This window comes from Rutilus rutilus (assembly GCF_951802725.1).
Source record: "Rutilus rutilus genome assembly, chromosome: 19".
In the NCBI taxonomy this organism is placed as follows: domain Eukaryota; kingdom Metazoa; phylum Chordata; class Actinopteri; order Cypriniformes; family Leuciscidae; genus Rutilus; species Rutilus rutilus.
Genome location: NC_140232.1, coordinates 18,009,261 through 18,297,618, shown reverse-complemented (window position 1 = coordinate 18,297,618; position 288,358 = coordinate 18,009,261). Strand labels below are relative to the sequence as shown.

The window sequence follows — 288,358 nt, the reverse complement described above, 5'->3', positions numbered from 1 at the left end:
AATGTCATGTAACTTTTAAGTTGTTAAACTATTTTACTGACAAAATCGTCAGAGCCGCGCTAACATACACATTCTGTGCAAGTGTGTGTGCGCGTTTGAGTGGGAGAGAGAGCGGGAGAAAGAGTGTACTTTCCGTACGTAATACACATTTTATTTTGTGCCAAAAAAATTGAAATCATTTGACGTCTCTCTCTCTCTCTCTCTCTCTCTCTCTCTCTCTCTCTCTCTCTCTCTCTCTCTCTCTCTCTCTCTCTCCTGCATTAATAACTGAATTCTGCTATCAGTGGCTGAAGCCTCCATTACTAGCTATAAAATGACCTTTTGTAATTAGCAATGGAGGCTTCGGATTAGATGCATAAGAAATTAGTCCTACATAGCCTACAAGAGAATTTAAGGACAAAAACCTGACAAATGTCTTGAAATACATGCTCTAAAGAATGTTTTGAGGTGTGGTAACCAGTATAGACGGAATAATTGACTCTGGGCCGTTGATTTATTGAAAAATAATGCACACCCACCCAATAATTCATTACATAATATTATTATTAACATTATAAGTCACATTTATAAAAAGATACCAGACATTTCAAGATGTATTTTTTCCTGAAACAAACCTTTCTGGAAGAAAACATGTGTTATGGTGGTTCTGCACAATGGACAGGGTGTGTTGGTGGGGCAGTTCTTGGCCAGTGTCCGCAGACAAGGCTCACAGAAGACGTGGCTGCAGGGATGGCACATGTATGGACTGAAGTAGACATCCAGACACACTGCACAGATATAGCCTTCACGATCCCGGCTGGGCAGCTCCTCATCCTCACTGCTGCTAGATGGGTTCCCTGTAGAGCTCTTCAACAGAGAGGAGATGTGACTCAGTGCTGTTAAACTCAACAATCTGGTGAGCTTCACCTTTACTAGGGAGCATCGCTTTCAATGTTATGCTGATGGTTCGTATAAACAGTGTTTTAACTTGACCTTTAACACACTTGGTTGTTGGACTATTAAGCACAAGACTCCTCTGATGCATAGGGATTGTCTGCATAATTACAGCTCTCCCACCCATTGGGACCCCCAGAGACCATGCTCCTTTGTCATTAACACCAAATACACATCTCATAAAAGTCTCCACATCCCACTTGACAACCCAGGATATCACATGGAATTTTGTTTTTTATGTCTCCATTAGGTTTACATGCTTCCAAGGTCGAAAAACACTTTAATTTTCTCACAATTTACACTGCAGTATCATCTGTTTTCTCACAGAGTATGAAATGGTTCAGTTCACTAAAGGATTCTAACTTCATCTTTTTTACTGAGAACCTGCTGTGGTCTGATTGGTCAGATGGCCCAGTCTGTTGTGATTGGTGTATTGCTTTCAGCATGTGTTGGAAACCAAACGCCTATTACCATATCTGAATTTCAGCTCTGGAGGTTCCCTCACCTGTATACACAGTGATACAAATAGTAACAATGCCGTTGGTTTTACCATATCAATTTGAGCCCGAGTCCACATCCTCATCCTATTGAACTACATGCAAAGTAGATTTGCTTTCGCAGCACATAAAACAGCATCTTCTCGACATGTTAGCCTCAGCTACAACAACAATGTTTGACAGTGTGTCAAAGTAAGATGTTCACAGGCAGCTATTGAACAGTGTTTGGGAAAGTTACTTTTAAAAGTAATGCGTTGCAATATTGTGTTAATCCCTAAAAAAGTTTCTAATTGTTTTTTATGTTACTTTTTATGGAAAGTAATGTGCTACTTTTTCTCACCTGGGCTGGGCTTGCTTGTTTGTTTTTTAATAAAAAAAAAAAAAAGTTATATATTTTTATTGGCCTTTTCACACCAAACGTGAAATGAATAAGCCTCAATATAGAGTGCAGCTCAAACAAATCTTTCAGCTTCAGCAATTAATTTTTTTTGCTTATTGTATGGTTGAATTGGATAACTGAAGGTCAGCAAAGACATTAGTTATTACAATAAATACACAAAGTACATTTGTATTATTTAACATATTTCATTATTGCAGGTTTGCAAAGAGTTTGTATTTCACTGTTTTTATTAATTTTGAGGAATACTGAATCTGTTTTTGTGCAAGTGAGATAAATGCTCACATTTAGTCATAGAACTACAATAACCATCATGTTTACAAAGCGCACACAACGCGTCTGCACTTAACTCCCGATTTCCCTCAACATGAGGACAGGTTTTCAGTCAATAAATGAAGAAACAAAGTAACTTACGCTACTTATTTGAAAAAGTAACTCAGGTATTTGCTGTAAATTTAAAAGTAATGTGTTACTTTACTAGCTAACTGAAAAAAGTAATCTGATTACGTAACTCACATTAGTTGTAAAGCATTACCCCCAACACAGCCAATGAAGACCATACAGTAGGCAGGCACTATGCAAATTTGTTAAATAAATAATTAACAAGAGTATTTTAACTGGTATGCCATGCCACACTGTACCAAAAAGATGTTGTGTGCTCTCCAAAAGGGGGAAAAACTGCCTACAACTCGAATGATTTATGTTTCTCTTCACTGTTTTATGAAGGGTCCTTACCTCCTCTTGCCAAATCACAACTCACCCCTCTTCTAGCCACTGGACAATTAGAAATGAAGGAGCAAAAGACATCATTGCATTTGAGTAGGCTGTAGTAATCAGACCAAAACCAGTGAATTATTGGACCAGTGGTTTCTAAGAGCAGTTGTCTATGGTTTGTGATTTCTTATGAGACACTTTGGGCTGTTGTGCTTTAAAGATTAATCATTGTGAAGAGAAACATCCACTTGAAATTTTACAACAGTGATACAGTGAGCGTTAATGCAGGTGAATGGGTTTATTTCATTGAGTTGAGAATCCCTAATGCAGAACCTGTTGATTGTTAAAAAGGTGCCCTCTGCTGGAAAATTATACATTCTGTGTTAATGATCCAGGAGTGATCATTCAGCTTTATATTGTGCTAGCAAAAAAGAAAAAAAGAAAAAAAAAAGGAAGAAGCAGTGAATAATATTTTTAAATATATGAATACATGAAAGGGATAATGTGCCAGCCAGTTATTATTGCAAAATATGTTATTTTAATTTTAATAAATATTAATTTGAGAAAAATATTTTAAGAAAAATTTGTCCAGCACAACAGAAAATAATCAGTAGCAACAAAACAACCACTGAAACAAAAATCACAAAATTCATATATAAGCCTATTATTGTTATTATTATTATTATCTGCAATCAGTTACTTGTTGTTCTGGGTGGTGTATCCATTGTACCATTGTGTTTCCATTGTTTTAACTGAAAACTCATTTCAATGTCAAAAGTTTCATATTTATCATAAAAGTAATAGACCTAATAGACCTAGACCTCCGATGCTGATATATTATCGAGCTCAGAGATAATACTTCCGTTAGTCAGCCAAACTCTTTTAACCTAAAATATTTCTATGAAGTACCCTCTGAAATATTAAGTTAGTATTTTCACAACTTATTCGCATGTTCACGGTTCTGTTCTGATATTGGTTAAATACCACATGACACGCAGGTAAACAAATTAAATATTTCACTTTTCCCCCATTTCTTTTATTTTAAAATTATTTCTTTATGTTTGACATTTTTATGATTAAATCAATTAGCTTTTCATCAACTCACAAAAACAAATAATAAATGAATTATATTAATTTTTTTCATTAACTAAACACGGTATTTATTTATATATTAATTTAATCTTTTGGCACCAACTTTACGGAAAAAACTATAGAAAACTTCAAAGCATATCATCTTAAGTTTGTTAATGCATTGTCTTTTTCATTTCAAGAACAATTGATAGACAGAGACTTGCAGTAATTGCAAAGGAGCTGATCTAATATTCTCACTTCTCTAGAATTGCAGCTCTTGAGTCAAGAAAGCTAATATTCTGACAGAAAAGCATTGGTCTGTCACACATCAATCCCAGCTTGAACTGCTTTTGAAAGAAAAGCTGCTATTACAGCTCTTGTATGTGTGTGTTTATGCTTCACCTGCACGTTCTCCTGCTGCTGGTTCTGTCTACAGCGCTCTCTCCTCCTCTGTCTCCTCCTCAGGCTCTTCAGTCGTTTCCTCTCTCTCTTGCTCTGCCTGCGTTCCCCAGTGGGAGTAGGTGTGAGCAGGGATGAAGTCACTCTGCCAACCCACTCTCCAACCTCCTGTTCCTCCTCAGAGCTGCTGAGAGACATCAGAGGAGCTCTGTGGTTGAAGGAGCTGCCTGCTCCCTGATCTTCGCGAGAGCCTCTGATAATATCCGATCTAACAGGATCAAGATCGGACCTCCTCGAAAGCATCATAGCCCTACTATAGGGAGGCTGAGCAGGAGGGTTTATCCAATGGCATGGGGAAGTGGAGGCCTGCTGGCTGGCTGTGGACCTGAGCGTATGTCCAGTAAGGACATCACAGTCTGGAAAGAGCAGATGAGAGAATCCTCGTGGGGAGTGTCGCCCCCTGTAGTGAGCCTCTCGACGGGTATCCATATAGTCCAGGCTGAACGCCTTCCTGTGGACAAGTCTGACTCCAAGTGTGGGCCTCTGCAGGGGCCTGACCTCCAAGCACAGGGCCTCAGCCGTACGCCCAAGATCCTCTCCTCCATGTGAGCCCATCTCCAAGATCAGACAACTCACTGGCGAAACGAGTCCTCCCCCCCACTGCACCCAACTCTACAGCAGAACGGGAAACATTTGAGTTCATTGTTGAAGAGGTGAGCAGGAACATACTGGCCCCCTGAGGCATTTTGCACTGTTAACAAAGGTAAAGCCCCCTAAATAGTGGCAGTTCAGCGACCCAATTGTCTCTAGGGGCCTATAGAATTCAAACAGCTCACAATACATGCATTGTTATAAGGGTGGTAAAATTAGGTGAAATAACTAGACCAACCTTTTTCAAAAGACACGGTCAGCTCTTTTTCTATCTGAACAATTGGCAGCATATGGGAATTTGAGTCATGCTGACTGAAACGAAACACATGCTCATTTCATACAGTTTGTGTGGTCTTATTCTTGGAGCTTTATTACTATAGTGATTAAGTTACAAGTGCAAGTAAACAATTATTTTCACAAAATTATATATATATATATATGTGTGTGTGTGTGTGTGTGTGTGAATTACACTCACCTAAAGGATTATTAGGAACACCATACTAATACTGTGTTTGACCCCCTTTCACCTTCAGAACTGCCTTAATTCTATGTGGCATTGATTCAACAAGGTGCTGAAAGCATTCTTTAGAAATGTTGGCCCATATTGATAGGATAGCATCTTGCAGTTGATGGAGATTTGTGGGATGCACATCCAGGGCACGAAGCTCCCGTTCCACCACATCCCAAAGATGCTCTATTGGGTTGAGATCTGGTGACTGTGGGGGCCATTTTAGTACAGTGAACTCATTGTCATGTTCAAGAAACCAATTTGAAATGATTCGAGCTTTGTGACATGGTGCATTATCCTGCTGGAAGTAGCCATCAGAGGATGGGTACATGGTGGTCATAAAGGGATGGACATGGTCAGAAACAATGCTCAGGTAGGTCGTGGCATTTAAACGATGCCCAATTGGCACTAAGGGGCCTAAAGTGTCCCAAGAAAACATCCCCCACACCATTACACCACCACCACCAGCCTGCACAGTGGTAACAAGGCATGATGGATCCATGTTCTCATTCTGTTTACACCAAATTCTGACTCTACCATCTGAATGTCTCAACAGAAATCGAGACTCATCAGACCAGGCAACATTTTTCCAGTCTTCAACTGTCCAATTTTGGTGAGCTTGTGCAAATTGTAGCCTCTTTTTCCTATTTGTAGTGGAGATGAGTGGTACCCGGTGGGGTCTTCTGCTGTTGTAGCCCATCCACCTCAAGGTTGTGCGTGTTGTGGCTTCACAAATGCTTTGCTGCATACCTCGGTTGTAACGAGTGGTTATTTCAGTCAAAGTTGCTCTTCTATCAGCTTGAATCAGTCGGCCCATTCTCCTCTGACCTCTAGCATCAACAAGGCATTTTCGCCCACAGGACTGCCGCATACTGGATGTTTTTCCCTTTTCACACCATTCTTTGTAAACCCTAGAAATGGTTGTGCGTGAAAATCCCAGTAACTGAGCAGATTGTGAAATACTCAGACCGGCCCGTCTGGCACCAACAACCATGCCACGCTCAAAATTGCTTAAATCACCTTTCTTTCCCATTCTGACATTCAGTTTGGAGTTCAGGAGATTGTCTTGACCAGGACCACACCCCTAAATGCATTGAAGCAACTGCCATGTGATTGGTTGATTAGATAATTGCATTAATGAGAAATTGAACAGGTGTTCCTAATAATCCTTTAGGTGAGTGTATATATATATATATATGTGTGTGTGTGTGTGTGTGTGTGTGTGTGCGTGTGTGTTTTAATATTTTGAATTAAATATTACATAATAATATAATATGAAATAAAATAATATATATAGCAATATAGAAATGTGTGTAAAATGTATATTAATATAAAATGCATGATATATTTTGATAATGATCCTTTCATTTTAACATTTTAATTGTAAAGTACATTTCAATGGATAACAATGGATTTGTTGTAGGTTATTTCAAGAAAATGTTAAATCAATTTAATGCAATTTTTAAACAAAATACATTGTAAATATTAAACATTAATAGACTATTCAAATATTGATTTTTTTATTTAAATGATAGAAAAAGATAACTCTAAAAGATTAAAACATGTAAACAACTTAAACCAAAGAGACATTCAAGTTGAATGTAATTGCATAATGTAATAATGGGTTAGGCATTATATGATGTAATGTTTATTAATATTAATAATCCATTTCGAAATCATGCACTCAAACCGTTTTCTGTTTTAATCATCCGAGTATGTTGTCGGCTTTGCTACAGCCAGAGTTATAAATGTATTGATATTATTTTTATTCAAGCGCTTTTGAGAGAAAATCTATGCTGCATGGTGTTGAGACGAGTGATCTGAGTCGTTAGGAAACGGGGTCTCGTTCGATACTTCGCCGTCATTAATGTTCTTTCATCTTTTTGCCATGCTTTCACCAGATGGCAGCAGATTTCCGTTCTGGGTAACATGAAACTGTCCATGGTGCTGAAAGTGTGTGTTTTTTTTTCTGATGCATCTCAAGTCACAGAGTGTATATTCTAATAATTCTAATAATCATCAAACTGTTAATGATATTCGAAAGCATCGTCATTATACTGGCATATTATATTGTCAGTTTTGCAATAAGCATATAATAATGAATATATTATTTGTATACGTTTTCAATGAATTAGTTGTTCACAGAATGATATGCTCTGTAAAGTATTTTTCATCTTTCTTTCCAACCATTTAACTTATAGCCATTTGTTTTCTTCAACTTTTTTTTTCTTCTAGATATATTTCAAGCTGATATTTTTCATTAGTAAGGAAATCCAAATTGGTTGGAAAAAGTGCAATTAGTTTAGCACTGCAAAAAAAATAAAATAAACAAATATAAAAGTTTTAGAGGGCTGTTAAAAAATTTTTTTTTCATAATTGTGCCTTAATTGACAACCAAGAAACAATTGAACAAGCACGGTCTTGAATTTGTGTGCTCAACTTTCATAACATCAACTGTTGAATATCTCAAAACATATCAGAATAGCTCATATCCTAAATACAACTTTGTACTACTTTAAAGCTTGCACGACAGCTCTGCAAAGTGCGCGCGCCAACCTCTCAACCATCTCTGACGCACTTAGCACGTCTCGTATAAATGAATTCACTTCGTCACTGGGCGCCAATGATCGCAGCTCGAGCGTGCGGCACTTCCTGAGCCCGGAGCCCGCCATGCGTCTTCAGAGCAGCGAGGTGACCGGCGCGAGGGACTGTTTCTGAGTGACCGCTCTCACCATGGAGAGTCACAACAACACCACAGAAAGCCAAGACTGGAGCGGGAACGAGACGACAGTTAGTGAAGTTGCCCTGTGTTACCAAATAATCGGCTCGCTTTTCTTGGCTGCGTTAATTCTGTTTGCCATATTGGGAAACGCGTGTGTCATCGCTGCCATCGCCTTGGAGAGATCGCTTCAGAATGTGGCCAACTATCTTATCGGCTCTCTGGCCGTCACAGACCTCATGGTGTCGGTGCTGGTACTACCCATGGCAGCCCTGTATCAGGTTTTGAACAAATGGACTTTGGGACAGGAGATGTGCGATATATTCATCTCTCTTGACGTGTTGTGCTGCACCTCTTCCATCCTGCACCTGTGCGCAATCGCTTTGGATAGGTTCTGGGCCATCACCGATCCCATAGACTATGTGAATAAAAGGACCCCCAGAAGAGCGGCTATCTTGATCAGCCTCACTTGGCTAATAGGATTTTCCATTTCCATTCCGCCCATGTTGGGTTGGAGGAAACCAGAGGACCGGGCAGACCCCGACGCGTGCACAATAAGCCAAGACCACGGGTACACCATCTACTCAACTTTTGGAGCTTTCTACATCCCCCTCATCCTCATGCTGGTCCTCTACGGGCGGATATTCAAAGCGGCGAGGTTTCGTATAAGGAAAACGGTGAAGAAACCCGAGAAAGCCAAAATCGCGGACAAATGCCTCGCGGTGTCTCCGGCGCTTTTCCCGAGGAAGGCGAACAGCGAGCTGGGCAAAACTTGGAGGCGAAGCGTGGAGCCGCAACTGTGCGTAAACGGAGCGCTGAAACACGCGGAGGACGGAGAGTCGTTCGAGATCACAGAAGTTCAAACCGTCTCCAAAAACCACCTGAGCCTGCCCAACAACCCTCAGCCGTGCTTCGAGAACAGAAGCGAGAAAAACACGGAAGCGAAGCGCAAAGTGGCTCTGGCCAGAGAGCGCAAAACGGTCAAGACTCTGGGAATCATTATGGGCACGTTCATTTTCTGCTGGCTGCCCTTCTTCATCGTGGCGCTTGTTTTGCCTTTCTGTCAAGATTGTTTTATGCCCGAGTGGCTGAGGGCAGTCATTAACTGGCTCGGATACTCCAACTCACTTTTGAATCCCATCATATATGCGTACTTTAACAAAGACTTCCAGAACGCATTTAAGAAGATCTTGAAATGCAAATGTATTAGACAGTGAACGAAGCTATTTGATGGAGGCTAATATGCAGATATTGATTGTTAAAGAACTGCTCTAAAGGCATTAATGGACAGTACTTCAGCACAAGAAGAGTTAGAGCTCTGTCCTTGTGTATTTGTTTATCTGTGAAGTTAATCTGCTTTCACCACAACACAATGTGCATATACCACTGGATGGATTCAGATTAGATCAAGACTCTCAGACCAGCTGAGCTTGTGCATTAAACAATAAAGCCCTTAAAAAATGCTTTTGTTTTATACTGTACACGATGAAAGGCACCTTTCTCCGAGCAAGGAGCTGTTGGTGGGATTGTAAGCACACAGAGACACCAATATCCAGCAGATTATTAATGTAGAAAAATGTAATGTGAAATCATTTCTCTTACATCTATTTGTTTTCAGCAGAGTTTTCTTATATGACATAGACTGACTGGAAATACCTTGAAATAAAAACATAAATCTAGATCACAAACAATTCACTGTATTTGAATCATTGCAGTTGGGAAGGGTTGGAAAAAGCTTGCAAGGGAAATGTCCACATTACCACATTCAGATTTACAATTCAAGAAAGTAATGAACAAAAAAATATATCTATATTATATATTCATATTCATAAATGAGTTAGTATAATGCAGTCTTACAAAAGGAACTCGCTAAAAGGATTATTATGCTCTTTTTTTCTTCGTTTGGCACACAAAGAAGCTTCTCTTAAGTCAAAGATGTTTAATTTGCAAATGGACATAACATTTTAATATGTGCACATAGATAATAAAGCTATAAAGCATGTAAAGCATGTGCTGAATGTCAGTGCCAGTATCAGAGATGCAGTGCATACACCATGATCCGTTTGCATCGGGCACAGCTAGGCCTTTGTTCCTCTAATACTGCAGTCGTGCCACACTGCATTAATAAAACTAATGTAGAACCTGTAAACCAGTTCAAGTGATTCAAAATTACAACCCTCAACGGGCTTAAAGAGCCTAATACCCTCAATTAAGTCCAAGGCAACTATCATGACTTCAGCTATCGATATAAACCTCCTCTCGTAAATCGAATTGGCTTACGCCACCCCAAACATCCTTAACATGTCTCTCCAGATGTTTAATTCTTTAAAGCTAGTCCTTACAGATTATAAACCTCCTCCACTTCCAATGACATTTTCAATGTATCTCTCGAGTAGCCACATGGCATGCACAGTGATGGGAGAGGCAATGGTGCAGAAATGTTATTCAAATAACATCCTAAGGCTCTGCCCACATAGAACCTTAGCAAAATATAAATGTCAGAAAAGATAAATGGAAAATACCCAATGTAATGTTTATGATTTGCCTTTCCTCCTACATGTGTAAAGGTGCTGTTTTACTGACACACTGCCATGTGACGGACGAGGCCGTTCGGATGAGATGACAGCGTTGATAACTAGACAAAGGATATTGTGAAAGAACACAAAGCACTCGTGGTAATATCCTCTGCTGGAGTGAAATTTTGCTGATTCACTCCTTTAGCGCATAATGAACTAATTTGAACCATTTTCACTTGTGACATTTATTTTTAAATGTACCACCACTGCTGATGACAGTGGTCATGCCCCCCTGTCAAAGTTATAAATGACCAGCCACCAACTTTGGCTTGATTGGAAGGCACAATATGAATTCCTCCCCCTTGTGCCCTGGAGTAAATTGAAATGGCCATGAGGGACATTCACAAGGTCATTCTAACCTTGATATAACTATTTGTGAGGCTAAATGACAAGTAAAAAGAACATCCTCACTCTCTTCCTCCGAGGAAAGTCTCAGTCTAGAGACTACAGTATAGTAGCTGTTAGTTACTCAGCTGACCTTCATTTCTGAGCATTAAGAAGAAGAGATTAAGCTGCATGTTTGTCATTTCTTTTCTTTTTTTTAAGTGATACAAGACCTACGAATCATCACTTCCTTGCTCTTACACAGCATGCTCTGATGGATCTTTCCCCTGCATGTTAAAAGCATATGAAATAATCATTACAAACTACATCTGTGTGATAATTTGGGATTATTGTTGGATCTCTGGTTTGTTGCACATGACCTTTTTGCGTGTACGCATTAAAAGGACAACTCATGAAAAACAAGATTAGAATTTTTTTTTTACACATTTTTCAAAGAGATTTTCAGATGTCCACTTCTGTGGACATTATGGTTTGAACTGAAGAGATACTGTATTAAACATAATACAATAATAAAACAGATAAAGTATGTGTATTTAACAAACTAATCAATAAAATTATATCAAATCATGTGAAAACTATAAAATATACAAAAAATAAAAATGCGAAATATTGCAAAGGCAATTGAACTTCATACAAGTTGCACTTCGCGTATCTTTGATATCAGAACATGAGGACGTGATTCCATCAGAATTTTCTACAGCCTGTCAAGGTACAACTGTGGAAACCACTCAGATGCTCCCTCCAGTGTACCAGAGTATGTCAATTTCCCCTTATTAGCTGATAATTCTGATTATGTTCAAGATGGACACATTTCTAGCATAGCCCTCCTCTGAGAAAACCTAGCGATACCTTTTTTTCAATCTCATCTGAAATGAGCAGTGTTGGGGATAACGCATTACAAGTAACATGCATAACGCATTCAGATTACTTTTTTGATGTTACAAGTAAATTAATGTGTTAACATGCATTACGTAATCAGATTTTTTTAATGTTACGAGTAATGTATTACAAGTAACATGCATTACCTAATCAGATTATTTTTTGATCTAACAAGTAAAGTAATTAATTACAAGTAATGTGCATTACGTAATCAGATTACTTTTTGATGTTACGAGTAAAGAAACGCATTACAAGTAACATGCATTATGTAATCAGATTTTTTTATGTTACAAGTAATAATGTATTACAAGTAACATGCATTACATAATCAGATTACTTTTTGATGTTACGAGTAAAGAAACGCATTACAAGTAACATGCATTACGTAATCAGATTACTTTTTGATGTTACGAGTAAAGAAACGCATTACAAGTAACATGCATTACGTAATCAGATTACTTTCTGATGTTATGAGTAAAGAAACGCATTACAAGTAACATGCATTACGTAATCAGATTTTTTTAATGTTACAAGTAATAATGTATTACAAGTAACATGCATTACATAATCAGATTACTTTTTGATGTTACGAGTAAAGAAACGCATTACAAGTAACATGCATTACGTAATCAGATTTTTTTTTGAATGTTACAAGTAATAATGTATTACAAGTAACATGCATTACATAATCAGATTACTTTTTGATGTTACGAGTAAAGAAACGCATTACAAGTAACATGCATTACGTAATCAGATTTTTTTTGAATGTTACAAGTAATCATGTATTACAAGTAACATGCATTACATAATCAGATTACTTTTTGATGTTATGAGTAAAGAAACGCATTACAAGTAACATGCATTACGTAATCAGATTACTTTTTGATGTCACGAGTAAAGAAACGCATTACAAGTAACATGCATTACGTAATCAGATTACTTTTTGATGTTACGAGTAAAGAAACGCATTACAAGTAACATGCATTACGTAATCAGATTACTTTTTGATGTTACGAGTAAAGAAACGCATTACAAGTAACATGCATTACATAATCAGATTACTTTTTGATGTTACGAGTAAATAAACACATTACAATAACGTGCATTACGAAATCAGATTACTTTTTGATCTAACAAGTAATGCATTACAAGTCACATACATTATGTAATCACATAACTTTTTTTGATGTCAATGAAAATTACATTTTAATAATACAAATACATTTATTTACAGTCAAAAAAAGTCACTGCATATTGTCAAAAACAATATTCACAGTATAAGTATGAATTGTAGCTGAAATATAGCCATTAATGCATGAGGTCCACTGTAGTGGACAGACGATTAATCAGATTTTTCTCCCAATCTAAAATCAAAACTTGGAAAGTGTAACTGTGATAGGACTCATTAGATGTTGCTAGATATTGCAATATTTTTTTTACCTACAAGAGTCTCCTAAGATAGAAGGAATGGGTGGATATTCCGGAGCAACTTGGCATTTCTGACTGACCATTGGCCATCTTGGTTTGGAGGGGGAAAAAATCGAAACACAATGGCTTGCCACTTGGTTGCAATGTATAGGATGATGCACCAGGGTCCACTGAAGAGGTTGATGTGCAACTATGCCATCAAAACCCATGCAAATTCAAGAAAATGCTTTTTTAATAGCTGTCCACTGTAGTGACCACTATGCATGAAAGGGTTAAAGTTGTTCAAAGCTGTTTAAAATATAAAACATTTTAATGAATTGCTTTGTTTACAATTTTACCTCAGTTTTACCTTTGTATAAAACAATTTTATAATATACAGTATACTGACATATACAGTATACTATTATAAACTGTAATATTGTGAAATGTCATTACAATTTTGAAATGTCTTTCTTCGTTTTAATATATTTTAAAATGTAATTTATTCCTGATGTCAAAGCTGTATTTTCAGCATTATTACGCCAGTCTTCAGTGTCACATGATCCTTCAGATATCATTCTCATATGCTGATCTGGCACTCAAGAAACATTTTTATTCTTATTAACAATGCTGAAAACAGTTGCACTGCTTATTTTCCTTGTGGCAACCATGATACATTTTCCAGGACTCTTTGATGAATAAAAAGGTATTTAAAAAGTGAGATAAAACAGCATTTATTTGCTCATTACACTCAGAATAACTTACACTCAGTCTTAACTGTTTAAACTTGATCAAGTTAATACATCCTTGCTGAATTTATTTATATATATATATTTTTAAAATCTTACTGACCCCAAACTTTTAAACAGTAATGTATATGATTTATTTGCAATGTATTAAACATAATATAAAAATACACAATAACAATATAAATGTATAAAAATATTATTTAAAAACCAGGCATGCATAAATTCTTATTTTGTAGTGTAAATTAATTTGATCTAAACAAACTAAATTGTGTTGACCCAACTAAACTGATTTATTTTCAATTAAATGAATTATTTTTTTGAGTGGATTTACATCAAGGTGGAAAAGGACTTTCATCATATAAAACAAGAAAGATTGTATCAACCTTATTAAGTAATTTTACCTTGCTGAAGAAATCAGATTACATCTACTGAGTTATGCTTCAGTAAAACCTTGTTTTTACAGGTTGGTGGAACTCAGTTGATCAGTAATCTTTCAACAAAATGAAAGTATAGAAACATTTTCCAAGTAGAACTGTTTTAATGCACACAACAATCTTTGTAAGGCAATAGTGTAGGCATGTTTGATTTAAGTCATATACAGCAGAAAATGAGTTGCACACGAGCCAGTGACTGAGTAATGTGATTTGACAGAATCTGAAAGACGTTTTACATTTGAATGCAAACTGTCTTTAGTCAAATGTAAATTTTCCTTATTGCGCTCTCTTTCTCTCTATCCTTGGTGCTTCAGCTGAAATGAACCAAGCAAGAAGACAATAAAAAGAGAAAAATTAGCAATAGCAAAAAATAGCAATACATCTTTGCATCTCAATAGAGACTAGCCAAGGGGCAAAATAATGTCATTGTGTGATTGGTCATGAGTCACCTCTTCAGCGACAGTCATGATCACACAGAAACGTCACGTGACTCTGCGGCCTTTGAGCGCTTTTTTACTTCAGATGCAGTAGCTAAAGTTAAACTCTTCATTCTTATCTTCAATTAATGTTTGTACCGACACAGCTGACATGTTATTGTAGTTGTAACAATGTGTGAATACAGGCGGTTTTTACTAAAACGTGAGAGATCGATTTTTTTTTCACTTCTTTCTCTTCATGGTGTTTGGGCGATGTGGACTGAGCAGCACAATTTCTATTGCTTTACTACCAGCTCCATTAAATGAGTAATTCCATTAGCTTTCTTTCAAACACTGATCGAGCCATTTAAGATTCAGCTGAAGGTCTCGCTGCTATTGGCCTGTAGCACATTCCAGACAGTTTTCCCTTTAAGTGCCTGTGGTTTGCCCAGAGAGAGTGCGTCTGAACATTAAAAGACGGAGAATGTGGGGCACAGAGGAGGCGAAGCTGATGAATAATAACAGCATGGACCTGGTCGACATCATTTTTTTTCACATTTAATCATAATACTTTGAAATTATATTACATTTTACCAAACTCAAAAACAGCAATTATATAGCTACATTTTCAAGCGCTAACATTTAACAATGCCTTTATTTATGAAATGTATAAAATTAATATGTAGGCTATATATATATATATATATAGTCTTACATACTTTAAATATATATGTGTGTGTGTGTGTGTGTGTGTGTGTAAATGTTAGATTTGATTAATCTGGATGAATCGTTTAAAGCACTAATAAAAACACTTAAAAATAATTCAGAATTTATATAATGTTCAATAAATCTGTAAAACAACAAAATAATTTATTGAACATTAATTAATACAATTTATTTTGAAAAAAAAGTTTATATTTTAAATAATTCATTCACATACCTTGTGAATGTTAAAAATACTTTTAGGCTTTGATTTATGAATCATAGGCTACTCTGTTTTATTACAGTATTTAATAAAGTGCAATTCTTCTCATTGTCTAATAAAAACAGAATATCACAACTTCCTGTATCATGTTGACTTGCGGGCCGTTTACACAACAGTTTTCAACTAAAAACAGAAAACTTTTTATGCGTTTTGGCAGTTTATTTACACGATAACTGTGTTTTGGCGGCCTGAAAATGCAAACTATTAAAACGTGTTTCAAAGTGCAAGTTTCTCTGTATAAACTAAGGCCCTGTTTACACGAGAACGCTCGCGGGTGAAAACGTAAAAATATTTTATCAGATGTGCCTTTCGTTTAGACGGCGACGGCGTTTTTGGGGCTTAAAAACGCAAAAAAGTGAAACCACCCACCAGAGTGGAAATCTTAAAAACGCTCCACCGTCGCGTTAAGGCCAATACTTCTGCGTCGAGTGTACGCCGTAGTGTACGTCGTAGGCTACGCACGTAGGTGACTCCGTCGTGAGCATTTATACTTCTGCGTTATGTCTGTGTTGCTCTACAGTTACACCACCGAGACGCTAGTTGGCGGGGGCGGGTTTTAATTTTCCACTGTGTTTAGATTCCTCGCGGCTGTTTTGAGTTTAGGCTACTAGCGTCTGAAAGAGAGTGGATCATGTTGGAGTTGGAGCTTATGGAGGTGGAAAAACAGTTTTAGTGAAATCACTAAAACTAAAAGGCAGAAACGAGAGAAGGCGTCGGAGGAGATGGTACGTGCGACCTGTGAACCTGTTGACGGTTGAACCGAATTTAAAAATGACGAGCGGTGCAGAAGAACACGCCGGAAATGTGTAGGAGGAAATGCGATGCTGCAAGCCGACCAATCACAGATCTTGCGGTCCGCGTCGCCGCGACGCGTAGTTAAATTTTTGAGGAGGTGCGCGTCAGGGTACGGCGAAGGGTACGACGCAGGGACGTCACTAGGATTGGAAGACAGGGGGGGCTTAGCCCCCAGGGTATTTGTAACTTGCATTTGCAAAATCTTTGCACTCACATCTAGAGCTACACTTATGTCATGCTAAGTGAAGCATTTCTTGTATTTTGCTTGTTCACTCTAGCTAGACTGCAGTTTTCCATAGCAAACCAAAATATCCCCTTTCCTTTACCTCAAGAAAACGTAGCTAAAGGTAAGCAGGTAATTAAAAACAACTTACAGTTTCACTCTGTATCACGACACTTAGCAGTACCAATCTTCCTTTCACCATACTGTGCGTTCACACCAAACGCGAATAGCGCGTCAAATTCGCGTCTAGTTGGACGCTTGAACATTTTGAATCCATTCGCGCGTCCAGAGCTAAACTGACGCACGTAAAAAGCAAAAGTTTGAGGCGAAATTGACGCGCCACGCTAAACGCCTACATTCGCGCCGCAGGACCTCCAGACGCGCGTAAACGCGTCTTTGTAAATCACTCGCGCCAGACGCTCTATTCACGTTTGGTCAGGTGTGAACGCGTGTGTATCGGTGTGTGTAGGCGGGAGGGTGCATAACTTCAGACCAGAGCCATAGAGAGAATTCTTGATACATCGAATTGTTATTGCTGTTCTTATTATCATTTAGGGGGGCTTAGGGACATTTTGGGGTAGCTTCAGCCCCCCTAAAATAGGCCTAACGACGTCCCTGGTACGACGTATGATACGCGTCTATGCGTATGCTACGCCGTACCTACTACGCGCACCCGACACAGAAGTATAAATTGGCCTTTAGCGCCTAAAAGGGTAAAACGCAAAATTCTGCTAGACAGTGAAGGCACTGATCTGCTCACGGTGGCTCTCGTCGCGTACGCGTTTACGTCACACTCACAGACATGCGCTACATCGAATTTCACACACTTTTGCGTCACCATATGCACGCAGATTTCCCCCCCTTAACGATCGTCTAAACGCAGAATAAAAAGTGATAACGCAACGCTACTTTTGCGTTTTCTCTTCAGATCGTTTCCGTGTAAACATAGCCTAAAACAAAACGCAAATTTGTGAAAACGGTGACGTCATGTATGCACGTATTACATGTTCAGCCTGGCCTACAGCGTTTTTAGTCGTTTTCACTGATCCATGTGAACGGGATCGTTTTGACAACATTGTTGTCTGTACGCAAAACTTTTCAAAAACACAAAGGAAAAACTTTTCCGTTTTTAGGACGTCGTCGTTGTGTAAACGTACCCTCAGTCTAATGAAAAAGAATATCACAACTTCCAGTATCATGTTGACTTAGTTAGGCAGCAGATTGTCTTTAATTACATGCTAATCTATTTAAATTGTCCACATGCAGGGAACAATGCTAACATTTCATTCAGATGAGTGTCACAAAGAGCTGTTCTCTAGCCATTGCCATCAGATCAACATTCAAAATGCAACGAGTTATTGCACTTCTTTAGACCCCCACCCCCCACCAATAAATATTACACAGTTATTTGGAAACTTGTTGCCAATGTTGAGAGCTGTGCTGGTCACCATGGAGATGCTCTAAAGCCGAACCTCCGCAGTTCTAAGGGAGCAATTACCTGATGACATCAAAGCCCTTCAGTAGCACAATAGAAGCATGCAGGACAGACAGGCTTCAAACAAATTAGTCTGAAGATTCCCCTCATTTGCATTAAATTTCCACTCCATGTCCACGGAGCAGAGAGCAACAGCAGGATGCAAATCAAATGTTAATAGTAAACAATGTTTGATGTACTTGGAAGTACATTTATGCTTGAGGAGAATGAAGGAAATGCCTCATTATTGAAGCATTCCGGGAAGGCCGACGATGTAGTTCACTTATTAACACTGTAAAGTTTTCTGAGTGTAACACAGCGGGGTGATTTGGCAATTGTCAGAAAGCAACTAAAAGGAATCACTTATGTCTGGTTTCACAGACAAGTATTACATCTAGTTTAACTGAGAGCAACTTGCTGCCATTGATTTATCTGAAGGTGCACATCAGTAATGTTTTTTAAAGCATGTTTATAAAAGCTACTTAAATGTCCTAGTCCTGGCTTAATCTAAGCCCTGTCTGTGAATCCAGCTTTAGACCATTAGAATTTTAGCACAAGCTTAACTGAGCGCAACAATCATTTTTGACATGCAACAAGAAATTAAGAAACAGCCATATGTTGTGTAGGGTTCTGGCAGGAAGAGAACAGTGTGTCTCATTTCATCAACGATCACTTACTGTAACAATGAACTGTAAGATCCACCCAATCGCTCCAACGACAGGTTCCGATAAGCGGGTGAAGGTTTCTGCGTGTTACTGTCTTTTCAGCGTGGCAAAGTGATTTAATGACCTCTTTATTTCATCCAAACTCCAAAAATGAAAAAAGGTTTATTGATGTTTGTTAATCTTTCATTTTAGGTGAATGTTTGATTATTCTATTTAACTCTTTATTGAAATAACACCCGTTCATCCTTAAAATAGGAATTTGCATTGAGGGTTATACAGTTCACACTTTGTCGAGGAACAGGAGGTAGTTTGGATGAAGGCCCCTGGGAAAATGGTAGCATGCGTTTGTGTTTTCCAAATCTCAGGAGATCAAAGTCTCTGAGGCTCTGTTTTTCTTACAGAATTAATCAATCTTAACCAATTTTTCATCACAACAATAACCCCTAAAACACCAAGAGAGAAAGACTGGCTAATCTCAAATATGATGCTGTCTGTCACTTATACACAAGAAAAACAAACCAGCTAAATCATTCAACTGTCAAAAGGAGAAAAATATAACTTTCAAATAACATAACACAAAATAAATGTTTATGGCTAAATAAGTCATTTTAAGAAACCTTTTCTCCTGCTTGAAAATATGTTTCTTAAGCACCAAATCAGCACAGTAGAATGATTTTTGAAAGATAAATTGACACTGAAGACTGGAGTAATGATGCTGAAAAATCAGCTTTGCCATCACAGGAATAAATTGCATTCGAATATATAATCAAATAGAAATAATATTTCACAATATCACTGTTTTTACTGTATTTTTCATTAAATAAATCCAGCAGAAGACAGAAAATCATAAGTGTGTTAGTATCTGTCTACTAACACAGGATGAGTTCATTTCTATACAGGGATTCAGCCAGTAATTAAGTTACTGAGATCAAAGTCTTGCTCAACACAATTGTGTCACTGGGCATCTTAACACCACTTTGCTCCAGTGGGATCTGTCATTGCAATTAGTATACGAAAAGTCACTTTGGATCCAAATGGACTGCCTTATAAACTATGAACTACTTCAGAGTTCATCATTATTGGTTATTACACAGTGCTAATGTGTTGTCTCTCACCTTGTATAAGGTGAAAACAGCGTTCAGGGTAATCGTGTATAAGTCAGATTTCCAGTGGGCAATGTTCTGTACAGTGGCTCTATATATTGTGCTGTCCTCATTAAGGAAGACCTGGAACGTGCAGAAGTCATTTATAAAGCATGAAAGGGTGAAAGATCTCATTGATCTCTAGGTCAACCTCATTGCTTTTAATAAGACACTCTGCAAGTCTTACTTTAAAGAACCAGTTCACCCAAAAATAAAAGTTCTGTCATCATTTACTCACCCTCATGTCATTCCAAACATGTCTTTCTTTCTTCACTTCAAGACTTCGATAGACCAAAAAAAAAAGTTTCCCATAATTTAATCACTGACACATCTGCTAATGGCTTTCTCAAGCTAAGTGAGAGGTCTGTGGTCTTAAGGTCCCGATATAATTAAAGTTCAACTGAAGATTGAACTGGCGTGACATCATTTTGAACAAAATCAGGCCAAAACGAACTTTCTGTGCGTCCCAGTTCGCATACTGTCCGTCCTAAATAGTATTCGAAAATAGAATTAGTACGTCCCAAATCAAAGTATGTTGAAATGATTTGAGTATTCCAAAGATACCCGGATGGTCTACGGATGGTCTACTATTTCCGGTCAGAATCTGAAGTGCATGGAAGTGTAGATTGATGCACACTGTAACGGCTAATATTGCCCACAACCCATAGCGCGTTGGATGAGGATTCGATTAAAACTATGAGTAAAAAGTGTTAAAAAAAACCTACAGACATAGAGGATGCGAGTCTGGCGGTTATGTAGAAGGGTTTAGATAAAGGGGTTTGAGTGATTAATTATCAGTATCTAAGCTGACGAAAATGTATTTATTCAATGTTGTCCACATTATATTTCATCGGCAGCAGTATTGTGAATTTTTGTAAAGATACGTTTAGCCATTAAATGCATCATTATATTTAAATTGTGCAAACACAATTGAGAGTCTCCGCATGAAAGACCCACGAATGGCAGATCAACGTACTACAACATTTCTCTCCAAAACGATAGGAAATTAAATTAGACTGAATGGAGGATTTTAACTGTGACAAGATGATTGACGGGGCAGTTTACGGTGACAGGATGTACGCAACAGAGCTGTCCGTTAAAGATGACGAAGTAGTATGTCCCAAAGCTTGCCTGCTCTTTCTCTACACACTCAAAAGTATGTACCTTTTCTTCACAAAATGAGTACATATTTTTAGGGCGTAGTATAAGTGGGCGAATTGGGACGCAGCTTTTGTTTGGAGTTCGTTTCAGGAGATTGACGTCAGTTGGCATTCATAATCTTGCATTACTGCCACCTGCTGTCTCACTTTAACTTACTATTTCTAAATTAAATTCATCCTTCCAGTACAGTCCTCCTTAGGACGGACATTAAACAAATATCTCTGTCCTTGGTCATTATTTTGTTTCAGGAGTTCGAAACAGCTTGCCAAAACAAACTTCCTGGAAAAGTTCGCCCCAGCTGGTAAACACCTTCGGTTTACCAGTCCGCAGATAGCACACGTACATCACGGAGACGTCTATTTGATGTGCGTGTTTACATCAAGTGAACATCGCAGTGTTTGCTCATCTGCAATACGTCTATAGGACATTTCCTGTCAGATGTCAAATAGACGTTTAGAAGATGTCTTTAAGATGTAATGATTTAGAATGTATGTTAAACTGACATCTTAAAGATGTCTATCAGATGTTAGTAAACAGCAGATGCTTTCCAGATGAAGTGATCTTTAACAGACATATTGCAGACGTACGTGTAAATCCACGAGTAAAAACATGAACACACTGGAGCACTGCTTTATAGTAGAAATTGAAGTTGTAATTCTAATTACTGACACTGTTTTTCATGTTTAATACTGTAAAGCTCCTTGCTTTAAAGTAATCTATTGTAATAAGTGCAGTTATGAAAAGAAAAACGTGACTTGAATGCCAAATTGCAGAGCTGGTGTAAACATATCCAGCCCGATCTCACGGGAAAACGTACATATTTTACGAATTGGCCAATTCGTATGAATTCATACGAATGACCTACCCCTGACCCCGCCCCTAAACCTACCCATCACGTGGGTTTAGACAAATCGTACAAATTCGTACGAGTGAGGTCGTACGAATTAGTACGAATTAGCCAACTTTTTATCATTCGTACGAATTCGTACGAATTGGTCGTGAGATAGCGTTGACATCCACATCGCTATGATCAGATGCTTTCTTAACTGCTGTTTTCTAACGGGTCATTTTTGTTGTTTATTTTGTTATTGAGAGGAAAGCGCAGCACATATCTACATAAAGGCTGCTCTCAGATGTTCGCTACCAGTGTACCGCAGCTCTCGTTTTACGAACTTCTTTTTACCCCTGAGCGAAGAACGAAAAAGAACGTTGCTATGAGTATATACCTTAATGTTTCAATGCCCTAGCAATAGCTGTAATACTAATACCCCCAGCACACACTGCACATAGGCCTACTCGTTACTACAAAAAGCGAGATCACACAGACGTCCCACATTCATCCCCAACTGTGACCTGCTCGAGTCAGTCAGTAAATCAACAACACACCGTAATCCTCCCGTATCCGTCCCTGCATTTATACAAAGAGTGATAATAAACTCTGCTTCACAATGCAAATTCCTCCCTTATAATCCTGTTGTTGTTAGTGGATGTTTTGTTCTGCAAGCAATAGATAACAAATCTCCTAGCTGAGCATTAGGAGTCAATGCTATTAGCTAATGTGCATGAAGTTTCTTGCCGGAAAAAAGTTTCACACAAATTTTAGACAGTAAATATTGGGCAAATATCCTGTGATGTTTGTGTGAACTTTTAAATGTTTGTATAATTGGGCATAAAATGTCACAGATTAATATGTCACATCTCTTTCCTACATGTCTTTGATCTGTAAAAGCCTCTGCATTATTAACCTGGAAGCTGAAATTGCTATATACACACAGGATTACCATGATTGCTCAGATAAAACAAAATATTAATGAGAATCTGACTTTATAGCTGATTATGTTTGGTATATTTATTAATGACAAGCTACAGATTGTCATGTTTACAGTTCAAGGTCAGCTACTTTATGCAGCTTTTTTTTTATAAAAAACCCCAAAACAAAATAATAATAATAATTTCATCTTATAAATCAAGTCTCAAATGAAACCCATAATAATGATTTATGTTTTTGAGTTGTTGAGACAGATTTCGCAGGAAAATTGCATACTGTACATCATTCACCTGTCTGTCACGTCATATAATGTTATACATTTAAATAATGTTATCATGTATTTTGATTTGGCCATCTGATTTCTAGATTTGAAATATTTTTATGTAATTTAATTTCATTACCACATGTGGCTGAATCACATCAGTTCAAATAATTCAATGAATTATCTTTCTAAAGCTGTTTTGGAACAACATGTATTTTGAAGCACTATAAAAATAAATTGAACTGAATTGAATTGAAAGTCTTTGAGGTCCAGTAACTTCCCAACCTGATTCACTTTCAGGACTGTTTATTGCACAGCTGGAAGACTAACCTTAAACTGATTTCAAAATGATGATGTTTGTCTCCTATTATGGTGAGGTTATTTATATGATTTTAGATTGCTTTACTATGTGGAAAGCACTAGAGGAGAACATTAAAGAGCAGGCTTTATCCCCTCAGATCTTATCAGGAAACTCCATTTTGAGTGCATCGCAAAAAACACAAGCATTTCTTCACAGGACTTAACTGATTTGAAGAGACAGTGCACTTACTCTCAGGTACAGAGCCCCTAAAGGGACATGGTGATGGGAAAATAGAAGATAGAAGGAAATAATAAAATATATTTCAGTGCTCTTTTCCTTGCTTGCAACACATTTGCGTTCCCTCGCAAAAAAATTTGCGTTCCTCCGATAAAGTTTGCATTTGCTTGCAAAGAAATCAAAAGTCCCCATTCTCTGGGGAACGCTAAAGCAATTTTTTCCCCTCATCTCATGTCCTTTTAAAATATGGCCTTTAAAGGTGTGGAGTGGAGTTTAATTGAAAAAATTATTTTCCTTGTTTGTATCCCAGTTTAATATGCAGAGACAACTGCATATTACAGGCAGTTGGCGTATTTGGGAAACAATCATTGTTTTTACAATTCAGTTTGGCTCAGAACTTGAACAGGATAAAGGTCATACAGTGATGCTAAAAATGTGTTTGAGCTCCATATATTTACAGTTCAAATGAAAAACCTTGATAACATTTTCTGTTTGAGCAGTCAAATTTCCCTCCTAGCAAATCCAATGATCATTACAGGATTCTCTGGGATTCCATTTGCATTCATTTATTCCCTTCCCTGCTCTGTTCTGAGTCACTGGGCCTTGTTCCCTTGTTCTTTGTAGTCGATCCTTTTAAGAGGTATGAATCCCCCTAGTGAGTTCCTTTGCCTGGAGCTCAAAAAGTAGGAGCCTTAAAGGGGGCAGACAGTAAGAAACTCTGGGTAGTCTCGCTGTTTCTCAAAGAGGGCAGGGGACAGAAAGAGTCTGACAATGAAGGGAAATGAATATATGAGATGTTTGAGAACTGAGAAAATATCCTTTATGTCAATGCAAATCTTCCAATGGTCAATGATATTTCTCTCTGCTTAAATAATAAACCTGATTCTGAACTAATAAAAACATCCAAGCTCTGAAACAGTAGGAAGTGTAAATGCATGCTGTCATTTTTCATTCAAGCAAATCAGATATTAATGCAGGAGAGAGTATGAGAACTTTTTTGTTCTCATAAAGAAAACAGATGTTCAGACTGTGCTGGAAAGCATGCTTAAAGCCTTATGTTCTTTCTTTGGTTCTTTGGCTTATGTGTCATAAAACCGTTACATTTAAGGTGTCTCATTTTAGTTGATTTAGAATTATTCTCAAGATTTACTCATTTGCTACCCACTAATATACTTAATTAAAACACTAAATTAAATAATTAGGTGGACTTAATATAGGCTGTTAACCAAAATAATTACATGTTGTTAATTAATATTACTCAGTTCTTATGTAGCCTAATTAAACTCCAATATGAAGACTAAAGTAAAGCAGGACCACATTTCATTTAAAAGAAGCAAGGAGCAGTGGGAGGGCATTGTGGGTGTAAGAAAAAAAGAAAGAATGAAGTGCTTCACCCTGAACTAAAAGAGCCCAATGTATAGATCACTTTTGAAACCTGTCAAAATCAAAAGAGAAAAGAGTGAACTGGGCTTGAGAAAGAGAAAAAAAAAGAAAAAAAAAAGAGCCTACTCAAAGCACTCAGAGACTTTGAAGAAAGGCACAATAAAAGGCTTCACAGTCAGTAATTTAATGAAATAACATCCTTCAGCTCCAAGAAACACTTTGCTACCTTTGAGGTATTTTTAAGCTGTAATTAGCCTACTGTGTGGCGAGCAGGACGAGGCTGAGGGCCGTGGGAGAACGGCGCGGTGCCGTGATTGATAATGAGCGACAGCATGCGGTCTCGTATCTCTCACGGAGGAGCGGAAGCATAAAGGAGGAGCGACGACAGTGAAGATCGAGAGAGGCCAGGCCTGGATTTTGCTATATGTGACAGCAGTCGTCCGTGAGGAGCTGCTGTCTCTATTCATTTTTATGTCATATTATACCAACAGAATATAGCAAGAGTGAGGGTCAGAAAGACAGACAGAGGTCTGATTCAGCCAGATGTTTAAGTAAATCAGCTGCGCTCTGTTGCAAAGATAAAGGCCAAAATATGTTTGCAGTTACATGTTAACAAGGTCATACTCAGGTATATTTAGGCTGATATAAAAAAAAAAAACAAGAGTAACAAAAAACCTATAGCTTGTATATTGTTGTGTTACTTTTGACCCACCTGTGTGTTACTTTCTTCCCAACTGACGGGGTCGGAAGTAACATGAGCAATCTTAGTCAAAGTGAAGTTATATTGAAGCTATACTTCTACATTTTTACAAAATACCACCTGGTATTGATAGTCCACACTTGTGAGTGACTGACCACAGCAAAAAATTCTCTGTCTAAAACATCATCTTTTCAAATTATGTTTTTCTGAAAAATGGTACTTTCGCCCCTGCTCTCCCCTATTCATTTATGTATTTGTTTATTTTATTTTTAAAGGGGTGGTTGATTTATGATTTCACTTTTCTAACTTTAGTTAGTGTGTAATGTTGCTGTTTGAGCATAAACAACATCTGCAAAGTTACAACACTCAAAGCTAAAAGCAAAGGGAGATATTTGCTTTTAAAGGAGTCATAATGTAGAAATTTCACTTTTCCACGAGAATCAATGTATGTTATGATTGCATAATGATTATACACTGGCCGGGAAGCCGATATTTAAAAGTGAAGCGTTTGTTTACCTCGGGGTTTGTAAAATAGGCCACGTGCACGCGCACGAAAAAACGAGATTTTGATTTCTTCCCCTTCTTGACGTCAAGACGGGGGAGGATATACCAAATATGGACACCGCAAACCTATGCCGCGGGAAGCCCGCCCCTCTCCCCCTCTCCCCCTCAGATTCAGTTTAGTTGACTCGAGAAAGATGGAGAAATCGAGTGCGCTGAGATGCTCTGTGGGTGACTGCCACAAACAACATGCAAATGTGTTTTATCTACCAAAAACGGACGAAACTATCAGGGAACAGTGGATGAAATTCATTTTTAATGATGCTGTCCCAACAACTCTTTCAAGTGGCGTATCGTTAGGTGTGTGTGCTAAACATTTTACACCGGAATCTTTTACAAATTTGGGGCAGTATCAGGCGAACTTGGCCTCGAAGCTCCGTTTGGGAAAAGGTGCCATCCCAACCATCAGGGACTTGCCAGAAATTGAAAAGGTAAGACTGTGTTTTTATTGCTCTACTGTGGTTAACAAATAGCAGCTAACAGCTAATGCGGCTATTGTATGTAAAGTTACCTTCGAGGTAAACACGGGGAATAGACTCTACGAATGCTAGCCACATCTTTCGACTTTGTTTTACACTAGCAGCTACAGTAGTGACGGTACAGGAGTCCATGCTCAGTGGCTAAAACTGTTTAAATGCAAGTATGAAAACAATATACCACTAAACATTATTAGCCAAACTCATGCAAAACATGCAGTTTGAAATTAGTTTTCAGTTAGTGGGGCTTCTGTAAGAATGTATATGGCAATGGTGTATTTTTTCTTTTTTCTTTGGTTGTGATTACAATTTCACTAACAATAAGTACCGTCACATTTATTGAGCTATTGCAGTATTTTGTCTATGTTTTTGTACCGCTTGGAAGTAGTAAAATACATTCCTGCAACCAATCAACGCGCCCCTCATTTGCATTATTATAATGACCGTCCACGACAGCCAAAACATCGCATCAGATCTCGCGAGACAATAATGCCTTTAGAAATAAGGGTCTGAGGGGCTCTGTGTTGATTTTTTTTCCCACTTTTCTTTTTTAGAAGTGCCTAAAATACTATAATAGAGCATTTGGGTATCCAAGGTAACACAACATTATGACTCCTTTAAAGAAATCGTTTTTTTAAAGGACAATTCCGGTGAAAAATGAACCTAGGGGTGATTAACACATGGTTACGGAGTCGATCGTTCTCTGGGATGCGTTTTCATGATAATCGAATGTAAAGAGTTTATCTCTAAAAACAGATTAGCTTATAACGCTAGTATATGGGGCATAGAATAAGTAAAAGTAAATCGCTAGTTAATACCACTAACAAGGCTCAAAATAGCCTCACACTAACACGGTAGCATAATGAGGGTCCCTACATGCAAACCGAAGCATTGAGAACTTTGTAAGTGTACAGACAGTTTAATAAGAAGATACTTTATAAAAGACAGTACATTACGCGTATACAGGCAGGAGCCATCTTGGAAAACAGTCTCGACTAGTCGAGTCACGAACGCCGTGCTAAGTGAGATGAACTGTGACTTGGAATCTCATATGGTCCGTTGTTTCCGGAAGAATAAACAGATATAATTCATGCATTTCCATGTAATTAGATTTCACAAACGTAATTCCTATCGACCAGCTCACTTAGCACGGCGTTCGTGACTCGATTAGTCGAGACTGTTTTCCAAGATGGCTCCTGCCTGTATACGCGTAATGTACTGTCTTTATAAAGTATCTTCTTATTAAACTGTCTGTACGACTAAAGCTAAAAGTTTTTGAAATTTTCAGTGTGTGTCTGTGTAAGGTAATCGGAGCTGCTAACACACAAACACACAAGAGCTCTTGAAGTTCCGCCCTCTGTAACGGGAGCAGCAGCTCATTTGCATTTAAAGGGACAGACACAAAAATTTAGCGTTTTTGCTCACCCTCAAAAAGTGACAATTTTAACATGCTATATAAAAAATATCTGTGGGGTATTTTGACCTAATACTTCACATACACACTCTGGGGACATCAGAAACTTATTTGACATCTTGTGAAAAGGGCATTATACCACCCCTTTAAAATCTGTTGAATGTTCGCCATAACATCTGAACTGCGTTACATACTGCTTTAATTCAGACAATCATTTGAATAAGTCTGTCCTTATGGGCACAAAATAAATACTGGCATTTTAATATTATTTAATGCATAAATTAATGCTGCTTCCTCAAAAATGTTGTAATTAACTTCTTTTGCTTTTAATTTTTTTTTAATTTTTTTTTTATTCTGAAAGCACATTATGTTTGGTCACATACAAGGGAAACAGACATGTCAAAATCCATTTTAAGCTTTGTGAATTAAGACTTCATTTCCTGTTCTTCTGATCTTGCTTTCTGAAATGAGGTGAATCCGGTGTTCTCGCAGGCAAAACACTGCTTCAGGCTCTTGGGCTTGTGTAAAATTCCTTTGCAATCATATCCGATTGTTTTGTTTTCCCTCTCTGCTTTTTAATTTGTGTGCTTGAGGCATCCAGAATATCCTGTTGAGAATGTAAGGGCAATAAAAACATTGTAATGCAAAATCTGCATGCACACACACACACACACACACACACACACACACACACACACACACACACACACACACACACACACACACTTCATTATTCAGAGATATTATTATCTGACAAGAAATACATACAAATTAATACAGTGGTGGTCAGAATTAATGGCACCCCTGGTAAATATGATCAAAACTGGCTGTAAAAAAATAAATCTGCATTGTTTATCCTTTTGATCTTTCATTCAAAAAATTCTCAAAAATCTAACCTTTCATTGAAGTAAAAGAATTGAAAGTGGGGAGGAAATCACATTATGAAATAAATGTTTTTTCTCCAAAACACGTCGGCCACAATTATTGGCACCCCTAGAATTTTTTATGAGTAAAATATCTCTGAAGTATATTCCCATTAATATTTACCTTTATTTAGCACACCAGGGTGACTAGGAACATGAAACTGTCCAGCTATGACTTCGTGTTTCACAGGAGTTTAAATATGAGGAAACACAAAGGCCAAATCCCCTTAATCATCCATCACAATGAGTAAAACCAAAGAATATAGTCCTGATGTGCATCAAAAGATTGTTGAGCATCACAAAATAGAAAGTGGCTGTAAGAAAATAGCTAAAGAATTGAAAATCCCCATTTTGACCATCAGGGCAATAATTCAGAAGTTCCAATCAACTAAAGATGTTACGAATCTGCCAGGAAGAGGATGTGTGTCTATATTGTCTTAATGCACAGTGAGGAGGAAAGTTTGAGTGGCCAAAGACTCTCCAAGGATCACAGCTGGAGAATTGCAGAGATTACTTGAGTCTTGGGGGTCAGAAAGCCTAAAAAAAAATATCAAACAACCCCTACACTTTTTTATTTTACCTTTATTTTTACAGGCAAGTCATTAAGAACAAGTTCTTATTTACAATGGCGGCCTGACAAGTGGAATAACACTTAGGGAAAGGGAAGTAGGGCTAAAATAAATACATTAGAAATACATACAGGTTACAATTTCATAAAATACTATTTAAAACACAACACAGTAGACAACAGACACTTATAACCAGCTACAGGTACATAGAAGTGATAGTGGGTGAGTCATCAAAATCTATTTACTGAAAAAAATAAATAAAATTATTATTATGTAGAGAAGCAACTGCATAACCGTGAACAAGGATGATATGATAGTTTTGAAGGATGAAATTGAAATTAGTGTATCCAGTTTGAGAATATTATGCAGAGTGTTCCAATCGCGAGCGGCAGCAGATTGAAAAGATGCAAGACCAAAGGCAGAGTTGGTTTTGGGAATGCTTAACTGAAGATGAAGTGAGGACTGGGTATTGTATGTGACAGGCTTTGGCTGCAGCAGGTTACCTAAGTAAGGAGGTGAACGGCCGAGAAGGGTCTTGTAAATGAAGGTGAACCAATGAATTTTACGGCGATTGTGAAGGGAGGGCCAGTTGACAGATGAATATAGCGTGCAGTGGTGTGTATTGAAAGGAGCATTTGTGGCAAACCTGTTAGCGAAATGGTAAAGAGTGTCAAGTTTGGATAGAGTGGACTTGCAAACAACCCTATATATAGTGTCTCCATAGTCTAACATGGGTAGAATGGGCATTTGAATAAAAGTAAGTTTGGCAGAAGTGGTGAAAGAAGAGCGGTTTCTGTAAAGGAAACCAAGCTTGGCCTTGACCTTAGATTGCAGCTTTGATATGTGGATGGAGAAAGAAAGTGAAGTTTCCAACCAGATGCCCAAGTATTTATATGAAGAGTTCAGATGCAAAAGCCTCTAAGTGCCATCTGAAATTTTCTTAGAATGATAATTTTTATCAAGCTCATATATTTAAGTTCAGTAATTTCACTTAAATGACAATTAATAGGTCATTTTCATTGCCATTTAAGTGAAATTGCTGAACTTAAATACACAAACTTGATAAAAATTATGATTCTAGAAGAAAATTTCAGATTGCACTTAGAGGCTTTTGCATCTGAACTCTTCATATGCAGCGACTTGTTCTAGAATAGCCCCCTTGCAGGTGGTGATGTTAAGGGCAGGAGGAGGCGTAGTACCCTTACGGTAAAACCACATGATTTTTGTTTTGGAGGTATTGAGAGTGAGTTTGAGTTGTGTAAAGGACTGCTGTAGTTGGAAAAAGCTATCTTGCAGGGTAGCTTGAACAGCATCTGGGGAGGAACCTGTGGCATAAAGGATTGTATCATCAGCATATAAGTGAATAAGTGAATTACCAACTGCCTGGGGAATGTTATTAATATAAATTGCGAAAAGTGTAGGGCCAAGGATGGAGCCTTGGGGGACACCCCTGGTGACCGAGAGGGAATGGGAGAAAAGGTTTTCAAATCTTACACGTTGAACCCGGTGAGAGAGATAATTTGAGAACCAAACCAGTGAGTGATCAGTGACACCAATGCTGCTAAGTCTGTGGATGAGTGTGTTGTGGTCCACGGAGTCAAAAGCCTTTGCAAGGTCAATGAATATAGCAGCGCAGTGGTGTTTGGTATCTAACACGGATGTAATGTCATTGAGCACTTTAGTGGTAGCTGTAACACAACAATACCCTGATCGGAAGCCAGACTGTGCCCCAGAGATGAGACCGTTCACATTAAGATGATTGGTTAGTTGTTTATTGACAAGTTTTTCCAGAATTTTAGACACACAAGGCAAGATGGAGATTGGCCTGTAATTGTTTAGGTCAGCCTGATCACCGCCCTTATACAGAGGAAGCACAACCGCTTCTTTCCAAGAAGGTGGAATCTTGGCTGTATGGAGGGAGAGATTAATGAGGGCTGTTAGAGGATCTGCAATGACAGGGGCAGCAATTTTAATGAAAAAAGCGGCAAGATCATCTGACCCAGCTGCTTTGTTGTGGTCCAGAGCGGTCAGGACTTCCCACACTATAACGGGCCGGATGGAAAAACTGTGAGGAGGTGCTGAAAGGCTGCAGGTATCAGAGGCTGCAGGGGCTGTAGCAATAGGGTTTAACGCCTTGGAAACAAAGCCAGAATTTATGAAGTGGTGATTGAATGCTTCAGCCATGGAGTTTTTATTAGTAACAACTATGTCATCCACTTTTAGGGACAATGGTCCGGGGTTTGTTTTCAAGTTTTTTTTTACCGTATTCCAAAATGCTTTTGGATTCGCACCACAGAATGTGAACTGTTCTTTAAAGAAGCCAGCTTTAGCCTCCCTCACCGCTTGTGTGGCCTTGTTCCTGATTTGACTAAATAAAAGGTTGTCTTTGGCAGAATGTGACTTGCCTGCTTTGTGCCAGGCTGTATTTTTTTGCTGAAGCAGAACAGCTAGATCACGATTAATCCATGGGCTGTTGCGGTTTTTTATGCGTATCTTTTTGTTTGGGGCATACACAACCACATGTTTTTTGGGGTTTCAAGAAAAATCCTCCTCGCTCCTCCAAAAATAAACTCCAGCATATTCAGTTGTCAGAGATGACTGGAACTTCAAAAGGGACCGGATTCTATGGTCAGATGAAACAAAAAAAGGGCTTTTTGGCAGCAAACCAACCAGATGTGTTTGATGCAAACAGGGATAAAAAGTACCCCATGTTTTACCCCATTTTTTTATTCTTTATGGATGAGTATCTCACTGAATATTTGGTCCTCTTTATCTAATTATATAAATTTGAGAAAATAACAGATGCCTCTAACTTGTCGTTTGGAGTGATTTGATAGTTCACTTAGTTTTGCTTAACTTTACCAGATTATGTTGTTATTTTATATACGGTAAAGACATGTATTGGATTTGTGATTCCATACACTCATATTAAGAGTAAGATGGTAATGTGTTTCTGATGTCATTGCTTATATGATATGTGACAATATGTATATATGATGAATTCACAGATATGCCAAAACAGTTAATGTGTCCATTGTGTGTGGATATTAATTTGAAACGGATAATGTGCAATAATCCATTTTCGATGATGTTATACATTTGTATTTTGATATATTGACATATTTATTCTTTGTATGTATATTATGGTTTTTTTTTTTTGGATGAATATGTTTATGTATACATGGGCACGGTGCAAAATTGGATGTAATTGTATATTTTTCAATTTATAATTGTTTTTAAAAATGAATTTGATAATGTGGTGATGTAAACACATGACACGGAGACTAGAAAAGGGCAACTGTTTTGTATTTCCTGTTAGTCTGAGGAAGGGCCGTAAAGGCCCGAAACGTTACACTTAAAATACATTTTTGAATGGGAGCTCTCCGGTGTGCGGATCTTTACTTTGTAACATAAAAAGTACCCCATGGCTACGGTTAAATATACTGCTGGATCTTATATGTTGTGGGCCTATTTTTTTTGCTGGAGGTCCTGGACATCTTGTTCAGATACATGGTATTATGGATTAGCAACAGATAAAAAATCTAAACCTGACGGCCTCTGCTAGAAATCTTATAATGGGCCGTGGTTGGATCTTCCATCAGGAAAACGGTCCAAAACAAACATCAAAATCAGCACAAAAATGGGTAACTGAGCACAAAATGAAGCTTCTGAACCCTATAATGAGTGGGGTGAATTGAACAGAAGAAGCACCAACATGAACTTGTGAATCTGAAGGATCTGGAGAGATTCTGTATGGAGGAATGGTCTCTGATCTCTTGTCAGGTGTTCTCCAAACTCATCAGGCATTATAGAAGAAAACTCAGATCTGTTATCTTGGCAAAAGGAGTTTGCAAAAAGTATTTAATAACAAGGAGCCAATAATTATGGTCAGCGTGTTTTGGAGAAAAGTATTTATTTTATAATGTGATTTACCCCCACTTTCAATTCTTTTACTTCAATGAAAGGTTAGATTTTTTGCGAATTTTTTGAATGAAAGATCAAAAGGATAAACAATGCAGATTTATTTTTTACAGCCATTTTTGATCATATTTACCAGGTGTTCCATTTATTCTGACCACATGTACATGTAAATATTATATTATATTATATACTTAGTATGATCTTGCATGCGTTGTCATATTTTATCCAATAAAAGATTCATAAGGTAATAAAGATCTATAGCTCCTACAGGACATTGTGAACAACAATTGAATTATTCTAGTTTAAAGTATCAGCCAAAACACTCTTACTTTTCCAGGCACAAAGAATGAAACAGTGGCGAGCACAGAAAAAGATAGAAAAAAATGACAGGCAAGGTCATTTTGTCTCTTTGTAAAAATCAACACAGTCTGATAAAAAAAGGGGTGTTATATTCTTGTTTTTCGGTCAGTAGTTTCTGCAGATGTGAACATAGGGCTCTAGACCACAATCAAATATGTTCACAGTACAAGTTACTCACTATGTCCTAATTACTCTGAAGAATCTTAAATTACCAAAAGTTTCAAAATGAATTGTGAGGATGCGCTTCCCTTGTGAAAAAGAAGTGCGCTTAATGTGCTTCAAAGTAATTTTTAAAAACTGTATAGCAGTTAACAATTTTAATACAATAAAATACCACTTTTATTTATTTGAAAACATGACCTACAAGTTCCAATAGAAATTATATTAAAGCACTTTAACCATATATCAACGACAACGGAATTATGAAATTATATATAAAGATGCTCTTCAGTCCTACTTAACTGGGTCAGAAGTTCATCTGATTGCATTTAATATAAATTTAAACTATAATCCATTTTCATTTAATTGCAATTAACGTGCAATTAAGTGTCTGAAAACATTCCATTCTTTTATAAATGTATGCTACTTTCAAAAGTTCCTGCAGCGATCTCCAAGATTGCAAAAGTTTGATATTTAAAAGAACCAACAAAGATAACGTCGATTTCACATTGCCTGATGTTTGCATCATACCGGTCTACTGTCACTATATAACCATGAACAAAGTGATTCTTTGATCTCGAAAAGCAACTGAGTATCTTCACTTTGCCAGAAGGTCAGAATTTATCAATTCATTAAGACCATATCCTCTCTTGGAAATTGAACCATGATTCAGGCCTCTTCTTGTATAAAAATGAACACAGCCCTGTAATCCTGTAGTGACTTATTCCCAGCACTTCAAGTGGTGAGGGATTAAATCAGTGAACATCGATTCACTGATTTGTCTGTGATGAGAACTTGCTCGACACCCAACAAGTGCATTGCGACAGCTCTACTGGAAATCATCTCCCGGCATAAACCTGACAAACAGGGTTTTGTTAAAGCACAGTACATTATGTCAAGGTCCCCCGAACAACATCCTCCATAATGTAGTGGTGCGATCGATCAGGACCATGTGACCTGGATTAAGAGCAAGCGAGGGTAAGCAACGACTGACGAAACTCCCGGGCTGCCAGATGATCAGACCCGCCGAACATGCAGAGGGAGAAGAATGAGATTGCGCGAAGCAGTAATCGATAAGTTGTCTACGTTGAAGAAATTTATTCAGAGCTTTTAATATCCTAACCAACAGAGCATTACAGAGTCTTAAATCTCTAAAAAAGATGGGCTGCAACTCTTTAACCTTGGTTAGTGCTGCTCCATCTTTTGAAATATAAGATAGAAGTCAACACAAAATATATTCTGCAGGCCACTCTTATTAATAATTGATCTGTGTAACCAAGGGCCAAATATTGCTCATGCGGCAGGATAAATACTTGCCACATCGCTGTCATGCTGAGATGTCCCAACTGAAAATCGCACCAGGATGCACCAGGATGAGAGTCGACCTTGTATGTGAATTTGCTGCAACCAATCAATTAAGATAATAGTGACTGAATGCAGCACGACTGACCGAGAGAGCGATCGCATGAGTTTAATGTTGCATTGTTCTTCAAAGCTGTGTTAAATATGTGAATATGTCAGTTCCTGCATGCTTCATTCAATTTTAATGTTACCTTCAGTCAGTGAGAGATTTTTCACCAGTGTAATTTCCAGATTTATAGATTTCCACAATAATACCGAAGGTGAATTCTTGATGGACTAAGTGCCTTTGCTCATGACTCTTACACTTGGGTTTCTCTCTCCATGTGGTACGAGGTTTGTCAGATGGCATCAACTTTAAGTCATGAAACATAAACATCTTTGAAATATGTCAGCACGGTTCTTCAGGAGCTCAATGGCTGCATTTGTTTTTCACTCGGAGAGCTATTTGTCTCATAGCTGGCCTTGATGTTCTTTTTCGATGACTTTGTGTCATGTAAGAGCTATGGTAGTCCTGGCAGACAATTTTCCAGCTTGCTACCACATCAAAAGAATAGAAACTGAACCTCAGGACTTAAAGTATGGTTTGTTGCAGCTTTTAAAGGGATAGTTCGCCCAAAAATGAAAATTCCGTCATTTACTCACCCTCAAGTTGCTCCAAACCTGTATCTATATATATATAAACAACCTTTGGACCAATATTTATTGTGAAAGGTGCTATACAAATCATTTTAAATGATTAATAATTAGTTTCAATTCATATTTAATGATTTAAATTATTTTTAGCACAATGACAACATAAAATGGCAATTATTTCTTTCATAATATCACACTTACTTTTTTGACATGGGGGTCCCTGGCATCAAATAGTTTGAAAATCTATTTAAACTAAATTTGCTTTCTTGGGACTTCAGACAGACATCTCGAGGCGAAGACCAATACGCCTCACTATTTATTTGTGCATTATATTACACATACTTTTGTGTATTTGTGGATTGTGAGCAAAGACTACAGTGTATTTGCACTTGGATAAAAGAAATCCTTTTCATTTCCCTAAAAATGTGAATTTGAAATCCCCCCTCGAAATTCACTTCCCAGACTCAATTTTACTTAATTTTCCACTCACACCTCTGAAAGGCTGAGGGGGGCAGAATTGCATACTTAAAATGTCAAATAATTGTGAAGGGGCACAACAGCTAATAATTGGTGCAGTTCCCCTTAAAAGTACACTTCAAGGTACTGATTTGCTAAACCCCTTAAGGTACTAGTTTTTTTTTTTTTTTTACTGCGTACATTCACAGATGCGGGTAGCTAGGCACAAAACCCTTTTTGTTATCCGGTTCTACCACTCATATATTAAAATAGCACATAAAAACTAATAATAGGAGGACAAATAACAGTAAAATAAGGCTTAATAAAGACAAAGTTTAAAGCATTCGCCCTGAGTTTTTATTTGAGTGGATATATGGTCATGCAAACAATGAGTAGAAAGGGGAACAAACCTACGGTAGAATGTATTTGTCCAGACCAAACAACTGCTTCGGACTGCACCAGGATAACAAGATAACCAGAAAATGGCAGTGAAAATAAAACCGTAAGGAAATGAACCTCCATCCATCTGACACTATACAAATGTGAATGTTACTCAAGATTTATAAGCAAACCAAACATGAACTGTATTTCACCTTTATGAGTTGAAAGACAGCATCTAGAAAAGGCATCGTGGAGTCAAGGCACACATAGACACGTCTAACACTACAAGAATCAGACACATGAGGTGTGTGATAATAATCCAGGCTATCCTACATGGACCTGAAAATATTGCTTTCAAATCTAAAACCTACACTTAGGAATGCCTGTTAAACCCAAAGAAAATTACTTGGAGTTAAAAGCTTGATCTGTAAGAATGATTTTCAGTAAACGAAAAATAAAGTTTTCACTTTCACTTAGCTGGAAAAGAAAAGTGTCCTTCACAAACTGTGTCCACAAAGATGGAAGTGCATATTGCTCAAAAATTCCATTGTATGCCATAGCATTAAAATTGGTCAAATTAAGGTGATGTTCATTAAACCCAATAATTTAAGGTATTATACGTTAGGATTATTGGCAGTGTAAATAACTGAAGAACTTCTTACTTGGCTGCTCAAGCAGATTATATGAAATAGACTAGGGATTGTCAAACTGGGGTCCCAGGACCCCCAGGGGGCCACAAGAGGCTGCACCGGGGATCACACAATGCGGATTTAGGGCTTTCAAAGTTAACATGCACTCAAGATATTATTAAAATGTTAACGTAAGAAAAAAAAAAAAAACTGTTTTAGATTGTTCACTGTAAATTCAAACTGTGGTCAGTGTCACCCATTTAACTTTAGTTCTTGCTGTAGGAAATGTAGCAGGCATTTTGTATTGCCTTTTTGGACACTGCCTTCATTTTTGAGAAGCATTTTAAATGAAATCCAGAAATATATGAGTAGGTGAGAGCACAGAAAGACCAAAACTAAAGGATTACGTAGCTTAATTAAAGATGGATGTTGAAAAGCAGAATAGAAGAGTCCTTTTGAACTCTGCAGATTTCATAAGCTGTTGATATCCAGTAATGGCGTGTCTAATGGCAGCTTGTTATGAAAATTGAGTTTTTGGCAGCAGAGATGCCACCTGCAGACTGCACAAATTCCACAAAGCCTTCTTCTCGTCTTGCCTGTTGAGCAGCGCTCTCAGTGGACTTCCTTTCAGCATTTCTGGAAATCACCCATCAGCAATGCGTTGGAGGTTACTCAAGACGTCTAGATAGAAGAATTAAAGCCTTGTCAGTAGTTTGAGGTCTGCGTGCTCTTTGAAGCCAACACAAAACCGAGGGTCAGGAGGCTGCAGGAGAGACGCAAAGGGCAACTGTCAGGCTCAGTCAAAGAACCCAGAAAACTGAGACACAAGAAATACAGCAGCCTTATCGTCCAACAAAAGAAACTGAGCGTATGCATAAGGATGAGGGATAAATAAATGATCAAAGAATGTTCATTCTGGGTTGAACAATTCCTTTAAAATACACATTCCTTTAAAAAATTTAACACAGGTTTTGAAGTGATCAAATCATCATTAGCTATAATTGAAGTGACTTTGAGTCAGTCCAAAGAGGTTTCATTAAAAGTAAAGGACTCCTGGTTGGGTAAATGGTAACGTTACGTAACAGTCAGTCCTTGGTTAATAAACAAGATTGCTGAAGATATGGAAAAGATATGGAAAAATGTCTGCTACCATCTGCTGTTAGACAATTGCACAGAATGGTAAAAAATAGTAATGGTAAAAAAAAAAAAAAAAAAAAAAAATATATATATATTTAAGCAACATAACATCATTTACAATCATTAATTTGGCAGACACCTTTAAACAAAATGGGTACGTTTAAAGGGTACATAACATACACAGTTTCACCTAATCTCATGTTAATCTTGAGTACCTAATCTTGGGTCCACTCTCGTCTGCGTCATTAGATCCACGATCGAAAAAAAACAGCCGAAACTTGTACCAACCCGGAAGTAAGATTTTCGCCACAGAAATTCTCCGTTATTCATCCAAAATATATATTTTTTAAACTTTGGCCATGTTTAGCATGAGAATCCATCTCTTTAACACTGTAAACAACTCTGAATACATGAAACACCATTGTACCCCCTCTTTAAGGTATACTGTACATTTCATCATGTGCATTTTCAACCAATGCTGTGACCTTGGTGTTGAGCTATAGAAACTTAAAAAATGGATGAAATCCAGATAGCAGATGGGACATGTGGCTGCCTTACAAAATGCAACAGATGTTTTGAGTTTCAGCAGTAAGAAGTCCAAATAGCTTGTAGTAAGATGAACAGAAATGCCTACAAATGTATAAAATACATTTACAAGATCATGAAACTAACTATAACAAAAACTATTTGTTACTGCATTGATTTCATAGTAACATTTACTGCATTTATTTTATTTGTAAGATATAATGCCATTCAAAAGTTTCGAATTGGTATGATTTTTTATTATTAATTAAAAGAAATTAACATTTGTTCAGCAAGGATGCATCAAATGGATTTAAAAGTGATAAAGACATTAATAATGTTGGAAAAGATTTCTTTTTTTAAATAAACATTTTTTTAAACTTTCTATTAATCAAAGAATCATGGTTTCCGTAAAAATATTAAGCAGCACAATTGTTTTCAAAATTAATAAGATATGTTGAATTTCATGATCATCAAATCATCATATTTGAACGATTTATGAAAGATTATGTGACACTGAAGATGAGTCATGGCACTGAAAATTCAGCTTTGCCATCACAGGGACAAAAATACATTTTAATATATATAAACATTTTAGTGATATTTTGATATTTTACAGTTTACTGTATTTTTGATAAAGTACATGAATAGCAAACAAAATTATGAGAAAAACTATTTGTATTGCATTCATATTTTTGTATATTATTATCATTCAAGACTGAATTCTGCTAAACAATTTCACTTTCTGAATTTCCCTTCAGTTAACCTATAGCTGAGATGTTTGAGCTCATGGCATTTCTGAGCCCTGATTTCAGCGATATGATGCTGAGTCTCTGATGAGTGCGAGAAAACACATGCTTTCTCCAGCAGTGCAGACAACAGATCACCGAGGCTGATGTCAAAGGAGCTGTAATGAATTCTTTTGGAGTTAAAATGTCTCTCATCAAGAGCAGCATCTCCTGGTCCTAATTGAGGAGAGAAGAGTAATATAGGTGACTATCTGGAGTCATTTCCTCATCTCCTAACCACAGGGGAGCTGTGTAATTCCCCAAAGGAATCACTGGATTGTGATTGAAAAGTGTGCAAATCAAAGGGTGGGAGGACGCCTGGTGCAGATAAACACGACTGCAATCAGAAATCATCAAACCTGAGCTGAACAGTTCATCGTGAGTTTAAGAGTTCAACTCTGACATCATATATAAGGAAAGCTCTTGACAGCGATGTTTAAACACTCAGAAGTTTCAGAATGACATCAAAGAGAATAATCAAATCACTGTCTGATGATTGAGCTCAAAAATGGTTAATGCACTTTCAAAATAACTTTAAACATTCAAAACAAAGTGAAAATAACATTTTAAATTAACTTTGCAAGACTGTAGTCTTTAATTAAACATCTAGGGCATCGCAAAAAATACTATAATGACCACTTACAGGCACTACTTTCCTTTCACATATAATATTAGCTGTTCCTTTAGAGCTATTTATTCATAACCCATTTCAGAAAATTCAGTGCAAAATACATCTCAGAGAAGAAGCCAAACAAATGATTGATTTGAAATCTCTAATAGCTCTAGCATGCAGTCGGAGTCCCAGAGTACATGCGGCTAATGCGCTTTGCTGGAGGCATGAATGGACACATTGAGAGCCTAAAGGCACAAAGACATTGTTAATGAAAAGTATTGACCTATTCCAGACATGTCACATAGCGAAATTCTTCTGGCTGTGCATAACAAAAAGGAAAGAGGCGGAAATGATTAAGCACATTGTTGTGCTTATGTGCAACGAGTTCAACAACACCTGGAGCAATCATTTGCTTCACTTCAATCCAGAACAATTACACAGACTCCTAATTGCAACTTTTAATGTTAACAACAGTTGTACACAGTGAGTGGAATCCCACAGTCACAAGGATTGCTAACATTAATATAACATTTTTTCCCAATCTGAAAATCAAAATGAAAACGCATTATTAAGTACATTACCACTATATGTGTATTTTTGACTTTTAGACTTGAATTGAACAATATGAAGTGAACTACGAAGTGAGCCCAAAATGTCTGATGACTAGCTTCATTAATGGGCCCCTATTATGTTTAGAATAGGTTTAGATGATTGAATGTTCATTGCCTGTTTTCATCCTGTCTGAACGCTCTTGTTTAAGTTTCAGTTTCTTTAAAACCTGCAGCTGATTGGTCAGCCGGCCCCTGTCTGTTGTGATTGGTCAAGCAGTCAGATTATGGTAATGCCCCTAAACAAAATTGTCACGCTCCAGCTACCAGTGCCGTAAACACTATTGCCATTAGTTTTGCCATATCAGTTCTAGCCTGAGTACAGTAATGACAGTCAAAAAGAACAAGCTGATCAACCACCATCGCAAGCATGATTTGTGCAGGAAGTTTCACAGCAGTAATTGTTATTATTTCTATACTTCGCTCGTATTTCAGATGTGATGTCATTTCTCCGTTACCATATTGACCTGCATGGAATTGCATGGTTCAGGGCACAACAAAAGGTTGTTGTACTGCTGAAGAATACTGTAAAAGACACATACATACACACACAAGTTCCAAGTTCCTCCTCCATTTGGAAGACCATAGGCCAGACCAGAGGAACATTTTCATAGTTCCTATCCTATGACTGTTGGTGAAAGTAGCCTACCCCCTCTTTGAAGTGTTCGCACCACAGGAACTGGGAACAACTTTAGCTATAGGAATGCCTTGTTTTGTGGGAACTAAATTAGCTCAAAATTAAGGTCTAACCCAGCACTAACAGTGACATTGATTGGCCAAACATGAAAAACACTGGCACCCGCCATTTGTAAAATGCTTTGTAAACCCACAGTTTATAACCTATATATTTACTCCACAAACATGGAAAACGGCGATGGATGGGCAGACGGCGAAATCCAGGAACTTCTCAACATTTACGCTGAGGAGGAAATCCAACGTGACTTTGAAGGGACCAAGCGAAACATGAAACACGAAATTAGGCATCAACCACACGGCAAACGCTATAATGCTTTTTCAAAAACCGTTTACTTCCTATCAAATAACATTTAGGACTGTTAAACAGATCGTAAATGAATGAAAATGGAGAATGGAAGCGCTGTGTGGGATCGGCTCTGGCAAAATAAATGTCCCGCAAAACAACCAGAGCGGCAAGACGTGATGGTTTATGTCATTTCGGAGTTCCTACTGGCGATGCGAATGCAACCAGGAAAATGGCCCTAGGGAAAAATGTTATTCTCGGGGGAACGCCCTGGTGGCTAGTTCCTATAATTGAGTTCCTTTAACTACCTGGCACAAAAGCCCCTCATGTAATGATGTTTTGCCCTGGTAGTGGGAGAAAAAAAAAAAAAAAGTTTCCTGGACATAATGATAGTCCATACATGGCCTCATAACTACCTTTGTTTGAGGGCGAGCAAAGTAGCCAGCAGGTGGCATTTTGCAATGTGTTACACTGTGACATAGCCACGTTGTAAAAATAATAGCAGGGCTACAAACAAGGCGTTTAAGGCAGGTGTTTTCTGTTGGAGAGAACTCTGCAGACAAACAGCTATATTACACACTATAGAAAAAAAAAAAAAAGAAAAAAAACATAATAGGGTGCCGTTTTACACAATAGACCATCTTAAATACTACATTATAAAATGTTTTTGTTTCATTGTTTTACTGACAATATAGATTCTCTATGAAAAAATATAAATAAGAAAAAGTAAAAAAAAAGGAAGCATTTTTACTTTTTGCACTGAAAAATTGCATTGAGCAAAAAATTATCTGGCAAAAGCAGTGACATATCCTCCCATCTCATATTTTTCCCATCAACATGTTCCTTTAGGGGCTCCATACAATAATAATAATAATAATAATAAAAAATAAAAAAAGTTTTGGGGTGTTATATAACTTTTTGTTGGTTCTCATATAGTTCATTTATTTTCATGGAAGATTGACACTTTGGGATATGCCAAATGTTAATTTTCCATACATTCTAAATGTGCTTTTTGCAGCACAAAGTAAAGACATTTGGCTTATATGAATATTTACATAAAAAAACTGTAGCTCCATATTTTGTTGTTAGCAGTAGCTAAGCATCTAGATTTTTTATTGAACGTAAATTGAGCCTGAGGGAGAAAACATCTGTCTTGAGCCTCGCTACAGCTTCTTTTTCAAACGCATGTGCATGAACAGACTGAATACTTCTTAGTTCTAGCCTCCCACGTCTGCGAGCCAGGTTTAGAAACTTGATTTGACACTCAAATGGTAAAAGATAGCGACTTTTCTGTCACAATGAAAGCTTTGTTTGTGCTTCTATGCAATCCTGCATTGCCAGACAAAACAGGCTTTAAAAAATTACATTTGAGTCAACATTAACCTATACAAATAGGTTACCTGACGCTTATATTTAACAACTGGCTTCAAAATACTGTCTTTTTAAAACTTTTGCATTGTTATTAGGAATTCACTCCACCAATGAGCAGCGCCAATGAAGTCTTTTTGGACTCGGAGAGCAGTTTAGGAAGAGAAGTGAATTATACTAGTGTTGGTAGTAAGTAAGAGCTGGCTGTAAGTAGCCTAGTAGTAGTAAGTAATATGTAAATTGTTTCCAAAACAGCGAAGCTATTTCAGTGCCTCTTCTGTGCGTCTTTTGGGACATGCGCAAATTGCGCACAACGCCGAGGCCACCCGTTGAAGCCCAAAGTATACTTCGGCTGTATACCGTCCAAAGTATACTAAAGTAATACCGTCCACGTGACGTAATTTTCATCATCAGGAGGGTCCACGGACGTCGGCAATTTTTGTGACCGCGTACAACAGCGCATGTGCGAGTGACTTGAGCGCTTGAAAACAAAATCCAGTGCGCTCGCGCTCAACTGTGCGCAAGACAGAGCGGAACGCAGAAAATGAAGTATACCGGGTGCTTTGTATACACACGTTTATGCGGACGAAGGCGAGCTAGAATAGCTTTATCTAGTATGTATGACCGAAAAAAGAAAAGAAAAAATATTGGTTCAACTACTAACATGTCAAATTAAATCAAAATTTAAATCAAGTTCAAATTTAGATTTTTTTCATTATCTGAACTTAAGTGTAGGTGTCTGTAGGGCCCCATGTTTCATATGAGTAGTTTGTAGCGAGGCAAGCTATATTTTCAAAGGTCATCTATAGACATCAAGCATTTTTGTACACCTGGAGGCAACAGCTATGTGACCTTCAACTAGGACATTGAGAGATTTGGTGAGGAAAAATAAATAAAAGAAACTCAGTCTTGTCAAGATTAGGCTTGAGGTGATGAGTAGGCAGCCAGTTTGATAGGCTATATCAGAGAGGCATGCTGAGAGATTGCATTTGTGAAGACAGAACGGAGGATAGAGATGCAACTGAGTAGCATCTGCATATCAATGACAGCAATGAAACAAAAGAAAACATTTCAGTCTCTCAGACTCAGACAAAGAATAGCTTCTGGAAGTCCGTAGTGTAGCAAGGGTTTGTTTATTTTCCCGCATAATTGCTTAGGAATTATAACTGTAACTGCAATAAAAATGATTTGATGTAAACTGTTTCTCTTTTTGGAAAGTCATAAATATAGGTTTCTTTTTGTTGATCCCTTAGGGCAAAAAGGTTTGCTTTTTTATATAGGGTTAACATATTACTTTTTGCTCTAAAAACAGTTTCAAGTAAAACCCATATGTGCGGAAAGTGATTTTCAGTGTGAACAATGTTTCAGTGTGAATGATGAGTCAATACCACAATAATAGGATTGCTGTGTGTCTAACTGGAGTCTACCGGAATGTTCTACTTCACATAAATCTCCCTTGGCACGAACCTCCCTTACAAATCAGATCCTGCCAATGCCTGTCACTTTTAACTCAAATTCTGGACGATTTTAACTCCAGTTGAATGAAATCTGTTTAAATATTTGACTACACTTGTCAAGCAATTTAGATCTGTTTATTTAGCACTGTCCCAATAATTGATTTAAATAGGCAGCTGTAACAAGCAACACGACGGGAAACGAGGGTAAGCTGTGAGGTGGAGATGGGCCAGAAACTTGTCTGAATTTTACAGTCCTGTTTCGCATGTACATACTGTATACATATTGTAGTAATTACAATAACTGGGCAATTACTATTATTTGACATATTTTCACTCTCAGAAAAAAGGTACAAAATCTGTCATTAGGGTAGTACCCTTTCAAACGGCAAATTGTTGTACGTTATTTAGCCCTAAATGGTACATGACACATAAGTACCACCCTAGTGACAGCTTTTGTACCATTTTTTATGATGAACTACAGAGCCCCTAAAGGGACATGGTAATGGAAAAAATGTATTTCAACACTTTCACGTTCTCAAAAGAACTCAAAGTTTCACAGGAGAATGCAAAAGCATTGAAATATACACTCACCTAAAGGATTATTAGGAACACCATACTAATACTGTGTTTGACCCCCTTTCGCCTTCAGAACTGCCTTAATTCTACGTGGCATTGATTCAACAAGGTGCTGAAAGCATTCTTTAGAAATGTTGGCCCATATTGATAGGATAGCATCTTGCAGTTGATGGAGATTTGTGGGATGCACATCCATGGCACGAAGCTCCCGTTCCACCACATCCCAAAGATGCTCTATTGGGTTGAGATCTGATGACTGTGGGGGCCATTTTGGTACAGTGAACTCATTGTCATGTTCAAGAAACCAATTTGAAATGATTCGAGCTTTGTGACATGGTGCATTATCCTGCTGGAAGTAGCCATCAGAGGATGGGTACATGGTGGTCATAAAGGGATGGACATGGTCAGAAACAATGCTCAGGTAGGCCGTGGCATTTAAACAATGCCCAATTGGCACTAAGGGGCCTAAAGTGTGCCAAGAAAACATCCCCCACACCATTAAACCACCACCACCAGCCTGCACAGTGGTAACAAGGCATGATGGATCCATGTTCTCATTCTGTTTACGCCAAATTCTGACTCTACCATCTGAATGTCTCAACAGAAATCAAGACTCATCAGACCAGGCAACATTTTTCCAGTCTTCAACTGTCCAATTTTGGTGAGCTTGTGCAAATTGTAGCCTCTTTTTCCTATTTGTAGTGGAGATGAGTGGTACCCGGTGGGGTCTTCTGCTGTTGTAGCCCATCCGCCTCAAGGTTGTGCGTGTTGTGGCTTCACAAATGCTTTGCTGCATACCTCGGTTGTAACGAGTGGTTATTTCAGTCAAAGTTGCTCTTCTATCAGCTTGAATCAGTCGGCCCATTCTCCTCTGACCTCTAGCATCAACAAGGCATTTTCGCCCACAGGACTGCCACATACTGGATGTTTTTCCCTTTTCACACCATTCTTTGTAAACCCTAGAAATGGTTGTGCATGAAAATCCCAGTAACTGAGCAGATTGTGAAATACTCAGACCGGCCCGTCTGGCACCAACAACCATGCCACGCTCAAAATTGCTTAAATCACCTTTCTTTCCCATTCTGACATTCAGTTTGGAGTTCAGGAGATTGTCTTGACCAGGACCACACCCCTAAATGCATTGAAGCAACTGCCATGTGATTGGTTGATTAGATAATTGCATTAATGAGAAATTGAACAGGTGTTCCTAATAATCCTTTAGGTGAGTGTAATTTCCATCGTCAGGCTGCGTAATCTACTATTTGTGCGTTCCAGGAAAATACTGCTTTTTTTGTTACTTTATGGTTTCCTGAACTTCGCAAAGGGTTTTAGTAATTGTATAAATAAAAATGCTATTAAAAAAAATCACAGGGTGTGCTTACAAGAGAGAACAGTAGATAATCACCTTATATAAGAGACACAACTATCTTCCCATCTCACATGATAAATAAGCACTTTCCGCATTAGTCTCAGCCTGCGGCAGATCAATGTACACTTGAACTGCTCCCTTAAACGATCAGGGCGACGGGTCGAACACTTCACTTAATTGATAACAGTATTTACCATTGAGTAAACTCTTATAATCTAGATGAACTGGAATACTAAGGTCCACCATCAAGCATTGATTCCCAAGTCATCATTCTCAAGTGTTTGCCTCACACTGAAGTCAGTCTTAATATAGCAACAAAGCACTGCATTGTGGGAACTGAACCAAGCGCTCGTATAAGATGCTTGTTGTTCAGTGCTTGTGTGCCCAGAGGGGGATTTAATTATATCATAATTATCTCCTATACATTCTAAAGTCAATCTGTCCTCATTTCTTGTTATTTTTTTTTTGTAGTAATGACGCAGAATGTCTCCTTATCAGTGTGATGAGGAAGCTTGCCCTGAACTGTTTTTTGTTACATCAATCGCATAAAATGTGCGAAACCGAATTAGTTGCTATCCGTACAATAACATGCAAACCGTATTTTACAGCATTGGTTCTCACCTTTCAGCCTTTTTGATTCCAAGTCCCTCGATTGCCAAAGACGATATTCATAGGCCCAACATGTAGGCTAAAATATTTCTGTTTCTTCTGCTGTAATGAAAAAGCTGCTTGGTTTTACGTTTTTTTTTTTTTTCATTTACAGAGTGGTAATATATGGAAATAATTAAAGTAAATTCCGTAAAAAGAAGAACTGATATATTTATTTTTTAACTCACAAATAGCAATTTCTCAGAAAATTATTTTAAAATAATATTTTAGAGCTTTAACTAGAAAATATATATTTTTTTATTACACTAAAAACAGTTTGGTGTAGAAACAATTTTCACTCAGTAAACTTCACAATTAATTGCAAAGAAACAGCAAGTGACATTTAAATTAAACATGACATTTTGAAGTAGAAAGAATAAAACACTGTCTTGCCAAACTTACTCCAAGATTCCTTGTTCCACTTACAACTTTGAAAAATCTTTCTTCATAATGTATATTCACTGTCGAAATGTACACAACTTTTTAATATTTCATTAATCTCCTTGATTTTCCAGTTCTAGGAATCACACAAATTCCCTCACATATGCAGCTTTTCCAAGACTGTGGGAACCTTGGTTCTTAAATGAATGTCTTGATTTTTTTATTGATTTTTCAAGCATATTTTGAAATCATTTTAAATCACCATGCGGCCCCCTTGGAATTGTGCTGAGCCCCCCTAGTGGGTCCCAGCCCTCTGGCTGAGTTCAGTAATCAATCAAATAAAAAGCAGTGAATGATTCTCTTATTTTCTTTTGCTGTTTGATTAACATTAAATGACACAGACAGCAGGTTAATTAGGCTGCGGTCACTTTAAGACCAAATGCACAGATCTAATATAGGCTACTGACAAGCATTCGATTACCTTCCTAATTGTTTAAGTTCACTTAAGACTGCGTTTTAGTGAAAACTCACCATGACGGAGAAATATAAAAAAATAATTGTGTATCTGTCCATTTTAGTATCGTGCACGTCCGGCAGGAGACTGTATGTCGCGACAGTCACGTTACATGATTTGACTGCTTTGGATGTTATGCAGGAAGGGCAACAGCGTATTGAAACAAAAATTCAATTAATCGCACAGCCCTAGTCATTAAATCATTTTTGAGAGCAAGAGTGGTTCGGGGGCCACCCTTCCTGTATAGGGAGGACCGGCACTGGATTGGTAAATGCAAGATCGCTTGTAAACAAGACATTTATTTTGTAAGATTTCTTAACGTCTAATGAACTGGATTTTCTGTTAGTTACAGAGGCTTGGCTGAATGCGGGGATACAAGCCACTTCTCTGAACTTGTGCCCACAAACTGTTCTTTTTTGAACTGCTATACACTCCCTGCCAGGGGCGGTGGACTGGCATCCGTGTTCAGAAACAGCTTCTGTTGTCGAACTCTTAAGACTGAATCTTTCTCAAGTTTTGAAGTACTTCTAGTTCAGTTGAATAACACACAACGTGCGGTTTATCGCCTGAAACCTCATATGGACTTTTCAAAAGAGTTCTCAAATTTCTTAGTTGACGCTGTTCTTAAATATAATAGGCTTTTTATTGTAGGGGATTTTAACATTCATGTTTGTTGTAAGTTAAACTCCCTGGCCAAGGATTTTATTAGTTTGGTTAACTCTTTTGATTTTACCCAAGTGGTAAATGGTCCAACTCACAAACATGGCCAAAACTTAGACCTTGTATTGTTGACTCGTTTTTTTCAGTTCTTCATCTAGTGCTGACTTTTCTGTGCATTTCAAAGAGGCTTGTCAAATGTATAATCGTGATTCCCCTTCAAATATTTCAAATGTAGATGAACATCTTATGTTGTTAAACTCCATCTGTAATGAATTCTGTGGCTCCATTGAGAGAAAAACGACTACAATTTAAACCCGAACCTTGGTTAACTAGCATGACACAAGATCTTTGACAGGTATGTCATAGAGCTGAACAGAAGTGGGAAAAAGATAAATTATAAGTGTCCTTTAAATACTGCACGAGTCATTAATCTGGTACCAAAAAAGTTGATCTCAAAATCTCAATATTTCTCAGATATTACAGCTAAAAACTGTCACAAACCTAAAACCCTTTTTACTATTCTAGATTCTGTTGTAAGTCCAACTGGTGCGGTTTATTTTAATGCATCAGCTTCAGAATGTGACAGCATCCTTAAGTCCTTTACAAATATTTTTTTTTTTTTGACATATCAGCATATTATACCTCCAAATTTTTATTTGTCTGTTCCCCCTATTTGTATTTCAACTTTTAATGAATTCCAGACAATCTCTTTGAACTCTTTCCATGATATAATTAAGCAGCTAAAACCACCATCACATGTCCACAAGACATCGTTCCAATACGTTTTTTTACAGTGACTGTTCCAAAATACCTAAAGAATGTTTTAAAAAAATCTAATCTTGAACCAACCAGCCTATCAAATTATAGACCCATTTCAAATCTATATTTTCTTTCAAAAGCCTTCGAAAAGGCTGTTTTAGTACAACTGCAGAGTTTTTTAAAAGTCAAATAGTATTTTTGAGAATCTGTAGATTCGGGGGACTCTATTGATCATAGAATCCTTATTTAATGCCTTTAACAATGTGTGGGGTATTAAATGTTGTGCTTTTGACTGTTTGTCTTGATGTTTTTTCTACATCTAGCTCTGCCCTGCATTTTTGGAATTCCTCAGGGCTCAATTTTGGCCCCCGTTTTGTTCTTGTTATATATGCGTTATATATACAATAACAAAACAGAGGTCATCGTGGGCCTTCAGGCACCTCTGATTGCGATTTGGGAGATCTGGACTCCTATGTAAAACCTTCTGTGAAAAATGTGGGTGGTGTCTTCGATTCTGCACTTAAATTTGATAAACAGATCAATTCTGTAGTCAAATCCATTTTTTTCCAATTAAGACAGCTATCAAAAGCTAAGAGTTTCTTATTTTTTGTAATTCTCTCTGTATAAAGTCGAATCAAATATAAATTGTCTTCAGATGATTCAAAATGCAGCGACCAGACTTCTGACTGGCACCCGGATATTTGATCATATCTCCCCAGTATTATGCTCTTTGCACTGGCTGCCGGTCTGTTACAGAATTGAGTTTAAAATTTAACTTTTTGTTTTTAAAGCTCTGACTGGATCGACTACTATATATCTCTGTGATCTTTTAAATCCTAATATATCCGTTAGATCTCTGAGGTCTTCAGAGCGAGATTAAAGTTGAAGGGTGACTGTGCTTTTTCCATTGTTGGGCCAAAACTGTGGAATAGTCTTCCGGTTTCTCTCAGATTAGAATTAAAAATATCTCTTTTTGCCCAGGCTTATAACTGTCCCTAGAGTTTAAGGCTCCATCACTTATTTGTGTTTTGATACTCTCCTCCTCCTCATTGCAATGCAGTTTAAATTATTGATATTCATTTTATGTCTATTTTTTTGCATGGTTTTGTACAGCACAGTGTTCAACTACTGTTGTTTTAAATTGTGCTTTTGATTTTGACTTATCATGAGTCAGTTGCTGTGAGAACCAAAACAGAAATGTTCAGAAATCATTTACTGGATATGTCTGAGTGAATGTACGCTGTCAGCTCCATATTCTTCTTTATTAAACAAAAAGGTTCAGCTGCCATGTTAGTTTTATGAGACATCAGTCAACAATATCCTTGTATGCACAGATGGATACACATCCAGACAGCCAATCTTATTAATTTGAATGAATTCGAGGTCCAAATTAAACTTTTTACTGGCCATAAATATACTGTAAACATAAGCATGCAATATTTTTCTTAAAAATGTTTGTTTATCAGAGAGTTATTTATCTAGTTTTTGCATATTTCTGATTCAAATAATGGTGTTACATTCCTAGTCCACATATGGTGAACTATTCTCCCAAAAGATTCTCTCATAGTTTTCTAAAATAGCCATTTTTCTGCGCAATCAGGCGGTCAGTGAACAGACTGTGGGCGGCCCGTGAGTGAGTGAGCTTGAGACTAATAGTTTAGGACTTTGATGCCAGGCCTATTAAACAATGGAAGTGATCTAGCGGAGGGAGGGAGGGAGGGAGGGAGAGAGGGTTTGCTTGAATCTCAGTAACTATTTTGGCTACAAAGCCACTTTATAAACACATCACACTTTAAAGGTGCAGTATGTAATATTGGGGTGACAGTGACTCACAGTGGGTAGCACTGTCGCCTCACAAGGAGGTGTTCTAAGTTTGTTTGTTCGTTCTCCCTGTGTCTGCGTGGGTGTTCTCAGGGTGCTCCTGTTTCCCCCACAATCCAAAAAAATGCAGTATAGGTGAATTGGATATGCTTAATGTCCATATGTTGGAATGCATGTGTGTGTGTGTGTGTCCCAAGCCATGTAATGGGGAGGTTTGGGGAAAAACCTGGCAACCTACCCCGGAAAAATCACTTACAAGTAAATTCATGGACAGTTTCTCATGTAAAGCAGAAGATTGACCATAGAATCACCAATAGTCGGATGCGACTGAAATGGTTAATGAAAGAATGTATGTAATATTGCCAGCTAGCGGTTGAAATTGGTACTGCAGTCCAAAATTCAAAATATTGGGGAGTGTCATTTCCCGCCCCCTCCTCATCAGAAGTGGGTTGCCAGACTGAGGATATGCAAAAGGAACGAGCGCAGTTGGCAATGGAATGCACCTTACACACACTGTAAGTTCATGAGTTGATTTATCTGCGTTTTAATATGTAAGATGTTAATAAGTAGAATACGTTTTTCAGAGAAACAATATGTGAACTTGGGATGTTTTCTAAACATATGTGGTATGTTTATGCATTGGTACAGTAAAAAAAAAGAAGACATACAGCACCTTTAAGGTTAGTCAGTATTCCCCCCCCACATAGCACCACTTAAGACTTCCGCTTTAAAATCACGTAGTAACCAGACTCGCAAGAAACTTGACAAATACAGAGGCTGATAATGAGAGACTTAAATAATAACAGTAATTCAAGAAATACCACATTTAATTGGACCTGATTCACACATCTTGCCACCAGGGACTGTTTCTGGTTATTACATCAGCATGAAAGTGTGGGCTTTCAAATGGTGGGAAAAGGGAGAACGTTGGAAGCTGCCAGGCCAAAACTATTTATACTATTTACTCAAGTGCAGGGTTTCTCAAACTCAGTCCTGGAGGGCCACTGTCCTGCACAGTTTAGCTCCAACCCTGATCAAACACACCTGAGCAAGCTAATCAATGTCTTCAGGATCACTTCAGCTCACAGCTAGGTGTGTTTGATCAGGGTTGGAGCTAAACTGTGCGGGACAGTGGCCCTACAGGACCGAGTTTGAGAAACCCTGCTCAAGTGTGTTTAGTTTTGTTTTTGTGCTTTATTTCATTATTAGAGCTATTTTTAATAATACACTAAAAAGCTCAGCTCTGACTGTCCCTGATTGGCGTAAGGGTCATGCAGTCAGAAAATGTCCACCATTAGGATTTATACAAGCAGGCTAACAAAGTGAGATTTTCAGACTGTACTGAACTTTATTGAAGCTGCATCAATGAAAAAATAGGGCTCATATGTGAAAATAAAACTACAGAGCGAAATGTGCTACAATGTAACATATGCATGTCATTACAGATGTAAGATACAATATCAGGTGTGGTAGTGGTGGATAAATAAGGCTTAAAGCATAAGGCTTTTATTCAGACTCAAAAATCATTTCACAGTGACAGTCGTTCTTCTGTATGACTGTGCTTCTTAATATCCCATTTTCAACCAAAAACATTTCCATAAATGTCTACGCACGTATTGCGCGTCCTTAAAAAAAAAGAAAGAAAGCTTGCTACGGCAGTAAGAATATTCACTCATACATTTGCACTGTACTTGTGATTTAAATAGACATTTGTTTCATTAAACTGATGTATTTGGTTCTTCTGATCTCCTGTGAACCTCATATGAGAGGTGCAGTGTTGGAGCATTAGCAGCAATAGTTATGGGAAGGTTAACATTTACATCCATTCATTTACCAATATGTGTATCTGATATCAAAAATGTTAATGACTTTTCAGTAGTTCCTGATATACTGATCTAGGAGTAAACGTGATTGGGAAAAGCCACCCATGGGGGAAAAAAAAGTAATGTTGTCATGCAGTGTATTTTACATAAATACAAAAATTACAACTTTTTATATGAAGACTCAGTGTAAACACTGCTTGGGCCCTTTAAATGGCGCTTTCAAACTCTTTTCCCATACAAAAACTTGATTCACAATATTTAATTCATTCTTTTTTAAAGTGTCTCTTTTTCAGTCTAAGTATATTTCTGCCCCGTCTCAAACTTTGAAAAAGGTGTGTTTGAGGAAGCAAAAGAAAGTGTGGGTTTAAAAAATATGGAAGCTCTTTTCTCTGGGGTATCATTAAAAGGTTGGCATCTCTGATCTCAGGACTGGTTTTAACAGTCTGCTGCCGTCTTATCCTTACATGCCCTGGATAAACTCTTGCAGCTGTCGCACAATCTCCGTATCCACCGTCTCCATAAGAGCCTGGAAGCTCTGGTCTCCCATCAACATCTGCTGAGCCTTCAGCTTCTCATAGACAAACTGCTGAAGAGAGACGCTGTGCACAGGGTCCTCAAGAGCCAGCTATAGAGGAAGAAAAAAAAAACATAGTATGAGGATAGCAAATGAACTCTGGTACCCCATTACTTTTACTTTTTTCTTAAAGAGGCCATATTATGCCCTTTTACAAAGTCTTGATTTTGTTTTTGGAGTCTACTGGAATAGGTTTTCATAATTGAATGTTAGAAAACACTTTTTTTGCATTATTGCAGCACCTATTTTCACAGTCTGTCAGTAACGCTTGGTTTAGTTCCAGTCTCTCTGAAGCCCCTTTTTCTGAAAAGCGCAATGTGCTCTGATTGGTCGGCTGGAACAGTATGTTGCGATTGGTCAACCGATTCAATGAAATGAAATGATTCAATTAAATGATTCAATGAAATGACAGAAATGTCACAGCCCTTACCATAATCACAAATTTCAAGTTACTACAAATTTTTTGCGTATGCCTTGGGCGGGAATTATTAAAAAAAGGGAACAGTGTGACGTGTACGTTCCTGGAAGAAAACTTGAGACGGCAATCAAGGTGTTTCAGAAACATTGGTTACTGTGCTTACAAAGTATTTCTTACTTTTTAATTTAAGCTAAATTATTCAACCCTGTTAATTATCATAATTTTTATAATATTTCCCTTTTAATGTATGAGAAATCAGTTTATCAGTAGCTATAAAACAATAGTTTGTCCCAAATCTATGCTGTGCGACAGCTTAATTTAGAAAATTACATTAAATATTAATTAATACAAATAAATAAATAAAAACACAAATCAGGGTTTTAATGTATTTAGATACGTCCCAATTTTGGTAACGCAGGGTTAAAATCACTAACATCATAAAATAAACACAAAAATCATGCATTATGTTTTATTTAATAAAAAATAATTAGTTTTAGGCCTTATTTTAAACTTGGAACAACAAGCACTAGCTCACACTTCATAAAGTCAAACAGAATGTGTCATGGGATGCCAGTGTAATATATATATTCTAGAGAACTAGGCTTTCAGAATAAGCCCATTGCAGAGTTAGTTTATAAGTGTGAATGGATTACTTCAATATAAGGATATGGAACTGCAGTGAAATAAAACACTTAAAGCTGTCACAAAGAAGGGATCATACAAAGATAAAAATATATGAAATACAATATACAGCATTAGAATGATGGATCATATAATAAAATGTCTAAAAGTTTGAAAAAACTAAGTAAAATGACAACAACAAAAACAAATGCTAAAAAAAACAAATGAAAACCTGAAACTAGGGGTGTCCATGGTTAACCGATTAACCGTTAAAAATTGCGTAACCGAGTGAAACATTTTGCTCGGTTAAGTGGCGTCAATGGCGTGCATTTAATTTAGTTGTAATACATTTTTGCACCACCAGAGACCGCTAGACCAGTTTTCTAATATGAAGCGGGCAAAGAAAGCGCGCGTCCGAGAGTGAAGGCTGTGCGCGAGCCAGAAACAAACATAGTATCCGCGCCACTGATCGCAGCACAAAAATATCTGTCTGCAGAGCCGCAGAGCCACAGCTTTACCCCAGCAGTTTCACCCCGCGCATGCGCAGTTTCACCACAACAGTTTTACCCGCAGAGTCTGTTTACCGTTACATTAACCCATACAATTTGTATTATGCATTTCCTAAACATGTAGTTGCTAATCAAACCCTTTATATGATAAACTACTAATCTATAAAACACAATCGGTCTTCCGACCTTTTACTATTGTGTTGATATGCGCGAGGGAGAGAGAGCAATACAGCGCTCGTGTTGTTTGAAGGCGGTAAGAGTGCGCGCGCGTGCGCCCGCGGCCGGGGCTCTCTCACTGTTTGTTCTTATGCGCCCTGTCCACTGATCTAAATAATTAGTTGTTACGACGACTTATTTGTTCACTCGTTTTAATAAATCGTGGACACGTACTAATTCCCTCCCTCATTTTGATTTAACGAATTACAACGTGGCCAAAAACAGTTTGATAGGCTACTATTAATTAGTGAATGCTAAAAAACTATTTTTTTTGTGAATTGGTGAATATTCAGGTGAATTATTTCGTGGCCACGAATTAATAATAATTATAAAACTGTTTTTCTTACCTGTGAAGATTGCTCTTCAGTGAAGGCCGACTATTCTCGTACAGCTTTTTATTCCTTTTTTTTTTTTTTTTGTGAATTGGTGAATATTCAGGTGAATTGTTTCATGGCCACGAATTAATAATAGCTGCTACCTCCGCACGTTTTACAAGACCCTTCTCGATCGCAGCGGCAACGAGCACTTTGATCACTTGATTTAAAAAACAAAACATTTCAGCGCTAGATCGCCTAAAAAAAAAAACGAACGAAATGAATGCTCTGCTAGTTAACTGGAGATGTTTTGTTTATTTGTATTGGTATTCGTGCCGCGAGATGTTTCAAAAGTGGTGGGGACATGTCCCACCCGCAAATTACGCCTATCTCGGGGTTGCGGCGCGCACACTATGGTTAACCGAGTATTAACCGCTAAGGGCCTCGGTTAACGGTTAATGAAAAACTTGAAAACGTGCAGCCCTACCTGAAACAAAAGTCTTTTTAAGGTCAAGGTGTTTTGAGTGTTAAAGAACTGCTTTGATAAGAGAAAAATAAAAATTGATAGTGATGATAGGGCCCTCGCACCTTTAGGAAAACAAAGCATGGGTGGACAATATTTAATTTTTATATAGGTAAATATAGGAGGACTATGTCAAAGTAATTTGTATTTGCCACTCTTCCTGCTGCCAGCTGGTTAGCACTATGACTGTAACTACATTTTGGCATGTAGATGTCTTCAGGCCAGGTTTCTTATCAAGCATGTGAAGTCTGGGGCAGATTAGACATTGTATGCTTGAGTTACAACAACTTCCTGATTCATGGTGGTTTATAGCATGCTTTAGCACTCACCTAAGTGTTTCTAGCATACTTTAGCATGTTTCTAGCATGTTTAGCACTTGCAGGTAGTGCATCACAGTTTTAAACATGTCACTTCCTGTTGCCAGGTGTCGGTATTACTATAGGCGATTATTGGCATGTAGATGTGTTCAGGGCAGGCTGGGGAGCGCTAGCCAGGCGCTCAGAGTGAGTGTGCGGAGGCATCAGTATGTCCGGGACACAGCCACTGCTGCTCGCTGGCGATGAAAGAGGGGCCTGAGGGTGACAAGGCACAGCGTCGTCGACCACCAAGCACGCCCTCTTGGGACCCAGAGGTTTCAGAAACTGCTCTTTTGTTGAAAATGTGGGTACCACTGGCCCGGAACAGAAACAAAAGGAAACAAAAGATTCTCCGCCCGATCCACCTCTGGGTCGCCCGTCTCAGGGTAGTTTGCATCTTCGCTTGCCTCCTGGTTTGGCAGTGGCTTGGACGGACGGGGTCGACTTCCTGCGGCTTGCTCCACGCTGAGACCTAGGTGGTTGCTGCTGCTGAGGTTTCGCAGGAGCGGAGGAAGCCGCAGAAGGTCGATCTCGGTGACGAGCAGAAGGAGGGTCTGCGGCTGGCGGAGGGGTGGGGGCAGCAGCGGTCGGCCGGGGCAGAATGTGTCGGGTGACCTCCATCTGCTTCTAGGCGGCTGAGAACTGCTGGGCAAAGCTCTCGACCGCGTTGCCGAACAACCCAACCTGGGAAAGAGGGGCATCCAGGAACTGATATTTATCGGTGTCCTTCATATCAGCCAGGTTGAGCCAAAGGTGGCGCTCCTGGACCACCAAGCTGGACATCACCTGACCGATGGAACGTGCGGTTTCTTTTGTTGCCCCCGGAGGAGCTCTGGGTCAGAACCACCCTTGTGCATGTCCATGAGCGCCTGGGCCTGGTGGACCCGCAAGAGCGCCATGGCATGCAGGGCGGAAGCAGCCTGTCCACAGGCTTTGTAAGCCTTCGCCGTGAGACCGGACGAAAACTTACAAGGCTTGGACGGGAGGATTCCCCCACCAAGAGGAAGTGGACGCTGGACACAGCTGCATCGCAACAGCACACTCCACCGGCAGGAGATCCACATACTCCCTTGGCTGCTCCGCCATCGAGGGTGATGAGGAGGGAGGAGCCCATAGGCCGTAGTCTGGCACTATACGGTGACGACCACGACCTCCTCATGCACCTCCGGGAAGAAAGGCACTGGGGCAGAACGCTGAGAACCAGCAGGGCCCGCCCAGAGAAACCAATCATACAACCAAGAAGGTTCGGGACGTGGTGGAGGGTTCCACTCAAGCCCGACCTTCTCGGTGGCCCGGGAAAGCATAGCCGCCCATTCTGGATCAGACTCGGGCAACGCTACACTCCCCGAAGGGGGGGTAACGCAGCCGAATCCTCATCTCCAGAGGACTGAAGCTCCCCCTCCGATGCTGCGATTGACATCTGATCGTCAGGAGGAGCCCCAAAAGACCTGACTGGTCGTTCATGAGAAGGGCCAGCACGTTCTTTTGGAAGCTCCCGTGGCGGCCGTGTTTGTGAGGTGTGAGGGGCCCACAGAGATTGCTTCGGCGGGGAAGCCCTCACGGTAATCCTCAGATCACCCTGGCTAAGCGCCGAAGTAGGCCTATTTGCGGTGCAGAATAGACACCAGATCGGGGCATAGGCGAGGGGACTGCACCTGCCTTGAGGTAAGTGAGTCTCGATTTTAACGCGGCCAAAGTCATATTCCCGCAATGGGAACATGAACTATTCACAAAAGCTGCCTCAGAGTGCTGAATGCCCAAACACGAGAGGCAACTATTATGGCCGTCTGCTGGTGCCAGGGAACGACCACATCCAGAAACGCACAAGGCGGAATGACATCCTGAAAAGGACGCAGTGTCACGCCTGTGTTGCTCTTTTGTGAAGAAAAAAGAAAAAAGACTCTTTACACTAACTCACCCAGGGAATGGCTGCTGTGTACTGTGTACACAGAGGGAAACGCCCACCGAACCGACACAAGCTCTTAGAAATGCTAAGAGAGAAATGCACAAGCTCAAGTTGTTGAACATAGAAATGTTCGCGGCCACTCGCTGCACGCACCGTCACACCTACACCATTTAGAGAGTCTTCAACACTCAGTAGCAGTCCGTAGAGTTCAGAGATGAACAGGAAGCTCGGCTTCGAAGTGAAAGACAATGTGTGCGCCCGCTTCCTGTTTATTCCCACGCTGCGGGGCGTGTGACGCGATTCATGCATGCTAACGGTCATTGGCTCATTCTGTAGACACTCAAAGATGATAGGGCTCCCTGAAGTGATCTCAATTACACTGTCACGTCGACGTTACGTCGAATGTGAGCAAATAAAAGGGAACTGTAAAAAAATCTGAGGAAATTAAAAACAGCTGAATTCATGTTGCGTTTAGGACTTCGCCCCAAGAGACTTTTTTTAGGTATTGGGACGTCACATGTATGTACCGAATTTCGTATGCGTCCGTGGTCCGTGAAACGTAGTGGGAGGGGCAATTCGTTGAATTAAATTATTAATGTATGATTTGTGGATATAAAGAAATACAAGTGCAAAACCCTGTCGATGCTGGAACATGATCCTAAGAATTGTTTTCTGTTCTCCCTTTTAATAAGTCAAATCTACTTGATATCTATAGCTGTTCAGCACATTTGTTGGTGACAGAGACATTGAGATGTCAGCAGGCAATTGTGAAGGAATTTTCTTGGTGTAAAAGAAAAGGCATTGATCCGAGTTTAATCAAATGTGACTTAACTCCTGAAGACAGAAATGAAAATACAAGACATCGATTCCCTCTCAGTATTTATATGCTAATCACTGCTGTGGCCGACTGTGCTAAAACAAAGGGCTGACGTCCCCATCCTCATTAAGATGAATTCATTAATTGACTTTGCATTCCATTGCGTAGACAAAGAAGTGTCACACTTTCTTTCTGTCATACACAGGAAAACAATACATTATTAGGATTTATTGATAAAATTACTCAAATTAACCATCTATAGGAATATTTTTTAAATACTTATAAAATAAATATATAAAAATATATTTTTAGGGGTATGACCAGTCAAGCTGTCATCAGAAGTCTTTAATAATTCGTTACATTTTTAATAATGTAACGTTATCACTGCACTCATACAGTGGTAAACTGTAATGGCCTTGAATACCACAATGTAAGATATAAATAATGCTCTGCTAATGAAGAGGGAGAGGGAGAGAGAGAGAGAGAGAGAGAGAGAGAGAGAGAGAGAGAGAGAGAGAGAGAGAGAGAGAGAGAGAGAGAGAGAGAGAAAGAGATTAAAATTTACATCACTGCATATATATTAATTTTATGTTTTAAGCTCTATTATGCATCAAATGACCGGAAAAATCTAAGTAAATGTAACATTTAGGGAAGTCTATTTAGGATGGTGTAATTTCAACCCTCTCTTTGACACATGCTGATTGATGTATTGGCACTTGATGCTTTCAGTAAACCTCAACAGCAATGTTATAGTTGTAAATATTACATAAACATCACATTAATACATTATACGTTTATTTAAAAAAACATTAAGATGTGTCATGGAGCGTACATCTGTCAGTGTGATGAGCATTAACAATGCCAGCTGTGATCTTTGGTGATTATACTTATAATTCACACTAAATTAACTCTGGAACAAAAAGTCATTTTCCGCAGTACTTTTGGATTTAATGATTTCAAATGCCACCATCTGCAAATTGTAATATCCTCCAAAAAGGTTAAATATGACAAATGTCTAACACACAGTCTCTCTCTCCACATAATATTGGTGTAAAACACAAGACTCAACATTTACCCTCCCTGAGACATTTGCACAGAAAGCTTAGCCCCAGTGCTTACATCTTCCCCTAAGATGTTTGATCACTGATTCATCTGATTCCCAACCACCAGGTCAGAAGTGTCATTCTCATTTGTGCCCCCAATAATTTTGTAGGATTCTTTTTTCACGATTCTGACACCATGCAGGACGCGGAAGCAAAGAACCTTGTGTCTGTGAAGTTTGCAGCTCAACGTTTGATTAAAAGGGTAAAAGTGATGGTTATTTTTCCCACACTCGTAGTCACGGCTTGATTAACAGTTTAATAGTTGAGCCCAAGCATCCGTTGCCAAATCGAAAATGTCACTTTAGAACTAGCAACAAAAAAATGGGCTGCTTCAGTTAATAGTATTACTGAGTAGAGTATTATGAAAGAGAGCGTGTGATTACCTGCGTCTGGTATAGCTTTCTTTCTCTAGGTCAAGTAATAATTTTGTAAAAATAATAAATAAATTTGCCATGTCAGTGTGCACTGATAATATAATGCACTAACAATATTTTTGTAGTAGCATCCTTTCAATGGTTAAGGGGATTACACATGACAGGCGTCAGCTCTGGTCAATGCATTGATCTCTATGAAGTGAAGCAACAGATTCAGCGTAACCCTGCGCCACGTCGCTTTTCAGTTTAGCCTCGCTCAAGATGGTGTGAAAAGTTCAAATAACCCCCTTGTTTCATTCAATCAGCATTATTTAATTGACTGATGTAACCTGCATTGAAGTCACTGAAAGGTCCCTACCACTAACTTCAAGTGACTTGGAGACGTTGCCACAGTTTTTCTGGATTTAGTCTCAGTTTTTTCTGTTTCTTTGTGCAATCCCAGACAGACTTGATGATGATGAGACCAGATCTCTGTGTCGATATAATTGTAATAATCTCACTGGATTATTACAATTAATGGCAAAAGGAATGTTTGGAAATGTTTATATGTATATATATATATATTAATTTTATACAAATAAAAATATGGTGTCTAAGAAAACAATGAGATAATATTTCCCCGTGTTTAAACCTAATGGACTGTGTGAGCTCTTGACATATTTAGTCCAGAGGGATTTAGCCTTAATAGCAGCTTATTTTTCTTCCCAAGTGAATTTACAACAGTCACAATGGATTGATTTCACAGAGAACTGCATTGACACTGCTGGCAATACACACAGTAATATACACCAAACAAACTATAACCCAATTACACCAGATGACATTTTAACATTTCACGATGCAACATGCTGAATGAATCATAGTGTTTTAAAGCCAAGGCTCTTCTGAGGACTGAATGTAGCATCTTATAGTATTATTATTATTATATTACTAATATTATATTACCACTTATATAAATAATATAGTACCATTCAGAAGTTTGGGGTCTGTAAGAATTTTTTATGTTTTTGAAAGAAGTCTCTTATGCTCACACCAAGACTGCATTTATAACAGAAATATTGCACTGATCTATATAAATGACTGGATTGCTCATGACTCCATAAAAAGTGAAGCCACCATGCTGCCATACTGGTATTCCCTAGTATACCCTCACATTCTTTTGAATTAATAGGAAATCATCTGATTTTAATGAGAAAACTACCTAACGAGTCAGTGTTTTTATAAGTCTCCCTCTACATTCTTACAACTCAAACGTTCTAGACATTTAAAAAGTTATTTGTTCAAATCAGAGATTTCCACTGCTTATTAAAAGCTATGTTCATCTTCATTACAGTAGCGAATATCAGATCAGTTGACGGGTGAAACACCTCAGCATTTGTATTTCAAATGTCAAAATGATTCTTCTGATATCTGAATACAGATTTATGCTTTGTATGCACATTCAACTTAATTCGTTATGCACAGTTATTCACTATGGTTATGCAAATATGTCGTGTGTGGGGTAAAACGTCCACCTTGCAACCTCATACATTTATACGATTTTTAAACAAAATAAACCACTTTTATAAATAATTTTTACTCAAAATCTGTTGCTCCATAAATGTTCATACTGTATATATTTTTTCTGCAATCATTCACTACGAGAGTAGTGAAAAGCACATTTTTCTTTAGCCCCGTTGTACCCTGTTTATTAGAAAAAAAGAAAAACTATATTGCTGGTAATGTAAAAATAGCTAAAATACTAACCCATGACCAGGGGAAAGGTGCATCATGCGGTGCCTTTTAAGGAACGGTTGAAACATAGAACAGTTGAAACATAGAAATCAATAGATAAATGGTGCTGCTTGTGACCTTGGTAGTCAAACAAAATTGTACATAGACTAAATCAGATCTCTCCAGTGATCCGATGTAACCTTGATGCTTTCCTTGGAGCACAATCAATACGTCTATCAATTGCAACTGGACAGCTTAAAAAAAAAGAAGTACAAATAAAACACGGTTTTAAATTCCACCACTCACTCCAAGCAGCATTCATGAGCTTTGAGGGATTATAGACATGTTCACTGTCATTGGTAGCATAAAAACAAACTGAAGATTATTTTATGAGTGGATGAAATGAAGCGCAATGATGTGAGATCACTAGAATGCAATTGTAAAAAAAAAAAACACAAGCATCTGCAGCTAAACATGCAGATCGGATGACAATATGAAGCAACATTGTCAGCTCTCACACAGGAAAGACCCTGAATTTCAAAGGGTGTTATTATCTCTAAGAAAAATGAGTTAGTTTATGGAGTGAAATCTGTCCTCAAAGTCAGCAAAATGGTTTCTTATTGTAGGACATGAATCATTCTGCTTAATCGAAACCTCCAAGACCATAAATTGTTGAGACCTAAGTGGCAGTTAGACACAGGAAGCGCTAGGACCTTGAACAATTGAAGGATTTTGTTGAAAAACAAGGATGGGTTTAAGGAAAAGGGCACTCCAAAAAGGAACTTTGAAGTATTATTCTGAGCCAAGCCAGTACTATAAAGCAGAGAGGCCTCTGGAAGAAATCCTGCTCGAGCCACCATGAACTTTTAAAGGATTTTCCTGAATAAAGTCAAAAACTTTGAAGACCAGATGTGTAAATGCCAATATTCAATCTCAACTTTACTTAAAAGTAAAGGCGGTCATCTATATTTAAGCTTGACTGGACCCTTGATCTCCTTTTCCAGTGTCTTCGGGAATCACCCACATAGACTTTAAAAAAATAAAAAAATAATTTACTTAGTAACACTGTATAATAACTTTCATTAAGAACATTACAACACTAGAATACACTCACCTATAAAGGATTATTAGGAACACCATACTAATACTGTGTTTGACCCCCTTTCGCCTTCAGAACTGCCTTAATTCTACGTGGCATTGATTCAACAAGGTGCTGAAAGCATTCTTTAGAAATGTTGGCCCATATTGATAGGATAGCATCTTGCAGTTGATGGAGATTTGTGGGATGCACATCCAGGGCACGAAGCTCCTGTTCCACCACATCCCAAAGATGCTCTATTGGGTTGAGATCTGGTGACTGTGGGGGCCATTTTGGTACAGTGAACTCATTGTCATGTTCAAGAAACCAATTTGAAATGATTCGAGCTTTGTGACATGGTGCATTATCCTGCTGGAAGTAGCCATCAGAGGATGGGTACATGGTGGTCATAAAGGGATGGACATGGTCAGAAACAATGCTCAGGTAGGTCGTGGCATTTAAACGATGCCCAATTGACACTAAGGGGCCTAAAGTGTGCCAAGAAAACATCCCCCACACCATTAAACCACCACCACCAGCCTGCACAGTGGTAACAAGGCATGATGGATCCATGTTCTCATTCTGTTTACGCCAAATTCTGACTCTACCATCTGAATGTCTCAACAGAAATCGCAGGCATGAAAACAGGTCAGGGGTAAAAAAGGTGAGAAGGATGCGGCATATATAAACCTATGAATAAAAACTATGGCATAGTAATACCAGTGTTTCTCACAGGATTTTTTGGATCACTGTGGCGAGTGGTCCTCTGTCCCTCTAGGGGGGTTGGGGGGCATGCTCCCCCGTAAGAACATTTTGTGCTTTTTAATGTTAAATTCATCAATCTGGTGCAAATTAAACAAAGAAAACTCTTTTAGTTACATTGTCTGTCTACATTACTACTACATAATAATAGTTATAATATTAATCCCATGATAGTAATAGCCATATATTGTAAAACAAATGCACTGAAAAATAAAGGAAACTTTCATAATTACTTTTGTACTAATTTCTATACTTGAAAGAGTATATTTCTATACTTCACATTAAAGATGTGATTGGGCTAGCCCAGTGTCAATCAAGAAAAGAACCAATGGGCCGCTGATCTACGTGTTTCATTGGGTGTCAGAAAAAAAAACTAGCGCTGACTTTTTTTTTGACCAATGCATTACACACTAATTACGCACTAACCCAGCGCCGCCAAATAAGCAAAACAAAACGAATGGGCCGCCGATGTACGAGTTTTATGGGCCGTTAAGACAAAAAAAAAAAAAAAAAAGTATGAGATGTATCGGCCCAAAAAGCACGTCGGCCCACCGGGAATCTCCCGGTAATCCCAATGGCATTAGCCTACATGCCTGGACGTCACACAAAACAAAATCCTACCTGTAGCCTTTCACCATCCACTTATTTAGCTGCTGTCGCATCAGTTGACATGCCATCTCCTTTCCCCTTTCTTTTTCTATTTTTAGCTCCCGACAGCTTTTTTGCTTTATCCATCTTTTTCGACGAGAACTCACTACTCGTTCCTGCTCGCTCAGCGCTCACGGCGCCCGCGCCCGCTCGCGATCTCCGCCCTCTTCTATGTAAAAATAATGACATTGGCAACATCGCTGTCTGTATCTGACAGGACAGTTAACACTGTAAGCTAACTTACCTCAGGCTTGCTTTCCGACGTGCGGCTCTTTGTTCGGCAGTGTGTCCAGTTGTCAGACTTGCGGTGTAAAAGACTTTGAAAACAATTCTGCCCTACTCCGACTCGGATTGGCTGTCAGGTTTCGGCACTAGGAATGATGATATTTTTTTTATAAAGCTGCGAAGTTTGTGGTAACTATAGAGATATAGCGGGGAAATGCTGGCCACGACCACGACCGGTTGTAACGAGTGGTTATTTCAGTCAAAGTTGCTCTTCTATCAGCTTGAATCAGTCGGCCCATTCTCCTCTGACCTCTAGCATCAACAAGGCATTTTCGCCCGCAGGACTGCCGCATACTGGATGTTTTTCCCTTTTCACACCATTCTTTGTAAACCCTAGAAATGGTTGTGCGTGAAAATCCCAGTAACTGAGCAGATTGTGACATACTCAGACCGGCCCGTCTGGCACCAACAACCATGCCACGCTCAAAATTGCTTAAATCACCTTTCTTTCCCATTCTGACATTCAGTTTGGAGTTCAGGAGATTGTCTTGACCAGGACCACACCCCTAAATGCATTGAAGCAACTTCCATGTGATTGGTTGATTAGATAATTGCATTAATGAGAAATTGAACAGGTGTTCCTAATAATCCTTTAGGTGAGTGTATGTTAAACAGACATTAGTCAGGAAGTTAGAAAACTGATAATAGCTAGAAATTTCTAGAGTAGGAAAAACCTATAAGTTCATTTACTGTACGGTGGGTACTTGCAACATTTTGCTTAGATTGTATTTAACAACTAACTTCTATTAACTAAATCAAATTAATATTTGGTGTGTTCACCCTTAGCGTTTAAAACGCTATCCAGGTAGGTTTCTTCAAGCATCATCTGTCATCTCTATAAGAGTTATCGGATTAAAACTGTCATGATTTTTTTTCATTTTCTTTCTAACATAAGAAAAATAATGTGCCATATTCATGAAAGACTGTATGCATTTCTGTGCAAATCATTCATAAAATACCTTGCTGTGTAAGTCTTACCAGTGATTTGATTGAAAATATTTAAGCAAGAATAGTTTTACGTAATATCCACAGGAAACTATTCAGCTCATTTTTCATAAATGAAGCCCAATGTGACACTTTTTCACACTTTAAGAATAAAAAAAAGACCTTATTTTCTCATTAATGTTTGTAAAACAAATGATTAATAATAGTAGTAGCAATAGTAAGAGTGTTAATAGGAAGATATGTTTGGTTTGGTGTCCATGAAAGGGAACTAATGAGGCTGTGGGGGTGCAGAAGATAAAGAAGATTTTGAAACATATAAGCAACAGTTTCAGTCTCAGCGAAAACAACAAAAACAAAATCATTTATGTACATTTGTAAAAGAAAAGCCATTAGAGAAAATCATATTATGGGCCCTCTCTCATATAGCCATCAAGTGTCTACTCCACAAAAGAAAAGACATCTCAGCTATCAGACAATCACTGCAGAACCATTTGGTGTCCAACACAATCTCAAAATCTCAGTCTCTAATACGCTACATACAAATCAATGTTCATTCAAATGGTCCTGGGACCTCATGCATTAAAATCTCTGCTGCAGATTTTGCACACGCAAGTTTCTAGATTTATTCCCCCACCCTCCCTGTATAATTTACAAATACATGTTCAGTTTATGAAAAACAAGTTACCATTTGTACATGTACAAACTTTCATCCCCATTCTGTCTCCTCCAAAAAATAACCAAAATGGAGATTACAACACCTTTTTATTATGCATAACTTCGTCTGCATGTCATTTCCTAGTGCAATTTCTGCAATTTAGAAGGCATTTCCCAAGAGAATGACTTTCAGGAGTCAAAATTATGATGAGCCAAATAAATTGGCCATACAAATATTTTTATAGCTTTTTTATTATGCTATATTATATAATATTATATTTTATAAAACGGTTAGTTCCAATCCTTGATTCTGATTGGTCAATAGCTGTGTTTTATTCATGATAAAACACGGCTATGACCGCTTCACCCAACTGTTCTATGTATCACTACACAACACCCCGAGTAACCACTCTTAGTAACTTAAACACATGTTTGATCTCATCGATATTGTTCATTGAAGCTATAGTAGAGTATTGTGAGAGATCGAGTAAGCGAATGTACCTGCATTTACAGTAGATATAGCATTTTCCTTCAGGTCAGTCATATTCATAATAAAAAAAAAAATCCGTTTGAATGTCCGCTGCGATATCTTGTCCTTTTAACAGTTAAGGGGTTTTTCCGTGCCCATAGTCATCTGTCAGTTGCGTCTTCCTTCTCCGTGTTCACAAGTTTGATTCCTTTCAATGTAAAAGTCTTCTCTACTGACTGACTCACTCATAAAGACGGTCTTTGCCGCCATCTATTGGCGAAATAATGTATGTAACTTTTGTTGCTGTTTACGGTCAGGGACTATTTTTTCCAGCGGAAGGAAGGCTTTTAGTGATTTTACTTCATAAAAGTTGCATAGATACATGTTTTTCGGCTTTAATAGTTGTATTGTGTGGTAACTGTTTTATAAAAGCAATAAGGTACTCGAGGCAAGTGCTGTATCGTGAATAAGTAATGGCTGAAGGGTTTGCCCTTCAGCCGTTACTTATTCACGATACAGCACAGCCTCTCGTACCTTATTGCTTACATATAACTATGTTAATATTTATGTATTGATATTTTACTAAATGTATATTATTTCAATAAATTTATATTTATTAATAAAGATTATATTCATATTTAGGATGGACTCAATATTAACTAATCATCTTCACAATTTAGTCATGATCTTAATTTTTTCATTGTCTTATTAACAAGAAATAATTTTGTAATTTATTCAAAAAAAGTATTGCACAAACGAAACTACATCAGGACATTCTGCCCTTTGGTTTAAACCTTAAAGCCAATTGTACGGACACTGACTATAGCTGTACTGACTAGTACTGTAAGGTATTAAAAGCCAATCCATAAATCCATTTTCCAAAAGGAAAGGTCAACCTCACTGTTTATGTAGATCAAAATTTTCAGGGATGATGGGGCAGCTGTAATTTACTTCCCGAGTTGCCAATAAATCCTGCCTTACCTTACAAAGTTGTCTGAAAGGTTAAGCCCGCGTTTGCTTACTCTGCACTTCCTCAGGCTCTTAAAATAGACTCTAAATGATATTAATGGTGTGCTTTGCATCCACTTTGCTGGGCTGGTAATGAGGGAGTGGATCAAAGAGATGGAGCCATGCTTCATGAATTTCTAATTAGAGTTTTAAGCCTCATCAAGTCACTCAAAGAAGCCATGGAGTAAATGTAAGCGGCGCTTTCCCATACAAATTGTGCATTCAGTCATTCAGAATCAACCATCATCCTCTTCTGTGAGCGACATTGTCTTCCTCTGTGTTCTTGACAAGCAATGGCTTTTCTTTAATCTGTTGGGTCACACAGAAGGGAAAGGAGTAGCGGGTGGCCCTACTCGGGCCAGTGACTTTAATATATCCCGCTGACAGATGTGTCACAGCGCCGGATCATTTAATAATGAAGGGAATTCTCCAAGTGAAAGGCTGCTGTAGTCTTAAAGCCTTTGGAGAGCAAACTGCTTTTCACAATGTTGTATCCATGTTTAACATGGAGTCAATGACAAACGCATGTCATGAGGCTGTTAAAATTGTATCCATTTAAGCTGAACTGACAACAATATTGAGGATGGATTCACAAAAAATTGCTTTAATTTAGCAGTCAACCAATCATGAATTCAAATATTACGGCCTAGTCATCATAGGTAAGTCGCAATGACAATGCACTGGCATTAGCTTTTGGATCTCAGGAGTTTTTCTGAGGATATGTCATCAAACGTAAAAGCATGGCAGGTAATATACAGTGTGGTGTGCATTTTGAAACCAGAAATGAACTATTCAGTTAATGGAAAAAAACTGCAATCTGTAACCTTTTTAAATCATTAAACAAGTTTTATTGTAGGTTATGTATGGTTAAGACACTTGCATGTGTCATATTAAATTTTTTCCAAAATCAAGCTCAGATGGAGTTATGAGGTTTTTCTCCAGCGAATGTTGGAGATTTGTGTTTTTTCAGTCATTAGAACGGCCGCATCTGAGGCATTACGACTAACTTACAGGTTACAGAGTTTAGGAACGCATGAACAGAAACGTTAAAATATTGATTGTGTTTGGAGTGAACTTTCTGATTTTTAAGCCCTGTTCTTAACTGTTATGTTTAATATATTTATAACTTCAGAGCAGTTTTAAGAAAAAATGATAAGAACTGCACTGCACTCGCAATGATATGGAAAAGTACATAATCAAATACATAAATATTACACCATCTGAACTGAATTTTTAAAAATACATACAGTACTGAGTGACACAAACCTCTTTGTCTTTGTCATAGAATACATGTGCTTGTTCACATTGAGCTTGAACCTTAAATACTCCTTTATTTTCAAGATCTGAGGTGAATTATAGCTATAATATAACAGTACCTGAGATTATCACTGCCATTGTATGTTGTTGTTCCAGCAGCAATGCTGCAGAAATTCACATATCGCGTCATGTCTGGTTGGGATAAAAACTTTGATTATATATATTTGTTATCGCGTGTCGCACCGTTGCATCGCGCCTGGTTAGGACATAGTGTAAGAGGTTTATTGAATTACAACATAACACTAGCCGTAGCTACATAAAATACATATTACTATTACTAGGGATGTGCATGAGTACTCTGAAGATTCTTGACAATTACAACAACAATTATTGACAATGTAAACAATGATCGATCATGTTTACCCATGACGTAAAGAAGATGCAAGAAAAACAGAGTGCAAAGTAACTCTACAAACACTCAGTCTTGAGACAGGCCCTTTAAAAAAATATTTAAAATTCACTGCCCATTAAAAACACAATGACGACTGCTGAAATCCCATCAAGCCAGTTGCGACAAAAATAGTGTGCTTGCTTATGATTATTATGGTAATCTGCAGTCAGCACAAAAAGTTTTTCTGTTTTTCAAAAAGTTGTTTTTTCAGCTGTTCAGCAATGCTTAGACTGGAACCTAATGTACAATAAAAATACATATTTTTTAAGAAATGCACTTAGGAACAGTCTTACAAACATCTTAGAGTTTATTTAGCTTCTTAAGATTTTCGTAAATCCGGCCCCTGCTAAAATCACATGGGAGACTGCAATTCTGGTTCACTCAAATAAAAACTGCATATTGTCTTGGTGGTTTAATCCTGCATGACAACTGAGAGATGAATGACAAAGTATTAGCAATTTTACCCATTGTGCAATAAAACTGTATCCCTGTATTGATTAGCTTTAATCCCACTGCTAATCAAATTGTCTGTTTAAGCAGATGTCTGGCTATTAAAGCAATATTGTACACTGTAAAACAAGAGTACATCAAATACCATCCCCTTTCGCTTTAACTGTCCGATCAGAAGAGAGAAACTTCAAGTCTGACATCTTATACGCAACACTCATTTCTAAATGATATAACCGAATTGTCCGAAACAAAGAAAACAGCAAAAATAAATAACTTACAAAAGATAGATGCTTCTCTCTTCACACATTAGAAATTGATATCACTTCTCCGAAGAGATTCACTGTCAAAATGAACTCAGTATATCATAAAATATAATCTGGATTATATTTCCTTTCCCCACGACTGTGCTTTACAGAGGGAAAAAGCTAATCAGGCCATTTCAAAGGTCTAGATGAAGTTAACATTCAACATTTAACACCGTTATTTGAAATTTCTCGAGACTAAATATACCCCTGAAGCAGGAGATTACGAAAGGTCAAAATTAGCATTTTTGGCATGGCAGCAGCATAACAAAAAACTCTGCTACTACAGAGAAGAGAGATTACAGACTGAAAATAATTACTTAAACTGAAAGAAAAAGTGGATAGAACTAATTGTTTATCAATTAGGTATGTGATCGTGGGGCAAGCGGTGCCAATTTTAACTTAAATTGTAAAGCTATTAAGCCTAATTATATTTCAGCATGTCTGCTGAAATTAGAAGCATCTATAACACAGGACTTCTAAAAAAAATCTATAACACAGGACCTTAGAAATAAGAAACTACATGTAAAAATACATCAAAAAAAAAAAAAAAATATATATATAAATTGATTGTCATGACAAACATTATGCACTCTCAGCTAGATTGAGGTGACAACTTTCTAAAAAAAAAATATTTAAATGTATTAATTAGTTAAACAAAAATTGTCACAAATAAAAAAATAAAATGGAATAAATAAATAAATTATGTCACATGACAAAAATTATTCACTGTTCGCTAAATTCACTTTCCTCATTCTCCCCCATAAGCCATTTAGCACAGTGTTCCCCAACTCTGTTCCTGGAGGCACACAAACAGAGCACATTTTAAACGTCTCCCTTATCTCAACCCTCTATTTCTGTTCTGTGCCCAAAATTAAATAACTGGGAAAACCCAGCTAAAATATATCTTTTTTGTGATTCACTGTTTTCGACATAAAATCATCCTACATAATGTAAAGAACATTCTGTGAAAATATAACCTTGATATCTTTAATATTGACTGAGTAAGACCATGTAAAAAATTAGCTGAACTCATGTTTTTGAGAAATTCCAATGTAAAAACAAGCTTATTTTTTAAATCTGCAACACATTTTAACAATAATTATCCTGACTATGTGCCATATACCATATTAAAGCTGAGATTCTCCCGTTTTCAGTGATATGTACAGGTCAAAAGTTTGGAAACATTACAATTTTTTTATATTTTTGAAAGAAGTCTCTAATGCTTATCAAGGCTGCGTTTATTTGTAATATTGTGAAATATTATTACAACTTAAAATAATAGTTTTCTATTAGAATATACTTTAACAAAATATTTATTCCTGTGATGCAAAGCTGAATTTTCAACATCATTACTCCAGTCTTCAGTGTCACATGTGACATCCAGTCTATCACATGATCCTTTAGAAATCATTCTAATATTCTGATGTATTATGAGTGTTGGAAACAGTTCTGCTGCTTAATATATTTAATGAATAAAAGGTTCAAAAGAACTGCATTTATTCAAAATAAAAAAATATTGTCTAATAATATAAATCTTCTTTACTATCACTTTTTATCAATTTAACACATCCTTGCTGAATAAAAGTATTGATTTATTTCAAAAAAAGAAAGAAAAAAAATTACTGACCCCAAATTACTGACCAGTAGTGTATATTGTTGTTACAAAAATTTCTATTTTTAAAACATTTGCTTCTTTTTTTTTCTTTTTATGTTTTTTTTTTTTTTACTTTTTATTCATCAAAGTATCCTAAAAAAGTATCACAGGTTATGAAAAAATATTAAGCAGCAGAACTGTTTCCAACTTTGACAATGAATCATCATATTAGAATGATTTCTAAAGGATCATGTGATAGACTGGAGTAATGATCCTGAAAATTCAGCTTTGCATCACAGAAATAAATGATAATTTAAAGTATAATAAATTGAAAACCAATTATTTTAAATTGTAATAATATATTACAATATTACACTTTTTTTTCAGTATTTTTGATCAAATAAATGCAGGCTTGATGAGCAGAAGAAACTTCTTTCAAAAACATTAAAAATAGTAATGTTTCCAAACTTTTGACCTGTACTGTATGACACATTTACAGGAAAATGTTGAAAGTTTTGTAAAACAAGTCTATTTATTATGATGTGCATGTCCAAAAAGCGTGAAACATTGAAACGAATGGGGAGGACCATATACAGTGTAAGAGCTTGATTTGAAACCGAAACATCAGACGCAAGTGCTTTACTTCTGAAGGAGGACATACACAACTATATATATATAATATGTGTTCATTTACCCTAACGATTATATTCACAGCTCTAGTCATCACCGAGACTGCCATGATTGTCGCTCGTGCGGATTGATATTAAGGTCTGTTTGCAATTTGTAATTGTAGAAAAGATGTTTCTGAACCGAATGATACAAGAATCAGCAGGTGTTTCTGTGCTGAAAGTAAACCCAGACACAACTGAAATCAATGTTTAGGAAGCCAACTTCTGGTATTTTTTTGCACAAAATAAAACGTAGTGTCAATAAAATAAATGAATTTGTTATAAATGAAAATGTCGGTACTGTATCTCAAAACCCTTGGAATAATTTACCTTTTTTTAGAGCAATAAACACAAATGACCAGGGGTGCGTTCTCCGATAACGTTGTCTCTTAGCGCGCTACGAAGACTCAAAAGGTACACCTTAACTACAGGTATACCTTTCCTACGTGTGTTCTCCGAACTATACCTTAGGATGTTGCTTAAGGTAAACCTTCTTAAGTTCGACCTTAGCAGGCGCTGTCCATGGTGGAGGTGCTGAATAGGTTGATATCGATGCCTCGATGATCGATTGTGCGCTCTTTCCTTCACAGCGGTATAGGTAAAGTATTGAGAAAACAATGTTCTTTATAAAGAAATAGTACAAACTGCATTTATCGGGGCTCATTGAAATATGTACATGCAGAAATAAATATGAGTATGTGTTTATAATTTAGCAAGTGTGCAATCCCAAACCCTTACGGCCATAAGTGTGTTAATGTTCTCCACGTATGCTGATTATCCACCAGCCATGTAGTTGACATACACTAACTGGCTCCGCGGACGGCGCCGTCTTTGATTTAAAATAAGTACTCGCTGTCTCGCTGCCATAGCTATAAAGTTTGTGTAAACTCATCTTTCTTTATATAGACTCCTAAGCCTTTTCTGTCAAATGGTTCGCCAGCTGATGTGCCTTAGGATAGTAATTAAAAAAGCTAACAACCATTAGTGTATGGAAACTTTATTAATGAAAACACTTCCATACACTGGGTGTAGGCTATAACAACTTAAGTATTTTATGTGTAAAATTTTAAAGTAAAGTAAAAATGTAATTTTAATACTGAATCAGATTTTATATTAAATGTTCATATAAAATTTTCTATGTGTAATTAAACTGCGATGTAAAAAAGCTTTTTGCGTAGTGGTGGCCACTAGCGGTATGAACCGTCAGCAGCGATAAGGTATAGCTAAGAGCGCTCCAGACCAACCTTACGAACGTATGACTTACAGAAGGTATACTTAACTAAGAAGGTTTCGGAAACCACGTATTAACGATAAGGTACTTCTTAAGGTACAACTTAAGAACGACGTAGCGTTAAGGTAGTTTCGGAGAACGCACCCCTGTTTTCGTAATTTTTATGGCTATGACTACTTTGACGTTCTTAATCTCATTATTAGAATCTGCGACTTTAGCCGGGGTTTAGACAGCGAGGTGAAAACAGTAGGTGAAAAATCCCTGGATGAACTTCTACTTCCGCCTAGATTCTGAAGTGCGCATTCGATGGACACTTTACTATCCCATGAGGTCACGGGTGAGGATTTATGAATGGCAGTGAAGCGACGCAACTGACGCTGGTAGATCATGTGACTAACAACATGGCATATGCATTTTAAGCTAATGCTTATTTGCCAATTACAGGAAAGCTTCCCATGGGGCAATTTGAGATTAAGAGTCAATCGTGGCTCTAGTGGAAACACTCTGCTGAGAGCTGCTTACTGGATACCAGAGACTCTGTCTGTCACGAATGAATTAAACACACCCTCTAAATGTGAGAAACACAAGAAAGAGATCAGCCTTGCATGATGCATCCAATAAATGAAGCAAAAATGTGTCCGACACCACTTATCAACTTGACTCAAAAGCACCACTGACACAATCCTCTCAGTCACTTGAGGAAAGAGAAGTGCTGCTCGATCCTAAGAGGCAGCTCTAGAGGACAGAGTGCTGTTATGCTAGCGCCGCTAATGCGTGGCCACGGAAAACAGAAGAGAGTATAGAACGCTTGAGAGGGTTCTCAGTATGGTCCAATCAACAAACTGAAGGTTAAGCTGTCTGAGACATGCTGAGAGCTCTTCATTTAGGTGTGGAAAAGGTCAAAGACCTTTAAAATGGTTGCATGGAACTACAGAAAATACAGAACGGTGACAAACAAAACCATCCAAATAAAGTTAAAGCCACAATGAATGTTGATTGGAAATTGGTTTATGTATTTAAAAGACTAGAACTACAACCCAAAGTTTTTCATTTGGTATTCCACAGAAAACAATCGTAGCATATACGGTTTTGGAATGACACAAGGTAAACAAATGACAAAAGTGTCAAGTAATTTAACAAGGGTCTTACAAGAGAACTCTGATACCCACTAAAACAGTCATTAGGTCCATTAAAAAGCAACATATATAAAAGACAAAATGTCCATTTAAGTCCTACTACTGTATAAACATTATTCTTTATTGTGCCAAAGCAGAGTGAATGTCTTTTTTTCCCCATGTGCCATTTTCCTCTCCCTTTCTGTCCAGTCCAAATTAGCATATTACTATTATGCTATGATAACAATCACATAATAATCTAATTAGACTAACGGCATGAGGGCCGGCTTGAAAGTTTTCATAGGCAGACTGAAGAAAGCTGTTATTTCATAATCATTGTATTTTTATGTGATTTGTAAAAAAAAAAAAAAAAAAAAAAACTGAAATCTTGAGCTGAATACATTACTGATGATTGTCTAACACAATTTTGAGTTCTAATTTAGTTTTGATTCCCTTAATAATAATATGCTAATGCAACCATCTAATATGTTAACATTAATGATCTGAAAAAAAAAATATATATATATATATACTAAAGGTTCAAACTAGGCTGTAAAATATTTGAATGTCGTGCTACAAGTGTTAGTAATTTCACCAAAGTAAACTTAATAAAAAATCTTTTAATAAAAAACCCTGTCACAGGTTAATTCCTCTCAATAATAAGTTATTTCCACTGGATAATAAGTTAGAATCATTGGAGGGAAATATATTTTGCCATTTAGTTTGGGATCAGTAAGTACTTTTATTCAGCAAGAATGCCTTAAATTGTGCCCTAAAAACATTTATAATGCTACAAAAGATTTATTTGAGATGTTCTTTTGAACTTTCTATTCATCAATGTATTATGAAAAAATAATTGTATCACGGTTACAACAAAAATATTAAGCAGTATCAACATTGATAATAAGAAATGTTTATTGTGCATCAAATCAGCATATTAGAATGATTTCTGAGGGATCATGTGACACTAAAGACTGGAGTAATGGTGCTGAAAATAAAGATTTGCCATCACAGGATTTTATTCTAATAATATTGTACAATATTACAGTTCAAATAAATCCAGCTTTAAAGGGGACATTGGATTGCCCCTTTTTACAAGATGTAAAATAAGTCTCTGATGTCCCCAGAGTGTGTATGTGAAGTTTTAGATCAAAATACCCCACAGATAATTTTTATAACATGTTAAAATTGCCACTTTTTGGGGGTGAGCAAACAAACACAGTTTTTGTGCATGTCCCTTTAAATGCAAATGAGCTGGTGCTCCCGGGCCCCTTTCAAGAAGAGGGCGGAGCTTCAAGAGCTCATGCAACAACATAAAAGGACAATCTCACGAGCTGAAAAGGTCAGAAACTGTCAGTAGCGATGTTCAGCCTTATATGTTCGATCCGGAGTCGGACAATGATGCCTACAGAGCCAGAGAATATATGTGGCATGGGGAAAAACGGCAAGGTCTCGTGACAGGTCTTTTAAAAATTATTTTAACATGAGCGCTGCATTTTTAGAACGCCGAGTCATGCGCGAGATTAAAGATGTGGTTAAAGTCGTCCGTCTAGTATGTTTACATCAAAAAACATCTGGAAAAAAGCGTAGTGGAATGGAAAAACGCATTCTGTGTGAATGGCCCCTTAGGTAAGCACTTCTTTAGTGTAGTGTAGGCAGTGTAGGCTTCTGCAGCAAGTCTAAACAAGGCCATAACACATTTGAATGCAGACGATATCAAGAGCCAATAATTTAAAACAATCACATTTTTTCACCCCCACCACCACAGGTCAATGAAAAGTGAAAAATTAAAAGTGTGTGAAATTAGGAGCGTTTCGTTCAGAGCAGCATTAAATAAAAAAGACATTTAGCAGGCTGACTGGCACACCCTGGGATTCACGGGTAATAAATCAGAGTGAAATGTGCTTACTAAATAGATGGATCCGGGTTATGCAATATCGCATCCCGGAAAGCAAACGGTTTTAATTCGGTATTCTTGTTTTGATTGACCTTCAAACCCTGAAGCATACAAACAAATAATGAGAGAAGGCAGGCACTGACAAGAAAAAAGAAGGCAGGGATGAGCCTTAGTACTGAGTTTGACTATGACAGAGACACTAATGTACTGTAAGAGGCAGCATCAACAGTAAAAGATTAAGCATATTTAACCTATCCTGTTCACATCATCAAAAAAAATGACTAATCCACTTCAAATAAATAGCCCTGAGATGCCATATGCCATCTTGGACGCTACTTGTCAGTATGAATGAGTGTAAGCAAAACCGTCTTCTTAATTACACAATCTATATTTACTTTCACTGAGTCAGGATGAAATACAAAACCTAAAGAGCTTTATTATAAATTACAAAAGATGCCAGAGGGCCGAATGCCTATAAACACACCAAGGGGAAACCATTTCAGTTCCATTTCTTTTTATAATGGCAATGATGCACACAACACATCAGTTGCAACAGAATGACAGTTTAACCAGTTTGGGAAACAAGGTTAAACAAGGTTAATGCCGCCCCTATTTCAGAACTATCCCGCTGTCTAAATCCGCTGGCACCAATTTTGTGCGGGACTGACTGCACAAATATCACCCTGTCCGTAACATCTTGACAGTTGGGTGGTTAAATGGCTGTGATGATTTTGAAATAAAACCTTTTAAATCTAAACCTGCTTCATGCTGGGAAAAGTGAAGTGAAAAAAAAAAAGGTACATTTTTCCTTTTAATCCATTTTGTGCATCATTAACCAGAGGGAACTTGCACCTTCCCTGTGTCAGTGTAGATTTGTAGTGTAATACATCTCTTTGACTTTATCTACTGTCTGTTGGGCACCCCACCGCCTGTTATGTGCGGACTGATTGCTCGCTGTGTCCATTCCCTCGATTAGTTTCCTCTCTCGCTGCAATATGAACTCCGGTCCTCCTTCGAAACTGCTCTGAACACTCTACGACTTTCTGCAGGAACACTAACGTAATTTAATATACCACTTCCATCTCACAGCGTTCCAGGTATGTGTCCGATAAAAAGATTATATGATCAATAAGTTCAACATATCTTTTTACATTGGTTTAACTCACCAAAATAATTTTTTTTTTTTTTATGTTATACAAGATTCAAAAATTTCTTTTTTAAAGTCAGTTTAATGTAATTTAAGTTGAAATGACTTAAACATCCAAGTTGATTGTACTTAAAAATGCAAGTCAGCATTTTTTTTTTTTTGCCTAAACACATCAAAATAAGACAAAAAACAAACTTATTTGAGTTCCATGGTGTCTAAGTGGTTATATCATGCCACTAATGCAACTTGGATAATAACATGTCAATCTCATCCCTCCTACTTGAAGCATTTCAGTCTTTTGGGGACGTAGGCGTGAGACTGCTTATTATGGAGGAATATTTTGGTCATTTTGTCTACTTGAGCACTTGACAGACTAATCGGAGGTGGTGGTGTCCATCTGCGCAATTGTTTAATTATTGGTCAATGGATGTCTTAGGGGCCGTTTTTCTGCATTCCACTGCGCTGTATTTCCCTTGTTTTTCTATTTAAACATGAGCTAGACAGAAGCTTTTAAATCATTGCGCTCACGTGTTGCATATTTTGCAGCATCTCACGCACGACACTAAAGAAACTAGTTCTAAAGACATGACACTCAAGTTAAAATAAAGTTAACAATAAAATAAATAAATAAAATATAGAAGTTAACACTATTAAACCAGGTGTGTAAATTTTTTTTTTCAAAATTCTTTGATGAATAGAAAGTTCAAAAGAACAGCATTTATTTAAAATAGAATATTTTCTAACATTATAAATGTCTTTACTGTAACTTTTGATCAGTTTAACTCATCCTTGATGAATAAAAGTATTGATTTATTTTATTTCTTTTTCCCCAAAAATAAAATTAAAATTCGTACTGACCCCAAACTTTTGAACGGTAGTGTTTAATGTTACAAAAGCTTTAGATTTCAGATAAATGCTGTTCTTTTGAACTTTCTATTCATCATAGCATCATGAAATAAAAATGTAAATAACTGTTTTCAACATTGATAATAATCATAAATGTTTCTTGAGCATCAAATCAGCATATTAGAATGATTTCTGAAGGATCATGTGACACTGAAGACTGGAGTAATGATGCTGAAAATTCAGCTTTGATCACAGGAATAAATTACAGTTTAAAATATATATTAAAATAGAAAACAATCTAGTTAAAATAAAGTTCGTATTTTTACACTACCCTGCATCTCACATTTTCAAACAAAATGTGTTCTATATGTGAACGGGCTTTGGCTGTTGCATCATATCTTACTGGGTTTTTTTGCATCTTGTGGCATGTTTTTTATTTTTTTATAGGGTCTAAAAACAATAAATGAGCATCTGCGTTCAGTTTCATTCAGTTGCACGCTGATTGTCTGTTTTGAAACACTAGAAAGCACTCTGGGTAAACGCTATGAACGCTTTGGTCTCTGTCTTCATGTCACCGGGTACAGTATTGATGCAAATTGTAGTCCGCAAAAGCAAAATATCATCAAAAACTATGCTGCATCCCATCAAAAACAGAAAAATGAATCCCCCGGAGTTGTGTTTTGATTAGTCACAGCTGTCATTTTCGAGTACTCTGGTACTGAGGATCATCCCACGTCATTCTCTAACAAAGAAAAACCATCATATAAGACCAGTGAGAAAAGGTTGCCACTTGCAAGCTCAAAAATGTGCTTCATTTCAAACCAGTAAGCGGATGAAAGTATCATAAACCACCAGAGCCGTTTTATCATAAAGACAATTAAGAGAAATTACTCACTTAAAACTTGAAAAAACAAAACAAAACAAAAAAACCTTGAACTACTGCACTTCACATGATTGATTTGATCATTTTCAACTGTTGTTTGGAAGCTATTGTTGTTGGCAGATTTTCTATCAGGAGCTCCACTCAGCTGAAACATGCTCATGTGGGTGTTACACAAAAATAACATTAGGAAAAGACAGACTGAGATTTCACCACAATTCTCTCCAAAACACAGCAATGGCATTTTATTCCCTCATTACAGATTTGATCTAAACACTATGGGTGAGACAGTTCCCATAAAAAAGAAGCAAAACAACAAAACACAGTTTGCCACCCACCATATGGCACTTTTGTACCATGGTTCATCTAATTTCTAACTTTCCATTTGTTAACATTAACTAACAGTTAAAAATACTTCTAAAGCATTTATTAATCTTATTTAATGTTAATTTTAGCATTCACTAATTCATTATTAAAATCAAATGTTGTGTGTAAGTATTATTTAATGGACTTTAATGGAAGCTAACATTAACTATAAACTAACAAGTATGAATAATTACTGTAATAAATGTATTACTGATTGTTAAAATTCTTTGATGAATAGACAGTTCAAAAGAACAGCATTTATTTAAAATAGAATATTTTCTAACATTATAAATGTCTTTACTGTAACTTTTGATCAGTTTAACTCATCGTTGATGAATAAAAGTACTGATTTATTTTATTTATAATTTATTTATTTACTTACAAAACGATCACCAAACTTTTGTCATGAAAACGCTCCGTTTGTATGATACATTTATTTTTTAGAAATTCTTATTTTAATATTTTAGGAAACTGAAGAGGCAATAGACAAAAAACAAAAAAATATTTGTCCATACTTGTGCAGACCTGTAAATCACTCAAATCAAATTACTTTTCCAAACTGCATAGTAGGAATCCTGTGATGCATTACCTGATGGGACCTTACTGTAAAGTGCTACCAAACAAATATCATGTTGAAAAATTGTATCTCTGTACAGAAAATAAAACTGAATTCCAGAGTATGGTGTTAAAATATCGGTTATCGATACTGGCCTCCAATTAATCTAACTGGTGCATCCATAAAAATGACTTACTGACAAGTATTTATTGAACCGGGGCCGGATTCATGAAACATTCTTCTTAACTGCCAATTTCTTCTTATTTTTTGTCTTAAGAAAGAAGACAATAATATTTTGGTTTCAAAAAAATGTTGTATTCATAGTAGAAGTATTCATATTCGAATTCATATACGAAAAGAACTTTCTTAAAAATCATCCTAACCTGTCTTAAATACCCAAATTCACGATGTTTAACGGATTTAACATTACAAGATAACTGCTAGCTGAATATAATACACACTACTAGTACCATGAATGTGGACGAGTTCTCTAAAGTGACACCGATCAATCATTTGCACGTATACATGATGCAAGCATTCACTCTAGAGCGAGTGCATGACACACCAGTAAATGAATGGTTAAGACCGCTACATCTAAAACAGGCTCTTTAAAAAAAAAAATTATAATAATAACGACATCATTTGATATAGCGCATTAAAAACACAACGCTGAGTGATTAACTCCCGTCAAGCCAGTCGTACGAAAGCCTTTCATTTTCTTATTAAGAAAGAAATGTGGGTGTTCTTAAGAAAATATTGAAGAACTTATTAAAGAATTTTTCAAGAATTGCACATAGCAACATTCTTATGAAACTTCTTAGAATTTATCTTAAGAATTTTCTTAACTTCTTTCTGAAGAGGATTTTCGTGAATCCGGCCCCAGGACCATAACCTCAGGACAGAAGCACATAGTGAACCGTGAGAAAATTGAACCTTTAGACCCTTATCCTTAGGATAAGTTTGATGTTCATCAAGATTGTTCATGAGAAGTTGAGATCTCTCAACACATTTTGACCTCTTTGTTTGTGAACTGAAGTAGCAATGCAGCCAGTTCTATTTGTCCAATCAGTTTTAATGTACTATTTCAATCAACACCCACTATAACTGATCAATAACAGCCACTCAGTGACATCTGTCATCGATAGGCGAGTGTAACATCTGTGACCTTTGAGCCGGGGTGAAACTCACCTGTTTCCTCCTCTTGTCCTGTTCTGTTGGGGGTTCTTCGTCATCTGTCAGCTTCGGCTCTTCAAAGTGGCTCATCAGCATGCAGCTAGAGGACAGGTAGCCGGAGAAAGAGAGTAAGATTGTGAAGTGTGTGTGTGCAAAGGAGAGAAATTACATTCATGTTACACTTTCACTCTTACATTTCTAAAATGTGCCATTTTCCCCCATTTTCCAGCAGCTGTGTAATCTCTCACTGCACTTATGAATACTCTTTTGACACCTCACTGAAGTATGTGTGAGGAAATGATAAAATGCCTCAGGAGATGAACATAAGGGTATAGCACCACATCCTGAAGTCATGAAATATTCGCAACCTCACAGCATCATTCACATTTCATGACCAGCTTTATACACACAACCCAAACGTATACATAAAACAAACATACTGTTTACCAGGGGTCGGCAACCTATGAAAACAGATCTACATTTCCAGGTAATCGTTACTCATAGTAATACAGCTTGTTTTATTAAGGTAGGAGTTATAAATATGATTAAGGTGTGAGAATTGAACTGTGCAAGTCAATTAAATGGTTGTGGCACTTAATGGCAAACAGTTAGCTGACCAGATCCTGCAAATTCTTCAGTTTTCCAGATCTTTTGTATATCTGAACCCTTTCCAGCAGTAACTGTATGATTTTGAGATACATCTTTTCAAACTGAGGACAATTGAGGGACTCAAACGCAACTATTAAAAAAGGTTCAAACATTCACTGATGCTCCAGAAGGAAACACAATGCATTAAGAGCCTCATATATATATTATATATATATTAGGCCTCGTTTACACTGTCAGTGAAATGTGACCTAATTCCGATTTTTTGCTCATATGTGACACAGATCCGATGTGTTCTATGACAGTCTAAACAGGAAAAAACCGAAACGCGTGCATTCGGATATTTCGAGATCGGTTTCAGGCCTCATTCATATGTGGAAATAAATCGGATATGTGCCAATGCGACTGTCATGTAAACAGGCAGATCGGATTTTCTGAGGCATTAGGCAACGTCTCCGCGGTTTAATGATGAGAGAAACGACGTGCATCTGCAAAGGGACGGATGGCCCGACGAAACGTTGTGTCGTCGTAGGAGAGGAATGTGAAAAAACGTTGACACAACATATTGTTGTACACAACCAAATTTCGGACCCGCTGCTCCTCGTTAAAGCCCATATTTAAACACAATATGCTCCCACCAGTCCTAAGATCTCTCTCACACACAATAACTGAAGCATATGTGCAATGATGACTCTTTTCGTCCTCCTTCGCCTCAAAATCATGGTGATGTTTGACGAACTTCGCATATATCTCAGAGCTAGGATCAAGCATATTTCCCTTTCCCAAGAATTTAACCCTTTAAAGCATGCGCGATGTTTCAGATAGTATGGCAAGTGTTAACACATGAATCGGATATGGGTCAGAGTTGAAAGAACGTGTAAACGGACAGTAAAGAAAATCGGATAAAGGTAACAAATCAGAATTGGGCATCAAGACCTGCAGTGTAAACGAGGCCTTAAGGCCCTTGCACACTGAGTCCGAAATTCGCATCCGAAATTTTCGCACGTTAAAAAATAAATACGACCTCACGTTATGTCAATCACGCTTGCACACTGCCTCCGAAACTTTCGTCCGTCAAAAAAAATTCGAATCCGGTTCGATTTTCTGCATTTTTCGCGTCCGTAGCAAGCATTTTGAATGGTGTTTTGACAATTTAGAGCCACCGAATCACGAATATTCACGAATCCGAAAAAACGCATGCGCAAATTTCGGACTCAGTGTGCAAGGACCTTTAGTGCCGTCAACGTTAACGCGTGCGGTAATTTTTTTCCAGTTTAATGCATTAAAACTATTTAACGCAATTAACGCAGCATCAGTTTTTTGTGTCATCCTTTGGCTAGCGTTACATAAGTGTTCACGCTCTTATTCATGCATATGCTTTTAAACCATTCAAACGCGACAAGAAAAAAGAGAACACACTGTCTGTGAATATCCTGTCTGTGTGACACACACAACGTTGTGCACACAAAAACGCACGCAAGTATAGAGTTATCTTTCACGCTTTACAAACAGTAAAACACAATTATGTCAAAATGTCCATTTTGTCAAGTATCCTCATAATAGTCTTAAATGAATGGAAAGAGTTGTGAGAAAATGAGACGGGTGTCAAGGTCTTAAAGTGGCAGCAGCCAATAATGCTGTCTGTCATTAAAGTTAATCAAAGAACAAAGGTACCATCTATATTTAATTTGTAATTTATGCAGTGCAGACTGTTTGATAACTTTATTCAAGTTCTGTATATTTCCTACCTGTTAGACATCAGTAGCTGTATCAGTGATACTAGCCTTCATTCATAAAAAGATGCCATTAAACAAGTACTTAAAATATACTGTCTTTAAGTTGTTTCTACATTAATTTGGCGATTAACTGTGAAAATATTACATTATAAAATATATTAAAAACGTATAAAAGCTTAAGTGTTTTTAATCACGATTAATCACAGAAAAAAATGTATGATTAATCTAGTCTGATTGACAGCACTAATATATACACACACACACACGTAACCTGCTACAATAATTAATAATCTAACAAATACAAACATTGTGACACACATCACGATCACTTCTCTTAATGTTGAGCATTTGTTTCATGAAACCCTGCCATGACAGCGTGTGCCCTTGTCCACCAGGTTTTCCAGGTCATTAGGCAGACAAAATGCCTCTGTGGAGAAGTGTCATCAAAAAGAGAGAATCAAACTTACTCTTTGAAGGTAGCCGTCTCAGGGTCTTCCGTCATAACATCGTGCAGCGCCTCCACGCTGATGTTAATGATCCCGCAGAACTTGTCCTGGATCACGCTGAAAAATGATTGCAGTGGAAAAAACGTTATTCAGAGAATGAACACAGCGTTCCAACATTCAGAGAACCATGTTGTGAGCAATGACACCACTGTGACAGAAAGATGTTTTAGGGTGTCTTCACAAGCCTGTGAGCAGGGATGTCATGGTGGAAGTTTTAGTCAGAACCAAAGGGAGTGAAATTTCACAATACGATACCACAACAGAAAGTAATACGCTATTCAAACCATTAAAGGGGTGGTTGATTGCTATTTCACTTTTTTCATTTTAAATACTGTGTAATGTTGCTGTTGGTGCATGAACAGTATCTGCAAAGTTGCTGCGCTGAAAGTTCAACGTAAGCGGAGATATCGTCTTTTAAAAATCAGGAAGTTTAATGCCTACAAAAACGACTCGAATGGGACTACAACGAGATACTTCCCGGGTTTTATACGTAACTAACCCATACATTTACATCAACCCTCCCTCCGGAACATGTTCTGCTGTCGAAGAGGAGGAGTTATAGTGGAGAGAGCTGTTGCTGTCAGGTCTTCTGTGTTCAGGCTTCCTACAGACGCTGTAGTTCGTCAACAATGGTTAAAATTTAAGTTTGATTATGTTCCTGACAATTACAATCGTAGTTTAGCTCTCTGTGCTGCGCATTTTACGGAAGACAGCTTCCAGAATCTACACGAGTTCAATGTCGGATTCAACAAGAAACTATTACTCCAACATGAAGCAGTTACAGCTTTTAAACCAGAGGCCACAACCTGCAAGTAAGATTTAATCATTTTAAATGTATTTGCCTGTATAATTTAAGACGTAATGTTTTAGTTTTATCAAGGATGTAAAAAAATGCCAGCGCTGGCTTTAGTATATGACAGATGCGTATAAACATTTTGGACCCGAATTTGTAATATGTACAAATTTTGTAAACGTATTTTCCATGTATAGCTACTTTATGACGTAATTTTTTTATTTGATCAAGAACGCAAACCAATGCCAAAGCTGTTTGGTTATAGTAGCTAGTTAGTTCGATGTTATTTTGTGTGTATAAGAAACGTGTGCAAACTTCAAAAAATTATCGCAACAGCGAACTTCAGCTGCTGTTATCACATGTACACCTAAAGAAAACGACAAACTGAGTAAACTACCGGTAAGTTTTGTGAATAGTTAAACGGTTGTTCATTCTATCAATAAAACAATATGTTTAAAAAACGGTATTACTCAGTCCTGTATTCAGTTATATTAAATGTTTAATCAGGGGGAAAGCGTATCTCAAAAGCTAACAAACAGCAGTAGCATTTTCAAGTATCAGCGTGTGGAAATTCTTTGAGAAAATAATAATAATTAAAAAAAAATTGCCATTCAGAAACGTTTAGTAAGAGCCGTGTTTGCGGAGGTTCTGCTTGACTCTCTTCATCACCGCTCTCTGGGTCTGATTCTGGCTCAAACTGATGAGGCAATATTGACACCATTACATTTGACCGGGCCAGGAGCACATGTAACTGTCGCCCGTAAAGGTTATGGGCGTGAAGATTCCGGACGCAGTTTAGCCAATTACAACACACCGGCCGAACTAACCAATCTGAGCTCATTGCCTCTTTCTGAGGGAGTGGTTTCATAGACTCAGGAAGTCAACCGGTCGTTCAAATGACAGAGGAGGAAGCGGCTTACAATAAAGGTGAAATTTATGAAAAATAAGGCGTTTTTTAACAAACGAAACACGAAGACATGTTATATTGCAGCCCATAAACACAATCAAGCAAAGAAAAAAGGCAGTAAACCACCCCTTTAATTTAGTTAAACCGTACTGTATAAACAAATGGCATAAAAACAATAGCCTTCAAGCATTTCTCAATTATCTTTATTTTTATTATTGCCACACCAAGACAGCCATTTCGCACAAGAAATGCCTTTGCATGCAGGCAAATACGCATGTAAGCGTTCAAAAGCAGTCACCTGTCAGTCTGACAGCGCGTGGGTATGGAGTTGATACTCGCCTAGCTAAACTTTAGAAAGACTGCTATTGTTACATTTTTTTATTAAGTTTTAGCATTGACTTGGTTGCAAAGCACCGGTACTTTCAGCATCCTTGCCCATGGGTATTGAGATTTTCAGTCTGAAAAAAAAAAAAAAAAAACCTTTTCAGCCTGGAAATAGCTTTCACTCACAAAACCTTTATGCAAGGAACAATCATATAAGAAGACCTACTCAGTCTGGCTGAGTGTTAAAATCCAAACTACACTCAAGGGATCTAAACATGCCAATAAAAGTTGAATGTCATTAGATTATTAAACCTTTAATGCAGATGTTCTTTATGCTTTCTGTTATGTAACAACAGTTAGCAGCACTTTATGAAGGACAATCTCACCTTTTCACAGTCACATGAGAAGGAATGTAAAAGGAATAATTTACCCAAAAATGTAAATTCAGTCATAATTTACAACCCTCATCATGTCATTCCAAACACATACTGCATGACTTTCTTTTGTGGACCACAAATGGAGAAGTTCAGACAAACGCCTGAGCTGCTCTTTTCCATACAGTGAAAGCTCCAGTAAAAATAAAAACAAACAAGTGCTATTTTAGTATTATTTATATACTATTATAGTTGTTATTATTTTTTGGATTTGCTTTTATTTTTATATTTTGCAGTTGTCATTTTCATGTTCATTTTATTTTTTGTAACAGTCATTTTTATAATTTTTTTTAAACATTGCTATTTTATTAGTCATTTTAGAGATTCAACTTATTTCAATTACTTGCAAAGGCAACAGTTATCATTTTTTAAGTTTTATTTAACAATAATAACCTTGAATCATTCGACTTGTGCACTATATTCCAAGTCTTCTGAAGCCATATGATAGATTTGTGCTTGACTGAAATTTGATTCATTATTCACAGCTGTCGTCACCTAACACTTTCAATGTACTGTGTAAAAGGAGCTCTGACATTCAGCACTAAACATCTCCTTTTGCATTCCAAGGAAGAAATCCATTCATATGGGTATCATAAGATATGAGTGAGTAAATAATGACCGAATTGTCACTTCTTTTATCCCTGATAACCCAACTATCCCTGTAAGAATGAAAACATCCTAGGGTCTTGACCTTGCCAGCACCTTCCCATTTCTCTTCTATCCTGTGTTTGGCCCTTTCCATCACAACCTTCAATATAAGCCCCCAATGCCTGATAAAAATTGCTTCATTCGTCACTCATAGATCTGGAACACACAAGATCCCTCGACTGTCTACTTAGAACCCTGTGAAGATTCTTCCTCCGCCTCAGATCTGCTCATATGCAGCATTCAATGAAAAGCCAGATAAGGCCATCCTTAAAAATATTTTGGTTTGCCATAACAGCCCAAAAAAAAAAAAAAAAAAAAAAAAGGATCGGTAGGTCGGACTATATATTATTTTTCACGATTCAATGTAAAAAAAAAAAAAAAAAAAAAGTAAAATTTTGGTCATGGTGATTACGTAGGTATGAATTTAAACAAATTTGCATATCGGGACTTCACTGACAGAATTTCGTGCCAAGTTAAAGAGGTGTCGAGAGAGAAAAAAAAAGAGAGATTTTGATAAAAAACAAAAAAAAAACATTTATATTTATATATTAAATAACAATTAGAAAACCTGTATAAACTGAACACCAAAGAATAATATTAACTATTGAGCGGTGGGGACGCGTTCATGTGTAAGGGTGGCGCTGCCAATAACGCACCTAAAAGCTGTCACAAAGAACTGGGAAAAGTAATGATTATTAATATGTCAAATATATCAAGGAGACATTTCAATTGTTTATTAATAAACAAGTGTTTTCTGTGTCAAAGATAAGGTTGATGATGCTGACTCGAGATCTTCGCAGCAGTGAGAGAAATGCACATTTCATTCGGATTAGCCTACATAAGCAGAGAGCTGTTTTCTTTCGTTTTGAATTGTTTTGTTTAAAAGTACACATTTCATGCTTTCTATATATATATATTCCTCAGGTCTGTGAGGCAAGTAGCTTATACGCTGAGTTTCGGTTCATTTAAGAGACGATCTCTAGTTCACGCGCCGGCGACTCCGTGTCCTGATTATATTGCCTGCTATATTTAGCTTAAATCCAAGCAATTGGTTGATGAAACATTGATTAAAATTAAGATACAATTAATACAAAACGAATATGAAGTACGAAATACGAAATAGGCTACAAACTTAATGAAGTGGTCAAAATCATGCCTGCGGCCCACTCCATTTGTCTCCCGATATTTTCGATATCATCTTATTCATGCTTTTCACTTTTCATATAATCAACATAAAATAAAAAAAATAGATATTATTTTATTTAAACATGAATATGAAACTAAATCATTTTTTAATGACTGTGCTACAACGCACAGGCCTATTAGCCTACAGGCTACAGAGAAATTTAATGTCGGAGCTTCTTACCGGTGAGCATGTGGGGGGAGAGATACGATTTTCGATCAATCAGCGAATATTATTTTGCTTGATATTCCAATCCTTAATATTTGGTGTTTTAAATGCCTGTTTGAGATCTCTGTGAAAGTTTTAAAGCAGTCTTGTAGTGCCGCTTTCAGAGCGGTCACGTCCGTAACGATGTTTGTTCCTCATGCGAAATGCGAACACGAAAAATTTAATAAAAATGAATATATTATGTTCTGTGGAGAGCCAACCCTTCTTCATCCAGTGGGTATATTACTTTTGGTTTGCCAGTATAATTCATAGAATTACTAAAACATATTTTACCACCTAAAAGTTAAAGATTTTTTGTGTCAAATCCGGACCGTAACACAAGTGTATTTCCCTCATATTAAATATAAAACGCATGGGTACACTGATATTTTTCTAACGTCTGAAAAAAAAAAAATCGGTAGGTCTTAACGCAAGTTTACAACCGGCAAGTCGGTCGGACTAAAAGGAGAAAAAATTTTTTATTTGGGTCGGTCCTAAATTGACAGGGTCGGTCGGGTTACGGCAAACAAGAATATTTTTAAGGATGGCCTAAGGAAGGTCAGTCCTATTAAATCTCAAAAACACTGCTCGGTGAAATGAACTAGTCGATACCATTTCTAGAGCAGCAATCACATCTCTGCTTTGGAAGAAGATGAGGTACTGAGGCTGCTAAGGGAGAGGGGCACAGCCGATATGACTTAATAACAACAAATTGGTCAGAAATGAAAGACGGGTGGTATGAAATTACGATTGTGATACGAAGTGTGCCTGCCTATTACCCATCTGCACCCCAGTACTGGGGAATTACTTAATCCAAAACGAGATGTTCACATCATATTTTATCAATGTTTTCATTCATTTTTACTACATAAAAGTAAAATTCTCAATATTGCATGTGCCTCACCATTCAAAACTGATGACTAAAAAAAGTTTTAAATAACTCAAAATGTGTCATGCTAAGCATATATTACAATATATACTGTAAAAAAGCCAATTAGCATTTTGCCGGAAGACACCCTGTAAGTCAGCTACAAACAAACCTGGCAAGCACTAAAGCTAGCTAAATATCTACATCAGCTATACATATATTAAAGCTTACAGCTGTAATATTACATTTTTGTGTAGTATAATACAGGGTATGAGGCAAACTTATCTCAACACGACAATATTAGAGCTACAAGAGCTGTGCTATTGATCAGATGCATCATATTAAAGATTTCTTATCACCCTGCTTGGACCTGAAAAAGAAGCCTGTATACTACCTAATAATGCTTAAACCGGCACTTTTGGACAATTAAACTAGCAAAAAACATATTTTTTTATGGGACAACATATCAGAAGAATTGCATTCATGTAAGACTACTGTAAAGTCTTTAAAAAAAAGGATCAAAATCAAATATAATTCTATTCTCTTTTTTGTGCACTTATAATGAAAGTTGAGGCTGGACCCTCAGACATTTGACCTTTAGAATTAGAATAGGCCGTGTTTTAACTACTGTGCCTTTAAATGTGAAATCATAGTAACAGCATCACTGACAGGTCATGACTGTTATAATATAATTTCTCTATTAAAGTGAAGTATTTATATGAATCAAAGACACTGCATTTTTTATTTTATTCAAAAAAGACCAATAAACTAAAAATTCCTCTGAAATAGAGCTGCACAATTATGACAAATATCAAAAAGGGAGATTATTGATTGAAACTTAGTCAAAGAATGGAAAGAAAAAGCTGAATCTATTTACCTGCGAATCATGTCTTGTGGTTATGCTACTTGAAATTAGTGATAAATTAACCACAGTCTAAATCACGTAATCCACTTGGCTTTCTTTATGAATATGTATTCCAACTGTAATCAAGCAAGCAGGATTGCTCTACACTGTCTAAATGTTCTGGCAAACTCCAACATCATTATTCCAAAGGCAGCTGGATGAAAACACTCTGGATGGTTCTATCTGTGCATGTGTAGAAATGAAAACGAAAATCTGCATATCCCTCTCCCATTTTTTTTTTTTGGCCAGGCTGTATGCACAGAGATCATTACATCATTATTATCATCATCTGTTTATTCCGCGCTCTCCAAATGACTGAAGCAGAGACAAATCTGTATCGTTTCATTGCTGTCATCAACGTGGTTATACTTCATTAAGGGGTGAAATTGTTTGTGACGTATTGCACCTCAGAGAAGAAACATTCAGTGCCTTTGGCATTGCTGTGAGCCCACAGGTGTTTATTCAGCGTGAGTCAGAACACAGCAAATAGAATAGTAATGGCAGGATCAGAAAATGCCATTCATAGCGCCCTGAACGCATTTGAAAATTAATATGCTGGGCCTCATTTCATGCAAGCCTCTCGGCACAGCTAAATATCCTTTCAGAGTCAGCTTTCATAATTTTCTCTGTGCCGTTCAAGACACAAGTATAAAGAAATGAAAAGGCACCTGAATATGGAAGATTGTTGACTGGTGGAGCACAATTCCTCCACAAAATAAGTCTGTATATTGCAATATTGTAGTATCACAATTATTAAAATAGTATTTTAAGGCACACCAGACAGAAAATTCCCTGTTTGGATCAGGGACAGAAATTAAGGTGAAATTAAAGACAAGAATGATTAATATCGATTTTGCACTACCATTCAAAAGTAAGGTAAAATTTCTTAATGTTTTTGAAAGGAGTCTCTTATGCTCACTATGGCTGCATTTTTCTGATCAAAACTACAATTAAAGCTTTACTATTGTGAAATTATTACATTATTTAAAATAACTGTTTTTGATTTTAATAAATGTAAAAATGTAATCTATTCCTGTGATGGCAAAACTGAATTTACTTCAGCATCATTACTCCAGTCTTCAGTGTCACAAGATCCTTCATGAAATAATTTCTAATATCGTTAGCCTCATAGCATAATTGCCTAAGTCATATTTCAATTTCTTTGGAAAACAAGAAAAAAAAACAAAAAATGACTTAGGCAATTATGCTATGAGGCTAACGATATGCTAATTTGCGGCTCAAGAAACATTTCTTATTTTTATTATCAATGTTGAAAACAGTCATGCTGCTTTGTTTTTGTGAAAACCATTAACCAGTCATTTTTTTTCAGGACTCTTTGATGAATATAAAGTTTAAACATCTTTATTATAAACATCTTTACTTTCACTTTTGATGAATTTAATGCATTCTTGCAGAATCAAAGTAAAAAAAATAAAAATAATTCAAGCTCAAAAAATTTTAACGGTAGTGTATTTATATGTGAAAATTCTGATCTAGGGCTGTTTGGTGTTTGCTCAGGCATCATTGTTCATATTATTGTGTTTATTACTCTCCAGCTAAAAACCTTTTATTCCAGGGTTTATACAGATTCTGTAAAATGAAATTCCAGGACTTTCAAGCACTACTTTTTTTTTATTTCAAGGACAACAATCAATACTTATCAAACAATATGTTTATTATTTATTTATTTATTACTCAAATTACAGATATAAGGTATCCAACGTTTCACTTCATAGAGATCAATCCATTGACCAGCGCTGTCAGGCATGGGAAATCACCTTAACCATTGAAAGGATACTATGACAGAGATATCGCTTTCCTCATTCAAACTGATTTTTTCCCCTTATGAATATATGATTGACCTGAAGAATGAAAGCTATATCATATACTTAAGGGCTGCAGCGTTAATTTTGCATGAAACTATTGTATTTGTGTTTTTTTCCTAAAAACTGAAACACTAATTTCATATACATTGTATGTCAATAATTCGAGCACTTTAACCTCTTCAAAAATAAAGATGTTTTCAAGGGTTTTCCAGGACCTAAATGTAAAAAAGTCAAATTCAAGTACTTTAAGCCCTTTATACACCTTGTACGAACCCTCTTAGTTAGAATATGTAAAAATCTGCATTATTTAAATTTATAGGCAATCATTTTCAATCTAATTATTCAGAATTAAAATGTGGTATTTGACATATGTATATTTATGACATGCATCATATTTATTAGTAAATTAGTCAGAATCCCCCCCCCCCCCAAAATAATTCAAAAAAATTTCCCTGAAATAGAGCTACAGTACACAATTAACACGGTCATTTATCACTCTTGAAGTGTAATTGCAATTCTTAATGTTGATTAATGTAATATTCATTAAAATACCTTAATCACTAATGAGCTGATGTCTTTTCATGCGGTACCTCTAAATAAAATGTTGGAATAATGCTTTCATGATCAGTTAAAACCGGTAGCGGTAGAAATTGCAATCTAGCTTATTTATTGAATGACTGTGCATCCATACCCTGCCTGCAAAAGTAATGGAAAAGATACATTCTGACACTGGTTTAGATACGAGCAGAAAGCAAGATGTGGCAATAATGGAGAAAACAACATCGTGTTCCTGAGCTTCAGAGACTGAGGCTCAGAGATATCGCTCACGGATCCAGGCTGTCTCTACAAGCGTGATAATGCATGGCTAGCCCACTCTCTCCCCCAAGACTCAGGCTTAAGCCGCATGGGGAGCCTCCTGCGTATCACAGTAAAGCCCTGACAACTGCAGATGGAAAACAAGGCCATGATGGAGCTATCACTGTTGCCAGTTAATCATTTCTTTGGGTGGGAGGGAGATTGACAATGAAGGCCACTGGTATCGATGCCATTATTGATCTCATAGAACAATGACCCGTAAGATCAATCTCAATTTGATCCGAACGCAACTCCATAATACAAGATTTCAAGATGGCCACATATACGGACAGATACATGCATAGAAAATGTGGACACATACATACATACACATACATTGATAGATAGGATCAATCCAGAGAGTGAAATATTTTGTAGGTGACATGCCACCCTTCAGAAAAGGGAAGTGTGTTGTACGGTCCAAACATGAGCCTGCATGCAGAGACATGCTCAAGTGTTTTCAAGTGGCCGGATTGAATATTTATATTGTAATGAGAAACATGAATGTGCGTCAATCATGAATTTCTGTACCATTTCTCTTCCCCTGATAGTCTGCACATGGTACAAAAGCAATATGACTTGTCAGATTGTCTGGTCTTTAAAATGGCCAGGGGTTAACAACCTTTTGACATGAATTTTAAATATTTCTTGTTAATCACTGTGCCACATTGCATAGAAAAATATGTTGTGATGCGGTGCAGAATGCTTGGCACTGTTTCCCAGAGAGAAAAAAGAAAAAGCATGCAAATTTCCACCTCATTGTGTGTTACTGCATTATTTGCACTTGTATTTGGGATGTGTGTTGTGGAGGCAACTAAGTGCATCACTTCCCTTGATGCTATTTTGAGTTTCAACATCACTGCCAGGACCATGTATGCCCAGTTGAAAAGACTGAAGAGAATTGACTCAAGCAGATGTGTTATTCTGCAAAACCTTATTTAAAACATTACTCATAGTAACATCCAATTTATTTTTTTGAGCGCAAAAAGAAACAGAAAAAGAATCTGCTCACAGAAAGTCATTTTTGCTTTTTGTTGGTCAACGCGCCAAATCTGCAAGACCAATTTCCACCCGTTGTGAAATCTGTGTGGCCGAATCTTTTGACCTTACAAGAAAATTCCCAATTGCGTGGACTGCAAAAATTCACTGCACAACGGCAAATGTGGCTGAACCTTAATACGTAAATATATCTCCATAAATAAAGATAATATAAACTCGCATTCAATTAGTTATAAAGTCAGAATTGCAAGATATATACTCACAACTGTGAAATATATGCTCGCAATTGTGAGAAATAAAGACTTTTTTCCTTGCAAGTTTATATCTCGCAATTCTGACTTCATCTCATAATTGCGACTTTATATCACACAATTCTGAGAAAAAAGTCAAACTTGTGAGAAGTAAACTCGTAATTGCGAATTGTGAGATAAAAAGTTGCAATTACTTAAATTATTTTATTCAGTGGTGGAAACAAGCTTATAGAATCTACACTTTCATACAACTTACATCTTTTTTTGCAATAAACTTAAATATATTGTATTTTATACTTCTAATCAATGACTAAAAGTCCATTGTTTATGATTCAGTTCATTTGCAAAGCATCATGGAATGAGAAGTTCATTATATCATAAAAGACATTTAGCACACAATATGTTCTGTTGTATCTTTCTCTGATTCTCAAATACTTATGTGCTTCTAATCAAAGTTGGTTTCGGTTACACTAGTGACAGAGTTACACTGCACTTACTCAAATACAGTAAGTACTGAGTAATATTAACTAACTACATACTTATAAAGTTATGGTTAAGGTTTGGTTTAGTTACTTGTAATTAGGACTGGGTATCGTAAAATAAAAAAATCGATACCGATACCTTGACTTCGATACCGGTTCCTGAATGATACTTTTTTCGATACCAATTTCATGAAAATATTACATATTACCTAAAAAACAAACATTGGTTTTATTTTTTCAGTTTGTTGACTTTTTTTTTTACACTTAAAGACTCATAAAGGATACTAGTGGGCAGAATATATGCCTCACGCTCCTGTGCACATAAAGCTTGCCTTATTCATCAGATTTTTCGTGTTTCCGGTCTTGCCAGCAATTATCTTGTCGCAAATATAGCATCGTGCACTGTTGGCATCGAGCCTGGTGAATAGCCACAATTCTGATCTTTTCCATATCTTTTACATCACCGAGGGTTGGGACACTTTCACACTAAAGCCTCACATGTGAGCCATGTCTCTGGGCCTAACCGACGTAAACTAGTGTTTTTCCTCACTGACGTTGACGAGATTAACCCCTTAGGTATCGAAATTTGGTACCGAACGACAAGAAATGTTTTGATACTCTATGGCATCAAGGCAATTTGGTCAGTGCTAAAAAAAAAAGTATCTAACTCGATATCCAGCCCTACTTGTAATTAAAGTACATGTAGTAACGTGAAACTATGTCACCTTAAAATAGTGTGTTTTTGGAGTTTGGTTCATGATCACTCTTGCCCTCTATACTTAAAAAAAAATGGGTAGTCATTTGCTTGGTTCGTTTCTATTCTATTACATCAGTAGTAAAAAATATATTTAACTATGAGGCATGGAAACTTAAATTACTTGTAATATTATAGGCAAAATGACTGACTCGCTTTTACAACACCTGACATCTCAATTAGATGCAAATGGAACCTTGAAACATAATAGCTATAACTTACAGGCTATCTCACAATGTGACAAGAGGGATGATAATGGGGCTATCACTGACATCCGAACTGCTGACGTGGCTAATACCAACATGCCATTTCTCCCGACAAGTCACCATTATGAAGAGATTTTTCATTCGTTTGGGCTCTGAGGTGAATGTCAAATGATTTGTATAAATGCTTTCATTTGTACAGCTTGCTGATGACATCTACAATATCAGCTTCAGGCATTTGCATGCAAATGTGATAGGATTCTCCAGCAGTGTTTATAAGATGACGAACCTGTTGTCAGACGGTAAAAGCGACAGGAGCGCCAGGGCAGAGAGCTTTCTCCTGTCAGGCTGGGTGATGTTGTCCATGCGGTCCACCCACATCTCAATCATACTCCCCAAGAGCTGGTCTGCCTGGGAAGCAAAGATCGCCATGATAAACAATCTTGTTCATATAATTCTTATTTATAATTTGGCTGTGCACACACAGGTAAGTGAGGCACACTGGGAACAAGATTAATACATCCTTCATAAGATAAGAGGAAAACATTAGGGTACGTCGAGCCGCCTGACAGGCCGAATATATAAAAACCTCCGTCTTTGAAGTTGTTTGGCTGAGACTGTAAATAATAAAGGGGTCTCTGCGGGAAAGATATTTCTGGGATTGAGGAAATTAAGGAGAATACTGATATATGCTGAGACTACAATAGTGCAAATGAGTTCGATTTTTCAGCGGGGATATATGGCCCAGGGTTTAAAGGGAATGATTCTGTGTGGGCGGCTCAGCAAAGCATTCGGGTCCACTGGGACCAAATTACAGTAAGATCAGCTCCCACAAACACAACTAAAGATACGCTGCGCAGAGAAAGAAAACTAGGCCAGGCTTGAGAATTTTTAGTTTGTTGGTTGATTTTTTGCTTCAGTTTATTTGACCTTGACATAAATGTAAATGTATATATAGCAGTGGCATGTAACGCAGTGACTCTTACTTTGGCAGGGTTGAATTTGATATATTTTTCAATTGTAGTCTTTTAAAAAGGCATCTGAAATAACAAACTAAGTGCAATGTAGTGTTGTGAAAAATATAGATTTTTCAATACATAGACACTGAAATATCTGAAACGCTTCCAATACTCATTTTCTGCAGAATAGATGATAACGTGATTACAGCTGCTCTTTCTTGCTCTCTCATCTCTTCGACAGCAAGTTGACACACAAACCCGCCTCCCCTCACTCACTCATTATATTTACTACGGATTAATATTGTTGGTGTTACATTTTGGCGTGGGATTGCGCATAATTTTACTTATTCCCGCAGATGTGCATAAATAAAGCCGCCTCTCATTACTAAATTGAGTTCTTTTGCACTGCTTATTGCACTTAAACAGTCAAATACAAACAAAAATAATGTCAAAATGCCAGTCTTGGCAAGTATTCACATAAACACAGTTAGTTATGTTTTAAGTGAACGTAAACAGTTGAGAAAGAAAACACGTTTAACAGTATTATGGATCAGTGTGTCAGGTCTTAAAGTGACAGCGGCCTAATATGCTGCCAAATTATAAGGAAATATTAACAATATCTATGTGGCATTTTTTCCTTATGGTATCGAGGTCAATATTGTGGTCTGTGAAAATGCTGAGTGGCTAGTAACTTTGGGAAACTACTAGCCACAGTGGCTGGTGAGCAAAAAAGTTAATGTCAAGCCATGTACGTATGCATGTATATATATAAAATGAACTAAAACCTTAAAAAACATTTTTATTACTTAAAAATAAAATAAGAATGAACTGAAATAAAAAACTGAAATTTATTTCAGCTAATTGCAAAAAAATTTTAGTTTAAAAACTAAAACCTAAGTGAAAAAATAAATACAATAATTAATTAAAAATAATTCAATGAAATAATTCAATGATATACAGCTAGGTGTTTCATCAGAACTATCCATTTTAAAATTCACTCTCTATCAGGCAAGCAAATGCTGGTGGCCTGGCAGTCATCCTCACCTCCTGGTTGAATTCCACAGCCATCTGAGTGAGAAGTGATGTAAAAAAGCCTGAATTCTGCAGGAGAATCCGACCCATCACCCCGAGGTATGTAGACATAACCACAGGATACCTCTGCAGTCAAACACACAAGTTTGTGCAAACATTGAAAACTGGAAACAGTGGAGTTTCACTGAAATGAGGTTAGTGCAAGATGAATACTGTAATAGACTATACTGTGTTCAAACTCACTTCTCCTTCGACAATCCCCTGTAACACAGCTGGCAGAAGAGGCTGAAACATATGGGAGCCTAATATAGGACTTACTTTGATGGCAATTTCAACAACCTGCAAGAGGGAGAGGGAAAGAGAATGAATTGATCACTGCAGAAAATATACCACAAAAACGGAAAGTGGGCATGAGTAGAAATGGAAAGTATAATTGCCTAAAATCCCCAAGTGCTCAAGGAGTTACACAACAGATGGAAATCAAATAGTTAAAACATGTGAGGATTGTGGAAGATCAAACTCATTTTAAAGCTGTGGAAAACAGGTAAATTGGACTAGAAAGAAGCTTTGGAAGAGATGGCTGATGGATCATCTAAGCAGGAATCGGGTGGTGAGTGATTTGAATTCTCATCTTTAAATCCCTCGGTTAGACGTTCTACTGTGAAATCATAACACTTTCACTATATTATGTTTTTCTTCAAAAACATAAAAAAACATGTTTTCCACATGGATTGGGTGAAGTTTTATTTAAATCGATTTAAAATGTATGTAATTCATTCAATATAATATTTTATGATATATAAATGTATGGCATAAACAAACAGCAACCTACTTTTTAATTGGTATTTTATTGTCTACGGCAATTAAGAACAACTGTGGGCATACACACACAATAAATACAAATGCATGAACACGTCTTTCAAAAAAAAGTAGGGAAAAACTAAAGCAAAAAAATTAATTAAATTAAATAAAACTACAAAAGTACACAACAAACATCTAATATACAGGATCTACATGCATAGCCCTCTTGTTTTTATAAGCAAATAGTAAAATTAGTGCAATACCACATGGAGATTTTTGAAATGGAAATAAATCAATGTTATTTTTTTAAATCCCCAAACTAATTTTATTTGCAGTACTGAGGTCTTAGGAACCCCAAACATAAAAAAAAAAGAGATGTTGAATCTGTCAATCAGAACATCAGGGTCATATGCCTTGTTCAAGGGCACAATGGTGGTGGTACAAGTCTCGCTTCTTGCAGGAATCAAACCACAGGGACTATATTAATATTTCTGAACACCATCATACTCGTGAATCGAGAAGGAGAAGGCCTGGAACAAGCCTACAGGCATTGCCTTTAGGAAACGTAATGGCCAAATAAAAAGCATACTGAATCACCATGTTTAATATTACATCACCAGCAAAATCAGATTGAAGCCCCGCAGCACAATTCTGACCTTGAGGACAACCAAATAATTTTCAATAATCTCAAATTGGCCTTGTCGCTCTGAAAGAGAGAAAGAGAAGCTTGTAATTGTGTGAATTCTGTTGTCAGACTATGTATTGGTTTGAGAAGGGATCTTGGCAGCCGAAAGCCATTAACCTCCTGTTCCACCCTCACTTTGACAGGATGCAGGATGAACCGCTCCCTGAAGGTGCGCTCCTGTTTTCATTTTTCTTCTTCAAGCTGCTAGTGCACAAACATCCTGGCACATGGGGCAGAACTTTACTTAACTGACTTCAGAGGGTGATCTACAAACAACATGTATAAAGTAATGTGTCTGGATTACAGCCATGATGGAGTAGAAAGCTTGAGCTGGCAAAGTCTCTCCAGACTGCTGTCGGAATTACACAACTTTCGAGGTTCACTTACATTTAGTCATTTTGACTTCCATTTACTTCCATTGACTATTTCATGGAAAGATAAGAAAACGTCTTGATCAGGGTTCCATACATGTTTAATTCTTTTTAATCTCAATTGTAGCATAAAGTTGATCAACACAGGAAATAATTTAGTTGAATTTGTTAGTTTTTAGCAATAGTAATAGTAGCAGTAAATTGCTCTAAGCCATGTCAGCACCGTTTTTTAATGGAAAATACGCGGCGGCCATATTTTTCAAGATAAGCGAATGTCCTCCTAGACCAGGGTTCCTCAGACTCGGTCCTGGAGGGCCGCTGTCCTGCAGAGTTTAGCTCCAACACTGATCAAACACATCTGAGCAAGTTAATCAATGTCTTTAGGATCACTAGAAACTCAAAGCTAAGTGTGTTTGATCAGGGTTGGAGCTAAACTGTGCAGGACAGTGGCCCTTCAGGACCGAGTTTGAGGAACCCTGTCCTAGACAATCACGGTACTTGGGACAAAGACACCTCATGGCAGTTTTCAAGTCAATCGGACAGACTGTTGCGTAGATATAGATGTTTTCGTGTTTTTATTCCATTCTATAGACCACCTTTTTCACGCAACCACAAACTGAGCTCATTCATAGGTGTATCGAGTTTGGTGAGATTATCTCATTCCGTTCAAGAGGGATAGCAGTCTTAGTAAAGTGACTCGAACGTTTTGGTGTCCCGTCATGGACGTCAATCAAATTTTTTACTTTTTGATAATTATGAACACCAGAGACTCCAGAGAATTTTTCTGCACCGGTCTGGTTCAGATCGGACGAAAAAACGAGTACTAGCTCACAAAAGTAATTTTTTTAAATTTTAAATACCATAAAATTTCAACCATTGAATCTGTGACGTGTTTTGTCTGCCTTGAGTCAAGGGTTGCAAAGGAATAATACACTTGAGTCTGTGTTGAGCGGTTTAGGAGTTATGAGCCATTAAGTACTTTTGACCACTGTAGCGCCACCATCAAGTCGATTGGGGCAAGCCTTGGTGACGTTGTAGATGGAGAGGGTACTACCATCCGTCAAAGTCTCTACGACTTACGTTTTGGTCTGCCCAATCAGAGAGAAAGAGTGAGCGGGTGGAAAAAACTGATGGATTATGGCATTCAGAAGGAAGAAAGATGCCAAATTTACCATCTCTCACTCAGCAGCTGTACTTTTTTTTGTAATTTAATGCCTGGGTAATAAAACATTAAATAGTGTTATAAATGTACATTAATAAAAAATGTAAAAAACACAATTTTGTAATATTAATACTGCTCTGAAAAAGAGAAAATCATATACATTACGCTGGGACTTTTGGGAAATTTGATGTAAAACTGCAGGAAGATAACTGCTTAGTTTGTAATAGTTTTTAACTCGCTTCAAACTATATTCTGTAAACCTCTACACACAATAACTTTTGAAATTACGCTAATGTAAAAAACCCAAAGTGAATCTAGCATGCCGTGTTCTAAATGCATGTTATAAGCAACTCAAACTCACAGCAAAGGCAGCAATAGAGTTTGTGGACTGACATTTACTGTGAACCGAGCCGCTCTAAAACACTGTACGCTTATGTGCAACACGGTTTTGTGATTTCAAAAAGCAACAAGCGAAAATAAAATATAAATCTTCACTGAAACATGACCCCTGAAACATGGATTTAAGACATTTTAATGCAAATTAACTTATTTTTACATTAATAACACCCTGTAAAAATAAAAAAGGGATGAGTCAAAATGATTTCTTGTGGTAATCAACTTCATGCTACAACTGTTGACAGGCTTGACCCTTTAAATTTCTTTTACATTCCATCATACAGAGATGCACTAACCACATCAGTTCAGCTAAAAGCAAAAAGTAAGAATGTTTCTCAAAGGAAGGATCTGGGCACTGACAGTATGCAAGCTGGTGGTCAGTGTGTGTGTGAGCATCCAAGGATGCCCCTACGGGCTCCCACTTGTACTTGGCTCCAATTGCACGGTTTGCTTTTCAAATCAATCACAAACTACCACATGTTTCCCAGCAGACGTCCTGGCCAGGGCGGATAGAAAACATTTTCCTATACCTCACTGAAATCATTCAAACTAGCCTGACATGCTGCCCTAGTTTCATGCAAGTTTCCTTAAAAAGGCAATTTAATTTCATTTACTCACTTTCATGTCATTTCAAACCTTGTGCACTATTTTACAAATCTTCTGAATTTACTTCAGAACATACCGAATTCACACTACCATTCAGTTTTATTTACAGAAAATAATAATATTGATCAATAAAACTGACAGTAAAGACTTTTATGGTGCTATTGTGTCCATTTTAAAGCTTGGAAGCTTTAGTTCTCATTGTAATTGAATAGAAAAGTTCAGAACAGATGGTCCTTTTTTTCCACAGAAACAAAAATTTGCAACAACATGAGGGTGAATAAATGATGAAATTCTTTTAATTTTTAGCTGAACTATCCTCTTAAGCCTGACAAATCCTATTCACACGGTGAGCAACATCTCTGTCTGATTTTTGAGTACTCTTTACAGAAGTACCTTAAAATTAGTTCCTCTTGACTCTGTCATGAAATGACATGAACTGTATAGTCCTTGAATCGTGTACACCATAGGAGAGTTAAATGGCCTGTCATCTCTCATTGTCCTTTAGCCTTTGACTTAACTGACATCTCCAAACACATATTACTGAGAAGATTAATTAAAACCATCAATAAAGTGAAAGTAGCGCCTCCAGATACTGCTAATATAAATGAACAGTTAATTAGGGAGTTACAAAGCTGTTGTCCATGGGTGATTGGTGATGATTTACGTGCCAAACATGCTACCTGTGGTGTAAGAAGGCAGGGAATGCTCTGTGAGGTTAATCGAATGGCTTCCCACACGTCTGAGACTTTCACTGCCTACACAGTTGCTTAAATGCATTCAGAACAGTTCCCATGTAGAGAAGCAAAAGGAGAGGTGCAAGTCTGAAAGGTTGTTTGATACGTACAAACTCATTAAATGTTAACAGATCAGCCATTCAACGAACAATTAGTTATTTACTCATTCCAAAGCTGTATTATTGTGCACAAAAGAGAGATATTAAGCAGAATGTCCGTGCTTCTCTTTTCCATTCAACAAAACTGGATGGTAAATTATGTGTTCAAGATTCAAAAAGGGCAGAAAGCATTTACCTTTTCAATTTTGATTTAAAAAATAAATAAATAAATAAAACTTGCTATGTGTACTGTGCTAGACTAACTGAGACTTGTTACAGCAGTTATATACTGTTGCCCTCTTGTTGGTCTGGGCTAGATTTCCCAAAACCTTCTCAACGCTACGTCGTTCTTAAGTTATACCTTAAGCTGTACTTTATCGTTAATATGTGTTTCCCGTACTTAGTTAAGTACACCTTCTGCAAGTCATACGTTCGAAAGGTTGGTCTGGACCACTCTTAGCTATACCTTATCACTGTTGACAATCTATACGAATATAATTCTGAAGTTGTAATACACCCAGTGTTCAATTAGGCTAATTCAAGTGTTTTCATGCAAAGAATAAAATTGATATTACACTGATTGTTGCTAGATTTTTAATTATATTATCCAAGGGTACATCAGCTGGCAAACCATTAGGCATTAAAAGCTTAGGAGTCTATTTAGGGAATGATTGTGGTGGGGAGTTTACTCAAACTATGGCAGCGATACAGCAAATAGTTGTCCTAAATCAAAGATGGCGCTGTCCGCGGAGCCCTTTCAAAGGCCAGTAAAAGCATATAGGCTACTGCCAGTTAAGCACTATTCGGACGCTAATTGTTTCTCATGGGGTCGTACGGTATTTTCAAACATTTACAGGGGTTAGTCCGTGATTTTATTGCAATCCGTATTCCAAAATGTCAGTGTTTTTCTCCCACCACCTGCGTAAAAATCCCCGGTTTTCTGTCTTGTAGTGATTTAATTGCCGTCCGAATCCACATCTCTGAGTTTACAAGAAAAGATCACTTCAAAATTCACTGTTTAAATCCCTTTTGATCACTGCCGAGCAACGTACGTACGATGTACACTTTTATTACTGAAATGCTGGAAAGTATTTACAAGAACAATATTTTATCACAGCTCCACCTCAGCGAACAAAAAGGAGAAAGAGAAGAAAGCACGTAAACATTTGAAATGGGCCGTTATTGTGGCAGCAATATATGACACAATTTAAAAATATGTAGGCTAGGCTATTATTTTTTTATAATCCTATAATCCTAGTCCTAATAAATGCAATTTCAACTATTTCTGAAGTGATTCTTTTATTAAAAAAACACCACTTTCTCAAATAACGCAGTGAAGCATCCCCTGCATGAGTGAATAATTGATTCTCGAGCCATCGATATCAACCAAGTCTGCACCTCCCCCACGGACAGCACCTGGTAACGTCGCACGTAAGAAGGTATATCTTAAGCAATCTCCTAAGGTATGGTTTGGGGAACACACCTAGAAATTATATACCTTTAGTTAAGTTATACCTTAAAAGTCTTCGTAGCGCGCTAAGAGACAACGTTATCGGGAAATCCAGCCAAGATTGCTTCTATTGTTCTCCTGATTTGTAAGTTGCTTTGGATAAAAATTTTTTTTATCTGCTAAATGATTAAATGTAAAAAAAAAAAAGCCATCTTTGAGTGAGAAACATACTGATTGTATACCACCATTCAAAAGTTCAATAAGATTTTTTTACAGAATAAAATTGTTAGTAAAGACATTTATAATGTTACAAAAGATTTCAGTTTCAAATATTTGCGGTGGGCGCCGGAAAATTTCCCTTATTTCAAAATCCCAAACTTGACAGGTATGGTGTGTGTGTGTGTGCGCCCGCGCGCAAGTGAGTGAGTGAGTGAGCGAGCGAGCGAGAGAGAGAGAGAGAGTGAGAGAGTGTGTGCGCGAGTGAGTGAGTGAGTGTGTGCGTGCGTGCGTGCGTTAGTCTATGTGCGTGTATGTGAGTGAGTGCGTGTATACATGTGCGAGTGAATATGTGTGTGAGACGGCTTGAGATGACTGGTTGTAAAGCAATGTGTAGTCTGACAATGTTTCTTGTCCAGGACATGACAAGATTTTTAGGAGTCGAAATCGTGTAATCTGATACATTGACTATAGTAACAGACAAAAAAATTGCGTATTCTGAACCAGGCATAACTATAACTATGGTATACTGTGGTTATGAAAGTAGCCTACACATCTTTTTACAGCACTTCAAAACTATATCCTATTAAAATGTTTTTTTTTTTTTTTATGTGTCGACCAAAACATTTTTGTTCATCCTTTAAAGATTGTCTCTATTTATAAAACTGAAAGTTTCAAGAAGTAGGAAAACTCACACTTATTTTTTTTAAAAAGAAGACTAAATTACCATTGTAAACAGCCGCTGAGGGTGCTTATTGGCTATTTTCACTCCCTAATATCTATTTTGTCACTCATTTTGCTTTTGAAATAATATTAAGACATTATGAAGGATAATAATTAAATTTAACTTTATCTATACACCTCAAATTTATCTCAGTGCTTTGTCATCCCACAGTGCTACCAAATACTTTCTGTAGAACTTAGAGCCGCGGCCCTCAGATGTTAGTCTGGAGCCCTGTGATCTTAAAATAAAACTGCACCATAATTTCTGTACGCTTAATCTATTTATTATCAAAGCATTTGTCTGTAATAGTTATTTAGGGGGAAAATGTGAAGGTGTGCCCCTAAATTTTCTGCTTGCGCTCCTAAAATTTTAAGTCAGGGGCTACAGCGCTCCTAATAAAAAGTTAGTCTGGAGCCCTGATTTATCAAAGAAATCGGACAGTTTCCAAAAAAATATTACATAGCAAAACTATTTTTAACATTGATAATAATCAGAAATGTTTTTTGAGCACCTAATCAACAAAAAAAGACGAACATTTTCTTTTGCCACCACAGTAATAAATAACATTTTACAATACATTAAAATAGTTTGGAAAAGAAGAGCTTGGACATTGTGCCCAAAATATCATTTTAAGTTTCACGGTGGGAAGAATATAAAGTGGAAAGATATGAGTAAATTATAAATTATTCATCAGAGAATTAAACTCTGCTCTGCTTTTAAAATGTTTTTTTTTTTTTTTAAATCTGTAAAAGACAAAAAATAATAAGACATGTTGGGGACAAAACGACCACCATGACTGGTTCTGAAATTATAATGCTGCATAAAGGGATTCAATGCAAACAAGTTGAGAATGCTGTGGATTTCCCACCTAGCATACCATTACTTGTTATTTTCAACAAACGTCTTGTAGTCGCAGATTCCCACCATCAAAAGGCACAAAACAAGTGTATGTCTCAGATAACCTTGGGCTCGTTTTTTCCAATTAAAGTTGCCTTCACTCTAGTGGAAAGATGCTGCCTGTTGGCACAACGCAAGACGCAGAGCGCGTGCACACCTGCGCTCTATGCTACTTAGGATCTACAGAGAAAAATGATTAAAGTTAATTAGAAAAGTTTCACAGTATACCCTGAAGAGATGACAAAACAATGATGCAGTCACAATACAATGCTAACATAAAAAACAAATATCCAAAACCTCTGGTTATGCATTCCAGCACTTCCTGTGGGGGCGCGGAGAACGTTTTATGCTCCAAATTGGCTTGGGGTCTCCGATGAGCATCTGCTAACCTATGAAGGAGCAGATGGAGGCCAAAGCGAAAAGCTTTATCTGTAATGGCAGCATCCTGACAGCCACTCTGTCTCTCCACCTCCAGAGAGGACCGGCACTGCGGTGCGGACAAGAAGCTCACTTTGAAGCCCACATCAGACAGGCTTCTTACAGTATGACCCCTGCAAGATGATTATCTGTGCTACAAGGTCCAAATGGTCACATGGCAAAATTAATTAATTAAAATGGTCGAAAATAAAATAGCAGGGTCCTGCAAATAGTGCTTTCACCGCTTCTTCAAAGTAGAAATCCACCCCAACTGTTGGTGTGGAAACGAGAAGTGTTTGAAAAACAGAGGGCGATGTCAAAGAGCGCGCCTCTACTGTCAGATCTAAGAGCTTTAGTGCATAAGGTAAAGCAAGCAAAGTTGAGATTGGCTTAAAAAAAAAAAGAAATAAAAAAGAAAGAAGCTGAGCTGACTGTGGTCTACTCAAAACCAAAATGACAGAGTTGAGGAACGGGTTTTCTCGCCATTACTCTGCAGCAGTGTCAGGGCACTTCATTTCAATACGGAGCGTCAAGAAGACAAGCACAAAAGAGCCTTGCGAGGAAGGATGGATCAGGCTGTTTGCGAATGAGTGTTAGGGATTGAGTCGTACCTTCAAAACCTGAACCTGCCCTTCTGTGGTGATGTCTCTCAGAAGTTCACAGAAAGATCTGCAGAGAGCTTCAGCATAGTTCTGGAGAGAGAGAGAGAGAGAGAGAGAGAGAGGAGTGTAAAAACAGGGCACACTCATTTCTGTTATGAAGTACATCATGTACTGTATTCTTATTATATTGGATAAAATATTGACATGTAATTAAAAAAAATATGAAAATATTTAGTTTTATTTGATCATATTACCACAATTAAGTGAACACATGGTTGAACACATTTTAAATGATTTTGCTGCTTTAGTTTGAGAGACGGTTGCCCTTTTTTCCATCAACTTCTATTTATTTTTAAAAATATTTTATGATAAATATTTCAAATGTTTTAGCATTTTTACAATTACAAGTTCCCCAACAAAACATCTTAGAAACAGCCCACTTAATCCGTTGAGATAATTTAAATAACAACAGGCGGTTTATTAGACAAATAACATAATTTCTCCAGAAAGCAACACCATTTTTGATGGGAAAATGACAACGTAAACATCATTATGTATTAGCAATGGTTTTAATGAATTCTAAGTTGTTCTATGGTGTTAGTCTGGTTTTAATTTAAATAATGGTTTGTTAAAACATTTCATTCCGTTAGATGTTATAAAATGAAAGAAACAGGTGAAAAAAAAAATCAAAATGAACTAAATTAACATGTTACCATCCTCATATAAGCTAACTTTAGCTTTTTATTAACATCATGTTACACATCCTGTTCGTTTACTCATTGTCGTGTACATAACTTACTTAGAATTTATAAATTGCCTAAGTTTGAAAGTCGTTTAGTAATGTATTCTTATTTTTTTCGTTACAGAGCTTAAATGATCCTGCAAACAGGAATGATCCTGTAGAAGTCACTGATTATACACGATATTTAAAACTGAAACATCACACACACAAACAGTAGTCCGTTAAGATTTATTCCTTTTGAGAAAGTGCAAATAAGGTTATGTTCACACAGTCATTCCAATCTTCTTTGAATTTCCTCTTATTTGAAGTCGTTTTTACTCCTACCTGTAAGAAATCTGTAGCGGAGAGATAAATGTAGGCATTTATGATCTGAAAGCAAGTGCGCACATTCTCCGAGCTCAGTTCTGAAATAGAGAAACAAAGTAAGAATGAAACCAGGGTGAAGCAATATCACAAGAGTAAAATAACAGTTGGGAGAGAACATGAACACCAGCAGTGAGGGAGACAGAAGCGGTATGTGGAAAGACAGACATTTCATATAACAAAACAGCAGTCTGGAGCACAGACAACTTTAAAACACTGCTACTCTGACTCATCGATAACTCACACTCCTTTATAGAAGACAAGATAATAACTGCAGTGGCAAACATTACCTTGACTTATTACACGGCTCTGTGAAATACTTGATTCTGATTGGTCACTTCCCCAATTTGCAGACAGCTTTTTTACAGAAAGAAGAGTCAGTGTTGTTCCACTCAATGTTAATGGCTTAAAAAAGCTCATGAGTGGTTGAAAAATGTCTCCCAGTTCATCTGAGCTTAATGCGAGACCAAATATTCACTACTTGTGGGTTCAAATCTGGACTCAGACCAAAACATGCTCTCAAGCCACTTCTGGGTTGTCTTCGCAATTTGGACAAGAGCACTGTCTTGTTGAAAAATAACATCTGATCATTCCTCTTCAGATAACAACTTTTCATTTGTGGGAAGCAAGCCATTCTGCAATATTCTCTTGTTCTCCAAAGCATTAAATGACTTTTCACAGTGAAGTAGCTCACCGATACACAATGACACAGTCTCTTCCTCCATGCTTCACTTGTAATAGAGATACATTTATTTATATATTTCTCACCAGATTTTAAAAGACACCGCTCTGGATCATCACCATGCAACTCGTGTTTCATTGTGATTCATCACTCGACACAACTCTGCTGAACCACGCCGAATAAAACTTCCCATATTCTGCCAAAAACATTCTGTCTTTGACGTTTTTCTGAGAATTTCCTGACCAATAGTTTGTAGTTAAGAAATTTAAATGCTTTGTGTTTAGGCATTGTTTTTTTGTCCAGGAGTATGTATGTATATATTTGTGAGTGTGTGTATATATTAAAATAATAAAAAAAAGATTAACAGTTAATGCTTGTGCAAAATATTGTTAGATGCATTTATTGAACCGATCTACTGTACATTTGACAGTATTTTTTTTTAATAATGATCAAATAATAAATTTTGATTAGCCCTTGTTCAAATTTCTCTATATTTTCCCTTTGGAGTGCTAGTGAAGTGCATAAATTAAGGTTACAGTACACTGAGCTTTAAGTAGAGAGATAATCATACAGAAATTACAGTAATAATTATATCAATACACATTGGCACAACAATGAACAAGGAGGAAGCCACTCATCTACTGCTTATCTTGCTATTCATTGCTACAGTTGCTATGGAATCCAAAAATCACCTTGACACAGTTTTATTTCAATTAGATGAAGCAGATCTTATTGAGCTTGACTTGTGGCCTTTATCCTGTTAATATATTTTCAGTTGGTTACTATGAAAATCAGGACACTGCGAAGGCCAACTGTCCCGGCTTCCCTTTGCAGACGACCTTGCACAAAGCCAAGGTCGACCTCAGCTGAAAAAATGGTGCAAAATGTCTCAAAGGCTGAATAGGATTTGGGGTGAATTCCAAGGGCTTTAGGATGGGCTGACCCTTATATTGTTAACAGTAATGAGAGATGGCAGAATCACTGCTTCAATTGTGCCTGGAACCGCAGCATGTTTTGTACTTTTCTAAGGTCAAGAGGGTCTCCATTCTGCACAACCTCTCGGTGACACACACAGCACTACTGCCATCCTCATCTGATGATCTGAAGATAAAATTGCTTTTCTGAGCTGGTTAAGTTCAAACGCAACATCACAAGCCCCTTCATCTGCAGGATGGACAGAAAAACACACAAATCGCCAGTGAAAATCCAGTGGCTATTTTTAAGGAATCCATTCATTCACTTGTGTGGACAGACATATGCACACACACATGCATGTATGTACACACACACGGGGTATTACACCATGTCATTATTTATTGAACAAAAACTAGGCCAAAATGAAAAAGCCATGGGTGACAAACTAAGTACACTCTTACTGATTTCATTGGAATTAAGAGGGTAAGTAGAAGTCGGACAATGCTAATCAAATGCCTTTGATTAATTGATCATCAGCAAGTGTGATCACCTCTATAAAAGCAGAAGTTTTGGCAGTTTGCTGGTCTAGAGCATTCAGGTGTGTGTTAACACAATGCCAAGGAGGAAAGACAGGGGCAATGTTCTTAGAGAAGCCATTGTTGCGGTCCATCAATCTGGAAAGGGTTAAAATGCCATTTTTTAAACAATTTGAAGTCCATCGTTCTACAGTGAGAAAGATTATTCACAAGTAGAAAACATTCAAGACAGATGCCAATCTTCCCAGGAGTGGACATCCCAGCAAATTCACCCCAAGGTCAGACCGTGCACTGTTCAGAGAAGTCGCAAAACGCCCAAGAACTACATCTCAGACTCTACAGTACAGGCCTCAGTTAACATTTCACAGTTCAATTTGAAAAATACAGGACAAGTATGGCATGTTTGCAAGGGTTGCAAGGAGAAAGCCTCTTCTCTCTAAAAAGACCATGGCAGCATGCCTTGGTTTGCAAAGTTGCATCTGAACAAACCACAAGACTTCTGGAACAATGTTCTTTGGACAGATGAGACCAAAGTGGAGATGTTTGGCTATAATGCACAGCGCCACGTTTGGCGAAAACCAGCCCAAACACATCATACCAAGTGTCCATCACGCTGAAAGAGGGTTGATGATTTTTGGCTTGTTTTGCAGCCACAGGACCTGGGAACCTTGCAGTCATTGAATGACCATGAACACCTCTGTATACCAAAGTATTATAGAGTAAAATGTGAGGCCATCTGTCCGACAGCTAAAGCTTGGCCGATATTAGGTCATGCAAATGATCCCAAGCACACCAACAAATCTACAACAGATCAGCTGAATTGTTGCAATGTTGCAATGGCCCAGTCAAAGTCCAGACCTCAACCCTATTGAAATGATGTGGCAGGACCTTAAGAGAGCTGTGTATAAACAAAAGCCTGCAAACCTCAATGAACTGAAGCGGCGTTGTAAAGAAGAGGGGGACAAAATTCCTCCACAACGATGTGAGAGACTGATAAAGTCATACTGAAAACGTTTCTTTCAACTTATTGCTGATAGAAGTTGCTCTACAAGCAATTGAATCATAGGGTGTACTTAGTTTGTCACCCATGGCTTTCCCATTTTTGTTTTATTTAAAATAAAATAAATGACACGGTGTAATATGTCATTTTTTTATGTTCATCTGAGGTTGTATTTACCTCATTTTAAGAATTGCTAACAACCAGATAACTTTTATGTTCTGATATGTAAAACCATACAATTCTAACGGGTGTCCTTTCTTTTTCACATGACCGTATGTATATGTATATATATACATATATATGTGTGTATATATATGTGTGTACGTGTGTGTGTGTGTACCCTGACACAGTTTAGATAAAGCAGCTGGTTTCTCAGAAATGGGATTTGTTCAACTGTGTTGAGTGGTCCATTTCCTGTACAAGAGCACTTTACGCTCCCTCTTCATACCGCACTATCATGGGAACGCAGTCCGCAGACTGCTTGGATTTCAAATCATTTGAATAAAATTCAAATCGTTCCCATTTTACAATAAATAAATGAAATAGTTTCTGAAGCTCCCCCGCTTCCCCTCGCCGTGATTCGCAGACATCTAACGATGATGAGGTACGAAACAATTTAATTTATACCATCTCGTGCAGGTCATGAATATTGATGTCATCAGAAGAACGGCAGCTCTGCTCAGCCTCTAGAGCACCGTAACAAGTGTGTCATGAGCACTGTTATTACACAGATACACAATGAGCTGAACAACTGAAAATAAGATGGAGGGGGGAAAAAAGAACTTGAATCTGAATCAGGGAACATACTTACAATCCAGCTATTTCACAATTAGTCAGCAGTGATTTTTCAGACTACGGGTAAACAAATCTGATTTAATACATGAACCGGCACAATGAATATAAGTGGAGGTCTGATGCTGTGATTTCCGTCAAAGTGACGTCAATAGACCTTATTCAGAACAGCACCATGACAGGTATGAAAGCGAGGTTGTGAGGGATAGTTACCGTGTTTTCAATGGCATCCGCTGTAAAAAGCTATATAAAGCTCCTAGATCACTTATTATTTTCACCAGCTCATATTGACTGGAGTTTTTTTTTCCTACTGAAATTTCTCAGAAAGATATTTTTGCAGTGTTTCACCAGCAGAACAATCCAAAAACACATTAAATAACAGTACAACCCACTGAGAGATGTCCATCCCTCACAGCCATGCTTTCATTCTTGTTTAACATTAAAAAAAAAAGTATATAAAAAAAAAGTAAAAAAAAAAAAAAAAAAAAATTTGTGTGAAAGCAATTTCTATCATATTTCAAATTATATTGTGTTTAATAGCATTTTGTTAATGAAAATGACAGTTGTGGGACAATCAACGCTTATGATTTTATATATATATATATATATATATATATATATATATATAAATCATTTCCACTCAATAAATATTGAAATTTTTTCAATTTTTTTTTTTTCATGTAATAACTTAAGAATAAAAATCACCCAAAGGCATAAATGTGCTGTAAATTGAAAAAACAAAAAACACCCCCATATAAATCAAAACAGCACCATTATTGGCAAAAACAACAATAACATCTCTGCCCACTACCATTACCATAGTTTTTGTAAAGACTTGCTTTGGTTTTCTTTATGCTAAACTCTGAAGTGTTAAATTTATTCCTAATGCCATAGCAGGAGTATTTACACCACTAATTCATTTCTGCTGTCGCAAATTGAGAAGTTAATTACATTCCTGAAAACCTTATTAAGCTAAGTGTCAACATTTCAGAAGGCCACATGGAGTTCAGGTCTGGTTGCACAGATTAAATCAGCCAAACCAAACCCCATTCAGAGAATATTATACATTACAATTAATATCAGATATGCACTGTTAACGGTCTTGCCATTCATCATCTCTTTCAAAGCTTGTTTTTGAGAAAAAGCTGGCAATGTCTGACAGCAAAGTGTGACGTCAATTTAAGTGTGACAATGGCACTCATACTGTATAAATCAAAATGAAACCACTTACAAGCAAACACAATCGTAATGTCTGCATTCATTGCCATCATATTACATCACTTATTGTAAAGATGCCATGGAGGACCACCAAAGCTAAATCTGAGTATTATAGACATTTTTTTCTGGGAAAGAACAAAGTGCTAAGATTCTCTGAAATCTATTATTGATGCCACAGGGAACTGTAAAATGAACATTTGTGGAGTTTGAATTCAAATATAATAATTAGCTGGGAATTCTTGGCACTAATGCAGTCAGACAGAATTATAAGATAATCTTGCTCTGACTAAACCGGGCTCCCTCTGAGAATATAATGACCACTCCATTAAGGCATGATTAAACATGCTGCTATTCAAATCTATTTCAACTTTCTTTCTTTTTTTCAGTTTTATATAGACTTTATAAGCAACCTGAATGGCAATTAAATGGCCTTTACCATTTAACTATGAACTTCTTTCTTTTTAAGTACTTTAGGCGAGACACGGCAGGCAAAAACATCGTTTTTCTTTTACTGGTCAATTTTGAGATTTTGAGATATTTGTCTTCAACAACATGTCTTCTTTCAGACTTGTGGTGAAAAAAAGTCCGAAATACACATTTAGGTCTTTTTTTTTATTACACTTTGTCTGTTTGCGTCTGTAGATTTCTCATAAATTCAATAAAAGTTTGCGTTCTTAATCCTCCCGCTGCTCCGCGATCTCTGCCGTCACCCTGTCATCACATGCACCGTTAGGAAGCTCTCTCTCTTCTGTACAATCCTGTCGGATCCAAATATGGTCATTTCCTTTTTATCAGCAACCAATCGTGAAAGTAAAAGGGCTGAATGCGCAATCTCATTGGCTGATGATAAATCTTTAAAGCCCGTTTTCTAAAAAACTTTTCTCTCATACTCCAAGTCCGAAATCTCCACTTCAGTAGCACCTATATACACCAAACTTTCCAGTCTTGTACCTAGTCATATTATGAAGACATTTACAAAGGGATTTGTAAATATATTATTCCTAGCCTGATTTATATAACATTTTATTCCAAAAAACATGGCGAAAATCATTTTTTAAGGCTATTGACAGTATTTTCTGATTTACAGGATAACAAAAGTAGATATCCATAAATCCCTCTGTAATTTTTTTTCCCATCTAATATGTGAACACAATGAAACATTTTTTTAACCTGGCTTTATCCAATACTCAGATTTCGTTTTTTTAAATATCTGCAAATTAGTGCATATTTAATTAGATATTGCCTTATTTGCATATTTAAACATTAAATTACAGAAAACTTGTAATACATTTTTTTCTCATCATAATGTAGGTAATCAACTGGGAAAGTTTCATGGTGATATCTGCTAGTTAAAAATGTTACCCTATTCACCTGTAGTGTCTCGCCTTAAATCTTAAAGGGGTCATATAATGACATTTTGTACAAGTTATTATGATTCTTTAGGGTCTAAATGAAAAGTTTGTAATACACTTTAATTAAAAATTCTCATTAGTATTGTAAGAAATCACTAATTTTACCTGGTCAAAATCAGCTCTGTTTTCAGCACGCCATTTAAGTGCATGTGTCTTTAAATGATAATGAGCTTTGCTCACCCCGTCCCTCTGTTCTGTGCATACAGTTTGTAATAACACAATAACCATAACGCGTTGTTCATTATAAACTTGGGATTATGAATTATATTGAGAACGTTGTTCATAGAAAACATGCCGTAATGTACCCTGAGTGTAAACCTTAGCCGCATTCATCGTGAAGCGTGCAAGCGATTTGCAAAGATTAATATAAAGGTTAATAAAACGTTACACTCACTTCTTCTGGAGGTGCAGCAGGAACACGAATAGTTGGTACCGATCCTTTTTTCAGGAGCAGCTTCTTAGCAAAACCAGCTTTATACTGACCCTGGTAGTCTGGTGAGAAATGATTTGCGCAAACATGAAAGCGTTGATCGTGGGGAATATTCCCTTCGAAAACAAAACTCAGCCACTGCGTCTTCAAGCGGTTCGGATTTAGGAACATCAAAATGACTGCTGTGTTCCTTATTACACCCAAAGAACACCACAATCGCTTAGACGCCATTCTGCTTCAGCGTATCAACAATGTCCGCGCGGACTATGATGACAGCTCGCTCAGGGCGGGTCTGTGTTGAAACGCTGCTGTCAATTAACAATCGTGGGAGGGGCGTCCGACCGTGTGACGTCACACAGTCAGACGGCTCGATTTGAGACGGGGGAAAACATATAAGGAGATTTAAAAAGACCACTGGATGGATTTTTATCATTATATGATGGTTGTGTACAGGCACTGCCAACACACATTTCAGTACAATCAACTTGTAAAAGTGCATGTACCATTATATGACCCCTTTAAGGAAAATGCATTACTGGTGAAAAAAAAAATCTTCAATATAATGTGAAGAGTAGAAAAACTTTTATACATTTACTGGACACTTAATGGAATGTAGATTACAAATGAGAAAAAGAGCAGGTAATTATCAGACATGAGCCAACAATATTAGCAGCACTGCAACAGAAACAAGTACAACTACATATTCTAAACCTGACTAGTTCGCCTGAACAACTAGCTGACTCACCTGACCCCAAATCATTTCTTAGGATGCGGACAGACACATACAAAATGGCTGGCAAGAGAGCAATGGATTAAAATAGAATGTTTTTAAAACTACTAACTTAACTTAACACGTCTTAAAACTCAAACTCATGGCGTGAGACACTTAAAAAACATTAGAAATGAATGCAACAAAGCTTTAAAATGCAAAAAATGAATAATAATAATAATAATAATAGATAAATAGTTTTAACTCATTGTTTTAATCTAATTTTAAAGCAATCTTCAGGATGGGAAAGGCATCATATACATTTTTACAAAAGCACATATCACTTCTGAAGTTAAAAGAAAACTGTGAATCTATTCGACTTCACTCATAATCAATCCGTACTGCAATGCCAAAAAGGTGAGTGCCTTTATTTAATATAGTGCTTAAATTTGCAAGAATTTTTTATTACTATTCAATCATAGCTGAAAAAGTAGTAGTGGGATTTCCATGAAAAAAAAAAAAAAACAGAATAGTGCTTACTATTAAGCTATGTGACTGTTTAAATGCTTAAGGACAATGAGGGACAGATACAAGGTCTTCCTTGTGCACCGAAGTGAAACAAATCTCAATTTCATCCCTCGTGCCAGCTAACATGCTTTTAATATTCAGCCATTGTTCCTTGCTTCATTAAGACATTAAGAGCTGAGGCCTTCAGAATTGTTGAGTTCTCAAGAGTGCAGACGGCAAAGGGCCAAAGGCATGAAGGCAAAAAAAGAAAAAAACCTGTCAGCTGAACAGATGTGTGCAGGGAACTGATAATGCATTTAGATGTGAAAATGAAACAAAATAAAACAACTCAATAAATTTCACATGGCTGCCATTCTTTCCCACTGACATTAAATCAAGAAAAGCGATATAACCTCTCGAAGAACCAACCCAAGCCTCAGTGGATTTTTGTCATTAAATTATTTCGAAAAAGGTCACATCTAAGCTATAGCTTGAGGCAACGAACCAAATTTGATACATTAAGAGTAAACATATTAGCTCACCAATTCGAAATATCAATGAAATCAATGTACATAAGAAAATCCGTGTCAGGTTAAGACTGGTCTGGTCAACATGAAGCCACATTTATAAAATAAACTCAAACAAGCTAATAGGGAGAAACTTGCCATCACTGTTAACAGACCAGAAGCTTTACATATGCATCCAGCGGCTTTCACAGAGGTGATGATAATGCTACATTAATTTAACTGAAGTAGAAAATTAGATGTACCCTGTGAAGAGCTCCACCTGTGTGCGAAAAATTTCTTTTGTAGAGAAAATTATGTAAATTGCATTTCAATATGTATGGTGTGACGCTCTCAATTGTTTCCTTGCCAGCGCTTTTAAGCACATAGTGTTGAAACCACAAAGACTTTTTCATGCTTTTCATGACAAGCTAAAGGGCATAATGTTAGGCAGTTTGTGTTTTGTTTTATTTTGTTTTTTAAACTCGTCTCTGCATATTATAAGTGCATGTTCAACTGATAGGAAGCACAGTAATCTTTTCATTCAGAGATGAAATCTTTGATAATAAAATATATATATATTTCTCCCAGTACGACATTAAATTGATCCAGATTTTCAAATATTGCCATCACTGTTACGATGATTATAGACTGTCCTCCCAGTACAGTCTATTGTTGTGAATAGACATGCACACGACGAAAGACATCACAGATTTCTCAGAATACAGATATTTTAATTCATTCTAATTTATTCTTACTGTAAATAAGATCTTGTGACTGGAAACAAATAAGACAAAGAGTTTTGTAAAAACATAGTAACACTGAAGACTGGAGTAATGATGCTGAAAATTCAGCTTTGATCACTGGAATAAATTACATTTTAAAATCTGTTCAAATAGTAAACAGTTATTTAAAATTGTATTAATATTTCACAATATTATGTTTTTTTTTATTTATTTATTTTTTATAAATGCAGCCTTGGTGCACATAAGAGACTTATTTTAAAAACAAAAAAATTGTACCGATCCCAAACTTTTGAATGGTAGTGTATGTATATGTGCGTATATATACACATATACATACACTACCGTTCAAAGGTTTGGGATCGGTCATTTTTTTATGTTTTTAAAATAAGTCTCTTATGTGCACCAAGGCTGCATTTATAAAAAAAATAAAAAATAAAAAAAACGTAATATTGTGAAATATTAATACAATTTTAAATAACTGTTTACTATTTGACCAGATTTTAAAATGTAATTTATTCCAGTGATCAAAGCTGAATTTTCAGCATCATTACTCCAGTCTTCAGTGTCACATGATCCTTCAGAAATCATTCTAATATACTGATTTGCTGCTCAAGAAACAGTTCTTATTATCATCAATGTTGAAAACAGTTAAGTAAAAAAAAAAAAAAAGATTATTTGATGCATAGAAAGTTCAAAAGAACAGCATTTATCTGAAATGGAAAGCTTTTGTAACACTATAATAACACTACTGTTCAAAAGTAAGAAAGAATAAGAAAGAAAAATTCTAAATATTTTTTTTGGAAAGAAATGAATAATTTTATTCAGAAAGGATGCATTAAATTTATCACGTGACAGAATCTTTTGTAACATTAAAAGTGTCTGCTATTTCAAATAAATGCTGTTCTTTTGAACTTTCTTTTCATCAAAGAATGAAAAGACAGACAAAATGTAGACAGATGGACGGAAGGACAACAAGATAAACAGAATGACAAAGACAGATAGAGAGAAAAAGAGAGACAGACAGAAAAGAGATAGATAGGTAGAACAATGGTTGGATGGACAGAGATAGACATACAGAAAAAGATACAGACAGACAGAAAAGAGATAGACAGATACACAGACAGACAGAAAAAGTGATGGATGATGGATGGATAAATAGACAGACAAACTAATACATAGAAAGATAGACAGACATACAAACTGATGCATCATAAAAACGCTTGTATCCCACAGCTCTATTAATAACCGTGTCTCCTGAGGTTTTAAAAAATGGAATTGCGTTTTGTTTTCACATAACCAGTGGTAGTCCAAAAGATTCCGACTTTGTACACAGCCCCATGTTGATATTTGTTCGAGTGGCGCTTCTGAAAGTTTAGTCCTTTAAGAAAATATGCTTGCTTTATTTTTGCCTCTAAGGGATTGTTATGAAATGTAGATGCCGCTCCATTAATAGGATCTCTAACGGGCATATTTCTGATCTTTGCTGAAGGCTTGTGGCTACAACTCTTTGACACAGCCAGTAAATACTACTAACAGCCAGAGAATCTAGGCACTTCTTTTTCTTTTTTTTTTTTATGTCAGGAGATTCACCAAAGAGACAGTCAAAGAGGCAGATAGAGCATCCCTTGATCAGATGAAATCCAGACAAACAGCATATCTACAACCTGAAAAGCATTTCTCCAGGAACAGCAGGCCTCATTACTTGTCCTGGAAGAAAAACACACACACAAGGGCACGCTCAGCAGTTTCAAGAGAGACAGACTAAATCTCCTGGCAGACGAGTCAAAGGGTCGTTGAAACATCTATGAGGTGAAGTCACAATTCTATGGGTTTTTGCTGCTGGGGGTCAACAACAACACCAAAAAAAAAAAGACAAAGACAATTCAGTGAGCGTTTCTACTGCAGGGTCTGATAAAACTGGGAGGGAGGGACAATTCCAGCGCTGTCAAGATCATCAACCGCTGTCATCAGTAACCATGAAATAACTCACCATAGAAACATATTTCTTTCCTGCCACTGTGAACTGCTATAAGTAAAGCAAACTGGCTCAGGCATCAGCCCGATGGCATTTCAGACACTCACCGTTGCTATTGAAATGGGTAGGAAGTTTTGTTAGGTTATTAAATCCGCTGCAAACCATCTTTGGCATTTAAAAGGAAAAATCTCATGGCCCTAAGTTTACTTATTATGGGATTTCTGTTGTGTATGTGTGAGAATAAGTAGGAGTATTTACACTGCTAATAAAGCTCTGCTGGCACAAACAGAGAAGTTCATTACATTTCTGAAAATCTTATTAAACCCAGTGTCAACATTTCCATTACAGGCTCTAACCCCCAAGCGGGTTAAGGGAAAAGTCACTTCAGTTCACAGGTCTGATGGCGCAGATTAAATGTGTAAAGCACCAACCCAACAAACTGAATAGTGCCATTCAGAGAACATTATATATTACAATTAATAATAAATGTGTTAGAGGTTCTACAATTTTCTATTCATTTTTCAAGAACTCAATCCCTGATTGTGCTGTGCTGAGAAGAAGCTAACTAAGTCGCAACTCTACTTCCTTAACTAAATTGTTGCATCTTAACAACATGAAATGGGGACTTTCAACGAACTTTTGTATTCTGTAAAACAGCTCTTTTGTATGTGCTTTGTTAAATATTGAGCAGTTTTACTTGAGATACCTTCAAAGGAGTGAGCAAAGATGATCAACACAAAATAGGTGTCATTTAAAAGCTTAGAGTCTGAAGTTTACAATGCGTATAGCCAATTTGATTATTTCCTAAGTGCTGTCACATAGCATATGTTTATGCTATCACCATAAAATTGTATTCCCTTGTAGGGGAACTTCACACAAAAAAAGAAAGAAAAAAAAATGTGTGTCCTCCTACCTCCTAGTTACTACATGTCAAATAAGATAGATATGTAAAGTTTCCCTTGAGCACACTTGTATTTGTCTTTTATCAGCAGTTACTCAGCATGAGTATGTCCAAATCAAATAATTTTTTCCTAAACATTTCTAAAAGTGTTCTATCAAACGATACCTACTATTAGACTCTCCTTGCTACAGTTTTGGAGTTATGAGTCTTTACTTTTGTGTATGTCACTCTAAAAATGCCTTCAGGGCTTAAAGGGCTAAAGCTATTTCACTGTAACAGGAAGCAAATGGCAGCGCCGCGGTAAATCAGCTCCACCTCACGAACACGCTCCAGAATCAGAGAAAGACAGTAGTGTAGTCAGCAGGAGGGCTGTAGCAGGAGCCTCTCATCCCAGACCTCAGCAGGTGAGGAGCTGCGAGCAGTGAGAGATGAGGGAAGTGAGCTGTTTGGCACACAGCGAGAGCTCTCCTCCCCTGTCGAACAGCGCTAAGAACACAGATGAGATTTCATCATCCAGGCAGATAAGCTGGCCTGAACGGTGCGCTGCGATCGCAAGAGCGCTGGCTGCAGGCGACAACCTGAAACTTTTTCATTTTTCACATTCTGTCAAACGGAGTTACATTTTCTACCTCTCTTGTCCCACTTTGCATTTGTAAAAGCCATACTGCTATGAATACCAGATTTCAGAGAAGAAAAAAAAAAACATTCAGTCACTGAGATTAAACTAGGGTTGTCACAATACCAAAATGTAGTCATAATCAATACCAGTGAAATTCATGATTCTAAACACCAGTTCTGAACACCCACCAATAAGCAGTTTTTTTTTTTTTTGTTATGACCAATAACTCTGTAGAAAGACTAAAGCCTTGTCTCTTGTCTCGGCCAAAAAGCTGCTCTTGAAAACACCAAAAGGTCTTCTGCCGATGGTCAACTAGCATGTGCGTTTTGTGCCTGCGTGTAAGGAAATAACTGTCTATATCAGCAGGTATCAAGCCTATTTTCACCATTCAAAAGGGGAAACCAAAACTAGGACTGCAGATATAAACCGTAAAGAAAGCAGTGCTTGCTTAACATTTTGAAAATCAATCATGCTGATCGCTTTCTTTCATTCCAATCGGCTGAAGTTAATATGAATATATTCATGCATTTGAATGCTAAGGTAAGATGATGTAAAATTTTAATAGCCTTCAGTTTGTACAGTCTTGACTCCTTTCATCACGTTCGCTTTTATTCTCGTGCACGGACTCGTTCGAGAAGATGAAAAGCCAATCAGAGTTCTCTCTAACTGAAGGCACTGATGTGCATTCAACATGCTGAATTAGCCCCCAAAAAAGCATCTGACTAGAGCCAACGGTGTGGAATACACCGAAAAAAACTAAGCCGACCGATGGTCAAAAACGGCTAACTGTCAGCTTGGTGTGTCCCGGGTTTAATGTTGATAGGCTATATTTTTTCTATTTTAGTATCAAGTTTGTACCAGTACTTTCGAAATCTCTAGATGATACAGACTAATTTCCGGTCAGAGGCCATCCTCATTCCATTCCATGCAGATTTTTTCTTTTTTTTTTCTCAACTATCTCCCCGAAGAATGGATGAAAGAGACTGAGTCTTAACAGGCCCTTGTGCTAATATTACCATCAGCACCTGAAAGAGACGAGGATAGGAGAAATGAGCATGCAAATGGAAAAATCACTTCAATCAGCTGCCTCTCTTTGCATTTCAATGGACCGGCAGATGCTTTAATATAACGCTTTCTCTTATTCTCTCTCTCGTACTGACCTCGATCATCCCTCGACTCCGACGGCTACGCATCTTTCCAACCATCTAAGGTTATGAGAGGTGTTGGCCTTACGCTTGAACGGTCCCTATCCAGCGAAACACTTCTGTGTGACGTTTCCCAGAGGCTAGGAGGCGGTGATGCAAGCATATTTAAGCCCCAATCAAACCGTTAATTATCTAATTCTAATACAACTCCAGGGAGGCAAAACCAGCAATTTTTGTGTCGCCTCAGTCGGTCTGAAAATCATCGTATTCACGTCTGAGAAACAGTCCTATTACAACCAAAATATATAACCTTTATTTAAACAGGAAAAGTCCCCATTGAGACACAGTCTCTTTTACAAGGGAGTCCTGTAAAAAATAACATTTAAGTGAATTAAAGATAAAAGTGAAAGAGACAACAGCTAAAGGGATCTAACTGAGCAGAATAAAGAGCTCAACAACTATCAACTAGAATATGATATTGGCCTCTGCTCACCCACATGAATAAAAGAACTACATAAGTAAGCTGCTGATTGACAACCAATCTGACTTGAAATTTTTAAAACCCATTAGACGACAGGATTGAGGTCAACCTAGTTAATATTCTGCCAACAATAATTGAGAAAATTGAAGAGGATGAATTAAGTTCTGCTCTGGACATTGCATTTCAGGGCCATTCGACAGTAAAAATGGCTTTTAGGTTGATCCTAGGGGTTAAATGGATCGTTGTTGATCCGTACAGACCAGGCCCCACGGTTCGGCACACGTGATTTGCGGATCAATTGCGGATCAAAGTTTAACCGCAATAGAGCGAAAGGTTATCATTTGAACATGTGTTTTTTCTTGCTAGTTTACACATTCAATAGATTTTAAGACCATTCCAGCACTAGATGAGGCAAAAGAGAATTGAATTCTGTATTGTGCGCTGTTATCTGTGCGCACAGCCGCACACACAGAGAGCGGCGCGTTTCAGATAGCGTGCAAACTCCGAACTGATTCCTCTTTTGTTTCCCCATGCACTTGGATGGACACATACACACAAATCTCGTATTCTCGTATTCTCGAAAACACAATCGGTTATGTCTTAAGAGAACAAGTTGAGAAAGAAATCGGATGTGTATCATTGTACTGGATCCGTGCATGCATGTTGTCTTAAAGTGACAGCAACTTAAATATACCTGATGTTGTCTGTCATGTTAATCAAACAACAAAACACAGCTTTAACAAAAAATGATCTATATTAAATTTAAACAGTGAACATAGTGTTTTTATATTTAATTATTACATTTCTGAACCCGAAAATGAATACTACAGTTAGACCTTACTTTATTTGTAACTTTGTTATGTTGTATTTATCTATGCTTGCAATTGGTATACAGTATTTGTTCTTTTTACTGTCAGTTAACTTGCCTTTAATAATGTTTTAACTTTATTAGTAGTTTTTTGCTGTGGTATCGGAGTAACAAATGGAAAGCAAAGTTACCCCCCCACACCCTCCAATTTCTTTTCTTGTTTTTGAAAATGCTTATTATAGCGTTCATAGAGCGAACCTTTCGCTGATTGCTTACAGTTTAACTCCCATAAGTTCCTCCCATAATTCACGCAAAATGTCATGGGGCGTAGGAAAAAGGTGGATACCGTTAAATAAAAAATAAAAAAGATTGAGGTCAACAACTATCTAAATTGAGATATTCAGATGGAAAAGTCTGTGAACTGCATTTAAAGGCATGTCCATTAGACAGTTAAATTGGCACTGGCTTTTAGCTAGATCTGTAATTTAAAAAAAAAAGAAACTGGACACTTAAGGAAAAACTAATTCAGAGGCATCTACTTACCAAGTAGGGCATACATATTCTGGAAGATCCTCAGAAGCTCAGGGGTGATGACAGGGCTGTTCTCTAAAGTCACAAACCTGAATGAAGAAAAAGATCATGCCATTTAAACAGCCTTCATTTAAAATGCAACACCTTTTTTCAGTCACAGATGTCACTTGATCATCATGACATTAGTAATATAATAGTAATTTTACAATGAAAGAACTATGCTTTTAGTGTCCATGGAAACACTTCATGGCACCAATTCATAAAAAGGGTGGCTTCAAGCTGAGCATCTTCCATCTTTAAACAAAACAGGTGATCTTTTATAAAAGCATTGCAGAAAATGAATGGATGCTGCTAAATTTGTTGAAGTGCTGCTATATTTGATCCAGAGGCTACAGAGGAGTCTTTGTGCAGGTTGGGTTATTGTACAGAGTGACTCTCTTTGTCTTGATCCGAGAGAGATAGAGTGACTCAGAGAAAATGATAAATGGACAGCGAGGAAGAACAACAAACCGAGAGAGAGAGAGTCTGAAGCCTTGAAGGGGATTGGGTTACACTCTTCAAAGAGATGAGCGAAGAGAATGAGAAGACTGACGGAACAGAGAGAAATTCACTCAGAAAGGAGAAAAAGATAAAAAAGTGTATGAATTACAGCACTACAGAATCAATCTATAAATACAAAGGAGGGTTGAGCTTATTATCACAGACAATATCGATCGGAATGTAGGACAAGCGGTTCAAAACCCGGAGCTGAAGATAAATTAATTTATGCGTAAGATTTCTCCCGACTCAGCGTTGTCTTGTCGCTTGACAGCAAGTGTAATATGGGGCACTTACATAAAAAAAGTGCAGGCCCGGTTCCTCCGAGGCCCAACTCCAAAGATTCATGCTATCATTCGCATCTGGACAGGCAATTTGTCACACAAATCCTTTAAGCATTACAAGTGTCAATGGTTGACAGGAGTGAAAGAGCCACTAACTGGGATCCCATTTAGATTGAGGGCAGTTAATACAAGTGCAATGTTTTAGCTGCATTCCTGAAGTTAGGAATATCTTGAACAAAGAAGAAATGTGACACTCATATCCTTAGTCATGAATTGGGTAAATCTCAACCCATATAAAAAAAAAAACATGTGATATTTTACATGATAATGTTAATTTGTTAATACAAAACTGTCAAGAAATTGAATTTTTCACAGTTATACGTAATTTGAAATTGAAAATCTGGAAATGTGTATTTCGTTACATACACTAGTGTTCAAAAGTTTGGTCGGTGAGATCTTTTAATGCTTTTTAAAGATGCTCAACAAGGCTACATTTATTTGATCAGAAAATACAGTATAAACAGAAATATTATTCCAACATAATGTAATTTATTCATGTGATGGCAAAGCTGACTTTTCAGCAGTCATTACTCCAAGTCTTCAGTGTCACATGATCCTTCAGAAATCATCTGCTGATTTGGTGCTTAAGAAACATTTCTTACTATTCTGAAAGCCATGATACTTTTTTTTAAGGATTCTTTGATGAATAGAAAGTTAAAAAGAACAGCATTGATTTGAACTGCATCTGTGCTTAATAATTATAATAAATGTAATGTAAAAAAAAAAGAAAAAAAGAAAAAAAGAAATCACTGACCCTAGTCACCCTACACTTTTTAACAGTGCCGTATATTTCATGAAATGTAATACATTTTGTGGATCACAATGGAAGTACACTTTATTTCCCAGACATTTGTATGAAATTCGTCTTCCAGCCATTTCAATCAAACTTCCAGTAAGGTTGTGGCTAATTCCATTCTAATTAACTGAAAGGAGGCCAATTCAATTGCTATGGCAATGTCGATGCCTCTAGTCGACTCTCTTCTACAACAGTGAGCAGCAAGCTAGCAGTTTGAAGAGAACTGACAGAAAGCTGGAAATTTGTCCTATCCTTATGTTCACCATGGTGGCCAGCTGCACAGTTGAACTCACACAGCGCAAAAAACAGCATAAGAGCCCGAGGAGAGTATGTGCCACATTATCTTGTGCTGCCCTCACCACTGGCATCGCTGAGCAGTGTGGAGTACAGAGGTGAAGCAGACCCACATGACTCACACTTTTTACGCACTATGTTGGGTGAAATGTGACATCAAATTCAATTAATGTGGGGTCTTTAGGGCAATGAAAACAAACAAACACTTGAATCAGAAAAAAAAGAAGATTTTTTTTTTATAATAATATAATATAATATAATATAATATAATATAATATAATATAATATAATATAATTATATATATATATATATATATATATATATATATATATATATATATACAGTGAGGAAAATAAGTATTTGAACACCCTGCCATTTTGCAAGTTCTCCCACTTGGAAATCATGGAGGGGTCTGAAATTGTCATCGTAGGTGCATGTCCACTGTGAGAGACATAATCTAAAAAACAAATCCAGAAATCACAATGTATGATTTTTTTAACTATTTGTTTGTATGATACAGCTGCAAATAAGTATTTGAACACCTGTCTATCAGCTAGAATTCTGACCCTCGAAGACATTAGTCTGCCTTTAAAATGTCCACCTCCACTCCATTTATTATCCTAAATTAGATGCACCTGTTTGAGGTCGTTAGCTGCATAAAGACACCTGTCCACCCCATACAATCAGTAAGAATCCAACTACTAACATGGCCAAGACCAAAGAGCTGTCCAAAGACACTAGAGACAAAATTGTACACCTCCACAAGGCGGGAAAGGGCTACGGGGAAATTGCCAAGCAGCTTGGTGAAAAAAGGTCCACTGTTGGAGCAATCATTAGAAAATGGAAGAAGCTAAACATGACTGTCAATCTCCCTCGGACTGGGGCTCCATGCAAGATCTCACCTCGTGGGGTCTCAATGATCCTAAGAAAGGTGAGAAATCAGCCCAGAACTACACGGGAGGAGCTGGTCAATGACCTGAAAAGAGCTGGGACCACCGTTTCCAAGGTTACTGTTGGTAATACACTAAGACGTCATGGTTTGAAATCATGCATGGCACGGAAGGTTCCCCTGCTTAAACCAGCACATGTCAAGGCCCGTCTTAAGTTTGCCAATGAGCATTTGGATGATCCAGAGGAGTCATGGGAGAAAGTCATGTGGTCAGATGAGACCAAAATAGAACTTTTTGATCATAATTCCACTAAACGTGTTTGGAGGAAGAAGAATGATGAGAACCATCCCAAGAACACCATCCCTACTGTGAAGCATGGGGGTGGTAGCATCATGCTTTGGGGGTGTTTTTCTGCACATGGGACAGGGCGACTGCACTGTATTAAGGAGAGGATGACCGGGGCCATGTATTGTGAGATTTTGGGGAACAACCTCCTTCCCTCAGTTAGAGCATTGAAGATGGGTCGAGGCTGGGTCTTCCAACATGACAATGACCCGAAGCACACAGCCAGGATAACCAAGGAGTGGCTCTGTAAGAAGCATATCAAGGTTCTGGCGTGGCCTAGCCAGTCTCCAGACCTAAACCCAATAGAGAATCTTTGGAGGGAGCTCAAACTCCGTGTTTCTCAGCGACAGCCCAGAAACCTGACTGATCTAGAGAAGATCTGTGTGGAGGAGTGGGCCAAAATCCCTCCTGCAGTGTGTGCAAACCTGGTGAAAAACTACAGGAAACGTTTGACCTCTGTAATTGCAAACAAAGGCTACTGTACCAAATATTAACATTGATTTTCTCAGGTGTTCAAATACTTATTTGCAGCTGTAACATACAAATAAATAGTTAAAAAATCATACATTGTGATTTCTGGACTTTTTTTTTTTGGATTATGTCTCTCACAGTGGACATGCACCTACGATGACAATTTCAGACCCCTCCATGATTTCTAAGTGGGAGAACTTGCAAAATAGCAGGGTGTTCAAATACTTATTTTCCTCACTGTATATATAATAAAATTCCTCATTCTGCATATTATAGAATTCAGTCTCTCTGTAGAAGCACGAGATGAGATGAGATAAAACCACTCTTGAAGTAAATTGAGATCAGATCAGATATGGGATCCTGCTGATATATAGATAGACAGACAGACATAAAATAAAATTTCCGTATATGGAAAGCAAAATATATAGAGAGTATAGGTAAATCAAGGACTTCAGAGAGAAAAGTGAGAACATAATAAACACTTCCAGCCAAGTTTGGACAGAGGACACACTACTTATTGTTACCAAAGGTGTGTGCCTCCTTTTGTATTACTCTATGGCAGCCCAATGCTGGAGAACAGTGCTTTGGAGAACTCAAAGTTTGACTTTTCATTTTCTTATAACTCATCACCACTCTGTTGTAGAAACTGTCTTTTTCAATCTCCACTAAATCGATCATCCAATATTGTGTACTATATTGCTACCTATTGGTTTATAACTTTATTTTAGCATTACTTTCTATTTGGAAGATATGAACAGATATGAGGCTGAATCTTGGTAATGCTTTCAATATCTGGTAAGAGTCAATGCCCTGAGGGTTTAAAGGTGCCTGTGAAGTTTAGGAAATTGTACTAATTGTACCAATTTGTCAATAGCTTTTCTAATCATATGGCCTAAAGTCAAACCTCTAGAGATTCCTAAGGTCAAACGAAGTACAATGACCAGTCAAATTCAAGGTCACCCACATTGCCTGTTAGCCATTTTGAATTTTATTGTAAACTGATATATCTATAAAGCTTTGGTGCATTAAAACAAAACTTAACAATATCAATGATAAGTACGATGCCCTGGGTGATAGAGCAGGGACAGCTCCAACTAGGCTATGTTCAGACTGCAGAGGCTTTTTTTGTGCTCATTTGTGACAGAGATCTGTTTATTTTATAACAGTGTGAACACTGGAATAGAATTTTATCTTTTCGATTCTGATTTGGGCCACTTCCATATGTAGTCCTATCTGATACAGGTGTGATGTTTTGCAATGTGACCTCAGTCTGAACAGTCACATCAGAATTCATGCGATTTTTACACCACTCTAGATCAACATTCATCACAATTCTGTGCTGATGGTAGTAACTCAAAAGACTTTACAAACCGGTAGATATTTGGTCACTCAGTGAATATGGAAGAGAGCAGAGAAGTTATTCAGTGGAGGGACAGTGAGCAGTTATATTTAAATGTATTACAGTGACAGCTTGCTTAGCCAAACTTGGAAAACCTAAACAAGAAAACATTTGTTCTTTCTCTTCACCCTCGTCTGTATCCTCATTATCGGCTGTGCACAAATTCGCTGGCTGCCGGCCATGGCACATCACCTTATAAATGAAGGTGTATATGCTGACTTAAATAACCTCTGTGTTTACTTCCGTATAATTCCGTGTTGCATGAAGTCTTTGTTATTGTTCTTTTGCGCAAGCGGGTCAGTTCGGACAGTGACCTGCTCACACTCAAATCAGATTTTAGCTACATTTAAAAAAAAAAATTGTTACAGCTCTGCAGACTCTCAACCAATGTCATGTTCTATAGAGTGGTGCAGGTATGACATCACTTTGTAGGCCAACAAGCGGAAGCAAGTTAGCATTTTAGCACTTCCGGTTCCATCTTTCCGAAGTTAATGGATTTTTTGAATGGGTTCTGGTTAAATGGCTGAAATAAGGTCTGTGGTGAACACAAGCTCAATCCACTTTCACGTTTTATTCTACAACATAAAATACATCAATTTTACCCCACTCAGATTTGTTTTAAGCTGTTACGTGTCTTGAAAAAGGCGGTTGCTAACAAATGGCAAAATGGGACTACAGAGGCTGTCGAGGAGATTAAATGTCATCAAGGTGAAAAGATAAGCTCAGTCTGCTTTTACAGCATCATTATGCTTATAATTGTGCTCTTAAAAACTATTCTAACTCAAACGTTCTGGAAAAATGTTTTTAGATAAAAACTGAAAGAGTTGACGGAAGCTTAGTGATGGTGACGTTGAATTCATGGGACAGTGTCGTAGTTCGTTTATAGCCTACCTTTAGCTTTTTACTTCGGGCAACTGCATTTAGGCTTCGAATTTCATAAAAGTTGTGTACATCTGTGGTAATAATCTTGATGGACAAAACGTCCAAGTATCATGAACTTTTGTTGATCACAGAGCTTGTTTTTAGCGATAATCCAAAAGCCTATGGGAAAATCCTATTGGGTTTTTGTCGAGGGAACCAGTGTGATGCTGACTGCCAGTTGGCCTACAAAGTGACGTCATACCTGCATAACTGCTTTTCTTTCACTACAGAGTCCAAAAAAATAAAAACAGTTTTAAAAAGACATTCATATGTAGGTATAGGCACAATTCATATTTGTCTTCAAAACCATTTCAACCATTAAAGCATAAACCTCTAAGCCAGTCAGGGGTGTCCAGACTTTTGACAAAGTGTACAAAAGGCATAATGACCTAGAAATGGAGTTGAAACTTTTATTCATAGTTTAAACCTTTGGCACAGATACATTTTTGGAGACTTACCAGAGCTCCAGACCATCTTCCAGCAGGTAAACATGAGGGGGCTGCGAAACATCTGTGCTGAGCTGGATAACAGGTAAGAGGAAGGGATAGAGATTCTTGCTTTCCGCTCCCAGGCCCTGGACAACACAAAACAATATTTCAACCAATAATACCTGGGAAAAACTGATCGCTTAACTTTTTCAGAATGAAAATAAAACAATGTAAAAGCCCTGAACATTGGCTATGTTATAGATTCCTAACAGTTGTACAATGAAGATGCAGGCAAAAAAAACAACAACATTTGTATTCAGATAAAAATGTGATAACAGGTTGTCAAGATAAGGAGCTCTGCCAAAATGAGTTTCTTACAACCGAGCAAAAAAAACATAATTTTCTGTCTGAATAGCGGCAGGTGTGATATTGTGTCAGTAAGGGGATATCAGGAATACACCAGCGGCTGTGTGTTTTCTGGGTTCATTCAAGGGCCTGGTCTTGAGCGAGCCTCGCTATCCCCTGGGAGAGATATGTCCTCTCAGCATCTGACTGATGAGGGCTCATCACATAGACCACCACAAAGGGCTCTTAAGTTCAGGGCATGACTGCCTTCGGCGGTCTGCTGATTCTGAGCTGTCCATCAAAATCACAGATGGAGAGCTCTAGCGGGCTCAGAGAAGGTAGAGCTGTACTATCCATAGGATCCAGGTGAAGCTTTGTTACTGTCAATGGGCCAGTGATGAAAAACAACAAACAGAAGCCAAGGACACACACCACAGACACGAAAAGCCATAACGAAAGAAAAGAGACGAGGACCTTGGTTTGTGTTTTCCTAAATGATGAGTTGCAGTACTGTAACACTTTGTCCTAATAATAAATAAGCTAATAAGCTTATACTGTATATTGTCCTTGTTAGGCAGAAACCTTTTATCTCCATATTACATATTTTTTTCATAAATCATTACTATTGGTCACCCTTTAAAAACAGCTTGAGACTGAACCTCATAACTCAACTGGCTCCTCAAACTGTTGGTCAAACATTATAACTCCAATCCGCCTCTATCGCTAATGAAGTGCTTCATGCAGTTTGGACCGTTTCTGCTTGCTTGCAATGAAAGGGCATATAAAGAACTGGTAACACTAAAGTAACACTATGGGCCCTATTTTAACGATCTGAAACGCAAGTATCAAACGCGAAATGCAAGTAACTTTGTGGGCAGATTTCGGGAAATGGGTTGGGACGCAAATCTAAAAAGGGTTGGTCTGAAGTAGCTACATTACTCATAGGTGTGGTTTGGGCGTAACGTGAAATAAACCAATCAGAGCGTCATCTCACATTCCCTTTAAAAGCAGGCGTGCTTGTTCCATGGCGGATTGCTATTATAACGGTGGATTTCCCAGGCGCACGTCAGGAGCGGTTCACAGGCGAGGAGACCGATGTACTCGTCAGAGCCGTAAAAGACAGAGAAGTTACATTGTATGGGGATGGGAGAAACCCACCCAAATAAGCTTAAGTAAAACAGGCGTATAATAATTTGGGTAAATGTATAAGCTAGATTTATGCCTATTTTTTTCACATCTTCATGGACACCACAATGATTTCCCTCTTTAGTAATATTTTTCCTTGTAATTATGTATGATTTGCAAAAATGGCAACTGCTGCGTCTGTGTGTAGATGAGAGAAGCAAAGTATGCGCGTTGTGCACATGCTACATTATGGCCAAGCATGCACCCTTAAAATAGCATCTGAATAACGCACCACTGAAAATGCGCCACTGACTTTATACTAGGTTTTTCCTGGTCTGTGGCGAAATTGTTTTCTGGAACTGCAAAATAGCACCAGGGAACGTTTGCGCCGGAACACGCCTCCTCTTTTCGCAGAACCGCCCCCGGGAGCGCAAGTTCATTCCCTAATTTACCGACGTGCATCTGTGGAGGGAAAAGTCCGCTGTGCATAGGGTGCAAAATAGGAATGATACATGCGTCGGTGTACAAAGTCAATTGCACTGGGTGCAAGATAGGGCCCTACATATTATATATATACATATATATATGAAACGGCTAATGTTTTATGTGTTTGAGGAGTGGAAAAGATTGTCAGTCTAGTATTTGTCGTCAATACTGTCTTAAACAACCAGTGCGAAAAACTTTGTCTTTATTAACATGAGATTTTGGCCATATGAAAAAAACTGAGCGACCACACATAGCTACATTATAACCTGTAAGTTGCTGAAAACGTAATGCAGTGCACATACTGCCTCAGACGTGGCCATTCTAATGACAGACAATACACGTCAAAAACGGTCAAATACCTTGCAACTCCATTTGAGCTTTTTTCCCTTTTTTTTTTGTAAAATGTTCATAATATAATGACTTGCAAGTACCTGTCCATATATAGAGTCACAGTTTCCACCCAACAGAGACAATATAAGTTGCACATTGAGAGGAAATAGCCACATCTGTTTTGAAAAATAAGGTGGATACCTCTCTTGGAGAGCCAGCTTCCAGCATACACATCTAAACCAGTCAAGGTGTTCAGGATTACTTGAAAATTACAGACAGATGTGTTGGAAACTTGGCTTGACTAACCCTGGTGTAATACGATACAACCACAAAAATCAGATATAGACTCATTTACCAAAGAAAAATTCCAACTAGTTCACAAAAAACATTCTAGTTTACCAAACAAGTTTCCAAACATTCCAAATTCCAAACAAAAGCTCCATCAATAACAACGGCCAATTTTGCAGGCCAAGGCAATTTAGCCTCTGCAGGTCAACAAATCATATCCAAGTGTGCAATAAAAAGAGCATCCATTTTGGAGCATCTGTCAGAAATATGCTTTTGGGGATGGACCCATGATGGGGCCATTTAGGGATGATTGACTTTGAATGTTCACTGGTAATATTGTCTCTTCAGCATTCTGTGCCAAGCTGGATAGCAGCAGCTGTGATACCATATGGCTGGAAGAGGAGGCCACAGAAAACACAAATAAATGCAAGGTTAATAGCAAACTGCTGATGGCGGGTGGTGAGATATGCAAACAAAAGATAGTTTCCGGAAGGACTGCTGGCATTTTAATATGCAAATCTAAGGACTTAGCAAAAAAAAAAAAGAAGAAGAAAAGATTAATGAGTGCTGGTCAACTCAGCTGGCACAAGTTTCGGATTTTTGGAAGTATGCAAATTTCAGCCAAGCCTTGGGCGATCTTTTAGATTGATTCATGTGCCTGTGATTTACAAGAACTGAAGACGCTGTAATGAAAGGGCCTTTAACATGAGCGAGAAAGTTAATATGCAAGATGTGGTGACTGAACAAAAGAGCACTTTTAAACACAAAGACCAGCTCATTCAAGCTGATGATTGCTCAATAACTCTACTCAGAAAAATATTTAAGAAATTAACTATGAAATGCCATTTTCGACTTTTGGCCGAAAGAGAAAAAAGGCGAAAAATAAATGCTGCCCTGTCTCTCCTTGTTCAGTGCCCAGGTTTCACTCTCGGCTCCACTTACAAAGATGCACAACTTCGAAGTGACTTTGGCTGAGCTCTGCTCAATATATAAATAAATAAATTCCAATATTACATTAATACAAAATAAAAAAAAAACAAGATAAAATGTGGACACTGGCTATGTGAGACCCAATCCTGCTTTGACCCAATTTTGGCATAACATTTTGCCATTAAGATAATCTAATCAATCAATTTGGTCAGTATGATTTCTTATTTAAATACACCATGATTTAAATTATTTTTATACTTAAATAATTGTTAATAATTATATTTAATAATTATCAACTTAAATGTGCCATTATTTAAATGTATTTTTATAATTAAATAATTATTTAGTTAAGAAATATAATTAATAAATGGCAAATAAATTTCTTTCATAATTCAGTAATTGGTAAATAATAATATCAATTTAATATTTAGTCATTATTTGTCATTATTTAATGTAAATACTAACAATTATTTAATTATAAAGGATTTAAATAACTAAATACATTTAAATGTTAATAATTATTTAAATGAACAGTATATTACAGACAAATCCATCTCTAATGACAAAAAAATGATTTTTGGTAGCTTGCTTTGCATGTCAGTCATATAGTGTCTTCCTGGCCAAAACAAGCTGCAATGTGGATATTGAACTTTAGAAGTTTAGTCAAAAGTCTGGCTATGAGAGAGACCAAAATAACCAAAACTCAACATTAAGAGCTCAGGTACCGCTTCAAACCGGGTTCCAAAGTGTATGTTTTTGAAAACTATACCATTATCGTCTCTGTGTAAACTAGAAAAACGTACATTTGTGAAACCGGTGACTTCATTCACGTGTATTAATTAGGTGCGTCATTTTTCTTTACAAAGTGACGTCACCAACTACTGGCCTGACATGCATAATAGAGAGCTTTGAGTCGTTTCCGCAGGTCTGTGTGAATGAAGGATCGTTTTGTCAATGTTGTCGTCTATACGCAAAAAACCCAAAGGAAAAACGTTTCCATTTTAAGTACATCGTTGTCATATAAACGTCCCCTTAGGCAATCTCCAAGAGTCACAACCCAGTATGCAGTATGCATAACCCAGGATCCATTTAGTCAAAATTGATTTTATTTTATAAAATGTTGGTGTCCCTGCATCAGCAAAGCGTTGCTCAATGGAGCTCTCAGTTAAACCAAGCTCAAGAAATCCAGCTACTGCAGCCTCTGGATGGTTTAAATGTGAGTGTCACTCATCTCCTCAGGGGCCGGAGTGACACAGAAACTGCTCCTGATTCAAAGAGCAAAAAAAAAAGGACAAAAAGGGGGGAAATAAAAAAAAGACAGGATACAAAGAGCAGCTTGCAGGATCCCATGTGGAGGAAGATGGAGAAGCACTGTGGCAATTTTCAAATACACCCATCAATAACAAGCTCCTGTCCGCATGTGTGTTCATATGCTCACAGCAGGAAAGGATGAAGTGTTTCGTACTTAAATAAAGGTCTTCTGCAAAACCATGGCTGGAGGGCATTTGTTCATATCAACAGACGACGACGGTGAAAACCGGTGGTGGTACGCACATCACGTCCAAGTCAGCACTTGAAACACAAACAGAATGCTAAACACCCGACCCGACCATTTCAAAGGCTCGTTATCGGTTTCATTCTTGGCCCCGTGGGTATGCCGTACCTGTACGAGATGGATGAGGGTAGTGAGAATGGCGCAGCGGAGCATGTTGTGTTCTTCTGACTGCTTCCAAAGAAGAGGAAGGTACTGAACCAAGCAGCCCACGTACGGTCGAATCTAGAAGAGAAAAGGGGAAAAGTAAAGCACTGCTCTTGATTGCAAAGGAGCACACAAACAAACGAAAAACTTTTTTTTGTTTTGAGGCTGAATGCTTTAGATTAATTAAAAAGAAAAATCAGAAAACAGGTCAGCTTCAAAGAGCCTCTAAAAATGTGATTACACTTTAAAGCAGGAGTGACCTGGTAATTCTAATGATGGCTGTCATTTGATTTTAAAACTGCAGTAACCAACAATTACAGTTATGGAGTTTTTAAACTTTCTGATCGCAATGATACTCAAATATGATGATCCTCTATTGAGGGAAACATATAGGTAGGTGATCAATTTATACTATGTAAAAAATAATGAGTGAATGTCAAATTATGAATTAAATATGAAAAATAACTTTGAACACCATTACTATTATTATTATTATTACTACTATTAGTTTTTACTCTGAATTTCTCTGAAACATAATTTATACAGTGTTAAAAATATGGTCTGACAACCATGTCAAATTCTTAATTTATATTTATAAAATGTATAAATAAATAAAAATAAACATTTATTATTACCTTTTTTTTTTTACCATATATTTTCAAATATTTTCTGAAACAGTTGCGAGCAGGACGAGGCTGAGAGCCGTGGGAGAACGGCGTGAGACCGGTGGCGTGATTGATAATGAGCGACACCTGCACGACGCACCGTCTCGTATCTCTCACGGAGGAGCGGAAGCATAAAGGAGGAGTGACGACAGTGAAGATCGAGAGAGGCCAGGCCTGGATTTTTTGTGTGTTTTGCTATATGTGACAGCAGTCGTCCGTGAGGAGCTGCTGTCTTTACTTTCATTTTGTATTTGTTTATTTTATTGTTTATTAAAGTCTTTGAACGTTCACCGGCTCCCGCCTCCTCCTTCCCACATCTAACCTTGCTACAATGTTATTGTTCAGTACAATAACATTGCGTTTGCTATTTAAGTGATATTGAAAGTCACTAAAACAAAACTTCTATAGCAAGAGCTCTTTTAGTCTTAGCAAGTGCTGTGTTGCAAGTTCTTGCAATGTATACGAGCGATTTGGTACTTGTTTTAATGAACAATATTCCATGAAATATTCCTATTGGACTATACTGGCTAAATCCTCCCTCACATCTCTCTCCCAGTCTATTTTTTGCAGGGTTTTCCTAAAACGTTATATTCTTCACTTCTAATCCCTATGAGCATCCTTTACTGTGGGAATGTTTCACAAGTAGGGAAACATAAAAGAGCAGATACCTTACATTTATCTGTCAAAAAAGACAGATAAGCATTTTGAATTATTATCCATCAATGGTTTTAAAATTGTGTACATTTTTATCTAACGCAACCTCTGCCAGCTTCATATTTTATTTATTAATTTAATCCATGTTATTTAATTCACATCACGTAAGTATTTTCTTCTGTTAAACGTACAGTATGGAATTTTTTCGCCGCTAGGGGTCGCTAACCTCTTACAATAACAAAGGCGTAGTTTGATGACGCAACATTTGCTAAGAATTATGGATCTTGTCGTCAACGTCAAGCCGACCGATCTAATAATGTTTATGGATGACTTAATACATCAATGTTTTTATCATGACTGTGATATGAAGCAGTTCGGGATTGCTAATGCCTCGTTTCCACTGAGCAGTACGGTACGGTACGGTACGGGACAGTACGGTACGGTTCGGGTCTGTTAACCATGATCTGGCTAGCGTTTCCACTGCCAACAGTACCCTTACTTGATAGGCGTGGTGTTTCGATCGACGTCATTTTCGCGCGAAGAAGAACATAGTAAACTACAATGGATGACATGCAGCAGATCTTATTCTTGCTCCTCGACATGTTTGTCACAAGAAGACAAGCGCCGACATTAGGCTTTTCTCAATATCAAGTACGCAAAGTTTGTACTTGCCATGTGCGACTCCTACATGCAAATGGTACAGCGCGTTCTAAAGCGTCGCTGATACACCGGTTATCTCGGTTACTCTGTATGTACATTTTAAGCAACAATAAAACGAAATATGTTATAAAACACCACTCTGCCTCTTTTCGTTTTCATTTAAATAAATGAAACATTACAGGGACACAAATGTGGTTCATGCGCAACGTTATTCACTGCACGTTATACGTTATTCTATTTATAACGAAACGAAATTTAAAACACAACCCTAACGTTACCTCTTTTCGTTTAAAAAAATAAAAAAAATAAACATATTCCAGGCAATATATGCATTTGTACAAATGTTGCAATAAACATCAGTGATAATCTTGTAATAAAAAATGACAAGAAACCATATTTCTTTTTGTAAAATTTCAGTTTTATCAATAATAGCCAATAGAGCTCGGGCGTAGATGTTATGGAATGATGCATTGTGGGTAACGGCGGCCATTTTAGAGGCAACGCAGAAGCGTTCGGAATAAAGTAATAGCGTAGCCGACCGGTCTCCACCGGCACCGAGAAAGAAAGAGAAAAAGTTATGGGCCGCGACAAAAAAAGTTGCCTATACCGTATACTGACAAACTTAATAGGTATCTCACTATAGGCGAATCGAACCCTATGAATAAAGTCTGGAGTAGGCTAATACCAAGCCTCAGTTTCCCTGATATTTTCCTACCTGGTCTGTGGAGTGAGCGCTTACACCTCCGATCCAGAGCCGGATTTACAATTTCCTGTGCCCTCGGCAAACATTCACACACATTTTAATTGTTTAATAAACAAATGGGGTTTTTTTTGTCACAGTCGGCTGCAAAGATGAGGTTGACGATGCTGATTGGCGATCCTCGCTGTAAGTGAACGCGCCAGAGAGAAATGCAAATTGCATACGGATTAACTTACATAAGCAGAGAGCTGTCTGTTTTCTTTCATTTTGAATTGTGTTTAAAAGTAGACACTTTTAGAAAAGTAGAAACTTGTCACTGGAGGCTCACTTGCAGTTCACAAATGGATGAGTGCAAGATCTGCAGATCTACAAAGTAAACGCGGAGAAAACAATCGTTTGCACCGTGAACCAAGCATCAGTGGTGACACACACACTTGTCAGATTCTGTGAGCTACGAAGCTTATGCGGGTTTGTTACACTTCAGGAGAAATTTATCATACGTGCAATAATCCACTGTTTTCGTCTGGTTGACGACCAGCGGCGACCCAAGCCATTCGACGAAAATAGGGAAAACTAATATGATTTATGAGGCGTTTGCCCTGTCGATCATGAGACCGATTACAGCAGTTCACAATACAGCAATACTGAACCATTTTCCAAAAAATAACCTAAATTAATGACCAAATGATCAACGTTACCTACTGCCTACTATACGCTACTAGTATACAGTACATCTACTTCCATACCGTGATTCCCACAATGCATTGCGGCGTGACGCAACGATCCCGAGCTCTATATAAAAGTTTAAGTAAAGTACAAGAAGCTATACAATAAGAAATAAAGCAAACAATTCAGTCAAATATCCAAATGCAGCGCTCTAACATTACAAGTAGTTAAACACAAATAACGTTAATATAAAACTAAACTTAGCCCTCAGCCAAAACGATTGACAGGGAACTCATTATATATTCACGAGACCAAAGATCGCCCGTTAGGTCTACACAAAACGAATTATATCTTATGTTTAACCACTACCGTCGGAGTCCGCGACGAACGCCCAGGCAAGGCTCATCCAGCCGGGAAACATGAGCGCCGAGCGCCCGCTGAACGCATGGATCTCACAACCGAAAAAAAAAAAAAAAATCTTTATAAATAAACCACAGATTTGAGCTTTAAACAACTACATTCTCGCCTGAAAAACTCTTAAAATTACATTTCGTGATACAGTAACAGTAGTATTACATTAAACTGTATATTAAAAAATGGCGCTTCTTATGTTGTCATTCCTCTTGTAGCACGCGCAAGTGACGATTCTCTGTCAACCAATCAACGTCCTGCAGTGAGTCTAGCTCCACCTTTTAGTACCGTTCCACTGTGCTAGGTACCCCAATGGAAGGGTACCTAAAAAGTGGTACGGTACGGTTCTGCATTTTGGTACCATTCACAACTTTTGATAGTGGAAACGCAAATAAATGCGTACCGTTCCGTACCGTACCGTACCGTACCGCTCAGTGGAAACGAGGCATGAGAGACAGCTATCAGCTCCACACGCGACGCGAGTCCCGCGGATATAAAAGGAATATGGACATTTCATTCTACCGAACTACACGCAAGTGCAGAATTACTACTCACAGGTCAGTTTATTAGACAAATTAAACTTGTGAGGTAACGCAGCGCTGTTTCACTTGGTCTAACATTACACTAGCACACTAAACTGCATTTGAATGTGTTGAAATGTATGTGTTAGTCTGTCTGTATGAGACTAGCAGTAAGCTAGATCAACATTAGAATAACATACAGATCATATTCTAACATTTTATCATTGTTGAACTATATAACATTGATTAGTTTTATGTAAATGTGCTCACCTGTTTAATAAAGTACATGTAGGAGCGGTCGAAGTCTCGGACGTGGAGCTCTCGTTTATATACTGTCTATGGGAGCTCTCGGCATCTCGAAAACACCGCGCTGATAATGATTCTCGTTTTAGTTCTCCTTTTTTATCCAAAGTCTGCTTGCCATGGTCCATAATGTTTGAACGAAACAACAACAGCGTGCAAATAGACATTGCAAACTACACAGTTGTCCACGTCAGTCGCCTTGGTTACTATCAGAGGGCTCTGGTTGCTATGGCAGTACGAGCGGAAACCAGGGACAACGCGGATATGACGGCGACAAAACGGAAATAAAGAAACGGGACGTGTCTTCGAATTAAATTACAAATTTCTCCTGGTTTGAAAGTTGTTGGAAACAGTCGGGATAATGTAAGTACACAAAAAAAACATAGATATAGTGATTTTTGCTATTTTTAAAGCAAAAAAGTTACATATTGTGCCTTTAAAAGGAAAACAAAGTTTAAATATGCTGCAAACAGTCTGTCACTATGCATCAATAAGTGATAACAGTATTTGCATGTCATGATTAATTTATATATACACACACACATATACAATTATGTGTATATATGACTAAGATAATTGCAAACAATTTTGTGAATTAATCGGATTACTCTGTCAATTCATATCTTTTACTTTTAAATCTACTTTTAAGCTCTGTCTGCACTGTAAGTGATGCAGCATAACAAAACTAGGGCTTGACAAAGATCATACCATAGAGGTTTAGGGTTTTGTTTGTGCTGCTGTGCCTTTAAGACACAACAACATTCCATGTGAAATAAACAACACAAATGTGCTGCAGAAACAATTCAAACCTAATGACTACATTCGCGCCTCAAAATGTTAATTGAAACTTTATTTCACACCACTTTAGATCTTGCAATTGGAAGAAATAACTTTGCAATTAAAGTGTTTTTTTTTTTTTTACTCTGAGGGCGAAGCAGCTTTAAAAGATTTTAATTATTTCTTTTAATTGTGATTTTATATCTCTATCTAACAGTCTGCCTTTCTCACAAGGCGACTTTCTAATTTTAAACTTTCTAGCACAATTATCTTTATTTATTTATTTATTTATTTTGAGGCCCAAAATTGGACTGAAATAATCGAGAGATATAAAGAGAGATATTCACAACTATGTATTTTTTTCCTCTCAAAATTCTGCATATTCCTAACATTAGGATCCTTCAGAAAGATTTGCAGAAACAGGAACAGACAGGAATTTTCTATATTGTTAGTTCTTCAGGTGTTTAGGATTGATAAATTCTCATTTACCTCTCCATAACTGAATTGGCCCAGTTTTACATTTCTGATCACCCAACAGGCATCGCTAACGCACAGGGTTTGAAATGAACTTTGTCACTCACCGGCTAATTTGGCTACTAAATTAATTTACCGGCCATTCAGAACTTCTCCTAGCCCAAAAAATAAATAAACCACCAGATTAACTACTTCACAGCTTATATTTGTTTTTATACAATTTGAATTTCATACATTCATTTCTTTTTCAACCAAAATCCTGTCTAGCCATCTCCTCCCTTCCTTTTTCATCCTCATCCTTTTCACCAAAAATGTATTTTTTGTGAAACTTCAAACACATGTCATCAAACACTGGCTTATCCTGTGGTCTCAGGATAAGCCAGGGTCTGCTAAAATTGTAGGATGTGGGAAAATTACAATGTCTTTTCAGTTAACCAAATGCTTAATGTCCTTAGAGCTCTCATCTTCAGCTGTATCAGTAAGGAAGTGCTGTTTTTCACCTCGGTATTTGCCTCTGTATATATATATTAAAGGTCCCATTGCATGGATTATTTTATTATTTTAGAATGTTTCCTGGGGTGCCCTTATAATGTTAGTGTGTTTTTTAGATCAAAAGTTGTCATAATTTAGAAATAAAAGGCATTTTTCCTAGCCTGATTTTAGCCTCTGATTTGAATGCTCTGTTTGAAGGGGCGTGTCTGCTGTGAGAGTTCAGTGTAAACGCCCACTGCTGTGATTGGCTGACATGCTTGCATATGAAATATCTCACATTAACGTTACATGTGGAACTCTCTCGAAAACTTTTACTATTACAGCTATTATACGTTTACTATTACAGCTATCGGGATTAACGAATCATGAGAAGATTAAGAATTTCGATATATTCCCATCACATAAAAGGTTGCAGTAATGAGCATTGAGCAGATGACAGCCTGTTGATCGCGTGAATGAAGATCTTATCATTGCAACGCAGTTTCTGTACTCTCATTAATGCTTTCACCTATGCAAACATGAGGTAAGTACAGTAAGAGCTTTGTTGTGCAGCGTAACAGCGTCATTGATTTCATAACGAGTTTTGGCAAGTGTCCAGATAAACTCGCGCTGTGTGATTGACAGCTTGGGTGATTGGAAAGGGATTGTTCTTTGATCACTTTCTGTATATGTATATATATATATATATATATATATAAATCACAGTTTAAGTAAGATTATTTTCATCCTACTAAGAGAAACGACGTGAAGTTGATCGTTTAGTCACTGGCTTGATTTACTGATGCATAAACAGTATTGAACGACTTTGAGAGAAAGATTATCTGTCTGAACTTGAACAATTACACATCAGAAATTCACATAACCCACTGGTTCTTCAGAGGCTCGGATGAAGGAACTAAAAAAATACTTTTGAGTTCATTTGTACATCCAAACACTGAGCAACTGCCATGCTTCGCTCGTTTGCAAGCCATGATGTCTCTCGAGGAAAAACCAGTATCGCGCTCGCGCAGCTCATTTTCTCATGGGCGAATTGGCTAGTGATTTGACAGCGTTACCCACCACAGTTGATTTTTACCCCCATTTGGCGGGTTGGCGGGTGTTAATTTCAAACCCTGCTGACGCATAAACTGTCGACGTATTCATCTAATGTCAGAAAGACGCTAAAGGTCACGTTTCAGAAGGCACATGATAAAGGCATTAATAAATTAATTTAACTTTCCTTTCAGCAAGGACTGTGAATACATGGGCAAACTAGAAGATTTTACAATAGCTCCCAAAGATTTGATCTGATTTCCAAAAACTGCCTAGAACACTCCATGTGCACTCCATGCTAACAAGACAGCCGGTTCAGATTTTAAACCATGAGTGAAGCAAGCTTTAACAAAAGTTAAAACTAGCTTAGCTGTGGCATGAGGAACTTGCAAAAAAAAGCAGTTACAAGTGATTGAAAAGCATTTTTTTTCTCTCTCTTCAGAACATGGAGGCTAAAAGGTCAAGCAGATCTGTCAAGGGTCAAAATTAGGGATGCACCGATTGGGAAATTCTGGGCCGATACCGATACCGATGTTTAACATAACAACTTGGTCGATGGCCGATGCCGATGTTTTTTCTTTTTGTTATTTATTCCTTCTTTTGTGCCACGGAAACATACAAGTATTTCGGCTCTTGATCACACTATCCTAGAATGAGCACAAATTCAATCAGACCAATTTATGAAACAAAAAAAACCTTTAATGTCACTTTCTGGTTGACAGTTATAACCTTATTTATAAGTTCTTTTTCAGTTGTTATGAGGAGCAATATGAGAGAGAAATTTGGTAATCATTGTCTGACCCAACAAAAAAAAAACATTATAATATTCATTTTATTTTTCGTGTTCGCTTTTATGAGGGAAAAAACACGGGTGAATGTTCATACCAAAATATTTAATTTAAAGCGCGCACGCGCTCTTCTGCGAGAGAGAGAGAGAGAGAGAGAGAGAGAGAGAGAGAGAGAGAGAGCCCCGATGGCGCGCGCGCTCTCACTCACTATTCAGAGCGGTCAAGCTTCCCCGTACTTTTTGACAAGCGTCCTTGACAGGGAGGCCAGAGCTTCTTTGCAGCTCAAGTCGGCGGCGGTGTGTACAGTTAACGCTCTATCTGTTGACGGCGCTGAGGGAAAAGCTCCCACCACTGGAAGAAGCGGTCGCCGCCCATTTGTGTCCTCCTGCGCACCCATCAAAGCCGTGCAGAACGTCTTCAGCACTCGCGGATCGTGCATACTCCGCCGCTTCTTCTGCTACACACCATGGTAGTTCTTTTCTCGAGAAAAGGAGTTTTCTCATAGAAAAAAATAAAATAAATGCGTCATTGTACCCAGCACTTCTGAAAATGCACTTCCGAATGCGTCTCTGTCCCCAGCATATCAAACCAAACTGACGCCCATGTGACATCGGCGAATGTCATTTTTATTTCCCGATGGCCGATGGCAGTTAACGAGGCAAATATCGGCCGTTACCGATGTTCAGCCGATGCATCGGTGCATCCCTAGTCAAAATATATATTTCTAAGCTCGTAATTACAAAAAACGAGAATTAATTTATCATATGGTTATAAAGCACAGATTTGAGAAACAAGGAAAAAAGAATGAACATGTTGCGTGGAAACACTTTCATATTTAATGCTGGTCATTTGACTAAACTTTAAAGGTATAGTGGAGGATTTTTCCGAATTTTAGAAAAGAACCGCCCTATCCACTTGCACATGCGCAACACTCTACCTGCGTAGAGAGGGAACGCCTATTAAACGTGTGCGAGAGAGCATGCACGAGCCCAGTTCTCCTCGTGCACGCTGTGTTTACAATTTCCTGTCGGCATCGCTCATACATGCTTACTTGCAAGCACGTACGACGGCCTTACGTAAACATATCACCAGAATGATTGACAATTAGGAGGACCAATAGTCTTGATGATCCACCCGGAAAAAGAAAATCCTCCACTATACCTTTAAGCTGAGTATATACAGTGGAGCATTGAATCACTGTAGAGGGCATTTAATAACTCCTGTGCTGCACAAAATTGATACGGAGGATTACTTCTCAAAAAGCTTCCACTTTACACGGTATGACCCTTTGTAATTTCTGCATGTTTGACCTAACAAAGCTTAAATCATGAATCTTGTATTCTACCATGATTAATGTAACTATCATTCTTTAAATGGCTCAGAGTCAAGGCTCACGCAATAAAAGGTCATTTTCAAGCAGGTCGAGGCCTTGTCCTCAGTCAGCATGGTTTGGTAATGACATGACATCAATATGTGTCTTTCAGCGTGCAAAAACAACAAATACTAGCGTTTTAAATAGAAAAGCATGTGACCTCAGGGGGTAAAGATTGCACCCTCTATATTCGGATGACATCATTTGACCTCTCAGGGTGACTGAAGCTCACCTGGATGCTGACTCTTTCGATGACGCAAGAAATAACGTGGAGAACTTGCATTTTGGTGTCGCATTCATTGACCTGTTGCAACAGCTGGAACAACAGGCCGAAAATAGACTCCAAGTACTGAAGAGGAATAAAATAGACGTTAATGAAGGCCTTTAAATCAATAAATGAAATGTAATGATGGCAAATGTTCAAAACAACCATCTTACCGGTAAGAATTGCTCAGTTCTGAACTCAAAGTCATCGACGGGTGAGGCTGAGTTAAGTGTAATGACTACAATGACCTCTTAAATACACACCTGATTATCAGACATGAAGATGAATGAGGATGAAAGTGATTCAAGTAATCATACGCAAACAAGCGGGAATGGCTATGGGTTAATAGGCAAACTAATTACAAGTGTGCTTAAATGCATTCAATTAAAGTTGACAAATGACCACTCTGGTGTAAAGACTGGAAGCTGCGACAGGCTCAGCATCACTCAGAGAAAAGGATATCCAGCTTTAGAGTTGTGGCCGTTTCGATGCGAACCTAAAACAGAGAAAAATTTTCATTATTATTAAAAAATTAATAAAGCGTGATCTGATCTGTGAAGTATGAAATTTTAATGGGAGAATGTTCCACACCACCAGTGACACCAAATGTAATGGAAATAATGACCTTCTGACCAATGCATTTCCAAAATGTTTTCACTGGTTCATTAGTTTATATAAAGAACATTTATATTAATAAACATTTTCATCATTTTTCCTTGGCTTTAAGATGATTTTTTTTATGACTTTTCCACTGGTTCTGTATTACAGGATTGTTTTAATTCAATATCTAATGAAATGTATGAAAGCTGCCATAACTAAAACATACACTTCCAGCAGTGTAAAATGTCCATTAATTTGCATCACTGTAGGAACCCTGACAACACACTACCGTTCAAACGTTTTTTTTTTTTTTTTTTTAAGAAACGTGACAATATTGAAATGTATAATGTTACAACAAATTTCTATTTAAAATAAATGCTGTTCTTTGAACTTTGTTCATCCAAGAATCCTGAAAAAAAGTACCACGGTTTGAAAAACATTATTAAGCAGATGTTTTCAACATTGATAATAAATCAGAAATGATGCTTGAGCAGCAAATCAGCATATTATAATGATTTCTGAAGGATCATGTGACACTGAAGACTGGAGTAATGATGCTGAAAATTCAGCTTCGCATCACAGGAATAAATTACATTTTTAAATATATTAAAATAGAAGACTATATAATTACATTATAATAATATTTCATAATGCAACTGTTCAGTTTTTTTAATAAAATAAATGCAGTGAATCAGTTAACATACTGTAACATACTTATTTAAAGTTTTCCCTGCATATCAAACTGAGCTAGGAAAAACTATTTTACAAGCTTCACCTCCAAAGAACTCTTTTAAAGGACAGCCATTCATTTCACCTTAAATCAGTGTGGTACATGTCGACAAGAGACCTCTAAGCCTACTCAAGTTTCCTCAACATATGAATCTTGAGAGTTAGCCTGTAACCAAAACAAAATTAACATCATTAAAAGGTCTTGCCGGTACGGGATAACAGAGGAGCCTGAGGGTGTTTAGCAAAGATTGCATAAAGAGTGTGACTCAAGCAGGTGGCTAATGACAGACCCCAACACCCTCTCAAAATGATCTATTACACAGGCTGATGGGACAGCATGCTGCGCTCCACAAACAGGTTTAGAACGAGCAATAGCAGGAGATTATGAAATTTCCCCAACACATCAAACTTAATGATCAAGCAATTTTCTGAGAAATAGCCAAGGGCCTGAAGCAATGCATTTATTAAGTAGTGAACGGACAAAGCCCGAAATGGACAAGAAAGACATCTTAACTACTGATTGGTCTGATTCGTCTCTGAATAATCCTTCCATTAAAAGTCCGTTCTTACTGGCAGCTGCTTTGCTCCAGCATATCAAAAACGATCTCTGTTATGTTAATAGAAATGCTGGAAACTCTCACTTTCAGCCACTTTGTTTTTGTACTGTATAGGAAAAAAAGCAGTATGTCAACTTAGGGATGCAAAATAAATATCATACCATTGGTCATTGGTCGATTTGATGTTTTTTTTACATTTATCAGTAACAGACTATGTTGTACATTAAATTGTCCTTGCTCGTTTCCTCTATTTTTAAGTAAACTTCACATTACCTTTGCTGTTATTTAACGCTGAATTAAAGTTCATCTTTAAAACACTGAAATTAACAAATTTACTAACACTGTTAAAAGTAATTTGCGAGCGAGTTCAGCCATCTTCAGTCTCACTAATAAACAATAATTACGTGTCATCATTAAAACGTAATTACAATCCCTAGCAATCTGTTGAGTTATAGATAGCAGTCAGCAAATTGTTTTTGTGTCGAGACATGACAACTTAGCGGAGCTTCATAGAGCTTCAGACATGCCCACTGGCCAAAGGCTGCAGTCCAGAAATGTCCCAAGCATGGCATTAGAACAATAAAAGAAAAGAATACAGGCAGAGGACAATGTCTCTGCAGACCCAAACAGCACTACACACTTCTAGCGGAATACAATTATCAGTTTATCTGTATCGGCCAGGATTATAATATTGGCAAGTTGTTTTATATCTGTTTTACCACAGCTGTGTAAATTATAGGTAACACTTTGTGTCCTAGTTACACATCTTGCATGCATTTATAGGCAAAACAGTCAATTATGCATAATTATATGCAACTAACCCTAAATCTAAACCATAACCATATAAGTACATGTTGTTAATTAATATTACTCCATAATTATTAGTCCATAATTGTATAATTACACTGTAACAAGGATAACTTAAAATAAAGTGTAACTACATTATTATTGTTCGATGAACAAAAGTATGTGATTTCAGATACAGCAACTGTCAGTGTGAGTCTCTACACTAAAAAATATTGTTGGTTTAACTTAAAGTTGCCTGGTTGCCTTAAAATTTTGATTTAATTTAAATAAAAAATTATAGTTAATACAATTAAGGAGATTGGTTTAATCAACAGAAACTCAAAATAGCATGTTATCTGAACCACATTAATTATCAAAGTGGATTTGACAAAAGAAAAAAAAAAGTTGTTGAATCATTAATATTTTACAGTGTAGAAGGCTAAAGCTGGAAGACTGTAAGAGAAGCGCCGCACAGATGGTACAGTTTGCACGTCTTTTACGCTCCAGTATTTAGGCAACCAATTAAGACACACAAAAACCTGCTATTTTCTAAGCATTTTCATAGCTACAGACTGTAAAGCATGTAACTAACAGAAACAATATCGTCAGTTCCCCAATTCAATCCATCGTCATTGAAATGGGTTTAGGAGGGCTTACATATTCTACAGAGGATTAAAAGCAGAGATAAGCAAGGCTGCCTCCTCGCTCTCAGAGGCATCCGCGGCGTAAAACATCAAACACCGGCTGAAAATAAAGCACTCTGCTCCCTGCCAGAGTACAGAGCGCCCACCCAGCAGATATGAGGGAATTATGAGCGAGGAGATGGGATTCTGTGACAGGAACCCTTTAACAAGGTATATGCCTGCCTGCGGATGTCGGACGAGTCCACGTGCCACCTGGCCAACCAGAGCGGCCCATCAGTATGGGACTGCCTGCATCACTGTTATCAGCCTGCTCAGCTTGCCCCCGATATGGATATGAGCATCTAATCCTGCTTTCTTCGGCTCGTCTGAATGGAGATAGGTGAATAATAGCTATTAGTCTCCACAAGCAATCGCTGAAGACACAGCTGCCAAGGTAATTCCCCCACAAGACTTCCCACGCAAACACATATCCATGCGCTGTTCATCGTTCACAGTGTTTTGTTTTGGCTATAGTTTTTGTGTTTTGAACATTTACAATATTAAAATACAAAGTATTTGAGAAAACTGGAAATTCTAAAATACTATTTATTACAATAAAATTAAAAAACAGCATAAATACTTCTTGTTTTAGAGACGTAACTTTACAGGCAAAGTATGTGTCAAAAGTTAGGAACTCTCTTAATTGTAACAGTGGCAAAAAATAAATATTGAAATTATATTTAAAATTATATGGTAATACTTTAGCATTCAATGACTACATTAGGAAACATGAACTAACACTGAAAATACTTCAAAAGCAATCTTAGTAATCTTAATGTCAGCAATTAAAAATACATTTTTGTGTTAATATTTAATAGACCTAAGCTAACATGAACTATGAATGGCTGCATTTTTATCGACTATTATTAATAAAGATGAATAAATACTCTAACAAATGAATTGCTCAATGTTAGTTTGTAAAAAGTTATCAATTACATCATAAAATATACAATATTATTATTATTATAATATATAATAATTATATCATAAATTAATTTAAATATAAATAAATACATTTTATAACTACAATAATATGAACAATTTGATATAAATAGAATTTTTTTATATACTGAAAGTCTGAATCTGGGACAACGATAAACACAAAATAATTATTTTGTTAAATTTAAAGTTTTAAAGTGATCATCCAAAGATAAAAGTTGAAATCAATCTATTTTATAAATATATATATAAAAATACACGTGTGTGTGTGTGTGTGTGTGTGTGTGTGTGTGTGTGTGTGTGTGTGTGTGTGTGTGTGTGTGTGTGTGTGTGTGTACCTGTTTTTCTATTCCGGTAGGGACTTCAACCTGAATGCACACAGAGTCATGGGGACTCGTGTCACAGTGGGGACCTAAACTGAGGTCCCCATGGGTACACAAGCTTATAAATCATACAGAATGAGTTTTTTTTTGGAAATGTAAAAATGCAGAAAGTGTTCTGTGATGGGTAGGTTTAGGGGTAGGGTTAGTGTAAGGAGATTTGTACTGTATAAAAACCATCAAGTCTATGAAGAGTCCCCACAAAGATAGTGAACCAGACATTGTGTGTGTGTGTGTGTGTGTGTGTGTGTGTGTGTGTGTGTGTGTGTGTGTGTGTGTGTGTGTGTGTGTGTGTGTGTGTGTGTGTGTGTGTATGTATATATATATATATATATATATATAAAAATAAAAAAAAGTCAGCCCCTAGCAAATAAAATACCAGTTTCCTGGTATTTAGCTATTTCATCTTAAGTAGCTCAAACAGCTCAATACACATTATTTGTTTTTGTTTTGTTTTTTCTTCTAAACGCATAGTTAATAATGTTAAGTTTTTTATTTTTTTATTAAAATCGATTATTTCCTCACAATGCTTCTTTTGGACTTATCTTCATGTATATCAGATGTCAAAACATTAAAGAGGAGGTAGTTTTCCCCTAGTAACAGCAGTGCAAGTGAAGGAGCAGTACAGTATTTGCAAATACAAGCTGTATATATGTATGAGGGTGTGTTCATATGAAAGCGATTAGTCTATTCTTTTCAAGCTGACAAACCATGAAATAGAAGTAGCCCGATCTCATTTCCTTTTGCATAATAGAGTTCGGGCAATGTTGAAACATATAAGATAAATGATCTACTGCTGTGTTGAAAGATCCTGGAGGCAAGAGAACTCATTTCTGAACAGGCCAAACGCTGCACATTCTTCACATTACCTAGACATACAGTGTTATTGACACGCTTTCTTGTTGTGCCTAGGATAGAGGTCAATAATTAAAAGAACACAGCTGACATCCATTCAGACCAAAACCATCTCATAAACGAATTAAAGCTCTCAAAATTAACGTGTTCATTTTGCGTACATTCGTTTTTCTCCAGTTTAACACTTTAAAAATATTTAAAAACGCAATCCGTTTATTTTTTGTCATCCATTGGCTGTGCTATATAATCGTATTATCATTGATTCAAGTGCCATTAAACCACTCAAGTGCGATAAGATGCAAAAAAGAACTCAAGTCTATGCTGGCGTGCTGTCTGTAAAGCGGCTTTCTGTGAACAAACGGCGAAACCAGACAGCGTGCCAGCTGTCATTGCCAGCATTGAGTTCTCTTTCGTGCTTGAACAAACAAAAACAATTGTCAACAAAATTATGTCAAAATTCCAGTTTTGTCGAGTATCCTGGTAAGCACAGTCTTAGAGGAGTTAAAAAGTGTTAAATGAATAGAGTTGTGAGAAAATAGGATGCGTGTTAGATCTGCATCATGTGCGTCAGGTCTTAAAGTAACTGTCATTAATGTTAATCAAAGAAAAAAGGCAAAGAGAAAATAACTGACTTTGACTTAGGAAGAGCAGTGTTTGATTATTACATTTCTGTATATTTATTTGTTAGACCTAACTGAAAATCTTAAAGCATGTTACATGGGTCAAAAACAACATAAACAATAAAAAAAAAATCTTTTTTGCAGGGCAGAAATGATACTGACCTTCATTCAATAAGCTTAGAAAAAAAAGATGCCCTTAAAAAATATGTAAAATATACTGTCTTTTTATTTGAGTTTCAATGTGAAAGTATTACAATATAAAAATATATACAAAATATTTAAATGTTAGCTATAAATATATACACGTGGTCAAAAGTTAAAACATTTTGTAATGCTTTTGAAAGAAGTCTCTTATTCTCACCAAAGCTATATTTATTCGATGAAAAATGCAGAAAAAAAAAAAAAAAACAGCAATTTTGTGAAATAATGTTTTAATTTAATATTAATTATCTATTCGAATCAAATGTGTCAGCATCTGACAAATTTTTTTTATTTCAACACGATTCAGATTATATACTGGACAAGACCATTTTGGAGAAACAATTTCAACTTTTCCTACATAATATAAAAAGGCCAAGGCATGTGAAAATGTATCATATTTTCAAATCTATTATTTAAGATTTATTATTTCGTACTATAATCTCAGTCCTTGAAAGCTGTGCTTAACCAAAACCCCTTGGATAGGACACAAATAAAATGTTCTTGGTAAACATACGTTTTGACAAACAAATGCCATTTTAATTGGTTGTTAAAATAATTGCTCACTCACACAAAGCTCAAATCTGCAACTTCTTGCACTGAAATTAAAGCAACACAGACCACAACATGTCATTATTTGAATGGTGGATGACTGGCCTATAATGAATTTCTAAGGCTCGTGGAGCTTTAATTGAACCCAAGAAATGACCAAATGGGTTGTTTTATAAGCAGGAGGGTAAAAATCTCCAGAGTTGTTATGTTGAAGCTGTGTAAGAGTAGTTTGTCTTTGCCTGGAGCCTTCAGGCCCGAGGCAACTGTCAAGTCGACTCAAACTGCGAGTCTGCACACTGACATGACAGCACCTCTAGAGCGCTGACGGCTCTCCATGCTCAGACGACGAGCGTTTGTGGAAAAGCACGAAGGTAGAGTCGGCAAATGTGCTCAGAAAGTAAACTACCCGTTTAGTGCCCGTCTGCTTGCTGGCTCAATAAAGTGAATATTAAGCTTGTTAAAATGTTGAAGTTATACAGATAAGAGAATGAACTGTAGATAATGGTTACATTTAAAGGGTTTGCTCACCGAAAAAATTACAATTCTGTGTCTTACACACAGGCAAGCTCATGATCTGGTGTTTTCAAGCGTTTTCAGTGCGGCTTATGCTGCCTTCACGTGCTATATAATAAAAATTGCCCTCTCAAGACATATTTACCATTGGGAAGCTTGGGGGTAATTTTGATACCCAAGTTCCTGTGTTAAGTGGGCCATAAACTTTAAACATGGCGGAGGGGAGAATGATTGCTGCTGAAACTGTTCTTCTTTACTAGTCTTTAAGTCTTAAGTGTGTCCCCAGCTTACCCGGACACTACCACAACTAAAAAGTCCAGTCAATGCAAATACCTCTTCAATTTGGTCACTGAAAAGGGGTTGGAGGACTAAATTGTGCTCCCAAAGTGGACCATATTAATGCATTTAACTTTAAAATATATAATTTTCTTCTGAGGTCAAGCCCCTTATAGTCCCACAAAATTCTGTGGGAAAAACTGCAATTGGATCAAGACAGCAAAATCCGACCCCAATAACCAATAAAAAAAATTGACATTGACAAAAAATACATTGTTTAAAATATCTTATTTTGTGTTCCATAGAAAACCATGTAGTTCCAAACATGTAGTAAGTCATTCACATTTGGAATGCCATAAAGGTCAGTACATGATGACTATTTTTTATTTTTGGGTGAACTATCCCTTTAATGCTACAACAGAATTATACTGCTCCAAAAGAAAGAAACCAAAAATGAACGCTTAGATGTTCAAACCATCTCAAGTGACCCCCTAAAAAATAAGACGTAGTATTGATGACAGGCTATAAATGCCTCAGGTTTTACATCCAGATTGCCCTGTTGCCAATTGAGACTCACCCCTGAGACGGGACAACATTTCTATGCCTGACATGTTTAGGATGAAATGTGAAATACATTAAATTAATATATTACCGGCATTCAGCATTCCCAGTTTGTCCCGTTTTCCATCGTTCAATATTACTTGTTTGTTTGCCATTCCCTCCCTGGATGGTTTCGCTGAGTGAAATGTAGCTGGGTTTTTACTCTGTGTTATAAGCCAATAACAAACAGGTAAACTTTATTTGGATTCCCTGTCACACATACCTAGCAGCTGCACAGCTGAAAGAGAGTTAATGGTGTTTGGTGAGCCCATGGTTTGCCTCGTTCCCACGGTCTCTGACTTCAATTTCCTGTGGCACGCACGTAAATACATACACAAACACCCAAGCGAGCGCGCTCGGCCGGGAGCTCTCATACATTTGAACAGCATGCTAATGGTCTGTCATCTCCACAACTTAAATATTTAAACTGGTTCTACTGAGCCTGTGGAGCCTGCAGAGGCGATATGACATGAGAGAGTGGGCCGCTCAACGGCCTTGGTACACACTACACCGACTTCCATAAATACAATGAACATATCAATGAATAAATAAGTGCATGTTAGGGTTGGGCAGTATGACGGCGTAAACAGCGCGATGCTAGAAATATCCACATGAATTATCAATAAGCAGGAATGCGTTACACTGTTTACATGTTATGTGAAAGTAATGAGGAAACATGGAATATAGAAATACGGAATACGGAATAGGACCTGTCCCAAATAAGTAAAACTAATCTATTATTATGAGATGCTTGAACAATGCAAATGAGATGCTTGAACAATGCAAAGCAGATTGCACAAATATTATACATTATGCATTAAAAATATGCATTACTTAATGTATTAGGCATTACTTATTTTTATGTACAATGGAATCCACACCTATGATCTAGAATTTGAAATGTAATTTAAATATAAATCAGGGTTATTATCGCTAACTAAAACTACATCTATTAAAAACAATTAATCAATTGAAATAAAGCTAAAGTAAAATAAAATATAAATATTACTTAAAATTAACTAAATGAAAATTAGAAATGTTAGAAATGTTCCCTTGGCAATAAACTAAAACTGGAAATACATAAAAAATATAACTAAAACTGAAATAAAATAGATTAAACCTGAATAGCTATATATATATATATATATATATATATATATATATATATATATATACTAAACTAAAATTAAATGCGAAAACTGAAAATATCTAAAAATAAAAGCCAATTCTAAATAATAACAAAACTATAATAAAACTAAAATAATAACTTAATGATAACACTGCTATAAATGTATTTTATTTTATTTAAATTGTGTCAATAATAAAATTTCAAATAAATCAGCATTCGCACTAGTAGTCTTAGACTTTTGGACCCTACCATACCCCATTTAATTTCTTGCAAAAATAAGTACATTGTGATTTATGGAGTTACCATGATATAAAACTGTTCATACAGTAATGTAAGATTACTGTCCTCCCCTAGTACATATTCATTTTCATGCTAAGCGCTGCACAGCAATAACTTTAACCACCAGTATGACGACGACAGAGGTGCAAACTGTGCCGTAATCAACGCCTTAAATGTAAATGTAATCAAGCCGGGAATGGACAACAAGTATGCGTTAAACCTAGATAAAATGCTTGGATGATTTTATGCTACCATCCCCATTTTAAAAATACATCATTTCGTAGCCAGCGACAGCAATCAAAATTCCAATCAGATTGATGGAAATGAAAATGATTTGTGGATCGTCCTTCGCCTTGAATGTTTGAAGAAATCCCCAAAACACTTCTGTGATAATTTTCCATCACCGACTAAACGTGTCCACTCTGCCGGCTGATAAAGCCTTCATTCTATTTTCAGACTCCGATAACGCCACCGAGAAATGATTTTCACAAACATCTGTATGCATATGATGAACTCCAATAGCCATTGTTGACATCCTACTTGCTAGCATATAAATATATGTTTACCATATACTTCAAAAGATAATATTCTGAGATGTTCTAAACTACATATTTTCAAGCAGCTTGAGACACATTTTTAAAAGTTTGAGAGAATCACAACTGCAAAGACGGCCAAAGACCTCAATCAATTGAGTAAAAATACCAACGATTAAGAAACTGTGCAGACTGCACAGCTCTTCAATACAATAACTTTAGGATATTCAACAAATGAATAGTCTTGTATGAATAGATATTTAGTCTATCACAGTCTCCACAAAAAGTAGAGCAACAGATTATGTAAAATAATGAGAACATTGCTCACAGCTAGTTATTTGAAGTCAGACAGTAACTGTCTGAATGTGTTACAACAGTGCTGCTCTGATGAGTATAGAAGTTGTGCTTTAATGGTGAGATTTAGAGAACTTTAGAGTTTTACCACGCTAACAAGTCACTGCCAGCACAATGAAGCACAGCATGCTAATGCCGTCAGCAGGATAAATCCCTTTGAAAATGTAGTCTCTAAATGAACCCCTCTTAATGAAACACCTCTAAAACAAGCTAATTGCCCTGACCCAACCTATCTAAAAAAATTCAATCAAAAAAACTAGCAATGCAGGCAGTCAATTCTGTCAATGCATTTAACTGCATAAACCTACATATCTGAAAATCCGATCAGAAAACTCAGGCTACTGACCAGCAAATGAATACAAAATGACTGTAAGCTGGGGAAAGTGTTGGACGGCAAAAAGGTTCTCGCAGTGCACAAACTGCACATGAAATTGATTTTGAATTAACCGAGGCTAAGCTGCAGGCTGGAGGGTGCCTTTGCTCACGCAGTCGTATTAGCGATTAGCCACTGGTGATGCTGATTAATGCTATTGTTAATAAGTTGGCATCTAATGATGGCCTCTAATTATTTACCGAGACACAACGAGGGTAATCAGAGACCTCAAGCATCCCTAATTGGGGAGGACAATATTGATTTGAACCAAGGGGCGATTTGTCCAGACTTTCAATGCAAAGAAAGCAAGTCAATAATTGGTAATGCTCATTGGGAATTCATAATTGCTCTCTTGCACAACATCACATCAGGGTTATTATCGTTAACTAAAACTAAAAAAAAAATATTTTTTTTTTTTTTGAAATAGATCTGAAATAAAATGATATAAAATATATAAAGCATTTGATGAAAAACGTATTTACAAAAAAAATGGAAAAGTGGCCTTGGCAACTAACTGAAATAAGTTGAAGCTTTAAAAAAAAAATTTTTTTATAGAAATATTTAAAAAGAACAAAAACTGATTAAACAAAATTACAAAAGCACATAAAATGTAAAAAAAATGTAAAATAAAAGCTAATCATTTTGATAAAAACTATAATAGTATCACATCTACGTATGGTGTGTGTAGTCATCAGTTTGATTGGGGATTCTTATACTTAACATACTAATTAATAATGAAAATTATTGAATAGACATCATGCAGAAATTAAGATGCTGAATTCTTTTGAGGAAGACGAAAGTAGAAATTTAACAGAGTGCATGTGTGGCGCTCTCATCCGTGCAATTTCAATGGGAACTAAAGCTTAGACCAGTTGTGTGAGCCAGACTTTGCTACCTCTCTCATCAACGTGGCAAGGACCGCTAAAACAGTTTTACAATGAATAATCTAATATTTCACATTGTTTTATTATCCTTTTTGAAGCTAGAAAGCATCAGTCCACATTCATTGTAATGACATAAGGGTGAGTAAATGATGACAGATAATTGGTTTTTGGCTGAAATATCCCTTTAAGAAACCTGGACATCCTGTAAGCTTCACATACCACAAGATCGGGGTCCTGCATGAGACTGAGGATGACCTCGTAGAGCAGGGGCCGTAGATCCGGCTTGAACTTGACCGATATCCATTGTCCAATCAGCCAGATCACCCGCCTTCTGATCAACTTGTACCTAAAAAGCAAAATGAGCCAAATCAGCATTCCCTGTGCATTGTGCTGTTAATGGCTTAACATCTTTTAAAAAGCTTCTTATATCTGAGAAGGTAAGGTTCTGAATTGCAGGTGTAAGACACAATAGGGAGATAATGTCCTGAAATGGTCTTTTACTCTTCAAATCCTGAATTCAGCAAACCTTAAACAGTTCTCATTTCCATGAATACAGAAAAACTTGCAGGTTTCTGTTCCCGGGAGGAAAAATTACATGAGGTTAGTATTCAAAAGGCAAAAACTTTCTTTGCAGTAACTTTAAGTTCAGAAAAAAAGGAAGGAAAGAAAGAAAAGCTGGCACAAGTACAAAATAAAACACTGGGGGCTCATTTATAATAAAAAAAGCATATACCAAAATATTCCTATCATTCTGCTTTATTAGAGTGCAAATTATTTTAAAATCATGCTCACGAGCGATTGAATGCACTCCACCTACAGATCTCTCTATGTGCTGAGATTAAACAATTAAAGTGCATTTGGAAATGTATTCAAAGAGTTACAAAAGGTGCAGTGCAGCCGAGGGCACCTTAATATTTCTGCCCACTCAATAGCCTAATCAATGTTTAATTTTTCATAATTAATGTTAGATTTATTCATTAGTCACACTGAAATGCAAATCACTTCCCGATCAAGATCGTTTACGTACTTGTGGAACGTGCATGTGCGCTTGATAATATTTGAAACATACTGTACATTTTTTCTTGCTATTTTGTTCTGCTCTCTCTTGTCTACTAACACTTTAATAAAATAATTTCCATTTTTGTCCACGACAAAATGCGACTAATGACTGAAGGATGAATTGCAAAGTGTAGGTTAATAACTTTTAAATATTAGTTTGGCGCTTTTACACATTTGTACATCGATTTATGTTTGTCAATAATTCTCACTCTCCTCCTCGCTCCCAAAATGTGTGCTAGACATCTTACAGCTGGCTGTTATCTTTTAGGTCTCAGAATAACTTTATGGATGTGTGCCCATAAATATTATAGATGTTAAGAATAAATACAGAGCATATTCAAAATAATAACAGTAATAAGAGTAATAAAAGGGGCAGGGGTGTTCGCTTTTGTAAAGAATCCGCATTCTCCACCAAAAACTAGTCAAAATGTTAATGTTTTTGCAGTATTGGTTCCCAAAAGCAAAGCAGGCATGACTCTGAGCCCTGAGGTTCTCTCAGGTCACAAGAGAGAATAAAAGAGAGGCATCATTTCAAGGCTTTATTTGAAGAAAATATCTCTAGAGAAACAGGCTGCGGTGCCAGTGGCGTTGATAAAAAGTAAGTGAGCGTGCCAGGGGTTTAAGCTGCTTTCGTCTGCTTGCCAGTGAGCGACAGAGTAATTAGAGCCAATGGTGATAAAAACTTCAGCATCGCACCCGAAACTACCAATACTAATATCACCAGCACCTCATTACGTAAAATATAGAGGTCACTCCACAGAGAGCAAATATATTAGCCAAGCTGTGAGTTATAATGAGTCCACTCTAAAGTAAACATTGTGTTTGTTCTACAAAGCATCTGCTAAATGACATGTAACCAATGATTACTCTCAACGGCAAACAGCGTAGCATATAAACATGCAAATAAAGGTAAACAGGCCTGCTGATGAAGGCACTTTAGCTTCTTGTACACTCAAGTGTAAGGAGTCTCCAGAGAGACCTCATTTTCCTTTTAAATCATTTTAATTCATTTTTAATAGGAATTTAATATGGAGTTTGGCAACAAGGTTATGAAGTAAATGGATACAGGAAAGGACGAGGGGGGTTGATAGCATGAGGTACAAAAAAATAAGCCATAGACACAAATTTAGGCCAGGCATTTAAACAATCTCTCTAAATTATATGAAATATTAAAGTGTATAAAATTTTAAAGTAATGTTATTTACACATTTAAACACACACATACATACATACTGTACACACACATATACACACACACATACATATATATATATATATATATATATATATATATATATATATATACACACAGTGCAATGCATAAGTTAATACACCCATGCTAAAGTTGACTAAAAAGAGGAATAAAAAATCATATTTTGGAAATTGAACTTAATGCCTTAATTTAAAAAATTAGGAAAAATCCAACCTTTAAGGACACCAATTTTCTTTGTGAATGAATAATGTATCGTAAATAAATAAATGTTCTTCCTTAAAATACATGGTGCATACTGTAAGTGTGTACACCCCTATGTTAAATTCCCATAGAGGCAGGCAGATTTTTATTTTTAAGTATTTTTTTTATTTATTTTTTAGGATACTATGCATCCTGATAAAGTTCCCTTGGCCTTTGGAATTAAAATAGCCCCACATCATCACATAGCCTTCACCATACCTAGAGATTGGCATGGAGTACTTTCCATAAGATCATCTCTCAATGCAAATCAAACTAGCTTTTAGGCTAACTGAAATAAAACCATGCCAATCTCTAGGTATGGTGAATGCTTAAGGAAGAACATTTATTTATTTACGATACATTATTCATTCACAAAGAAAATTGGTGTCCTTAAAGGTTGGATTTTTCCTAATTTTTTAAATTAAGGCATTAAGTTCAATTTCCAAAATATGATTTTTTATTCCTCTTTTTAGTCAACTTTAGCATTGGGTGTATTAACTTATGCATTGCACTGTATATATACACACATATACATATATATATATATATATATACACATACATACATACATTTATATACATACATACATACATTTATATATATATTTATGTTATGTTTTTTGAGCATCAAATCAGCACATTAGAAATGATTTCTGAAGGATCATGTGACACTGAAGACTGTACAATATATTCATAAAAAACATTTAAATATATTCAAATAGAAAACAGTTTAGAAGTCATAATATTTAACAATATCACCGTTGCAAATGAAATAATTCCTATAGGGCAAATTATACACACACATCCAGAATAAAATCCCCAGTAGTAGGAAGTTGCTTGTGTTGTTTGTTTGGTAATATGCATCATAAAGTTTGTATGCATGCCTGAGGCAGCGTCTAAAAGTGTTTAATGAATCACCATATGAGCTTCATGCAAGTTTTTGCCAAAGTTCTGATCAATCTTTCAAAAAATAAAATAAAATGTCAATCCCAAAAGGAAAGACTCAAGGGGTTTTCACAGTATGGTCCCCAAGGACCATCTTCACATTATTACTGTGAAAAACACATTTTACAAAAATGTTAAAAAGAGGACAGAGTTCCTGCTATTGTGCAATTAGTGAAAGGACTATTAAATAAATCAGAGAGCCGTGACTGTGTCACATTGGAAATTGAATTTTGTGATTTAGTTATGACCTCTAGTTGCATACGTTCATGTATATATGTATGTGCGGGTGCCACAAAATTCAAATTCTGCTATTTAGTATTTGAATCACTTCATAAAAATAAATATATTCTAGTAAGCCTGAAAGGTGCTGACAATAATACTCTGCCTCTATTCACAGTTAATGATTGATTTTAAAGAGGGCTGCTGTCAAGTGGCTGCAGCTCAGACACGTCAAAACAGACCATGGCAGGGGACGTCACTCAAAGACTGCTGATAACCTCAGTCTTGTCTGTGTCAAAAAGAAGGGTACGGAAGCGAAGCTCTATAAAGGAGACTGAATCTTGTGGGCTGTCTCTCTTAAGTTTGTCATGAACACTTGAGCATTGAAAAGATGAAAGTATCTGAACACTAAGTTGTCAAATACAATGACAATTAGGCCTCCAGCAGGGGGACTGGTAATGAAAACATTGTTTCAAGTACATTACTGCTTTCAAATAGCTGAGTCATCATAAATGAGCTCTGCCATGCTGCGTCTCTTACACATATACACAAAACACAGCAACACTTCTTCAATTACACACCTCTAATGAGCAACAAACCATTAAAATGAAGCAAACACGAAGAGAAACAAAGGAACCCAAACCAATTTCACTGTCACTCTTTTGCTAATGTGCATACAGTATTCAGTTTGAGAGCATACAAATACCTGATATTTATAACTGAATATCCGTGGCAAAGTTTTAGTTGAGCAATCGGACACCCCGGACTTTGACTATCAGAATAAAATCTAGTCCAATCTGCTATTTATTCTTAAGAATCACCCGCTCAGACAATAAAATGCTGTCTAACCAAAATGCAGCCCATCCATCATAACTTACCATAACCTCAACTCTGTGAATCCATCACTGGATTTTCCATTAATGGTTTTCTGGTTTTCCACATCTGTACAAACTCACCTTTCTGCCATTCCTGAACATACTAGCTCTATTGATATCCTTGCCAAATATGATACCTCCATTTCCACTGTCCTCGATACTCACGCCCCCATACTTCGCACACTTATCCCTGGTTTACTCCTGCACTTCGCAGATTGAATACTGCTGGCTGTCACCTTGAACACCTCTACAGGAAAACCAGTAAGTGTGCATTTTACTGCTTAGAAAGACCATATTGAGCAATACAAATCTGCGTTAAATACGGCATGCTAGTTCAACCTTCCACCACTGTTAAAAACCTGGGTATAATTTGTATCTCTTTCTATCCTCATATCTCATCTGACCAAATCCTTTTTCAACCTCTGGAATATTGCTCATACATCCTTTCTTAAATATCATGATGCTGAGACCCTAGTTGACCCTGAGACCTTAGACTTCTGTAATTCTCTCTTTTTTGGCATAGCCACTATAACACTAAAAAAGCTCCAGTATATTCAGAACGTCGCAGCCAGAGGCTTCACACATTCCAAGAAATCCTCCCACATTACTCCTGTTTTACACAGATTACATTGGCTACCCGTTCGTTTCAATATTCAATTCAACGTACTTCTCATCACATTCAAACCCCCCCATGGTCTCACTATTGGTCTTACTATTGTAAAGCAACTTTGAGTTTGTAGAAAGGAGCTATATAAAATAAAATTATTATTATTATTATTATTTCATTTAGCCAAACATGACCTGCAGCATAAAGTCTGATCAAGTCTTAAGCCAGAAATTTCCCATCAAGATCCCATAAGTTTTGAAAAACTACTTTTCAAAGTTTTGAACAAAACAGATTATTGGAGTGGGTTTTACAAGAAATGCAATGTGTTACTAGCCATTTCTTTGTAATTACTTGTGAAACATACTAGCAATTTCTGAGCGAATTATTATTTTTTCATTGCAGACATGCCTCTATAAACTTTAATTCCCGACTAACTTCAGAAAAAATGTAGTAGTGCCCATCCAACCCAACTGGAAGTGGTGTATTTTGGTGGCTATGCAAATTTCCCACACTGCATAAACAAACATAAGTAATGGGTCAAATCATAACCCTTAGTGTGTGTTTGGGATGAGGTAACATCTGTGACTTAACACTCAACACAGTTTAGTCCCCCAAAGCTAAACTGGCACCACAGCTGCCACACTGAAGCTCTGAGATGAAAAGGTCATTTCATGCTGCTGCGAATCTCACGCTGACCATCATCATCACACATGCTGCTGCTCTTAGAGCTCGCCTGCAGTGTGGCTGCTGCAATGTAGTTGAAACGCTATAGAGTCTGGCATGTGGCAAGGGTCGCTGAGCACTGGCCTTGATTCTCCAGTGCACCAGAGGACACGACCCAGCTAGGACAACGAAAGGACGCCTGCTTCCAAGAACTCTTAGAGTGGAGGAAGCGAAGACGGATTTTAGTTTGCGAAAGAACGGCAAGAAATCTATTTTAGGTTCACAAGAGCTGTACGCAAAAACAAACATACAATACAACCAGTGTAGCCTGATTTACCAAAAAAATTACTCTTATGAGCCTGTTTGTGTTAGTGAATTAAAAGCATGCAAGGCGACCAGTGTAGTCTAATTCACAAACATACTCTTACAGTATGAGCCGATTCAGATTAGTGAATCAAAAATATACAGCATGACCTGTGTAGAGCAATTCACAAACTCTCACAATATGAGCCTTTTCGTGTTAATGTATCAAATACAGCACAAACAGTGTAGTCCAATTTATGAACAAATTACTTATGTACCGGTTCTTTTTAGTTTCTTTTAATGACAATTAAAAAAGACAGGTTACCATTTGAATCAGTATGAAAGACTGCCTTGTATAAATATACAACATTAGTAGAGACAGAATTCCATACATTTGCTAGCAAAACGGATATAACCAGAGGCGGTTTCTTCATTAGGGCGATTGGGCGACGCACCACCAAAGTGTGAAAGGGACTTTTTCAATCACAATCTCATTCAACCACAGAGTTACGCTAGCAGTCACTCACTGTTGTTCTGCCTCTGGATATAGTCCAATCAGCGCCAAGTCACGTTCTGTGGAGTACCGCCTCTTTTTGGGCGATTTCACTCTGGCTGAGAATCGCCCAGAGTGTTCCCATAGACTTACATAAAAAGATTTTTTTTTTTTTCGGACTGCAGGCACTGCAATGCATTCTCTATGGCTTCCGGGAGGGCTCGCACTAACGTGCTTTCGTCATCACACGTAAACTTCACTTGTGCAGCGATTGGTTGAAACAAATATACCTCTAATAATATTTATCCATAAGCTGAAGTGACATCCAATAATTTCCTCAGTGCGTAACTTACATTTCACGGACATATTCTCCATCTGTAAATGTTAGAAAGTCAATATTTCCAGCTTGCTGTCATGAGATAAACTTCCGTGAACAAGCGCCGCCGCGTGCATGCGCGCCGAACAGACGGAGCGCAATAATTCTGACTAAAATATACATTAGCACTAAATTATAAATATATTTAGCTAAAATATTTGTTGTTGAATATTTTTTGTTGTTGGTGAACATAAATGTGCTAGAAAATTTCAAACCTACATGTGTATTTTTATGATAGTAGCTTTTTTTTTTTTTTTGTAAATTTAACTACTTCTTTAAAAAGCATTATTTTGTTTTTAGATTGTAATGTTGCAATATTAGAATGTAATGTGATTTGACCCCTTTTTTGTATAGACTGCAGATAGACAGCAAGGTTTGTTTTTATAACCTTCAATATGAACATTGTTTGTAGGACAATATTGATCTGGATATTAAATATGTAAAAAAAAATTAAATACAGTTTGTTTTTATTCAAATAGAAAAATAATAATTAAATACTCAGATTATACCATACATCGCCATTTAGCCCAAAAATTCAGATTTATTTGGCAATTGGCTATTTCCCAACCCTACCGGCTGAAGTTTTAGCTAAACTTTAGGCTAATGATAGCTACATTATCACTGTTAAATTGTTATTTAACAATTAGCCTACATTCAGTCCTGGATTAATAATTCAGTTTGTTGCGCCCCTCCAAATTTTTTTAGCACCAGCCGCCACTGGATATAACTACATTAATAGGAAATGAGTCATATGGAATCAAAATCTGAATCTAAGAGTTTGTGAATATGAACGGGTATGAATCCATAAATCTGCATCGATATCCAGCCCTTCCACACTTAATGCACTAATTTTACCCCTCAACCAAATTTTTGTTATTCATTATGTCATTTAATTTTGTTTTTTACTATGCATCTTTGATTTTTAAATGCATTTATTGTATTTAAAAAAAAAATACTGGCACATATGTCTATTTATATGTACTCCAGTGTCTTTTATTCAGGTGTCAGGCCTCTCAGCAGCCCGTTGCACTGTCCCCAATGTCCCAGGCCATAATCCATCTCTGGACGCCTGGTAATAGTTCACTATGTCCTGCTAAAGGCGGAGAAAGAACATGACAGAGTTTTTGTAAATGGTGAAGACGGATGCAACAGGCTTCTCCAGCCAATCGATCCAGACTTTAGCAACACCTGTCCAGCATTGCTGCCCTTTTTGACCCCAGAAGCACAAAATCAGCGCTAAGATAATCTGTCTGTCAAGGCAAAGCGCAAGAGTCTCGACTTTGTGACACGGTAGGTCAAATGAAGTGATGAATCAATGGGAGGGTCTGGAGGGATGCCAGTCAGGAGAAATGAAAGTGCACAAGGTCAAGGAATTTGCAGGCGTTTCTCATAACATGTAATGAGGACAAATTACCAACGTATAATGCATATTGGTAACTTCCTGCTGAATATAAACTAGTCAAATCCCAAAGCTCAAGGCACAGATGGCAGATGTCAGCACCAGGGTTACTCATATGTATCTCTGAAAATCCCTCGGAGGCTTTCTCAGGCACACTGTCTCATCATGACAGTGACAAATGTGCCTGATTAAAGAGTGGCAAGCGTACATTTGCTTGCTCTGTCAAGAGACCGCCTCAATGAACATGAAAACACACACATTCGAGTGGTTGACTGATCCCCTCTGGAGCCGCACAAAAGCCTATCGACAAGCACATATTTGCACATACATCGTCTGTAGCAAACTCCTGGGTATGTTATGCGTAAGCTAACAAGAATTAAACACGTGGATGGTTACAAACAAATGTGAAATTTGGAAATTCATGACTGTGTCTCTCTCCTTCCTTAAAGACCCATGAAATCGCTTAAAAAGTGAAGTTTTCTGCCATTTTTTGAAGAATTTTGTATTGAAACTAAGTTTGGTCAGGACACTTTGAAGAATCAATTACACAAATTGATGTAGTGCAGAACTTGTCATCAATATTTTTGTTTCATTTTACAGGAAAAAATGGGTATATCTGCTCAAATTTACATTTGCTACCATTTACAGATATGCTTGCATATACAGTACTGTTCAAAACTTTGGAATCTGTAATATTTTAACGATTTTGAGGTATCTTGTGTAATATTTTTGCGCAAACTGTCACTTTTTTCAGGATTCTTTGATGAATAGAAAGTTCAAAAGAATTATAGAAAACTTTTGGTAACATTATAAATATCTGTCTATTTACCTTTGATCATTTTAATGCATCCTTGCTGAATAAAACTTTTAATTTCTTTCAATATTTGTTTTTACTGACTGCAAACTTTTAAACGGTGGTGTAGATGACCTCAAAACATCTAAAAGCCACAAAACCTAAGTTTTAATTTCATGGAGTCTTTAAATGCCAACATCAATGTTATGAAATATGCAAATTAAGTTTAAATCCCACTCTCCTAACTCAATAGGAGAAAGAAACAGACGTACAAAAGCAAAATGGAAGGAGAAACTGGCGGTCATGGTTTCAAATGCGATCATAATGAGATCTTCCACAACAGAGGTCTGTTTCTCTTCTCTCTCTCTCTCTCTCTCTAAAGTAACAAATGATGCTTTGTGTAGAGTCACAATCTTCATTACCTCTTTTAATTTTGTATCTGTCCTCCCACAGAACTGTCACCAAAACATAAAAACAACATCATCACTGCAGTGTTGGGGAATAAATTACAAAAAGTAAAAAACAAACTACATTTCTTAGCAGCACAAAATTATCTTTAAGCAATGAGCTACTTTTCTAAAAACGCATCGCCGCGGCCACTACGTCACTATATTTTGTATGAATATACAGTTAAGTGACGGAGAGTGGGCATTTTAGGAGAGCAATTCAATCTAATAAATCTGTTTATTCAGCCAGTTGAACCAGTTAAAAAAAATAACCAATTGAATGGTCCAATTGAGACTCTGCAGGACTTTACATCTTGCTTTTCAATAAAAAATATTAAAATATTAATTACAATAATTGGCCAAATGTATGATATCATAGATACAATCCTGAAAGACACACCTTTTAAAGTTGAACTAATTTTATTTCGTGACATAACAAAATGCTAAAAAACAAGATTATAATAAATGTAGAATATTGTTAAGTTTGTTTGTTTGTTTGTTTGTTTGTTTAACACCATGCCAGCTTCTCTGCCTATTTTCATGGCAAGAAGATTTATGGTAAAACTATATCAGGTTTTTACAATCTATTTTTGCTAAAAACTGTATTTGGTTAAAACATTTCTTCAAGAGTGTTAATGGAGTAAAAAAGGTTTACACAGGGTTAAAACCAGCTCAATCTAATAAAACATGCTTCAGGGATAAAGGGTTTTGACAGAAAAAAACATGTTGATGGATCTTCTTCTAATATTAAAAACTCATCCTGGAATGGCATATTCGCCAACGGGTATAAACAATCGGTTACACTTTAGTTTAGGGTGCAATTCTCATAATTAACTAACTATTAACTATGATTTTTGCCTCAATAAACTGCTAATTACTGCGTATTAGTAGTTAGTATGGTAGTTGTTAAGTTTAGGTATTGGGTAGGATTAAGGGATGTAGAATATGGTCATGCAGAATAAGGCATTAATATGTGCTTTATACGCAGTGTTGGGGAAGTTTTTTTGAAAAGTAATGCATTACAATATTACGTTACTCCCTTAAAAAGTAACTAATTGCATTACTCAGTTACTTTTTTAGAAAAGTAATGCGTTACGTTACTTTTTTTCACCTGGGCTGGGCTTGTTTTTTTATAACACAAAAAGTTATATTTTTGGGCAAATGTAAAGACCCTTTCACACCAAAAGCGAAATAAGCCTCAGGCTGAAGGTAATGCAAATTCACACGTGTATAGTAGAGGGCGCAGCTCAAACAAACCTTTCAGCTGTGCTGCCATTCTGGATAACGGAAGAATAGGATGCAGGAGAAAAAAGTTGAACACTTAATTTACCAATAAAAACTAAAAAATCTATAGTCATTTTTGCTCGTGGTTTAACTGAATCATCGAAGGTTAGAATCAAGTACATTGGTCAATAAAGTGAGATTAAATGCATAAAAATGTATGTTTTATTTAACATATTTAGTTATTGAATGTTTGCATAGTATTCTGATTCTGCATTTCACTGATTTTATTCATTTTGAGGAATATTTCATCTTTTTTTGTGCAAGTGAGATAAGTAAATGCACGCTCACATTTAGTCTAGAACTACAATAACCATCATGTTCACACACAACGCCTCTGCACTTCGATTTGTCTTAACATGGGGACAAGAGAACTGTCAGTCAATAAATGGGAAAACAAAGTAACTTATTTGAAAAAGTAACTCAGATATTTAGTTTTTAAAAGTAATGTTTTACTTTACTAGTTACTTTAAAAAGTAATCTGATTACGAAACTCAAGTTACTTGTAATGAGTTACCCCCAACACTATTTATAAGCACTAATAAACAGCCAATATCCTAGTAATATGCATGCTAATAAGAAACTAGTTAATAGTGAGAATCGGACCCTAAACTAAAGTGTTACCAAACAATCTGGTCCCATCGGTTTGAAAATTAATTTTTCTCCCAACATTACGCGGCTGATTTCATGGAGTTTACACATGGTATACAGATCCCACTCTGTTTGCCATTTGCTATTTATATAGGAATGCATTATTGGTTTTAGATCCATAGGAGGTATTGTTAAATGTAGAAAATCTTGAAGTGTATCTAACTACTTCGAAGGGGTAGTTTGACTAGTTTTACTACTGTAAATTAAGAGCAGTTTGTCAAGTCATTTTCCCCAGCACTTCTGAACATACTTAAGCTCCATTTTTCAAAGCAACCTGTCTAAATCCCTTTTCTTTTTCTTTTCTTTAAATCCAAAGTTTCTTTCCTTAACCCTCATGGCCTTCAATGAATATTTCAACACCTTTCTCTCCAGGACATTTATTTTACATATCTGATACCACATATCTTCCCAACTCTCTTGACCTCATCAAGTCCACCGCACGAGTCTCCCAGAAGAACATTATTTAACCAATCCATCAACTACAGCTGATATAATACTATGAAGGTAAAAGAGTAGCAAAACTCGAGAGCACGTAGATGTGAATTTGAGAGAACTTGTACATTAAATATTCGTACTTGTACGTGCACATTTACACTCACAGCTCCAATGTGAAAACCTGTAAAATAAAAATCTGAAGTTGAATGTTGAAATTTGCATTTTACCCGCGTGCACTGAAACGCTAACATGGCTTAATGCATTAGACTGATATTAAAAGAAATAAACATTATCAAATAAAACAAATATTACCAAACTCAGTAAACAACAAGCTAATAATGCATACTACATAAAAAGCAGATGAGGGTTTTGTGACATCATCGCATACAATAGAAGTCCCATTTCATTGGCTAGGCGCCAACCAATAAAACGGCTCCTTTGAACACCCCTGCTCCCGCCCCCTTTCTCTCTTGCCGCCACTGAGTTTCAAGTGCACAAGTTAGTTTTGCACCTAATATATTGCGAAAAGAGTAGCAAAAGTCAAGGCGTGACATTTTAAATTGCAAGTGCCTAATTGAGGTTGTACTGCGAATGTGAATGTAAGATTAAATGCAAATATATATCACAAGTTTGTGTCTGTCGTTGTAGTGTTGCACGGTGTACCGATACTTCAAAAGTATCGCGATACTCGGAAATTAAAAACGTCACGATACCTAAATTTATCAGTATCGATACTTAAAAAAAAAAAAAAAACGCCTCCCTATGGACGTCTGTGTTTTTTTCCTGACGCACGCAGCAAAGAACCTGTCGCTGTTAGTGTCACGTGACAAAATACTACAGCGAGATGGCTGCATGTGCGAGCACAAGTGGTCCACGACTCGTAGAAAAAGATGACGCGAGGAGTGACATATGGAAGTACGTTGCCCACCTTGCTCTGTTGCACGGTGCACCAATACTTAAAAAGTAAATCGGAAATTAAAAACGTCACGATTCCTTAATTTATTAGTATCGATACTTCTAAGAATGACCGCATTCCAGATTTGTAAAGCCGGCGACACACTGGCTGCGTGTCTTGTCCGTTTTTATTTCGGCTCCCATGTTAACTGCCTGCGTGACACACGAGTCTGGGCGCAGCTCGAGACCATAGACTGTGCTCGAGACGCGCGGAAAACGCGTGCATGCTATAAATAGAACCGACGCCTATTTTTCACCCGTCACGCAAGCGTGTTGGAAGCGTTCCCAGGCAAAATAGAATAGGAAAAGATGTTTCTATGTCATTTTGACACGAATACATATTAATAAATGACATTTTGATGTTTGAAAGTTTTGACATAAATACAATATAAATGTAATTTAAAAAAATATTATCGATTTTCAAATATTGCACCTCTCAATACAGAACGAATTATTCTGTAGCCTATTTTGCCGTCAACACTGCCGACTGTGTCTTTGCTGCTATATATTTATGTTTAACATGAAGTATAGGCCTTCCACAACTCTCTCCCCACATGTCAAATATATCACCAATGAGGCTTATCATATGTTACCAATATTAAACATTGTTTAATATAATCGCTGTTCATATTTTTATTCAAAGTTCAGAATCAAGATAAAGCTCTTATGTTTCTTATGATAAATGAGATAATGCTGCTAAATTTATAAAAAAAATAAAAATACCTTGAATGTCATTACTCTAATTTATTTTTTATATTTTTATATTTCATATTTTGTTCAAATGTTTAATATATCTGCTGTTCATATGGTCATTTATTAGTGTGTTATATGATTAGAATGTTGTCCCGGTTTTAAAATAAAGCACAGCAATGATATTTGAGAGTGTTTCTCCCTTTCAGGAAAAGTATCGAAGAAAAGTATCGAAATCGCAATACTTGACTTGGTATCGGTATCGAAACAATAATTTTGGTATCGTGACAACACTATGTCGTTGTATTTCTGTGAATGGCATTTTACACATTTGTGACTACTTGTCTGCAGCTTCAAATTCAGAATACAGGTTTGTGACTTGTCTGCAAATGCAAATTTCAACATTCAACTTCAGATTTTTATTTGACAGGTTTTCACATTGGAGCTGTGAGTGCAAATGTGCACGTACAAGTACGAATATTTATTGTACAAGCTCTCAAATTCACATCTACATGCTCTCGAGTTTTGCTACTCTTTTACCTTCATATAATACTGCCATTGTAAGGAGGCAGCAAATGTCATTGAGGAGCAGTGTAAAGATTATCTAGGCTCCCGTCTGAGAGGTTTATCTAAATCTTGATATATTTGTGCTGTTCTTAAGACTTGAGAAAAAGATATCAGCTCTTTCCAGGGGTTGTCTGCATTCAGCATTTGATGTTATCCTGCACAATTTTAAACTCCTGAGGCCAAAAATCCCCCCCAAAAATAGAGTTATTAAAATGTGTACACCTTTATGTAACCAACCTAGATTTCCAGAAACAATCATAGGAAACAGAAAGAAACTTGAAGGTGCTGGGATTCATCCCACATTCTTTTTGATAAATTGCCTATCTGAGCTCACAGAGGAGTAATACAATAAATAAAATAAAAACTTCTGAGAGAAAGCTTTAGTCTTTTATCTGTAGGAGGGTTAGACCCCGTCACTGCACACAGGCGCTTCTTTGAATGCACCTGTTGAGTGACATCACTTCCTGGAATAATAGAAGTGAATATCATTTCATCTACAGAAAACAGTGCTTAAGAGGTTTAGTTTGTTGATGTGAAATGTCATACTGCACAATCCATTATCAAGTGTTCTTTACAAAGGTTTATGAATGTATAAATGGCTTTTAGGAGATCAATGATGTTTATTAGATCATACCTGTTATGGCTGACTTGTAGCTCCCCTAGGAGTTGGTTCTTGAACCACTGATCAAAATCCACATTGTCAAACAGTTCATAAGCAGCTAACCCAACGGCGTTGTACACTGCAAAGAGAAACAATTGATTTTTGCACAAGTTAACATTTAATTTAAAAGTTAAAAACTCGGTTTCGGTCAGTTTTGCATATATAGTGATCTAGTTAAAAAATAAATAAAAGTGTTAATAATCTATCTATCTATCTATCTATCTATCTATCTATCTATCTATCTATCTATCTATCTATCTATCTATCTATCTATCTATCTATCTATCTATCTACACACACCCACTGTAAATATGAATGGCTACATTTAATTATTGATCTAGTACAAATTTTGTATATATTTATTATATTATATATTACTTATAACAAAAAAATTATAAATATAAATATCACATAATACATATTTATATCCATCAATGTATTTATTAAGCATATACAACAGTTGACTTTTGTGCTGTAGCAGCTGTACAACCACAATAAATTATACAAAAAAATGTAAATAAATAAAGATTGTATGCTACACTTCTCGTGTGCTAACCAGAAAAGAAATAGAGGTCTTTAACTTAGACTGACCTTCATGTAAAGAGGTAGCAGAATAATACATAATAATACAGCATATATACATGTGTATATAATACTAGATTTTATAATAGTGCAGAATCTAGAGCAGAAATATTAAATATTTATTCTTCATTTTACACCAAAATGTCTCTTTTTTGCCATTTACATTTTTAAAATACTTTTTGACTGCCCTATCTTAAGTCTCAGATGTGATGGTTGTGTATAAGGGTAAGTAATGCATGATGGTACCTGCATCCTTCATGAGCATCTGCACTGGGTCCTCAACATTACTGGGGCCTGAGAGAGAGAGAAAGCAAGCATTGTGATATTTTTCCCTCCTCGAAACCTGCACACAATGTGCTTTAGGCCTGTTGGAAACATCTAGCCCTTTACACATCTGTAATAATTGTGACTTAACCACTTTGAAAGCAGTAGTAAAAGCAGCAAAGAATGTAATAAAATAAACAACTAAAACTTTCATCCCATTTCCCTAAGCCAATCACAATTAGCCATTCCAAAGCGACAATGAGGGGGCGACGCTCCTTATTGTCCATGTATAATTAGAACACAGAAAATGCTCAAGAGAAAAACAATGACACGACTAGGAAATTAACTGATGGGTCATTATGAGAATCATCATCGGAATGTGTGTTTTTATAATGACTTCACACTATAATGATGCATGATGGGCAAAAAAACAAACAATTTGTCATCTCTTTCAATTTAGTAAAACATGGAAATGTAATAATGATAAAAATGTGCCAAACCTAAATTCCATGCCAAAACACTCAAATATTATTATATGAAATGTCCATAAGAATACCATTTAGCAGTTAGCACATCATCCTAATTTAATCATGATAGTAAATTTTAATCAACTAATTTACACAGAAAGCTCATTTGAGTCATTTACTAATTAATTAGGGAGCCAGATCAAAAGCAATGAGAGCGTAACGCTTGTCAGATGGTCCTTGTATTTGTCTGAAAATGCGAGCTTAATTGCTACACGTGGGTTTAAGAGGAGCACTAGCGGTGGACACGCTTCAGCTTAGCAGGGTGTGATTTATAAAGGTGACATTTGCCCTGCAGGGCTATAATCAAAAAAGTCCACATCTAAAGTAGAACCCTGGGTGACTTTGTCAGTTTTTCCACTCACAAAAAAAGTTAGAGAAAATCCCTCATTTGGAAACAAAAAGAGCTTTGAAGAACTGATGGCATGTGTCATTTGGTGTCAACCCAGCCTATCAATCCAGCTAATGTCAGCAGGAAGCTAGAAACGAGAGTACTTCCATGCTGAAATGCTTCAAAAAGAGCTTCTGTAAAAACTGTGGGGCTTGTAGCACACATGAACGGCTTTTCAAAATATTTCATGTAAGAAGCGAACATGTTAATTACTATAGATAAAAAGGGACCTGCAGTGTTAACTGGTGATAAATCACCTTCAGTTTATAAAAGAATCCTTTATCACCATGTTCTCAACTACTCCTGCTCCAGATGTGACATTTCTTTCATTATCACAACATAATGACAGCTCATTTAACCAGTGAGTTTCGTTTGATCAGCGATTCTTTAATCATCACATTCAAAGCTTTGACTTGTCTAATTTTTTGTCTATTATTTATATATTTTTTGACTTGTATAATTTATTTATAAATTATTGTCTAATTTATTTGTGTCCTGGAATGCCAGGAGTCATGAATGAAAATGCTAAATTTTCTCTGTTAATAAATGTAATGAATTTGTCCCAGCTGGACAAAAAAAAAAAAAAAGAAAGAAGAAAAATGACCAGGTAAAACCAGGTCATATGTGTATTGAAATCTTTAAAAAAAGAACAGAATATCCAGCTTGGCAAGGTTAGGAAACAAACCAATAAGCTGTTTGTCCAGCAGAGATTTAGTTAGGGTTGGAAATCAAGCAGAATTAATTTATTTATCTATAAAATGACCAAATGATTTTCAATAGGCTTGATTCTGTTAATGTTTCAGCATCCTACATTCATAAACTGATCCAGAGGCAAAACAGTACTAAAATACTCACTCTTTAGTCAGATTCTCGAATGACTCTTATGAACTAGTTCTTTTGAAATACTTAAAATCTAAAAAATATTTAATATACTTCAAAAAGATTGTAATAATGAGTCTCGAACTCATTATTATCGGTTTAAATCAGTCTGATGACTCACTCACTATGTAAATTAGTTATTTTGAACATAAAATCAAATAAATCCAATTGAATCATTAAAACAAATAAATAAAACTGACATTGTTTTGTTAATATGCTTATATTAAAGTAAACAGTTATGTCTAATTACTCTTAAAGTACTGAAAGAATCAACTTGATTCATTATTTCGCTACAATTTTCCAACCCTAGATGGAGTTGATGTAAATAATATTCGTCAACACATCAAATAAAACCAACCTTGAAGATTCTGCACCATCTCCAGTAGTACTGGAGTCAAAGTTTGACTGTAGTTGTGGAAAATGTCCAAGAAAAGCACTTCCGTGCACGGCTGTAAAGATAGAAAGAAACAAAATGTGAGGGAGCATTTGATGCAGGAACAACATTTCAACACAAACACATGGAAGGCAAACCATCTGGTTTTCTGTGGTATCCATCATTCTTGCCAACACGATCAATAGTATGCAATGAAGAAGTGGTCAGGGTTCAAGACCTGACTCAGTGGCCTTCAGCATCTAATATTACAGGCAGGGACACTGACCTCCCAGTGGAAACAAGGAAGTCAAATATCACACCTTTGCAAAGTGTGCCAAGAGAAAAGTGTCACACTTCATTTTAGATTTTAGCTTCTACCAAGAAATGCTGTACGATTACTTAAAATAAAAACCAAAATTGTGATATGGCTTAGTGCGATTATCAAATCAGAAAGGCTGCGATTTAATTAAATAAATAAATGCACCGGACACAAGCGGCGCAACAAAAGACAACATAAGCCATTATAATGAGCGATGCTGTCTACACTTGATACACCTTCGCTATCTTAACACATTTTTAGTTTTTTTTTTCTATCCACAACACAATCATAACAGACATGTGGCACATTTTTGGGTTGTAACCACCAAGTTGAGATCCACTGCTAGACAGATGTGCAACAGTCACATTGCTTATAAATATTTGCATTCAGAGGACAAGAAACTTTCAAGCCTAATGCATAATTAAGACATTCTCTTTCGAAATTACCTGAAGGTGAAGTGATTCCACAGCGTAAATGACAAATGTGATGTAAAACGCATTTCGCATGAGGTTATAAGTTAAGTCAGCCAATGTCATTTTAAAGCCAGGACATAAAAGCCACATTAAGTAGGCAGCCAGATGTAATGCAAATCAAGTCTCATGAGGGCAGTAACAAATGACCCTGTAGAGTCACGGCCCCCCTATGTAAATCCCATAGAAATGAGACAGACCCCTGGACCCCTGGTTTCGCTTTGCATTTACTTACACTTCCATTGACCTTGGAATACATCTTTCTGTAAGGCAGTTCACCAAAAGATGGGCAAATGGAAATGTTGCATATGCAAAAAGCAGTTTTAGAAATTATAATTATGAAATCAGTCAAACTAAATTTCATAGAGAGAGATCACTTACCCGCAAACTATACTTCCAGGAGTCACCACCTGTCTCTTCCACAGCTGAAGAAAGAAATAACATTAAACACAACTTGTCACAACATATATCATGCACTTTTAATGGATAGTTCACCCAAAAATAAAAATTCAGCCAGTTATTCATCTTCATGTCATTACAAACCCCTATGACTTTGTTGAAAAATGTCCTGTCCACTCTATTCAATATAATAGGACTGAAGGAGGACTGAGGCTGTCAAGCTTCAAAAAGCAAAATCATCCTACTTGTGCACAATATTCCAAGTCATTTAAAGCCATATGATAGCTTTGTGACAGAGCAAAATTTGAGTCATCATTCACTGACAATCTTCCACTTCAAAGGCTGTTAACCATTTTGACTGGACCATTGAGTTAGTGAGCTGAATTTCAATTAGATAATTTTTATGATTCTTTTATGGTGATTCCTTGTCATTTTAGAGCTTGACATTCCCAGTCCACATACATTTTCATTATATTGAAAAGTGTAGCCTGGATATTCTTCAAAAACTGTTCCAGTTTGGAATAACGCAAAGGTGAGTAAACGATAAGAGAATTTTCGTTGTTTTGATGAACTACACTTTCAACCTTCACAACTTATGAAAGAACGTTTTTTTCTATCAATCAGGTAGCCTTTATGAGAAATCATATCCTGGTTCCAGACCATGAATGTGGCAGGATTCTCTCCTCCCATGATCCAATTAAAGAGCAGGTCATTAAAGTGATAATTTCACCTTCTCTATCATCTCTAGTCACCTTATGTTCCTAAGGATTGGTCATCAACAGGCCAGAACAATTCCGTCTGCTGCTGAGTCACTGAATTAATCGTAATTACGCTGCCTTGACAGCCAGACCCCTGGACGATTCAACAACTGGCATTGCCTATGCCAGAAAAAAAAAAAAAAAAAAAAAAAAAAAAAAAAAAAATCACTGGACCACGGCAATATACATTAGAAAATGACACCAGCAAAGTACACCAAGAGATTTTAAATTACGGCCAACTGTACTTTGTGAAGCTCATTTCCTTGAAATAAATTACGACTTAAATTAATGCAGTAGGTACGGTTCAGCATCTCTGGACATGACACAATGGAGGGCTCGGATAACTGACAAAAAAGGGCAGCTTCATGACTTCAAGTTCATGGGAAGTACATCTGTTGTCATAGCCACTTTCATCTCAGTGATTCATAAATTCAGGTTGAGCCATATATGGTCATGATTAATGAACACCATTAATCAATGTGGTTCATTTTGAAGCCCTAAAACCCAGAAAAGAATGTCCTATGGGATTTTAGAATGGCGATTTTTAGTATTTGAACATCACGTAAATTAAAGACATAGCTCAATTCAAAATGAAAATGATGTCATCATTTACTCACCCTCAAGTTGTTCCAAACCTGTATGAGTTTCTTTCTTCAGTTGAACACAAAAGATGATATTTGGAAAAACGTCGGTAACCAGACAGTTGACGGTAGCCATTGACTTCCATAGTAGGAAAAAAATACAATGGAAGTTAATGGCTACAAACAACTGTCTGGTTACCGACGTTTTTCGAAATATCTTTTGTGTTCAACAGAAGAAACTCATACAGATTTGGAGCAACTTGACGGTGAGTAAATGATTTTTGGGTGAAATTGCTCTGTAAATGTGGTTCATTTGAACAAGTATGAACGCTGCCACCTGAATCCTTGTGCGCACCAAACAAGCAGAACGAGATGGCTGACAATATGGGTCTTAGTCTGCTTCCAAACGAACTCTGGTGTTTGGTTCGAATGGAATATGAACGCAACACAAATCAAAGACATCTAAATCACCCTAAAAAGGACAGAATGCTGAAGCATACCCTTTTTTTCTCATCATAGGAGCTACGTTGCCCATTACAGTTCAGTAAAGGCATCAGAAACACTGTCACCTTGCAGCAGATCTTCGTTTGTGTGCAACGGAGGAATTGCTGCAACTGATTTGACTCCTTTACATTTTATAAACTCTTTACGAGTTCTCAGCTGGTCAAAATACCATCATATGTACGCACACACAACGAGCGCATTCAGCCTAGAACACAGCATTGTTCGTTAAATTCCGTAGCAAAATACTCTTTTTTTATCTTTAGGTTCGGTCTTAAAAGGGACAGTGTGAATGCTAAGTGAACCAGGACTGAATATATTATTTTCTTTTTTAGTCCGGACCAGAAGAACCCTCTGTGGGGAAGGAAATCCAAGAGTTCACATATCATTCATTGAATGCAAACATGGCTTATCATTTGAAACATGTAATAGCTTAACATCAGTTTTGTTTTTTCGGTCATGTGACCAAGCAGTTAACGTTTGGGATTCCAGATAGATTCTCTCTCGTGCATCATTTCTTCTCCCCATCTCTACTGTCTCTCTCTGATTAAATGGCAAACAGCCCAGAAAAACAAAAACAAAAAGTTTTACAGCCTTAGATATGTTATTGATTTCATAATTCACATTTACCAAAACTCTCTGGGTCTTCTTCCCACATGGTTAGCTCTTCCTCTGTCAGCAGAAAGTATTTGGATACCAGTCTCCTGCCGATCTCCGTCAGAGTTTGGTGTGTAAAGAATGAAGTCTTAATTTTATGTGCCTCCAGGCTCTCTGGTTTACTGTCTGGAAAGCATATTGGAACATCACTTCAATATACAATTATCCATATAGTAATGTTCAAGATATTAGATCATTCATTAAAATGTCTCATGTGCTCCTGCGGTCCATTAGTAAGGCAATAAAACAATATAACGGGAGGCATTTTTATATCAGTTTACTTCAATCTCTATCTAGGGAACCTTAGTCATGACTGAACAGCCAGATTTCATTATGAAACATCTCATTGGTTCGCTTTTGCCCTCTACCAACTCTGAAATGTCCTTGATGAGTGAAAAGGCTGTTATCCACTTCCTATTTCGAATAAGCTAGAACTTTAAAATGGAGGCTCGCCATGCCAAAGTCATTACTAAAGTCATTGCTGCTGATGGGCTGCCTACCTTCAATGTTCTTGGCAGGTTTGTAGGCATCGTTTTTAACAATCATCTTGATGAGGTTCATGCACTGTACAATAAAACGCTCAAAAACAACTCCCTCCCCAGCCTCGGTGAACACGTAGCTGACCGCGAACTCCAGCGAACGCTGAATAAGGGGGATGAAAGGCCACGGGTGATATTCCAGGAAGTCCAGCAACTAGCAGAGAGCATTAAACATGAAGTTAAACCACAGTTCAAGGAGTTCAGCATGGCCCACAACATCTCAAGTAAAAGTGCCCAGATTATTTATGTTTCCCTCTTAATTGGCTGAACTTTTAGACTTACAACTTTGGTGAACAAAATGATGGTCTTCTCAAGCTTTTCTCTGCAAAGACTGCCTGGTCCAACTTGCCGGCCTGCAAAAAGTAGATAGAAAGGCTGAAAACATATGCTTCAGTTTCCTTGTATAAGGAATGGTTCCTTACAAAAATGAAACTGTTATCATTATTTAACCATCCTCATGTTGCTTTAAACCTTCTATGACAAAAAGCACAATAAAAAAATAAATCATAAAAGGTGCCCATATCAGCGTGTGCAGTGCCAACTGTATGAGGAACAGACCGATATTCAAGATGTTATCCACTGAAAATCTAACCTCTCTCTTCTTAGCACATTTATGATAGTTCAAAACCTATCTGAATGATCTGTTCAGAAATTACACTGATCCAGGTCTCTATGATTTGCTCACTTGAGGAAAAGATTGTCTGTGATTATAGACTTTGTTAGCTTTTTGTTTGCCGGTTTGCTTCACAGACACAGCGCACAAGGTGTCTGAACTACTTTTTATGATATTTTTAGTGCCTTTTTGTCATCTTGGAGCTTGACATTCTCAGTCTTTATTCACCTTCATTAGCCTATATGGAAAAGAGGTGCCAAAAATCATTTATGTTTTGCACAGAAGAAAGTAAATCACTGAGGTTTGGAACAACACGAGGACGTGCAAATGTGTACAAATTTTCATTGTAAAGGTGGATTGTGCCATCAAACGTATTTTACACATAGTACGAATATACTGTTATTGATCATAATGTCTAAATATATGGAAGCTTGTTTCTGCCGCAGAATAAAAAAATCTAAAAGGTAATTGTGATTTATCTAACAATTGACTTTTTTCTTAGAATTTGGAGTTTATATCTTGCAATTCAGACTTTATAACTTGCAATTGAGAGTTAAACCCCTGGTTTCACATACAAGGTTTAAGATAGTCACGGACTAAAATGCATGTTTGAGGTGTTTTAACTAAAAGAAACTTATCTTAAGAATAAAGAGTCTTAAAATATGTCAGTGCCATTGTTTTATCTCAAGATTCACACCAGTAATGTTTACTTTCTAAGGCATGTTTATAAACCGAAATGCCCTAACTGAACTAAGGCCTAATCCTGGCTTAATCTAAGCCCTGCTTGTGAAACCAGGCCAAAATCTCACAGCTGTGACTTTTTTTGCTCAGAATTTCAGGATATAAACTCGCAGTTGTTAGTTATATGTATATGAACTCACAATTTGTGAACTGACTTTTTTTCTCATAATTAAGAGTTTGTATCTCGCAATTCCAACTTTTTTTAGTGATTGTGATATAAACTCGAAATTGAGTTATCAAGTTCTCGCAATTCTGATAAAAAAAAGACAGAATTGTGATTATTTATTTTTTATGCGGTGGACTAAATCAGTCAAACGAAAGCCAAAAAAAGAAAAAATAATTCCTCTCAGCAGCCAAACCGCAGAGACTAATCTGTTTCCTTGCAAGGCAACACTCAGGACAGCGTGATACAGTGTGATAGAGCAGGGTAACCTTTCAAGGGGATTGGGCATCAATTTCTCGGTGCGGAGAGAAATGAAGAAATGAATAGAACAAAAAAGCCTGGATTATTTGGAGGACCTTATCTGGCCCAGAGTTGATATTTCAAATTCTGTTTGCTCATAAACTAAGTTTCTCATCCACGCCCGAAATACCAACAGGCCGAATGAAACCTGACCTGCGGCCCAGCCAGGAGAACATATTGCCTGTGATATCACCAGTAGATAACAGCTTGCTTCTGTCTCATCTGATGACATATAACTCATGCAACGACAAGACTGGGAAAAGCAGGCACAGTGTCTCCAGGTGAAACCATGCAGATTTGGCATTATTGTCTTCTGCTTTAGCAGAAATTTAGTTGGAGCCTTTGAAGTGGTGATCTTTCAAAAATAAATTAGTTTGGCCTTTGACTATGCACTCTATACTCTAGCAATAAAGAACGGCAGTCCATCAGAATTAACCTTGTGATCTCAATCAGAAATATCTAAAAGTACTTTTCATACAAACCCTTTTTACTTATAATATTATTTTGGATTAAGATAATATTGAAGCACAACGAACCTGTACAATTTCAAAATGCACAGTCTGAACCAGGAATATAAGAATTTAGGCCTATAATAGTGATAACAAAAATTATAGATGGGTATTTGACTTAAATTGACATTCAAAAATCAACAGGAACATGTCTTTGCTTCACTCAAAAACAGATAATGAACTCTGTAACCATAAAATGCGGCTGTTATCTCTGGATGGGCTGAGGATTAAAAACTCCTACAAGCAAAATCAAATGTTCATTTCTCCTTAGATGGTTCTAAAATCCTCTAAGTCCTCTAAATCCAATTCCACTATAATAATCACACCACTTATTTTCCAAATGGGAATAGCTTTGAATAAAATTGAATTGGCAAAAAACAAGTCTAACAGTAAATCATGGGGAAAAGTCTTTAAAGGTGTTCTCAGTAGGGTGACTACCATCAAACAAACCAAATGTGGGACGTTTATAAGTTTGTGTGGGACAATGTGGGACATGTTACCAACACTAAAACATAACTTAATACAAACATTTGTATTCTGCCTTTCAGCTGATAAAAAAATACCATTACATCACAATGTAATATGTTACATGTCATTTAAATTCAACATCACTGAGCCCAAAGGCAGCAGGCATCATGCAGATAACTATTTTTGAAACAGTTCAGACCAAGTCCAACTAAAATCCAACAAAATAAATAAATGAACAAAATAAAACAACATGACAGTCTTATATATTGAGAATATATTAAACCAAAAACTTTCATATTTTTAGAAAGGATGTGAATTAAAACAACCACGTCAGGCAACAAGTTGATAAATTCTGTTAAATTAAAACTTTTATTTACCAAATTATCCATTTGTTTTCTGACAGGGAACACATGGAACAAATCACTGCTCCACATTTTGATTGACAGCCGCCACAACAAGTGACCGTGTTTACTCCTTTCTTTTCAACCACTGGGTAGGATTTTAAAAACGGCTGTTGTATTTGTACTTAAATATTAAATATAGGTGAAAAACTAAGTTGTTAAATATAGGTGAAAAACTACACTGCAAAAAGAATAAATAAAATGCTTTCTTAAAAAGGCAAAAAAAACGCATGCACGCTTTCTTAATATGATAATTAATTACCAACAGACTGATGAAAATGCGGGACATTTTCTCAATATGCGACATGCGGGACAAGGGGTGAAAATGCTGTGCGTTACAACACAAAGCGGGACGGGTGGTCACCCTAGTTCTCAGTGATTTGTAAAAAGTTTTACACAAAGAAATGAATAGTACTAAATATGTTTAAAATCAAGTATCTTTACATGCGATTACTCCTGTCATGCAAGTAGCCTAATTCTTTACTGTATTTTTGATCAAATAAATGCAGCCTTGGTGAGCATACAATTTTTTTTCAAAAACATTATCTTACCAACCTCAAACTTTTGAAAGGTAGAGTGCATCAAGTTACTTGTGTTTACAAGTCATAAGATTTACTAAAGCCGGGTTCACACAGTACGATTTTGGCCACGATTTGGCCGTCTGAGACAAATTTTGTGAATCCTAAAAGATTCCTCTGATCCTAGGCCAAAATCAGAAGTCGCTCGTTTGACATGTTCGCCGACCGTCGATTAATGACCAATGCGATCAAATTTGACCTCAGACGAAATTCTACCATTGTCAGAAGATTTGACGCACAGTCCTGCAGTGTGGCTTCTCCTACGACAACCGTCAAATCAAAAACCAATAGGAGCGGAGAACACAATTAGTGACTTGAGACAACAAACCACCACTTTTACTCCACACACACACATCTTCGTTTTTCCCCAAGTTTTCTTTTTTAAGAAAAGCCATGATGAAAATTAACGCTAGAGACTGGTTTTGTTTGCTAGCCACAATTTTTTATCCTGCATGTAAATGCAGCTCACAGTCATTGAATGTGTCACAGATTGATGATGTTAAACACAGAGCGAGTTGACATTAATGACAACTGAGATTCTACAGTGTTGACAGTTTACAGCGGGGATCATGTTCGTACAGTCTGACAAGCAACGATCATAAAGGACTGTTATAAATCATAAATTCCTATTTCGATGGAAAAATATGGAAGAAAATGAATGACAAATGTATTTGAAATGAGAAAACACTTTAGAAAAACAAAAAAACTGAAAAACAATCCCAAAAATGGTGTTACACTATTGGAATTAGAAAACAAAAAACATGTAATACTCACAGCATTCTAGAAACTGCTTTAGCCTCTCGAACACTGCATTGAGGAAGCCCTAGGGAAGGAGACACAGATAGCAAATGAAACATCGGTATCAGGTGTGGTTAGTGACTTTGAAATCATGCCGCTGACAATATCTAGGTTTTCATGTTGAAGGCAGATTTGGCAGGAAGCCCCAGGCAATCTTAACTCAGGCTGGGGAAGGACAGGCTGTTTACGTGGGGCGTCGGAGGAGAGATTTAGAGAGTGCCTGTCGTGCCAGGATACAATCCTAGAACGGTCGTTAAATAAATGGAACCAGTTTGATCAACACAGGACAAAAGTAACACTCTGCTGGCAGATGGAAATTTCTGCACCACACACAGTAAATTACAGCAGTTCATTTGCTGCTAGCACTATAAATAATGGGTAACTGACTGTCTCTTTAGAGGTATAAATGAAGTGAAAAAGCAACTGTGTACATATTAATGTACATTCATTTATTCTATGCCTTAAGCTGCAGTACACACACAAAGAAAAAAAAGAAAAGAAAAAAACACTAATCTGCAACCCCATGTACAGTAACATCAAACACAGACAGCATTCAAGTATATAAAAGTATAAATAAAAAAGCAATACTTCATATAAATGTATAAAATACATCAATATATACATTTATCAATTTTTTTTAAATAAAGAATACATTAGTATAAACAGTAGCTTATTTATTTATTATTTATTTAGTATATATATCGCCTAAATAACCATTAGGTTTTATATAATTTAAATAATAAATGTACATAATAAAATTATATGTAAATATATAATACAATCACTTGATTTATTTTTAGATACATTAGATACAAAAAAAAAACATTACATTTTTGGTTACACTTTAATGTATCATTGGTCCTATTTTAACCTGGTCACTTCATGCGTTTTTACTGACTGATAGCTAGTGGTCGACCGATATATCGCCAAGGCCGATATATCGGCCGATATTTGGCATTTTTTAAATATCGGCATCGGCCGATAAGTTTTTCTGATTGGCCGATGTGTTGGAAGCGGGACTTTTATTTTGACGGGCGGCGCTGAGAACACCAGCGCCAGAAGAGAACGGCAACGGCAGCTCCTCAGAATCAGATCACACAGCGCTCACTCACATTCTCCGTCTTCATTAATTTACGATCTCTGTCAGTCATATCTAATACTTTGTTAGACAGAACTGGTAAACAAAGAAAGTAAATGGTATACGAAGTAAGTAAAGTAAAGCGTTTGCTTTTATATTATTTGTAACAGAAAAGGCAAACAATCAGGCTAAAATACTTTCTCATTTGCCGTCAACATTCAGCAAATGCGCATCTACGTCATTTAAACAAATCTCTGAATATCTAATAAACATTTAATTTCACAAACCTTGCAGATTTAATCGAATCCAGCTGTGATATCTTGTGAAGTGTGCATTACTGTCTGCAAGTGACGGTCGGTCCGTGTGAAGTGAGTGAATGCAAACAGAAGATCAGCTTCACAGGAAACGCGATCGAAAAACTTTAAATCCTTCATTTTAAAATATGCTGATATATAACCAGTTGCCAACTGTGTCATATTCATATCGTTTTCACTGTGCTGTATGTAAAATTAGCGTTACCTTGTCTTTATTTGAAAAAATATGATTACCAGCACGAAATTACCAGATTACTGAGTGCCCTGTTACAGTGTTTACCTTCTTTTTATTCACATATTCATATATTTCTAAACAATTACTTTGTGAAAAATACTGTAATAGGATTGCAGATTCAAGAAGTTGCCATCTAAAGTATAAAAGCATGTTTACTTTAAAGATTTGTTTTCTAATTTATTTCTAATTTATTAAATATTGATTAAAATAAATATATATAAAAATATCGGCTTTATATCGGCCATCGGCCACCCTGCTCTCTAAGATATCGGCATCGGCCATCAAAAAACCAATATCGGTCGACCACTACTGATAGCTACATAAATGTGTTTCCGCAAAACAAATATTAATCCGAACTTTAATTCCCAAGCTATATGCAAAAATGAATTTTATGAATTTATTTTGAGTTCACGTCAATGAAAGCAACAGTTATGAGCTGTATTTCATTGATCATCAGCTAATTTCAAGATCAAAGACTGCAATAGGAGGGAGAGCAGCATCAGCACTGGTAAGATCATTTAGTCGGTTTCCTTTAATTATGATGAATTTCAGTTTCATTTGCCTCAGTTTGCTGAAGAGATACTCAGCAAGTCATATGCGGGGGGCCATATCTGTGGCGAATGGCGAATTCCTTCTCGACTGCCTTTTATGTAATAAACTGATGTTCACTTGTTTCTTATGCCATTTGCTGAGGCTATGATGAGAATCTCACTGGTAGCTGAACACCCTGTGAAGTCCACTTCGGACACTGGGCATCAGTCAAAGGTAGACTGAAGATGCTCTGTGTTTGATAGGGATGAAGCAACGAGCATGAAGAGGATTGGGAAAAAGCTGGATATTTTATGACAGCGACTCTCTGGCTTTGAGCTGAAAGACGACATTAAAGTCCAAAAGACTCCAGAGAGACAAGAGAGCTACTGTCCTACCGGGAGAATACGGTTTCTCTGTAGCTTTGGTGGCTGATTGATAGCCAGAGGCAGCAGCTCAATGAAAATATTCTCTTTTGAGTTGTCTTACCTCCAGAAGGGATCAATAACGGTGCCATCGTCTTTTCCTTTACCGTAACTAATAAGCTCAAATTCAAAATGTCAGTTGCATAGGCTACAAAGATTTAGTCGTCCTGACAGTCTACAAATTGACTGCAGGATCAGGGGTTTAATAATAAAAAAAAAAGCAGAAAGGGAAGAAATGGAGATGCCATATTCATTTTTAATATACTGTGAATATCCGATATGCATCACCCATTCCTACTATACAGAAATACCCTCATATACTATATATAGACAGTTTGTGTATTACGAAGTAATCCTAACTGTCCTTTGAGACAAATACATTTTAAATCTCAGTGTAACATCTATTACATCAAATTTCTTCATTGATGCACTGCACCAACAAAGCTACAAAACGTTTTCTTCGACTCATTGTTTCCTGCCAATTTCAAATTATTATTATTTTTTTTTTTTTAAAGACTCATTAAGGTTTAGGAAGGATCATAACAATGTAATTTGAATATTATCTCTGATATACCAACTCCCACAGATGCATTAAGAGATGAAGGCACCATATGGGCTTCCTGCAGAGGCTAACTGCATTTCAGCATGTGCTTTGTGCCAGAGAATTCTCCTCGTATCCAGATTACATCGAGACGAAACTCTCATTTAACACATTTAAATACAACAAAGTGAACAAATAAATCACTAGTATTTCTTACGTGTCAAAGCAAGGCAGAAAATGTTGTGTTTAAAGGAGGGATTTTATGCACAACTACCTCAGGATATATGTAATGTATTAAATATTCACACTGACCTTTTTTTCCTCAACCCCTAACTTCCACTTGAGAATAAGCATCTCATTTATGAGCAATGATTTATTTTTAATGTCAGAACACCAACATCATAACATCATAACCCTCAGGTTGATTTTACCTGCAAACAAATACTGTTTCCACAATACTGAAATGCAGAGTGTGGCATTCTGTATGTCTTTGCTATTATATGGGCCATTCTACAGAATTGGTTCAAAGTCAGAGTTGCAAACATCTTTAAAAAAATTTTTATAATATGGTACACATTTCTAGTAATTGTGCAGTTAATTCTCATATTGTATTTTCAGAAAGTTTTGGAATATTTGTCCTCTCCTCAAATTTGTCACTACCGAAACACAATAATATATAATGTAATAAGGAGGATTATATTGGCCTATTAAGATTTTGTTTAAATCTACCTTGTAAATATATTTTTAAATGTTATAAAAATGTATTAATAAAATTTCACAGGTGAATCAATAACAATTAAAAATTTTAAAAAATTTCAATTGTAATTTATGAGGTTTGTTGTATTTTGAATCCATTCTTTTTGTAAAAGGCATAAAGTCAGTCATACTAATTTTAAAGTTAAGGATTTATTTGTTTGAATATATATTGAACTATCATAACATCTTAGCTGATAATTCAATTTACTTTATTTTTGACAAAACAGTAACGTTTTGGTAACAACCACATCACATTACAGAATTTTAACTCACATACTAAAACACTACTAAAACATACTAAAATACTAGTGATTTGCATAACTGTCCTTAAATTTTGTTTATTTCACCCAAATAAAGGATTATGTGTTCCTATTTGTCACTACCAAAACAATGACGTCACAACCGAAACTTTACCACGTTTCGGTAGTGACAATTCTAGATACTTTTTTGCCTAGCTCAAAGATGCTAATCAGCACATGGTTAGCAATCACAGTTCTGAACAGTTATACAAACAAAAACTACATTTTATGGAAAAACACCCAAAAAACTGTCACAACCCGAAACTTTACCACGTGTTTCGGTCGTGACAATTTTAGATGCTTTTTAGCTCAAAGATGCTAATCAGCACATGGTTACCTAGCCCAGTTCTGAACAGTTGTACACACATAAAAACTAAATTTTTACACTTAAACCCTAAAAAAGATAATAAAAAAACAACAACAAAAAAACATTTAATATTGAATAAAATGCAAAAATGATTTCAATATCTTTTTCATAATTTGAAATTAAGGGTTCGGGACAGCCACCTCCCAATTGAAAGTACCCAATAACCAATGATTTTATATATATTAAGTTTACTGATACTTTAAATATTATTGTGGGTTTCGACAGATAACAGAAAGATCTTAGTAAACATCTAAGATTTGAATACTTAAATGTTTTTTTAAAAGTGTTTTTTGGTTGTGGGACAGCAGTTTGCACCAATTCTTTAGAATGGCCCATATATGAATTATGATACACCTTCATGTATTTTTTGTAATACTCAAGAGCTCACCATGATTTCGATGTTGTTATGTGGCTCAATGAATCCATGCACCGTAAGCTTCCGAAGAACTGCAAGAGGAACAAAACAATCCATACAAAACCATTAGATCTTAAAGATTTTATTTACCAATTAAATTACTAGTGCTGAGTAATATTACCATGTACGCTGAATGAGGCAGAAGAAAAAGCCTTAATTTAATATAACCATAGATGCTTAGTCTACTGCTCAATAAATAAAGTTAATAGCTCTCAGTTAATAGCCATAAAAGCTATTCTTATAATGATACAAGTAAAAATACAAATAAAGTAATCAAGTCAAGTAATAAAAAGTAATTAAAAAAAGATTTCTTGGCATTATTATTAATTAAATTTATAGCCATGTTTATTATAAAATTGAAAAATGTTACATTTATAAAATGAATGGTAGTGGATTGATTCGTTAAACATGTTTAGAGGCATTCACCTACGTTTGGGTGCAACATACTGCTTCTATTTTCTCACAAAAAGTATTTTTTATTATACATTAAACGGATGGTGAAAAAATTCTAATTCTGTCATTATTTACTAACCCTCATGTTGTACCAACCCCGTAAGACTTTAATTAATCTTCGAAGCACAAATGAAGATCTTTTTGATAAAATCGGAGAGCTTTTCTGTCCCTCCATTGACAGCTATGCAACTACCACTTTGACGCTTCAAAAAGTTAATAAAGAGATCGTAAAACTAGTATGAATTTATATGAATAATCCATATGAATTGAGCGGTTTAGTCCAAATTTTCTGAAGAGACTCGATCGCTTTATATGTTGAACAGATTTAATTTAGGCTTTTATTCACATATAAACATTCATCAACTCAAGCATGTTCACTTGACATGCGAGAACCAATGAGGTTCATTCTCCTGTCACACAACAAGTTTGAGCTTCCGCAAGAACCAATGAGTTCATTCTCATGTGTTACGCAGTACGTTTGAGCTACAGCAAGAACCAATGAGGTTCACTCTCGTGTGTTACGCAACACGTTTGAGCTTCAGCAAGAACCAATGAGTTCATTCACATGTGTTACGCAGGACGTTTGAGCTTCAGCAAGAACCAATGAGGTTCATTCTCATGTTACGCAGCACGTTTGAGCTTCTGCAAGAACCAATGAGGTTCATTCTCGTGTTATGCAGCACGTTTGAGCTTCTGCAAGAACCAATGAGGTTCATTCTCGTGTTATGCAGCACGTTTGAGCTTCTGCAAGAACCAATGAGGTTTGTTCTCGTGTTATGCAGCACGTTTGAGCTTCTGCAAGAACCAATGAGGTTCATTCTCGTGTTATGCAGCACGTTTGAGCTTTTGCAAGAACCAATGAGGTTCATTCTCGTGTTATGCAGCACGTTTGAGCTTCCGCAATCTCCAATGAGGTTTGTTCTCGCGCGTCAAGCCAGTTCGGTTGAGCTTCTGTTTATGCTCGCTGATCAATGTTTATATGTGAATAAAAGCCAATCTAGATCTGTTCATCATATAAAGCAATCAAGTCTCTTCAGAAAATTTGGACTAAACCGCTCAATTCATATGGAATAGTTTTACGATCTCTTTACGAACTTTAAAACGTCAAAGAGGTAGTTGCGTAGCTGTCAATGGAGGGACAGAAAGCTCTCAGATTTCATCAAAAAGATCTTCATTTGTGTTCTGAAAACGAACGACATGAGGGTTAGTAATTAATGACATAATTGATAAACTATAATATAAACTACTAAACTAACAGCAATAAACTATTATAAACTAACCCTTTAATGCTGTTGAGTTTGCCTGACAAGCAGGCCAGAAGGCTAATTAAAATTACCAGTACCTTTTCAGATTTTAAGCCTAACTCCCTGTTCATGTTCGATTGCAGAGAGCTTAAAGCTACTAAAATTATCCAGCGAGAGCAGTAAGTGGTTTGCAACATCAACTCAACCAGTGTCTGTGCTTTCATGTATAGTCTGCTTAAGTCTGTAATCTGCAGTCGTAGGCTGGGAAATTTCCTAAGAAGTCATAAGTGTTTCAGCACTGGCCGTGCGTGTGTGTGTGTGTGTGTGTGTGTGTGTGTGTGTGTGTGTACCTTTCAGAGAGAGCAGAGTACGCTCCAGGGAGCTAAGAGCAGTTTGTTGGTCTCCAGCGTAGATCTGCTGTAGGAATGTGTCCGTGTGATGATTCCACAGAGAGCAGGCAAAGCTATAGATGCTTGATGCCAGCTAAAAAAAATAAAACAGAAGCACAACAACAGAGGGACTAAATTAGCATTTTATAACCATTTCTTAGGGGGCATTCGCATAGGACAGAGCTACGATTTGATGGAAATATTTGGCAGATATGCTAAAAGTCTTAGCCGCCTCAGTGAATCTTTGATTTGAAGCGCCCACTACACTAACTTTACTTTAATGCACTAAAGAGTAGGGATTATCGAAATTTCCGAAAATCATTTTCAGTTTTTTTTTTGGCCGAAAGAGAAAAACGCTACGCTCTGCTCACATACTCTGATAATAATAGCTTTGCAGGACTAGACATTATTTGGATAATTGGTCAATAAATAAATCTGTTAAACCTGATTCTGCTGCATTGAATTGAATAAAAAATAATATATTGATATTTAATATCAATTCTGTCAATTTTAGTGTGTTACTTTCAATAAACGTTTTTTATTGGCTTGTATTTTTCAATTCCAGTAAAAATTTAATTATTGAATTATTTAAGCTAAAACATTATTGAATTATTTAATGCCCGTGTAGCCTATTTATTCATTTGGTAAGCAGCTGTGTAATTAGCAGAATAACATCCAGTCAGCCGCACGTTAATTCAAAATAAATCCTGACAGGGTGAACGTCTACAAACCTGAAGGGATTTATTTTGCAATAATAAACGAATGAGATCAACATTCACTCAGCAGCACCCAAATATTTATTAAGGGCAGTTATTATTTTAAAGCCCAATTTATTTCAGGCATTACAGCATCAACATAAATCTCCATTATGGGGAAAACCAAAATAGAAACATCTCAGAATGACAAAAAAATGCATCTGTAACACAAAAAAACTGGCCAACCAAACAACCAACACACACTATGAAGAAAACTGTGATTCATACAGTTCACATTACAAAATCATCCAGCGCACTGAGAAAAAAAAAAATCTTCATAGCTTAAGGACAGTGAGACGTCAGCAGTTATATCTTCCACGGTTCATTCAAAGATATTCTCAAACCACCAGAGAGGACGTGAGCATGTCATCAAAGACTGTGGCACAGAACGGTTTTCTTGAAGAGCACTTCAGAGGAGCTGCCTGACATGAACAAAAACTCAATCTGTTTTCTGTTTTGCATAGCAGATGATGATTAGCATTAATTACATGTATGAGTTGCATAATAAATGACTTTGTGTATAATGATAAATGGCATTTTCAAGGGAGGAAACAACATAATGATGACTACCTGAAAGAAAGTACAATTAAATCACTAAGGCAGCTGTTATTGGAAAAAATGGAATTAGAATGCACTTCATGGAGAAAAGCATCATATTCTACTAACATATTATAGAAGGGGTGTGTCACAGTGTGGTTGTAAAGAAAGCAATTTGCGGTCTATACCTAGAACAGGCACACATCTACAATGACTGGGGCTTGGCCATCTTATCACTATGGCAACGTTCTTGGCTTAATCCCCATGAGAGACGTATAAAAAGTGAAAATGGATGACCCGTTTCAGTACATCTTACAAAAAGTCAGATGCACAAAAAAAGATGCATAGTGTTATAAGCATTAAAAGGTGTGACAAAAGGAAATGGCACTTTAAATGAACATGGTGAAAAAAAATGTGTGTGAAAATGTGTTTCTTTTTCAACAAATGGTCAGTGAAAAGAGGTGGGGGATGGGGGGGGGGGGGGGGATTAAGGTTGGCAACCCTCTTATACCAGGTATGAATACGCGTGAATGACATTTTCTATCTAGTTATTAATATATACAACCAATAATAAAAATTCTGTCATCATTTAGTAACCCTCATGTCATTCAAAACTAGGGATGTAACAGTGAGGAAATTTTCCCACCATCGACGTGTGACAACGCGTTTTTCCCTCTTTTCCACCTCGCTTTTAAATCGCTTATGAATGTCCGTGGGGCCGTGTGCATTTTACTTTCGCTTTCAAATTAGCGGCAATTCGGGTGCCGCAATTGCTTGAATGGTGCGTTCATTATTATTCTTAATGACAAACACAACAACAAAACAGTACAATGATAAACTCGCTTATATTAAACACAGAACTACTTCGCTTTGAAACTGAATCTTCTGCCATCGTCTTGTCAGTCACCCTGTCTCACTCTCGTCACGTAATAAATGAAATCTGACTCCTGCTGCGACTCTCGTTCGGCTCACGCTAACTTTTAATTGTAGTGTCTGTTCTCTAACTGAACTAAATTATTTTTATTACTATAAAAATCAAAACGACACTGGGGGCCGGTGCCGCGGAGGGCAAGTGATGTAACCGGTGTGCGGCTGAAATAGCAAGCCTATTACACACCCTAAGCCCTCACGATCTTCCACCAAGTCCACTTTCATGACATAATGCCGCTTTGACTGTCGGGTGGAATCTGCTGCAGATTCAGAGTTTTGAGGGAGCATATCGGCAACAAAGGGGGAGCACGCAAGTACCCTTCTGAAACCATAAATGACAAATGGGAAGGGGTGTCCAAACTTTGTCCTGGAAGGCCACTGTCCTGCAGAGTTTAGCTCCAACTTGCCTCAACACAACAGCCTGGAAGTTTCTAGTATGCCTAGAAAGTAGGGATGTAACAATTATGGAACGGTTATGGGCGGTGCGTGCACACTGGCGCGAAGCTCAACTTCCATAGGAATGAATTGAATTCTTTGCTCACTTCGTGCCAGTCGACACGGACTGCCAATCAGTAGCATGGCGACGGCAAGCGGAATGTTGATGTTGACTATTCAAATCGGAGGTGAAGCGGCATTTTGACTCCCCGAAGATAATAATCACCACAATGAGAAGCTCCAATCACCTCCGTCTGCATGTAAAAAGGCAAACCACAGTGACCGATGTGGACATGACAATTTACTGCATGAATGATACCCACAGCGCTCTGGAAAAAAGAAAACGTAGTCTCCACTTTGTATGAACAATCTGGAAGAATCAAAAAGTAGAGTGATTAATAAAAACTTTTAGGCTGCACGTGGAAAGTGCATTTCTACACATTACATCAGAACTCAAAGGTGTTGCATTAGTGTTTATACTGCTTGTTTTGTACGTTTCCAATAGTAAGATCACAAAGAGGCAGCAAAATCAATATTTATTTAGCTATACTTCATATAAAAACAACATCTATATTCTTATCACACACTTCCTTAGAAGCAATCAATGTCTTTCGATTAAGGTCACAGAACTGTTTCCTCTGTCAAATCCAATTCAACAGGATCATATTAATCTGCTGTCAGTGATCCTCTAACACATGAGCTTGTGAACACAGTATACTGTATTTCCCTGGACATACTTTGGTCTTGCACATGTGGCACATCATTTACACCACTGCAAAAGCCATAGTGTTACAAAAGACACAAACACACACTTGGCATGTCGCTACAGGCAGAACATCTTGTACACGGATAGGCTAGGCCTAGTTGGTGAACGCAGGTAACAGAAATGGTCTACAACGGACAGGAGAATAAAAAAGGATTTTTATTCATTGAAAAGTGACCTTGGGAACTGCATAAATAAATTCCCATCTGGTTTTGCACATTGCATTGGAGACAACTGCGTATATTGCAGGGGCACTGCTAAAGGATCTGGTGTCTCCTTCCAAAAAAAAAGGACTATCGAAATATGAGATCACCAGCAAATAAAGTTCAGGAGGTCTCTTTGCATTCATTAATCTTATTAATAAATGACAATAATCACTCATGTAAATATACAAAATTTTAAATAAATAATTTAATTATATCAACTTACATTACAATTAATAATCGTATTAAATAATATTTAATTATATTTAAATATTACATATTCAAGTATTTAAATATTTGACAAGTATAAACCTCACATAACTGGAACACTATAAAATAAATCTCCAGGAGAGGTGCCTTTGTCGCATTATTTTAGAAGTCATTTATTATCCATATTTTCAAATGCAACAGAAGCGCATAGCTCTTCTACCTCAATCAGTAGACTTCTATTTGATATTGCAAAATGCAAATGTTCTTGCTCTGAAAGACATCAACATCCTCATTTTAGAGATGAAAGACCATCTGTAGATTATGCCAAAGGTTTTCAATTTGTGCATCCAGAGACAACACTTTTTTCTGCACAATTAGTATTGAAATTTTGATCTGCACAGCAAATGCTGTTTACATTTGCCAAAAGGCTCAACATAGTTATTTGCCATTTGCAAATGTAGCAACTGCTGGAAAGACCAGGTGGCAAATGATAGTTATCATAAGAGCAAATGATGTGTAGACCGTGAAAAACATTATTTATTTATTTTAACTCTCCAATAGCATGAGGGTTTTTTTTTTTTGTTATTTGTGCATTTATATTGACAAGACAGCCTAGCAACAGGTGAAATAATCAGCAATTACCAGAAGCCAGAGTGAAGGTACAGCCGTAATAATCATCTGAGAGCGCATATATTCACATTAGGGATATTATGAGAAGCATACCATGTGCTTAATACAGTAATTACCAAATTACCATGGAAACATTTTATTCTAATGTTTTAATATATAACATAACATGTCTTGTTTTTAGAAGAGCTCTGCAAAATCAAATCATTACAGAGCACATTGAGAACACTGAACAAAACATGAAATGACCATTAACAGAAACAGTAGTTCATGTCATGCTACAGGTCAGATGGACGGATCAGCACAAACTAATTATTTCCTGCCTCTGCAAACTAATTTAGCACAGTATAATAAGTAAACTTTAAAACTAAGTGTAGCCTCTTAATGGAAACTTGAACATTTCACCTACACGGTGGATTTACAGTCAAGAGTTTTCCCAACAAATGTGTGTGGCAGGCAGCAACTTCTGAAACTGACAGAGAAAATAATCACAATTGAAGACTAGCAGTGAGGATGAGGAGCTGTTCGGTGCCAGTTGCCCTCGCCCAAAATTGAGGTCAGGGAAAGTTATTTCAAATTGTTGGTCTGACTTGAATGGATATACTCCATGGTAAATGTTAAGTTCAACAGGGGCCTGCTTCTGGTGCCATTAGATGATTAGAACTAGGGCTGTAACTACAGATAATTTTGATGATCGATTAATCTATCGATTATTTTTAAGACTAGTCGATTAATCTATCGATTATTTCTAAGATTAATCTAATTATTTTCTGCCCATTGATTAAGCCTTTAGTTAGCCTCCCGTAACTTCTGCCATTAATCTTTCAACGTTTTATTCAAACATTTCCTCATTTGCCAAGAATTAAAATAAGCAATACGAATGTCCATGATGGCTGCATACATAGTCACAGTTTGGGATTGACAACAAGGTGTGAGTCTTGAAATGTTTTAATCATTCAGCAGATTAAAGGCAGGGTAGGCAACTTCAAAGAGGCTAGCAATAGCGAGCTAGCTTAAGGTCCCATCCAGTTTCATTAAATGGCACAAACTGGTATAAATTGAGCACAAATGAATGACACCAGTTTGGAAAGATTTAAAATACATGGGATGGAAAGTGATGTCACAGCTCCCAAATTTTGGAAGCTCCCTAATTGTTATATCTGCTCAAAGAAAATAGTTACAGTGTTTGTTTTAATGGCACAAAAGCAGCATAATATCACTAATATGACCAAATATAGGAGAAGTGTTTCCAATAAGATAAATACTTTTCCGTACTAAGCGTCCATATCAGTTAAGGTGATTGCCGTTTACTCTTGCTAAACTGCAAGATGTGCTTGATATTAAAAAGAGTTATTAAAAGCACATAATAAAGCCATAAAAGAGTACTCTCAACTCACCCTGTTCCCATTACAACTTCCCATTACAAATGTCAAAATGCCAGTCTTGGCAAATATTCATATAAACACAGTTGGTTATGTCTTAAGTGAACATAAACAATTGGGAGAAAATCAGATGTGTATCAGTATATATTGGATCCATCTGTTAGGTCTTAAAGTGACAGCAGCCTAATATACCTGCTGCCATTAATATTAATCAAACAATCTCTCAGTACTCATGCAGACTGTTGTTTTATTTGATTATTCAATTTCTGTTGTAGGATATTATTTACCCGAATACTACGGTGAATAATGCCTGAAAAAAACGAACACCACTTTTGGCCTCTGCACATCAAGAATTTCTTTGACATAAAATACTGGAAGCGTACCTGATAGTTTCAACGGTGCTCAAGGTTGGTATGATTTCTCCCATTGATGACGATTTATTTTATCTCTCCTATTCCTCACCTAGGTTGTGAATTCACTCTAGCACTCAAACGCAATTTACAACATTAGACAAAAGACATGCCAGAAAAATGGCTCAAAGTCTTTAAGAGAGGTTGAAGGAAAAAAACACACGGCATTTTTCAAAAACAATTTCACGCTATGTGTAGCTTTACAGCAAAGAGGCAGATTTCACTTAAAGTTTATTAGCAAATAAATCCACAAAGTGACTCAAAACTACCTGAAACAAACTGCTGACGCCGGTGTGGTGAGCAAAGCCAATCCATCATCTTTATATCCAAGCAGACTTTCGCAAAATCCTTAATTTTGTTGGACCACAGTCAATTTGAAGAAACTTTTCAACGAAGACAGGTGGGATTATTTGTGCTAATTCCTGACAATACACAGAGGCTCGCCGCAAACTTTTCAGCGTTTAACAGAAGACGCTTGTTCTGTGCAGTTTCATTAGCTAGAAGAAAGATTACAAGCAACTTTGCTCCCAAGTTGCCAAATATATACAGCATGCAGCTGCAGTTTACATACAGTCTCCACCTCCAGATGAATATTGTCACATGCGCACACAATTTAATTAAACATGCATATGACAGGTGTTCAGTGCCTAGCCTAAATATGAAATATCAGTTCTGGAGCTTTGAGGTATATTGGGCCTCCAAACTTGGGAATTATCAACAGCAAAGCACCTGGCATGTCTCATTACAATACAACCACTGGAGAATTATACTGAGCTCCAGGAGCCTCTAAAAGCAAGTGAACACTTGTTGAATATTAAACGATGCTGTGGGGATCAGGAGCCACAACGTCTACGGATAAGCGCTCTGGGATTTACTATGGCATATCTCTTACCAGATGGGAAGCATTATGAAAATATGTCACATGATATCATTGTATCTGTAAACTACTTTAAAACACTAACTCCATTTTAAGGCTTGTTCACATCAAGTGCAAAAGTGCAAGAAGTTTTTGCTTGATTTAATTCAAAACACAAGCCATTTGATAATATAGATTTAATTTGCTTTGTTACACAGATAAATATAGAAATATATATTGCGGATTAATGAAAAATATAGTGTAACTTACAGTCACAGCCTGATCCACGTCTATGCCCTGTTTGTTTTGCGTCAATGGCTAAAAAGCAAAGAAAAACAAACAAAAAAAGCAACAAAAAACAAACAAATCACTATGAACTATGAAAATGTATTGTTTTTCATTTCAGTACTTTTTGCTCTGCTTTGCCACTGTTGTGCTTTTATATCATCCTTGCACTCAGAGACCAATTATATAAACCGCTGTCAGCTCCACACTGTACAACTTTAGACATGTTTTCTTTCTGTAAATGCCCATTCAAAACATTTTTAAAAACAGAGTTTGCACACTTGTTGTGTGGCCTTGACATCTAAACAGCAACTGTATATACACAAAATACTCTTTTTATCCAAACAATGTCATGATATTGAGAGAAAATATTTCTCCTAACAACTTGTATTGTTAACAAGCAATATAACTTATAATTAAAGTAAACTCTGAAATCCATTTTTAAAGGGGTCATGAATTGAGAAATCAAATTTTCCTTGATCTTTTGACATATGAGCAGTCATTAAAATATCTTGCAAGTTTCAGAACTCAAAACTTCTTTGTAAGTCCAAAAACAGCTTTCATTGAAACCAAGCTACCAAAGCGATTTTCTCTCAGTATGACGTCAGTGCGAACGAAAAGATCAACAGAAGGATCAACGCTGCCTTCTACATCATTGCCTCTTTAGCCCCACCAGCCTAGTCGCACACATGTAATAGGAGGTAAGTGAATACGAGAGATACACAAACACAGGATTACTCCAGCAACAAAACGATAGAACGTTCCATTCCGTGCCGATCTGGCCCAGGCGGTACACATATGGTTTTGTTTTCCACTGTGGGGCTGATAACAACCAATCCTGAGTGGCAACGTCACTTCACGCATTCTACCAGCACAGTTCAGCGCGGTTAGCATGACCATGCTGAGAATTCCGGGCCGGGAACGTACCAGGCTCAAGTGGAAATATAACTGGAACCGTTCCTTACCGTTCTTAGAACCGTTCAGCCCGACGAAGGAAAAGCGGCTTATGTTTCACAGTTGCCAAACGTTTCGATGAAATAAACACGTCTTTGTTTTAAACACTAATATAATGCAATAACTACCTCACAAATCCATAAGGAGGATAAGGAATACATATAAATAAGATGATTAATTACCACGCTGTCGCAGACTGGAGTGTCCTTGAGAGTCCTTGAGATTTGAGGTGTAGGTTCGTTGTCTTCTAAATCGGGATCAGATTCTGGCACAAATGCTTATGGCTGAATTTCACCGGTTGCCATTTTTTTCAACATTCCACACGAGTAATGACGGGGATATTGAAAATGATTTTATGCAAAACTGTCACCCAATCACAGCAGTGGGCATTTACTTCCAAGTCTTGAATGCGGCATGCCTTTCAAAACTGAGTGTTACAAAGAGAGGACCAAAAGCAGGATAGAAAATTTTGATGGAAAAAACTTGATGACATTATAAAGTGGACATCAAAGAACATTATAATTTAAAAAATACAGTTCATGACCCCTTTAAATTATTCGAGACCATGTTATAACTGTGCATGTAACCTACTTGCTGATCATCAACAATTACAGAAGATCCCATGTGACAAACACACAAGCTCCTCTCATCCAAGTGCTTATCATATCAGTCACACATTTAGATTCATCATGTCATGAAAACTCGTGGCGCATTCATATATGCCACATAATGTGTTGCTCCACTGATGTGCTGAAGCACATTTTGAATTAGTGAGTCATGGATTTCCTCTCTAAAAACTTCAAGGCTAATATAACACTGGCGGTGAGCCTTATGCCTACACAATAAAATCAGATCTGTTTACGACTATGGCTGATGACTATAGTTCCCATATGGACACTCAATTCTGTCTTGTTAGCCTGCTCACACCCACTAGTCATTAATCTTCCTTTATTACAGTGAGCCATGGACAGTGCTTTATGAGTCTATATGAAAAGTAACCTGTCCTCTAAAGTCCAAACAGAATCTCAAACAGCAGCCTTAAAGTGACATTCAAGTAAAAAATAATAATATAAAATAATGTCCTTCCAAACCTGTATGGCTTTGCAGTTTTTGCAGGGATAGTTCACCAAAAAATTAAAATTAAAGAATATCCAAAACTGTTTGGATGCCAACATTTTTCAAAATATGTTTTTCCATTTATATGGTGACATTTCTCAAAATATAGCCATTTTTGGGTGAACTATATCTTTAAATAATTATGTTTAATGAAATTTTGCAGCAGGAAAAAATCATTTTTGTATTCATTTTGTTCTACATAAAATGAGAAATAGGACAAAAAAAAAAAAAACTCCTTATTAGCCATTTAGATTTTGAAGCTATTGTTTCCGAACTGTTCTGTCTTGTACCCAGACAGCCACATTCATTTAGTATATTATTCAGCATTGTTATTCATTATAATAAAGTAGCAAATATTATAATAGCCTAATTCACTTAAAATTACAGATACTGTAGAAGAAAGACTTTCCAATTAGTTTCTTTCTTTAATGAAGTGCATGAGCTTTTAGGGCTTCAGGGGGGAAGTCATGCAGAAATGTGCTAGAGAAAGAATTAATAGTGAAATTATTTATAAACAAGATCTAATTAAGTCGTGATTTCTGCTTTACAGGTTGAAAAAAGCAAAAGCAGAATAATGTCCTGGTTGGGAATCACTGTTCTGAGGAAGCTCTTCACTGTCGACTGGTTGTGACGTTAAGAAAAGTGTTTGCAGGGGTCAAATGAAAAGTATTTCTTGGTGGAGAAAAAAGGACCTGCATTAACATGAACAAATGCCAGTGATAAATCACTTGTCAAAATTACGAGTCTCCCTGCTGCCTTGGTATGGTACAGGTGTCTTATCTCCGCAATTCTAGCGGCCAGTCAGAACATCAATAAAATGTAGAAGAGAGGGAAAAATGTGATGCAGCTTGAAGTCAAAACATCTGCTGATATTTCACACAGGAGTGCTCATACATCTCCTGTGAGGCTCACTGAACTGGGGCAGAGGGTGAGCATGTGCGCAGCTTAACAGTGGCTCCTAGAGGCAGAAGCTTGTAGAGCGGGTAAAATGACGAATGATAGTCCATGTCACTGAAAGTTGCTAAGGCGATCTCTAATAAAAGGTGGAAAATGGAGAGGAAAATAATAAGGGAGTAGAAAGCGTTTTGGAATAAAACCAGCATAACATCCGGATGTCATGCCCAACAAACACAGAATACTAAGTGCCACCTGTTTTCGTCTTTAATTGGCCATGTACACATAATGGTGTCAAAGTTTATCATCATTCTTTGTTTATTACCTGAATGCATGCATTAAAAGCGTACATTAAAACAATAGTATAGGGATGCACAACATATCGGTATCGGCCGATATATGTTCATTTTTAAATATATTGTTATCGGCCCGATTAGAAAATTTGGCTGATATATTAAAGCCGATAAATGATGGATTATCTCTTTCAGCTGAGACATTTCAGATGTGTACTTTTCACCATGATGGATTTGAATTGTTTGAAATATGACTGAAATCACTGATTGAAAATACAGTTAAGTACAACATGCAAGTCTGTCATATTGGCTACATAAAATTATAATGAGAACATTATAATTGTGTGCTTGGGACATGGCTTTTACTGAGGAGATTTTTGGTTTTGTAATCAGGCTCTTAAAAATTATCTACTACAATAGTAAAAAACTAATTATTACTGTTGTTGTTATTAATAATAATAATAACAATAAATATGAATAATGATAATAATAATGTTATTAATGTATTTTTCTTTAGTGTGTAACATTGTTGTTTGAGCATGACAAATATCTGCAAAGTTACAAAACAAAAAGTCCACTCCAAAGAGAGTTATTCTAGATCTCAGGTTTATGAACTCCCTGAAATGTCGTAGTCTTGAATTTTTTTTCCAAGAACATACACATCACAAAATTCCTTATTTATAATTACTCCCACCAAAGCCATGAGCAAAAAAAAGGCTGATGCCTGGTTGAGTTGCGTTCATAGTGTGTTGAAACTCACGGTTATGATAACGGGCATGACATTTCCAAAACACGTTCGAAGCAGTTGACCAATCACAACACACTGGTCCAGCCGACCAATCAGAGCACATTGCGCATTTCAGAAGGAGGGGCATCATAGAGACCGTAACTAAACAGAGCGTTATGGAAGAGAGGTGCTGCAATTATGCAATATATGTGAAAGATTATGTGATTTTTTAACATTTAACCATGAAAAGCTATTCTAGTAGACCCCAAAAACAAAATCAAGAATTTGAAAAAGGGCATAATAGGACCCTTTTTATAACAACATTATTTATGAACCATAAGAGTAACAGGCTTCCCAAACATTTTAACAAATTAATTTTCATTAATTTTTCCAGTTGTGATTAATGGACGAGAACTTAATTTCACTTAAAAGCACATTTTAGAGCTGGTTTTGGAGTCATATTTTAACTTCAGGGGAATTTCCATGATGCTTTAACATTAAATTAATTTCCTTTTTGGGTTACATTTTAAAATTTCTGCGGCGCTCTAAGAAATATTTTGTTTGGATTTGTCAATCGCATTTGACCATTGTCCAAAACAACCAATTACCTACATAATACTAGTTTCATTTCTCTTGCATCACTCTGTGGTCTCCTTCTTCTTAGTTAACTAATTTAAAAATTAATCAATATTTCACTGAAAATTATCCCTTACACAAAGAAAAGAAAAAGCAACACATAACAACCTTGACCAGCAGGTACAATTCTAAGAAAAAAGGTTGCGCAGAAAATAACACAGATGAAGGTAAGGAGCATGAGGGCTCTACTCACATCCTGGAAGAGTCTCCTATCGGTGGCGAGGCGTTTGGAGGCCAGAGTCTTGGTGACGTGATAGAATGTGAGCAGGGCTCTGTGCTGCTGAAGACTGTCCTGAATCTTTACAGACTCCAGCAGAATAGGGATCAGCTCGGGCCACTGCCGAGGACAGTCCAGGCGTGCCACTTTAGCTATCAGCACTGCTATCTGGGTGGCGATCTGCAATGCAAAAGCAAATTTAAAGGGATTTCAAGGACACGTCCAGTAGCAGATTTCAATCACAGCTGCCGGTGTGAATATATCAATATTCTTTAAAATGTGAAATTAATGACTATTGAAGTAACAGTCCTCACATCCAGTGGGCATTTAGCCCTTTCAAACATGTCTCAAACGGTTATGAGATTTAAATGAACCATTTTAATTAAATTAATGAATCCAATATCCCTAAATGCAGAAGTGTTACCACCATTAAAGCAGCAATTTAAGCAATCAAACCTCTTTGAAATGATGGCTGAAACGAAGGAGACGACTTATAATTCTTACACCATATTTACATGTAACCAAATATTCACTACTGAGGGGGGAATCAGGTAAAATGTACACATTTTAGAATTGTTCGCTGAAAAAACAAAAACATTCATCACCCAACTGATAACTGGAAGTGGTGCAGCAACCTCAAATGTCCTAAACTGTCATGAATCTAATTAATAATAATAATAATGTTTCATTAACATTTATTTATATTAAAGAAGGATTTGTAGGCCCAAAATACTGAATTCTGGATGAGATGGGTAACCATTATGTGGCAGAAACTATGAAAAAAAAAACTGTATTTTGTTTTGTGTATGTTTTTGGCAACACAGTAATCTGTTCTGATTATCTCACACTCAATACAAATTACACAGCAACGTTCTTAGACCAAAAGTTCCAAAGTTCCTTGATTAGACCAAAGTTCCAAAATGTTCCATTATGTTCCATTATAGTGACCTGTTTTGTAATAGGAAATATTGGTGGCACACTCTGTACATATCAAAATAAATTCTCCTTTACAAATATGCATTTAGCATACTCCTCTTTTCAACGTAACTTACAATGCATTTAATGTATACATTTCATTATTATGCGTATTTCCTGGTAATTAGACCCATGACCTTGGTGTTGATAGTGGTGTGTCCTACTACCAGCTCAGCTACCGAATAAAAACCACATAAAATAAATAAATGAATGAATGAATGAATGCATGTATGAAAAAACATCATTACAATTATTACAATAGATATAAACTCGCAAAGTCGCAATCGCAAGAAAAGTCAGAACTGGCAATAGCGAGTAAATAGTAATTCAGAATTGAAAAGAAAGATTAGAAAGTCACAATTACCTTTTTTTAGTTTTTATTATCTGGTGGAAACATGCTTCTATAAATGCATTTACATTTGTATTTTCACATTTTGTTTCCACTTCGTCATCCAATTTGGAAATAACAGGGCAGTGTTTGTGTACTACATCTTCTTCATTCACTAAAGTCTCTAGATATTTGTGCAGTGACAGCCATGGTCTATAATAAGAAAGCACTTTTAAGCCTACAATTAATTTGAATGTGCATGTGACGTTACTCCACAACAAGAATTGAGCACACTCATTAGCCAGTAATAAACTAAACAGTGTCCAATACCAACCCATAAATAAAAACCCTGCAAAATACAGAAATAAATGCAGTAAAAAAATACGTAGCAAATGAGAAAAATATTATGATAAATTCATGTTTAAAAGATGCATTATCCATTTTTAACTTGTCAATATAATTGACTGTGCTATCCTCCACATTGCCTCGAAATCAACATCAACAAATAATCAAAACGTTACATTCTCCTTAACTTACATATTATCCATTACCACAAGAGTTATTAGTTAAAAACTGCATCTAAATATGAAATGGGCAAAGATATTAAAAGAAGAGCAGATGTTGAATCAAATCCATGGATGTCACTCCACTTTATTATAATGACTTTTCTTATAATGATTCAGGCTTTATTCAAACTCAAGGGTTGAATTGATGCAATATATAAAACTGCCCAAAAAAAATCAATGTCTCCAGCATTCCTCAACAACACATTACAGCACAGACTTTAAGTGCTTTTTGACTCCAAGCCCATTGATCTTTCACTAGAATCACAGATCAGACTCTCCACTAAACAGAAGAGTTTAATGGTACTCAATCATGACTGGTAGTTCATTTTAATGGTCGACTGATCATAAACAGAACAGGTAGAGCATATGGTCAGGGAATGAACTGCATTTCTCTTCGAGTGGCAAGTGTGTGTGTGTGTGTGTGTGTGTGTGTGTGTGTGTGTGTGTGTGTGTGTGTGTGTGTGTGTGTGTGTGTGTGTGTGTGTGTGTGTGTGTGTAACCGTATGTGCACACTAACCTGGTTGACCGGCTCATTAAAATTAGTGATGAGGCCTGCACGGAGGGTTGACTTCTCTTCTTCTGAGAGAGCACTGAAGAAAAAGAGAGAAGTAGAGAGTGTGAGAGGTAGAAAGGAAGTTGTCGATACTGAATCTAGCGTCTCTGAAACAAAGCAAAACAGTGGACCCAAAAAGTATTTGGACACTTCTGCCACATTTAAAAATGTATGAAACTCATAGCATTTCATACATGATATTGATACATTAATAGTTTTAGGGACAGATTTACTAACAGCTTGTGCCAACACAAACCCTCTTTTGACATAAAAAAAAAATACATATCGTTAGGATTTAGAAAAAATTAGCGCTGAGACAAGGCGTGGACAGGGTTATTTTTGCGGCTGACCTTATTGCATATGCATTTGTAGGAGTTTTCTAAAAGGTGATTTACTAAGGTTTGCGCTAGTCAATGTACTGGTATTTGCGCCATTATTTAATGCCCCCAAAAAAGCATGTCGTAAACCAGATGTGCTGATCTTGGTGGATTGCGATGGTCATTACGGAAATGATCTGACTTTGTCTGTGTTCTTTAATTTGAGCGTTGTCAGTAAATCACCCGCAGAACTTTCCAATCCCATCTGTGTTTTTTTGAAAATTGCGCTCTCATGCTAATTTGCCCCATTTAGTAAATCAGGCCTTTACTCAAAGATTCATTAAATTGTTCAAAAGTGACAGTAAACACATTTGTAATGTTACAAAATATTTCTATTTCAATTAAATGCTATTCTTTTGGAATGATTTCTAAAGGATCATGTGTCAAGACCGGAGTAACGATGCTGAAAATCACAGGAATAAATTACATTTTAAAATATAGTCAAGAAAAAATAATTTTAAAAATCACAATATTTCACAATTGTACTGTTTTTACTCTAATATTTAATTAAATAAATGCAACCTTGGTGAGCATAAGAAACATGCAAAAATCTTAAGGACCCTGAACTTGCATTACATATTTTATGAACTCATGTTTTTCCATTTAAAATTCAGTGCAGCGACAATAGCATTAAAACACCAGTACAGATTGTTCTAAGATGTCTGAGAGAAAATAAATCCCACCCTTTAAACCTAGTGCACCTTTGAGGACTGAGCACTTTTGTTCAGCTGAGTGGAAATATCCAGCGGTTCACTCACTAACCAGAATCTGACTGAAGAGTTAGTGAATTACAGCAGGGCAACAGCCTAAAATTAATTAGATGTTGTTCACTGGAGGCCACAGGTGGCAGAAGCACTAAAGTAGAGTCTATCTGAATCAGCTGGTCTGTCACCTCTGAAGGCCGGAGGACAAAACGACAGAGCAACCACACACATAGGTTTTAAAGAGCTGCAATTATGCTGGACACTTGATACTGGGACTGTGCTGTCTGATACAATCTTACATTGTAATTCTATTTCATTCTCACAATACCTCATCGATACTTCAGGTCCTTTTATTAATGTTTTTTTAATGCATTCAAGCATATAATTTCCAATAGTTGGAACGAATAGTATGAGAGACTCTCACATTTCAATTATGGCCCTACTTAATACATAACACATTAATAATACCATACAAACTTAACTTTTACAAAAACTGCAAGCAGTATTTTTGCAGGACCATGAACATTTTAACGTTCTATCAGTCCTAAGAAACAACACTTTCTACAGCACATCGCCCCAGGCTCAGTAAACACAAACCAAAAAAGAATCCAAACACTGCCCGTGGATGTTAGCCAATCGGAAAATTTTAATGCAATCCTCTGGCAACAGATCAAGTTATAGGCTAGAACAGCGGTTGGTAACCTATGGCTTGTGAGCCACACCTGGCTCTTTGACAGAAATCATCTGATTTTGATTGATTGATCTAAAAAAGATGTATGAGTACTCGGGGGGCGGGGCTTGTGTAGGGGTGGGCGTGTTTTTTTTATTTTTTTATATATATATATATATATATTATATATATATATATAAAACGCGCTTACGAAAATTAGAATTGACAAATAAAAATATGACATGCAAATATGTCTATCAAAATAAGAAAATATGACTAGAAAAATAACTGCTAGATTATCTATCAAAAGAAACATCTACAGCTGTGCCAGAGGATGCAAATCAGCCCCAGAGCATCACCGAGCCTCACCATGCTTAACTGTAGACAGAGTGTTCTTTTCAGCATATGCTTAATTATTCTTCCTCCAGACATACCGCTGATCCATAGGGCCGAAAAGTTCCAGTTTTGTTTCATCCCTCCACAGGACAGAATCCCAAAACTTCTATGGCTTATTTGTATGATTTTGAGCTAATTGGATCTGACTTTTCTTGTGCTTTTGGGTCAGTAGGGGTGTACATCTCGGAGACCGCAATGCGAAAAATACATGCCTTAATGTGCAAGCTGAAACCTCAGTGCCTGTTGCCACCAAGTCTTGCTGCAGGCCTTTTGCAGTCACTCGATGGTTTTTCTGAATCTGTCTTCTCAGAAATCTGGTTGCAGCCATTGATAGCTTCCTTTTCCTGCCCCGTCCAGGAAGTGTAACCACTGTTCCTTTAACTTGGAACTTGCGAACTATGCTTCCAACGGTGTCTCTAGGAACATTTAGTGCCTTCGCTATCTTTTTTTTAATCATGTTCCTTGTTTGTGAAGGGTGACAATATCTTCTTAACTTTTTGGACCATTATTTTGTCTTTCATGTGTTCTAGCTCAAGCACACATGGTGCAACTAATGAAGTCCTTGATTAGCAGCATCAGGTGTGCTTGAGACAACACCTGTTTTGCAGATTTTGCAGGATTCTATTCAGGGGGTTGAATAATTTTGAAAGTTAAAACTGAATAAAAGTTCAGTTAAATTTGGGGAAACCACTTGAACCAATTGTTGTGTTGAGTTATGTCAATTACTTTTGTTTTAGTTGTTCATTGCAAACAGCTGAAAGTCTGTCTGCAATGGGGGTTGAATAATTTTGATTAAAACTCTAAAAGGAATAGCAGCTGCATGAGATGAAGCTGAAGAGTCAATGTACAACAGTAAACTGAAGCCTGTTCTATATGACACATCCTATATGAGTTTAATCAGATATCCTAGACACAAATGCAAACTTGAACTATGGCAGATTGGCGCTGCACAACTTCCAGTTAACTGTATTTTCTACTTGATGAAGATTCCAGAAATCCCTGCGTGTTTTCAAAGCTATGACGAGAAACGATTTTGATTAAAATGTAGGCCTGATGAAAAAAAGATGAAGATTCCAGGGCATCACTGCGCACTATCAAATCCATAGTTTCACTTTATTTCGCCAGTCTGGATTGCATGCTGTCCAAACCTTAACCAATCAGACATCAGGAACCACCCAAAATGTCACAAAAAACAATCAGAAAAAAATTATATATTTTTTAGTCATGGCGATCATCGTTTTCATGAACGATCGTCACTGTCATATCTGAGTACTCGAGTACATCCCTACTAGAGATCAGCTTTCTGCAGAAAAAGCAGTCAATTACAGTTCCTTTGATGTACAGCATACCAATGTTAATGAAAAGTTTAGAATAATAATATACGGTATATTACAAGTTGTACCGGCCAAAGTGTGTGTTCAGTGCTGTTTGCGAATGTCACGACAGCAATCGAAGACAAAACACTTACATATCTATGGTAACCTAGAGCTCCTGCACTCAGATTCAAACAGCTTGTTTGTGGTAACCGCAAAAATAAAGATTGTTAGAACAGCAGCGAAAATTTTTACTGAAAACTGAATCAGATCCTTTTATTGAAACGAGTGCTCTGCTGTGCCAAGAGACATTTCACAGGGTACTTTCGCTTTTGCAGCAGATACCTATAAATCCTATAAATGTAAAGTAAAGAGCATGATGTGCTTGATATTAAAAATAAATATTAAAAGTTCAAAAAGCCATGAAAGAGAACTGAATCCCCTACAGACAGGATGCTTTCTATGCGCTTGCAGCAAGAGGAATAGGACAAGCATAATAGACTTTTTTGTCTTTGGTTGGGCACCTAAATGGTCAAATGTACACAGAAATGTGTAAACATGTATATCTTGGTGAGTATTCATGTCAACACAGTTGATGTAAGCCCTGTACGTCGTTCTTCACTCACTCAATCATACGCACGCACGCACGCACACACACACACACAAAGAGGATTTATGCTCCTCAGGTGGTAACTCAACCTCAGTGAAAGCCCCACACAATTAATTCAATATTGCAAATTCTTTATTGTTTGTTATTTGTTTGTTTATAGTTGTCTATGGACCTAATAACATTACTAATACTGAAATCAGGGCTCGACATTAATGCTTGTCCTCTTATCCGGGACAAGTGGATTTTTTGAAGGGGCAAGTGAAAGAGAACTTTACTTGCCCGACCGGACAAGTAGCCTGATTAAATCTTCAGTGAAAAAAAAATAACTAGGGAAACATCTAAACACGAGAATGATTCAGATTTTATTGCATTCAGTGTGAACAACAGCGATCAATAATAGATAGTGTATTTCTGGTAACAAGGTCGTGCTATTGAGGCTCACGCTGCCTGTCTCTTTGAGAGAGGATTTTGTGGAGAAATCAAAAGAAATGAGCGTAACAACACACTTAAAGAAACTCACAGAAGAAACATGCATCTCACAGGAGCTGTTTTTCTGAATATTATCATAATGATTGCAAATGTTACATAGATTTTAGTTCAATAAACAAGTACTTACATTTTAGACAGAATATTGACTGTTCTTGTTCTATTTTACCAACGAAAATAGTTCCAAACAAAGATCATAGCAGCACTATTGCACATTCTCAAAGCAACACTCAGCTGTGTTTTGTTACTGAATGAATCAGCATTTTGAACGAATAGGTTGAATTAATGATTCAATGACTCACTCATTAAGTGACTAGCCGCCACCTACTGGCAGTTTAGATTCATGTTTAAAAGTATCATTGCATTTTTTCCAACATTTCTTATCTGTATATTAAAAAATGTTACATTCATTTCATAACATTATTCATTGCAGTTATAATTTTGCAGTGTAAATTATTTCATTCGTTTGGTAACGACCCTAGTGTCTTGTTATTATAATTGAATTTATAGATCAAATGTAAGAATTTGACATTATAAAGGCCAATTTTTTTAACTTTATTAAATGTATGCTAAAGGTAAAAAACTAAATGCATTTCAAATGAATAATTTTGAAAGGAACCTGGATTTTAATCAGTGCAGTTCTAGCTAGCACTAAATTAGTTATGAGAGAAATCATTGATTCATAATCATGTAATAAAAACGCTCAATGTAATTTTACATTAGACAGTGATGTATTGCTGGGCTGCTTTGACGTAAATGTGATAATGGTTCTATGTGGGCGATGAAGACATCTCTGAAAATAACATCACGCTCATCTCTCATTTAAAGTAACAGCCTTGATAGAAAAGTCTAGAAATGGTGATGAAGAATCAGATGTACTTACTGGGGTGCGACTCTTCTCCAGTAGCGATCAATACCGTTCTTGAAGTAAAGGACAGCTAGCCATCTCACATTGACGTCCAGCAAGTGATTATTGAAGATGCTCTGAGCAAGATCAAAGAGAAAGAGATATTAGACCTATAAACCCAAAAACAATCCAAAAAAAAAACTTTGGGGTGAAGTGAAAAGTTTGAATTGTCATGCTTTATTCTGTAACTGACAACAGGCCAAAATCATTCTAACATTTGGGGCAAGTCATTTATGCTCACACCGAGGCTGCATTCATTTGAAATTAAATAATCTTTCATCAATTGAATGCATCCTTGCTGATTAAAAGTGTTAATTTCTTTCCCAAAAAAATTAAAAATAAACTGGCCCCAAAATTTAGTGTATATAAACACACAAAAACACACACATGTAAATACAATAAACAATTCGGCAAAGAAACAATATAAATATTTCTAGTTAATATAAAAATACATTTGTGCTAATATGTTGGCAGTGCAAGTACAAATCATTCAATTATCAACAGATTATTGTAAAACAAAAACAAAAAAAAGCACAATATATGATTATATGCGAACATATGATTATATGTCAATATAAGTATATGTTTCACCACAGCCATGGTCTCTTAATAAATTTGGTGGAGTGTTCTTTTTTTATATATACTTTTTAATAAATGTATAATTTTTTTTACTTTCATTTGGTGCCTCTAGTGACGCAGAAAATACACACTTTACCTTTAAAAAAAAAAACCACGACAATGTGCAATGTGAAAAAACTGTATTCATGCATTTCCTGAGGTGAGGTGAGGCAAGTTAGGTTAGTGAGGCTAAAGTCCAACACTGAATAATTAAAGGCTATTCCACTGTAGAGTGAGTTTCGGGATTTAATCCAGCATGCCATGTCCGGAATAAGAGCGCGGGGAGCGAGAAGCAGGCCACGGAGAGCTAATTCTCATTGATAAATATGTAGTAGCAGCTGTGTTCAAGAGGGAGCAGCTCCGCCAGGCTCTGACGCAGGGCCACCATAACCCAAAGCCTCAATGCTCGACTGCTCAAAGACCGGGCTCATTCCACTCAGCCAGATTAGAGTCCATAAGACGATGAGCACAGTGCAATAATTCACAGAGGATAACCGTGAGGAAGAAGTCTGTTGCATTAAAAAAAAACAAGCGCCGAATTACATGACACTGTGACGCAAAAGAATGCTTATTGCTTTCAAAATGTGACAGGTGAATATCATATCAATAGACAGCTGACAAATAAACATGACTCTGAAAAATTGACTCGCCGCCTCCGAGTAATTCACCTCAAGGTCACTGAAAGCACCATTTGGGTAGACAAATAAGCTGAACACGAATCCATACAAATGGGGCTTATTTCTTTGGGTGACAGACCGAGTGACAGCAGGTTGGCTCAAACACAAACAGATAAGAGAGGATGATGGGACGTGACAGACATTCTTATAGCACTGCAGTCGAAGTTGACACCTGCAGTAGTCGTTGAAGGAAAAACTCTGCTGATACGTAGGATTGGGTTCCGTTCCTTTGCAATCCTATTTCATGCTAAACCTCACCAACGAAGAAGTCTGTGCCAAATTTGAGGGCTTAAAGGATTTGAGAGGACATCTACACAACCATAGCCAGTGGTGTATGTCTACAGGGGTCATACTGAGCCCCCCTCAGGGGACGAGAGTGGTTGTACTGGCCGAGCCTGAGGGTCCACAGACACCTCATTCTCTGAAAGAGAGAGAGACGATTGAGTCATACACGGCACAAGAGCAGATTTCTGCAAATCCTGAAGAATACATTTTTTTTGGACCTGAATAGGGATGTCAAAAGTATGAAACTGCCCTTAGGCCATGTAGAAGTTTTTTTTTTTTTTTTTTTTAAGAGCCTACTATTTTGCAATCTTTTCTCTCAGTTTGCACCCACAAATTCATAACTGCACGCTCAATTTAGAAATTAAGACGGCCTAATGCATCAATGCAGGATGAATTTTAGAGTTGGACTTTCAAACCCAAAGCACCACCAATGGGTCAAAGAAGCACTTCAAATTTTGAATCGTAATCCTAGAAATAAAATGTCTCTTTTATTCTGGTTGACCTATTTCCACAAGACATATTTCACCATATATTTTTGGACATAGCAGAAAAGGTAAGTGTAAGTAACAATACAAGATCCTTTTTCCATTTGGATCTCAATTACAATAAACTTCACACAGTAAAGATTATATGCAAGTTATTTTATATTGTATTACTTTAAAGCTGGAGCAAGCGGTATTTGAAAAACGCTGTTTGGAAGTTAGTCGGACCGACACACGAACAAACAACAACAAACGTGTATAGCATATCAGGTGGAGAACGAGCAAGAGGGAAATTTGAAGAAAGACTGCGGAAATAGAAATGAGACACAATACAAAAGAGAAAAGCTCAGAAGAAATCACTGGAAAATGAAGGGTTATGACTGGGCTAATCGGTAATTAGCTTAGGACCCACGTTAATATTAGAAAAGCTTTCCAGTGCTGGAGAGAGCCAAGCGGGAAGGCCTGAAAACAACCATGGAGGTTGCTTTGAATCCTCTCCACATGTGAGTAACACTGGGTTTGAGTGTCATTATTTGTCTGGAGCTGCTGTGCTGTTGGTTACTAACAACAAACTCTTGTTTGAAATTACTATTGTGTACTGTACGTTCATTTTTGGCGATTCCTTTTCATTCGTTCATCATCTGCCCTTTATTTTTCGTTTATATTTTTGCGCATCTGCTATGATAAACTGAACTCCACTCTTGGATTGCGTGGCCAGCTAGTGAATGCAGTATTTAGCGTCATTGTTAGTGCACTCGCCTCACATGCCAGGGGATCGGTGTTCGAGACCGGTGTTTGTTTGGGTTGATTTCAAACATCAACAATGTCCAACAGCGTGGAGGGGACGAGTACACACACGTTATCTTGCATTCGGAGGCGGGTGCCTGGTGTTTGGTAACGCGTTCGTGCGAGATGCTTCTGGGAGGTCATTATACCAAATCATTTTAATGACAGACTTTGGCTCAGACATTTCAGAATGATCAAACCAACATTTGAGATGCTGTGCAATGAAATTAGTCCGCTGGTTAGTCCAGTCATCCAATCACATCCACTGTTGAGGCAAAGTCACGCGAGTTTTTTGTTGGGCATTGAGGGTTTTATTCAGTAGATGTGTTTCCATCGTAGTTTATGTACATCTTTTTATCGGATAAATGTATCAGCCTCAATTGAGTGAATACATTTTGTATGCGCATCTTGGCGTTTCCATTCAGCTTTTTTTTTTACGTGATACCCCAAAATGTACATAAAAATTGGTTTATGGAAATCATTCATGGTAACTTTAAAGCTACACTGTGTAGGATTTTCTCCCATCTAGTGGTGAAATTGTTTATGACTTCCAACTGAATATTACTTTCTAGCCCCTCCCATTCCGAGGGCGTTTTTAACTCCTACGGTGGCCGTATTATTTCAAATCTGCCGACAGTCGCGAGTAATCTCCCCCTCGCATTCGTCACGGTGCCACTGAGTGTAAAAACGCGAAAGGCGAAGCTTGAATTTCCAGGTATGACCCTCTTTGGCTGATGTATTTTCAAGATGGAGGCGCAACATGGCTGCCGCCATTTGAGCGACTCGCTCGTATGTATTCTAAATGGCAGATTCTACGCTTACGAGAATACTTGATTAGTTGGTAGAAGTAATTACACATTAATGAGCACATACCATTTTGAAAGAACAAAGGGTTTTTTGCTAAGAATCAACTTAAAAAATTACACAGTGTAGCTTTAAACGAGAAACGTGAATGGTGATTATCATATCAAGAATGGTGAAATTTCCTTTACTGGTATAGACCTCAAGGGGGCCGCACACCGGACGCGCAGCTCAGCGCCGCGCCACGTCTAGGACAACTCTCACCTGAAAATCCGTTAGCATCAGCAATATTCTGATTTATGTAAATAAATATAAAACTAAATGTATATTGTAAGCTCGGTCACTCGGGAGGAGCTCAGAGTAGAGCCGCTGCTCCTCCACATCGAGAGGGGTCAGTTGAGGTGGCTCGGGCATCTTTTCCGGATGCCTCCTGGACGCCTTCCCGGGAAGGTGTTCTGGGCATGTCCCACCGGGAGGAGACCCCGGGGAAGACCTAGGACACGCTGGAGAGACTATGTCTCCCGGCTGGCCTGGGAACGCCTCGGTGTCCCCCCGGAAGAGCTGGAGGAAGTGTCTAGGGAGAGGGAAGTCTGGGCATCCCTGCTTAGACTGCTGCCCCCGCGACCCGGCCCCGGATAAGCGGTAGAAGATGGATGGATGGATGGATGGATGGATGGATGGATGTATATTGCAGCACACAGTGATGTCCGTATATACATTAACTACGATTTGAGACACATAAATGTAAATTTAATATAAAACTATGTAAATGGCGCTCTGTGGCGCGGCAGGATTTTGAACACGGTCCTGAGCCGTTGCTGGGCGCCGCGGACAGACGCCGAAAGGCGCCGCCAGTGTGTGTACTCTCATAGAGAATAATGTGTTCGAATTTAAAAGACGTGGCGCTGCGCGGCGCGGCGCCGAGCTGCGCATCCGGTGTGCCGTGTGCAACCCCCTTTAGTCCTGAATCACCCTTCTGCTGCTCCTCCCAACTAAAGCTCAAGCCAAAAAACAGGACAGCATGGTCTCCACTGTCAACACAATAAAAGAGGTTTAAATCTGCCTTTGTTCAGCATCTGAAATGTAGCCATATTTACATAAAACTGGATGTGTTCACCTCTAAAGATAAGAACAACAACTCAGGCTGTTTGTAAGGAGATAGGCCATGACATGTAACAGAATTATACCCCCTGCATTCAGAAGACTTTAACCTCTGTGCAGCTCAAAGGTCATTACTAATTCATCTACAACTAGTATGAAGTGTAAAATATTAATTGCACATTTTAAATAAATTAGCCCATGTGCCAGTGCAGAGAATGAAAAAAAAAAAATAATAATAATTGCATGAACTGCATATTATTATGAAAATGATATGGGTTCAGTATGCAGAATCAATGCCCTCCTGGACCACTTAGAACACCGTTGTTTGGTTTGTCATCACTGGCAGCCCTTGACATCCCTTAAGAACTGTTGCATACTTCATTGCTTTAAAAAGCGTATTTTTTTATTTTGTAAATAAAACATGGCATGAAATGCAAAATGAGTCACGGCAGCTAATGGCCATCTGGTGTGGATGTCGGCCCATAGATCAGGTGGAACACCATCACCCCTCAGTGCAGACTCAGAGCACAGAACAGCCTCCAACAAAATCTTCCTCAATGTCACGGCTCAGCGACCAAGACTTTAAAAAAAACAAAAAAAACCCAAAAGGGTCATTTCTACAACGCATTTTATTTTCGTGCCTTATCATATAGGATAAAATATTAAACTTGAATTTTTATTTTTAAGGCAGTTCGGTAGTTTTATTTTCATGTTGAAGTAAAAAAAAACGTAACTTTTTTTTCTTTTAATAATAAAAAAATGTACTAAGAAATATTCCATGTTTTTTTATTTCTTCTTTACTTTAATCATTTATTTTATTTTTTCTAAAAATAGTTCTTAATATTTTAGTATATTTCAATATCCTTTTAATTGGCAACGTCTAGTACAATAATGACATCATTTTGGCAGGAAAACAACAAATATCAGTAAGTAGTATTAATATATTTGACAAATGATGTGATGTTCTGTGGTATTCTTTAGTTTGCCTCACTTTTTTCCCAACCTGTGTGATTAAAATTACTGAAATCTGCAGAACAAAGATTTTAAAAGACGGTTTAAAAAACAAAAATAACTGATGTTAATGTTAAGTTAGGCAATAGTTAATACTGTCAGGCAAGTTTAAGTACCTGAGACAACACCTCACTAACGACTATTTATGTAATTGAGTAATCTGTATTTTGACGATTAATCGAGTAATCAGATTATTTTATTTTTTTTGTGGTAATAAAAATAGACCTAAGTGAACAATAGCCTTTAAAAGTACTTAAAATACATATAGAATAACAATAAGGTAATAATAATAAAGTATTAAAAGCAAGTAATCATATGGTTTTAAAGAGCAACACTGTTAATATAAATAAAATATTACACATAATATAAACAATCAACATTGTATTATAACAAATGCCTGCAGAGGGCACCAGCAGCCTGGTGTTCCACTTTACAGCAGATTAAATCCTCGTTTAATATCAGTTTAGAATGTTCACTTAATCTTTAATACAGTATTTGGCGACTTCTTTACGATGTAATTTCTGGAAAAAGAATATGTGGACATCAAAACATGCAAACTCAGAGCGAGGGAAACAGTTTGCATATTAAGAAACATATTGATGTATTCTACTCTGTTGGTGTAGGTTTATAAATGATTTTCCTTACAAATTTGATGAAATGGCACACATTGCGTTCACAGATGAACGTTTTAAGCAACCCAAACTCACAGCATATTCAGAGATTGAGTTTGAGACGCTCCACGCATGTAAATGATAACAGTTCATTGTGGAGCAGCATTTACTGTGAATGGAGCACGTAACCTACACACATTTAAATAAAGCGCATATATTTTAAAACCCGCAGGGCATATATTTATTTAATTGAATTGCAGCCTTTGTGAATTCACAATAGCACTGTGCTATAGAATTGTTTTCAAATGGTTTTAATACATCGTACAGCCTTAGACTACAGTTTGATAATGCGGTTCAGTGAAATGCGCCACTTCTGGTATTTTGCCGGTTACTCGCAGGTAAATTGCAATCTAGGACTTTTTAAAAATCAAGTACTCTCGTTTAATCGAGGAATCGTGACAGCCCTAAAATATTTACACACACACATATATTCAAAAAGGTTACTGCACAATAGGAATGGCCACATTATTCTAACCTTAAAACAGAAGGTGGAGTCTAGCTCTAGGGGTGGGCGATAATATGACCAATATCATAAACAATTGAGTGACTTTACTTTAAAAATTATTTCATTTAATTAGATCTATTTATTTTTTATTTGGAATTTTGGACAAACCAACAGGTAAGGTTATTCAAAACAAAACAAATTACCAGTCTGGCATCAATACAAAATCTTCACATCATGCAACACTTGAATTTGATAAAAGAGTTATTTGATAAAAGAAGCTTTGCTTGATTTAAAATGACCAAGAAATTAGATTTTGGGCATACCACCAGCCCCGGTTTAAATGCATCACAGAAATAAGAAGGAAAAAGCCTCATAAAACATTGAACTACAAACTTAATAAAAAAAATAGGAAAACATATTGTATCTACTCAATCTTATTATTTGCGATCTACGCAACAAAATTGCGTCTCTCTTCTAAAATTGATTTCTTCGCTTTCGATGAATGTAATTCTCTAAAATGTGCAATCTACTAGATTCAATTATTTAGGGTGAACGTGAACCATCGGAAATGATTTCTGCTGAAACTGTTAGTTCCCAGCATGATTTGCTTGGGACATATTGAGGAGAGTTAAACGTTGAAATTAAGTGTTATTTTATGCGTTTTTGAGCAAGATGAGAAAAGGTGGAGACATTATAGTGTTTAATAGTGTTTATGTTCAATTATATTGGAATTGTAAGCAACGTTTATATTACACTGTTTATATTACAAAATGTTGTTTTTCACTGTAGAAAAGAGTGGAGCATTTGCTTCGGCTGTGGAATGATACAGCGCATGTCATTACTACTTTTCTCAAGGAGCGTTTAATGCTTAACACTTAGCATGCTAATATGTGCTATTGTTAGCTAGTTGGTACAATCTTATAAATCAGTCATTTAACAAAAAAATATATATGATAATGAATGAATTAATCCTGTCAGGGAAACATATAAAATCACTTTGATACTACTTTGAGTCACTTTAAAATGACCTCTTCAACAAATTATGTTTGGTTAATTTAATTGACTCATGTTGGACTGATGTACATAATAAAAACATGTAAATCCAACACACTTTTTTCCCAGTGTATATTCAGACAGTTATTTTGTTGCATCGTGCCCCTAAACTGAGCAGATTCTCACCAGCAGCACTGAGTAGAAGCCAGGCTGGGTCTCCCATTGGCGAAGCTGCTCCTCTGCAGGCTTGAGCACAGCTGTGTCCTGACTGGTGGCCTGGGTCAAAACCTGCAGCACCACCGAGCTGCCGCTCTGGATGTCCATTAGGTAAAGCTGCAAACACAAACACAGCACACGATACGGCTCATTTATCATCTTATTAGACTGGATTCTTGAAAAATCTAAGTTAACAGTGCTACCCACCAGAGTCCTTTGCTTTTATGAAATACTTAGAATAATAGCAGTTTATTCGCGACCAAACATTAACTACAGCTTGCACTTTTAGCAACGATGAGTTATCATATCATTTTATATATATATGAAAGTGTGTTTGTCAAACAAATTTCGCCTACGTAGGCGATTGTAGACTAGACCGTAGCCCGAATCTGTATCTGTATGCATGAGACTGTCTGAATACCAGCAGAATTCACAGTTTTGTAGTAAAAAGAGACACATTATGCAGAAGTATAAGTATAAGTACATTATGCAGAAGTATAATTTGCTGTTATGTGTGTTGGTCAAAGCCTGCAGTTGCCGTGTGACGCGCGTTCGCTGCGGGCGTATCGCGATGAGCTGGATGCGCTCCGAGAGAAGTTAAAATCGATTCCCTATTTTCGTTTTCGAAACTTGTGTTGGTTGGTCTGATCGATTTTCGAACGTAAAGTGACAGCCCTATGTCTGACACCTGAATATGCTGGAGTTTATATTTGGAGGAGTGAGAAAGATTTTTCTTGAAACCCTCCCAAACAACATGTGGTTGTGTAAGGGTTGTTTGATTTTTTTTTTTTTTTGGCTTTCTGACCCCCAAGACTCAAGTAATCTCTGCAATTCTCCAGCTGTGATCCTTGGAGAGTCTTTGGCCACTCAAACTTTCCTCCTCACCGTGCATTAAGACAGTATAGACACACGTCCTCTTCCTGGCAGATTCGTAACATCTTTAGTTGATTGGAACTTCTGAATTATTGCCCTGATGGTCAAAATGGAGATGTTCAATTCTTTAGCTATTTTCTTACAGCCACTTTCTATTTTGTGATGCTCAACAATCTTTTGATGCACATCAGGACTATATTCTTTGGTTTTACTCATTGTGATGGATGATTAAGGGAATTTGGCCTTTGTGTTTCCTCATATTTAAACTCCTGTGAAACAAGAAGTCATAGCTGGACAATTTCATGTTCCTAGTCACCCTGGTGTGCTAAATAAAGGTAAATATTAATGGGAATATACTTCAGAGATATTTTACTCGTAAAAAATTCTAGGGGTGCCAATAATTGTGGCCGACGTGTTTTGGAGAAAAACATTTATTTCATAATTTGATTTCCTCCCCACTTTCAATTCTTTTACTTCAATGAAAGGTTAGATTTTTGCTAATTATTTTTAATGAAAGATCAAAAGGATAAACAATGCAGATTTACCAGGGGTGCCATTAATTCTGACCAACACTGTGTATATATATAGGCCTATATATATATATACACACACACAGTGCTGCTTGAAAGCTTGTGAACCTCTTGCAGAATCTGTAAAAATGTCATACAAAATGCATGTTATTTTTTTACTGTCTGAATAAGATATTTTACATAAAAGATGTTTACATGTGGTCCACAAAAAAAAAAAAAAAAAAAAACTGAATTTATAAAAATGTCCTGTTCAAAAGTTTATGTATGATTCTTAATATTGTGTGTCGTTATCTGGATGATCCACAACTGTTTTTTTTTTTTAGTCTCTTGTTTGTCCTGAACAGTTAAACTGCCCAATGTTCTTCAGAAAAATCCTTCAGGGACTCAAACACAACTATTTTTTTTTATTTAATTTAAGGTCAAACATTAACTGATGCTCAAGAAGGAAACACAATGCATTAAGTGACAGGGGGGTGAAAACTTTTTGAATTTGAAGATCAATGTAAATTGTACTTAATCTGTCTTCCGGGAAACATGTAGGCTAGCCTGTATCTTCTGTTGCTTCCAAAGGGCAGTAGTAAATGAAAAAAATATATATATTTAAGCAAGAAAAAAAGGATTTCAAATATCCTAAAGATGCTGGAAACTGGAAGAATTTTCAGGACCTGGAGGAGTTTTCTGAACATTGGGCCGTTTACCTGCTCAGGTAAGTTACAACAATGTCAACTGTTCCTAAAGTCTTGACCTTGAGCCATTCTTACTGCTATAGTGAAATCTGCATAATGAACCCAGGCTTGTTTTATTTTATTCTAGCCAAAGAAAATTAAACAACATCAAAGTTGGAAAAAGTTTGCTGTGCAACTCTGCCCCCTATTGTTGCAAAGCAAAAACACCTACAATGTTTTTCATGTCCTTTTAGGCCAAAGTACAGCAGATGGCTTTAGAGCTTTCCCATCTCATGGACAAACAGAAAGTAGCCACTTAAATGGCATCCATGCTGTGATAGAAATGAGTCCCATTTTTATTTTTAATTACTGGTAAACACAGCACAGATGCTGTGCGTTTTAAATTATGAGCTCAAAAGCATTTTGTAAGTCACATAGTTGTAAGCATCAATGCTTGAAGTACAATCTCATAGTTATTAGAGCGATAAGTGCAACTACACTGCAAGCATGTTTAAAGGTGTTTCAAGCGGAAGGTTGCCAGCTGCGATGTGTTCGTTCCAGGCAATCTTGTGTGTAAGGACTCAACTACACCTTTCTGGCAATCACATCTGATTTCAAATAAAAGAAAGAAAAAAAAGTCTCATTTATTAATCTGTCTGCCTCCCTGTATTATATACCCATTGTTAGACCAGGTAATAAACAATGCAAACTATCACATGCAGGTTCAGATCTGGGAAGAGCAACTGAGAACAACAAAAAAAGGTCAAATAATCTGGGTTCAGGCAATTGAGCAGAATGTCACATGGATTTGAGGTATAGTGACATATTTCACTAGCCTTTAAGACATGAGTTAAGCTGTGATCAGAAGTAGCCTATACATGTCAAACATTACGAAGCCACACCACAACACAAGAGACAAATCAGCCCTTGCTGGCGGACGCCATAAAAATACCATTCTGGGGGACAAAATATCTCCATTGACCGTGTTCTGAATAAATAAAATGCTTAGTAAGGACCATATGAAACACAAATTTAATTATATGCATAATACATAGGCTACAGCTTTGACAAAAATACTTTCAATCAGAAAGAATGCATGAAATTGATCAAAAGTGACAGTAATAATAAAATGTAGGCTATAACAAAACATTTCTATTTCAAATAAATGCTGTTCTTTTGACTTTCTATTAATCAAAAAATCCTGAAAAACATGCATCACGGTTTCCACAAAAATATTAAGCAGGACAACTGTTTCAACATTAATAATAAGATCAAGATTATGATGAAGAAGAAGAAAGATTTCTTGAGAAATCAGCATATTGTGATTTCTGAAGGATCATGTGACACTGAAGACTGGAGTGATGATGCTGAAAATTCAGCTTTGCCATCACAGGAATAAAGTACATTTTAAAATATAAAACTGTTCTTTTAAAATCATACAAATATTTCACAATATTACTGTTTTACTCTATTTTTACTGTATTTATAAATAAATGCAGCCTTGCTCTTTAAAAAAAAAAAAAAAGATATGCAACAAAATCTTACTGAGCCCAAATGTTTGAAAGGTAGTATATAAATAATATTCACAAAAATTGCTGATATTAAATGCACTTATTTAACACATTATATACACAATATTCTATCATACATTACAAAACAAATTTTTTTTAACTAAATGTTTAATACCACTCAAAAGGCTATTTGTAGATTTTGGAACTGACAGAAAAGGAACAACAACTAAAGTTCAGTTTTTGTTCAATGACCAAATGGTTACCATCCTATGCGAATAATCAAATAAATGAATTAAAACTGTGGCTGATATATCGATCTATAATTGCTCTCAGTGAAAAGGTCTGACAGATTTGTGCTCATAAAACACACCCACCAAATCTGAATAGATTTAGAGTCAAATCCCTGATGCCAGATTACACGTGGACTGAATATAATGTAAACATGAAATAGACACGTCTTTGCTCACCCAAAACCAAAACATATTGCATTATAATATAGCTATCATCAACCTTGAACCCTCGAGACCAGGTCAATAACACAAGCGATCTGGAATGATGCATGTCCACGTGCGTGTGGATATATCTGCATTATGAATTCATTCTGTAGTACCAGCATAATTATGATGTCTTAGAGCTTCTTCTCGGCCTGTTTATGTATGAAACCCTTAAACTGTAAACATTACATGATCTGTGAAATAAAGAATGGTGTATTAGGGCTGTCACTTTTGAGAAAAATCTAATTCGAACGGGTATCAAATATCAAGCAATGTTTGTATTCGAATATATACGATATATTTAATCTGTCAACTGTCATTTGCTAAAATAAAGCCTAAATAAAGCGAATTATGATCAGTCTTTTAAAATATGATTTCATCCCAGTGATATGAAATATCCACACACGAACAAAAGCAGAGAAACATCTAGTATGTAGCTCGGTAAGTTAGCTAATATAACGTTACTCTACTGTAACGCATGTCGGCCTACGGACTAAAGTGAAGTATTTAACATCACGAATTACTTTAGCTGGAGGAGTTATGAGACCCAAACCATCCCCTCAAGCCGAAGATCTTGTTGACATACCTTCCGCAAATATGTCAATGCCGGGTGAGATGAAAACAGTTTGCAGTCGCCTCTAAACACCGCGATCACGTTGTGATGAGGATGGCGCCATCCACAGTGGCTGCTGTCGCACTAAAATGACGTCATCGCACGTCCAAACATTTGAAGTGACGAAATTTAAGTGATTATTTAATTTTGAGCCTAAGCCCCTGTTATAATGTTGAGTAAGTTGATTGTAATTTGAATGCTGTCTTGAATATTTTAGGTTTTCTTGATAAAATATAAATTAGCTTAAATAAATAGGCTAATAACAAAATTAAGTGATTATAAAGTTTGGTTATCTGAGGAAAAGGTTATTTTGAACTTGTCTTTTGTAGATATTAAATAGAGGGACTATCTTTCCTATTATTTTTGGTTTTCTTCATTAAAGAAAGTAATTATGACGTTAAATATAGCCCTAAACACGAAATATGTGGTAAAAGATAGCGAGAACACTGCAAAGCGATACAACTTGGGTGTTTGATAGGTATTTGATGATGACATGTTGTATGAAAATAGCCTGTATATTATTTTGGATAAATACCATACACAAATGGGCACTTTGAAAAAAAAAAAAATCTCATATTTTATACATGAGCCTATGGTATTGCAATTAGGTAAAAACGATTTCCCCTTGCAATGTTACCCATGTTATTAGCTATAGGCTATATTCTGACTATGAACAAATACCTCTTTTATGTTTTCTTGTAGTTTTTAATACCTAATAACAAAAACAATAATGATTTATGGTGCATACATGTTGTGTATTTTAGTTCGCATAATTTTGAAAATTTTGAAACACATTGTGTAAACAAAGATTTATTATTAATGACACCGAAGCTTGTTACAATATTAAATTGAGAATATTAAATGAGTTGCATTTATTGTCCAGCAGATGACGCACAACTACCGCAAAAGGTCACTGCAATTACTTGCAGTCTATGGTAAATGGGTTACTCATGCACAGCAACCAAAGGCACTGACCCAAATTCACCCATAGACACTGGCTGTGCGGTTAGGGTTTGAGTTGTCTTGCATAGCCAAACTATTGACTAACAGACTGTGGGTGATCTGAAGCTGTGCAAAGACAGGCCAACTGAATAATTATGCGTCACCAAATTATGCTTCCCAATTACTGGTATTATAGGCCCTACCTTGGAAGGAACATCAGATTAAATATAGTGAAAAGGTAAGTGGGTCATGCAAATAATGAAACAAGAGTCAGAAATTTGGTGTGAACGGGCCAATATTTACACCCTGGAATGGACCTTTATGGGAGCATAGTTTTACTTCTAACCAAATCACAATGCAGTTTGTAAATTTGTCAAAAACTTGAATTTCATCAATTACTTTAAATAAAATATCAATCTGAACAATTATATCCATTACCCATGAAATCAAATCAATATCAAATACAAAATTATTTGAAACAATGACTATTATATTATAATAGTTATTCTGTCATGACAACTCTTGGTATAGGTAACAGAGATTGGCATGGTGGTTATGGCAATGTTAATGTATTTGGTCTTGGCGGAATAGACAACGCTACATCAAGACCAATTCTAGTGGCTAATACAAATGAGGTCGTACAAATTCATACGATTTGTCTAAACCCAAGTGATGGGTAGGTTTAGGGGCGGAGTCAGGGCCAGGGGTAGGTCATTCATACGAATTCATACAAATTGGACAACTCATAAAATATGTACGATTTAGCAAAAATCGTCTGAATTCGTACAAGTGAGGTCGTATACGTACAAATTGCTGTGAGATTGGGTTGGAATAGATCTGATATGCTGCTGCTGCTTCAGAGCAAGTACCGAAACTTGCTACTGTCAATACATTCACAGACATGCTGCTGTGAGCATGCAAGACATGCTTCTGTTGCTGCATTTGTAACATACATGAATTAACCCCCGTAGCAGATCTATATAGGTGGAACTGGGGAAGAGGGGGGGTTCTGAAAGCGTGCTGCAGACTGATAACAGAAAACAATGCCAAGTATTTGAATGTTTGAGCAGCAAGCTCCATTGGCCACTGAAGCAACAGCAATCAGTCAGTTGTGCTAGATAATGACATGATTGCTACCAAATAAGTTAAAGACCTATCAGCCTGCACCATTTAGAGTTCCATGCAAGAGCTGTGTAATTATAAAAAATTATATTTAAGAATAATAATGTTAGATTTATTAATAATAATAGTATCAATAGTAGCCTAGCCTACATGTTGATATTGTTTTGGAATAGTATTGTCACTACAGAGAGAGCGGGTGAAATGAAAAAAAATGACTAGGCCTGTGTGGTAACCCACAGCTTGTTTTTAACAGAAATGGGGAAAGTCCAATTCTTTTATGTATTTTCTGTATGAGGAAATTTGGGTGCATACCAAAATCACAGTCAGAACATCTCCTGCCTAAATCTGGGTGAATTGCTGAAAATACAATAGGCTTTGTTCAGCTTAAGCTTGATGTTACATGACTATTATTATTTACACTGTTACATAAAGTTGATTCATTTATCAAAGATGCAAGGAAAACTCCAGATATAGATGAAAGAAAGAAGTATAGATCTTGGAGAGAAAAAATCTAATGTTGTGTGGGGCTAATACAATACTACTACTACTCCTATATATACACTATTGCCATAAACAGTGTGCCAAAGTTCTGCTCCAACAGAACGTTAATTGCCATGACACCTGATGCCAGCCTGCTGTTTTATGAGCAGGTCAGAGGGTTTTTAACGGTGACCTCGCCAGTCGGTGTCCGGTCTGAGGACGGCCCATGGCAACTGCGCGAGAATGTCCAAGTTCAGCAGAATTTACTATGAGAAGGCAAATGCTGTCCAATAGACTGAGAACTGATGAGATCAAATTCAGCTCGGCAATAATCTAACTCTATTATATGTGCGCCAGCCTGTGACAGAAAGAGACGCGTGTTTCTCCGAAGAAAATCCTTCCATAAACAGAGCGGCTCGTAAAACGCAAAGCCACGCACATCACGTTTGTTGAATGTCACTGAACTCAAGTAACCCAGTTTAAGGTGAGACCATCTCACTCTCAGCCAATCGGAATCAAGGCAGAATCATGCTGCTGCTGTGGACCAATCAACGCCCTGCATTTACATTTTTTTCCAGCTCACATTATTTTTGTAAATACTATTTTAATAGTTCACTTCACACCCACAGAAACGGTTAACGTACGTGAAGACGTTTGTTATGCCACCTCTTTTTTTTTTTCATTCTTTGCTTCATTTTCTCTTTCATTCTTTCATTTTTATCTTCAATTCAATTCAATTCAATTCAATTCATATTGCTTCATTGGCATGACGCCTACGTAGGTAGGCTATATATTGCCAAAGCATTGCACAAAGCAAAACAAAAACAAACAAAAAGCATATTAATACTATAATGCAGATGTGTTCACTCCGTGCCTTCACCATTTTAAATATTTTCATGGAGTGACTAGAACTCAGGAATGATCTGCTGTATTTGACTGTACAGTGAGTCTTAATGATGGAGGAGGAGGGAGTATATGCCACAGTCTCAACTGCTCCTGATCTACATTCATTACAGATTCACTCTTCTGTAACCATGTCTTCTTATGTCATCCGGCCAGCTGGTGGTCTGTAAGTCTGTACTTAGAAATGTCTGTGTGTTATATTCCTGACTGAGACGAGGTTCTCTGTTTAGTCTCAGATAAAATTGGATATGACTTGGCTCTTTGGTTCGTTCTTTCCAATGCTGCATGTATGTCTCTTTCTCTTTATTCAGATTTTCTTTCATTCTTGCTGGTTTTTCAGGGGCAGTGATATTGAACAGTTCTGAGTTAGTCAGTTCTGACACCATTACACAAAAATGACTTTTCTGAGCTCTCAGTTATTGTGTTTTTAGTGTTTCAAAATGAAGTGAATCCAGAACTTTAACTCTCTTTTTTTATAATTAAATTGAAGGGAAGGCGCCCAACATGTGTCATTAGGTGTCCCAGACAGCAACATAGTCTCGGCCCAGGTCCGGGTCACATCTGGTACATGTGGATTCAACGTGTACATGGGCCGGATCTGGGCCGACACTATATGTTGCTGTCTGGGACGTGTTTCTGTGGAAATGAAGGATGCTTCTACAGAACTCTACATGTAGACCTTCTAAAGGATGTTTATGCCAAACCTTGGCTGTAGTTACTCGCTGAACCTCACTCCCCTGGCCTCAAGATGCGCACTATAGTGACACTAGAGGCTGCTGTCTTTAGCGTCCTTGTTAGCTCGCCCACCTCCCATGCCTGCACAAAGTGGGGCGAGTAGGACATCAGGGGTTACATTTGTGCAGTGACCCGGATGGGAGTGAGGTTCAGGGGGGGGTGAGTGTACGGCAATAGGCAGTATGACACTATCAAAAATCAGTTTTGTTATCTATTTATCTAATCTGTGCAAATTCTGATTAGAATGTTTATTTTGAATCATTTAATTCGAATGATAATGTTTTAATTGCCTACTTGAAATATCCAGAGGGTGTAATAAACCAGACCAAAATAATTCTATCTATCTATCTATCTATCTATCTATCTATCTATCTATCTATCTATCTATCTATCTATCTATCTATCTATCTATCTATCTATCTATCTATCTATCTATCTATCTATCTATCTATCTATCTATCTATCTATCTATCTATCTATCTGTCTATCTATCTATCTATTGTCTGTGTCTATCTACTTTGTGAAACACTTCTGCAGAACTTCAGAATAGGCTGCATTGTAGCACTCTCCCACAATGAAATCTCCTAAAACAATAAAACACTTGTATGTATTCATACATTCCAACTAGCGCAAAAACGGTTCCCTTGTAACTGAGCTTTCTGGAGAGGTCTGCGGTTTCCATGCCAGTTTTCAGATGAGAAAGCTTGCTGCAACCCCTATTTCACTGTCCCGCCATAGGGTGAGAAGGGGCAATCTCACTTTGATGTCTGTGGGAAAAGTCTACCTTCAGTGGGATTTAGGCCCTTGTGATTTACAGTAAAGAAAAGAGGAGTCATAAGACAACGATTTGACTCCCAAACATCTAGGAGTAGTGTTTGCTTTGAGTGTGATTCGTAGTGACACAGACACTGTACCATCTCATGTGGCAATTATTATCCATAATGGGCTCCCACAGCTGTAGTCATTTAATTCAGAAGAGACTCTGAGTGAATGTCTGAGTAAATGTCTGGGTGAATGTCTACTCAATGGGACTCTGAGTGAATGTGAAAGGCAATGTTTGTATTTATTATTTATTGATTTATTTGATAGGGACTATACATATTCATGAACATTGTTGTATAAAAATACACCATGTAAATATGCCAGAATTAGTAAAAAATAACTACTTTTCATCTGCAATCCCTAGGCCGGTAACATAAGACTAACATAAAAGCAGCCAACAATCATACAGCATTCATTCACTATAACAACACAATAGGGGGATGTTATCACCTTAAAATGCTGATTCACATTTACAGCTAAGAGGGGATTTCTTTTTTTCTTCACAATTCAAACATGCATTCCTGATTACTGAGTACACTTTTCCCAAATTCTTCCCACAGTTGCGGTTTCCAACTCGCAGCTTGACACACTCTTCCATCATGCATTAAAACCACAAGAACATTTCACACATCTCGAAATCACCTCATTCCACTATCATCATTTACACTCATTAAACATGCAAGAGTAATCACACATTTTGTAAAGTTCTTCAAAATAATACTAAATAAAGAAAACGACACCCTCTAAAAGTGTAAAACAAACATATCCAGACAACATATTCACATGTAAACATATACATATGAACATGGTTTTATTGCATTAGATACAGTATCAAACCTTTGGTGGCATCTGCAAAATGTTGCAGGACTTTTCTCTGACAAAATCTTTCAGAAAAGGGGGGCCTTTCTTTTACCTCCAACTTTTTAAAAGGTATTTTGTAGGTGGATTAACCAAAGGTGTTAATCGCATACCGGATACTCCTCCTACATATAATCATCAACCGTGGGCATGTGCCACAAAGTCTGAAAACCAAAACTTCTTGAGCAAGGTACGTATTGTTCCATAACCTAACAATTCTCTCTCTCTCTCTCTCTCTCTCTCTCTCTCTCTCTCTCTCTCTCTTTTTGAAAGAAAACTCTTTTCAACATTGCTAATAATAATAATAAATGTCTCTTGAGCAGAAAGCCAACATTAAAATGATTTCTGAAGGATCATATGACACTGAAGACTGGAGTAATGATGCTGAAAATTCAACGTTTTCAACGTTTTTAAATGTATTAAAATAGAAAACAATTCACAATATTAGCCTACTGTTTTTACAGTATTTTTGATTAAATAAATGCAGCCTTGTTGAGCATAAGAGACTTCTTTCAAACACACACACACACACACACACACACACACACACATGCATACAAACACATATACACTGTAAAAAATTTCTAACCCTCCCAAATCAAAAATTTCAAGTGACCGATAACATCTAAATTTTTCAATTGGCCCAAGTGAAATTCTGTACATTTAATTTTATAATTTACAGAATTTCACTTGGGCCAATTGAAAAATTTAGATGTTATCGGTCACTTGAAATTTTTGATTTGGGAGGGTTAGAAATTTTTTACAGTGTATGATATATATATATATATTTATGTAAATATTATTATCATCATCATCAATAAGAAATACAATGTCAAAATGATCCACGGGTCCACTCAAGAAAGGTGCGTTAGCAATTGTGAATAACTACAACTTCTGGATCCAGTGCTTGTCATCACTAGAACTTCTTTTTACACATGCTTCTTTCAGGCATTCCACGGATACCCGCAAAATTCCTGAAATGTTCTGTTACTATTAGGTATGATTCTGAACGTGCTTGTACACTCCTTGTGCATTTAGTACACTGAGTACACAGACATTCCTCTGTTGTATTCATGGTTAAATGCTTTACTGAAAGTGACTGAGCAGGGTTTTCTTTACCAGGTATCAGTACTTCCTTTGCCACCCTCTACATGGAACTGAAACTTTCCTATTATCTCTCATGCAACTTTAGACATTTGATCCATGCATGTACTGTACAGTATATTTTATCTTGGTTTCTGAAGCAATATCTCCTTTAAAAGTTAAATGCATTAATCAGAGTTAATTATAAGTCTATTTTAAGTACACAGCCACATGATCTTTGCAGTTTTACCATATTTCAACCATATTTAAGAGGTTTTGTTTCTTATGATAGTTATTGAAGGCCTGTTTATATAAATCATTCCAAAACATCTTCTATTCAAAAGGCTTTCTTTTAACATTCTTTATGTCCTCCGCTTGTTTCCCATGAGAAAGTCTCACAGCACGAATGGGACAAAGTTTAATGTAGTTTCATGAAGCCTGGGAGACTCCATTCGTTTGAATGAACAAAGAGATGGTTTTGAATCTGGTATTGTTCAGACTCACACATAGATCTCTGTAACACTGTAGGAGTGAACTGCAAGATGTTTCGCACATAAAATCTTGACAGTTGTGGCTTTCGTAAGGCATGAAGACATACAGGATTTTAAACAATGCATTGCTAACATAATAATGGCCTTTACTGACTCTTGCACGGTTGTGGTTCACTAAAGTGATACCACAAGAGGCTGTTCATTACAAAGATTGTAACACGGGTAAGAGGTTTTGCATTGTGAACACCTTTTATAAAATGGCGATAATAGCACCACACTCTTAGAAAATAATGTTCAGGACTCAATTTTAAAGTGCCCCTATATTCTGCTATTTTAAAGTTTCCTAATTTTGTTTTGGAGATCTCCTACAACAGGTTACATGCATTAAAGGTTAAAAAAAAACCACTTTAATTTTATCATGCATCACCACATTTTTCAATGATTCTCAAACTACTCGTCAGATGATTCAATCTCTCTAAATCCTGCCTTTCCACGAGCCTGCTCTGCTCTGATTGGCCAGTTGACCCAGTCTGTTACAATTGGTCTAACAGCTTACAGTGCTTGTCGGAAACAAAACTTCCATTACCATAACTGAACTTAAGCTCCGGAGATTTCCTAAAGCACAGCGATTGTACACTGTAAAGACAGTAATGATGGTGTCAGTTTTATGTCCGATGATGAAACATTGGAAGAACTAGTTATTCAACCTGAATCTCCATCGCAAGAATGACTTGAGCAGGACGTTTCACAGTGATATACTACTTAGTTTGAGGTACATTATGAGATGTTGCACCTGTAATTCCTTACCATCAGCATTAACAAGTGTATGTTCATCAACAAACCGATGTGTATATTTCTAATTTATTGCAGTGCACATGCGGGAACTGTATCAATAACAGCGCATACTTAAGCCCAGCACTAACGTGAATCACTGGTAACATTAAAGTTTGCAAAATAAATCTTGCTCAATCCTTTATTATTACTCAAAGTAGTAAGAACGACAGACAATCTGCATTAATCAATCTGCTGTAACTGATTGGGAATATCTTTGATAAGGAGTTGGACTGAATTGTCAACTACTCTGCCGAAGGGTTTTCCCATTTATGTGCCCCAAGTGAGTACATAATGATTTTGAACTTGTAACGTACTGCAGTTATGTATTTAGTGTTTATATGTCTTGAAATATTTTTACTTGATTAACTTGTATAGGTAGATCCGTCACCTCCTTTCTGGCTCTTCCCTCAAGCATCTCCTCCTTGGGCTGCGTTTAAATCCACTTTTAGACATATGCTGTGTCCCAATTGAGAGGCTGCAACAGTTGAAGGGCGCATTTGCCGATTGCGTCACCGCGGTATGATAAAGGCTGTCCCAATTCGAAGGCACCTTCAAATGCAGCCTCCAAATGCGTCCTTCGTTTTCTGTGAAATTGAGGAAACAACAGATGGATCCTACCCCAGAATTCATTGCGCGCCAGTGACACGATTTTTTTGAGAGAAATTGCCATTTACACTTTTAAGCATATTGGGTTTCAGCTTACCCAAATATCTAATATTACGATACAAATGTAAAAAACAAAACAAACAAAAAACCTTTAAAGCAGTTCAAATGTTGACATATATTACTAAAGCCACGTTTCCACCGCAGGAACTTTCCTTAGCACTTTGGGGTGGTACTCAGTGTGTTTCGATCGTAGGGATGTAAGGATGTCCACTGAAGGCAATTTTGTAGAGAACCCAAGTGCAGTTTTATTACATGACCATGACCATGAACATGAACATGAACATGAACATGAACATGAACATGACAATTACCAACAATGGTTACACAAACGATAGTTGACAAGGACACATGGCAAACATGAGGGCTTAAATACACAAGGACTAATGACTAGGACACCTGTGAACAATGAAACAATGAACTAATGACAACATCAGGGCTGCGTTCAGCCCCGACAAAACGTTGCACAACGTTTTTTAAACAGAAACGGTGATGCGTTGAACACACTGTTCTGATGACGCAAGAGTTGCAACTATGGCAGCTGAGAAGGCCATTCTTTGTGTTCTTTGTGAAGAATTTTCTGAGCCTGATGAAGTCGGTATAAATATGTGTTTAATACTACAAAATATGCCCGATGTTACAGTTACTGCACTTGCCGCCCAGAACAAAAGAGAACATCCCAATCGAGTGAAGGGATTTGTGGAAACTGAAATGGAAGCACACATCTGACCTAATTCAGACTAAAACATATCTATTTAGCCTCACATACTGACTTTATTTGTAGTTCATACTGTTTTAATACCCTGTATTTTCTTTCTCATTTTTAGGAAAAGCACTTAATTACCATTGTTTATTTCTATACCAATACACTTGCAATGAAGCTAAAAATATAAACAACTACATCATTATGTTGATATCCTATATTTTTTACAATAAAACTTTCGACAAACATGTCTTCTAATATCCTCAGTTGTTGCGTATACCGAGCTGCATCAAACACATTTGTAAATTACTTTCCTTGAACCCATTGTGCGAGTTCACTTTAATACCATGTGTTTTATATACATGTTGCTGCTGATTGGACTGCAGTTCTGACACACCCACCAAACAAGAGAAAACATATCTCAAACCCCGTTGCACACCGGTGCACGCCGTTTCCAGGAAACATGACGTTCAACCCGGAAACCGTAGCAAAACGTTGCACACCGTTTTGAACTTAAACATGCCCCAGACAAGGGAACACATGGCAGGATAATATGATTATAACAGGGAATCACATGACAACAGGAAACATGAAACAAGAGCATGAAACAAAACCAAAGCAAGACAAGACGTTACAAGGGACCAGGGTCTAAATTAAGTTTTGGGCAAAAATCCCCCCTTCAGAAAGTCCCTGCTCGCGAGGTAGTACTTTTTCAAAGATTAGGAACTTTCGGTGGTGGGACTTGGGTGCTGAACATGCTGATTGGTTGAGTTCATGCAGCATTTTGATTGGTTGACTCCACGCAGCATTTTATTTCAAGTCTGTTGCGATTTGTGCAGTAAGAGTTGTTTGCTATTTGAATCAACAATGGAGTTAAAAAAATACGACCGATGGACCAAACGACGAGGTTCAGGCTTTATTAAGCTTATATGCGGAGGACAAAATGCAACTGGAAAGTCATGCGCAGGCCTACGTTACCAGACTAAGTTGCATAATCTTCACGGTACTTTAGATCGTGAAGGAAACACACGACAGCAACAGGTCTGGGGGGAAAAAAGTTCCTGGGACAAATTGTTCCGGGTAATTTTTGTGAAAACGCGGCTTAAGATGCGATTATGTATAGTTTATACTCTTTATTATATATTACAGAAATGGAACATGGTGAACATTTAGACTTTGTGAACCCTGTTTTGTTTTCAGACAGTTTAACTTTCCAAAAAGTCCATTACAAATGCTGCCGCTCGTCAACGGAAGCTGTCACAGAACAATCCTCCGTAGGCTAGACCGTACTATTTAACAATGCTCATTCCGATCTTCATGGCCTTCGAAGGATGCAGCCTCAGAATTGGGACACAACAATACAGTTGCAAACTTCCCTAAGTACTTCCCCTCGCGGGAATCCCCGCCGTAATTTTGAAGTGCATTTAACTTTGTCCATTTGGTGAGGGAAGTTTATTTGGACAGACCCTCGACCCCTTCGATTCTGACAGAGGGAGCAAGTCTACTCAACATGTATACTTCAGGCAGATCCGTATCACAATGCAACACGATTGTGATGTCACAGCAGATTGCGCTTAATTTACTTCTGTAGTATAGGACCCAAGGACCAGATGTTTGAAAGAAGACACAGAGTCAGAATTATAATAAATTGAAGAAAAGTTTTACTGGAGATAGTTTGCAGTTTCATCAGCAGAAGTCAGCTACAAGACTCACACACGAGTTCGTGGGCCGCCCCGCTTACAGTTACAAAGATCACAGCAGTTATACCATTTCCAAGGTCTAAGCTACGTCATTGCTTACAGGTTGAATGATTCTCATTGGCTAAGAAATAGATAAACATAGTAATTTCCACACATATACAGATAGACGGAAGCATATCTCCATAGATTATGCAGCTTACACTTGGACCCTGAAGTCAGGCACGTCGTGACCTTCCAGGTCGCAGATTTGGGTTGCTGGGTGCCAGCATGTCCTGAACAACAACTGTAACCTGTAACTGTCAACCTGTAACCAAGAAGACTAACACACACACCGACACGGTTCCATGGTTGGATTTGGCCAGGCTCTAACTATAAACAGGAGTCTCGTCTCAAAACATCAAGATAACAAGTTCTTTCTCTCAAGGATAGGAAACTTTAGTCTAAATGGAAAGTAAGGCTTTAACTGAGAAATGGTCCCTTAAACTATAGACTTCAATGACCCCTATTTGTTTTAACACGTTGAAGACCTTTCTCAAACACAAAACAAGTCCCTATTTCATTTCTGGAAGCCGGGATAAATACACAAGCACTGTTACTACATTCAGATATCAAATACTGACATTAGAGAATACATGTAAAGAACATTTCAGTGATCACACTGGTAACTTCTATAACAAAGTAAAATCTCCAGAGAAGTCTTTCAACTCATTTGATATTTAGAAGGAAAAATATTGATCAATACCTTGATTATAATCACTCATTACATATACATTGAAGCAGCAGTGGATTCCAATCCACCCCCTTCACTTCCACCCCACACAAATCTAGTGTGAGATATTGGCATTATTTTGACAATTAACCGCATTTAATACTTGTAGCTACCTTAAGCTGACTGTTTTTGTAAACACAGTAATAGTTTATTATTGTATTGTCTTCATTTTAAATATATCATAAATATATTAATATGTTAATATACTTTGTCCACTTGGCGAAGTTTAACGCACTTCAAAATGGCGATGGGGATTCCACCGAGGGGAAGTGTTTTGGGAAGTTTGCGAGTGTATGTCTGAAAGTTGAGATAAACTTTCTCTCTTCCCACTCTTCTCACTCTTCTCCTTTCCGCTTTTCCAATGAACATTGTTTCTGTTCCCCCCCTCCATCCACTTAGGTTTCATTTCTGTTTACGGCATTCTGGGAAGGGGGATTTTAGGGTGCATTCCACTTCGCTTAGACATACACTCGCCAACTTCGCCTCAGAGGAATCTCTGCCGTTTTGAAGTTTGTTTCACTTTGTCAGGTGGGTGAGGGAAGTTTAGTTGGATAGGCCCTCAACCCCTCAATTTTGACTGAGGGAGCGAGTCTAATCTGATGTACACTTCAAGCAGCTCTATATCCGACAATTCAGCTTGATTGAGATGTCACTGCAGATCGCACTTAAAATGTATGATATATTAATTATTTTGAGAATTAATTGCATAACAGTATATGATATATTAATTATGTTGAGATTTAATCGCATAATACTTGTAGCCATCTTATGTTCACAGTCAAAGTTTATACTATTGATATATATTTTTTTCCATTTGTGTAATTTTTATTTTTCTCCAACAACTTATATGCGTAGAATGGTGCATAAAACAAATTCATAAGTAAAAAGGGATTTAAATAATAAATAGGCTCCATAGTGAATTCCAAGTGATCGAGGGCTTAGTGCGTTACATTTAAACCTCATGAAAGAGTTCCGCCAGTAGTGGGCACTTGTGCAACATAAGCAACACATCCGAGTCCACAAGATGGAGGGAACTTAGCGAGTGAAGGGCATACAAATTTGGAGTAGAACGCAACCATGGGTTTTCATTATGTTTTATGGACTTTTAGTTTGTATCACCTTGTTTTCATGTAATCTGTTCCTGTTTCCATTGTTTCCCATGTTCTCACTCATTTTTTGTTACCTAGTTGTTTATCACTCATTATTTGTTATCTAGTTGAGTTGCTCATTATCTTGTGTATTTAAGCCGTGAGTTTAGTTTAGACCTTTGTTCGGTTTTGTCTTTGTAATGTGTGCAAATCTGTTGCTTTTGTTTTCTCACTGTTTTTGTTTTCTGCCTGCGTTTTTGCCTTTATTATGTTTTTTGTCAAAGTACTATAGGCTGTTTATGGTTGCCAAGCACTATAGCAGCTCGGCATATAAGTGAGCTCAGTTTATAGCTTCAAGTGCAGCTCGTCCAATCCAGAGGCGGACAGAGTACACAGCTCATTACTTGAGTAAAAGTACAGATACCCCTTGCTAAATTTTACTCAAGTACAAGTAAAAGTACTACAGTCAGATGTCTACTTAAGTAAAAGTACTGAAGTACTTGTTTTTAAAAGTACTTGAGTATCAAGAGTACAAGAGTACATTTTCTAAATATTGCATTACTACTGCCACAGTGCTTACATTGGTAAACACAGCAAACACTTGAGGCGAAAACTATCATTAAATTGTTCAGAAAATTGAAATAGTCTGGCGAGGTGGGGCCACGGGTTGGCACATTCCCGGGATGGACCTGCTGCGTCTTCATCCATTGTTTCGTCCATGGTTTCGTCTCTTATCTAAATCTGACCATGGAGTTGACTGAAGGACGAAAAGCTGAAGGTGATTGCTGATAGGCTGTCCCAATCAGTGGCGCCTGCACAATCCAATCACGTTTGAGAGGGAAACAACAAATTGAGGGTTTCCGAGAATTTTTTTTTTTTTTTAAGAAGAAGAAGTAACGGGTAGGCCTACTCACGGTTATGGATAGAAATGTAGCGGAGTAAAGAGTACAATATTTGCCTCTCAAATGTACTTGAGTAAAGTCATGAGTACTCCCCAAAAATGATACTCGAGTAAAGTACAGATCCCTCAAAATTGTACTTAAAGGTGCATTGCGCAAGTCTCTGAGTTTTTGCAGAACTATGCCCCCTTCTGGCGAAACTGCAACCAGAGTTGTGCACGCGGTTACATGGAGTTTGCGTTGGGGTTTGGGATGAACTAGAAGCCGGTCTCTTTGAATCCATCTTCTACTTTTGCAAAAGTCGCTTGAGTTGTCTTCGCTGATGCGGATAATGGCGGCGAATACACAAACCTGCCAGACATAGCCAGGTGAGCGTGAACGCGCATGACGTCACGCCCAGTCGATTCCGACCCGAATCCCTCTTATTTATTTTACTGTACAGGATTATAGAGGCAATCGCAGTGATCATAGAAGGGCTAATTCAGCCCATCAGGCAATTGTTTAAGCATGTATGGGTTAGAAAAACGGGTATTTTTAACATGAAATGTTGCGCAATGCACATTTAAGTACTGTACTCAAGTAAATGTACTCCGTTACTGTCCGGCTCTGGTCCAATCAAAACTTTACGTCTTATCATTTATATGTCTTAAAAATGTTACTTTAGAATCTTAAACACTACACTCTAAAAATAGTTTTTCAAAGTTGTAAATAAAACAAAGATTACACTGTAAAAAAAAAATTGCTGTCTACAATCAACGTGGATGTTTAAGTAATTTTAATTTAAATTACATTACATTAAACTGACTTAACCAAATTGAGTTGAATCTTGTTTTACTTATAAAACAAGTTGAAAATTGCTTAAAGGGATAGTTCACCCAAAAATGAAAATTCTGTCATTTACTCACCCTCAAGTTTTTCCAAACCTGTATGAGTTTCTTTGTTCTGCTGAACACAAAGGAAGATATTTGGAAGAACGTTTGTAATCAACAGATCTCGGTCCCCATTGACTTCCATATAGGAAAAAAATATACTATGGTAGTCAATGGGGACCGAGATCTGTTTGGTTACAAACGTTCTTCCAAATATCTTCCTTTGTGTTCAGCAGAACAAAGAAACTCATACAGGTTTGGAACAACTTGAGGGTGAGTAATCAATGATAGAATTTTCATTTTTGGGTGAACTATTCCTTTAACTTATTTTGATGAGTTAAAGCAATATAAAAACATATGTTGTCATAACTTATTGATAATTTTTACAGTGTATTGGAGTATGTTTTACAAGAATGCTATTTCAGTCTTTCTATTTCAAAATTTTACATTTCATTTAATGTGATACTTGCCATTTCTTTTCTTCATTTTTTTAACCTTGTTTATGAATGCATGTAATTCAACTCTAAGCAGAGAATAATGCATGTGCTATAAGGAAGTGTATAAGGAAGAGCCAGGTGAGAGAATGACTCAATCTGACTTGACAGAATCACTGTAAGGAGTGTTAACAGGAAGTTAGATTTTAGATACAGGGGACCAAAACATGATGCATGTACAAAATGTCCTAATAAATAGACTTTTGAAATGTACACCATGCTGGATAATATAATCAACCTTCACCATCTGAAAGATCTAAGGCTGTGCTCATAGGTAAGCAGGTTAGAGAAAATCAAATAAAAACCCTCTGGTGAGGGGGGGGGGGGGGGGGGGGATGACAGCTGTGATTCCCAGAAGTTTATAGAGGAATTAAATATTTTCTTGTTTGTACTTGACTTACTGAAAGCAACATGATACATAGCTGTTACACTTCTACACAGTTTCGAGAACCGCTCAGGCGGGTTCAATGAACTGAAGAAACTGTGGAGAAACATGCTTGAATAAATTTCTGTTTCGCAAGAAAAGTCATTGCCATACTTTCACTTTATTAAAACAATGAACTTTTTTACATTATTATTTCTTTAGTAAATAACATTTTTTTTTTTTAAACATTATACAGTATGTATAGAGGCACAAAGGATACAAGTATTTTGTGCAAGAATCCATATAATTCTCACACCCTACTGACATTCAGGTTCTTTTTCACACACCCACATTCCAAAATCTATTTTCCTATTCTTGTGAACAATCTTTTTTAAAAGACATCATTGCCTACTTTCACTTGGCCATTTTTTATTTAATAATAATAATAATATTAATAATAATAATAATGACAAGTGATAATAAAGTGACAGCCTATAAAAAATTATGCAAGTGTAATGATTTGGTTGTGGTGGTGAGACAGCATTCAGCAGACAGAGTGAAAATCCAAACGCAGTTTATTAACAAATGTAATCCACGGTTATAGTCCATGCCAGGCAGAGTATGTAAACAGTCCGAAATACAAATCCGATCCACAGAGAAAGACAGGAACATGGAATGGGATGTAAATTATTTTTGATTGTTGTTGTTTTTTTAAATGAAAATGTCCCTAAAATGAATTATAAAATAAAATTTATAAAAAACATGACAAAAGTTATAGACTTACATACAGTATAGTGTGGTATGTAATTCACATGGAGATACAATACACTAATGTATCAGTCTTATCAGAAAGGTGACACCTCTGTCAGATAAAAACAGTTTCCTTTTACTTATCACAACATTCACAACTTAATGAGGTGATAAAAGCCACTTCAGAGCCACTGAATTGACACTGTACTATCTTGAATAACCCTTCACGTCTTGATTCTGCTTTCTATTAGGCTATATGTAACTGATTCAATTCAATTTTAAAAAATGTCCAAACATAATCTGGGGCCACTGTACATGTAAGTTAAATTATTATTATTATAGATTATATTATAGATTATTATTATCGTTAACTAAAACTAACAGTAAAACTATTAAAAACATTTCTGTTAATTGAAATAAAGCTGAAATTAAATTAAATACAAATTTAAGTTGAAAAACTCGAACTAACCGTAAATTAGAAATGTTGCATTGGCAATAAACTGAAATAAGTTTAAGTTGAGTTAAAGCTGCAGTCCGTAACTTTTTTGGTTAAAAATTATCCCAAATAAATTTTTGAGCAAATACATAACCAGCCAGTGTTCAAAGCTCTCTTGCTGTAGCTCGATTCAAAAACGGTAAGCTTGTAATAATGTTTTTAATTCCAGCGATACTGGTGGATTTCCACGGGAAATCCGAGCATGTCTTTGCGTCATTACGTCACGTCTGTACACATAAAGAAGGTGTCTCAGCTAGTAGGCTATATTGTGTGTGAGGATGTTGGAGGTGGAGATTTATAGCCTTTTCTCACAGCACTTGATATAATTAAACTTTTCAATTTGATGGCGAATCAGAAAGGTTCAAACGACAATCTCCAGTGACAACTGGAGACTCACCCGTTGTAAAATGCAAAAGACTTCGGAGTGGCTACAGAAAAAAAGAGACTGCAACCGGGCCCATGCGAAAACAAGGATAAATATCGAAAGGGCTTTTGAAAGGTGGCGTGAACTCGGGCGCGAAGGGGTTCAAAACGGACGCAGAGATGGCTTTTTTTCTGCTGCACAGGTAAGACATTTCAATGGTTCAATTATGTAACAGTAGCGCACTTGTTCGCTTAATTCATACAGTTACGGAGTACTGAACAACAGGTAGCCCTAATACACATTAAATGTAGTCACGCAATGCTTATGTTGTTAACATTAACAATTTGAGAACAAAGTATAATTTGCACAGTTTGACGTCATATGATAAGCGATCGTTAGATTTAATCAGCGCATTTTACTGCAATGTTTTTTTCCCCTAGTTGATCAGAACAAAAGTGGATGTTACTTGTTCAGATGACATTTTCCAGTGAAAATTCTTATGTGGGTCATACTTCCAAAAAGTAGAATCTATGATTCCGGATGACAGTATCCAAACCGTCGCGGTGACTGACAGCCGCACATTCTCCTCAAAACATTGGACCGAGGTAGCCTGGGAAAACCCTGACGAACTTCCGGCAAATTTGAGATTTGCTCTGCAAGTCCGTCTCGTCAACAGCCCATTCACACCCATTTCCAATTTTTCCAAATCGAGGCACCAATCACAAACGTTGAGGCGGGCTTTACACGATGACGATCACTCTGATTGGTTTTAGGTCTATCCAATTGCGCCCAGAGGCATTTGAGCGACGTCCGTTGGTGACGCCCCTTTGGAAATGGGCTGTGAATGAACCTTCCCCAGACCCACTCTCAGTTACAACTGAGAAGGGTCTGGTGTCAACCAGGCTAGTGCCGAGGCACAACCCACGTAAAGTTGATAATTCCGCGAATAACTGCAATAGCAGATTTCGAACAGAGATGGCGACAAAGAGGAAAAACTACGTACTGCAGCTTTAAGTTTAAAAATTATTAACCGAAAATAAAATCTGTTCCTGTTTTGCCTGCCTGAGTTTTAGTTAGTTTCCCATCTGTTTCTGTTCACCTTGATTATGTTCCCCATGCATGTATTTAAGCACAGAGTTTCCTTAGTTCTGTGTCCGGTGTCGTCATTGTTTATGTGGTTAAGTTGCGTCCTTCTGCTTCTATCTCCTAAGTGTTCTGAGTAGATTTAATAAAGACATTTTTGTTTCCCTATTCCTTTCGTCGTGCGCCTTATTACAGCCATCAAATGTAATATATACAGCACAAAGAATAATTATTCATCAACAATCTCCTTCATACATCATTCTGCACCCACATAATGTACATTGAGCAATAGGTAACGTGCCAAGTGCATTGTGTTTGAATAGTTACTTGAGTAAAATTACGACCAGTCAATCAATAAGTTGTGTACACACATTCACAGGTTTAAAATGGCAATGAGAACATGTGTTTCTCGGCAGGTCAGTTCTGCTTTAAGCACATGCTGCACACAGCTGGACAAGGAGGTCTCTTGTGTTTGCACAACAGCCTGTTGCATGACGAAACAAAACATTCGGAGAAGGTTGAATGGAACATTCTGCTCTCTGCCATCAAAGGGTATACAGTCATGGAGCATGCTCTGCTTATAACCAATACATAATCACACGAGCACTGCATGTGTTGTCAACAATTACATTATGAAGTTCAAGCTTTATCTCAAGGGTGCCTGAAATTGTCTGACCGCTGACATAGGGGTGAGCGGGGCACAAACTAATGCGGGCTAGTTGTAATACACTTGTTTCTCAAATACTTCCACACATGCTAGCATGACGAAACTAGTGTACCGGTATGTATGTACTAGTTGCCATATCAACACTATAGAGAAAAAAAATCAGAAATATTTGGAAGATATCACTGAACATTTATTTAATTATAGCAAAAGTAAATTTAACAGTTGAGATAATTCTTTAATGCTTCGCTAACTAGCAGAAGACACTAACCAGGTTTAAATCAGTTGCGCAGATGGGGAACGTTGTAACACTGCGTTACAATGTGCCCCTATTAGAACAATGCTATTCTATTCTATACTTTTATGAATTATATTGAGAAACATTGAGGAGAAAGGTGAATAAAGACTGAGAGTCAATGTTCAGAAATGATTAATTATGCTGTCTAGCTGTGTTTTATGGTGTGTTTGTTGTCAAACTCAAAAATTTGTTTATTTTTAATTATAAAAAAATGGCATTATTTTATATGAAAAAGTTAATAATTGTATTTTATTGAGAAAATATTTTAGTTTGTCTTGTATTTGATTTTTTGATTAGATCAGATAACATTTTAATCTGTCATATGGCCATGTTACTATGTGCCCCTTACATGTTACAATGTACCCCACCTCTGGGGTAAATGTACACAATGTAGGCTACACTTCTATTCTTTTGGGGTAAATCAAGAAAAAAGTATACACTGTATTAATGAAACAAACCCACATAATTGTACTATACACGTGTGAAATTGATGAAGGAAAAAAGAAACACTCTGAAGGTTTACACAAACTGAGACAGTCAAAAAGCGTTAGGTTGTGCTCTGCTCTCCACTACGTGACGTGCACTTCTTGACGAGCTTGTGTTTTTCCACCGTTGGGGCAAACCGTTCTCATTGCTTAACCACTTTATTTTAGTACTTTGTAAAATAAAGTAACTACATGGGTTACGGTTAGGTTCAGGGTTTGACTTTCCATGTGCATTTTCTAATTAGCATATAGGAAAAGCCATTTACTCTGATATAAATGACACGTCATTTGCTTGGAGATGCAGTGAGAATGTTCCTACTGTAACGTATCAGCATTATCCACTGAAACCATTGTGTCAGATAACAGATATTTCCTGTTTCCCATCACCTCATTCACAATTATTTCTTTGGTGTCTTGACGCTTTCCTTTTACACTAGTAACTGATAAATCGTCCGGTAAGATTTCAACATTCCTGAGAGGTTTTTCTCCAGAAATACTTAACCCTGTTTAGCATTTCTGAAAGCAGCACTGCAAGAAGATTCTAGATCACTCCTCTGAAGAGAAGGAAACTTCTAGTAAAACTCTAGACTATTTCTAGTCTATTTATTCCTTCTAAAAAAAAAAGAAGATACTATTAGTATTTATGGCTGCTGATAAGGACTGGGCCCAAGGCCATAAAAAGGGAAAATTGTACTCATGTTTTTCCAAACATGTACAACTTAATTTCCTATAGAAGAAGAAACTTGGATGACCACTCTGTTCTTTTCCATGCTGTTTCAATGAATGGGGGTCTTCTTGAAGTTTTCAAGTATCAAAAAGGATGCTAAACCACCATAAAAGTATAGTAAATGCAATGTTTGATTCATGAACAAATCATTCGAGTTGGATCTTTTCAGGACAGATCCAGTTCACAAAACCAGTCTGATACATTCTCAGGTTTAACTCCACATCCATGATGCTTTTAAATCTTTTAGAAGATTGTAGTCTTCAGTCCTCTGTAATTTCAAAGAGCAACTAGCAATGTTTATGAATTCTTCGTTTGTCTTCCACGGAAGAAAGTCAGTCACACCGGTTTGTCACTTTTCACTACCATTCCGTCACAGATGGCAAGTGACACAGAACAAGAACAGACTTGTTCCTTAGGCAAGCAAATTAGCATATTTTATAACCTACTCAAGTTGCATAAATGCAAATCAGCTTACTGTAAGTTATACAAAAGTATTATGCAAAAGTAATACTCAGCATTCAAGTATTAAAAAAATGAATAGTATTAATACCACACCATCCTTTCAAAACACGTTTGTTAATAGAATGCATCATACCAATAATATCTATAAATGACAAGTGGATCCAAGGTAATTTTATTACAAATTATTCGTACATTTTATATAAACATTATATACACAAAACATGTACAAAACAAGGCACAGAAACGTGCAACATTTTTACGAAGACAAACAGAGTGGCTCTCTCCATTCTTCTGACCTTAAATAATACTGTGAATTCACATAAAATCCTTCTTTCTATTGAAATCCACAGACACATGTAAAAGTGGTCACCAGATAACTTGGGAGAGAATTAATTTATGCCTTGGTACAAGGTGTGCATTAGGTTGATAAATAAGCTTGGTTTTACAGTGCTTTTTTTTTGTTTCCTTCTTCATAAATTAAAAACTTACAAAAATATATATAACAAGCATTTCGTTGTTAAGGAAGAGTCTGAGATCCATAAAACGGATGTTCTGAATACAACAATAGAAAACATACAAATAGTATCAAAAGATGAAGACCTAGAATCTCAAACCATCCAAAACAGCCCACTGGTAGAAAAAGAAAATGCCCTGAGCAAGTCCAGTAACCAGCAATCATCACCCATCTGAGCTGGCCATGAGCAGCACGAGTTGTGTTCTACCCACCGAAACAGATATTGGTGCCTTATCCCACCAAATGTGTATCAAATCAAACAAAAGTGCTCAGGCCCTGTGCCACCTTGGGTCCCTGGGTAACAGTGCTTCCTCTCAGTAGTGCAATCTGCAAAAATGAATAAATATTAATATAAACATACACATATTTACTTACATACATATGTATTATAATATTTTTATTTGTATATAACATATATATACACACACAAAATAATGCATAATGTGAATAGTCAACATGCATACATACCGTTTCCTAGGTTTTACTTCCCACCCATCACGACATTTAACAAATGTAATCTCTTGCCCTGGCGAGATCTCCGTCTCTTCAGCACAGAAGGTGAACCTGTGAAAGAAACAATATTACAAGATTAACAAACACAGTTAAAAAATAAATTACTTTTTTTTTTTTTAAGGTGTAAAATGAGTCATTTCACAAATTCGCAACCAATGAGCTCCAAGACTTACTTCTTCTGCGTTTCTCCTGCTTTGACTCTGATCCTCCGAACCTCCAAAACTTTGTCCCGTTTACTCGACCAGGACCAGAATGATGCCTTCATGTATTTCAATACGGACGTCCAGGAATCGGAAGGGCCCTCCCAGCGAAGTGAAATTTTTAGCAGGTCACCGATGTCATCTTCCGTGAAGACGAGAAATGTGTTTGTGAGGTTCAGACCAACTCCTTCAGCACTGTGAGAAGAGAGATGCCAGGTCAGATTTTAACCTTACTGAAGTTGCTTTCACATTCAAAAGAGCCCATATAAATGTTTACCAGTTAATTGGAGAATATTTTTGCAATATAATCTTAATCATGAGCTGCTTACATGTCTACGCCGAGGTTATTGGTATCATTATGGGATCCGTGTAGTTTGACGTAGAAAGTGGGATCTGAATCTGCATTCTTCCTGTCGAACACATGCATCTTCATCTGGTAGTGGTAACCTGTAGAGAAAAAAAAACAGTTTGATATTGCAACAAGCAAAGTGACTCAACATTACAGCATGTGACTTTGAAAGGACGCTATAATTACTTACCGCCAAAAGGCGTGTCCGCGCGAGTCTTCAGGTACATCTTGCTGTTTCTCCTCTTACGCATTTTCTTGGAGTTGTAACCAATGCTGTTGCAGCGGTTCTTCCTGCAGCTGAGACAAATACCCTTCTTGAAGCGATCAGGGTCGGTACATTGAAAGGCGTAGCTCACGTGGTCCTTGTTCATGAGGGAGTCCACAAAGAGATGCACTGCCCGCTCATGCTCACACTTCATGACTTCCACAAAGTCTGTGTGGTGACAAGACAGATGTGGTAAAATGATGGTTTGCAACCATGAAAGAGAGTTGGAAATTGCCAAAACAGCAACAAAACTGAAGTACTTACTTCCTGCAGCAGCAGTGGATAGCACATCTCCTAAAGAACAGCCTGGTTGTACATCCCCACCATTGGGATATATATCAATGTGCCCAATTGGCTCCTGGATCCCAATACTGACTCCTAAAGCTCCCCGTGTGTACGTGTGCAGGACATCGACAAAGTCTGCATCATCCGGAGAAAGCCGCTTATGGGACTCCGTCCCCTCGAACATGGGGCCAGCTGGATCTAAACCTGTTCGAAAAGGACAGAGATTTAGATATTTAGGCCTCAATGTGTGCAAAAAGACTAAGCAATTCCAAAGCTTTGTTTTGAAAAGAAAAAAGAAAAAACCTCACCAGTTATACGTCCAATATTCCCTTTTACAAACGTTCCAGCATATCCAGCAACATGAGCCCCAAGACTGTATCCAATCATGTGCACGTCCTCAAGCTGTAGCTTCTCTTCTTCCTATCAAATATAGACATACATTCAATAAAAACTATTATTATCACTATTAATATATGTTAATAAGTATTAAATAGAATAATATAATTGTATTAATTATTTGTCTTATTTATTTATTGTCATTTCTTTCTTTCATGTAACTAAATTTAAAATTCTACAAATTATTAAAATGAAATAGGCAAAATATTTATTTGCTTGCTTCATCTAACTAAATTCAGAAGGTGAAATTTTCTAAAACGAAATGACTATCCAATAGGTACATTTCTAAACAGTTTTTTTAGATCCTGCAATTTAATAGTAAATATTGTTCAATATAAATCATTTATTTATTTATTTGTGTGCTTTGTCTAACTTCCTTCAAAATGTAAAAATGTGCTATAAAAGAAAAGACTTTATCTGAGGGAAAAACATTTTTAGACGCCACAAGGCTGATGAGAGCAGCTTTGAGATGTAAAAAAGTCATTATGTTTTTTTGCACATGATTGCTGTGCCATGCTCAGTGCCAGCTGGGGCATCTGTGTGCGCGTGTTGGGGGGTTAATATGTTCAGCTGCTCATTTACACTGCTTGCATCTTTCCTGTGTAGAGTTCCTCAGAGTCTAAGGAACCCAGCTTTGATGCATGAATATGTATTGTTCCATGAGAACACCCATAATGTCCATGGGCTAATTCCCAACATCTCAAACAACAAAAAAACTAAACAGACCCATCTGGAAAAGACAAATTGTACTTCACCAGGACATCTGCTGTCCTGAGAAAAGATGAATAATACCAACAAAGAACCAATGTATAAGGCCACAAGCAGAGTTTTCACGGTTGCCAGTTCTCTCAAATGCACACAAAGAGAAACAAACACACCCAGCGGGGTGTATAATATAGACGTACCTGGAGCCAGTCCAAAAGGGTAGCGACGCTCTGCCCAACCCGGTGGGTATGGTTGACGGCATCAGGGTAAAGTTGGTGGGCCAGTTCCAGCCAATTGACCACCACCACATTAGCCTCAGACTCCCGCCTCTGAACAGCAGCCACCAGCTTGTGCATCCAGCTCTCAAACATCCCACTCATCTGTAAAAGATAACACACCCTTTACCAAACCAAACCAGCAAAGATCCAGCAATCATGTGTGAAATTCCAATATTCGCTTTACACCTGAGAAGTGAATGTACTGCTACACTAAAGAAAAACTCTGGTAAACCTCCATCATTGTTTCAAAGATAAAATATTTGGAACCTTCTGAAGATTAAGGCTGTGGAGGCTTGGGTGTCAACATTTTTAAAAGTCGAATCCAATATTAAAACCATAGGCACATGACAATCTGGAATGTCTCACCGTCCAGCCGTGGATGATGAGAATGGTCTTGACTGTGGCATTGAAGCCACACTTCTCAATGCTTTCCTTTTTCCCAGGGTGGAGGTTACAGCCGTCATCATCAAGATCAAAAGACTTTCGCATGTTGTACTTGATTCGGTCATGAAGTCGCACAGGATCCATAGAGAAGTTGTCTTTTGCATCATCTAGAAGGAGGAGTAAAATGATGAATTGAGTTTATGTGAAATCTCTAAACTCTACATGTAATATTGGAGAAATAGTGCTTAAGGCATTTCAAAGAGCTTATTTGTTTCATAAGGTGTTGAGCTCGAGTTCATTCATAGCAAGTCTTGTGACAACATCTCGTTTTAATGACCAGCTTGAACAATTGAGCGACTGTAGAGAGAGCAGAACTTGTTTTCTCTGAACCAGTTGACCATTAAAAGAATGCCAAATATAGTCTTGATTTGGGACGCAAGAGTTTACAAACAGTCCACGCAGTATCAAGAGGATGAAACCATGGTCTTTCTTCCCTTACTTGGGCTGAAAAGTTGCTGGAGTGTTGAAACACCATCAGTTTAACCAATTAGAAACGAGCTACAGGGGTGAAATCACATACATTATCACAATCCTCCTGAGGTGATAGAAGTTGTACATCTTTGTGTAAATGTCGTAAGTCTTCGCATCTTTGTATTACAAGACTAATGCTTAAAAACAGGGTTTTTTTTTTTTGAGTTGTTGTTAGCCTATATTTTGGTGTGTGTGTGGCTATGCATGCAACATCGTTTTTTGGTTTTATTCGTAGTAAAACCATGGTTAATTTTCGTAAGGTGTGTGTATATATATGTGTTATACACACACACACACACACACACACACACACACACACACACACACACACACACACACACACACACACACACACACCATTTGAAGTGGATCAAAAAAGTTCAAAGTTGTCCAAAGACAAGAACAGGTTTTGTTCTAAATTCATGTATAACTTTGATGAAAGGTTTTGATCCACTGTATACACACACCTTACGAAAATTAACCATGGTTTTACTACATATAAAACCAAAAAAACATGTTATTGTAGTTAAACCATGGTAACCACAAATTAACCATGGTTTTGACACTAACCATAGTATTTGTAGTACAACTGTGGCTATACAAACGGTAATTGCTCCACTAAAAAACATGGTTAAACTTTTACCATAAAAAAAACATGGTTAATTTTCATAAGGTGTGTGTGTGTGTGTGTGTGTGTGTGTGTGTGTGTGTGTGTGTGTGTGTGTGTGTGTGTGTGTGTGTGTGTGTGTGTGTGTGTGTGTGTGTGTGTGTATTACATACATACATGAAGTTAATGTTTAAAACTTACTGTTATAAAATATGGTACCTTTACATCAAATCGAGCAAAAACACGGAGTAGCTAACACTTTTTAACAAATTATGTTAAGGTGCTCCCCGATATTCCAAACGTTCACTGTTCACAAACGTTAAAGTAATAATTACTTTATTTATTCATTTTTTAAATCCCCCGCTAATGCAGGCAAGTCGTTTAAAAGTTATATAGTTCCCAGCACAAAGTCACTGCGGTCGACAACGCGGCAGATCGTTGATAAAACGTGGACTTATCTGGACGTTTGTTTAAAGGGCACATCCGACAGAAAGTGGATTGTCCGGGTTTTGCTTTTGTGAGTCACCGACACGTCAAAGAAAGCGGATATTTAAACTTTCATGTCATTCATTCATTATTTTTTATTTATTTTCCATTGACAGGTTCATTCACGTAGTCATTTTGAGAATGTGAGAAAAACGCGTTTCTCAATTACAGTTTGAATGAATTCGGGACTGTTGGCCATTGTCCGCAAAGAAAATGATTGAAAACAGAAAAGCTTAAAAATATGAAACAATGAGGAATTTTTGCACACTAAAGTAAACGCGTAGTATTAAAAATCCGTTAACAGCAATTATTTAGTAAACTAAAGACTTAAAAGAGTCCTCTTACCTTTCGAGTGAGCGTTCTCGCCGGGCGCAGCAGCTATGGCACTGAATGAATGGCACAGGATAAAACACAAGCAAATTGCGATTCTTATTGATTTTTCTAACATAATGTTCAGAGCTGTAAAATACTTTAGTTATTCTTTCGACAAACTTTAGTAACTGAGGAAGTTTTCCGAATTAATCCTTCACTGAGAGGTGCCAGGAAAGTATATGAACCTGTATCAGGTTGCTCATTAGAGTTTTAAATAGTTTTTTTTCAGTCATCTGACCATCGGCAGATATCTACGACAAAATTCTTTCTCTCTAATTGGTCAAGCCCCTGCGTCTACGCCGAGGGCGTGGCATATACGTTTGAATGAGTTTGTCAAAGACTGGCACACATTCTTTCTCACGCCACTGTTAACCCTATGCCTCCCGGGTCTCGTGCTGTGACTGACGCACGGAGCATACCACACCAACGGTTAACGAGTCATCAGCACTGCACATGACTGTGCTTGTTTACAAATATAGACAAACATGCGATGTTTATGTTTCAAAGTCTATTTGGGGCAATTGTTGTTCAGATTTTACAATGTAGGGGAGACGGGGCTCTTTCTAGGTTTTGGATTTTGTTTGTTGGTTATTTCAAAAACGTTGTACAAAACTGTCCTGAATTCTGTCACACCAAACTAAAATTGTAATATGATCGTATCTTTTTTTGTCTAAATTGTACTGAATTTATGGCGGTGGAATTTTATTGAGTTTTTACCTAAAAAATTAGGCTATTAATGAATTTCGCTTTTGAGAATATTTTTTAGAAGATTAAATATTATCATATAGGCTATTAAAAAACTATCTTCCACATTAACAACACTTCTTAACTTGACTATTATTGATCTTCTCAGTAATAATAAACTGTAGGACTATTCTCTTTGAGATGTGGTCAATAGTAGCCTAGTATTCAATGAAATCTCAGTAATGTTGGAAATGTAAAGGTTTAGGCATATATATTGTCAACACTTCTAAGAACTTTCAAAAACAAACCTTCTCTGAGAAATATTCACTGGGGTAAAGTCACACAGAGATATGTTTGAAATTACCAAAATATTTACCTACATTCACAAGTTGTTTAGGCTACTAATTTCTTCATCATAGGACAACAGAGGTCATATGCGATGAAACATTACAGGGCAGCTATTGGCCAGAAGTGTCAAGATGACAAACTTTGTCTTAGATGATTTTGACAAACATAAAATTAGAACTAGCTACTGGATGTTGGTGAAATCCAAGTGGGTCATATAAAAAGCTTGGCCCCCTCCCTCCATTTATATAGTGGATTCTCTTTTAGAAAACGCCCTGATGAAGCCTGTGCATAAGACAAGGGCTGCATACTAAAGAGCTATAGAGCTTAACAAAAACACATTATTCATCGGCCACTTTCTGTCTGTGGCATAGAAGATGAGCATTTGGTCTTGTTGACATCAAAAACATTGACCTATTAACTTAGTTCGTGTTTCATCAAATGAAAGAAAAAAAAGACTAACAGACTAATAAATGTAGCATTTCCTGCAACAGTTATGCTTTAGGGCTAAATTGTATCTCATGCAAGCTTATAGAATGTGACAGATATGAATCTGTGCACCAGGTTTATTATGGTTAACTAAAACTAAAATCATAACATTTATTTATCTATTACTTGAAATCAAATAAACATTAAATGAAATTAAATAAAATATAAAACAATTTTTCAAATTTTAATTTAATTTAACTTGACGTACTTAAATAAAACAAAAATGAATTAAAACTATATAGACATAAAAAAAACGATAGAACAAAAACACACAACAAAATTACTAAAACTTTAACTAAAATTAAAATAAAATTGAAAAAATAAAAACTGATTGAAAATATTAATAAAAATGATAATAAACTCAATGATAATTTATAAAATATATATATAAAAAATCTGCAATTCTAAAATAACACTGCACAACACGCTTGTTTCATTTACATTTGCCCTGTTATGCAACAATACATTTGGCTAATACAGTTTAAATGTTAGGCTACTAATCCTTGTTTCATGCAAGGTTTTACTCTTTGGTAAATGACCTGGAAAGTGAACACTGAAGGCCTATTGAGTTTCAACACATAATGCAATCCAGATTTGCATTTCCTAAAGGAAAAGTGCAAGAAGCAAAAGAAAAGTTTAGGTAAAATAATAGTTTCCCACAGTCATGGAAAACATGGAAATATGGGAGAATTTTAAAATTGTGCACTCCATGTCACGCAAATGATTAAAATATTTTAAACCAATGTAATATAGCCTATTTAAATTAAGTTCTAATATAAGTTTAAATTAATATGCTAAATAATCTAATTTAAGACTGAAATGATCTACAAAACAGAACTGGACTTAAAACTTTATCGCTTTGGGTTAGAATATATTCTTATCTTTAAAAAGAATAAGGATATTTATATACACGATCTGTATATCACATGCCTGGTTTTCTGTCTGCTCTGACTGTGTAAAGATCTGTGCTGGCTTTTAGATCCGATTTTACGAAATTTCCTGGTAGGTTTATAGACGTGCATTTATTAAATTATTATTTTGATGTTAGAGTTTTATATCACAAAGTGACACAAGCATAAATTGTGTTTTGGAGACGTTTTACGTGTTTAACACAGAACCGGAAATCGTTTTGTTGTTAGTGTGACGCGTCGAGACGCGCGAGCTGTGAGGAGGAGCAGGTGATCAGTTACTATGGCAGCTCCCACTGCATTAACAGTAAATTACATTAGAATACAGACTTTAACATCATATTTTCAGCATTGTCGGCGATCAAAACGATGGATTAACCTGAAAACAGTCAACCGGAGAAGCCCTTTTTGTCAGTCACTGAAAAGGTTAGGACTGTATTTCCCCCCTGGTTCAGATAAACAAAGGTTGCATGCGTTTATGAACAAAGCACGCGTGTTTTCTTACCGAGCAGCACATAAACGTTTTTTTTTTTTTTTTAGCCTGTATCAATATAAACAGGACACACAGGGCATACAGTCATTGTTTCAGAAGGTCATTCATTCGGCAAATACATTTCTTACGTTTGAATATTCCGCCACCATGTGGGTGTCATAGACACTGTCTACTGATACTCAAGCAGGTTTTTAAATACGTTGTAGATCATGCATTATAACGGGTTTAATTAAACGGATACCTCTTCCATATGTCTTGTCTTTACACATGTTATGTTTGTCACATAGGTATGTTGCCACTGTGGTCTCAGGGACAGAACTTGCTCGGCATATCCATAAAGAAATCCAGAGTGATATAGCAAAACTAGTGGCCCAAGGCAACAGGAGACCGCATCTGAGTGTTATCCTGGTGGGAAATGATCACGCCAGCCACACTTATGTGAGAAACAAAACCCGGACGGCTTCACTGCTTGGTGAGCAAAACACAAAGTCAGCGTAAACTTCAGCATTTTAAAGCAGTGGTTCTCAACCAGGGACAAGTGGGCCTGTCAAATTTCAAGGAGGGGGAGGCCCCAATAAGTCTTAAAGGGATATTTCACCGCTGGAAAGATGAATGTGTATTTAAATTGGGTCATTTATGTAGTAGAAATGTGAAATTATTTTAGAAGTTGGTGCCTTCTAGACTGAGAAAAGATCTGAGAAAATTTATTTTTGGCTCATGTGGATGAAAGACGACAACTCCCAGAATGCACTTGCTTCACTGCCCTACGAGGCCACTCCCAAGCCACGCCTACCGGTTACAGAGGGCAGTATCGGAAGAAATGATACAACTAGGCTACTAGTTGACTCGAAACTGAAAAGATGCTGTTTTATCGTGAGATCCCACCCCCTATGGGCGGGTTGAAAACATGCGGAACAAGCTCCTACTACTGGCTGTAGTCTCTCGGCTCTGGCCAAAAAAGCCTCCGATGACGTCATCTGAGGGTTTTTTTCAGACAAACAATACAGAAATCTCTCGTCTAGAAAAGCACGGTCATTCAAAAATACTACCGGGTTTCTACTGATACAAAGCTTAGCCTAATGCTAATCGGTGAAGTATCCCTTTAATGTCACCATTAAACTTTTTTAACGTAATATTGCAATATTTATCACAAATGATTTATCCGTGCTCAGCTGCACATCATTATTTTTCCCTAGCATTCATGTGCCCTCATAATTCAAATAACCTCCCCTCCCTCTTGCAGCCACATCTTAGAAATGACAAAAAAATATTGAGTCAAAAAGTTTGAGAACCACTGATATAAAGAGTTTGAGTGGCTTTCAAAAGTATACAACTTTATCTGCATAAATATGCTTATGTTAATTTTGGATGTTTGAAAATAGAATGTTAGGCTACATGAAGTCACTGTGATTTTACATTACAATATGAAGCATATTTTTACTAATGTCTTTTTCAAATGTATGGAAGAAAATGAATGCCAAAGTTGTTTGAAACAAAAAAGCTTGTTGAGTTGCACTTATTGATAAAAATAGGCATTGCATTTATATGGGCAGAAATTCAACAGGGTCATATATTAAATGTATATTCAATTCAAAATATTTCACACACATTTTCATTAGCCTATTAAAAATTCAATAATCCATATTCACCTTTCAGATTTCATTTGCATTAATTTTCCATTTCCATTTTATTTAGCATTTACAAATTCACTTCCAGAAATTCAGTGGTTCACATTCGACAGAAAATTCAGCATTCCACATCTGGGAACAGCAGGAATAGCAGTAGAGTGCAGATGCATGATCTCCATCTGCTGTTAGTCGACCTCACCAGCAGGTGGCGCACGTGTTGACGAAGACAGAAGCAACAGTTAGAGAGTCATTCATTCACAAAAAAGGATTTACAGAAATGACTCAAACGGTAAGTATAGGCTATGTGATGATCACAGTTTATGATTAGACAGTTTATTTTATTAAATATCAAGATTCTAAAAGTTGTGCATCATGCCTGACACCTACATGAACACTTTACAATTGGTTTTATTACTGTAAATCATTCTCTTCAAATGCGTAAGAATGTATACGTATGTAACTTTAGAGTCTGATAATCATCACATACTTACTGCTTGCTCCATTTCTCTAAATCCATTTTTATGAATGAATGGCCTTGTCCCAAATGGCACACTTCATATGCAGTTTCGGCCTTACAATGTAGTGATGTAGTACTCGAGTCGTCTCGAGACCGATTTCTGCTTTCTCGGACTCGTCTCGGACTTGTTCCTTCAAAGACTCGGTCTTGACTCGGACTCGACCCTTCAAAGACTCGGTCTTGACTCGGACTCGGCATAGGCGGTCTCGTCCCCATCACTATTACAATGGATGCCGCGTGCGCAGCGTTTAGTATCATTTAGTCGCATTTAGTCATTTTAGGTTTCAAAAGGGTGCTTTGCAGTCGATATGCGCCCTTGATGCGCATATTGGTTGAGACCGCACTGGTGTGAGCTCCGCAGCAGACTTCTTCCTGACAGTCAAAGCGGCATTATGTCACGAAAGTGCGGAAGACCGAGAGTGTTTAAGTTGCATTCATATTAGGATGCATTCAAATGCAAGCATGGTTATTATTAGTGCAATTCAACAAGCTTTTTTGTTTCACATACATTTGGCATTCATTTTCTTCCATACTAATGGTACTTGTTTAAAAGGCATGTCAAGCAGTACAATCTCCAGGCCATCATCAGTCTCTCAAGATGAGATGTTGGAATTGATTGACAAATTCAACAGAGAAAAAAGCATCAGTGGGTTGCTGGTTCAACTCCCTCTTCCAGGTATTATGTGAAACTGCTAATGGTAAATAATTGTTCAGTAATTATAAACATACAAAACCTAATGGTGATAGTGCTACAGTTATTGTCATGGACTAGGACTCTTATTTTGATATATTGTTGTGATTTGTTTAGTTCCTAGTTTTGGTTACTGATTATCTCCTCGTTTGTTTCTGTCACGTAGATCATCACATGTCAGTCTTTTAGTTCGTCTTGTATTTAAACTCCCTGTTTTTTTAGTCCCTTGTCGGTTATTATCTTATATAAAGTGTTGAGTTTTTAAAGTCTGTTTCAGGGTGTATGCGGGGTCTTAAAAAGTATTAAAAGTTGCTGAATCAATTTAGAGAAAATGAAGGCCCTTAAAAAGTATTTAAAAGTCTTAAATGCCATTTTCCAAGGTATTACATTTTGTATCATCTTTTCGTTATGTATATTTGTCCAAAGAGGTTGTATGCTAAAATTTGCCTGAATTTAATCGTCGGCGAATAGTGGGATTCTGTGTAGTTTACTTATGGAATCCCGCTAGATATGACATCATCTGTTACCGCGCTCACTGCCTGACTGCACTGCTGCGTGATATGTCCCTTCACGCCCGGTTGCTAAACAACATCGTCGACTAATGGAGAAATGCAATATAACAACAAGCTTACGTTACATCTTAAGGTTTTATTTTAGTTGAAAACATTAAACAATATGTGCAGACGACCACATTATGTCATCAAATACAATCAACACGCTCCAAAGCGCCACCCAGTGGATTTAATTATAACTGCGAGTTAGTGCTTGGGATTTATCATGGATTCACAGCATTTACGGCCAGCAAAGCAACGTAGTAAAATTCGAATAGTATTTAATTTTTTCGATTAATAATTACAGATCGAATGTTCGTGCACATCCCTAATGACACTCTGCTCAGGTGCATCAAATCAAGCACTCTGTAATCACAGGTAAACTGTCTGACCAGTCAGGTGTTTGTCATGAGAAGTGTACCACAAAAGAGCTATGGTTTGCAGACAGTTATAAGAGTTGATGTTACAAATACGTCTTTTGAATGTACTTTTTGAACTCGTTGCCCCTTTAGCTCGGAGAGGTTTATTTTCCCTCTTCAACAATTTTTTTTAATTGTTTTGTTTATTGGTCTAATTCTGGTTTCTCTTTCTAATAAACCTTGCATTGGGTTAGTCACTCAATTAATTATCTTGTGCTTCGTTCCCACCCTTCTGAATTATGTTGCATTGATAAGGAGTTATCACAAACTAAGACTGCTTAGTTGTGCTATCTTACAATCAATATATAAATGTAAGGTGTCGCCGATGTAACTGTTAAAACTTTAAGTGGCGATGAGGTCTTAAAATGTATGGAAAGGGGTCTTAAAAAAGTTCTTAAAAGGTATTCAATTTAATTCCATGATTCCTGTATATACCCTGTATTTAGAGAATTTAGCGTGTTGCTTTTCCAAAAATGTTACAGTTATTTCCTTTGGTATAATAAAAACAGCATGCTGAATTTATCTGGTTCAGATTCGCAATTGTGATAAATTTCTTGAATGTATCTCTGTCAGAGCACATCAACGAGAGAGCCATATGCAATGCTGTTGCCCCAGAAAAAGATGTTGATGGATTCCACATAGTAAACATTGGGAAACTCTGCTTGGACCAGAGGTGCATGGTGCCAGCCACAGCAGCGGCAGTGTGGGAAATCATCAGAAGAACGGGTCAGCTTTCAAAGAATTGAGATTCAAATTTTCTTGAAGATGTAAATAGTCACTTTCTCAGCCCTCTCATATTACATCCCTAGCAGAGATGTTATTGGGCTGTATATGATTACATTAGTTAGCAGCAGGTGTAAAAACAGTACCTGATGTCCGTTTATATTACTTACACGTTTGAAAATATTGTTTTGCAATTGTATCTGTATTTTTAGGGTTTTACATGACATGGGCATTTGTGAAAAGTAAGTTAATAATGTTTACTCAAATTCTATGTCTCTTTTTTTTTGTTCAGGCATTGAAACAGTTGGAAGTAATGTGCTTGTTGTTGGACGCTCCAAGAATGTAGGAATGCCTATTGCAATGCTTCTGCATTCGGATAGAAACCATGAACGGCCGGGAGGTGAGATTAGTGTCATTTCCATATTTTTATTTTGTAATTGCCTGCAGATAAACAGGTATTTTTTATTGTTGTTTTCCTAAAAGTATAAATGCATGTGCTGTGGACACACACTCTTGAATTGTATTTTAGTATGGCAAGTACCATCCTACAATTCGTATTACATTATACTTAAAGTCACCATGAAGTAAATATATACATTTTTTTAATGGAATATTGCAATAGTTATTATAAATGATTTATCTGTGCACATTATTATTATTATTTTTTAATTCATGTGTCCTCATTATCTTTAATCAAAATAACTCCCCCTCCCTCTTGCAACAACATCTCTTCTCTTCTCTGATGATGTGTTTACTGGTATGAGGCTGGGACAACCTGTCACTCACATTAGATCACAGCAATAGCAAACCACAATACTTCAAGGATCCAATCAATTCCTGATGGACAAAATCAAATCCTGCCCTACAGGTTTTCTTGTTCAAGAAGCCATTTCACTTGGATATATGGCACAATAGGCAAGAAAGACTATGGGTGCGTCTTGTTAGGGGTTAACAGGACCCAAGGACCAGATGTTTGAAAGAAGACCCGGAGTCAGAATTATAATAAATTGAAGAAAAGATTTACTGAAGATCGTTTGCAGTTTCATCAGCAGAAGTGTCAGCTACAAGACTCACACAGGAGTTCGTAGGCTGCCCCGCTTACAGTTACAAAGATCACAGCAGTTAAGTGAAGGGTATCACCAAGGTCTAAGCTACGTCCTTGCTTCAAGTTGCAGTTTCTGATTGGCTAAGAAATAGATTAACATAGTAATTTTCCATAGAGATAGATTGAAGCATATCTCCATCGATTATGCAGCTGACACTTGGACCCTGAAGTTAGGCACGTCGTGACCTTCCAGGTCTCAGATTTGGGTTGCTTGGTGCCAGCATGTCCCGAACAACAACTCAGTCTATCTCCAATAATGCCAGTGGTTCCTTAACTTGCAACCAAAAAGACTAACACACACACCGACACACAGCTTTTCCAAGGTTGGATTTGGCCAGGCTCTAACTATAAACAGGAGAGTCCTCTCAAAACATCAAGATAATGCGTTCTTTCTCTGAAGGAGAACTACACTTTAGTCTAACTGGAAAGTAAGGCTTTAACAAAGAAATGGTCCTTTAAACTATTGGCCTCAATGACCCCTATATGTCCCTATAAGACCTTTCTCAAACACAAAACATGTCCCTATTTCATTTCTGGAAGCCAGGATAAATAAGCAAGCACTGTTACTGCATTCAGATATCAAATACTGACATTAGAGAATACATGTAAAGAACATTTCAGTGATCACACTGGTAACTTCTATGACAAAGTAAAATCTCCAGAGAAGTCATTCAACTCATGTGATATTTATAAGGAAAAATAATGATTAATGCCTTGATTATAATCACTCATATACATTGAAGCAGCAGTGGATTCCAATCCACCCCATTCAGTCTCAATCAACCTAGTTCAGTAGTAAGGGCACTGATCTGGGAGTCAGTTACTTTAAGGACTGAATCGTTCACTTCCTAAACAGTCTCACAATGCACTGTGAAAACCAGGGAGCATCGATGCTCACTATATGTTCCCTTAACGCAAGTTCTGAAGCATTAGAACACGTGAGCCAACTCACCACACATAATGACAAGTAATAGATGTTTTTTTTTTTATTCAAACCAGCATAAACATACATCGATAGACAGGTAATAAACATAATTAGCTAACATTTATAATTTATTTACGGCTGAAATGTTGCACGTATATGTAACAAGTGAAGTATTTATAAGTGCTTTAAATAACATAAAAACATAATGTTAGAAAAATATCAGTTCATAGATATGTTCATAATGCCAGTACTAGTGATAATGCACAATAAGGACGTTGTCACGTCGCTGGAAATAGAGTCATCAGTGTCCCAATGTGTAGAGAGCCAGGGTCCTTACCAGTGCCCAAATTCATTAACCACCTAGGGAAGCTAGTGAGCTGATTGAAACGCACCCTGCACCAACTTTCATTTCATGCCGGCTTTAATGATAACCTGATAAACAATAATTTTTCTTGTTACTTTTAAGTTTTTTCTTCATGAACTTTTAAGTTAAATACATTACACCAATAATTGCATTTCCCAAATATAAGGCTGCAAGGGAAAGCCCTAGATGCCCCAGTTGCAATGAGATTTTTTTTTTCAAAGCTAGATTTTATGTCTAGACTGTAGCATTGTTATTTATCAACCATGTTTTGTTTGAAAGTACAAGTAGTTACTGCAAACACTGATCATTCTGCGAAAAGCAAAATGGTCTGTGTTTATTTAGCTGTTTTGTCATTGTGACGATTTCAAAAGGCACATTTTCAGAATTTCGATCAATAAACCAACAACCCAGTCACCTTGCTTGTTGAAGGGGAGTGAGATCCTCGCAAATGACAAATTCACAGAATGAACCCTGGATGTGGCTGCTGGTGATGCAAGCAGTCACATCATTACTATCAAAAATAAATGTTGACATTTTACCAGTAACCTGTAATAACCTTCTCATGTTTTAATGGAAAACTAACCGGCTTTCGTGATTAACCATCTAGTTATATAATATATTATATAAACTAGATTTACACTAAGGTTTCATTTGTTAACTTAAGTATTTATTAACAATTGTGTCTGTTAATAGTTAATGAATCATGACCTTACATGAACAAACAGAAATTTTTTATTTTTATCAACTAACATTAACAAAGGTTAATAAATGCTGTAAAAATATATTTCTAGTTAGTTCTGTAAACCCTAATGCTCAAAATAATTAATTGGTTTGAGTAGGGGTAAACTTAAATTAAACAAATTACTTTAAGCAAATTAACTTGTATGATTATTTAGAACTTTCTTTTTATTTTAAGTTCACAAAACTGACACATTTTAAGTAATCTGAATTGTTTCATTGTTTTGAGTTTTATGAACTTTTTTTAATGCAGACTGGGCTGGGATTTCTATTTCCCAGCATGCTTTGCCATGACACACGAAAGGGAGAGTAAATGCTGAAATTAAGTGTTATATAATGTTTTATATAATTTAGTTGTGTTTATGTTTAGCTATGCTAATTTAGAAGAGTTTCTGTTATGGTGGGTATTCCTTGGTTTCAGAACAGGTATTTGTTAAATGTTATATATTGCCGTACTTATTCAGCAATTGCTCTGCTAATGCTATCAAAGCTTATATTACCAATTAGCAAGTTAGCGTTTACTGATTTAGCTAGTTAAAGCTAGCCAAGTTTCCACTACTAATAGTTTCTAAATTGAGATTACATGATAATTTTAAGTTAAATGTATGAATTAGATTACTCAAATATTTCAAGGTATACGAGTAATTAAAATGTACGAGTACAAAATAATAATCTGCCAGTTCTGCTTACTTAAAGTGTAAATTTTTTAACTTTTGGTGTAACTGATTACCTCAATTTTTTAGTTTTGCCAACTTATTCGGGTTTACAGTGCATGTTAACTAATGCATTAACTAATGTTAACAAATGATACATTTACTATAAAGTGTTACCAAATATATAATAGGTTTTAAAACCCTTATACTTCATGTGAAAAATAGAATAGAAATAAAGACATGTTATTTATTTTAAAATGTCTATTATTTTGCAATGCATTGTACTAAACAATGATTAAAATATTGTACATATTTATGCTTAAATAATTTTGATAGGTTAAAAAAAAAAAAAAAACGGTCAGTTCAGGTTTAAACTCAAGTGGAGTTTAAAGTTGTAACATTTTTTAAATAATGCTTCTTGGAATAAAGGAAAATGAGAGACCGGATGCTTTTTTTTCTTTCTGGAACTGCATAATTGCTAGAAGGGAATCATTTATTTAGATATCAAAGATTAAGGTTATGTTTGTGCAAGATGATTTCAACAGGTTAAATGCAAGGTATGTTTCAATTGAGTTGTGAAATCAATCATTTTGATAGTAGGTGTGTGCTCTAACATGTAAGAAATTCTTTACACAATGAGAGAAGCAGTTTTGCTTCCTTCTTATGTGTGACTCACAGCCTTACAAGTAAAAAAGTGAAATTGGGATTACCTGAAGAACTTTTATTTTTTGAGCAGATATGTCTAATGATGAGGTCCTGTGACAGTGATCATCATTGCATTATAATTAAGATTGTAGTTATACAGTAATACAGTATAAGCTTACTTGCACACAGGAGTAGTCAATTCCACAGAGTGAAACCTGTAATTAGCCAAATTTCAAAGCTTTTTGGTTTATGTGGAAATATACAGTTACACATTCTGGGAATGTCTGCTTAGGAATTTCGTAATCTTCCTGGTGGACAGAAACCACCCACCATTTACATTTTTTAAGCGAATATGTGTCATGAACCAAAAAAAATTAAGTGGTATGAATTTCCTGGTGCCTGCACATAATTAAATGCTAATGAAATGTTTAAAACATTGAATTTAGATATAAGTGGAATGATGTGCATGGCAGTCAGATTTTAGATCAGAACTACAGTATTTAACTAGTGAAAGTAGTATTTACTTGTGAAATCTGTTTTTTAATTACGGGTTTACTGAGATAAAGTGATTAGTATTGTACTAGTCACGCCATGATCAACTCCATTTAAAATAAAACAGCTTTTATTAGGTAGATTTTTAGATATTAAAGTGCTCCTATTATGTTTTTTTTATTTTTTTATATTAGGCCTATGCTGTGTGTAATATAGCTGTTTGTGAATGTGAAAGGTCTGCCTAGTTTTAAAGATCAAAGTGCATGAACACTAAAGTTATTGTCTCCTAAAAAGAATAATCTATTCTGAACTGCCGAAATGAGTCATCAGCAATTCCAGTCTCGCTTCCTGTTTCATACCTATGTAACAATGGAACAGATTTGCATTGTGGCAGCCTATTGTCTTCATTGGCTATAGGACTGGGCCATCTGACCAATCAGAGCAGTGCAGGCCCGTGGAAAGGAGGGGTTTTAAGAGACTGAATCTTCGAACAAACTGTTTTCAGACTCTTTGAGAAATAAGATGATGTACAAGGTATATTATGAGAAAAGTAGTGTTTTTGTTGTTGTTGTTTTTTATACCTTTGATGCATATAAATCTATTGTAGGAGACACTTTTAAAACAAAAATAGGAACCTTTAAAATAGGATAATATGGGCACTTTAATGTGGAAAAAAATAGACTGCACTTTTAATTATTTGCTAAATACATATACACGAATGATGTACAGGAAACAAAGCCTACATTCACAATTATGATGTTATAGTATGTGATGTTCACATTAAGGCCAACTACAGTGCATTCAATGATGAAATCATTCTGATGTGTATATATCTCCCAGGTGATGCCACAGTTATCATGGCTCACAGATGCACTCCTCTACCACGACTGAAGGAACTTGCCAGTCTGGCTGACATTGTGATTGCGGCTGCAGGTCAGTTTTTTTTTTTGTAATATTATTGCACGGCCATCTAGAATACTTGATTCTTATTGGTCAATAGCTGCATTCTGCGGTCAGATATTTTTGTGTAATTACTACTAAACTTTTTAATGTGTTAGTTTATTATTACGTCCATGTATTTATTTATTTGGTAAGTAGTCATGTAATAAGTGGGATAATGTACATTAAGCTGGTCATTATCTCAAAATAAACGCCTTCAGGATAAGATAAGAACTGTACTTTGTTGTCGGTCATTTTGTAATAATGACTAGCTGACTATATTATCCCTTGCTTAGACTTTGGTTATGTAACATATTAAGTCAGATGTGCACTTATTTTTACAGAAATACAAAACTAATGAGGTTGGAATGAGTTTGAACATGATCTGTATTTTATCAAAAATGTAGACTGTGTATAAATATTAATATTTTAATAAGATAAAGAAAATACTGTGTACTTTAAAGAATGTGTCTTTTTGAACAGCCTATTTAAATTTGTAACAACAGGTGTTCCTCACTTAATAACGGCAGATATGGTAAAAGAAGGAGCTGCGGTTATTGATGTCGGCATCAACCGCATGCAGGACCCTGTCACTGGTAAACTTCGTCTTGTTGGAGATGTGGATTTTGAAGGTATATGACACATGACTGCTTTAGAATTTGGTTCGTTTTTTTCTTAGAATTATTTAAATACTATTATAGCATTAATATTTTTGTCATTTTGTTCATATCAGAACTTTTGCAACTTTAAAGGGGTCATGAATTGCAGAATCAAATTTTCCTTGATCTTTTGACATATAAGAGGTCATTGTACAATAAAAAATATTATGTAGCCTAAGATTTTGTCGCATTATTACATCATAGTGCAATGAAAGACCGCCTCTGAAGACGAAGATCAACGCCTACTTCTACATTATTGCCTCTTTAGCCCCGCCCACTGATTCATGCACACCATGTAGTAGTAAATACGAGACAGATGCAAACACAGGATTACTCCAGCAACAAAACCATAGAGATGCCGCTGAGGATCACAAGATGTTTTGAAGTGACCAAGTTGTGGAAAAACAGTCTTTGCATTGCCATCCTTGTGATACTAACATCAAGAAAGCATAGACGAACTATATTTTTAATGAAGTTCCTGTCAGATTGCATCAATAAGACACTATTCGTTTGTTCACTTAATTTTCCTGCGGATTCGTTTTTAGACAAAGACACAGTTCGAAGCAGGCTTTTCATAAGATGATGCAGCGACGAGTCGACGACTACACTGAATCCGACAGTAATGTTGCAACACACAAGTTTGAGTAACTGTTTATTTTCAACCATGTGTCACTATTACTTTGTCTGTTACAGATCGATTCTGTACTGAGTATTTATACTGTAGTGCCACAGTTAAACAGAATAGTTGTGATTTGCTGTTCTTTCCTTTTCTGCTGCATTTATTGGGTTAATGCATTGGATTATCGGATACGGAAGAAAGTACATAGAGAACGCCGCTTTTGTTATTGTTTTGATCGAAGCCGTTCACTGTAATCCTGAATAAAAGCTTCAAAGAGCGACATCTTCTGTTTTGTCATCAGTAAGACATCACAACATGTTTCATTACACGAGACTGGAAATGACGATGTATACGTTTTTCATTTTATCGAAAAGGTTGAACTATGAATAGCCTATAAGAATGACAGTGTGAAAATGATTGGTACATTCATTCATAATTCCGTTAATACAAAACACTGCAAGTTATCATTTGTCAACTATAACTGTAGTAACTCTTAAGTAGGCTAAACTTTTTTTGCCACAACTTATAAAGCACATGTCATATGCATAATATGTACTACAAATAAATGTTTCTATGTAACGAGATATTTTTTCAACATTGTAAGTTTTCAGAACAATTCCACACGTGTAATGGGGACGTTGAAAATTCGGCACACCCATCAAAACAGAGTGTTTGAAAGACAGGGTCAAAAACAGGATAGAAAATAGCTATTTACTATTACTAAATTATGATGTAAAAAAATATGATAACATCATAAGTGGACCTCAGAGAACATTATAAAATTAAAACAAAAAAAACCCCTTCCAGTTCATGACCCCTTTAATGTAAAAATGACAACCTATGCAATGCCACTGAAAACCAAAGTGGCACATTTCAGATCACTTAAAATCACCTAACTGCCTAAGCAAGCACACCCTTTTATTATTGTGTATGATGTGGCTTCATGTGAAATAGTACATACCTGTCTTCACCTGAAGTGAAGGAAATGGATGATTTGAACCATTACAATTTTGTGAACCGTGAGTCAGCTGATTTATTGAAAAGATTTGATTTAAAAGGATTTGTCCATAAATTGGACTTATGGTGGATGCCAAGGTTTGCTGTCAATAACAATTTATAATTCAGACTTCTCCTCACACAAAGCTTTCTTCAAAAGGAAGTGAGAAAGTCAAATGGGCTTGGAAATGGAATGTCAGAATTTCATTTTTCGAGTGATTTACTCCTTTAAAATGAAGAATTCTGGATGAACGTCATTTGATGAATCTAATATAATTTCTCAATCCCTCTAGGCTCTGTTTGTGTGCTCGTTGGCTACAGTATCCGCTTAGCAACGCAATTTATAGTTTATTCTCTCTTAGAAGTATAAAAGAAATACTTGGCTCAGGCAGAGTTGTCAGTGTTATTTAAGACGTGGTTTGTTTTTTGTCTCTCTATCAGCTGTGAAGGAGAAGGCTGGATTCATCACTCCTGTGCCTGGAGGAGTCGGCCCAATGACCATAGCCATGGTGATGAAAAACACAGTCACAGCTGCCAAAAATGCCCCAACATACTGAGCACTCACAAAACCGGTCATTATAGGTGGACAAGCTGCAAGCACTTCACCGTCTTGATACTTTAATTGGCACTATTGGTCCATATCTTGATTATAAACACAAGCCCCTGCAAGCTTCCCCTACAACTTCCTTCCCTGCCCATCCACAAGCTGTAACAGGCTCTTCTAGCTGGCTCGGCAGCCATGCATGTCTGTGACAGGAACTACACCCTAATTCTTTTATTATAGAGAGACGCCTCAGTGTTATTATTTTCCCGAGAAAAATGGGTTTTATCATGCTAGTGTAATATTACCTCCCTGACAATGCATCAGTGGAGACGGAAGTCTTTTAGAGTTTCGGTAGCACTTGATCGGCTGCTCAACAGGTGGCCTCACGGCAGGGTAATGGATGGTTCTCAGATATCCCACAGATGAATCTGTCCACACTGAGGGAGACGTATTAAAGGATATTAACACGTTTTCTCAGGAAATTATTTTAACAATGTCATTTGAATTCAGAACAACAAAATGGCATAAAATAACATAAGGATGCTGCTGTATTTAATATGCATTTATTCATCTACCTATTTAAGGTATTATTTATACATATAGTTTATTATGCAGAAATGGGTGTTTTTGTATATATAGCTCGTATTTATCATTTTTATCATCATCAAATATTTAATATTATTTTATTTCTTTATTTATGGCATGTTCTTGTCATCAAACAATTTCTTTATTATTTTTTTGCATTTTGGATCCTTTACATCCAGACTGCCAATAAAACAAAACATTGAATTAAATATATCGATGCTTCCCTATAACATTTTATAAGGTGGACATATTTTGCCCTATAAAAAGTAATGTCAAAGTAGTTTGTGCCAACTTTTCAACTGTACATGTCAACTAACTCTCATTAGAGTATTAGTAGACTGTTAGGTTTGAGTTAGTAGAATAAGATGACAAGTAGTTGAAAAAAGTTACTTAATTAGAATCTCTAAAGTGGACCATTAAAACAAAGTGTTATTGAAACTGTTCTTGTAGCTTGGAAATTTTAGGGATAGTTCACCCCAAAATGACATTTATGTCATCATTTCCTCACACTTAGATGGTTTCAAACCTGTATGACTCGTATCTGTATCTGTAGAACCTGTATCTGTAGAACATAAAGGCAGATCAGACAGATCTTAGATTAAGCCAGGAATAGGCCTTAGTTCAGTTAGGGGATTTAAGTAGCTTTTTTAAACGTGCCTTAGGAAAAGAAAACTACTGATGTGCATCCTGAGACAAAACAATGGCACTGATATATTTCAAGATATGCCAGTGCAAGTTGCTTTCAGTTAAAACAGGTCAAACGTGCATTTTAGTCTGAGACTATAGGGACTATTCTCTGTGAAACTGGCTAAACAAAAGATATTTTGAGAAGACATTGTTTTGTTTTTTTTGTCCACAAAATGGAAGGCAATAACAAAAAATGGTTTGGTAACCAACATCCGTCAAAATATATTTTTGTGTTCTACAGAAGAAAGAAGGTTTTTATTGACATAAGGGTGAATAAATGATGACATAATAAATGATGACACTTTTGGGTGAACGTTCCCTTTAAAGCAGGGGTGTCCAAACTCAGTCCTGGAGGGCCACTGTCCTGCAGAGTTTAGCTCCAACCCCAATTAAACACACCTGAACCAGATAATCAAGGTCTGATTATCTGGTTCAGGTGTGTTTAATTGGGGTTGGAGCTAAACTCTGCAGGACAGTGGCCCTCCAGGACTGAGTTTGGACACCCCTGCTTTAAAGTGTAATCTGAAAGATGAACAATAGGGTGAAAACCTTTTTTGTGTAAAAACATTGCGATGGATAATGTACCAAACATATCAAATCCTCATCTGATTATAGTTTTTATTTTATTTTATTAGAAGTTAGAGAAATCTCCATGCAAATAATTTCGAATCATGCTTATGTGATACTTAGCATCCAATTTGGTGGTGAGATGGAGGTTACTCTTGATTATTTTCTAAAATCATTAAAATATTTGTTTAATCATTGCTAAATTGTGTCCTCCCACATACATGCTTTAAAATAATAAATTACTGCTTTTCAGTTAAAAAAAAAATGATCAAACATGTTTTTTGTTTGTTTTTTATGTTCCAAGGGTCTTGCCAATTTTGTGCATCCAACAGCTAAATATGATGTCTAATTACCAGTAACAGTCAAATATAATGTAGACTGCAGTGTTTAGAAAGATACAAATGAAATCATTATTAATTATAATTAATAATAATAAAAAAGAATAACACTCAGAAAAAGAAGAGAAACATGTAAAAATGGGATGCTACTTTTGGAATACCCCTGGCTATTCATTGGTTCAGGAGGGTAATGCAACATGACAGTCAGTAAAACAGATTTAACACTTAAACTAATACTTTTTATCTGTTTTTAGACTTTTCTTTAATATCTCTTGTGCCAGAAAGTAGCTAAGAGTCTGTTTTTGCAGCTGCTGGCAAATACTTTGGTCACTGAAAGAAAAAAACAAACATGTCTGTGCACGCTGTTTGCCTGTGGACAAGGAAGTGATGCAGAGCAATACAGGTTATGCCTAAAAGAGTCTGCATTCTCTGCACTTCCTGTAACCTGTTCAAATGATTGGCTACCATTAGTGACGAGCAAAAGGATAAGGATGATATAAATTGTGAGGAAAATCCTTTCATCCGGAGAGCAGCAGAAGTTTGACGAAAGCCGAGCAGACCCAGAATCTCAAATCGAATCAGTACTTGGGCCACAGCATGACACAAGTGGATAAAAGGGGTTTGCACTATCAGGGTGAGTCCGAATATACTTTTTAGGATCTTACAACAAATGTATTGTTTTCTATTAAAGACAATAAATGTGACATTTATACTTACTTCAATGTATTGTTAAAACTCCATCAGTACTTGGATTGATGGTGTTAGTCCTCTTCTCTGGACTTGGAGACGCTAAGGAGATTTCAGATGATGTGCTCCAATACAACACAACACATGGTGGTAAGTACCCCTAAAAAATAAGGTTCATTTGTTAACATTAGTTAATATATGAACTAACATGAACTAACAATGAGCAATACATTTGTTACAGTGTTTATTAATCTTTGTTAATAAAAATACAGCTGTTCATAGTTTGCTCATGTAATATTAACTAAGATTAATAAATGCTTAAGAAGTATTGTTCATTCTTAGTTCATTTTAACTAAGGTAGTTAACTAATAAACCATATTGTAAAGTGTTACCATTAATGTTTTTGAAAGAAGTCAAGTAAAAACTGTAATATTGTGAAATATTGTTAAAAGACCTTTTATATATTCTTTCCTAGTCGTTCTTAATATTTCAGGTGCGAAATTGTTCTAAAGACTGTTATTTAATCTCATATCAGAACTTTAGTGTATGAAATATGCAAACATGTCATTTAAATATGCATTGTGCTAAGAATGCAGGTTCTTTGGCATGTGGACACAAGTCTAAATACCTATCAGTTAAACTCACAGTCCTTTCACGTGTATCCAGTAAAACTGTCTGGGTGTGTGTGTGTGTCTATCAGTAGGTAGTGAAGAGCAACCACGGGTTTTGGCTATTCAAACGCCCTGCAGTCCAGAACATGAGGGATTCTGTTTCAATGGTGTGTGTTCCTACTCCACCGAACTGGAAACCCCCATCTGCCGGTGAGACCAGCCACCAAAATCAGCTCATCTATAATCATAAATTAAAGACCACATCAATTTGAACCTGATGAACCCTTGATTTTCTGGTTCATGTTTGTTTAATTAGCAAACTAGCAAGTTGCAAAGCTTGGGTTGTGGCTGTGATGTAAATACAGCCTTGTAGATATTTACAAAATGGGATGTTCCTTTGGAAATGTCCCACCCAAAAAGAATCAACATACTCTATTAAAAAATCTAAATAAAGCAGATTATTGGTGTACGTTTGCAAGAAAATACTATTTCAGTGTTACTTGCTATTTCTGTTTGTGAAATTTACCTGCAAATTCTGAGTAAAAAAAATGCTCTTTTAGTGTAAGGATAATAGTTCTAGTCAACAAGCCCTTTTTATACGGTTCAAAATACTGTTCAAAATGATTCCTACATCCTGAGACCTTCCTGACAAACATGATTTCCACTGTTTTTAGGTGCAACCACATGTACAGTGGTGTGCGCTGTGAACATTTACTTTTGGACAGCCACAAGTTGTCAAGTCCTGAAGAACTCATTGGAATTAGCTGTGGTGTAGTTTTATTACTGGGAGCCATCACTGGACTGATGTACTTCTGCTTACAGAAAAGGTAAAATCCGGAATACAGCATTTAGTCTTTTATCATACAAGTAACGAATGCTTTGTTTATTTGCAATATTATTACGCAACTATAGCGCATTCACGGTATGAATGATGATTAAATATTATTTTCTTGTACCTCACAGGTGTCGGAAGTCATCACCACCCTACAAAAACTATGGCTCTGAGAACTCTGTTTAATTTATTGAGCTAGATATGATTAATGCTCCTAAAGTTAGGACCAAGACCCGAAGAAGGATGAAACTCTTCAAGCAAGACAGACCAGACTGACATAGAGGCACAGCTCCCTCTAGAGGACAGAGCGAGAACGGCAAATAAACACTGTGTGACACGTTAAGTTCTCCATGATCCGCAAATGACTTATTAATGTAATAAATTACTATAGCAATCACAGTTGGAAAATGCAGGTTGTTCAACAAAGGAATTTTATATGAATTGCACGCGTCGAGTGCTACTCGATACTTGTAATTATACTATAACATGAGCACTGTAACATTGTTTATCATTTACTTTCATTTCAAATGGTTAAAAGAAACTGCATGTAGAACTATCAATCAGATGAATTTCTGTTTATCCATAAGCAAATGTCATACGCTGCCTCAGTAATGAATGTAGCCTACTGTGTAAGCGCACATAGGTAGGATATTTATTTCACAACTAGCATATGAAACTACTAATATAATATCTAAACCATAATGTATTTGTATAAGATGTTTATTTATTGAAAAATTTGTATAAAATTTGCTCCTAAAATAAAAATTGTTTTATGCAAATGTATTTAGTTTGAAATTACTGTTGTATTAATGTAGAGATGAACTTACTAAACTCAGCTCAAACATTATTCACATTAAACTCTACCATTGTGGGTAACACTTTATAATAACTGCATGCTATGAATCATTGGTTAAGCAGTAGATAGATACAGCTATAAATGCTTTATTCTTGACTTATAAGCATATCTATAATGTGTTTAATAATTGTATTTTCATACTTTATTAATGATCAGTTTATCATTTCTAAATTATTACATTATTTACAAACCTGTTATTTAGGAGTTGTCCGTGGTAAGTAAGTGTAAGTAAATGATTAATAAACAAGGCACATTTATACATCTTTAGACATATAGTAATAGTTACACTGTTAGAAAAATCTGTAGAAATTACAGTATTACTGGCAGCTACTTAAATTTATGTTATTTACTGGCAACAGTTTGTTTAAAGTTAAATGAACATTAAACATTAACAAGTCTTTATCGTTACAGAATAAAACTAAAATAACAGCCTCATGCAAAGCATTCTGGGAACCAAAATCTGAAGGAAAAAAACAGAAAAAGGTTGATGAAGATTTCTGGTTCCCAGAATGCTTTGCATTGATTGTTATTTTATAATTTTATTCTGTAAAGACAAAGACTTGTTAATGTTTAATGTTCATTTAACTTTGAACAAACTGTTGCCAGTAAATAACATAAATTTAAATCTACAGTAAGTTACTGGCAAACAGCTGCACAACTACAGCAAATTTTTTACAGTGTACTCAGTGTGTTAATAAATGCTTTATTAACACGTATTCCTACTGTAATTCATGATTAATTCAGGTAGTTATAAAACATTTAGTAGTTGTCAGTTCACTTTTTTTGAGCTAATCTAAAGCGAGGACTATTTACGCCTCGTAAAGCTTTTACAGAGGAGATTTAAAGGCTCAGTTATCTTCTAAACAGAAAAAGAAAAGAAACACAACAGAGTGATACAGAACAGAAATATTTATTTGAAGATGCAAAAAATTAAACTGTACAACTGGTAACTTGATATAAAATGAAAATAATCTATGATTCAATGTCATAAATAAAATTTCCTGTACACCCACAGAAAACATAACTGTGCAGTAAAATGAAACTAAGCCTCTGCAATCTATATAAAAATACATTTCTGTAAAATGTAAACATTGCTGAATATAAATTTACCAGTGCCAACACTTATACAACAAATATATATATATATATTATATTATTTTTATTAAAACAATAAATATATTTCACAGTGTCAAAACTACCTCAGTACTAACTTTAAAACATTAGAGAACAGCAGTGCAAAAGATATCTGAACCTTTAAATCTCCTCTGTAAAGGCTTTACGAGGCGTAAATAGTCCTCACTTCAGATGAGCTCACAAAAAAAGTTAACTGAGTCGCTGTGGAGTACTTGTATTTAACGTTACAGTCGTAAATACCACTCACGTAGAGCCGTCTCTGCAGTCTTCCGACCGCGTTTTCTTCGTCGACTCTGCCATGATTCAAGTCTGAAATGCGTGCTAGTGTCTTCCATAGAGGCTGCTTCATTTATTGTTGATGTATGTGACGTGGTGCCATAAAGCAAGTCGTGATTCTCGCGAGATTTGTCGGGGCGCCACCTCTCAAACCTGCATTGAGAGGTGGCAATCAACCTCGTCATTTTGCGTCATCGGAGGCTTTTTTGGCCAGAGGCGAGAGACTACAGCCAGTAGTAGGAGCTAGTTCTGCATGTTTTCAACCCGCCCATAGGGGGTGGGATCTCACGATAAAACGGCGTCTTTTCAGTTTCGAGTCAACTAGTAGCCTAGTTGTATCATTTCTTCTGATACTGCCCTCTGTGACAGGTAGGCGTGGCTTGGGAGTGGCCTTGTAGGGCAGCGAAGCAAGTGCATTCTGGGAGTTGTTGTCTTTCAGCCACATGGGCTTTTCCCAGTCTAGAAGGCACCAACTTCTAATATAATTTCACATTTCTACTACATAAATGACTATTTAAATACACATTCATCTTTCCAGCGGTGAAATATCCCTTTAACTGAAAACTTTTAATGCGCTCTGGCCGTTCATTTGCACGACAACAGTGTTTGGTGTCTAACAGCTAAACGCATTGCCTCAGAGTTCAGTATTCTACACGCTTATCTTTACATTATGAAAATAACATTTGAAATGATTACTACTGTATGTAGTCGCATTTTAAGTTTGAATAAAAATCTGTTTCAAACTATTTTGGTTGGGAGGAACTGATTAGTGCAAACATCAATGTCTTATTTTTGCACTGTTTTTAGCATTCGTGTTTTTACTCATAAATGTTCTTGCTCTTATCATGAGTACTTCTACGTGTGCTTGCACAACATCAAAGCAATGAGACTCACAATGCACAGCGAATCCAGGTCATTTAAAGGTCATATTATTCATTAATATTTTCTTCTTTTTTTTAATCACACTGGATGTTCTAAGACAAAAAGAATCAAGCATTTACAAGGATGCTGTTCAAAATTCAAGCACATTTTAAACCTTGAAAACGTAATGGTTAAAATCAAAACTCTATGTGCCCAGGTGGCTATTATTATTCCCAATTGGACAAATTATTACTGGAGGACATCAAAAGAAATTGAAAGAAAATCGTTTTTGCAAATTTGAAAACTCGATTCTATTAACCTTAGTTAATGAAGATACAACTGTTCATTGTTTGTTAATGTAACTTCACAGTGCATTAACTAATGCAAACAAATACAACTTTTGATTTTAATAATGTATTTAACATTAACAAAGATTAATAAATGCTGTAGAAGTGCAGTTCATCATTAGTTCATGTTAACTATTGTAGTTAGCTAATGTTAAAGGTATAGCGGAGGATTTTCCCGAATTTTAGAAAAGAACCGCCCTCTCCACTTTTTGAAAAAATGCACATGCGCAGCACTCTACCTGCTCCCGAGAGGGAACGCCTACTAAACGTGTGCACGAGAGAGCATGCACGAGCTAATCATAGCTTACATTAACTTTTACTAGCAGTGATTTTAAATGGATTTCTCCAAATAGCATGCCAAACTTTACCTGTCAAGTAGAAACTTCGCGACTGAGGCATCAGTGGGAAGCCTAACCTGTGTTTTGAGCGCACGCCATCGTGTGAATCGTGTGCACGAGCACGTACGACTGCCTTACATAAACATATCACCAGAATGATTGACACTTAGGAGGACCAATAGTCTTGATGATCCACCCGGAAGAAGAAAATCCTCCGCTATACCTTTAACTAATGAAACCTTATTGTAAAGTGTTACCGATTTAAGTTTAATTCAGTACTAATTTATTTCACTTTTGAACACTTATTCCCAGAGGGTATAGTGTCGGTCCACATCTGGTACACATGGATTCCAGACGTACCAGATGTGGGACGACACTATGTTGCTGTCTGGGTTTGATCCCACTAGAATCCTTCAGGACTATTATCAAATTATCATAGAAAGTAGGCCTACAATAGGAACTGTCAGTGTGTATTCAAGTACGCCACCGAGTAAACAATCAATAAAAACAGCTTATGAAAAATATGAATTGGACACTCAAAATATTTAAATACCTGACAGTAATATCTGGCAACACTTTCGAGTAGTCAGCTGGGTAAGTGCACAACAATGTAATGCTCACCAATGAGGAAAAAAAAGATAGACATATGAATTAAATTATCAAATTAAAATTAAATGATAAAGAGTGCATTTGAATGTAATTCCCCAACTTACTGCAAGGTTCTCCACCTTCAGCTTGATGTTGAATTGTGGTCTGGAACTGACTTGTAACTCTTCTTCACTTGGAAACATGCTCACTCTCAGAGGGATTAGATGTCAAAGGCAGCCTGCTCCTCTTCCTTTGATTAAACAGGCACGGAGAGACAGCCTGCAGAAACACAGAGAGACAAATGTCTGCTTTGATTTCAAGCTCCAGCAACCTGAATTACACTAACTGCAGCAAAGTCAGATAAGCAGATAAGAAGTTTTTCAATTATTAACCAGATTTATATACAATGAGCTCTCTGGAAATAATAAATGGCAAGTAATTTTATTATCTAGATAGTAGATGGAAGACTTAGACTGACCCAACTCTTATTTTTAGGTATTTCCAACCAAGTAAACATAGGAATTCATAATGTGATAGTAAATACCTGCGTTTGGTTTCTGGTTTTGTTTCCTCCATTTTGACACACTCACTCCTCACACTGTCTGAGAGGTGTAGCAATATTATTGTATAAAAATGAAAAATATCACTATTAATTATCATTTTATATGGATATCAGCTGTATTGACGGGTCTGGTTTCTCATAAAGATTTGACGATGACAATTTGTTTGTTTGTTCTCATTCATTCAACTCAGCTCAACAAGATAAGTATGGTAGAAATATGAACTGAAATGTTTCTATAATGAGTCTGTATGTAATAGTCAAGCTGTTTTTTTTTTAAGATTTGCGGGCTAAATTAACTTTGCTAATTGTACAAGGTCATCATTTACGTATCGGTACTTACCAGTACAAAATTGCGTCAATGAAGAGAAATATGTTAATTAGAAGCGCTCATTCGGTAGTTTAAGATGTGTATGTGGTTTTAACCCGTATTAACTCTTGAGCATTATACAAATATTTGTTTATTGCGACGAAATCATTTTGCCGCGAGGCCTGCCCTGCTCGTGCACTTGTGAAGTCCTACTCATCCCGCGAATCGGTTCTTTCGAACAGTTCATTTCAAAGAGCCGGAATTCTCATTTCAAGCATTATCTATATAGTCTACTGACGTGTCGTCTCCATAGAAAACAAGTAGGCTACTATTAAAAACAAAATAGTTTACTTGGGGCAAAATAGTTGGTTGGTGACAAATTATGCCACTGACTGTAACTTGTGTACAAAATAATTTAAACACAATAAATCTTTGCCGCCTATCAATAATATTTTTTAAACAGATAACATTTTACGACCTTTTCAGATGTTGATAGTGCAAAGAAAGGCAAACAAAAATACCTTAAATTGGCGCTGTGGGCTGTCCGTTTACCCACAGTTTTGTTCCAAAGAACAAACCTATTCTGTAAAGAAGTCTGTTATGATTTCTATAGGCTGTATAGGACGCACACTGGTTTTCATAATGAAAACGATGTCTGCTCCCCTCATGTTGGTGTGAGAAAAAACACGACTACTTCCTCACTTCAGGTGAATGAAAGGCTAATCATCTAAAGACCAGTGACCAAAGTTTCAATGAGTCAAAAAAAGGAAAGAGAATGAGCATTAGGGGAATTCAAACCTGAAATATGATCACATCTGAAGATTAGGAACATTAAATCTGAATTCGCCTATATGGCATAGTCCAGTGAGTCTAGTTGTATTCATGTTTGTGAAGTTGTCAAATTTTTTCTGAATTCTGCCCTTTTAACTAAAATCCCAAATATCATACTTTTGTAGGCCTAGCCGTTGATACATTCTGGAATACATTCATATAAGAGCTAGGCGACTTGTCCTGTGTGGCCTCAAAAAGTATGGACAATTCACCCACACTTAAAATGTATGTAATTTCACTGGATAAATTATCCAACCAAGTGACATCTGCAAACAAATGACGCTAGAGCTCTTTCAGAACTAATTTCTCTGAGCCATTCTTGCAATTACTTTTAACCAACTGTGAATATGTAAAGTCAAGATCAAACAGATGTGCTACAGTGTTTGCATTTGTAGGCTATAGCCGACATCAAAAAATTAAACGTCTTTATGTTTCTTTCTGAAAAGAAGTATAATTAACAGTTAAATGTTTGGTTTATATATATATATATAGGCTATATATATATATATATATATATATATATATATATATATATATATATATATATATATATATATATATACAGTGCCCTCCACAATGGCACCCCTGGTAAATATGATCAAAACTGGCTGTAAAAAAAAAATCTGCATTCTCCAAAACACGTTGGCCACAATTATTGGCACCCCTAGAATTTTTTACGAGTAAAATATCTCTGAAGTATATTCCCATTAATATTTACCTTTATTTAGCACACCAGGGTGACTAGGAACATGAAACTGTCCAGCTATGACTTCGTGTTTCACATGAGTTTAAATATGAGGAAACACAAAGGCCAAATCCCCTTAATCATACTATAAACTCTTATGAAAATAAACACCTTTTACTACACTAACCATAGTTTAACCACACTGACTTATTTGTAGTAATACTGTGGCTGTACAAATGTTAACTTTATATCAGTCCAACCAAAGAAACATGGTTACTACACTTTTACTATAGTAAAAGCATGGTTCATTTTCATCTGGGTATTTTTGAGTATTAGGCTATACATAAGTATAAAATACGTTAAACAATAGTTATACTATAAACTTTAAATATTTTAACTCAGAAAATAAGTAGCTTTCGTTACACACATTGCAGCCGCCTCACAAACGACCTGCGTTTGGTTGATCTTCGACGACGCCCTGCTTGGGACATTCTAAAACGCTTAACGTGAAAAACGCTTAACGTGGCTTACTGTACTAAGACAGTGATATTAAAGGACCAAAATCAGCACACGTCATATTTATAAACCATAGTATGTATAAAAAATCAGATGAGCCCAGAATATGAACGCAACGCGTTTAATTACACGTTAAGCGTTTTCCTCCCATAGAAAACCGTTATAAGAAAAGGCTTAACGTGGCTTACTGTACTAATACAGTGATATTACATGACCAAACTCAGCACACGTCATATTTATAAACCATACTATGTATAAAAAATCAGATGAGCCCAGAATATGAACGCAACGCGTTTAATTACACGTTAAGCGTTTTCCTCCCATAGAAAACCGTTATAAGAAAAGGCTTAACGTGGCTTACTGTACTAAGACAGTGATATTACATGACCAAACTCTGCACACATCATATTTATAAACCATACTATGTATAAAAAATAAGGTAAGCCCAGAAATTGAACGCAACGCGTTTAATTACACATTAAGCATTTTTACATAACATATGTTTACAAACAAACAACCGATGAAGTTTGTTTCTTCATCGGTAACTAATCTGATTGGTTATTGCATTATGAGCTCAACAGAGACTTGTGTGATTGGTGCTCAACAGAGACTTGTGTGATTAGTGCTCAACGCTGGGGAAAAAAAAGTAAAAGTATAAAAAGTAATCTTGCATGTGAGCATCTTTAAGCCTTTTCTTATAACGGTTTTCTATGGGAGGAAAACGCTTAATGTGTAATTAAACGCGTTGCGTTCATATTCTGGGCTCATCTGATTTTTTATACATACTATGGTTTATAAATATGACGTGTGCTGAGTTTGGTCATGTAATATCACTGTCTTAGTACAGTAAGCCACGTTAAGCCTTTTCTTATAACGGTTTTCTATGGGAGGAAAACGCTTAACGTGTAATTAAACGCGTTGCGTTCATATTCTGGGCTCATCTGATTTTTTATACATAGTATGGTTTATAAATATGATGTGTGCTGATTTTGGTCATGTAATATCACTGTCTTAGTACAGTAAGCCACGTTAAGCCTTTTCTTATAACGGTTTTCTATGGGAGGAAAACGCTTAACGTTTAATTAAACGCGTTGCGTTCATATTCTGGGCTCATCTGATTTTTTATACATACTATGGTTTATAAATATGACGTGTGCTGATTTTGGTCCTTTAATATCACTGTCTTAGTACAGTAAACCACGTTAAGCGTTTTTCACGTTAAGCGTTTTAGAATGTCCCCCCTGCTTTACTCCTCAATTTGGTAGAACACATTGTAAATGTATTGTGAAAAAAAAGATGGGAATAGTAAATAAAATTATATTGGACATATAAGAATTAATGAAATGTAAAATGTTTTGTTAACAGTTGCATTGTGCGTAACTAGGCAACCACGTTCTCGTTCACGTTGCATGACGTCATCGAAGTATGTCCCAGAACGTGCATACTCTTTTGCTACACACTCAAAAGTATGTACTTTTTCCTCACAAAAAAAGTACATACTTTTAGGTCGTAGTATAAGTAGCAGCTAGGCGAATAGGCGGTATGCACTGGCAAGCATGACGTATTTCCGGTTTAATCTCAGGATGGTTGTAAACATCCGGTTATTGTTGAGTGAAGTGCTACATATGCTACCAGTGAATGCTTGTCGTTTGGCTTTCCATATCCCTCAGTACGTCGCCTAATAAGACGCCTGATACACACGTCATCCCAATCTAATGTTATTCTTCCGATGTTGATAACGAAAAGTGAATAGCATGAGTAAGATTGGATTTGCAATAGGCTATATCGGGAGACATGATTTTTGTTTTGTTTTGTAGGAAGCTTTTCTTTAAAGTGAATTTTTGTTTAATATTAAAGCCTCTTAATTTTAAATTTGTCATCACCCAATTGCTTGGATTTAATAAAAAAAAGAAGTGAATATTCCATAAACAGGCTCTAACTTGTTGGTCTTTCTACAGCAGTGTTTCAATAAATGGTCTATCTTTTCTAGACAGAAAAGTTAACAACAAAGTAATAAAAATCTTTTATTTGCAAAATCTATCCCTGCCTCCAGATACAAATGGTCCCCCTTGTATGAAAATATTAATTGGAATAGAGCATGGAGTAACCCACATACATTTTTAATTACAAACAAATTAAAAGAAATATAATTTATTACCCCTGTAACAAGATTATCTCTAAATTTATAGCCTACCGTAGACGAAAAATGCAGCTTTTGCTTTATGGAAACGGAAACGTTAGACCATTTATTCTATAATTGCTCACATAGCTCTTCTCTGTGGAATGATAGGCTGTAGCCTACAATGTTTCATTAATGGCAACAACAATGTTTCAACAGCTTGGCTCAAACATAGCCTACATTTATCTAATTTTGATATCTTCTTTTACTTTTCTGACTCAAATTTCTCTGTACAATATATAGTCGACCTAATCATTTTGCTTGGAAAATTCTTTATTCTTAAATCGAAGTTTATGAAAAACTACGGTGACGCATTGCTGCCACATACATATAATTTTTTCCACTCAATTATGTCGTAATAACGAGATCTTATGTCGTTTTAACGACATATTTTTCTCGTAATAACGAGATCTTATTTCATTAAAACGACACATTTTCTTGGCCTTATAAGGATGTGTGTAGTCATGTACAAAATATGCCTTTATCCACATAAAATTGATAGCCAATCATGTCTTTATCATACGTTCAAAAAGCTGAAGAAATAGCAGCCCCCAACGGACATTCATGTTAAAAGATCAAATTCTGTACACACCTTATTAATAGCAGATGAGCCCAGAATACGAACATTGTGTTTAATTCATAGACTGTAAAAAATAGGTTTAATTGCATATTAGGCTAAGCATAAAGAAAAAGCTTAATGTGGCTTAATAGGCTACTTCAGTGATAAAGATCAAATGCTGTACACACCTTATTAATAAACCATACTATCCTACAGAAAAGCAGATGAGCCCAGAATATGAACGCAATGCATTTAATTACACGTTAAGCGTTTTCCGATAGAAACCCTTTATTATAAAGAAAATAAAGGTGGCTCTTAACGTTTCTTTCTATGGGAGGATGGCATTGCGGTGCACAGCAAATCCTTTAAATGGTATTCAATGCAAAACAAAAATGAAAAATAAAAGTAGCCAATAAAATAAACAAATTATTGTGGCATTAATTAGCCCACAAACAATATTTATTTTAAAGACTAAACGAATTTGTTTAAAGAAAAAAAAAAACAGCATTGGGCGTTTATCTGTAGAGTGTTTCAGCCGCCCTTTTCAAACTGGCGCAATAAAATGCAACAGAATTTGATTTGTTAAACATGAAGGACTTATCAGTCTGGCATGGCCGCTCGCTCTAACGTTAACCTAGATAAATGTTCGCTATTATTAAGCGCATATCCGAGTGTTTGTGCGGAGTGTGGAGCGCGCACTGCATGGCACACATGGACGCGCCGGTGCCATCACTCGCATTTTCCTATCAACAGTGGAAACAACTTAAATACTCCATTTCTGGTCATACAGAAAAGAATAATACATCAGTCGCAACTTTATTTGTGTAAACTCTCAACAACAAGAAAACGTTGTGCTTTTGTAAAATAAAAGAAAACGAACGCGCTTTCTTGATCTCTGTGAATCGAGCGCATCTAAAAAATGAACCGAAAAACAGTTAGCCTCACAGACATGAGAAATATAACTATCTATATAAAGTTTGTAAATAAAATAAAAATGTCCACCAACGAAAAAAAATCCAATCGAAAGCAAATACGGTAGGCTACCATCTGATTATGTGATCCTGTCCGTATGAAAGGCGCATTTATTAGCCTACTTTTGCCGGTGCTTTGCAGCAAGTTTTGTGCGCTTGAGCGCGGAATAGCCATAGGCTATATACACCCAGGATTGAATATAAACGTGTGATTAGTCCTAATTGCTTAAATAAATTACTACTAGTCTAGAAAAATCCTTTAGTCTATGGCAACTCTAATCAATAGCCTACATTTAATATTTGACATTATTTAATTAGTAATTTTATCAAGCTCTTTACATTAAATAGTTGAGTTAGCATAATAAGTTCATGAACAAATAAAATAATAAAATAAAGTTTAAATTATACCGGTAACATTTCTAGCATTGCTTATTCCACCACACAAAGGACTGTTTATAAGGTGACAATCCGTTATACATGTGAAGATTGTATATGGCTGTATCTTGAAGATTTTTGTATTGTATCTTCTGTTATAAAGATGAAGATTGACATTTCGTTAATTTAACAAAATAAGAACACAATGTTGTTAAAAATAAACAACTTAGGCTATGTTCTGTTAGATGTGTTTTGACTACTTTTTGTTTAATTATCTATAGGTTATGAAGATATAGCCTATTAACAAAAAATAAATCTTAGGCTATATATAATTAATATATTATATAAAAAAAACTTATAGGCCTATATAAAATATATTTTTAAAAAGGGCCTCATTGATTAATTTTGCCTGATTGGGGGCTGTTACTATTTTCATAAGCTTTTTGAACGTAGAAGTGTGAAAAAGGATAGGCTGTCAATTTTATGTGGATTATAAAGGCAAAAAAAAAAAAAAGATGTCGTGACATCTCGTTATGACGAGAAAAATATGTCGTTTTAACGACATAAGATCACGTTATTACGAGAAAAGATGACGTTAAAACGACATAAGATCTCGTTATTACAACATAATTGAGGGGAAACAATAATATGTATGTGGCAGCAGCTATGCGTCACCGTAGTACTGCTCTTGATGTAAAGTGTAACAATTATCGTCAGTTATCCTCTTGCGCCCTCTGTTGGCATTTGTACATAATATACATATGTTCATTGTTTATATATTTCTTCATGTATTTTAATAGTGTTGTTAAATAAAATAAAATAATTAATTACTTTTAATACCCTACTTTATTTGAACCAATTATATTGCCTCATTTGTAATTATGTATTTAAGTCATACTAAAGGCTATTGTTCACTTCAGATCTATCTTTATGACCAAAAAATATATAGCCTAAATAAATAGTCGACACTGACAGCCCTAGTCTTGAACATTTGACCATGAACCTACATTGTTTAGCATTTTGTGACTAAACGACTATTTCCCTGTCTTATTTTTTCATTGTTGATTTCTTGAAAATAATAGGCTATTAAAATACTTTCTTGTCACCTTCTCCTGTAAACAATATCGTGAATAGTTTCATTTTGTGTATTATTCGCCCATTATGGTCAACTGTGTAAATTAAAATTATTACCACCTTCAAAAGTAAAAACTCAGACTGACACATTCCAGAATACTATGTTTATAGATTACAATTAATGAATTTATCTGTTCAACTTTAAAGTTGTTGTTAATAATTGTGCAAAAAATTGTGACTTTGATGGTGTATAATTTGCATAGCCCTCATATCCAGTATAAAGTGAGTGAATAAAAAAAAAAAAAAAAAAACTATGTTCGTAAACCATTCAGAGATGACATTAATGACATACACAACTTTGTATACAATACAAAATTTGTATCAATGATATTTTCAATGTCATCAGAATACAAGAAAAGAATGATTGATTAGAAAGATAACAAAGGAAAGATAAGAAAAGCTAGGGGGGAAAATAGATATTATTTTATTGTGATGCGACGTTGGAGTCATGCTGTGGTGAGACGTTGGTGTCACGCGTCTGTGATGTGACGTGCTGTGGTGAGACGTTGGAGTCACGCGTCAGTGGTGCGACGTGCTGTGATGCGATGCGACGTTGGAGTCACGCGTTGGTTTCACCCGTCTGTGGTGCGGCGTACCCCTTCTGTCACGTAAAAGTACACGACTGTAGACTTCGGTAAGTTATCCGTGGCATTATCCACTCGCCATATGTGCAGGGGATAAATCCCCGAACAACACTGACACCCACCGACCACAAGGCGAAGCTCCATCCTCGTCCTAACGAGACGCCTGTGGGCATCGGTGAGGCGGAGAGAAAGGAGAGAGGGACAGAGAAATTAAAGAATAAGGGGCAGAAAAAGAGGACATTTCGGAGGTTTGCCTCTTTTTACTTTTGTTCGTCTCGCCCCAAATCCACCAAAGCTCAGGGTGAGCAGGTGAAGCAGTGTGAGGTGGACCAGGACACTGATGAAGCCCCATCCAGGAGGTGTACTGATGGTAAATTATGAGCTCTGAACAACACAAACTCTATTTTACACTCTTATAAAACACTCCTTTATTCTCTTTTTTTACTCTTTCGATCACACAGAACGAGCAGTGCGCTTTGTTTTTTATGTTGCAAGGCAACCACCGAAACAGTTGTGCTGTCAGTCAAGTAAACGTCAAATCAGCCTTTTATTAACTTTATTTACTTTCTGTTAAAATTGTGAACCAACTACCACAATTTTAACAGAAAGTAAATAAAGTTAATAAAAGGCTGACTTGGTTCGTGAAGTCGTTAAGCTCCTGGTAACCCGCGGTAAAACGCGAGGCGCCTGGGGCGCATAAACAGCGCGCAGAACGCTCACTGCCAATTGAAAAAAGACGCCTCTCACTGCAAAAAACGCGTCAGGTGTGATCGGGGCCAATCATATACACACAATATAAAAAACCACATCACACATTATAAAAAGGCAGATAAATGAATTTATTCCACGATGTGATGAATGTTTGAATATAGATGAAATACAGTTTGAAGATGTGGCGGATGATTTAAAACAAGCTTGTGGTTGATATTCCTCTCTTTAGATCAGATTTCTTTACAGGACATCATCTTTACTGCAGAGGATAATGATCATCAGGAACCTCCTTCCAGTAGTCCTGAAGTCCCCCCCCCCCCCCCCCCCCACTGCCAAAAAACAGCAAGTGGAGGACATCAAGCCTCAAGATCAGGTCAGTCCAGCCAGTTCATCACCAGGTGACACTGGATCACATCTGCTGAGACAGCTGGACTGTGACAAGATCGTGAGGATCGAGGGTGAGTTTACTGCAAGTTTACTGTCTGACATAAAATATAACACACACTCTCTCTGAAAGTGAATATGTATATAGAAAAGCATATGTTTAAAATAATGCAGCTGATACTACTGTAAGTTTTCTTTTCTTTTCTTTTTTCCTCCATTATCTTAAATCACCATTTGGCTTTTTTTGCAGTTCACTTAAATAGTCATGCGACAAATGAATTTTTAAAAGTACAAATATTACAATTATATTTCCCTATTAACATTTCATCTGAAAGTATGGCCTCACTGCAGGACAATGCTTTATTAAACAATAAACAAATAAAAATATGCCATTGGCAAGAAATTGGGGGAAGGAGCATTTGGCTCTGTCTTTGAAGGGACCCGTTGCAAGGACGGCCTCATGGTAGCTGTGAAATTCACAGCGAAGACAAAGAACCAGCTATACACCAGCCTTGTACGTAGACTGTGCTCTCTATGTTTGCAATTTATAACATTTTAATGTAAATCACAGAGTGCAAATATTTCAATAGATAGACAGACTGGGCTAAATCCTTATTTGAGAAACCAATCCTATATCTAACAATAATAAAAACTGTCATTCTTCTAGCCTGACCATCCCAAACCAGTTCCACTTGAGGTGGCCCTGACAGTAATGGCCAATCAAGGCCCAAGCTGTGGCCACATTGTAAAGGTGCTGGACTGGCAGGATCATCTCGACCAGTACATCATGGTCTTAGAACGGCCCTTACCCTGCATGGACATGCACAGCTTTTGGCAGCATAACAGAGGCCGCTTCATTGAGAAATTGGCCCGTCACTTCATGTGGCAGGTGATTTACGCTGCTGCCCTGTGCTGTTCCAGGGGTGTGCTACATCGAGAGATCAAAATGGAGAACCTCCTGGTCAACACAGAGACCCTGGAGGTCAAATTGATCGATTTCGGCTGCAGGGACCTCATGAAAAGCTCATCCTACAAAAGCTACTCTGGTATGTGTTATCTTTAAAACATACATTTTGGGTTTTAAACTCTAGTGACCAGTTACACCATGTCTCAGACATCACACAGTGAGATATTAACAATACACTAACAAAACTCTCAAAGAATAGTCAATATTAATATTATTTTTGTTGACTAAAATTAAATGCCATTTCAGTTAAAGTGAGAAAAAGCAAGCTTACACATGTGACAAACTCCTATCTCCAGGCACAGCAAGGTATTGCCCTCCTGAGTACTTTGAG

General features: G+C 36.8%; 6 protein-coding genes across 11 annotated transcripts in view; 3 read left to right on the top strand and 3 right to left on the bottom strand.

The window, feature by feature from the left end:
• The window catches only part of rnf180a (ring finger protein 180a), a gene marked incomplete at both ends in the record, with an annotated part of 6,001 nt that extends 1,375 nt beyond the window's left edge, over positions 1–4,626 (bottom strand). The window contains 2 exons of the mRNA XM_084390278.1: positions 615–846; positions 4,015–4,626. Coding sequence (XP_084246404.1) covers positions 615–846; positions 4,015–4,626 — 844 coding nt within the window. The remainder of the gene's footprint in view (positions 1–614; positions 847–4,014) is intronic.
• A 3,195-nt stretch (positions 4,627–7,821) lies between these two features.
• htr1aa (5-hydroxytryptamine (serotonin) receptor 1A a) lies at positions 7,822–9,568 on the top strand. Its single transcript, XM_084389063.1, has one exon. The coding sequence runs from the start codon at positions 7,904–7,906 to the stop codon at positions 9,104–9,106; it is 1,203 nt and encodes a 400-aa protein (XP_084245189.1). The 5' UTR covers positions 7,822–7,903; the 3' UTR covers positions 9,107–9,568.
• A 43,590-nt stretch (positions 9,569–53,158) lies between these two features.
• Positions 53,159–225,481, bottom strand: ipo11 (importin 11). 2 transcript variants are annotated; one of them, XM_084390373.1, is made up of 30 exons: positions 225,307–225,481; positions 220,680–220,826; positions 212,600–212,700; positions 207,125–207,197; positions 204,715–204,918; positions 192,470–192,602; positions 190,396–190,454; positions 185,441–185,489; positions 181,176–181,246; positions 180,855–181,047; positions 180,328–180,480; positions 177,840–177,883; positions 176,655–176,745; positions 174,485–174,532; positions 173,630–173,735; positions 159,007–159,133; positions 147,410–147,443; positions 147,121–147,161; positions 146,915–147,031; positions 137,132–137,245; positions 131,995–132,110; positions 125,551–125,627; positions 109,590–109,669; positions 108,533–108,613; positions 99,608–99,703; positions 99,377–99,490; positions 97,663–97,784; positions 85,697–85,792; positions 82,903–82,987; positions 53,159–54,283 (listed from the first exon to the last, which is right to left on the bottom strand). In XM_084390373.1, exons 2-30 carry the CDS (start codon positions 220,815–220,817, stop codon positions 54,119–54,121), a joined length of 2,928 nt encoding a protein of 975 aa, XP_084246499.1. In that variant the 5' UTR covers positions 220,818–220,826; positions 225,307–225,481; the 3' UTR covers positions 53,159–54,118. The 2 variants fall into 2 exon arrangements, with proteins under 2 accessions (XP_084246499.1, XP_084246500.1); XM_084390374.1 differs by having other exon boundaries at positions 225,369–225,452.
• A 21,218-nt stretch (positions 225,482–246,699) lies between these two features.
• Positions 246,700–252,654, bottom strand: lipg (lipase, endothelial). 2 transcript variants are annotated; one of them, XM_084388886.1, is made up of 10 exons: positions 252,402–252,654; positions 250,415–250,599; positions 249,971–250,150; positions 248,978–249,089; positions 248,649–248,873; positions 248,310–248,552; positions 248,100–248,217; positions 247,744–247,965; positions 247,526–247,621; positions 246,700–247,384 (listed from the first exon to the last, which is right to left on the bottom strand). In XM_084388886.1, the coding sequence occupies exons 1-10, from the start codon at positions 252,502–252,504 to the stop codon at positions 247,372–247,374; spliced, it is 1,497 nt and encodes a 498-aa protein (XP_084245012.1). In that variant the 5' UTR covers positions 252,505–252,654; the 3' UTR covers positions 246,700–247,371. The 2 variants fall into 2 exon arrangements, with proteins under 2 accessions (XP_084245012.1, XP_084245011.1); XM_084388885.1 differs by having other exon boundaries at positions 248,310–248,873; positions 252,402–252,639.
• Positions 252,655–255,096: 2,442 nt separating this feature from the next.
• On the top strand, positions 255,097–271,334 carry mthfd2l (methylenetetrahydrofolate dehydrogenase (NADP+ dependent) 2 like; the record flags this gene model as incomplete). Of its 4 annotated transcripts, none has more annotated exons than XM_084388727.1 (9): positions 255,097–255,280; positions 255,635–255,819; positions 258,046–258,168; positions 259,727–259,879; positions 260,169–260,276; positions 265,639–265,731; positions 266,244–266,369; positions 268,453–268,520; positions 271,204–271,334. In XM_084388727.1, exons 1-9 carry the CDS (start codon positions 255,138–255,140, stop codon positions 271,204–271,206), a joined length of 1,002 nt encoding a protein of 333 aa, XP_084244853.1. In that variant the 5' UTR covers positions 255,097–255,137. The 4 variants fall into 4 exon arrangements, with proteins under 4 accessions (XP_084244853.1, XP_084244851.1, XP_084244852.1 ...); XM_084388725.1 differs by having other exon boundaries at positions 271,041–271,232; XM_084388726.1 differs by lacking the exon at positions 271,204–271,334 and having other exon boundaries at positions 268,453–270,115.
• epgn (epithelial mitogen homolog (mouse)) lies at positions 271,226–273,744 on the top strand. Its single transcript, XM_084388729.1, has 5 exons — positions 271,226–271,366; positions 271,477–271,569; positions 272,120–272,240; positions 272,705–272,857; positions 272,994–273,744. The coding sequence occupies exons 1-5, from the start codon at positions 271,330–271,332 to the stop codon at positions 273,046–273,048; spliced, it is 459 nt and encodes a 152-aa protein (XP_084244855.1). The 5' UTR covers positions 271,226–271,329; the 3' UTR covers positions 273,049–273,744.
• Positions 273,745–288,358: the final 14,614 nt, after the last annotated feature.

What these genes read in the sequence shown, in the direction of transcription:
- htr1aa (XM_084389063.1), top strand. Translation starts at nt 7,904, where the DNA reads ATGGAGAGTCACAACAACACCACAGAAAGCCAAGACTGGAGCGGGAAC.
- ipo11 (XM_084390373.1), bottom strand. Translation starts at nt 220,817, where the DNA reads ATGGACATCCAGAGCGGCAGCTCGGTGGTGCTGCAGGTTTTGACCCAG. An exon ending in ACCTGCCAAGAACATTGAAG is followed by an intron (nt 180,481 to 180,854) that starts GTAGGCAGCCCA and finishes TATGCTTTCCAG; the next exon opens with ACAGTAAACCAGAGAGCCTG. An exon ending in CCGCTACAGATTTCTTACAG is followed by an intron (nt 108,614 to 109,589) that starts GTAGGAGTAAAA and finishes CTCTCTCTCCAG; the next exon opens with AACTATGCTGAAGCTCTCTG.
- lipg (XM_084388885.1), bottom strand. Translation starts at nt 252,504, where the DNA reads ATGTTAGAAAAATCAATAAGAATCGCAATTTGCTTGTGTTTTATCCTG. An exon ending in TCATCATCCACGGCTGGACG is followed by an intron (nt 250,151 to 250,414) that starts GTGAGACATTCC and finishes TATCTTTTACAG; the next exon opens with ATGAGTGGGATGTTTGAGAG. An exon ending in CGCGGACACGCCTTTTGGCG is followed by an intron (nt 248,218 to 248,309) that starts GTAAGTAATTAT and finishes TTTTCTCTACAG; the next exon opens with GTTACCACTACCAGATGAAG.
- epgn (XM_084388729.1), top strand. Translation starts at nt 271,330, where the DNA reads ATGACACAAGTGGATAAAAGGGGTTTGCACTATCAGG. An exon ending in AAGGGGTTTGCACTATCAGG is followed by an intron (nt 271,367 to 271,476) that starts GTGAGTCCGAAT and finishes AAACTCCATCAG; the next exon opens with TACTTGGATTGATGGTGTTA. An exon ending in CTGGAAACCCCCATCTGCCG is followed by an intron (nt 272,241 to 272,704) that starts GTGAGACCAGCC and finishes CACTGTTTTTAG; the next exon opens with GTGCAACCACATGTACAGTG.